We start from the raw sequence: 288,358 nt of genomic DNA, 5'->3' as shown, positions 1-288,358 counted from the left end.
CCCCACCCCAACTTTTACAGAATTCCTGGCCTCTGTGGAAGCAGAATCACCTTCATTTGCAGCAAAAGCCAGTTCCCCCATGTGCAGAAGTACAGAACAAGCCACTCAGGTGCATTGGCTCAACAAAGGAGCCTGCAGAGTGGGTGCTGCCCATTCAAGCCAAGATTTCTTATCCCACCCTTTGTGTCACTGTTTTTCCATGTATTGGCACAAGTGGCCACTTCTTGTAAAGTTATTATTCTGAGAAAAAAAAAAATTAACTTACTGAAGTTAATCATGAAGCTTAACTTTACTTGTACATAACTCAAGCTCCAGACTGACCTGAGTAACGAGAAGGATGCAGAGTCTTCCTTTTTCTCTTTTTAGGATGTTCATTCATTTTGAACAGTCTACATGAACTGTAAAGTAAAAGCATTAAAGAGTTAGACTTGTTTGTATCTAGTTTATCTTTCAGAACCTTATGGAAGAACACAAGCATTTTGAAAGCCTGTGTATCAAATATGAAAGTTTTTTCTTACTCCCCCTTGTCCCAAAGCCCATTTTGATACAGTTAAGAACCCACTAAATGCACACAGCTGCTGAAGTCCAGTTTCACATTCCTGCCCTGGAAGGAATGTGAAGACAAGTCAGAACTCCAGGTACTCCAGCAGGCAGGGTCATCTACAAGCCTTCTCTCCAGCACCCCTTTTGTCACAGACAGGACATTCTGAGGCAGAGCCCTTCAGAAACAAGTTTTAGAGTTTAAAATACTAACACAGTCATGCTCTCTTACCAAAAATCCTAGACTCTTCAGTATCAGGAAGCAGAGCAGCTAAGAAGCTGATGACTGTACAGCTTCCAAACGTAGCGAATGCATCAGCTCAAGATTTTCACCTTCGGAGTGACAGCATTTTAAACCACTTATAGCACAAAATAGAAAAAACACAGAATCAGATACAAGTGACACAAATACTACAAAGAATGAATCTATCTCTGAAGATAGAAATCATCATAAGAAGTTGATACTGATTTCGGTTTGGAGCATCACAATTAGTAAGGTGGATGCACTGGTGTATTTCTTTTTCTTTTGTCTCAGGCTAGTTGGCTTTTGCTGCACTTGGCAGCTCCTGAGAGCAGAAAAATATTTGGAAACGAAATACAAACATTTGACCTATATACGGGACAGTCTTGAAGAAGAAAAGGCTGCAAACAAGGAATGTGATGCGGGTTGCCATGACTGAAGTGCACTGGAGGCCCAGGCCCTTCTGTAGTCAGTGCCATGCGCCGGAGGTGAAAGGAGGGAAAAAAGGGCCCTCATGTTCTCCTGAGATTAAGTATTTTCTGAACTAAAATTTTATTTCAAGAGATGGAAAAATAATTGATTTTAACGTTATATCATGATCTAGACGTATCAGTACCCTCACCCGCGGGGTGATTTTCTATGATTGCAAGGGAAGAACCGACAGCGTACTGACACCGCAAGTCTCACCCCAGGTAACGCGCGTGAAAAGCTCAACCTTTTCTACACGGGTCGGACCGCGGGGCAGCAAGGAGGGTGGTTCTATTCCAGCGGCTTTCCTGGCCCTGAAAAGCAGGATCCAGGCCCCGAGCACCGGGATCCCGATCGGCCCCGGGGCGGCGCGGCCTGGCGCAGAGGCCGCACGAGGAATCCCTGGCGGGAGCGCGGCAAAGGCACCGCTCCGCCCCGGCGGCAGCCGCGGGCAGGGGCGAGACCGCGACCCCGCAGGGGCGGCGGGAGAGGGCCCGGCCCGGGGCCGCACCGGGAGAGCCGCGGGTCGGTCCGTGAGTCACCGCTCACCTCCCCGGCGGGGCCGGGGCACGGGCGGCTCCCCCCCCGCGGNNNCCGGCCCGGCCGCTCCGCGGGGAAGGGGCGGGAAAGGGGCGAGCGGCCGCCGCCCGCAGCGCCCCCTGCCGGCCACGGGCGCCCCCGCACCCGCCCGTCGCCATAGCGACGGCGAGGGGCCTAAATAAACCTTTAGTGGATATTTGTACCCACAGAGTCTGCAGGGCCGCGTTTCCATCCACAGGCCTCCGCCGGGGCTGGCACCCTGTAAGCCTGCTTCAGAACAGTGTCTGCACCCCGATTTTACACAAATGAGAGGGTGATGTCAAAGCCAGAGCCTCATAAAGCTCGGTTTTACTTTTTGTGTCAATGTAAAAGCTGTCCCTTAGAGCTACTGTATAGGAGAATCAATATAAAGTGTATCATAAATATATACAGTAGAAGAAAGAAATATATACGTACAAGAAAGACAGGGAGATATTGGAGAGGGTCCAGCGGAGGCACAAAGTGAGGAGGGGTCTGGAGCATCTCTGTGAGGAGAGACTCGGGAGCTGGGCCTGGTTAGTCTGAGAAGAGACCTGGCAGGAGATCTCATCAATGCACAGAAATATTTCAAAGGCAGGGGCCAGAAGATGGTGCCAGACTCTTTTTGGCGGTTCCAAGCAACAAGATGAGGAGCAATGGCCATAAACTGAAACACAAGGAGTTTGACCTCAACACGAGGCAAAACTTCTTCACACTGAGGATGGCAGAGCCCTGGAGCAGCTGCCCAGGGAGGTTGTGGAGTCTCCCTCTCTGGAGACATTCCAAACCCACCTGTCTGTGTTCCTGTGTTACCTGCTCCATGTGATCATGCCTTGGACTGGATGATCTCCAGAGGTGCCTTCAAAAACTAACAATTCCATGATTCTGTGAAATATGTATAAATAAGGGCTTGAAAATTAAAACAAGCAACTCTCCCTTTTCCAAATTTATAATCTTTTTCCTGATTTCTTCTTCATGCTACAGGAAAAAGCACCAAATTGTATGGTTCACAAAGCAGAGAACTTCAAACAGCATCTTACTGTTTTAAAAAATACCTCATTAATTTTGAAGACATCAGGGAGGCCACTACAGTCCCTTATTTCCACAACTTAAAATAACTTATGGAATTTTGCTAAGTGTTGCATTCATTGAATTGTTTTGGCTCTGGCTTAGCCTGAATTTACCTAATTCTACAAAAAAAGTTTTGAATTAGTAGACAATCCACAATAACCCTAATGGTGTTGCTCCACTGATTAGTAAAAAATGAAACTATACCCTGTTTCTGGCCTTAGTTTTATTCATTATCTGGCAGATGAAACTGGACTTACCCTGTCTATAAAATCCTACCTTTAGCCTTTGTCCTGAGGCTGCAAACATACCTTTAGGGTAATGTGACTTGCTTAGAGCCAAGTGGAAAGAGCTTCATGCTATGATCACACAGGAGTTTTGGGTGCGCAGCAAAACAGAACTAAAGGTTCTGCTGGCACACTGCCGAGCCCTCAGACACGAAATAAATACAATCTCCTGCACGAGTTACTATCAAACAAGATCCTGATCTCCTCGTTCAGTTTGTTCTCTGCCTTTTATTCCAGGTTGCTGAGGTTTCCCCAGGACAGCTGGTGTTACAGGTCTCACAGATCGGCTATAGCCACCCAAACGGGGGGATGCCCACACAGCTCTCCCTCTATTCACCAAAATGTTTTCCACAAAGCGCTTTCCCCAGTTCCCAGCGGAGGGCAGTGATGAGAACCGAAAATCCGCACGCAGCCAAGGGAGAGGGAAAAAAAAAAAGCCAAACCTAAACCCAAGCCTTTGCTTTGAATTCAGTCCTGCTTTGTGAGGCAAACGCAGGCGGACCAAAGCATCTTCTGTACCTTCTGAGTGATTTATTCTCCACCCAAAGCGGCACAGCCCAACACCACTTATGTCAGATAAAAAGACAAGGCTTTAAGTGAAAGAAGAACATCTGAGGAGGATCCCCTTTGAAGCTGCAGATCCAGTTCAAAGTCGCATGCATCAAACAGAGCTATCAATGCTTTAGACAGAAAAGCCTAAATGAGTCTTGTTTTTTAAACCACCACGTGCTTGGGATGTTGAGAGAGCTCTGGGTGAGGTTTTAATCAGTCAGAGCTGAAAATACAGAAAAGCCTGTGTGACACTGACATTCTTGTTTAAACAGGCAACATAGATGATGCTCATTTCAATTAGTGGGGATGTATCCTGACCAAAATAAGCATGGGGTAAGCCCTTTCTTCAATGAAAGCAGTTAGCATAGCTGATGAGGATAACCTTCACTGGAGGTAGGTTTGTCAGTGTTTAAAAGGACATGTAGGAGGTTACTTGAGGTATCTTGTCTTGCATCAGGTTCCTTGCTCTTTTGTTACATGGGTTCAGACTTTAGATTGAGTTTTTCCAAGGCAGGTTAGCAAACAGACTGATTTCTGAGCATAAAATCACGAGGGCTTACTGAGATTCCCACGCTAAAGCCAACTGCTCACACTGCAAATCTTTCTTGTTTCTCCAGCATTACTTTGCAAATTTTCTGTGATTTTTTTCATGTTTAGACGTCAATGCTTTAGACAGAAAAGCCTAAATGAGTCTTGTTTTTTAAACCACCACGTGCTTGGGATGTTGAGAGAGCTCTGGGTGAGGTTTTAATCAGTCAGAGCTGAAAATACAGAAAAGCCTGTGTGACACTGACATTCTTGTTTAAACAGGCAACATAGATGATGCTCATTTCAATTAGTGGGGATGTATCCTGACCAAAATAAGCATGGGGTAAGCCCTTTCTTCAATGAAAGCAGTTAGCATAGCTGATGAGGATAACCTTCACTGGAGGTAGGTTTGTCAGTGTTTAAAAGGACATGTAGGAGATTACTTGAGGTATCTTGTCTAGCATCATGTTCCTTGCTCTTTTGTTACATGGGTTCAGACTTTAGATTGAGTTTTTCCAAGGCAGGTTAGCAAACAGACTGATTTCTGAGCATAAAATCACGAGGGCTTACTGAGATTCCCACACTAAAGCAAACTGCTCACACTGCAAATCTTGTTTCTCCAGCATTATTTTGCAAATTTTCTGTGATTTTTTCATGTTTAGACTTAAAACTACCACAAAAATCACACCGTGGCACTAAATGGCAGTAAAGTCTAAAATTTGTATTTGAACAAGAGCTGCTGATCCTCTTATCCTGAACCATCCTGTGCAACTAACACACAGTTGTAGCCACTCACAACCATTTCATAGTTATTAGGCAATGGTAAAACTCACCTTATGTATAATAAACACAAGTTTAACCTGTTAGTTCAGGTTATTGAAGTAGCTAGTTCCAAAGCCCCAGCCATACTTTTCAGACCAGAGCTCTTCTGAAGCTTCAAAATAAATGTAAGGATGATGATGTCCATCTTTTATTACAGGGTTGGTCCAGCACAGACTGAGCACCTGCTGGAACACAGCCCTTCTCAAAGCTGGGCAGTGTGACCTGAAACAGAACTGACCAGTGTACAAAGTTTAAAGCTGATTGGGGACAAAAATGTTTTGAAGGGGCCTGATTAAAAACCCTGACATTTGCCTCATCCCTCCAAAAAAAGGTGAAATCCTCACAAGAGGACTCAAATCCTTCCCAGTTTGTTAGCAACTGGAGTCCAAAGTAGGCCAGCATGGCCAGAGAAGGAGTTCCTTTGCAGCCTCATGCTATTATACTGCCAGTGAGTAATTTCCCCAAATACGTTTGTCACTCTTTCAAAATTAGCATTGGATACAAAAATATAACCTTGTTTGTTTGTTTTTAAATTATAATTTTGGTAATGAAAGCATGAAGCATATTTTTCAAAACCAGATTGATTTAGCAGGGACTGTAAACCATCAAGCTGAAACACTTCAATAACATCATCTTTCTTGTCACAGCTTTTTACAGCCCACATATAAAACTAAAATAAAATTACTTATTTTGAGGATCAGCGTTTACAAGAACAAATGCCACACACATATTGGACTTTTCACCCCTAAATAATGCAAAATCTATTTCTGTTCCCCCCAAATTAACTGCGGTATGCAATTTCCATTTCCTTTCTTCTAGCCTTTTTCAAAGGCAGAGCTGCAACACCAAATCACACACCAAGACTGAATATTCCTTAAATTCTCGCTTCAGAATTCACAGGTGTACCAACCATATCATTTTAATTTAGTTGTTAGTATATACATTAACACTCAAAAGTGTGATAAAAACCAAACAAAAGTAGGGTTTTGTTTAATAAACAGCATGATACAGACCGCGGAGATAAATAAAAAGCAGACTTTTTACAGTTTCCCATGAACATGAACTACAATAAGTATCATAGGCCAAACTTTTGTTACTTGAGTAGCACAGCAGAAGGATTAAAAAAGGGGTTGTGTTTTTTTATTTAAAGTACTGCAAGACTATTCTCAGTATGACAACACATGCATCTTGCTGCATCTTAAATACTTTTTGGCCCATTATTACTAAAAATGTCTTGCTTTCTACCTACTTTACCACAGACCTTTATCACAGAATGACACACACATGGTAACATCCCCCCCTGCCCCAGTAGTGGTTATTTCAAAGGTAATTGTCTCATTTTTAAAAGATAATTGAAGCACTGGTGGGGGTTTTTACTTTCCCTTTGATGCAGACAGGTAGCTGCTCCCAGCTTCAATGAAGTCACACAGAAGCATGGAGAGCTGACACCCTCCTGGGCTCTGTTTTCACCCAAAATGCCGACAGGATCCTGGGCTGGCTCAGGGGGAGCAGGGCAAGGGAGGTGAGCCTTCCCCCTGCCCCTTGCTCAGCACTGGTGAGGCCACACCTGCAGCACTGGGGCTCCCAGTACAAACCTGACCTGGATGTGCTGCAATGGGTCCATGAAGGGCTGTAAAGGGGATGCACAGGAGAGGAGGCTGAGAGGGCTGGGATTGGTATCCTCAAGGAGAAAGCCATGGGGCAACTGGACAATGTGCATAAATACTTGATAGGGAGGAAGAAAGACAGGCAAGGCTTTTCTCCGTGCCCACTGAAAGGACAACAGGCAATGAAGTAGAAGATATTTCATATAAACATTATGAAAAAAAAATTGACTGTGGGTTCTTCTTTCTTAGACAGACTCTAAACCCAGCTAGGCAATCCTGTCCTGGGCATCCTGTTCTATTGCTGACCCTGCTTTGAACAGGGTGTCTGGGCTAAATGAACTCCAAAGGTCTTTGCCAACCTCACTGGTTCTGTGAAAATTCTGCAGTTGTGTTGCCATTTACAATGACAACAATACTTAAAAAAAATTCAAACCCAGGACTTCAGACTGCAGCCATATAATATTTAAAGCCCTTTTCTCCACCAGGGAAGTAGATTTTCATAGTGTAGTGGATATTCACAGTTAAAACTTGAAGAAGTGCAAGGGGGAAAAGAGAAAGGATGATACTCCCAGATAAAGAATTACACATTTACCTTTACAAGAGAAATGAAGAATTTGGATCACAGCTGCTATAAGACAAGAAGATTAATCTATTCCTTTTCTTTCTCAGCCCCAAATGAAACAGTAAGACAATTTTGGACAGCCTGGGGCACTCGATGATTCAGGATATTAAACATTATTAATAAAGCCTGAAAATAGATTAAAAATAGTTAAAGAAACAAGGCAGAATGAGATTCCAACTATGAATATCCATATTTTGGCTCACAACAATTAACTAAACTACAACAGACATAAAGATTCTTGAAAAAAACAGCTTCTGCCTGAATTAGGCTTTCAGTAACTTCAGCAATACAGTTAAGTCAGGTTTAGTTGTGATTGATTTTATGACTGGAACAGGAGCCTAACAAAATGAATGTAGTTACACTGAATTGAATGGCTCCTAAAGCAGTTCAGTAACTGCTGGGAATCAGGCACCAGAATTTCAAAAGGATCAAGACAGAATAGTGTATTTTTTGCCTTCCTTCTGCCGCAGGAATATTGCATCACATACAGAAGTGACAGTAAGGACACTTAAAACACACATACAAAACCAGTGGGGACACTAACTTCAAAGTACAGGCAGAACATTGCTTTAATTGATCTTCTCTTACAAATATTTTATGATGTTCTTATGCTCTGGGCATGTCCCAGAGGGGTGTTGGAGAGAGAAGAGACACAGGGATTCACCTCTGGCTTTGGGTCAGGAGCACTAACACAGCAAGACCTCGGACTTTGCAGAGTCTATCCCATAAAGCTCAGATGTCCAGAACACTGTATGGCAAATGAAGAACAGTGATTTTACCTGAGTGTGGGTTAAACAAGTCTGTATGCTACAAAAGAGCAGGAAGAGGAAACATTTACGCTATCAAGGAACAAAAATATTGAAGTGTCAAGAATGAAACAAACTGTAGACAGGATTACTGTACTTTTGGAGAGCTGAAAAGGCTACATTGTTAATAAATATTTCGAAGTAAAATTATTAAGTGTTTAACTGGGCTGCTACTAAACACTCCTTATGAGAACCTTTCATACTGAATCATAGGAATAAATAATCTGCAACTCTGATATACATACAGCCTAATTCTGATTTCATATGCTGTTGTGAATCTAGAGCGATTCTGATGAAGTGAGTGTTGTATCAGCATAAAGCGAAATCAGAATTTCTCAAAGAGAAGAGCACCTATGGGTTTGGTTAGTGTATGCAAATAGAGAACTTCTATAGCCAGTTTCCAGTTGGCTTCCCTTCATTAACACAGATGTGAAAAAAAGTAAAACTAAGCAATGAAGAACCCTGAACCAACACCAGCTGCAGGGGTGGTGAGCTACACATCATTTTGGACAGAGCCTTACCTAAACTGAGACAACTTCCAGCACAAAATAAAAAGATGCAAATTCATTATTTGTATGAAACATGTATTGCAAAATTAAATTGGGATTCAACAATCCGCAACAACATCCACAGCTATATAGTGTTTTTAAAAAACAAGTGTGGTTCTTCCATTCAAGTAAAACTAAAACAAGTGAAAGAAGTTAAAAAAAAATCCTAGAAGCAGCAAGTTACAATTCTTTCTGTAATACCACACATTTTCATTAACTTGAAGTATTTTCAAGATGTCAAAGACATCAACAAAAATAGTAATTTCAAGTGGCTTTTCTGATATTTGTTTTTTGAATGGGTCCAGCCCAGGTCTGCAACCTGTACAGACATGCAAAACAGGAGGAATTCATAATCACTATTAAGAACAGACATTTGAACATGCCAGTTATATAATGACAAAGCAAAGACAATACCTTCAAATTGTCAACAAACATGGGCTACTGACCACTAAAGGGCATTTAATACTTTACAGAAAAAGGAAAGTTGGCATAAAAACCCACAAACAACTTGCCAAACCACCAACAGCAGGGTCATCACATACAAAGTTCTTATAAACCTGGTAATTTCTGTATTGTCCTCAATATGCAGGCTCATATCTTTTCCACAAGATGCCAAATCATCTACAATTTTGGTTTTATTTAAAAGCCTTTTTAAAAAAAAATCAAATTATACTGGAAGTCTGTTTCAACTATGAAAAAACTACTAATGCACCCTTTCAGACAAAGAAGTATGCATATATAAAATCAGTACAGGTACTTCTGCTATGTTTAGGAAAGCAATTAATGTAATTCTAAGTAAAACTAATATGGAGCAGCCTGTTCTGTCACTACATCAAACACAGTTTCACAGCTGAAAAAGTGACTGGTTTTAAATTTTATTTCACTAAAACACCATTTCCTAATGCTTTGTGACAAAACACATGGCCCAGTCCTGGGCTCCTTGCTCTGGCAGTCTTACAAGGGAGTTCTGCAGGAGCAAGGTGCCCAGATTCACTTCAAGCCCAAAAGAAACTACTTTAGTATTTTGTACATCTGATTCCCAGAACACAGGGAGAATTTTCAAATCTCCATGAAGTGGGAATAATTAAAAATAAGCCAAATTCCAAGCTATTTCTGTAAAAATCTAGGACTCAGTTACAAGTGCTTTCATGGTCTGTAAGCAGATCTTCTTTCTGGTACTGGGAGCAGATGACATCCTCTCATTTCCACCAGGGAAAGCAAACAGTGCCTCCTCTATCCTCAGTGAAGCTACATCAGCACGGAACTGCTGTGGCAGGATACAGTAATTAGGGTTCAACACTTTGAAGCTGAGAAAAGGATTGTTGTTTTCTGTGAAACACTGGCAGAATGTTTTTCAAATGCCCATCCTGGTTATGCAAAGAACTGAGTGAAGCCCAGGAGCTTCTCCTACTTTTTAAAAAATTTGTTGAAAGGCTATAATTACCCCAAACTGTATTATGTCTGTGCCACTCTGAGGTTTCCTTTCTTTTACCATTTGATTCTCATAATAACTTCTACAGCTTATGCACTACATTTAATTGCAGTAACTTCTGGAAACAGAGCCTGACTCCTCATACGTCTGTCTGGGCAAAAAGGGTGCAGAATACTGAGCTTGAACTGAAAGACATTTACACTCATATTTACAGAAGGGCTAGGAAGAGGCAAAGTACAAACAAATTTGGCTTCATAACATCCAATAAATTTGAGTTGATCTTTTCACCCAGGCTGGAAAAGGCTGGCCTTTTCTTGCATAAACGAGGTAAAGCATTGTTTCAACACCAGATAAATACGGATAATATAGCACCTGATGTGATGTGATGTCTGTGCAACAGTTTTACTCAGTTAATAAGAATTATAGCCAACAGGGTTTCAGATTTTGTGAGTTAAACTTAAACTGAAACTAACCCATTTTAAGAGCTAAACCATTATTGTGTGTTGACTGCAAAGTAATCAATACAAGGGTAACTTTGCTCTAGAAAGTACAACCAAGCTTAGCAGGAGTTAAAATATTCATATGAACAAAAAGGAATATGTAACAGTCAATAAAAAGAGCAATGGGAAATCTATTGGACTAGTCCAAAATATTTTGTAGAACTAAGGAAATAAAACTTCACATTTCCCATACTATTCTGAGCTTCTGTAGTTTCCACAAAACCAGGTTTCCCCCCACAACATCAAGTATCCATGCATGCAGTGATCAGCTGCAGGATGCTGACTTTGAAAGTGTCTTGAAACACCAAAGCCTTGGCTTTACAATCCCCAAAGTCTTTCATAACGTAATTGATTGCACATTTTTAATATATTACAATTTGCTAAATGAAGCCAACCACTCATTACCTCATCAGTACAGCCTGCACAAAGTACAGTTTATTTATATGCTTATATTCTAGTCTAACACCAACTGTCAGCATATTTTATATTACACGTGGTATTGCACTTTCTGAGTGGCACCTCGGTGTGTGTTTGCAAGTGAACAAGCTGAACCCCCAAAAGCCCCAAACCTTTGGAATTCAAGTGCTGCCAATCAAGCAAGTTTAAAATGTTAGGGTGAACATCACCCACAGAACTATTATGGGCTTTGCTAACTTTAAAAAAAACCTGTTTAGGAATTAGAAAAACAGTCCTACCTGAAGTTGTGCATAAGGGCAATCTGAAATCCTCGATACTCTGAACAGTTTCAAAACATGGTGCCAATTTCATGGATTGCACACATTATAATTGTGTTAAAGGACAACAACTAGATTTACAAATATATATTACACACACGCACAAAACAGACAAAGCTATAAAATGTTTGGTAACTCCACATGCTTTGAGCTAGCCAACATATCTGTCTGCTGAACTGCTAATTATTGATCATATTGAAAATCTAAATTGCTATTTCTGATGTATCTTACTGGATTCAACAACCACTTCCAAAGGAGGAAGAAAGAGGAGAAATGGTAGACCCAAATTTAGAGGGTTTAAATGAGCGTTCTTGGAATAGCCAGCATATCACTTCAGTAATGTGAAGAGTGATTCCCAAAATATTTTTAGAGACTTAGGCCAAGTTCACCTTTGGCTTTAGTGGGTATATTCCCACTACTTCACTGGTACATGTGTCCTCTTTCACTAGGGCTGAATTTGGTCCTAGGAGTATGTCTGGTCACCTTCAGTGACGTTAATGAAAACGGGAGTCTTGGACAGATAGAACTGGGTTGCAAAATTAAGAGAGTTAATATTGGACAAATCATGTAAATAAAGAATATATATTAATAATAGTTCCTATTATATAAATAGCCTTTATAAAAAAATAATCTTTCAATAATTTTAATAACTCACCTTTCTTTAGGTTCTGGAAAACATGTATGAAAAAAATCTATTCAGTTCAAGTTAGATTAAAGCAAACCTAAGATGAACACTACAGCTCTCTGTTGCACTAAACCCAATTCTGACCATTCAATTTCCAGGTTAGTCAGTTTTTGGGGATGATAGGGAGTTTCTTTGTGAAAGTGTGAATTGCACCCCTAGAAATACTGAGCAGAAGAAACACCATACTGAGTGGGCCTATTTCCTACTGCTTTCAGAAACTGTGCAGATGACGGACCCAGAAATCAAAGGGCCACCCAAACCCCACAAATGTTAATGCCTCTGAGCACATTTAAAAGGCACTGTCCTCTCACTAATGTTTTTAGATCTTTGAGCTTCAAACTCCTTCCCTTTAAACTATGCTGCGTTTAAGTATTTGCTATCACTTGAATTCTCTTTCCATTCCTCACAATCCAGCAGAGTCTCCACCTGCTGTACCAGATCTAAGGTAAGATGTGATGGACTCATGTTCACACTAGCACTATTTTCTTTTTCCTTCTAATTTATCCTGTCAGATGAGAAAAGGAAACATTTTTCCAAGTTTACCTTTTTGAGCTTAAGGCATAACATGAATCATCGAATCATAGAATATGCTGAGTTGGAAGGGACCCACAAGGATCACAGAGTCCAACTCCTGGCCCTGCACAGACACCAGGAATCTCACCCTGGGCCTGAGAGGATTATCCAAACACTCCTTGAACTCTGTCAGGCTTGGGGCTGTGATCACTTCACTGGGCAGCCTGTTCAGTGGCCAACCACCCTGTGGGTGAAAAACCTTTTTGTGATATCCAACCTAAACCTTCCCTGACTCAACTCCATGCCATTTCCTCAAGGCCTGTCACTGGTCACCAGAGAGAAGAGATTGGTACCTGCCCCTCCACCTCCCCTCATGAGGAAAGTGCAGACCTTGATGAAGTCTGAGCTCAGTCTCCTCCTCTCCAGGCTGCACAGACCAAGTGACCTCAGCTGCTCCCCATACAGCTTCCCCTCCAGACCCCTCACCATCCTTGTGGCCTTCCTTTGGACACTCTCTAATAGCTTAATATTTTTTTAGACTGTGGCACCCAAAACTGCCCACAATATTCAATGTGAGGCCACTCCAGTGCAAAGCAGAGTAGGCCAATGCCCTCCCTTGCCCAGGTGGCCATGCTGTGCCTGATGGCACCAGGACACAGGTGGCCCTCCTGGCTGCAGGGCACTGCTGGCTCATGTTCAACTTGCCATCGACCAGGACCCCCAGGTCCCTTTCTGCAGCCTCTCATTCCCAGCCCATACACACAACCAGGACTGCCCCATTGCAGGTGCAGAATCTGGCACTTGCCCTTGTTAAACTTCACACACTTGGTGATTGCCCATCTCTCTCATTTGTCGAGGGCCCTGCACACATCGTACTAAAGCTTAATTTTTGAAGTTTATCATTTTAGTGCTATCTGAAACCCTGTTTTACATTATTTTCCAACAGTTGTCCGAACAATTCATCTCTTTTCTTGCCATAAATTCTAATGTTGTTCATGGTTTGTGCAATTCCTATGCAACCAGTCTTTGCTGCTAACGGGTATTAACAGTGCAGTACCCACAAAGCTGGGTATCAGTTCTTGTTTTCTTTGCTGTCAGTTCAGTTCAAAGCGTGTTGTTTTATTGTGTGGAAGATCCAGTCCATTTTTGTTGTCCAGCCACCATGGTGAGCATCATTCATTTGCTTCATGAAGTACTCAAGAGCCTCCTGCTCAGTTTTGTCCAATGCAAGGGTCTTTCTAATGTATGCAATATCATCAAAGGACTGCAGTTCTGGCATTCCTGAGCCAAGCATCATGGAGAAAAGATTGATGAAGAGATTGGCATGCTGCCGAATTGCTAGGTAAGCCTTATAACACATCTCCTGAAACCTGGAAGAGACCAGGGGAAAAAAGCTCAGTGCATTTCTCTACTCAATGCATATTAATGCTTCAGCTCCAAAACAGTTTTACAGGTAACCAGACACTAAAAAAGCAGTTTTAGTCTAGTAAGAACACCATAATGTAGCTGAGAAGATGCACTCATTCTCCTACTTAGTTTATTTGTGTAAGGATTAATAGTGGTCAAACTAACAACATCCAAAGACAGGCTTTGCAGTCTTAAACCCCATCTGCAATTCACACAACTGTTCAGCACGAATTTATGTGAGCTCACAGGGTCATTTTTGTCACTGCTATTGACATTTCAGATTTCAAAAGATGTTTCCTGATACACTGCTAAAATCAGCACTTTCCTGGCTTCAGAGTTGCATTTCCTCTGTAGTTTTACGAGGGCAGCAGCTGTAGCTCCTTACATACTCTGAAGAATGCACTGAAAATGGGCATTTACTATATCAGACTGGATAAGAAATACCTAGGTTAAGGGAAAAAATGCAAAAGAGCTTCACTGCAGTGTTCAGACAGACACTATAATTCAAAATTTGTCTTCCGTTGCCATCAACATAATGAAATTAAGATGAAAATTGAAACCTCTTAAAGACTGGATTGCTGGGAAGAGATATTAAGAATGACTACAGCAACAGATTTATTTCTTTACTGTTATTATTTTAAAGTTCTTGCTCAGCAGGTTCTGGCCACTGTCAAACTACAGAGGCCAGCTGAAGAGCTGATATCACAGCAGCTACAGGAGAGAGAAGTATGGCTGGATGATCAGCAAGGCTCTGATGCACACAACACCCAACATTTAAGAATTCTGAGTAGCTGTAGTTCTGCCATCTCAAGAGGATTTTAAGTGTAAAGTCAAAGAAATTTCAGGTGTTTGAGAAATTACCATCTTTATTCACTTGTATGCTGACCCTGCAAATCTCAAATGAGATTTCATGGACCAAAGGTCATGTAAGTGCTAAGACTAAGACGCTGACTTACAAATGGATGGCTGATCTTCAACTTAAGAACTAGAACATTCCCACTGCAAGCCAATTAAAATACTACTGTTCAGTTAAAATATCTAATTATTAAAGGCCACCAGTAGTAAAGTGCATTTTAGGTACAAAACACTCTGGAGGTTAAATGCATAAAAGAAAGCTCACCTTTCAAACTCCCTCGTTTTGGTACATTCTTGGGCTCCTTTACTAATCACTATTAAGAAGTCTTGTGTTAAGACAAATGGCACACGCTCTCTTTTGTAACCAAATTTTTTCTTCTTGTGATCGAGGAAGTGCCCAAAGTCAATGTGAAACAGCTTGGAAAGACAGAAAGGTATTTTAAGATTAATAATTCCTTGTTTAAATGAAGTCACAGTAAAATTGATCATTTACTTATAGTTCCAGTAGATTTTTTTTCTTTTTTTTCAAAAAAATTCATACCAAAGTGAGGATGACCTTAGGGTATGATTTTAGAAAACATCTCTTACTTGTCCATCATCTTTGACCATGATGTTACTGTTGTGGCGATCACCAATGCCCAGGATAAAGGTGGCAACACAGTAGCCAGCACAAGAACGTGTAAACAGGTCAATAGCTGCATCATACCTATTCCAACAAAAAAGGAGACACTTTCCTCAGATATTCCAGTAACACAGAAGTGCACATTTTTCATTTGCAAAAAAGCAAACAAGGACAGATAAAAAGAAAACAAAACCATAACCAGATGGACATAATTATGGACATAATCTCCCACTTGATGAACTTTAGTTATCTTGAAATTTCCATCAAAAAGAAGCATATGGCCAAGAAAAACAGGTGACAGGGAATCTCACATGTCTCCTTTGTTCTTGTCCTTGAGCCACTGGTGCAATGTATGGCTGTTGAACTGCAGTGCTCCTTTTAAGCCTCCTTTACACTGAATCTGCATGATGGTGTGAGAGCTCCTGACCACCTCGATGAGTCCCACACAGTCACCGATCGACAAACAACCATAGGGCAACATCCTGGAAGACAAAGGTTCATTGTTTTCTTGTTTGTTTTTTTTTTTTTTTCCTTCCTTTATAGAGAATGGTGGCAAGAAGTGGGAGAGGATGTATTTTTGCAGATTCCTCTATCTGGCTACTCTTTAAGACATGGGGAACTGTAACCATACTGCAAACCATTCTTGGACAAAGGCTTAATTCTGCCACTCGTTACAGCACTGGAGACAAAACTGTGACCCATGAGAGAAAACATAAACCAACAGGTCTTTTTGTCTAGATAAGGAAATGAAAACTGGGGGTTTCTACACAGTGCACAGGCAGCTCCTTTGTTCCCACCTAAAAACATACCACACAGCAAACACCAATTTGAAGGTGTAACCTGTCCAGGAACAGTTTTCCAGAAGCAGAAGAGTTTATCCTGCAGAAGCTGCTGCACCCACAGACTGTCTGGAGGTGGAGAAGCTCACACAGACTGGGCAATATCTACTGTGTGGACTGAAGATACCAGCTACAAAGAGTCATTGCTCAGCAGGGCTGAGGGTTTGGCACCTTGTTCAAAGCCAAACCTACAGACACAATCACTTGGCCACAGTGCGGCTGCTGCGTCTTGGCTCTTGTATCCATTCCTTGTACATAGCTCACTCAGACCCACCTGAATGAGAATTAAGTATTTTTCAAATATGATCTTATGTTTATAAAATCCAGTAGTTTAGTTAACCAAAAAAAATTAAATATTGCTCTAACGTGCACTAAAATGTCTATTTATAGCATTTCATTTATTACCCTTGGGAAAACAGAAGCAATCTCTGGGAACAAACCAATGCCAAAACCATTAAGATCAGCATTACTTGGGAATGACCTCTACTGCTTACCGAAGATCAAGACCCTGATTTTGCCAGATGTTTTCCATAATTCGAATTATCTGAAGTGTCAGCATGTCCTGACGCAAGTCTGAAATAGTCAAATACATTAAATTTGCAAATTTTGTAACACCAGAATCTTATTTTCCTTTTCCCCCCAAAACTATGCCTAAATGCATCTAAAGATAATAAAGCTTGCACAGTTTTGTGCAGATTTTGTTCCCTCAGTAGAGAAAAGCAGGTTTTAAATAGTAAAAAATGAATATAAACCTGTGGTGGTGATTTTAAAAACATACACTAAAACCAGGACAATGGAATCACAGTTTACACATCTGTAATATCTTGAAGACATTTACAATTAAAAAGAACAAATATTAAATAGTACTGTGTTCCACCTTGACAGACTGAGCATCTTAGAACATATAAAATTTGTACTTGACTGAGATAAATACTTATCTGTCTATGTTTAATTTTTCTGGAAAAGAAAATAGCTTTTCTCAGCTGATTTTTTTTTAATATATGTACTTTATAAGCTTATAAAAAACACTAAGTAAAAGGTTAGGAAAATAAACAGGTATGTAGCTTTTGAATTACACTTATCTTTCCTTACCATCTCCATTTTTAAATATTATCTCATTGTTCTGAAATAACAATTCAGACATAATATCTGGGTTTTCCCAGTTCAACCACAGCGGCCTTTTTGCAGATGACATTATCCTGCACTCCTCAAGCCTAAAAGAGATAAGATTTCTATGAAATAGGCATAATTTGATTCTTATACCATATTTCTCTAATACTGCTAAGTTCTCCCTGTTTTGGTCAAACTCTGAACCAGCACCAAATTAAAGATGCAAAGATAACTGACAATGCACCATTTTCATTTCAGACTCAAACTTAAATTAGTATGTGCTACATTAACCATTTGCTAAGACCAACAGAAGAGTTGTGTTGTAAGGGAATATTGTAAATATTCCTTTGGCAAGATGAGCTCCTGGAAAAAGGACTGAAGGACTGAAGGAAAAAGGATGACAACTGGAAAAAGGACTGAAGTTCCTGGCACCTTAAAGGTACAACTGAAGGTCGTGTTCCCTGGTTTGTTAAACCATTAGATTGAAATGACTCTACTCTTTATGGATTACTCTGCCACAAATTCTATTCAGTGCACTTTGAAAATACTGACATTTACTAAGTTAACAGTCAACCTCAACAGTGTTATTATTACCATAACTAAACATTTACTGAAGCATCTAAACAAACTTCAAAACTGATACAGTACCGAAGGTTTCCCAGTTGATGGGCAGGATTAAGAGGAGAGATAAAACCTTGCAAGGCATCCATGAAATCTGGCCGTCTCATTTGTTCAACAAGAAACTTCATCTGTACCTGATCAATAAGCACATTCAGGTCTTGAGAACAGTATTTACATGTAAATGAAGGTATCAGATTTTAGCTTTGGTTTTCAAGCATGGTTTTGCACAGTTCTAATGTAAGTACAGCTCAGCTACATATTACACAAAGTGAAACCTTTAACTTTAGTTCTGTTGCCTTGAGAGCTAGACAATGGCATTGCACAGAAAATACTGCAGCTCCCCAGGAAACATAGCATTACTGAAATTAGCATTAACACTTTCCCCGTTGATCAAATAGAACACTTCTAAGTAATTCCTGTGACAGCAGCAGTTTTGAGATAAGGACAGCTTTTGATACCTTCTGGGTCTCATCCTTTTTTTCCTGCTTGAGAATATCTGTGAGGTTAATCAACTTCTCCATGGCCTCCACCTGCCTGCTCAGGTGCTTCAGGTACATTCCACATGCTCGACAGTAGGACTCCAGAAGTAAACCAAACCTCTGACTGACAGTTTTGTTGTGCATTTCAGACCTACACAGGAAGGAAGAAGAGTTACAGCTTAGAGACAAGACCACTTAGAGGTGCCAAAAATGAAGCTGTACTTGTGACATCTTCATAGAGTCCTAAAATACATCCCCTCAAACAATCCCCTCCCCTATCCTTGATGACACCGAGGTAAGTAGAAAACTGAGAGTACAGCAAAGATGCCTTGCTTCTATTTCTGGTCTGATTACACCAGCTTAGAACAGAACTTTTAGGTGACCTCTAGCTACAACCCAATATGTTGCAGATTGAGCTATCAAGCTCTATCAGAAGCCTTTAATAAGGAAGTAAAAATAAAATTTTTACTAGTCTTTTTCAAAGCTTTACCTTATTGAATTGGGTGGCTTTCTTTAGGCCTCATATATTTGTAAAGTTTTCTGGAAAAATTGATGGGGCATCAGGCAGCTAACAGTATGGGAGGCTTTCAGCAGTCTCAGACTACCTTGTTTCCAGAATAAAATCATTAGATAAAAAGAAGTACAAATCCAAGTACTATTAAGTAGCTTTTGAAACTGCAAGGTATGATTTCTGTCACCAAACTACATATTTAAATGCTTAACCAATATAACCTAATCTTTATATAAAGTGGTAACATTTTTCTAAGAAAGGACATTTAGTATGTCAACGCTTCAGAACAACTAATTGTTTAGAGCTAATAGGAAACCCACCACCCCTTAACATGATAATAAGCTTACTTTAAATGCCAAAAGAAGAAGTGTCCTATCCTTTGATTGGTCAGTGCCTTCTTGAGTAAAAATCTCACAAGCTGATTATCTAAATACTGCTCATATTTCAGAACCTAGTTAAAAATAAAGAGAAAAATTTAAAAAATCAGATGCAGCTATTATTTCTATGAACAACATACAGATTAAAGGCAGTTAAATAAAAAGCCATATATGTTTCACTTTTTTTTTTTTCTGGAATGACTGATCTTGGTATTAATATTTGCATGTGTTAGGCTTTGAACAATATATGCCAACTGTTCACTGGCTGCCTCTATTTCAGGAACTTACCATCTGATGCTTGCTTTACTGTTACCAAATATTTTAGCCTCAACTTGCTCAAAATTTTGAGAAGATGCTTCTGCTTATCCTTTCCCATATGTCAGGACAGCTGAAATAGCTGCTTGTTCCAGTTGGTGGAACAGTTTTGCATCTCTGCAGAATGCTGGCATTTAGTACCAACAAGCAAAACCACAGCACTACAGAAAAATTAACATTTCCTCTCCTCCTAAATAATCTGCAAAGCAAACACGATGACCTCCTTTTCACAACAACTTAACTTTTGCTGTGTTTTAATGTGATCATTGGACATACACAAGACAACAAACATGCCAAAATATGCTCAGTACCTGTACCAGCTGGATTAGGTACTGAGACAGTTTGTCATCAGTCAGGGACTTCTCCAGACACCGAACTGCAAAGGCTCGCACCATGGGGTCTGGGTAATTGCAGTCCAGCAGCTCCATGGCCTGCTCTGGCTTGATTGAGGGCCAGTCCTTCACCAAGCAGTACATCTGTGGCAAGAAGAACAAGCACGTTACACCTCTGCACTGGTCAGGAAGAAGCTGTAACACACAGCCATTAGAAAGCATTGTCAGACAAACTGTATCAGTGTAGAAGCTGTTTAATTGCTGGTCCTCTCAATCAACAGTCTGGTATTAGTTGACTTGGTTTTTCTATCTACTCTAAAAAGAATTAAAACAAAACCTCACATTTAACTGTAATTGACAAGTTGGCAACATCAGAGGGATTTGAGTAATGACACCAAGAGGAAATCTTAAGACCAGACTGAGCTAAAGAACAAGAACTATGGACCAGAGACACCTGTCAATCATAGTGGCTACTCCAAGTATTCATTCAATATATCATGCACACATAACATGCTTTTAACTTCCATAAGTTTTCTTTGAAGTAGAATTTTAAAGCTTCTTCAAAATCTAACACTTCTTCAGTGCTTTATATTACCTGGGCCACTTCATCTCTAGAATTCCACTTGACAGACAAAAGTAATTTGGGTAGAATTTCTGGAGTATTCACACAATAGTGTCTGCAAAAGAGGAAAAAGAAAAGTTGCATGTACTAAACAACACTTTTGCTTTCACAACCATCGTGTCCCCATAGCCTTGCACCTTTTTCTTCCTTTTCCAGCAAGGTGCTCTCAGGACCCTTCCATGCAGGTAAAATTGCAGTAATAAGGAAAATGGGAACTCACTCAACAACTTACTTTTCTCCACGGGATTATAATCAAACCACACAATGCAGAACACTTCACAAGCCTTGTCTAAAACATCAACTCCTCAGCACAGAAGAAAAGGGAGCAAAACCCATGACAAATTTGGAATGAATGGGGTGAAGTTTGATTATGCCAAGAAGGATTTTTCTTTGGTTTGGTTTTTGCTTTGCAATACCTGTGTCTCCAGAGGAAGTCCTTCTCTTGCTCAGTGATTTCAGACAAAGGGTCTCGGGTACAAATGGCTCGCAGTTGCTCCTTGTCACTCTCTGTTAATTCACTATCCCGAGCTATTCTGTTACTCTGCAGAGACAGTGGCACTTTAGCCCTCCACACAACTCCTTCTGTTGCCAAACCACACACGTGAAATACAGTATTTGAACAGCACAGCAACCACTACAGCCTGTGTCATGCAATACTATCTTGCTGCATTCACTTGTTATAACAGAGCTTAAAATTTAGAAAGAAGATGAAAGACTAGGCCTTTGATCTCCACAACTGCTTTTAGTCACTGCTGGCACAAGAAGAGGTACATTTCAACTAAATCAGCTGTGTGGAGAAATAGCAGCAGTTGACATCTGATGAATGACACAAAGCAGCACAAAGTGAGACTGGTCATTTCTAACCCCAGCTTGAGATTGTTGAGGGTTGCTGAAAGGAGTGAAAAGGATTTGGAACTACAAAAGCAGAACATGGGGGATGAAAACAGGTAAATAAGGGGTAGAATGCTGTAGAAATTCCTGAGGAACAGGAAGATGGAAAATAGTAAATCACAATTAGTGTAAGACTTTCCCCAAAGAGCACAGAAAACAGAACTGCTACAAGCAGAAATTAACTATGTTGTCAGTGAAGTGAGTTTATCATCCTCACCCTTTTTTCTTTGTGTCAGATGGAACAAACAATGAGCTAGAGTACAGAAGCCCAGGTAAGAGGTTGAGGAGTGTTATTTACCATTGTTATTAAGAATGTTATTAAGAAGACAACTGTCCTCAAGCATTTATTAAGACCCTGCTCAGTCACAGCATAAACAGCAGAAATGCTGCTCAATGATGGACATCCTGCTGAGCATCAAGAGAAATCCAATGCCCACAGCTTGCTGTTCAGGATACAGGGACAGGACTGCTGCAAACAGCCCTGGAATTCCCACTCTGGAAGCTCCTGCCACCTCCGTGCTCTCTGGCACAGCCAAACTCCCACCACAGGGCTCTTCACACAGAGCACAGAGCTCCTTGGGCAAACCCAAGGCTTTGAACCAGCCTCCAGAAGAAAATGCAAAACACACCAACCAATTTCATAGGCTTGGCTTTACTGCTTTTCTGTTTTTACTTCTTTTCATCATCCAAAAAAGTGCTTTGAAGAAAGCTCCAAACCTCACCAAAAAGCCAATTTTTGTGCACAAGTTCTGTTTGTGGAAAAAGTGAGATAAAGGACTACACCCATGTGTATGTCCATCAATTCCCTTAAAATTCCCTTTTCTTGTGGTCATAACTACCCCATAAAACAGACAGAAAAGAGTTCTAAGCCCCTTTGGGTTACACAGGAAAGCCTAACTATAAACATGAAACTGCAACAAAGAAAAACAGTATCATTGAAGGAGAATTGCAACTTTTAAAAAGTTAAACTAAGTAGTTTAACACCCGAAATAGTGCACAAAAATGTCAAAACCACAGTAAAACAGTTTCTCTTTGGAGTGTTTTGGTTGGTCAGTGAAGCATTAGATCACTTTACTAGTAATATAAAGAAAGGAGAATATATTGCCCATTTCACCAACATACAGCAAAAATTTGATTTTTTGATTTTACAATAAATGAGGATGTAAAGAAAGATGTTTTGTCACTGATACACTGAGTAAAAGAAAGTAGTAAATAATCCTTTCATATTTGACTAGCTAATCCTGGAGGGGGAGTTTGCCTTACCTGCCCTGCATAGCTGTAGTTGAATCCCAGTTCCCGTGAAATTGTCCAGTTTGCATGTTCTTCAATCACTGTCATATCTGGAAACTTTACAGGGTTGCTAAACCAATCAAATTCCAGCTCTAAGCATGGAGTTTCCTAGGTCAAGGGAATTCAAATTACTTTTTCTGCTGAATGACAGCTACCAGAATAAAGCATATTTTGAAAATGCACTCTTAAGGGGGAAGCTGGCATGCAAATACCTTATTTGGATTTGATCCAGTAACACCAATAGGATTCAACAAATCCTCCAGCCCATGAGGTACTGCCCAAAGATTCAAAGCCATTTTCCCAGATACCAGAGTGTCTGTGTAATCGAACATGTTTATATTTCCCCAAGCCAATGGACAGTGCTCCTTAAAGAGATTAAAATATGATTTTTTTTCAGAGTCATCTATGAATTACTGCAGAGCGAGTCAGGAGAAACAACATTTTCACCCCAGATCAAGTTGTTACATTCCCAGATTAGCAGAAAGCAAGTTGTGGAAGCTTTACCATGTTTTTCTAGGAATGGCTGTCATAGCAGTCCTTTAAAAAACTGATACTAAAAGAATTGTAAACACATGCACATATCTTCCTCACACCAGACTAAGTCAGGATGATGAAAAAAGTTTTTCTGACAAGAGATTTTTTACCATGTCCTGTAGTGACAGAACAAGGGGCAGCAGTTTCAAACTTGAGGCCAATATTTTTAGATTGGACAAAAGAAATGTGGTTGTCTATGGCAAGAGTAGCCAGACACTGGCACAGGTTGCCCAGAGAAGCTGTGGCTTCCCCATTCCTGGAAGTGTTCAAGGCCAGGTTGGATGGAGCTTGGAGCACCCTGGGCTAGTGGAAAGGGGGTGGAACTGGATGATTTTTAAGGATCCCTTCTAACCCAAATTACTCTGTAAGGTTCACAGACCTATTCGGAGAAAAACACCCTCAAACCCACAATGTAATGATGCTGCTGGCTAAAAATGAAATGTTGCATGTAGATTCTTAAAAATTACTATATGAGGTCTTGCATTAAATGCTAAAGGAGTACAAAATTTCTTTATTTGAAAATTCAACTCTAAAGGTACAAATATTGTCCTTTAAAAATAAATAGGTTAGTAACATGGGTATTGAAAATTAGTTTTAAAAGCACTTCCACCTCAAAACACTAACACTGGTCTTCGTGTCTGGCAATGCAGTATAAGCACAACTTACAGTGCTGAACTGATAAGCTTTCTATTGTGTTGTTAAATTTCCAAATACACACAAAATAAAAGAAACACCCCTATTTTAATCGTATTGAAATCAAACATTGCACTAAGACTCACTGCCAGGAGAGCATTTACCAACTACCTTCCCAAACCTGACAGAAGCAGCTTTGGCTCCCCAGTGCCATAAACCTTGAGGTGTTTTACCTCCTTCGCACCCTTCCGGCCTTTAACGGAGCAGATGGAAAGGCAGAGCCGGGCAGCACGGGGGAGATCAGGAATGTACATGTCATACAACAGCCACTCATTCCACCTGCAGGATTCAAGAGGCACAATTAAACCAGGTCAAAGGAGGCATCATTCACTTCACCAAAAGGCCTTTGTTATATTCCTAAACTGTGTATTTGCGTACCGAGCACACTGTCTTACTGAAAAAGGGTCCCCACATATGCATTTGACCACATTCACTGCTTTTGGGAATGGAAGCTTCCCCAGCAGTCTTCTAGCCCCAACACTGTTTAAAAAGCCATGTTAGGTTCAATTGCTGCAACCAAAAGATAATGGATTTGCATATATGCTACACTGATGTAAGGTTTAGCTTGTGAAAGAGATTTCCCTTCAGGGGAAAAAGTGAACAGGGAAAAAGAGCTTTCAAAACCAAGCTAAACTTCAACTGTTGGAACATAAAAAGATATCTGCAAGATGGGGATAGAACATGGAAATCCAAAGCAATATTCCCAAGTCAAATATTTTTCTATTTACTATACTATAGTAATAATAGCACAGATTGGTTCTACAGGAACAGTTTGATTTTGTTTTCATGAACTTCTCTAAGCAGAATTTATCTCTCAGTTGGTAGAACTGTGCTTTTGAAGAGGAACTTCTGATCCAGTTTTTCCCCCTAAGCAGATTGTCATACAGAATTTTCTCAGTTGAAAGAGAAAGCAACTTCCAAGGACAGCATTAATTTTTCAATGTATCTGTAGCTACTGAAAGCAATTTTACAAAGAAATAACTGTGAAAGCCCTTCTCTAAGAATAAAGAAATTGGCAGATAAACTTTAATTCACTTTTCTTATGTGTTCATTTCATATAATACAGATCTGTGTGACCATATCCATGATTTTAATGCATAACCTTCACCACCTTTCCAAGATTTTATCTCTAAAATAGTTGAAATTACCAGCTCAAGTACAGCAGTATTTGGGACAACTCAGAAGGAGAGCCTATTTTTCACCAACTATGTATATTATTAGTCCTTTAATTATAAAACCTAATCATATTCATAGAAAATGTACAGATAAAAGTAAGAGTTTCAAAAATTATTATTAAAGACATGAAGTCAGAAAATGCAAGCAAAGAATTACTTCTGCACATATACTTTGCATCTAATCTTAGCAGGTGCTGAAATTTCACACCTCTTCATTAGTTACAGTTATGAGAACAGGTGGCTAAAAGATGTCCCTAATGTTTATATAAGCTCATATAAAACTTCTCTTTGCACTTTTAAGTCAGGTGATTAATTTTTTCCAGGTAATACTGATGGTTTGTCAAACATCCTGAAAATATATTCTCTAATATACTATTATGTGCAAGACAAAATGCTTGTGTTTGAATTAAATTAATGCTATTTATATATATATATATATATATAGGGTTATGTAATATATTTTTATAAAACTTCAGGTAAAGGATTCCCAGCAAAGAGCTCTACCAGAGTAATGCCTAAGTCAAGGCTTTACTCCTTCAGTGCTGTCATTTATGATGCCCTAAAAGTCAGGTTCTCTACAGTCACTCAGGTACTCATCTTACCTGGGATTAGAACAAGGTACCCTCTGAGTATTCACATTGTCACACAAAGGTTCCCCTCCATGGTAGATACCTGTCCTAACATAGATCTGAAAACAACACCCATATTAGTCTTTGAAATGTTACTGTAAACAAATGTTTTCATTGCAGTCAACACATACCATGATTACAACACACCATCCTTTCATTTTCAGTAACAAAACAAAAACAAAACCAAAACTAAAAACCAAACAGCTCCACCACTCCCCAAATTAATTCACGCTCTGTTGGGTGTACAGCACAGTTTATAAGCATATCCTTCTAGAAAAAGCGTTTTGGTCTTTCTCCTCACTCATTGCAAAACTAGTTCTTAAAAAATACAGTAACAAACTTGAAATGAACACTAAAAAAATCACCCCTGGAATCTACTCTCCATTCTTTTTGTGCCAAGGCGTTGTGAAAGGAATTCCAAGAAAAGAGAGCCAGGGTTGTAGATGTCTTCAGTGGAATTGAACACTACACCTGCTTTTTGCCCCCTACTACCCGACACCTCTATTTCCATAAACAAAGACAGCATGCCCTCATCAAAAGCACTCTGTTACTGTAATACGTTCTTAAACATAATTACTTAGAAGACAGATAACATTTCTTTTTCTACCCATTACAATCTCTGCTGAAGTGCTATGCAAACTGAGTCCTGCTCCTACCAGGCAGAATATTTAGCTAACTACCACAACTCACACCTTTTAAGCAGTATAGAAAAGTTTCCAGATGCTAAAACATGGGTGTGCTCTTTAGAATTAAATACTTCAATTTAAGTAAAAGAGTGGTATCATTTTCTAACGTGTTAAATAACAATTTTCCAATGCCAAAAGAAAACACTCAGGAGGGAAACCACGAGCTGCTGCAAAGCCACGAGCGATGCCATACCTTATCTATGTCTCTAATGTTCACATTTACATAGGTAGCACAGAGGATCCTTATTCTGAGAGCACTGTTGATAGTCCAGAGGGATTTGGTGGTGGCCTCTCCGTTCATGTAGGGCGTGGCGGTGGAGATGCGCCGGGAGTAGGATGGCATGGTGAAGGTGTCCAGGGGCAGCTGCGTGTACAGGCTCTCCTTGGCCATCAGCATCAGGTTGGGCATGCGCCCAAGCATGATGCAGCTCCGTATGTACTGCAAGGAAACAACCAAAGTGCTGTGTCTTTTCAAAGCCCACACTCTTGGTAATGGGAGCCTACAAAGATACTTGGGGAGACAGGAAAGTGGAAGAGCTTGTTGTGCTGCACAGTGATAGCAGGTACAGCATCCAGCAGTTGTTGGGTAGGGTCACACAGCCACACCTCATGGCTCTGAGATGTGAACATCTACAACAATGGAAGGCTGAACTGGAGAGAGAGATGGGAGCTGAAAAAAACACCAGCCAGGTTTCTTGTAGAGCTTCTCAGCTCCAGCACAGTGCAGCACAGAGCAGATGGATTTCAGCTGCTTCTGGAAGCAACTGAGCTGTTGTGGAGCAGCAGGGGCTGTACCAGCCTGCAGTGCAGCACAGGTGACTGCCAGTGCCAGTCCCAGGCAGGGAGCACAAGGGAAGCAGCAGACATGCTCATTTTTGGCTCAGGTGTGCTCATTACCTTATGCTCAGCACTGATCCTGACACACTTCACCTGTCCATTCAGGTCTGAGTGCTGAGAGCATTTAGTCTGGCAACACTACCACAAAACAGTGTGTTAGGACAGGTCCAGCCTGGAGTTAATGAGCAGGCTCTGCTGGGGCACAGCAAAGGCAGACCAGATGCTTCTGAAGAAACCACGCTAGATCAAATAGGTCTGGTGTTTGATCTTCAGATGACTCTGCAAAATTATTCATGTATGCCTGCACTTGTTCCCCAGCTCCCAGAGTACAGAGATGCTTTTCCCATTATTCAGGATACCCCACCCCTCCTTCTCTCCTCCACTGCTCTGAAGATCAGACTGTCAACCATTCTAGCCAAAGGAATGGGAGCAGTTTATTACAATACATTCCTCCAAGAGGAAGCAGCAGCAGCAGCCTGTCAGGAAATCTACAGGGTAATGTGTGCTCCAGAGAGAGCTGCTCAGATGTTCCTCTGTCCCATGTTCTTTCACACTCCCAGCACTAACAAACCCAGGCAGTGAAGGACAGACAGACAGACAGACAGACAGAAGGACGACTCAGCAATGATTTCTGCAGTGCTGAAAGTCTACATTTTTTATCTTATTAAAGTAATGAAAAAGCTGTAACAGAAAAACCGTTTTCTCTTTTACCATCCCTTTAGGACAGGATTTAAAGTAGTAACAGTTGTTTCATAATTTACAATCTGATCAAATTTCCTGTTTTATTACATCAGCACCATTCAAATATAGCTCATCTCTTGCCATTAAAAACCCAGGATATTTCTGAAAGTACCTACCTTTGATTTAGCACTAACATTAGAGGGAAACATTCAAAGAAGAAAAATTACATGAGTGATACAAATTCTAGTTCAAACTACCTTTTCTCCTCCTTCTCCCTTCTGAAGCACATGGATTAGCCAATTTGGGCACACACTGTCACTTCCTATGTTTTGGATTAATATAATGAAAAAGCCAGACCTAATACTGATCATTTTTCTCCCCACAAATCTGGATTATTTTGGTGTAGTTCAAAAGAAATCCTTTATGTTACTCACCTTATACTGGCTCAGTGGACATTTTTCTAGCAAGTATTCATCACAGCCACAGACTTTTAAAATGTATTTGCCCTGGTACTCCAAGACACAAAGTTTCAGTTGTTCAGATGACAGCAACATACTTCGAGTTTTCTTCCTAATTGCTTCAGCAATAACTTGCTCAGGCACACAGTCATGATTGATTTTTAAGGTGTATTTCTGCTTATCGTTGTTTGGTGAGACTATTACCCAAATCACCACTATAATTTGCCCTGCAATAAATGTAAAATAATGTCAGGCCTATAATTTTCAATGCAGTTTCCAAAGAAAAAGCACAAACCCTAAATAACCCCCAAACCAAACAACTCCCATGCTTCCCCAACACAAAGATTTGCTTTTAGTATTAAAGAAGATGTAAACAAGATTCATTGCCCAAACTGAGAGAGGGTTTATAATTTCTGCAGGGAACTAGATGTATTAAGTTTGTTTTTGACTCTAGTGGAAATTCAAACTTTTAGCCCTGAGGTTAAGAATATTTTTATTAACTGAAAACTACTGACTATTTGGCCTTCAAGAAAATAGCAGCACCTCTTTCATATTTGAGGACTGCAAAGTAACTCAGTGATTTAGCATCATTTATTTCAAGATATCTGAAAGCCACAGAAAACTGCAAAGAAAACAAGCTGTTCCCACACACCAAAAAAAGTCACCTCTATTTACTGAGTTATATTTCAAGATTCAGTTAGAATAGCACAATTTTAAATACCCTTTTGAATGTAGAGTCAGTCCATCAAGAAAATTATTATAAATAACTTAAGGTGTAAGGTATTGCTGAACATAAAACATATAAAACATAAAACAGTGATCTGCCTAAGTCAACAGCTATATTCTTTGATTCCAAACACTGAAAATATATTACGTTTCTGCTGTAAATATTGCCCTTACCTTTGTCTAGTTTGTTGTAGATGTGTTTGGGGAGTTCAGCTGAGGACTCCACATTTGGAGGATAGACATAGAGCGCTCTGCTGTGTGGGGCATTGGCATCTCGCAGATCCACGGCTTCTTTACACACGTTCAGAATGTTCCTTCTGAAGTCTTGTACTTCTGGATCCTTGACCATGTCGAACTCACAGACAGGCATGCCAATAGCAAAACCTACAGCACAGGAGCAGCATGAGGATATCATTGTAACTGACATGTACAGCTAAAAATTTCTTCAATCAGCCACAGAAAAAGCCACCATAAAGCAAAACACAGCCTAAAATATGTGTCAGCTTCTACATGCATACTGATTTATATAAATAAATTGTTTTATATCATTCAAGAACTACACAGTTCTAAAGTTAAGTGCACTCAGCAGACACAGAAAAGGTTAGAAAACAGGTGTACATTCCCTGAAGATCCTGGAAGCCTGAAATCACTGCTCTCACAGCCAACATTCCTTCTGGAGGAAAAGGACCAGGACTCAACTTCCTTTGAAGTCAGCACAGAGTTTCCTAAGCACCCCAGAGGAGCTGTGAAATTTGATTTTTTTCTCCAATCCTGGCAGGATTATTGGTACCTATTAGGACCATAATCAACTTTGCTTACAATGGAATGACAGCTATTAATTTTTTTTAATGACCTACACTATTCAAGAACTGCAATAAGCACTCCAAGAGACACTGAACTTAAACTCTTTGACACAGATCCATATAATAACAGTGCATTTCTTTTAGGTCCTTCAGATGTAATTCCATTTACTTTAATGGGATTACTTGGATAAATCATCATTTATGCATGAGTGTTCAAATGGAAACTTTCAATTGTTGTGTTGCATGGTTACCTAACCACTGCTCTCCCCAAGTCCTGAACATGTTGAGCTTTACAAAACAGAAGTAATTTACTTATTATGCATTCGTCACAATTAAATCATTTAACAATTAGCAGTACCTCAGAACAAGTATTTCCAGTTGACAAGTCTCTGCCACTGCAGTACACATTTGTTAGCAATGAAACAGGAGTGGGTATGTTTGTACTGCCTCAATTTAATTCTTAACCAAGACGTTGGAACAAATGCCAGATTCCCTGGGCTTCCACAATGGAGCATGGAAAATCATAAGCTACTCCAGAGATTCAAAACATCAGTCTGTCTTGCCTCCACATCTCCATTCTCAGGTGGTTTTTTTCCCTCCTCTCCCTATGCTCTTTTGTCAGAAGAGGGAAGAAGAAAGGTGAAAAACCCTAAGTTCTGAAATTCGACTTTCTAAGCAAGCTAGAGCAGAATTAAAATCTGTGTCCACAAATGTGGTTTAAGATTTGTAATTATATCTAGAATTTACAATTCTGTAAACTCCAAAATAAATTATAACTGACTTCCCAAATAACAGGACAGGCATTGCTCTGTAATAATATAAAATCCTGCTAAAAACTTATGAGCAAAAAGATACCCTCTAACCCACACGAAAATACAAATATGCTTTACAAAGCCAAGGTAAATGAAACAGATCAGAAAACAGAAGTTTAACTCATTGAATATAAATATTGGCTTTACCATCATCAACATCTTTGGACATCATGACAGATACAGGTGACAAACATGACCCATTTCAGTTTTTTATATTTTGAAGAGGATAATCAGTTGACCAATGTTTTAAAAAGAATATAATCTCACCTATTTCTCTATTAAGAATCTTTTCTTCTCTGTTACCTACTGGTTCAATAACTTTCAGGAAAGGCTGAAACAGTCGCAGGTCACAAAGTCTCCGCGTTTCGTCGAAAAACTCTTCTCTCTCTGCTTCTTGTGTAACACTTACAAAAATGTAAGAAGATTCATCTTGAAGGAGCTGATAGAGAGGGTACTTCCTTGCTTCTTTAAAGAGTTCATGTTTAATAGTCAGTAAGGTGGCCTCACGGAGGCATTCTAGAGTCACTATCATTCCATTTGGGAGGAGACACTCCACCAGGATCCTGGGGGGCATCAAGTGGATGCCCCATAGTTCACCAGATGATGGCCGTGGAGGCATTTTTAAGTCTTGGGGTAACTCTGTACTTCAAGCTCTTCAAGAAGTGATTAGTCCGTGTAAACCTGAGAGAAAATCAGAAATTTAAATGTCAAAATTTAAAATACAAACATGACTGAGAATTTCAGATAAAATGGTTCAAATGCCACTTATAATTGTAGATGAATAGTCAAGGCTCTATTTTACATTCACAAGAAAGACTTGCTAAAAACAAGCCTAAGAACTTTGTATTTGAATCTAAATATCTACTCAAACTAAACAGTTAATAGAATCATACTAGTTTGGAAAAATGCCAATATAGATATAGTCTTAAGAATAGAGGATTTTTAAAAATCTGAACTTTTAATTCATTAATAGAACATTTCAATAGCAGAGGGATGAAAATACCTAATACTCAAATTATTATAAAAATTTTTAACCAAATCTCAAGCCAAGTTCTCTACAGTTTTAATCTGGAAAGTGAAGCATTTATTATAATTTGGATGATACAAACCATCAGCTCTTTTAAGTTTAGCTAAACCAAGGCTTCCACATTTAAAAATGTTTTTTTCTCATCTCAAACCTCTAAATATTCAAAGAACACTTACATTATAGTTATAAATATTTACTAAAAGCTCTAAACTTGATTTTAAGAATCCATGTACACAGAAGACTTGGCCATAGCTGTTTCAGATCAGTATAAGCTACTTACACCAACAACAAACCCTTTTTTCCATTAATGAGACAGAAGAATTGAGCCCCACTAGCACTTTGTAGTTGGTCTTGTTTTATTTAGTGCCAATGCCCTGTTCCAGTTCCCTTTGGCAGCTGCATGAATGTCCCTGCCAGGCCAAAGGAAAGGAGGGGAACACGTGTGACTATCTGTGCTGCTCTGGCCATCTTAGAGCAGAGGAAATGAGTATGAGAAAGAGAGAAAATGAGAATGGGACACAGTATGAGAAAACCAGAGTCTGGACAGAGCGGAGATGTTTTATAGCCCAGTGGGTGAAGGGAGATGCCAAAAAGAGAGCAGAACAACCCAGGAGGCACACAGTGATACTTCACCAATAAACACTCCTAATCCCTACCTATTTTTAATTTCCTTAACCAGAGGCAATATTTGTGTATTTGCAAAAGAAATCCAGTTTGTTCAGAATGTTTTCACATACAAACTGTTGGCATCCTGTGACAAGACTGAACAACACTTCATGTTAAAAAATATTTGTTCTTCTTTATTGGAATCCTGATACTTTCACACAGTATTCTGGATTTTTCTGCAATGAAAGAAAGTTGCCTATCTGTGCATTTATTGCTCTTAATTTTGGAGAAATCCACCACAGAACCACAGAATGTTAAGGGTTGGAAGGGACCCTAAAGAGCATCTCATTCCAACTCCCCTGCCATGGGCAGGGACATTTCCACTGTCCCAGGCTGCCCCAAGCCCTGTCCAACCTGGCCTTGGACACTTCAGGGATGGGGCAGCCACAGCTGCTCTGGGCACCCTGTGCCAGGGCCTCACCTCCCTCACAGTCAAGACTAATACTTACCTAGCCTAAATTTACCCTCATTCAGTTTGTACCCACTACTCCTTCTCTTATCACTACAGTCACAAACCATCTCAGGACTGCCCCTATATCTCTGTTTTCTTCACAACAGAAAGGAAGGGAAACCCACAAGCCAACAGCTTCACATGTCTTCTGTTGGATCAGCTTCCTGAAAGCTCTCACTGTGGAAAAGCAATGGTTGCAATGATTGCCCTTTGCTCAGCAAATTTTAAAAATATGTATTTATACTAAAATATATGCCTGTATATATTAATTAAATTATGCACATATAAAAATAATGTGTGACATTTTATATATAAGAAAAAGTGATCCTCCCTGTTGCATTAGCATTTATTTTCTAAAAAGTTTTCTTCCCAGTACATACAGTACCTGCTCTTGCCATGCTTCAGGTTCTTACAAAGGAACATCAGAATGAAAATTATGTTTTCCCAAATCCACTGCTTCCTAAGGAACTCTGAGTAGCAATAGGGTTGTCTTTTTTAATCCCTCCTTTGTAGTTGCAGTTTGGGTTTTTAAAAATATCCACAAAAGTATTGAAGTGTCACTGCAGATTTAGAAAAATGCTTTTTCACTACCACCTCATGCATATTTAGAAACGCTTTGCAACTGACTTCTTTTTAAGAAAGTGCTTAAAGAAGCTGTTTTATTTCCCCCATCATTGTGATAGCCTCAGCCAGCGGATGCTGAAATGGAAAGCTCCCAGCACACACAGTGTATTTACAGAGACAAAATTGGGAAGCTTACCAATTACCAAACACTGCCAGTGAACCCAAATAACACCATTCAGAGTAACTCAGAGGGTTCCAAACCACTGATAACTATCCTCAGCTCACAGATAAAATGAAATACACAAGTCTAAATGGCATCTTTTTGATCAGGCAAAGCATGAACAAGGTTCCCTCTCCATATCACTGAATCACATGTCTATTTACATTTCTTAACTGCAAACACAGGCAGAAGCACATCACTGTTATGGCACAAAGCAGCACAAAGCCCTCAAACAAACAAGAATATGCAGTCACATGAGCTTCCCTGTCCACAGGAAAACACACACAATGATAGTACAGATGGACACAACCAAATTAAATATTCACAACACAGACTCGGCTTGTACCAGCAGCCTTTTAATTTCAGTTCCACCGTCCTGCTGAGGCTCTTCTGAACCATGAGAGCCCATTTTCACCCAGCCCAAGGCGTGTGTTCTCACTCCTCACCCTGCTGGCACTGGGGCTCCCTGAGCCGGCTGGTTACAGGTCAGATGGATGGCAGAGGACAGCTCACTTTCCCTTTCTTGTGCTGCCTTCTGTTGCTTTAGCTCCTTCTGAGATCCCCATGGAGTCAGCCTAATGCAGGTCTGCACTGGGGGCTGCCTGACTGCAGCAGGGCTGGGCAAGAACAGCTGCAAGGATGGTGCCACTGCAAGGTTTCCTCCCTCCCTACCAGCAACAAAGAAACAGAGGCAGGAATGGGAGACACACATACACCAAAAATGTAAATCCTTTTAGCCAAGCATCTCTTCAAAATAAACATCAGCCTTGGCTTCCTTAAAGAATTCAAGCCTTAAATGACAACTCAGTACCTTTTCTTTAAAAACTTGTTAATGGTGCAAATGTGACATCCCAAAATCTACAATTTTTAGAGCAACTGCACCAAGCCAGCAGCTTTTGTTTCAAGCTGGGATACAGACATGTGCTGGAATGGTGCATGCAGTCACTGTGTGCACATTCATTCCACTTGCACATGTAAGCACGCCTCCAGGGTTTGGATTTGGAAAGCAAGAATGTAAACAGAAACAGTTTTCAAGTATAGCTGGCAGCTTGTGTTTCTGTGTACACTTTAAAATCTGGAAGGCTGCCTGGAATAAATAGAATCAATTATGTTCTTCGACAGTAAAAGGACTGTAATTTTAAGGGGATTCTAGAGAGATGTTATTTAAATCAAACTTCAAATGAACACTTCATCACACCTGCAATCCCTGACCTTCCTAAAGCACCTTAAACATTTTTATCCTGCCAAAAGCTTTGGGACATCTGGACTAGCACAAAACAATCTCTAGTTCTGAGATTCCATTCAAAAAGAATAAACATACATGAGGGAAGACAGCAGGAAGATAAACATGCCTTCCATAATACTTGCTTTCAGATACACTTAGCATATGAATGCTAATTTATATAGCCTATTTTCTCACAGGTTATATAAATAATATAATCTGATATAGACGATATAGTTCCTTATTAAGAATATGATATTGCAAGTTTAGAAAATTTGGTTTCAGTAAACTATGACAGTTCTATTGCTTTACAGATGAAGACACACTCTGCATATCAGAGGGGCAATCTGGGGGAAAAATATTATTGTTTACTTTAGCAGAAATAGCCTGTCTGTCATCAGCATAAGTATCTACAGTTAGTTTTAAGGCTCTGCAAGAAGTTCTTCCCTCTCTAAAGTACCAACTAGCAAGAAATGTATCAAGCATACAAGGGAGCAAGAAGTGCACTGTGCAGTAATACTGCATTGAAGTATAAAGCATGGGATGCTCATGCAGAGAGGCACACACATCCCAGTGTCTGAGCACTGAACAATCTGCACTGCTCCACACATCAGCCAGTGTTTCAAAACCCATTCAAAAGCACAGACTGAACACTCGATACAATTTTATCAGCCCACGGTTGAAATTGAATGAGTCATTCAGCGAACTGTTACACTTTAATTGAAGTCCATTAGTTTCTCCAGTCACAAGACAAATCCCATTACGTTGTTTGTACACACAGGATGTAGTAATGCTTTATAATATTTTGTGGCATCTTTGGTATCATAGAGCTGCTCATTAGGATTTGTGTCTGGATTTGATTTCTTTTCCAGGCAGAATTTTCCTTTAGACTCCTAGCATTGCCTTCTATTCATTTAACAGTCCAACAATTTATGATCCTGATTTACTGTGCACTCATCTGTAGGTTAAATGATTTTCCTGATTCTCTATCACACTGACAGAAGTATCAATTCCAGGTATGACCCCAAATAAGCTTTTATAAAGTACGATGGAATCCTCAAAACAGAAGCTGTAAGTTTGTGCAAATAAAAGAGTTCCTGGAACAAGAACAACACTTTTCAGAATGCAAGGGACATTTCAACCCTTCTAAATGCCAAAATGTTTTATTCTCACCATCAGACAGATCAGGCACTCTAAAACATGAAGAGAACTGGACAGAGTTTTCCAATTTTGCTGCTGTCCAAACCTGCTCTGTGGTGACAGTAAGACTGCTCCAGATTCGGTATTTTCAGTACTGTCCTTTTGTTCTTCCTGTTTGCCAAGCTGGCACTCTTCCAGAATCCAGGAAGACTAGTACAAAGATGTCTGAAACTGTCCTCCATGAAAACATTATTATACACAGATTTAACTGGCAAAAATACTGCTTTGTTCAGAATAGAAACCAGCAGACTGTTGCACTGCAGGCGTGTCTAATTCATACGTATTGCCTTCATCCTTATTTCCCAGAAAACGAGCAGATACCCGGAACTCCTTATCTGATCACAAACAGCAGCCCAGGGGAAGCAAACAGGAGGATTTAACACTGTCAAAAACATCTCAGCATTTAGCTTCCTTCTGAAACAGACAAGTATTTCCAAAGACTATCAATTTTATTTGTAGTTACCTATTTCTTCCACCCTTCAAAACCAGTGCTGAGTACATTTGCCTTATTCTAGACGGAGCTGAAGACCCCTAAAATTATTGGCAACATCTGTAGAATAATAGTACTGCTGAAATATTGGATCTTTTTCTCCTGTGAATGCAAAAACTCACTAGAAATTAGTGAAAAGCAGTTTCTCATATGAGAATATGGGGTGGCTACATTTCAGAGCTGTTCTCTTTAAAGTTATCTTACATCCAGATTTTTTTTCAGAATACAATATTTTCTTAGTGACTCTCAGATACTATGAATAAAATAAATGGTGAGGTCATCCTGAAAAAAGAAGAACTCACTACAAAGTATTTCCCAAGAGGAACTATGTGTGCTATGTTGCTGCAGGATCAAACAGCTGAAACAAATCCAAGATGATCAGTTTAAAAAGATTTACTGTTGCTGGAGTATTTTTTTCCTCTCCAAGTGAACCAAAAGACCTTTGTGAATTCTGATTCTGCAATCCCCTTGCTCGCCCTCCCCCATCCATGCAGGCACAGTGTTTATAGCTTCCCTCACTGTCTGGGAGCCATGAAAACAGGATCACGAGAAAGAAGCATTTTGGAGCTGCTGGTGACCTCCAGAACTCCCACTAGGACTGTGCCTTCTCCCTAGGGATCCCATGACATACCAAAGGCAGAATATCTGTCCTAGAACATTTTCTTCCAGCTAAAGGCAGAACTTCTTCTCTTCATTAAACAAAGTAAAGCCTGGAATTAAATTTTCCTTTTTAGTCCAAAATCATTCAGCAATTCCATCCCTAGCTCCACCTCAAAGGACAGGATTTTGTTATTTATAGAGGACTAGTAGTCATAAAGCACAACAAAGAATTAGAAAAGCAACGTATCATCTATTTACACTTCACATATCTGCTTACTCATTATTTCAGCAATTGGTTTGGCTTGCTGTGTAGCAGGATGAGAATTACCTTTCCACCTGGCCCTGTGCTGCTCCTCCACATTAGGCTGTGAGCTCTGAAGGTCAGTGAGCAGCACTGAAATTCTTTCAAGCTGTTTAAATCAAAAGCTTTAAAGTTTGCCAACAAAATCAGAGCAACATGCCATTTTGCACCCATAGAAATAAGGTTTTCCTTTCATTACATATTTTTGTTTAATACTCCATTTCATATGGCTGAAGAACATTGTTTTATGTGAACATCAGGAAGAACACAAAGCCAAAGCACACCACAAAACCTTACTCTGCTCCTCGCTGCAAATATTAAAGGTTTCAATGTCAGCTTTCACATGCAGTTCTGCTTTTGGAAATTAGTGCCAGATGACGTAAACAAAAGCTTAATGAAACCAGGTTTGAAAAGTAACAAATGCTAGTTATATAACTTTAAAAAAAAAATATAAAATTCCACCTTAAATAATGATGTTTACTTTTCTTTCCATGTTTCTTCCCATCCTCCCACCTTCCTGGGATATTTGGAATGCAGACAGTAAACAGGATCTTTAAAAACAGGAAGTGCTGGCACAGAGACAAGGAAGCAGAGCAGAGTTAATCCAGGTGTTCTGCGCTCCAGCCTAGTCTGAACCCCCACCCAACATAAGCAGCTGTGCAGCAGACCTGTAACTCAGATCCAGGGCCTTTCCCAGTGTTGTTCTCCCCAGATTTGTCACCTTGGCTTTTAGAAGGAACTGCTGCAGCACGATGAACCTCCAGTCGCAGTGAGGAAGAGGAAAGATTTCCTCTCCCAACTGTCCCTACCCAGAAAGGCAGGGAAAGAGCTGCAATAAAACTCCGGAGGTACTGCAGACCTCACACAGTTACACTTACCTCTCTCACACAAGCAACAGCGTCAGGAGTGTTCAATTATAAATTTACATTCATCCTTACACAGAACAGTTGCCCTCTGAGCCCTTTCTTTACTAAGAAGCAGCTGAAAAAGACATCAGACTCAGACTGACTTACAGTATCTTGTTTACTTCCCATGTAACATTTCCTAGGATGCAGTCTGGCAGCAACTTTAAATTGAGATAAAGTGTTTCTGCTGTATTAAGTTACTCCAGACTCTGAAAGCAACCAACGTGCAAAACCAGAAAAGCTTTTGCACTGGCAGTGGATAGCACCATTCTTGCATCTTCACAGATTTTTCATAGTAAGCCTAGAACACTGAACTGGAAACAGAAGTTTCAGTTCTGTAATCCAAATATAAATTAGCTTTCCATTTATGCTATCTTTACAGACTTCTGCAACCAAATAGTACTTAACAGGAGCATGGGTTTAGTCTGCATGGACTTACTGAATTCAGTTAGCAGAAATCATTATCTTTTATTTACTGGCAAACAAGGATAGCATGCAACTTCATTTTTGTTAGAGGATTTGTAAGGAAGCACATGCCTCAGCAAAAGCCATGGAAGTAGGTTGTTTTATTTTTCTCTTTGTTTAAACTCCTCAACTGAAAAACTCAAACAATGCTTTCTCCACTGAGCTGCTCCTTAGCTCCCTTTTCAAAACCATTTGTTGAGCGAAGGAAGTTTGTAGCAGAGTTAACACAAAGGCACAGCCACTGTAATGAAAAAACTCAATTCTGCAGCTAAATACACTTGTCCTATAAACAGCTGAAACTCACACAGTTCTTGGCAGGTTATCCTGTAAAAGACACATGGAATAAGACAGCAGCAAACAAATCCAGTTGTGTGCAAACCCTGCCCTGTGGAAGCTGTTGTCTACTACCACCCAAGCTACAATCACAACAGGAAAATACCACAGCTTTGCAAGGGTCAGTCACAAACGAAGTCCCACTCCCTATCACTTGTTTGTGATACAGTCAACGGTGATTAACTAAATATTCATTTGGCAGTAGATGATAACCCTGCTGAGAGGTAAACAGCAACAGTTTTCCATAAAATATTTTCAACGGACCGAGATTGTCCTGCCTACCCCCCACACCAAGAGGGGATAATATTCATCTGCAAAGAATTTGGCAACACTAATTGCTCCCATCAGGCTTCATCTCCCTAAAGGTCACAGATCACGTAGGTGTATTACACCTAAGCACATAGGAAAACTGGGCCTTCTATGTGAAACAACACTGCAAGACTAAATTCCTGATTTTGTAAACCTACCTGACTGCTTCACGTAAGTTTCAAAGAAAAAGTTTCTCTGAAACTTCAAGGAGTGTTTATTCTCATTGTAGCTGTTGATCCTGGCTGAACAGCACTTTTCTCTGCACTTACAGGTTGGATACCACAATCATGATGCTCAAGACATCAAAACATTGCATTTTTGTTCAACAAGTGCAAACAAACATGATCCACTGTGACTGTGTGTCAGTAGGCACTGCATGCTCCAGCCTGAAGCACAAAACCCGCTCTGGTAAACTGGGACGTGGTTCTTCAGCATCCTTAACCAAATAGCTATCACTCCTGTACATCACTGTTAAAGCATCTGTTATGACTTGATGTTAAAGTTCCCTGCAAAAGTTAGGCTGCAAATGAGACCAAAACACCTGTTCAACGATATCAACATTATTCTGCCACATGAAGTGTATAAGGGAAAGAGAAGAGAGAGAGCAGGCAGGAGGGAGAGTCACCACCATGGATCCTGTGGTGTCCCCTTGGTCCTCAGTGCCCTGGGCTCTTCACAGTGGTGGCAGAATCCCACTGAGATGTTTGAGTGGTTTTTGGCACCTCATTAGCATGAGGGGTGAAAGTAGGCATAGTTTTCGGGATCCTCATTAGCATGAGGCAGAGTGGGAGTGGTTTTGGGTTCCTCCTTAGCATGAGAGCTGTAAGTGGGTTGTGGTCTCATCACTGCAGATGGTCAGGTCTTATTTTGGTGGCCATTTAAGGTCAGCTCTGTGGGTCAAACAAGGCACACAGCCCCCAAAACCAAGAGTCCTTTTTGTGACCCCACTCCTTGGCTTGTGCAGTTACACACTTGTTCTATAACACACGCCAGCGGAGCATTGCTTTGAAAAGCACTGCCCTTGGTCAGAACTGAAACTCTTTTTGTGGCTCATGCAGAGGCAGCTCTGCTGTTTCTGCAACAAGTTTCACTACTGAGCAAATGTTTAAGGCAGATGCTGGAAATGTTATTATCCCTTTCCTTACAGCATCTGCTTTGCAAACCATGTTGTGCAACACAAGCATAGTAAGCATGGGGCTACTGAGACATGAAGCTGCGTGCTGCGCATCCGTTTCTCCTCTACGTCAAGCTGTAACCCAAATTGTTTCTCTAACAAGGTCAGCGTACCAGCAATTTGTGGTTGATGCATCAGAAAGAAATGGCCAGTGTTTGTCTAAATAGATAATGTTTGTAGGGAACATGAACTTCCAAAGAAGTGACATAAGCTCATAGGTATTTAAGCAGCGACTATCAGCCACATCTCTGCAGTAGTTTAAGGATTTCCCAGCTTCCCAGTTTAGAAAGTCACTTTCATATCCAGATTATATGGCTTGAGACTAAGGCACATGCAGCCTACTACTACAATCAGAGCTCTGTAAGAAGGATATATTAAGTTGAAAGGACTTTATTTTAAAAAAGCCAAAAAGATACTGGTAGTAATCAGTCACTGCTCTTGAGAGAATTTTACACATTTACACACAGAAGGAAGTATTTTTTAAACACATGGATGATTCTTTGGAAACATTTCATTAGTATTTTCATATTCATAGAACATTTCATAGAATTTTCATATTCAAAAAGACTGAAATCAGTTTTCAGCCTGGTGAAGTTTAACCGTGGAATAGAACAGAAGACCACAAAAGCTCAAGTGTTTTGGATTTAATTTCCACCCATTAAAAAAACAGCAATTAGGGAAGCACATCTATCTTGCAAAGCATCTTTTTTGTTGTTTAAATAAATGCCTGCTCACATACCAGGACAACAAGAGACTGGAATATATAATCATGGTTACATATCACTCTGAAGCTGTTTGTGATACTGCACTATCTGCTGAGGTACAATGAAAAGCTTGGAAAAGAGGTGATGAAAGAAGACCTGAAGAGCTGGATTACAAAGCACTTTGACAACATATTTAAGAAGAGTTTCCATAGTCAGGAATAGGTTTTTCTACCCTTTCCTTCATGTATAAAATGCCATTTTATTGCCTGTTGGCTTCTGTTTTCATCTTTATCTCTTGGTGGCAGTTTTTGCCATCGCTCCTGAACTGTCAAAACATCCCAGGCTGGAGCTATCTGAGATCAAGGCAGTGCTGCCGAGCAGTGATAACAGCATCAGTACTTTATCCTCCATTTCAGAGCAAGCTGAAGAGGAAGACAAGTTATTAGAATTTTAGATGTTCAACCTTGGTTGAACACGAGCAAAAGAGTTAATCTCTACCTTCTCAAATAAAATGTTAAAATCAGTTTAAGCTCTTTCTTTTAACTAGCAATCTCTTATCCAAAACTTCTTGTAACTGTGTAAGTTTATCCTCTCCAATTACAGCATTACAATTTCATATATTACCATTTTACACTAAAATACAAAAGCAATTTACCACAAATCAATCTTTGTAAAAAACTTGCTAGACTGGCAGTGGAACTCACAGGCACATCCTCAATTATACATCACAATCGAGACCATTCCAGATGTCTGGTCATTGCTTAAAAATCAGCTCTTAAACACCAGAGGCTTTCCTGGGAGAAGTGCTCTTTTACAGTACTTAACACCTTAAAATTGAAGATTTCAGAGGTGACAGCATGAAACTGCATGAAGATAAAACACAATATATTTATCACTTCCCTCCCACCAGTGGAGACTGCCTTGATAAACTGGTAAGTAGAACTGGTTGTTCAACATCCACAAAGGCAAAGAGCAATTTTCAGTGTTATTAGTATCACTTCCACTTTTACTACTAGTCACAGCATTTCCTGATTATTCTGTAAAGAGCTGGGAATATAAATAAAAGAATGCAGACTAAGTGTTATGTTCTGGAGTCTAAGCAGTTTAATGACACCACAGGCATATTTTGGAGTATTTGAAATGCTAGTTTTGACTTTCCTTTTCCCAGAGGAAGTTAGCTCTATCTAGAAACTTCTTATGTTAGCACTATTAACTTCCATCTTTCAAACCCTGCCTGTAGTCAAGAGCCAAGTTAAGTGTTTTCCAGATTTAATGAAAAGTATCTTAATGGCACAAGCACTGAAGTTGGATCGTAACATTCCTCATCACAGAAAGCGTATTTATTGAGTTTTGTCAGAACTGAAATGGAATAGTTTGAGAAAGGAACAATTCCTCTCCACCCTGCCTGCCTGGTAAACAAGCCTTCACCTCTCTGCTCATTCTCCCTCGTTTGCACTTGCATTTTCAAGCATTCTGTATTTAGTTTGCCAATGTCTTTGAGGAGATCAATCTCCTCACTTTTCCAGGAAGTCAGATGTTAAAGTCCCAAGGTATTGGAAATTTTATTCTATTAGATTCAGATCGCAAAACAGGCATGTATTTCTACTTATGGCTGATTAGTCTCAGATGAAATGCTGAATCTTGAATATTTTCCTTTCAGTAACGTTCAAAGTTTCTTGCATTTTGAGGATGTTCAAGAATTTTTTTCTTTGTTGACTGGTGATAGCTAAGAGAAGGAACAAGGTTGCAACAACGAGTAATTTCTTTTGTCAGCAATTTACAAGGATCCACAGCTAAAGAGCTGACAGATAAGGACACTTTTCCAAGACAACAACTGTAATTTCACCAGAAAAGTCATGTTTTTGAAAGCAGCGGGACCTAATTTAACAGCAAGAGTTAAAAATCAGGAACAGTCTTGAAACATATTGGGCAAGAGTCATTCATCACCATTAACTGCTAGATTAACTATTGGCAAAAGACTGACTAACGAGTATGGAAAAAAGAAAAGCAGTGAAGTCTTAATGACAGATAAGTTTTTTGACATGTTGTACAATCTAGGAGGCAACCATCCAGCTTTCTCTCTTTTCTGTTGGAGAGAAAATAACCCAAGGGATGTTTCTCTACATTTTGTTCCCTTAGAAAAGGGTCAGAATGTACAGATTAATCACAATAAATGTGACTCAGCTGACTCAAAATTTCAGGGAATTTACAGTCAGTCTTAGTCAATTCAGTAGGTCTTCTGTGTTCAACAAATGTGCTTTGTGGTTCGCAATCCTCAAAAGCTACACTTGCACATGTTTCTTTAATCAGAAGGTGTAGGCAAAACTGCCAAGGTTTTCTGCATAAAAATCCATGAAGGTAAGTTAATTAACGCAAATGTGTTAACGAGTAGACAAAACCCCCAAAGAACAAACCCCAGTCTCTTTGGGATTTATCTAACCCTCCACTGGTGAAAAGCAACAGGACATGAAACCAGAGATCACTGCACCTAAAGCTGAATGTTTGACCCAGCTGTTTGTTCTTAAACTCGACTGAAGCAGCCACTTCCATTGCTGCAAAAGCTTCACCAGAGCTCCATCATTTTCCTGTTCAACTTGACAGAGGTAAGCTGCCCTCTAAGAATTTAGTTTTTACATTTCTGGAGCTCAGGTATGTGAGCACAGTTTTCCAAAGACAGACTATAACCATTCCCAGGGAGTTTCCTTAGCAGACATAATTGACCAAGTGCTTTTATCCCCTGCTTTGCTGGCTTTAAGAACACTGGAAATAGAGAACAGGTGATGATGTCTACTGTCCCTCACATTTCTTCTTTGAAATACACAGGCCTCTTAGACTGCCTTGCACAAAATCTGTGCCCATAATTAACTAGAAAAATACTTTTCTAGAACTCAAGTGTAGATACATGCCATATATAAATATATAATGTAAATTTAAATATATGTGCTGCAAAATCATTAAGTATTGCTTAGACTGACAAGTCAGATCCAGAATTACATAAACTGTACTCAGACTGCTGCATTTCTAGATGACTACAAGTTAATGTACAGGATTTATAAAAATGCCCCTTTTCCTTTTTCAAACCAGTTTAATTCCCCCTACCCCCTAGCTGGGCTTAGTTTTGTGCTGGATTTTTTGTTTGTTTGTTTGATTGATTGTGTGGGTTTGTTTGGATTTTGTTAAAGTTAATACTATACCACTGCTGCAAGAGCAAAAAAACAACCCAGCAGTTAATACTCAGAGTATTATTTCTGGTTCATTTAGCACTTCATTATCCATTCAAAAATAGATCTGTAGAACAAATTCAGTTGGGAGGAACCTCTGGAGGTTATCTTGACCAACTCTGTAATCAAAACAAATCACATACATTTGTTGTCCAATTAAATATAGAGAGAAACAAATCTATTCTCCCCACTGCTCCCATTTGGATTAGGATACTACAAAGAGACAATTGTAACAGAATTCTTTGCCATGACACATTTAACTTCAAAAGCAAGAGAAAATTCCCATCCAGTTTTAGCATAAATATTTTTGTGGCCCCTTCTAGTCATAGCTGCAGACAGGCATCATCCCCTTGGAGCAGCTGGATGTCTGGCTTTCTAAAAGGATGAGACAAAACTCCCACAAGCATGGAATGCAATGCATAAAAAGCTGCAAACCCCCCAAACCTTAGCTCACACTAGAAGCCACATCTGTTCTCCAGTTAGCCAATGTGCAAACTCTTATCCTTTCCCTCCAAGTGCTCCCCCTCCAACTCCATCACACACAAAAAAATGCAGATATTGCCCACTTTTTTCTCAGTGGGGAGGATTTACTAGATCTCACAAAATTTTCAGTAATTACAAACCAGTAAGTAGTAAGACAAAACTTAAGTTTTGTAATGGTATTTGAAGACTAAACTAGAAAGACAAGTTTTACAGGATTATTTTTGTCCAGTTATAAATAACAAAATCAGTTTGTGCATCCCTATTGAAGTAAAAACAAAGTATCTTAGCTTCCTCTTACCCAAACACAACACTCCTCAAATGTCCTATTAACTACAATCTTTGTTAATCTTCATTAATGTACTCAGCTAGGCAAAGCAAAGCTACATGACACCAGACCAGAGCTGCTATTACTTCTTCCCTCTTACCCAAACACAACACTCCTCAAATGTCCTATTAACTACAATCTTTGTTAATCTTCATTAATGTACTCAGCTAGGCAAAGCAAAGCTAATGATACCAGTCCAGAGCTGCTATTACTTCTTGTGTGATTTGGAACTAATGCATCATCATCCCAATTTCCTCTCCCCCTAACAGGCAGACAAAACCAATAGCAACAATCTTCCATTTGGAAATGAGTGATATTTGCAAGGTGTTCAGGGTATTCCTGACACCCAGAGAATCTGCACCAGAAATCTCAAAGGTTGCATAATGAGTGGATGTTTTAAGTACAAAACATAAGAAAGCAGTTTTTGCAGACTGCATGTCAGCCTTAGGCTTGTTGTCTAGTCATTTATAGATAATTTTAACTCAGAAAGAAATTAAAGTTATGGTGATCACCAAGGTTGTTCCAAGTTGTATCAAACATGAGCAAGCCAAGCACACCACACACACAAAAACCTGAAGATCTGTGGATCAGAAAGTCCATTCCTTATGCCACAACACCTTCTAAAGGTGTGCTTTTCTTCCAATAACTGGAAACCTCCTGTGAGGTTACTCAGTTTGTTTTGTGAGATAACATGAGGGTAAAGCATGAACTCCTTGCTGGTTGCAGAAATTAATCTTCTAAAGCTTTGAACAACTATTAAAAAAGAGTTATCCAGGAAAAAGTATCCCCCATTTGCTCACAGAAAGCAGGAATAGCCTGATTATCAGATAAACAATAAACTAAGTATTGAACCACTTTATGACTTCCAATAAAGCACAATTGCTTTGTAAACAAATCAGCTACACCCCCTTTTCCAAAGAATACTCTAGAAAGGAGAAGAAAAAAAAAAAGAAACAAACCCCAAAAAACTCTCTCAGAGCTATCACTCACGCAGTAAATGCAACCACAAACAGAATAAACTTGTCATTGATACAGAATGACAACTTGGAGCAGCCAGTTAAAACATTTTGGCATGGATTTGTAGGATGGGATTCTCCTGCCCTGAGAAAACAGTAAGCACTGTCTCCAGGTTGCTAAGAATGGCACCAAGTTAACACCTAGGAAATTCAGGGCATCTCACCAGTCAAATTCCAACTGCAGCTCTTGACCTGCTGCATTTATTGTCCCAATGAAGAAGTGGAATATTCCATGGATCCCATAGGAATTGTGTGGTTTCATAAATTCCTCTGTGAACATTGTGAGCTTAGTTGATGTGTGCTTTCTCTACATTGGCTAAAATACGCTTCTAAATAAGGAACAACTCTGAAAGTTTTCCAGCGCTATTCTTTGAGAATAAAGTTATTTATTGTGAAGCTTTAAGTTCATATGGCGATTTATTTTAGAAGAGCTTATCCAGTCAGTTCCTCATAGCAGACACATTATTAAATCCCATCACCCTGCACACTGGAATATTCCCTGGAACTAACAAAGTTTACACACAAGAAGTGGACTTTGATTATTACATTACATTATAGAATTGCAGCATGGAAGCAACAAGTATGAGTACACCTCTATAAATTAACTGTGAGATGGAAGAAACTAAAGAATGAGTCAGATCATGATGGGAAAGTTTCTAACTTTATCCAATATGATAAATTTGAACAGCTCAAAACAGGGATGTGAAGGTACAAAGAACTAACAAAACTATTAAGTTTCTATTAAGTTCTACAAAATCTAACTCAGAACCCAATTTTCCACTCCTTTATAAGTTTGCTGCAGAATTAAATCAAGAAAAGCATCATACTATCTACTGTCTATTTTTAAAATATATATACTCGCCTCTTGTTTGTTCTGAATAGGTACTGCTTATAAATTAACCTTAGTTCAATCAGGCCTTTAGTCAAAAAAGAAACGAAATATACAAAAGAAAATTAGAGACATAGCCATAACAGCTACAGAAGCAATTGACCTGATATCTCAATAACTTAAGGAGTACTGAAAACAGCCACAAAACCCCCAAAGAAAAACAAACGGGCAGTTTGTGTTAGTTTGGCCAAAGTTTTGCTAATATAGAGTCTACCAGAAAACACACAAATACCGACAAGAAACAGCAGTTTCATCTCTAACATGAGTACAGACTGATCTCTGGGCAGTATAAAATAAGAAAGAAGGTTTTACAAGTAGCAGGGACGAGGCACTGCTACTGTCAGCCGAGCGCATCTGGAAGCAGGAGCTGTGTGCCAGGATCCCCACACACCCATCGGGAGAGGCTCCGCTCCCAGCGGCATCACCCAGCCCCATCCCGGCACTGCCGGAGCACATTCACAGCACACAGCTCCACTCCAGGGGTGGAGACACCCACACTGGAAAACAACAAGCCGCTATTCTTCCTCTCCCGGGTCGCGTCCCTGCCAGCACCCCGAGCGCGGGATGCGGCGGGGGAGCTCTGCCGGCCGAGCGCAGCCCCCCGGCCCCTCAGCCCCGCGCTGCCGCCCGAGCCCCCTCAGCGAGCGGCGCTCCGGGAGCGGCCCCTCACGACCCCCGCCGCGCCCGCCTCCCTCACCCGCCCGGCCGCCCCGCTCGCCTCGGCCGGTGCCTGTGCCCCGGGCGCGGGCGGCAGCGGCGCCGGCAGCCGCTCCCCGACAGCCGCCGCCTCCCGCACGGGAATAACAGGAAGGGAGCGGGGCTGACCCCGGATGGGGAAGGCACCGCCCGCCGGAACGGGAACCGCGGAGGGGGGAGGCGGGCGTGGGGCCGGGGGAACGGGGTGTGCTGGGCAATCACGGGCTCGTCCTGCCCCGGTTGTTGCCCTGATGTCGCTGACACCCCCGCGCCCTGCACATCGCAGCTCGTCTGGCCCAGTCCTGACCCTTTTCCCCACTTGGACCTCCAGGTTTCTTTACAGTCAGCTGCCACTGGCATCAAGTTGCTGTACGTGAGTCCGGTGTTTTGTTGAAAGAGTGGCCCGCTAAGAGAATGCCCGTACAAATGAGAAGTCGAAGAGAAATAATATTGTAAATACGCACTCCCGAGTGGGTGTGGGTTTTCAGGGTGTGAAGTGAGAGCGCCGGGCTGGGGTACCTCAGTGAGAGTCAACAAGATGCAACAAGTGAGGGTGGCACTGAGGTGATGACAGGGAGGAGGGACACGGTTAACCTGGGTTATTAATTGTTAAGGCGTTTTGGCAAATCACTCTATTGTCAAGGGGTATTTATCCTTTCAACAACGGAGATGGCATAAGCAAGTTTTGGAGCCAGGTATGAACATGGTGAGGGCGTTGGTGAAGTCTCTTACTTGGAAGAGTTCTCCAAGCCCCAGGGTCTAGCATAGGGCCGCATTCACAGCCGTGGGCAGGCTGAGATGCTGCAGGCAGCACTGCTGTAGGTGGGAGCACCAGCCGTGCAGGGCATGGCAGAACACACCCAACAAACCCAGGGCAGAGCAGGCTCCGGGAGCATTCCTGCTGGCAAACTGCCCCTTTGCTGCTTCGGCTCCACATCACCACGGCTCCTGATTCCGACCTGCAGCATCCTTCCCAAAGGGAGCCTGCAAGAGAGCCAGAGAGGGAATTTTGACAAGGGCATGTAGTGATAAGACAAGGGGAGATGGCTTTAAACTGACAGAGGACAGATTTAGATCAGATATTAGGAAGGAATTCTTGACTGTGAGGGTGGTGAGGCCCTGGCACAGGCTGCCCAGAGAAGCTGTGGCTGCCCCGTCCCTGGAATTGTTCAAGGCCAGGTTGGACAGGGCTTGGAGCAACCCGGGCTAGTGGAAGGTGTCCCTGTCCATGGCAAGAGGGTTGGAATGAGGTGGTCTTTAAGGGCCTTCCAAGCCAAACTGTTCTATGATTCTGTGAACCTGACAAATAGATTTTTTAAAAAAAAATCTAACAAAAATTAGTAACAATCAGTGTGTCTAAGGATTGGATTGCCAAGTGGGTTGCTACTGTAAAATAGGGTGATGGTTTCAGCCTGTAGTGACTTCTCAGCGCTTTCCTATTCCAACAGAAGGGGAGAAAAATCAACAGAAACTCCATATGCTTTGAAACAGGGTGGCCCAACCACACGGGTGAGGCCTTGGTGGCTCGAGGGGAAATCATTACTCATTTTGGCTACGAGCAGCATGAATAAGAAGATGTTTATATATGCAAATCAAGTTCATTGTAACGTCTGCTGTGGGGAAAAAAAAAAAAAAGATAATTATTAAAAAAAGAGAAAAAATACTAAATGGCCTTGTGCAGAACCACGGGTCAGGCCTGAATACCATCTGAAGCAGCCCCTGGAGGGTGTTTCCCCGCGATGCCCGGAGCGCGGTGGCGCGGGGCTGTTCGCGGCGGCGGCCCCGCCTCAGCCCGGCCCGGCGGGCGCAGCCCCGTCCCGCCCCCGCCGCCGTCACTTCCCGCAGCTGAGTGCGAGCCCGAGCCGGGCCCGGCCCTGCGAGCCCCGGTCCGCGGTAGGTGCGGGGTGTGCGCGGGGGGCTGGCAGGGCTGGGGTCCGGGCGGTGCCGGGGGTGTCGCCCCGGTGGCGCTGCCGCCGCGTTCCGAGCCGCTCGGGGGATGCGGATGGCTGTCCCTGCCTCCCGGCTGTGCTCTGCGCCTTCCCGGAACGGTGCGGCGGTGCCGTGAGGTTGCGGTGGTTCCCAGGCAGTAAGGTAGCAGGGCTTGTGGTTTTTAATTGCTCTGCAGCCCCCCAGACTGCGAGGCAAGCAGCTTTGCAGGAATGCCTGCGAGGAGTCGTGATTTACACCCTGGTTTCTGATAGCCCCGTTGACGTAAGGGATGGTTCTGAGCTGCTAAATGTGTATCCCCATCAGCGGAGGGTCAGCACCCTAAGGGAGAGCTGTGCATGCTGTGTGTTGGTTTGGTGCTGCCTTCAGTCCCTGCAGCGTTATAAAACAACCTGCCTTTCAGGGGGAAAGGTGTAGGCCCAGTCCATGGCCAAAGGAAACTTTCTGGCACAATTACATTAAGAGATGTCCATGTATCGATAGATGAGTGAACTTGAGGGGAAATGCTTCCTGTCTTGAAGACAGAGCAGTGAAACTCGCAGCTTGTTCACCATTTCTACAGCTTTCATCTCTGTTCTTGGTTGCCTCAGCTGCATTTAAAAAACAGTTCTGGTGGGAACACATAGATTTCTCACTGTGGATTATTCTTTTCTCCAAGGAAAGTCACGCCGTGCCCTCCCCATCCTTAGATGTGAGGCCGGAGCAGCTCCTTTCCCGCTGTGTGCTGTTGTCAGCCGGGGAGGCTGCTCCCCTTTAGGTGGGCACTGCCAGGCTGTGGCACTCAGGGAGCCGGGTCTCCTCCTTCAGCGCTGCCCTTGGGATGCCCCAGTGAAAGGAGGGAGAAGGGCTTGGCACCTGTCCCTCTCTCATCCGCTCAAGGACAGCTGGCATGGGGTGGAAGTGGATCCTGAGCTCTGAGAGCTGCTGTCCTGAGGCAGAATGGCTCCTCAGCTCACCCTGGGGAGCTGCAGTCCTTACCCTGCCTTGGGCTGTGCTGGTTGGGCTCCCTGCTGATGGAGGTGCCTTGTTCCTTTGCTGTGTCCCAAGGTAAAGGTTTTACAGCTTCTCATGTGAAGGGAAACGAGGAGTTAAAAATGTTCTTTTTCCTTCTCCTGGGCAGGGTAGCTGTAACAACCAGCAGTGGAGGATTAAAGGAACCTGAAAAATAAGCTGATTTTTCTTTTCCTTATAAATAATACCAATAAGAGAGAAATGAACATAAATTGAGCAATTTTAATGATTAAAGATCACTGTCAGAGGAAAATCAGAATTACATACAATGCATAAGCCAAATCAAGAAGTCTTACTGTGGAAATTGCTCATGCAGTCTTAATTTTATCTTCAGACAACTGCTTACTTTAAGAAACAGTAAATGACCTCACAGTTAAAGATTTTCTAAGAATATTACATTGTACCTTTTCTCCTGTAGATATAGATCCTGTAAGCACTGTTTCCTCTTGTATATGACAAATCCCATTTGTGACAATTGCAAGAAAATGCAATGCAACAAATGCTCATGCAAAATTAAGCAGATGAATCTCAATTGCTATTCACTGTACATCTCTTTATGTTGCTCTATGAAGTATTTGGCTATAATTTACTCTCATTTTAAGGTAAGAGGCCCATTATACTCGTGTAATAAAACTCTGAAATTAGCTGGCATACTTACCTGCTTGCATAGTTGATTTAAACTGCCTTGGTAGGCCTGTGTTGTGATGTATTGAACCAACATGAATATGAACTTATTCCATCTGTAGTCCCACAGAAATTAATTAGACTGTCTACAGAGTACTAGTTGAGGAAAATAAAGATAAAAAAGTTGTCTTCTGTTCTGTTTAACCAGGGTCATGCGTGCTGAAAATAGGAAAGGGGTTAGGTAACACTACAGAATTTACACTGCTGATGGATGATTTGCAGCACCATTCCTGTGTGTCCTCTTCCTTCTTTGTGGTGGATTCCAGCTCTGAAATTTTGCAGAGCCTTGGTGATGGAGGAATAATATAAACATGAAGACTCATGGTGGCTCTGTTACTGCCTTGAAACATTGTCCCCAAGCCAGTCCATACTGCCTTTTTTATTTTAATAATTTTATTTTTTTTCCTTACCTTTAATATTAGTAATAGGTGAACTGCCTCCAGTCTTGTATTAGAGTAAGTTTGGGTTTGAGATAAACATTTCAGAAATTATTTTGTCACTTGAATGCTTTAGTCCCATTCATTCGTTTAAATTATGTTTTATTTTTCCTAACAGAACACAGATCTCTCTGGGAACAGAGATCCAAAGATAACACAGTACCTAAAATTGCAAGCTTCAACTGGGATTTTCCATAGCTTGAGTGTGGAAGGTATTTATCTTCAGCTAATTTTAGCAGATTGAAAATCCCGGAAGTTACCCCAGATAAATGCTATCTGCTTCTTCAGGTTCCTAAATGCCTTTGAAGTCCCTATTTTCAAAAGTGACTCAGGAACAAAATTCCTTGGTGGCATTTCATTTATTTTTCCCTAATTTTACACAAGTGTTGCTTTAAAATGCAGATGTGTCTCTTTATTTGCTTAAACAAATGAACAAAGCCCAGAGCATAAACATGGTTGGTGCCAATGCAGCCCTAGCTGGGAATGATCTGCAAAGGCCAAGATAATGCTTCTCTTGATCCCAGTGTGGCACTGAACAGGATTTGTTATGATAAGAAGCTAATAAGGCATGAACAAAAGTAGCTATGCCTTAATTCATAATGCCACTGCTCTGTATTATCCTAGGGATGTTCATCTGGGCTGTAGATGTGATTTATAAACTTTAATTAGATAAATCTCTCAGAACCTCTTGTTGGAAATGTGGAGCTAGTTCTAATAACTTGAATTAACTGAGAAATAATTGAATAAAGGTCAATATGTGATAAGTTCTCCATTTTGCAGAAGAAGATGTAGCTTTAAATGTTGCATTGCTTGTAGTTAGTAATGGAAATGTGAAAAATAGCTCAAGGTCGTTCAAGAAGACCATGGGAGAGAGCCCTTGGGAGCTGAGTGTACAACAAGGTGTGCTCCAGCTCATTCCCATTCTTTCTCTTTTGTTGTCTTACTGGAGAAAAGCTTTTCCTCAGGAAAGTCTTTGTGAGTATTTGAGGGATAGATGCATTTATGTATTTTGCATCTACCTATATACAATAAATCTACTTTGAAGTATTTGGTTTCTTTGTAAATGTTCATTGCAGTAGTCTGCTGTAATACTTGTTTAGGTCCTTGGGAGTGAGCTTGTCCTTGGGCTCCCAAAGGAGGATGTGGGTGGTGGTTGTATCCCCCCAGTGACACGGCTCTGTGTGCTGTGCATGGTGTATGTCCCCACTTCTCATGGCCATGGAGCAGTGGGGAGAGTGTGCTGTTGTCAGGTGCTGTGGGTGTCAGAAATCTTCACCTGCCAGGGGACCCACTTATATAAGTATCTTGTCATCTGGCCCTGGTTGTCTGGGATGCTGCTGTTCCCGTGGGCGGTAAAGTGTTGCAAACTGACTTTATCCTGCTTGGCATTTTGAAAAGGCATGAAGTAGAGGCTGTGGAGTTACAGGAATTGCCCCTGGATCCTTGATGTTCCTGTTCTTGTTGCTTATTTCAGCATTTATGTCTTTCTGGTCTAGGTCAGAAGAAGACTCCTCCTCCTTCAGCAGTAGCATGCCCATAGTCTTCCTGGCCAATGATTCTTCTACAGCAAGCAGGACTTCTTCCTCATCCTGAGAAGCCTTCATCCCTTCCTATGTCAGTGGCTACAAGGCCAAGAGCCAGCTCACCACTGTCCCCACCAAAGTCTCTCGGACTGGGGCCTTCCTTTCATCACACACAAGAAGAGGAACTTGCCAAGGTGGTGGAGCAGGACCCTATGCTGGAGGAACTATGTAAGCCCCTGTGCTGTAAGCTTTGCAATGTCACTCTGAATTCGGCCCAGCAAGCCCAGGCTCATTACCAGGTAAGGAGAGCAGCAGGAGGCTCAGCTTTTGGGGCTGCTGCATCTGCAGCTTGTGGAGACATTCCCGTGCCAGCACGAGCACTGCCAGCAGCGTTGCTGTGGTAGCACAGAGGGAAGTGTGGGCTAATGCAGGAGGACTAACTCAGCTTCTCGAGGGGGTTCTGAGTGCTGCACACGAACAGCAGCATTCAAGTTGCTCATCTGGAGCTTCCTCTGCACCACCTCATGGACTGAAACTGCTCTGTAGACATATCTTCACCCTGCTTGGGTTTGCTGGTTGTCCAGACATGCTGCAGTGCTTTCTTTTAAGGTGTTGTTACTGGAGCTTTTTGCAAAAACACTGTCCATGAGGACAGAGAAGTGGTGCCAAGATGGCATGGGTGAAAAAGCAGACACTTGTGATTTTTCCTTTGTTTTATGCAACCTGTATTTGACATCTACACTAGTTTAGTAAAATGGATTCCAGACATGATTTTGTGAGGCCTGGACAGGTGTTTTCTGCTGGATCTAGCCATTAGGAAAGAGGCTGCTGCCATGTGTTTATCAGGGTCTCCTTTCTGAGGCTATGCACAGCACTGATCTGGTGGGGCCTTTTAAGCAACCACTCTCATCAGCTGGGTTGGCTCAGATCAAATTTATTTTGTAAAGCTGATCTTGTTGACTTGTCTGAAATAGGATAAGGACTTTTTGCATATGCTTCTTGGTGAAAGATAGAACAGGTCAGCCTTGCATTATCCCATTTTCCTACACCCTCTCTGCCTAGTGCTCTGTTTGCATGAGTATTGGAGACAGTGACTTTCTCCACCAGTGAATGTAAAAGGGTGGTTGTCCATAAACTCAGGACACCAGACCCAGATTTCAGATTTGCTGTTGGCCCTGAAAAAGTGGTATTCTGCTAGTGAAGCGGTAGGTTGGATTGGTGTTACACTTTTAACATCTTATTTCTGCAGAATTTCTGCCTTGAGGGGACAGAAGTAAATTTTTACATAACTTGCATTTGACTTACTATGCATCCACAATATGCATATATACAGTCTCATGTTATTCTATCAGATTTTCAGAACACCAAAAACATCTATGGTATATGTTTTTCAAGAGAAAATATGAAGTGGTTTTTAAGTTCAATCTCATGTTTTAACTCAAGCTTGCAGTCTCATGAAATCTGTGTTGTGTGTTCAGGCTTTTTAAAAAACTGTGCAAAGCATTGATAGTCTTAAAACACAAAATACTGGGTTTAAGTGAATAGAAACAGACTGAAAAAGTAATTGTAAACTTATTGAGAAAATCAGCTGAAGATGAGGCCCAGTCATTCTCGGTGTTAAGCATTTTGGAGAAAGGGAGGAATGCCTGCATCTCTTAAATTCAGAGCTGGGTGACAGCTCCTTTACCTGAGCTGCCACCTTCATGGGCACTTTCTCATTTCAGTCTCTGGATCCTTTGTGTTTCAGAGTAAAATACTACTATTAGAACAGTGATTAATCTGGGTTGTCTTTGCAGGGTAAAAACCACAGTAAGAAACTCCGGAATTACTATGCTGCCAACAGCTGTCCGGCACCTGCCAGGATGAGTAATTCTGTTGAGCCTGCCCCACCTCAGGTTGTCTCCCTTCCAACTCAGGTAAGGCATGGCAACAGGACTGACATCATGCTTGCTTGTCACCTAACCTTCAGTAAGGATAACCAAATCTCAGGCTTTGAGGATTACCACAGGAGTTGGGAAAGAATTTTCCTTGTGGTGACACAGGATGGTGGAAATGGCCCGTTGTGAGCTGTTTGCTTTCCCTTGAAGATGCAGATATTGATCTGCCCTTGCAGCACAATGTTGGACTTCAAATGTTCTATTTCTGCCTGGCAAATACTTTGATTCCTAGGTACGTCTGATGTGCTGCTGATTATAGCTGTGTAAGGGCAGGTATAAAACAGCATTGCTGGAATTGGATTTGGATGTGAGGGTGTGGCATCTGCTCTGCACAATCATCCCGCAGTTGTGTGAGGGAAACCTACGTGGAAAAAGTGCTTTGGTGCTCCTACACCCATTGCCCAGGGCTGTTAGCTAATTCCTCTTTTGTTGCTCCTTTTGAAGTGCTCATTCCTGTGTGCGGAGTGAATGGATTGTTCCCTCAGTGATCCAGATTAATTCTGTTTTGGGCACATTAGAGGAAAAAAGAGATGGTTTTTGCTATCTCCTTCTAGAATTCATGCCTTGGGTTTATCATGAGATGTGACAGCTAGCCTGGCTTTTGCCTGTGCCTGTGCAGGGAAGCACAGCTGGGCCACGGGGATTGAAGCTGTGTCTGTCAGTCCCCACAACGTAAGCCTGTGTTGCCTGTAGGGAAGCAGAGAGCTTTTGCAGAGTGGCAGACTGTTCCTGGCCAGAGGGAAATCTGGCCCCGTGTAAACTGGCATTGCAGCTCATGGATGTGAACTGGGATGGGGTGGGGTCCTGCCCAGGGCGTGAGGATGTGGCTGCTGCACCTGCCAGGGTGTCTGGTGGTGTGGTTTTTAATGGAAATGGCCTGTGGCAATAAAAATACCTCTGGGGCCATGTGAGGGTTCACATTGTAAGCTAGAAATCAGAATTGTGTGTCTCTAAGTTTGAGCAGTATCAAAGGAGATGTGAAAGACTGTTGACTTGTCAAGTGCTGCAGTGACATGGCTGCATGAATCACTGCTGCTGCACTGTTTACAAAACACTTTTCCCTGGATGTTACGTGCTGAGGAGGCATGGTTCCTGCCTGGATCACTGTATGTGGTCTGACTCCAGACACATGAAGGTGTCCTTCACATAGCAGGAGCTACTCATGTGAGACTGGGTCCTTCCTTTGAAGTCTGGATCCAGGTGTCCTCCTGCCTGAAGGTTAAGGATCAGAGGTTTGGCAGCTTTGCTACTGTTTTTTTTTCCTCTTGCTGTGGTCAGGGAGCTGTGTAAAGACAGGGTGCTGTGGACAGATTAGTGGACTGTAAATAGGGGAGAGAAGCACCTGTACCTTTCAGTGGGTGTTCCTCAGAGTGAAAGTCACTGCTTATCAGCTCCCAGCAGTTAGGAGTTAAATCATTGCTGTGATGCAAACAAGCCTCTGTGGCTGTTGCAGAGCTATTTGTTCAGATTGCTTTTCTCTCCACCTCAGGCCAGGAATTTGCAGGCTCTCCTGGAGGCGAGGCAGGAACGATGAATTTCTTGTAAGAACACTTTGGGGACAACTTGAGAGTGTCCTAATCCATGGATTTTAATTCCAGCTTTCCTGCTGTCTGATGAGGACGGCAGAGATCTCAGTCCCTGTGACTGAAATATTTCAGCAATTTAACCTTCCTGTATTTCACATGCTGTCTCTCTCTTTGCTGCTAGATGGGATCCAGTAAACCAGGTGGCAGAGTGATCTTGGCTACAGAAAATGATTACTGCAAGCTTTGTGATGCCTCATTTAGTTCTCCGGCTGTGGCACAGGCTCACTACCAAGGGAAAAATCACGCCAAGCGGCTGCGTCTTGCAGAGGCACAGAATAACTCATTCTCGTAGGTATTGTTCAACCTCATCTCAGGCTGAAAGCGTGTGGCAGTGTCCCTGGCAGTCCTTTTGTCAGAAAACTCTGAATTGCAGCTGTTCACATTTGTTTAATCTGCAGGGATGCCTCAGAACTAGGCAAACGAAGGGCAAGGAAAGAAGGGAATGAATATAAGATGATGCAGAACAGAAGAAACATGTATGCGGTTCAGAACAACACAGGTAACTTGGAGATTGCATCTATTCTGTAGTTGGAATAGTAATTAATAATAAATAGGCTTGTTTATCTTCTGTTTCTGAGGTCTGTTTTAGCAGAGTGAGGTTGTAAAAGGAGCTGGTCCAAGCTCTGCTGATCCTTCATATCTGCATGGCTTTTTTTCCCCAGCTGCTAAAGTTGCTTTGTTTTGTCAGCCTGCTTGTTAGTTCTTTTTCTCAGTTTGTAACTTAATTTACCATCTGCCTGTCTCTAAGGCTGCTCTAAGTGGTGACAGTTTTCCTGCTTTATTTTCTTGGCAGGTGGCCAAGGTGCTTTGACTCCTACTGTGGCACATCAACCTGTACTTGCACTCCCATGACCAGAATGAGAGAGCATGTTAGCCTCCCTCTAAGACCATCTGTTCCTAGCATAGAGTCCTTCCTCAGGTGTTAGATACTAACTTTGCCTCTTTACTATGATTTAAAGAGTGTATTACAGCCTCCAGCCGGGCATCTATTTCTCTTTTTCATTTTAAGTTGTTTTACAAGCACACACTAGCTGAAACTCTGATTCCTGGTGAGGCTTGGTTTAATCATGTCATTCTAATCACTGTTATGTGGAAAAGATAAATCTTTTCAAGCTCTATTAAATACCATTTTGTGAGCTTTAAACTGAGGCAGCTTATTCTAATCAAAAGACTGTTCCAGTTCTGGAATTAGATGGTTAAGAAAAAAATAAAATTTATTAATTACTTGAATTATTAGATTCCTGTTTTCAATAAGACTGGGGCATTAAACCCACTCTACTACTTTATAAGTGCTGTGTTGTGTGCTGCACTTCTGTAAATCTGGAAATCAGCAGAGCAGTTGTGGGGAAAATAAAGCTTGACTCCAATCTGTTAAAGAAGCAAATCTCGGTCTGCTTTTCAGTCATTCATTGGACTTAGGCATTGTCACTGAGCTGCCTCAAGCTTTGATTTCTTACAGGTAACCCAGGCTTTTCTGTTGGCTCCCCAGGTCCCTACTTCAACCCCCGCTCGCGCCAGCGGATCCCCCGTGACCTGGCCATGTGCGTGACGCCCAGCGGCCAGTTCTACTGCTCCATGTGCAACGCGGGCGCCAGCGAGGAGCTGGAGTTCAGGCAGCACCTGGAGAGCAAACAGCACAAGAGCAAAGTGTCCGAGCAGCGCTACAGGAACGAGATGGAGAACCTGGGCTACGTCCAATGACGCGCCACCCTCGGTAGTAGTTTGCAACTAGAGCAGCTTGTCTCTCGCCTGCTGTTTGCCACATGCCCTGCTTTGTGCTCCATTGGGTAGGAGTATGCTCTCGAGCTGTACATGTAACACCTGCAAACTTACTGGTATGGTTAGGTTTTTTTTCTGTCATAGTCGGCAGGATGACGCTGTGCAGGACATGAAGTGTTTTTGGTGTTTGTTTGCTCATTATCTAAGGCTCTTCGTTGTGTTGAGTGGCGGGGAGGAACTGTGTCTTCTCCCCAGCCTTCTGCATGAATATGCAAAGCCCAAGAAGTGCTGGAAACTTCTATGGTCCTACCACATGGGTGGACCGTGTGCAAAGCCCACTCCCCTCTTGGCACACCACAGAGCAGTGCTCCAGAATGCTTCCCTACAGCAGACTGAATCTCTGGGCAGCTTGTAAAAGAGGGGAAGGAGTAGGGCCTGTGAATGTGTGAATTAGGTGGTGTACTTGTCCACACTTTGCTGCTTCTGGCCCCCATTACAGTCCAGAGTAGGTTCTTTCCACATCCTTGTAGAAAGGCTCTGCATACCTCTTCTCCTTGGAGGATCTTGCCTCTTACTGCTTCCTCTGCGATGCAGATTCCATTCTGAACGTCTGACATGGATTTCAGCTGATTAGCCCCATTCAGAAATACTCTTCTACTCTTGATATTGTTGCCTGAACACCTTAATATACCATGGGTGTAGCTCATCTCCCTGAAGAGAATCTCTGGGGATCTCAGTGGCTTAATGAAGTGAACTGGAAAGCAAACCTGCTCAGGTGAGATGTGCTGTGCTCTGATTCTGCCTTAGACTGAGTCAGGTTGAGAATAGATGGAAGGAGCCATCAGCTGTGATTTCTTTGCATGTTGATGTACAAGAGAGCAAGAGTTGGTCTCTGGCCTGCAGTCCTTGCTCTGGAAGAGGAGAGCTGCCTGGACTCTGGGTAGCAGATACTGGTGTGTCCCACTTCCATGCCATTCCCTGGGCAAAGCCTAATGGGTGTTTATGGAGCAAAGATGAAGCTTCTAGCTTTGAACTAGAACTACCAGTATTGGTTGGCTTCCCCCCCCTTCTTTCTTTTTCCATCTCAGGATGGGTTTTAATTCTATTCCTTGGTGTATACTTGACTGTTCTAGGGACCATCCAAAAATCCAAAGTTATGTAGGATTTAAATGTGAGGGTGATGATTGTTTGAGTAACAGCTTTGTGGCCTCATGGAAGTATTCAAGAAACTTGTTAAGCAACTTTTGAATTGTAGACAAACTCAGAAGGTGTGTGTGTTTGTTTTGATATTCCTTAGCAGAAGTAGGAAGGGGAAAAAGAGCAGAAGTAGGGCTGTCAATTATTCTTCTGCTTGTTTGGGTAGATATGAGGAGCTGTGATTGGAGTCCAGTTCACAGTGTCATTAAAACATGGTCTCCAGTGGCAAGGGCAGCGTGTAGGTGGCTTTTGTTGGACCTGATCCCCTACTGTGCTGCTGGAACTGTGCACTGGTGTAGCTTCACTGACTTCAGTGGCAGGTGCAGAGAGAGGGTCCAGGAAGCACCATGGCTCATCTCTCACCCCTCTTCAGGCAGCTGGAATTAGATGCAGCTCCTTTAGTTTCAGTAGGATTTTAGCAGGGATGAATTGTACCTAGTGCATAGTGTTGAAGGTAGTTCCCCCCCTCCTTTTATTGCCATTCTGATCCTGCCTCTTGCATTCCAGAAGGACTTTCTGCTTGCCTTAAAAAAATGAAGAATGAGTAACAAAAAAAAAAAAAATCCAGATAGTCTTTATTCATCTTCCTAGTCCACCTTCAAAAGGTCTGTTGCACTTGGCTGCTCCTCAGAAATTGACTTATTGTTTTCTTCAGCTCCCTGAGTGAACATCATACAACCTGAATGCAGCTTTCCTAAATCCAGGCAAGGTGAGTGCTTGCGAAGTAGTTGAAAACAACCCCCTAGATCATTCTATGCTGATCCTTGCCCTGCAGATAGAGGCAGAGGAATAGGTGTCCTCATGAACGGGATTCCTTCCCCTCCTTTGTGCAAAACTCAGTTAAATGGGGTTTGTGCCCTGGAGCAGGTGAGAAAGTAGAACAGGTGCCCAGGTTGTAGAGCACTCACTGAACAGTTAGGACAGCTTTGTAAGTCTGTTTCTCCTGTGCTTTCCTGCCTCTACCTCACCCTCTGTGTAGCCTTGGAGAACATTTGCCTTTCCAGAATCTTTCATCAGCCTTTCCCCCTCATCAGTTGTATTGACAGAAGGGCTCTGGTTTTCTCTTTGTGTCCTGTCCTTAGGTTAGCCAGTCTGACACCACTGTCCAGAGGGACAGAGGGGGTTAGATGAGCCTTACCACAATGTGCTTCAGCACAATGATCCCTGCATCGTGGTTAAACATCCCTCTGGCTGTAAATTAAAGCATGGCATTTCCTACAGGCTGCAATTAGTAGCAGAAAAACAACCCTTGGTGAAATATGAGCTGGAGGAGCTGTAGGTACTGCTGTGTCTGACTTATTGCTTGGGATGAGGAGGCATTTTTGCCTGCTTTCACATGCCCCAAAAATCAGCTGTTCTCCACTTATCTTTGGTTACTGCTCCTACTCCCAGCCCAGCCATCTGCTTCTCATTTGGCATTTCCAGTGACTGCTGGAGGTGTCAAAACCTGGTTTGCTCCAGCTGTGCAGATGTGCCACAGCTCAGCCATGTGCTGGTGCTTTTGTGAGGTTGTGTGAGGAATGTGCAGGGGGCTGTTCTTCCAGGCTCCTCTCTGCTTGGGGCTGAGTCTGGTTTGGAGTAGTGGCTTCGGTCTGCCCTGAGCAGAGAAGCCTGAATTTGCTTTGTTCTGTTCAGTGCAAGTAAATGTGATCATCCTGGTGATTTCAGAGTGGTGGCTTGTAGAGCAGGTGTACAGCAGGCAGTGGGACTCAAGTGACAAGGCAGGACAGATTTCCTCCACAGAAGGAAAGATGTCTTGCTGGGAGAAGCAGCTGAGACTCACTTTGCCCCAGTGCTCTGTTGTGGCTCTTCCTGCAAGCTACCAAAGCTTTCCTCTCCCTCTTCAGCATTGCATAATGGCTTGTGATCTTCCCTCTCCCCTTTCAGCATAGGAAGTTGCTGACTGCAAAGAGAAAACACCCAACCTCCCCATTATCCCTAGGGTTCAGGACAATCCAAACTCACACTTGTCAGCATTAGATACTGAGTAGATCCTGATTTTATTTCTTTTTGTGAAAGGTGTTCTCCAAACCACTGTTCAAAAAACACTGAAAACAAGTTCTGGGCAAACCCTTTTGATGTGGGTGGGCTGGGGAGAACACTGTACAGCTGAAGTGCCATTTTCCAGACCCAGTTAATCTTTTTCTCATGTTAAACCAAGTACCAAACCCAAGAAACAGGACTTCTGTGAAGCTGTCACATTGGCCAGTAGGTTAATGACCTTTGCTGCTAGAAACAAAATGTAAATCAATATGTTCATATTTATTTTACTGTGCTGACCACTAATTGATTTGTTAATATTTAAGGCATTATGCTGTAGGTTGTTTTTAAGTGGAAAAATGCTACATCGCACTTTGCTTTTGGATCAGAACAACTATTTATTGTATTTGTGAAAATGTTTTTCCTCCCACATAGCTATTGTTTTCTTTCCCTTGATGCAAAAAACCCAACAAAACCCAAACAGGAAAACCCACCCCAAATCCCCCCAACCAAATCTGACCCATGGATCTTTGTTTCGTCTCATGCTAAAATGGGGATTTCCTTGCAACTTTTTATTAAATGTCAATTTCCAATTCCTTTTTCCTCAAATGATTCCTTGCTAACTCGGGATGTTATTTTTAGAGACAAAAAGTTCATGCCTCATTTAAACATTCATTACTTTCAAGGCAGGGAAGTATAAACCATGTGGAATCCATGAAGTTGTGAGGAGTACGAAAGTCATACAATTTTGTTTGTATTAGGCATTAGCTTTTGTTTTGCATTCTGCACTAATAAGTAAATCTGTTATAATCTTGCCTAACCTTGGTCTGGTTTTGACTTTTTGCTTTCTTCATGCACATTGAAAGGAGCCCTGAAAACTTCTGTGGAGTTGCTTAGGATGGTCATCAGTGTAACAAAAAGCAGATTTTTTTCTGTAAAGCTGCTTATTTCCTTTCCTAGATGCCCATTATGGGGCATTAGAAGGGAAGCTATTGCCATAAGCATGGATTCATATTTTAGCTTACTAATGCTTGATGTCCCTTTGCTACATTACTTAAGTGATGCTCTCACTGTAACCAATGGGAATCTTGCCTGGGTCAGGAATAAATGAAATACCCAGGGCAAAGATATTATGTTGGCTGGGGCCAGGCAAGGTACATTGCTAAGTTTGTCATTTACTCCTCCATTTGGATTACAACACTCTTATGGTTTTGCTTTTTGAGGACCATTTATCTGGTCCTGTAAGGATTTGGTCTTGATCCAGCTAAAATAGTTTGAAGTACCTTGACTTCAGTTGAGTTAGGAGCAAGGCTTGAAAACCTTCAGGAATTTCTCACTGCTGATGTTTTATATGTGTTTTTTGTTTTGTGATTTTTTTTTTAATTTTACAACCACATATACAAGGATGCTCTGGATGAGATGGAGATCTGTTGCTGATTATGGAAAAACAAATGCCATGGTTGCCAAAGGATAACAGAAAATGGAGAAATATGGACCTGGTTTCTTTGAAGCTAGTGGCTAAGCTTCTTTTATTTTGGGTTGGGCTTACCACCTGCGTAAAGTTGGAAGGGAAAATACAATCCACTTTGAAATAAATGTGGTCAAACAGTAGTTCTGAGAATCTCTCCTTTAAAAAATGTATCACAGCTAAAATTGCATTGGCTTACCTGAAATATCTGCAGGTAAAGACAGAATTGAATTTTTAAAAATAAAATCAGTTTTTCAGTTTGTATTTTGCAGAGGAAAAATTACTTGATTTAATATCCTTCTGCATCTGTCCAGCAAGACTATTTGCAAGAGCTTTGAACTTATTTCATCTAGAGCCTTCTTGTCAGGTTGTTTTGTACATTTTTCCTTATTTCCTTTATATTGTACTGACCCCCGTGAGGGAATACTTGATGAGAATGATTTTTTTTTTCTTCATTATATAATAAACCATATTGCTCTTACCATTGCACAGCCCTGATGTTTGGTATTGCTACTGCTCATGGCTATACTGGGAATGACAGAGTTAGCCCAGCACTGAGTGCAACTACATGAACATGTTTTCACACACTGATAAAGAAGTATAATTTAAGGCAGAATTTGTTACTCTGGAGGAGGGTCAGTGTATTTCCAGCTTTTACTAAAAGCCACCTCAGAGCTGTCTTGGCTTTGGGAGGGTTTGGGAGTGCTCAGATCTGGCAGGATGGGAGCCAGGAGGGACACAAAAGGCTCTGTCTCTGTCTGTGCTTTCCCCTTGAGTGGACAAGCTCTGCAACAGCCCCAGGCTGGGCCACGGACTGGCTTTCAACTCTGGCTGTGAGGAGGTGGGAACAAGCTGAGCCTGATACTTACATTTGCACATTTTTTTTACCGGACTGCTGTTTCCCCCCTTCATTACTTGAGGGCTCCAGAAGAGCATATGCTTGTGCAGCATAAATGACTTCCCAAACCAAAAGGACATTGTGAGTGGAGCCTTGGAAGCACAGAAAATCTGGGTTTTTTGAGTTCAGCTGAGGTAAGAGCAAAGCTCAGCCCTTCTGTGGTGCTGTAGCTGTACTGTTGGTGCAGTGAGCTGGTGAGCTCAAGGGCAGGGCCCTGGGTGGGGGCACACCAAAGGCATTTGGGGTGTGACTGCTGTTGGGGCACGGATCTGGGTGTAAAAGCAGCTGTGAACCAGGGATGTGTCCCTCTTATTCCAGGCATTGGACCCTTACAGAGAACACTGACACTGGTGGAATTATCCTGATTTACCTTTTGGGATGAGAGCTACCTCTGTGCTTAGGTGACTTCTTCTGTGCTAATAGTGAAATGCTGGAGGCTTTATGTGTTCTCTCTTCCAGTAAATAGAGTCATAAAAACTTGTAAGTGCAGTATAATGTTAAATCTCACCCCAGCCCTTCACTGTTTATGTTTATCCAGGCTGTGTTTGGTCATCTTGGAAACCAAACCCCTACAAAGCAGCGCGTCCCCATGATCAGGTGTCTCTGGTAAAGCACTGCCTTTTTAATATTTACATGTGGTAATTGTATTTTATACCAATTCTGTAGCAATTTGGTACAGCCAAAAACCATAGTGATACCCGGGCAACCTAACTAAGAGTCACAGGCATTTGCTGAATTACTCATCATATAAAATACTATAAAAAAGATGAAAATCATAGGTTAAGTGTGTAATTTGAAAGCATAAATAGCCCTCCGTCAGCTTCTACAATTACCCTTGTGTCTAAGGGTTTCACATAGTTGTCCTGTAACATTTTACAATTGAGGAGGTAAAATTTGGGGGGAAAATGATTTGTCCACAGTCTTTGGGCTGTCCCGGACTGCTCTCCATCCAGCCTCCCTGCTCCCAGGACAATGAAAATGACTGGATTTTAAAACCAATTTGATTAATAATAGTTGGATTTTCATTGTTCATGTAGTGGCTTTAGAAAACACTAGGACTTTAGCATGTGGCTTAAAAATAATGAATCCTGACAGAGAGATCTTCCAATATTGCTTCTGCCATTAAACCTTAGTGGAGATGTGGAGAAACAGCAGCTTTTAGGAGGATTGTAAAGGATGCAGTTTTGCAGAGTGCAGGTTTGGAGGCTCTTCTATATTCATTTATGTCCCCTTCACATAAATTCTCTTTATTCCTATTTCTAGTTCTGCTAAAGCGTTTGGAGTGAAGGATGCTTCTCTCTTTTTGAATAGTAATAAGCTGCTGTAACAGACAATATCAAGGATTTATTGGCCTATCCTTCAGGGAATGATGTGCTCTCGACTGGCCTTATTCCATTGGGCTTCTGCACCTCTCCACCTGAGTGAAACAGGAGCAGAGCTGTGTAAAGTCACTGGAATTACATGAAGGTAAAGAGAGATAGGATGATTATCCACAGTGTATTATCTGAGACAGGGAATGTGGCACGTGTTTGCAGTACATATAAAGATGTTAAAAAAGTATTAATCTAAGGCTTGTTGCACAGTATCAAGGTACAAAGACACTGAGTGAAAGAACAAGGTGTAGGGCTCTAGAAAGAAATGAACACAGTTGCATGAGAAATAAAGTGGGCTGCATTTGATATGTTTATGGAATTTTGTGCAGGAATGGAGGCAGCTGTGGATAGTTCCAATCTGTCTTTTGCCAATCCCACAGTCCCAAGACACTCTGAGGGTTCAGCTGCCTTACTTGCAATTATACTCTTGCAATAAAATCTGATAAAATTTGAGCTGCACTGCTGACCATTTGCATTACCCTTTCCTTGAGGCTGATCTGCAGTTGCAGACAAGAGGCAGGATGCAGGAGGCATTGTTCTGCAGAGCCAAGCAGGCTGCTCCTTCCCCTGCACTCCCTTCCCACAAAGGCAGCAGGCTGGGTAAAGCCTGTGTCCTTGGGGTGGGCTGTTAGCACAGAAGGCATGACAACCATTATTAAAATGTAAGATTTGGCCACATACCTGGAGCTGTGGGTGAGCAGGACACAGAGAGAGGACCTGGAAGGTCAGGGTGGCTGCATGGAGCAGCACCTCCCCTCTTATCAGGGCTCTTGATGGGCAGTCACATCAGCCTGGACTCCTGGCAGGCATTGCCCAGTGTCTGGCACATGGGACAGATTTCTGCAGCCACCTTGTTCACATGGACTAGCACTGATCTTCACACAGCTCCTCACAGCTGCTGAGAAATGCAAAGGTGAGGCAAAGCACAGCTATAGGTATAGACATACCGGGATATATTAGGGCATAATAAGCTTTCAAGGCAGTTCTTAATTTGGGTACAGACTGTATATGCTAATTATATGGCAGCAGTCTTGGCAATTAGCATGCATGCTTTCAACTTGAATTTCTGATTGCTGTAACAAAGCCAGTGCTGCCTTCTCCACTCACTGACTTCAAAGCCTTTGTCTTGATTTAAGAAATGCTGTCTAAAGCTGTTAGGAGAAAATGAAGCTGTGGTACTGCCACTGTCAGGCTGCCCACTTAACAAACTGCATGGTAAATGGATGAGCAGCCAAGCTCCCTGCAATGGTTCACGAGAGCTTTGAAGCTGGAAAATGCCAGCCAGCATTTATTGTCATTGGCATACAACATAATATTCCCACAGTGAATACTGCACAGGTCTTCCAAATCAGAGCATGCATCCCTAAAATATGAGCACCCAAAGATGCACCTTGGGTCCAGATGACAGACTGTCATACTTTAAAGAGAATATTATGTACATATCCCAGAAGGGAAAGTAATAATCAGTGGAAGAAACAAGAATAGAAACAAAGAGAAATTTTAAGTTCCCTTGGATGATCCTGCCTGTCCTGGGACCCAAGACCAGCACAGGTAATGAGTAACATTTAAAAATGTTTGACACCTTAATCTGCTTGGGCATTTTCATCAACCCCAGCAGACATTTTAAATTGCTGTAGCATTTCTGTAAATCTGGTTGCAAGCTATCTTTGAAAACAAGGTTTAGACCCCCAAGCAAGTTAGTAGTTTACATAATTTAACCCTAGAAGAGTCATCAGCATGTGGTTGTGCAACTGCAGTGGGTGAAGTTTGAGCCTGGCTAGAACTCTCCAGGGCAATCCTTTGCAGAGAGCAGGAGTTGTCTGAACTGCCTACGCCAAAATTAAGGATTGCAGTCCCCTGTTGCTGCCAGGGTACATTTCTGGTTCAGTCTCAAGCTACATCTTCCTCTTCAAGCATCATCATCATGTGGAAGCTCATCTCAATACTGCAGTGCCACAGTCAAAGTGCTAATATTTGAGTGTCTTTCTAGAGACTGGTTGAGGTCACCCTGTGCTCAGCAGGTGCCACTGAAGTTGATCTGGATTTCCTCCAGAAGGAAGTGAAGCTGTGTCACATCATGCAGGAGCATCACTTAATGCTTGGAATTTGGAAAAAAACCCAATATTTCAAATTATAGCATCGAATGGCTGGTGGCAATTTTGCCAGACAAATATCACATGTCTTTCCCAGAAGGATTCAGTCTTTAATATCATTTCGGTGCTGGAGGCTTTTCCAATTTCTGTTTATTAGAAACTACTTATCTATGTTGGAGGTGCTGCCTTTAACCCAATAGAGCTGGATCCACCTACAGCACTGTGAAAAAATCCTGTCTGCAGCATTTTGCTTCCATAGACTTGCTGTATAACCAAAGCAAATTGTCTCCTTGCAGAAATTAGGCTTTTGAAGGGCTAAAAGAGTGTTAGCTCTTCATCTGCTTTGTGTGCTTTGAGGCTCTTTCCAAAGAGTTCAGCATTTACACCCTCAAAGCATGGAAATGTATTGCTGACAGGGAAATGTGGAAAGTGGTGTGGATGGAGAGCCCATGGAAGGAAGAGAAAAACAGGGGCTCTGAGATGCCAGGGATGCTGTGCCAGTCCAGAGCCAGGCTGAGGAGCAGTGCAGCCACCTGGCTTCTCTCCCCTTTTTTCTCTCTTTCTGTTACTACCTTTCTAAACCCCAATCACCAGCTGCAGTGGAGGTTCTTGCTGTGTAGCTGAACTGGTGCTGAAATGCAGCATTTTGGGGAGCAGTCTTGTTCATTTGGAGCACCAAAGTCCAGGCAGGCTCTATTACTTGGAAGATTTCCACTTGCACAAGAAAAGGCCAGTTTCAATCACCATCCTCATGCCCAGATTTCCTATAGAGCACAGAATAGGGAACAGCTGCTTGTTCCACCTTCACCTATTTGAGCCACTGTTTTGTTTGTTTGTTTGTTTGTTTTAATGGGATCTTAGTGAAACCATGATGTTTTTCTGTCTCAGTGAAATCTTTCCTGTCTCTCTGGGGAAAGAGCAAGTGTGGTATGACTGGATTCATTCCCATTTCAAGGAAAAAAATAGAATTCAAGGTGTAATACGTAAGTGGCAAATCTGACTGTCCTGAACATTCATGTAAATGCAGTTATATACTTGAACCTTCTTTACTAGGCAGTAAAAAGGCATTTTTATGATGCATTTTATGGGGCTGAGGAGATGAGTGAGCCATGGTCATGTGAGGGGACAAGTCACCCTCCTGAAATTCTCTAACAAGCATTTAATCTTTATTACCTGGAGGGATGCCTTTGGTAACTGGGAAAGTGAGAACAATAGAGAGCTGAGGTCAGTTTTGGTGGAAATGGGTCACAGTAATTCATACCTCAAAAATAACTCATATTAGTTGGTATCCACCTTCTCAGGCTCCAATTTTGCCATCTTCCTGCAGGTCCAGCAGCTTGGCTGTGGGCTGTGGTGTCCTCACCCACTGCAGATTCAGGCTGTGGTTTTCTAATTGGCTTCCAGAAAATTAAGAGAAAAAAATACCAAAGTCTTGTAGCCCCTTAGAAGACTGCATGTTTCCATGTGTTTGAGCCTCCTGGATGCAGAATTCCCATCGGTCCCCAGCGGGGTCGAGGCTCTGGAGTGCTGGCTGCAGCCAGAGAGGTGCAACAGAGGTGGCAACACCTTCTGGTCACTCTTACAGGTGCCTGGAGCTCTCAGGATGCTGCTATCCCTGGAAAAGGGCACGTGGGATCCCTCTCCCCACACCCATGCCCCATGTCCGTCTGTCCTGGTGGCTGTACTGCCTCACCCTGCCTGGCCTCAGCTCAGCCAGACCTTCTATGCTGTGATCACACCTCCTGATGGCACTGCAGACATACTTTTAGAAATCCCGAGCAGCTCCCTCCTTAGACCCATATTTCAAGCTCTTATTTAATGTTGCCCCATTTTCAGAGGTTTTAAGAAAGGTGGCAGCGCTTTATTGAGATTGGGTTGTTGTTTTGTGGCAAGCAGAGTGATGGCATTTTATTTTGATTTGAACAGCACACCCATTAGGATTTTGAAAGGTAGTAATATTCCCTGGAAACAGAAGAGGGCAGCTGTTTTTTGGGAAATGGAGAGTGCATTGACTGTTTTTGAGAATGAAGTAGCAGTCACTCAGATCTAGATGAGAGAGCCTTTTTTTTTTTTTTTTTCATGAATGAATAAAAATAGCACAGTATTTCAGGGCTGGTGCTGGTGTAATTAGTGTGTGAAATAGCTGGACCCCCACCACCTTCCACTGAGTCCCTGGGTTTTGTCTGGCAAAATTAGATTCCTTGCAATTTTATTGCAATGTAATTAAAAAGTAACCAGGGGAATACAGAACTCAGTCTTCAGTGATGTTCAGCTTCAGACAGAGTAAAAAGCATCTGCAGCTCACTGGATTGAGTCAGTTTCTTTATTTACTGCCCATGAAGAAAAAAAAATGCTGTCAATTGTCTGTAGTGTGCATGGAAAAATCAGGTTTCGTAAATGTTTTTCAACCCCTCCAAATACATGGGGATATTTTAATTGAAAAAGTTTGTATTAAAGAACAAATGCATAAATTCCAAACCAAAACATCCTCCTGGAGTAAAATCTTTGTTTGTAATTTCTCAAATCAGGCATCTTGATTTTTCAAACTTCCATTTCCAGTGTTAACAATTACACAAGTTTGACAGGAGATTGCAGTGAGCTTAAGTTGATCCAAATCTTTGTTTCCTGACAAATATTTGGCTGAAGACCATGTAGCTGCTCTAGTGTGCAGCCCTGAGCCCTGATTTCAGGCCCAGAGCAGCCCAGCTCTGGCACCAGCCCCAGCCTGCCTTGCCTTCAGCCTGTACACCTGTTTTTCAGTGCATGCAAACAGCACAGAGGCACTGCAGCCTTATAGCACAGGGTGGCCAGGTTTTCCATAAGAAATTTCCCATACCTGATTTTCCACATGATGCCTGTTCCCCATCCAAAACCCACAAGCCCCACTCCCAGGTCCCTGTGGCTGGGGCTGTGCTGGGGGGCATGGCTGGATCCAGAGTCAGGAAGTTGGGTCTGTTTTTAAAGCCAAAATAATTGCACTGAATCCCATGGAAACACGTGTTCTGGATGTGTTTTTGCCCCCAGTCTATTGTGTGTTTCCTGGATGCCACATCCTGGATGTGGCTCTTAATGAGAGGGGCAGTTAATCCCCATTCCTGTGGGACTTGTCCTTCCCAGTGCCTTTCTTGGTCCAGGCAGGTAATTTGGAAAACTCAAGAGTGACTTCTCCCAGGACCTTCCCAGTGCCACTGTGTCCTTCCAGCTCTGAAAATAAATGGGAATTTTTGTTTTTGGCTGCACCAAGAAGTATGTGAAAAACAAATTGTCTTTTTTTTTTTTAAATAGTTCTGGGGCAGAAATAATTAGAGACCCTCTGTAATGAAGCAGTACTGACTGAAAGGGTAGCCCAAAACTGCTCTTCTGATGCAGCAAATAATGAGGGCTGCCCTAAACTTTTAATCAGAGGCTCAAATTTTATTTGCAGCTCCTGACAAGGATAGCATCCCTTAATAATGCTCCTGACAGTTCCAAACTCCTGAAATTAATATGAGAGCAACGAGGATTTAATGGAAGCGCTAATTACAGATGCTGGAATTATTCTGCCGCAATTCAAAACCTCTGATGTGGAGAAACTCTTAGCATGGTTGGGCTGTCATCTAATTTCTATGAAGTTTTGCTGTGAAAGGTGACCCTGGCTTCACACACCTTCCTTCTGCAAGATGTGGGCATCCTTCCCTCACATTGACTTCCACAGCTTGCAGAGAACTGGGATGCAAGCAATTAATTCCTTCTGTTCTGGAGATGCTACTACTCATACCCCTTTTGAGTGCTCTTCCCTCTATTTCCCCTCTCATGATTAGTCATAATGTCCTCGTGGACTCACATCCAGGCTTTTTCCAAAAAAGCTGACTGGTTATGCAGGTGGATAAAACACAGATGGCTGTGGCAGTTTGTAGCTGGAGTGCCCCCTCTGCAGCAGGAACAGCTGAACCTCGTGTGGAGCAGCTTCTGCTTCTCTCTGCTCCATGGGCTCGTTTATTAGACCAACAAATTGGTGCTACTTCACATGGGTATTCAGGGATTGTGGGGCATGGGTGGAAGTGGAGGCCAGGCAGCCTCTAGGTGAGAGAGAACCATCCATGCACTCAGTCTCTAACGCTGAGTGCACCTCCCAAAAAGCACAGATCTTTGGAAACAATCTGACATTATCAGTAGACCTACTTATGCCTTGCTCCAAAGCCACTTTTTACCCCAGACATCCTCCAAATCTCCCAGAGGTGCATGGAGACCCTGCCAGGTCCCTGGGGCTGGTGGGCAGTGGGAGGTGGTCCCTGGCTAGTGAGTCCTTGGCAGGCTGGGCGGGTGGGCTCCACCCTTAGCAGCCACCGGGCTCTTTGGAGCTTTCATGGTGATGCCAGGAGATTGCTGCTGGCCTGACAAGCTGCTCTGGACACCCCGAAGGATCCTGTCACCATCCTCCTAAAGGTTTTGTTGGGGTTTTGGAGACTGGCTATATGGCAGCAAGCCCAAACTGCCCTCCTTGCATGTCTTGAAAATGCTCTCTCTGGATGTTTAGCATTCAGGAGAACGAGAATTAAATTGGAAGGCTTTAAAGTGAGAGCTTCAATTTCCAAGATCAGAGGAAGTCACAGGCTGAGGGACTGGAGAGGGACCTTCCCCAAAACGTGAACATCTTTTGATCTATGCAACTTTTTCTCGTCTCTCTTACAGGCAGCTGTGAAACCTGAATCTTTATATTAGTTCCAACTGTTGAATGACATTAGATGATTCATCTCTGCTATTAACACAAAAAAGTAATACCATTTTCTGCTTTGCACATAATGCCTTTTGAGAAATAGATGAAGACATAAGGGACACCGAAGAAATATTTAATCTAAGCTTTTTTCCTTCAGCCCTGTATTTTGTCACTCTATTGAATGATTACACTCCAGTTCCTGCCCTTCCCCAGTTACTCTGGAGACAGTGACAAAGGCAGGAGCCATCTCATCCTGCTTCAGTGCCCCTCTCCTAAGGGAGGGGTGTGCATCTTTTATCAAAAAGTAATAAATGTTCTTTGGTATAACTGAGTGAAAAGAAGAAGGGGAAAATCACCAAGCTGGTTTCAATGTGCTCTGTTAATAAGCCAGAGCCACTGTCATAAAAATGCCAGCACCAGCATTGAAAATCGAAATATAATCTCAAGGATTCAGCTGTGAAATCTAATTTGGCCAAAGAGGGGGCTTGGAGATTTTTCCACTCTCTCTGGTCAACATGTAGTCATGTGCATAAATACAAATATTCCTGGGAAGCTTTGCAATGAATCATATGCTCTGTGGCAATAAAGATGGAGAAGTTTTTATTGTTGTGGTAATTCTTGGCATGGGACATGGATTTTGTAGCTGAAAGACAATGGCCAATTTTATGGATTTTTGAGCTCTTATTTATTTGTGAGGACCTTGATAGAGTGCAGTTTGAACATGCCATTCCTCTCCCCCTCTGCTATTAAAAAAGGGAGCAATAAATCAAAGATGAATTGATAGAAGTAAAAATGACAGGAAAAATCTCTTGGTGTTGAATTTTGGGGAAGGACTTTTGTAAACCACATACTTCGTTCCAAATGTCACTGTAAAATAATGTTCTCTCTAAATTTCCCTGAAATCATGGACCATGTGCTGACCTCAGCTCACACTAAACCTGCTAAAAGTAAAGAATTTTTAAATCAAAATTTTGTACTAAAAATTGAGAATTTTGAATCGTCTGAGTGGAGACAGCATGACATTTTACACAAGCATCTTAAAAGCTCCAGTTGTCCATAACTTAGTAGTGGGTGGCTTCATAACATCCATATTTGTGTGTACTGGGGTTTGTAAGTGCTGTTATAACTATAGTAAAATATACAGAAAGAAATGAGTTGACTTCCCAGGGCTGGGAACAGAAATCCTCTCTTTTTTAGTGCCATTCTTGCTGCTGTTAAAGGTTTATCAAGAGGAAGCTGCATTTTTCTCAGCACATTATTATTGTGGTTGTTTCCCCAGCACTGACAGCAACCCCAGTACTTTCTCATTATGTGGTGGATGTGCAAGAGCCTGCTCTGTCTCCCATTAAAATCAATAACTATCTTCCTTAATTAGCATTCAAATTACAATCAGTCTTTTAACATTACTATCAATTAGGCACAGCACAGCCATGCCCTGTTGTTTGTCTGAATTCTGCCAAGTGAGCCAGGTTCACAGAGGCTGGGTGGGATGGTGGGCAGGAGCCAGAGCCAGGGATTTGGGTTGCATCCACCGATGGTCACAGGCTCTCTGAAATATTGCAGGAGGAGGAGGAGAATCTCCTGAAACAACAGACATGGCACAGCTGGGTTGATTGCCCTGTTCCAATCAAATGAATAACTTGGATGTGTCAGAAATGTGATTACATCCACAGAAAAGTGAGCCTTTCCTCCTTTTTTCCTCCGTTCTGGATGCTGAGGGCTGGAGCGACCTTGGCATGCAGTGAACTTTCCCCAGGAGCTGGGCTGGGGCCCAGAAATTAACACAAGGCAAATTACAGCCCATGGGAGCAAAGGATAAGTGGCTGTGAAGCTGCAGGTTGGAAAGCCGGGGCATAATAATGCTGGGTTTATTCTTCTCCAAGCTCTGTATATCAAGGAACTGAGGTAGATGTTGAGGAGGCACCACGGGAGCTGGAAATGATTGATGTGTCATCATGACTCCTCCAAAGCACCTCCCAAGGGGGACCTGGCACAGGGCTGGAGCTTGTGTTTGCTGTGCAAGATTGTTTCTTCAGATTGGCATCAGAGTATTATCAGAGTATTTGCAGTGCTTCAGTCAAAAAAAAAAAAAAAAAATTAGAAAGAATGAAAGTGTTTTGATGAAGTTAAAGCAAAGAACAAACCTGGTTCCCTGATGGCTCTATCAAGGTTTGCTGAAAATTAGCTGCTCAGCACATGGTAATATTTGCTGGCAAAACAGACCAAATTGTCTAAACCAAAGCACTTGGGGCTGTTATAAACCTCCTATGCCTTAGATCAGAAAATTGCTTAGCACTGGCAATTTAACATCCCTCCTCAATCTAATAGAGATTATCCTCTGGAAAGGTCTGTTTTCTACTCAGAAAACTCAGACTGCCACATATTTTCCTCTGTCCCCAAAGCTTATATTACATTTGCACTATTTAAACTGCTGACTGTTTTTTATATATTGTGTTTTACAACCACGTGGTACGTTTGAATTAATTCTGCACATGGGAAAGAGAGGCAGACAGTGCTTTGGAAGTGAGGAGTATTTCCCCTTGGAGCTCTGTACTTCACCTCCTCTCTCCATTTTCCTCATCTGAGCTGATAGAAGACCCTCTTGGCAAGGACAGCCGTTGTCCATGTGGAAAAGTGACCTTTTAATTTATATTTTTCGCTTTCTTGAATCCAGTGAGCATCTGGAAGAAGGAGTGCAGCCAGTGCTGCTCTGCCAGAGGGTTTTCAAGGGCTGCCAGCAGCTGGTCCACGTAGGTGAGGCAGGCTGCTCCAGACCAGAACTAACCTATTAGCATTAATTAAAAGACAGAAGTATCTAAGTGTGATGGAGCTTGCCTGTTGCTCCTGGGGAGGAATCTCAGCCTTATTTATTAACCTCTTTGCTGCACATTGAAGGACATGCTTCAGACATTCCAGCACGGTCTGGTGTGACCACATCAGTAAATATGGACAGAACCAGGGCTTTTCCTGCAGGATAGAGGATGTCAGCTGCCACGAAATACAAGCATGGCACCCCAGTGTTCAAGGCCAGGCTGAACAGGGCCCTGAAGAACCTGATTTAGGGGGTGCCATGGTTGAGGGATTGTCACTAAATAACCTTTAAGGTCCCTTCTAACCCACACCATTCTGTGACTCTTGTGGCCATTTAGCCTGGACTGCCTGTCAAAGCAGGAGATGGGGATTCAGGGGCAGGAAGGAGAGAAACAACTTCCCCCCTCCATCTCTGCTGTCTTCTTTATTCATTTACATCTCACTACCGGATTTAATTTATCTAGATGTGCCAGCTCAATGAAACTTCTGTTTCTTCTCTTAGCTGCTGTGATAATCTCACCTCTGCTGCCTTCTGAAAATAGAAAAGCCATGCAGATAAAATGGCCCATTTCGATGAGTATCCTTGAGATTTTTCAGCTTTCTTTTCTTCACAGAAAACTCCAAATTTCACCTCAGCACCTGAGGCTCTGATTTCAATTTACATTAATTTCAGACAGCACAAAGTGACTCCCTAATAGCTGAGACCATCGTTAATACCTCTCTTTCTTGAGGTAAAGAAAGAAGAAAATGGTCTAAAAGAAATTCATATATTGTTCATAATAACAGTTTGCAATGAAGCAAAACCCTTAATGTCCCTATGAAAGTCCTTACAATAAAATACATACAGTTCCCTGTTTGGCTCCTAATTCTTATCTCACACTTTATTTGCTGGGCTCCTTGATTTTCTGAGCAAGATAGGAAAAATGAACTCTTGGTGCTCAGTTCACAGGAGCCCTCTCATCAAAGAGAAGAGAGTTTCCTCCCTAACCCTGAGTAACTCACCTGCCTTCCACAGGTAAGGAGGAGATGAGGGGAAATCCACACTCTGTGTGGGGTTTTCCAGCTGCATCACAAGGTCTGATGGGGAGTATCCAGAGAAGAACTTCAAAGACTGGTCACTTAAAAACCCCAAATCGTGATACATATTCTGACAGAAAGGTCGTAGCTCTTTCTTTAGCTTGGGAAAGTGAAAAATGGCTTTATTTAACAGCAGAGCACTTATCCCCCTTGAAATGCGAATGAAGATTAATCCTTGGTCACGCTGGGAGAAAATTTACTTTGAAATGGCTGTTATAGTGATTTTAAATTAACATACACAGCGCACAGAGTGAATTCTTTTCCTCTGAGTGTGTCCACTCTGGGCACTTTTTACCACAATTTAATTGACTGCCAATTAATGTAAAGTAGTCAGACATTTTTAAGGCCAGGGTAGACATTTTCTCACATTAATCTGCAAGCTGGTTGATAATTAATCTGAGACATCTATGCTCCCCAACCCCAGAGATAGGTAAAACCATCAGATAGCAGACACTTGTTACTAAAAACCACAATTATATCTTCATTTATAACAGCAGAGGAACAATGTTTAATTAGTTACATGATATTATTTGTGGACAACTGACTTCCATATAGACAATGTGTAGAGCATCTCAAGTTTTATACTTGGGTTCGAAAATTATCTCAGGAAATCATTTGCTCCTTTGTGCTTCTCTTCTGACCTCCTATTTAACAACAGAAAAAGAGAATGAAAAGGGTTTTAGCAAAGGTAAGGTGTATTCTTTTCAATAATGAGTTTGTGGATTTCTTTCCAGTCAAGAAAATCTCATGAAATTGAGCAAAATATTTCTCTCCAAAAATTTATTCAGCCTGAAGTTATTTGTGACTCTCTTTGGGAAAAAAAGGAAGCATTTTCAGAAGAGACAGCTTCTACAAAGCATGTTGCATGTGTAGACACCTGCTTCATCTGCCATCCCTTGAATTTGGATGGGGTGAAGGTGCAGGTGCCTTTGCATTTGCCTGACATTTTCCATTCCCTCTGTACACAGACACAGGATAACTTCAGGCTCACTGCAAGCACAGGATCTGTTTGGTACTCTCACTCTTGGCTTCCCTTGTCTTGCAGAGACACCCCAGCACCCACAGACAGAGCATTACTCTCTGTACAAGGTCTTGCCCCTTCTCAGCCCAGCCCTTGTGAGGGGCTGTGCTGTGCCTGGGGGAAGGTACAGGGGAACGAGCAGCCCACAGAAACACAAACCCACTCATCCCGTGTCTCATCTCATTTCCCAGTGAGCACAATAACCTCCTTACAGCTGCCAGGTGATGAAAACCCTCCACTCTGCTAGCTAATGATGGTGTTTGAGCCAAGCTAGTCCTTGAGAGAGAGAAAAAGGAGCTGACAGAGCCTCCTGCTTTCTGCTGGTACCCACCTCCTCCCAAAGCGCCAGTGACTGACTCATGCTTAGATCTCCATCAGCAGACATGCTGCCCAGTGCTGTTGTGACAGGTGCTGCCAAAACCTTTGGGGCCTCTTTCCTTTGCCAAATCAAGGCAAAGCATTTAAGTGAGTGAGAGAAGTGGATTGTTCTGCTCCCAAGACCCTTGTTGAGCTCATTGCCTCAGGATTTGCACCAGTGCTTCAATGATGAGTTTTGCTGGGCCCTCAAAGCCCCTGAGCCCCAGACAATGTCTCAAAGTCAGGGTGCTGCAGGCAAGCTCAGAGGGATCTGGTGACCACAGGCTGGACTGGGCTGGTCCATCCTCCTCAGTCTGTCAAACCCAAGGTGTGCTGGCCATACTGGGGGCAGTGCAGCCTCTGGAGCTGGTGCTGCAATGCAGACAGCACTATGGACACCCCCAGCCCCAGTTAAGAACAATAAAACAACTGTCACCTTCACTTGCAGAGATGGGTTTCAGCTTTGTGATTTCTCCCCACACCCCATCAAAGCCTCTCCAATTCCGTAGACACCCCTGTGGCTTAAGGACTTGAAACTTCTTCCAGGGAGGTTGGAGGAAAGCCCCTACACAAACATTGAAAGGTTCTTAATCAAAGTCAGGAAGTGCCAGAGCAAAATGAATTGAACTTTGGGGTGAAAAATGGCTTTTCTTTTTAAGAAAGGTGGATACTTTCTATTGATTTTTTTCCTTTACTTAGGATTTTGCAGCAAATCCATAAAGAAACTTTCACTGCAATGTTCTTGGAAATAAATGGTCCACATATTATACACATTCATTTACACCCAGCAGATCTATCTAAAAAGAATAGGAACTGATTGAGTTAGCTTTCTGTAAATGAAAAGGGGCTTGGCTGTACCAGTCTTTTTGCAAAGTAATTTATCTGCTTGAAAGTTGGATCATCAGCTGTAGTTAAACCTCATTTTGCTTTCAAGATGCTTGTTTTGTGCTTCCAGTCTAGGCTTTTTCTAAACCATCACGAGCTCAGTTTTTAGCTTAAGTTTGCACAAACTTCAATGAATTAGGTCAGGACTAGGGATGAGCCTTGCTGCTAGCTCAGTCTAACCTCTGGCAGCAGATGGTGGGACAACCAAGGCAGCTCCTGGGTAAACAAGCCCTTGGTAAACAAACAACACCAACCTGGCTCATGAGCTGTGAGGAATTCTGCTTTTTTTAGTGGGGATGCTTATTAGATATTCAATCATGTTCTTGAAACAACAGCCTTCACATCCTGTTACCCTGTTGCCTTGTTTCCTGTCTGGACATCTCCACAAACTCTGCCAAGCAGAGTGGCTTTTGGGCTTTGAGAACTCTCTCCTTTCCCATTGTATTCTTTCTAGAGGAGCAGCAATCCCAAATCTTTCACTACCAGTAGTCATCTATGTCTTCTTGCTGAGTTTGTTCCTCCACCAGCACCACAGGTGTTGGATATTAGCTGTCCTACTGCCCACTAGCTTCACTCTGATATCAGAGGTTAATCCTGAGGAAAAGCCTCCCAAGGATCCTCTTTCCTTTCTGCCCACTCACATGGACCAGCGAGCTCATGAGCGGGGTGTGGGGGGAGCAGGTCAGGGCTCAGGGCACATCCCAGGCCCCTGGGTGGGGGAGCTGAGAGCTCAGCATTGCAGAGGTGCTTCAATGTCCAGAGAGCACCAGCTCTGCTTTCTCTGCCCTTAGCTGGGGCTGGCTCCCAGGTTTGTCCATCTCTGGCTTTAGGCAGGCCTGCCCCAGCTCCCAGGGATGTCCATCTCTGGCCTTAGGCAGGCCTGCCCCTGCTCCCAGGTTTGTCCATCTCTGGCTTTGGATGGATCTGCCCCTTGGTGAGGGCAAAGCCCAGCGAGGCCCCTGTGCTGTAACACCACAGGAAGATTGGGGCACCCCAAAGTTCCTCCAAGGCTGCAGCAGTTCACAGACACAGCTCAGGCCACAGTCACACCAGCAGACAGTGCTGGGGACACCAGTGTCACCCACCCCAGCACCTGAGGTGCTGCTGCTTAAGCTTTGAGGGCACACATATCATTTTGTGAGTGAGGAATCAGGAAAAAGCAGCTGAAAGAATGTGCTGAGCCCCAGCAGCTGACAGAAGTCCTTTGAGTGAAGTGGATCCAGTCCATGAGAGCCATGGGTCAGGATGAACAGAACCAAGCAAGCAGCTGCTTTGTCAATGTCCCCTTACCTGCAGAAAGGTCTGACAGCCTGGCTGGAAGGTTCAGGAGAGTTCCCAGCCCACATCAGCCATGCTGGGTCCAGGGGCTCTGCCCAGGGCTGGTGGGTTCTGGCTGAGGTCTGCAAGAGATGCTGACCACAGGCAGGGCTGTGCTGCCAGGCCCTGACAGTGTTTTACCTGATCTGCAGCCCTGGGGGAGGAAAAGCCTTCAGAAATCAATATTAGTGAATTTTAAATTAAGTGGTAAATTATCTCACCTTCAGTCACAGTGCATTTACTCCAGAATGGCTCCTACAAAAATTTACTGTTTTTCCTTGCAAAGAAATAAGTGTCAAGCACAGCACACAATGTATTCCCTCTGCTTTCCCCCAAAAGGAAACAGTAAAAATTCCTCCTTCCTCCCTAAATCTATGTAGAAACATCCAGATTTACCTCACAGCAAGTCACTGGTGAAAATATCATGATGGAAAATAATTTGGGGAATAAACCCCTCTTGCTGTTTGCATGAGGCACAGATACAACAATGATATCATACATAACTTTGGTGAGCTTATAAATATATGGATAGAAAATGACCTGCAAGTTGTTTTTCCCCTTGGCTGTGAGATCAGGTGCCAGTAGTTCTGATCAGTGTACACTTACACATTACTGCAGTGCAAGGGAATCTTTTTTTATGGTAGGAAACACCTGTGATGGAAAAACAGCAATATAAATACTTCATCATTTCAGCCACAGCTGCTCTGTGGCTCTTGTGCTGAATTCTAAGAGATAGCAAAACCCGTAATCATTTCCCTCTTCTGCAGTTTGTAGCCAAAACATCATTACAGTGAAACAGCAAGCTTTGCAAAATGCAAGAGGTGAAATCATGACCCTCACATTCAGATGTTTTCAGCCATGTGTGCCTTGTTTCCTGTTCCCAGGGGTGCTCCTCAGGTACCCATCACATTCCTGACTGTGGGAAGTGAGTTTGGAGTTCTGAGTGAGCTTCAGCTGGTGCTCTTTGTGGTGCTCTGCTGTGGCTGCTGGAGAGAGAGGGCTGCTGGAGGAAAAGGTCTTCTGACAACACATCAGGGCAGATGAATTCCTTAATAAAGTTTTGTAGCTCTAGGCTCTTGGTTTGAGTCCACCAGCACTGCTGAAGGCTCTAGGTAAGGATGTCCCAGCCAGCCTGGGGGATGCTCAGGCACTCCAGAGGTTCTTGTGATGCCAAATCTGCCTGTTAATTGGTGGGCCACAACCTGCCTGTAAATGCCCTTTTGTTTGGTGGTTTTGGCTGCATCCAGCTGCTGTGGGGAGGCTGTGGTCCTGGGGGAGCCGTGTGGCAGCTCTGGGAATAGGGAGGAGCCCTGCCCCTGTGTGACACCAAAGGTTTTTGTGAAGAATGGGGAGCTGCAGGTGCATGGAAGTGCTACTGGATTGTCCTAGAGAAAGTGTCTGTGACGCTGGGGTAGTGCCCCAATGCTGGCCTCATTCACCCCATCTGCACCTGGGTTAGGGTGGTGTGAACAGACTCATATTTTTCAATGGAGGAGAATTATAAACTCCTTCTGAATTCTACCTGAGAACTGTGCTCTCTGGTCAGTGCTGGGGGGCTCTGGCATCAGCAAATATGCTGTGGTGAATACTGGACACTGTGGGAACTCACTGGCCCCATCCCAGCTTGGGCTGGCTCAGATGCTCATCCCTTACACTTTCTTTTTTGCACTCTCTTTGCCTTTCATGTGGCAAATAGCTCCCACCAGTGAATGTCAGGATTTTTTTGCTCATGAGCAGTTACAGACATGTTAATTCTTCCTTAAAGAGACTTTAAAAGAGTCAAACTCCATACCCTGGTGCACACATTGTACGTAGTAATTAAAAGCTCTTATCACACCAAGTTTTGGTTTAAATATAGTTCATAATTCCCTCTGGACTACAGAGGGGAAAAGTGATTCTAAAGCAATGTATGATAGAGCAGCCTGTGAAATTCATATCCCTTGTGAAAGCTGGGTGCGGAGTCCTTTCCCAAGGAGAATTGGAAGGGGGAAAGTGGAGAGACAAAGAGAGAGAAAGGGAAGAGAACAAGAAAACTCAAAGCAATGAAATACTCACCCCTTTCTAAATAAATACCTAAACTCAACATCCCAGCTGGATGGGTGTGGAAAGATATCCTGAGGGAGAAGAAGTGTTTAAGGGCAAAATGAACAATGAAGCTCCACTCTGACTTGAACCAGCCCTCTGTGAATGGTGCAGAAGGGCTGGCAGTGCCACCAGGGTCTGACCCTCTGGGCTTTGTGGTGTTTCTGGAGCTCTTTGCTATAAGGGACCACTAACATCCCTGGCTCTTTAGCTCAAAAATAGAAAATTTGGTGTGCTGAATGTGAAAATAAGGATGTGTTTTACTGCTATAGAAACCTGTCTCCACAGCCCAGGGCATCCTCTGAGGATTCTCTGAGTGCTCTCTTGCCCAGTTACTGAAAAATATCAGCATTTTTTTGGGGTGTCCATAATGCTCTGTGGAGAAGCCCAATGCAAGAAGAAAATCAAGAAGGGAAATGGGTGTTTATTTCTTCACTTTTCTGTTCATTCAGCTTGACAGTGCACTAAGGGGAAGGTCACAGCCTGTGCTGGTGGTGTCAGGGGATGCATGGCTGGGGTGCACCACGGAGGAAGGAGCACAGGTCACGCAGCCCCCTCCTCCTGCTCGAGCCCGTGACAGGCTGCAGCATCCCCAAATTACACACACATCTGTTCCAGCACCAATTAGTCATGTGATGTTTGAAACACCAAATATTCTCTCCCTGCTTATCAACACTGCAATTATGGCCTGTCAGGGTTTTATGCTCTACTCAAAATAAACACCCAAATGTTCACGTTAACCCTTCAGCTCTCTGGGACTGTGGGGCTGCACAGCAGTTTGGGGGGTGAGCAGGGACCACAGGGCTCCTGCTGTGGGGTGAAATGGGGGAAGAGGGCAGTGACTTGTGCAGGGTGTGTGGTGCCAAGGCCAGGCTTAGAATTGAAGCTCTAGACTATTTGCTCAAAGGCATTCATAATATTTCACCTTTCTTGCCATGTGATGTTATGAATACACTGCAGCTGCCTTGGCTGTGGCAAAGTTTTAAAGCATCCTTGGAAGAATTGATGATAATTTTTTTAGAACCCCTTTTTCTCCTGAATCACAGGGTTGGTTTTTTTTCCAGTGTAACTGAAATTTTACAGGAAAGAAACATATTTTAAGGGAGTTTTAATTTTCTCCATTAAAGGATGGTTTGCTTTTGATCTGCCAACCAGAGATTTTCATGATTTTGTTTTACAATAGGGGAATGAGAATGAAAAGGTTGTAACTTTTTTTTTTTTTTTTTTTTTTTTTTTTTTTTTAAGAAAAAAACCCCATCTTTCTGCCTTTTTACTCAGGAAAACTGAAGTTTTCTTTTTCTCAGTTGCTTGAGCCGACGTTTATGCCAGTGTGGGACATGCTGCAAAATCTTTTGCCTGGACAGATGTTGCAGAGGCTTTCCTTGCTTCATTTTGGTGGCCAGACAGGGTTTGTGTGCTGGTTTTCACCACTCACAGCCTCTGTTGCCTGCTCAAGCCTCACCCAGCAGTGCTGTGAAGGCAAAGAGGGCTTGGGGCTTTTTGGGGTACAGGGAGGAGAGGTCAGGCTGTGCTGAAGTACCAGCTGTGAGTACATCCAGTATTTACCACTGCTGTACCTGATTCTTCTAGACACAACCTGAGTCATCTTTTCCAGGCCACTTCTGCTTGTTTTTGGGATGAACTTGGAAGCCAGCGCTCAAGAAAGACCCTTGGCTGTGTCAGTCAGGACGAAGGGGCAGTGGCAGAGCCAGCCTTGGGAAACCTGCCCTGCTCCTGCCTCTGGAAGTGCTGGGGTCTCTGCTCTTTGGGCTCTAAATTCACCCCAAAGCAAGCAAGTGAGCAGAGAGGCTGCAGGAGGGGTCACAGATGTGCTCTGGCTCTGAGGGACAGACCTGGCTCTGCTCTTCCCTTCTCCATGACCTTTCCCTCTCCACTTTTCACACCTCCCTTGACTTTGCTGTGCAGCTTTTTGTTTGGAAACTTGGAACTACACAGCACACAGCAGCTAAGTGTAATGATGTGCAAGCTTTTATTTTTTAATTTTACTCTCTATTGCTGCTTAATGACCTAAACTTCTTGAATGCTTTTGGTAAGTTGACTGAGGTGTATATATTAAATTCCTGGTGTTTCTGCTGTGAAGGGCTTCTAGCAATGAGCAATGTCAGAGCTAATCTGCAGCTCTCAGGGCCTGGGACACACTGCAGCAATGTCAGGATCCACAGCCCAGCTCATGTAGAAATCCTGCTTTATAGATGCTGCTCCACCACCTCCCCTGCAGAAAATGTCAATGTCAAACAGAGAAGAAAAGCAATGGGATTGACTTGGACTAAGAGAGGCTCAGCTGTGTCCCAGCCTGCTCTTTATCAGTGTCACATGGGACATTCATTATCCAATTTTATCTCTGCCTTGGGATTACTTATTTCTTTAAGGGAGAGCTTGCTGCTGATTTTCATCTTGAATGGCAGTACTGATCCAGAGTAACATTCCAGCTGCTTAGGTAAAGTTACCCAACTTCTACTTTTCCATCCATCTTTCAAAAAAAAAAAACCTCCCCCCCAAAAAAAAGAAGAAGTTATGGTTATAAAAATGTTATTTATAAGAATACTTTAAGAACAGATATTTCCAAACAGCCCTTTTCCTACTATTTATTATTTTGCCTTTGGAAGACAATGTTTGGAAACTTTTCTTTTCCTCCAGGAGCTGTGTTGGATGCTGCCTTGCCCTCGCTGCTGATGAGATCTGGAAGACGAGCTCTTGCACAGGTCTCTGCACTGTGCTAGGCAGGTGAGCTGAGTGGAAACCTCCTTCAGAGGTCCCTGGCAGCCTGGCTGCTTTGCTCAGTGGCTCTGTGGCAGATGGAAGCACAGCTGGAATGCAGAGGCTGGGGGGATGCTGCTAATGAGGGGTGTCAGCCTGACACAGCCCAGCCAGCTCGGCTGCTCAGCAAACAGGGCTGTGCTTTGGAAGGGCTCTCCAGCCTCAGTGGACAATGGCTTTAGTGCAGCCTATAAAAATGCTGCTGTGACATAGCCCTGCTCTTCTGGGCTCTTCAAAGTCTGGGTTTTGCACGCATCTGCTATTTCTAAGGCAATTCAGGGAGTCAGAGAACACCACAGATGTCCCATTGCCTGAGTCCACATCGCAGCATGAGCTGGGCAGGGCAACCAACCCATGTTTTGAAATACAGAAGGTTCATCTCCACACAGACACGGGCAAATTGTGACTCCAAGGGTGCAAGCTCAGCACCTGGTTTGATCCTGTACCTCTGTAAGATAAAGAGCAATATCCCATGCCTGAGGACAGCAAGCCTCAGTTTCCCCTCTCCCTCAGGCCAGCTCAGCTCCCTGGCAGGCTGGGATGTGCTGCTCTCCCATCACACCCTTACAGCACCCAGCTCTAGCACTGGCCTGCCCAAGGGACAATGAGGAAGCTGAAATAACCCAGTTCAGCTTCCAGGCCCAGTCCCTTACCCAGGGTCTGAGCCAGCTTTCCCTGCTGAGCTGTTACTGCTGCAGGTTCTGCTCCATACCAAAACCAACTGCCCTTGGCAAAGCCAAGTCCTTCAGGTCTCCAGGTCTCCCAGGCCAAATACAGCAGTCATTCCCCTGCTCTTTCTCTCTCTCTCCATGGTGCTTTTTCCACATAATTCCCACATTCCCAAAGGCTGCAACTTTACAAATTTTTCCCTTGTGCCCAGCAGCAGATTTGTGTGTTCTGGGGTGTTCAGAGCATGAAATACCTGCTCTGAGTGCTGAAGCTGGAGCCTGGAATGTGTTTCTCTACACCACGGTCTGCTTTGTGGTTTCTCTCAATGTGATGATTCAGTTTAGTGCCAATGCCACAGTTGGGTGATATCTGATTTCGATACCAAAATGACATTTGATTTGTTTACAATAGAGAGTAAATGGAAGTAAGAAATATGTTACTTTGAATTTCAAAGAGAAAATCCTCATCTGAAGAGATCAAATGCCTTCTTTGTATCTTTTAAGATAAAATGCTTTTGATACCATCACAATCCACCTTTGGAAATTCTGGGATAAGAAATATTATTACCCGATAGAAAAATATTTTGCTGAAAAATCGGTTGCTCCATTTCTGAGAGAAATATCTGACACCTGCAGAAAGATGTGCTACTGGAGAAGACTTTCAGTGGTTGTACATGAAGCCACAGCTGCTTCTGGCTTGCCTGAGTCAAATTCCCAGTCCAGCCTGGCAGGGCTGGAGCTTGCAGGTGCTGGTGTGTGCTCAGGCACCCAAGGACAGCCAGGATGCTGCTATCAGCTCCTGTGCCCTGCAAGGCACGGCTGCTGCTGGCAGGTACACAATTAACCTTGCTAATCAGCAGCTCTCTGAGGAAGGAAGTGTACTGCTCCTGCATGGAATTCATTTTTTGCTTTGAGTTGATTGATATTCATGTACTTCAATATTTCAGTGTTCCTCTGCTAAGAGTGTCAGGTCTGGCTGGAGCAGGAGGGATTTTTCCTCTGCTAGAGCAAGGCAGAATTACTCTGCAGGAGCTGGTGCTTCCCTGCAAATCTGATCTGGGCTGGGAGTTGCTGGAATGCTTAATAACACTTGAGGAAATACAGGGGAAGGAAGACAAGGGATCAAAATCTACAGGGGAAAACATTGAGTGAACTGAAGTACCAGAGGGAAAATAAGGATTTGAGGTGGGGTTTGGTGGATCCCAGGAGGCTGGCTGTGTTGTGACTGTGAGCCTGGGTCTAATGTGGGTCTTGCACTTGTGGTTATTTAAAACTCAGACTGAGCTGGAGAGTGTTGGTGTCTGTCCCAAGTGAATAGGGCAGGTTTGGCTGCCAGAACAGGCTGGAAAAGCCAGGATTTCAGCTATTCACTGCCAAAGATGGTGTCTGAGGGAATGGATAGTGCCTGTGAATCCCCTAGCAGGACCTGGCCCTGGGGTACATTCACTGGTAGTAGGCAGATGTTGTAGTAGGTTTTGAAAAGAAAATTTGTTCCAAACCATGATATTCTAAGCTTGGATTTGCTCATTACTAATTTTTCCAGGTAACACCCTGTGGAATGAGCCTTTATTAGTTGTAAACCCCTTCTGCAAGACAGACAAGCATTTTTCTACTTGAGTCATCTTCCAGCAATGAAAGTGAGTCCCCAAATCTGAGAAGAGATATTTCACCCACTAGCACAATCATATATATTTACAGGCTGTATTTATGCAAGGGAATGTACTAAAATTTTTAGTCTGTTCTTTTGCCAGGTCATCTTATAAAATCTGAATATGCAGATGTGGTGCTCCAGCTCTCTAGGGTGCTGATTCAAAGCATTGCTGGTGCCCCCATTACCTTTCCTCACCATCTTTAGCCATGCAGAAATGCAGCTGGAGAGGAGAGTGGTTCAGTGTCCCAGTATTTGCTCCTCTGGATTGGCTGTGGCCTCAGAGATGCTCATGATCTCTCTTTATTTAATAAAATCATCACTCCTTCTCAGATAGTTTTTCCCAGTTGAATTTATCGGTTTAAACAACTCAATTAAAAGGCCAGAAAAACGTCCTTCAGGGCATTGCCTTTCATCACTGGTGAGAGGATGAATGCTGTACAAAGAGATTGCAGAGATGTGACAAATAGCATTGCAAGTAAGCCCTGAAAATAAAAAGAAAAGGAAACAAAATTCCCAAGCAAATATCTACATCTTTTCTATGTGTTACCCCAAGCTGACCTGGCAAGACAACACAGCCCCTTGCACCTGGCTGTGCTCTTGGCTGAGGGGTTGAACTTTCTCCCTGGTGGCTTGTGGGTCATACAGGGGTGTTGTGGCTGTACCCTCTGCACTTCCCATCCAGCAGGGATTCAGTCCAGGGGAAAATTGTTCAGACACCCCACCAGTGTCATGCTGCAGGCTGCAGAGAGGCTTTTCTTAAGAAAATTATTGTTTTTATGGAAAATCAGCCATTAAGGTGGCACTGAGGCTGGTGCTTTCTTTGGTAACTAAGGCAGTTTCTGCTGTGTGTGTAGAGGCTCAGCTGTGCTCAGCTTTGTAAAACCAGAGCAGAAGATGTCTTTGTGTCCAAAGAGATCATGATCTATGATGGGACATCCCAGGTGGACACCACTGGGCATGGGGAGCAAGCAGCTGGTACTGGCTAGATGGGAGAGACATTTTGCTGTAGGACAGTTTTCTGTGTCCCTGTTCTATGAAAGCAGGGTCCTGGAATCCACAAAATTTTGCTGGATTTATTCTTTCTGGGCTTCTGCCTCTTTTTTTTTTTTTTTTTTTTTTTTTTTTTTACAGCAATGGTCTAAACCACAAAGCCAGCAACAGGACTTGTGTTTCTGGGACAGCCCAAGGCCAATGGAGTCAGGAATGGCAGGTGAGGCTCAGGCCCAGATTGAATCCCTCAGTCATGAAGAGACACAGGAAAGTCTTGAGCTGCTACATAGCCCGTATCTAGACTCTCTTATCCTCCACAGAACTGTGAATTATTGAGAAGGTAGATGTAATTAATTTTCTTTTTTTTCAGTTCAAATAGCTCAAGTATTTGCAACTTGCATACACTTATTTTTTTCCCAAGAAGCTGCAGATGCTACACAGTGCAAATGTGTTATGCATTGAGGTTGCATTAATTCTTTATATTTCCTGTGCTGGAGATATGCTGGAATCACTGAGCAGGAACTTTGGCAGATTCAAAACAAATGTTGAAGAAACCCAAACAAGAAGTCACAGAGAGCAAGAACCATTGAGAAAGTCTCTTCCACAGTGATGCTGTAGTCACCATGGCAAAAAAATTTTGAAACAACCCAGGTAAGGCAATTAGTTTTGCTTCATTTCTTCCTGATTGTTGCTTTGCCTTACTGTGTTTCTCCACATTTTCATAGAACATGGTGAAGCTTACCAGGGCTGCTGCTGGCTGGAAACTGATGGTAAATCCAGGTGGATCCTCATGGCTTATTGTGGGTATTGTTTGGGAAGAATCCATTGTGAGAGGAGCAGGATTTGGTCTATCGTGGGGCTGATGGCTGACTTTGTCCAGTTTCAACTTTATTGAGTGCACAGACATCCTGACCTTTGGCCTGGCATATGGGAGGCCAGCATGAACTAGAGGAATGTGGGTTTTGGTGGCTACAGTCTCTGTGTCAATAGATTTTCTGGAGTTTTGACACAAAGGAATTCAAAAACCAATAGCAAACTGACCCTGCTTCCCATGGGTCGAAAATGTCTGAAGAGGATCAGTTTGAAGCTGTCAAAATGTTTCCTTCAAGTTGTTTTCAGCAGGAAGATGATCTGGTGAACTGAGTCCTGCTCAGGGCAGAGCCCAGTGTTTGCTCTGCTCCACCAAATCTTGGCAGAGTTGAGCAGGAAAGAGATCCACAGTATTTTGGGGAAAAGAAGGCTCTCCATCAGCCTCCCTTAAGCTAATCCTGTCCAGCCTCACAGACATCTCAGCAGTGCTCTCCTCTGAAGGACATCAGGCATATCTCCCTGCTCCACTCTTGCTCTGCCTGTATGGTACCACGGCTGTGATCCTGCCTGAAGGTCATTCACCAGGGCAAGCTCAGGGGTCCTGTGGAAAATGGCACACCCCTGCAGAGTTAGAGCCTGTGCCATCATGCATATAGACAAGTGGTGCAGCATGGAAGCTGTTCAGGCAGCTCTATTTCTGGCGTTTTGTAACTTTGGAGTGCCTGCTTTTGCAACCTGAATAATGTTCTTTTAAGTATAGAGTTTGGGAGGGTTTTTTTTTTTTTTTTTTTTTTTTTTTTAGGATGTAATTATAATCTTGTTCTACATAATTTAACAGCATCAGGGCAGGAGATTTTTATCCAAGGCTGGAAGTAATTGTCAGGATAGTATTGAGCAGCCAAGCGGCTCCAGGGAAGGACAAAGCTGCTCATTTCCCAGTCACAAAGTGGAGAAGAGGACAAACCCACCCCTGGGTCTGCACACAGGGCCTCTGCAGTGGGCAGGATGCCTTGTGAACCTTGAAGGGGCACATTGAAGGGTAAAGATCATCACCAAAATATCTGCACCACAGATGTAAAAGAAATGAGTGGCATTTGGGACTTTGTTCCATGGGCATGGTGGCATGCCCAGAATTGACTGCCATCTCCTGTCCTGCTCTTGGTGTGAGGTGTGGAAGGTTTGAGGGTTATCTCAGGCATGGGGCAGCAGGGTTTGGGAGCTGGGGGTGTGGGTCAGCTCAGCACAAGTGTCATTGGCCAGCAACTGCATGAGAGGACCCTGGATGCTCCTTCCTCACTGTCCCCTTTGGGACCTTGAGTTCTTTGTGGTGATGGGTTTATAAAAAGCTGCTGGTGGTGGTGGCCAGCACCAAACTCAAAGGACTTCTGCCACCCGAGTCTCCTTGTCCAAGCATCTGAATATGGGTTAGTGCTGATCCAGTTTACATGGCTCTGATGATGGGAAGTAGATGGAATTTCATCTCTGTTTCTGCTTTCCATATGTGTTGATCTGCATGGCCAAGAATCTCACCTGGAGAGAGGCCAGGAGGGGTGGGAGAGGACTCTGAAAGGGTACAAGGGAACAGCCGATTTCCTAGATCATTAATTTACTATTTGTAGCCAGAGCGTTATTGGCTCAGGATGAAGGACTGCCAGGGACAGCAGTGGAAATGTCTGCATGATGCAGATGGTTTTCTCTTCTTAAGGTCACTGTTGAGTGGCACAGCACTGGAGAAACAGGAGCAGTGAGTGCCTCCCAAATTCCTGTGCTCCTGTCCTCAGACCCCTGGGTGCTGAGGACAAGGCAGGATGTGCTGGTGGGACAGGGACACTCGAAGCTGCCTGGTCTCCCCTGTGCCCTTCTCTGATTTGGGTTGCAGTCCCTCTCTCCTGTCTCAGGATTAACTTTCTGGTTGAAGTTATCAGGTAAAGCCTCCTGGTTTTGACAGCAGAGGGTCTGGATTCCCTCCAATGCCAGTTCTAATTGTGGTGCTCTTTGACAGGGGAAAGCCTCCTGGATAGCTCTGCCAGCTCTGCTTCTATGTCTTTCACTGGATGCTTCGAGTTAGAAGAGTGAAAAATGGAGTGTGATGGAGTATTAGCAGAAAATCAGGTTTTTAAATGAGGCTAACCAATTTCTCCACTCACAGCCAAGTCCATCACAGCTTCTGACTCGACTCCTGTTCCTGTGACAAGACCTGTACTTGGGGAACTTGCCTATCAGGTGCTGGGATGTCCAACCCCGTGCTGCAGCAGGCTCCCATACAGCACATCACTCAGGAATGTGTCCAGATGGCATTTGAATAATTCTGTTTTGGTACTGAATACTCAAAACTTTTAGCATCTGGTTCAGTGGGCCTAGGAAGCTGCTACTCCTTGGGAAGCAGAGATTTGTGAAGGGCCATGTGTTGTGCCCATAAAATGAAAACCTGGGTGTTATATCCAAACCTGATGTGTCTGCCAACAGAGAATGAGACCCCTGAACATCTCCTGCCCTGGGAAACCCCTGTGAGCAGATAATCCTCATTTCTCCCAAGCAAAGCAGAGCATCTCATTTACTCATGTTTGCTGTTTGTGTTTCCCTCTCCTTCCTGGTGGCTGTTTAACAGAAACCTTGGATTAGTGGCACTTCACTTGCTGTGGGAAAACCTGCTCTGGGACAGATTGCTTGGCCTCTGTTTTGCTCTCGGGTGGGAGATCTTGTCTCGTACTTGGAGGCTGAGAAAAAGCAACCCCTGTGTGGGGTTGGGAGCCAGCACGTGCTGGGGAGGAAAGGCAGCTGTCAGCCATGGCAAACGTGCTGCTGCTGGTACAAACTTGCCTTCCCACTGTCTTTGAGCACATGGGGAAGTGGTGCCAAGCAAGTGGCAAGAAATGACAGCCAGACTCCCTCTGTGCCGGGTTGTGCAGCCTCTGCAGTGTTTGCAGCCCCTCGCTGCATTGCTCAGCTGTCTTGCTGTACTAATGGCTTTGAACTCCTGCTTCTGAGGGGAGTGATTAAGGTGTTGCTGCTTAGTCATCAGCCTGTGCTTCCCATTTAATTTCTGATGAATACAACGGAGAGCTTAAGTGCCCCGTGATTGAAATCACAAGCGCCTTCCCCGTGGAAGGGTTTCAAGGTGCTCTTCCCTTCTGCCCCCTGGATTTTGGGGATTGATCTTCTCAGCAGCCCCAGCTCAGCAGAGCTTTTGCTTGTGATCAGGAGCTCACTGTGCAGGTGGCTGGCTGTTAAAAAGTGCTTGGTAACTGAGCACACAACAGCACCTGCAGTTACGCAAAAGAATTGCCAAGGTGGAGACTTTGGGAAGAGCAGATGAAACCCCCCACCTTCCTCACAGGCATTTTCACGTGGGGAAATCATAGAATAGTTTGGCTTGGAAGGGACCTTACAAATCATCTAATTCCACGCCCTGTCACAGGAAAGGACACCTTGCATATGATATATTGGAATACCTCTCCCAGGAGAGGTAGAGAATTTAGCCAGAGCTGAGTGGGAAGCACGTTTTCAATTCCACAACATTTTTTTGAGCTGTGGATGGGAAGAAAATATTAAAAATATTCTGCAGACTGAAAAACCTGAAAAAAAGTCAAGTTGGGTCAATACAAAGAGTTAGGTGAGACAGTGGTAGATCACTCCAGGCTCAAATTTTGCTTTTGCATTTTTTCCAAGTTTCAAAAAAAAAAAAAAACCCAAAACCAAAAAACAACCCCAAAACAAAAAAGGGCATTGTAGAAACTGTATCTTTATAGATGAAGCTAGTTTTTGTGTGCTCTGAATGTCACAGTGTTCCAGCAGTTTTCTAACATTTTTTCCTGAAATGTATTGAAAATTGAGCACACTCCTTGACAAAAAGGCTGGTTTTTTTTTGTTTTTTTTTTTTTTATTTTGCAATCTATAACAGTGTCTGATCCTTCTGTGCTATACTGAAAGGCATGAACACAAATTTATATGGTTCCCTAAATCTGACCTTCCTGACTGCCTCTGGAGATGCTCCTAACTCTCACCTGCTTTTCTTGAACTTTCAAATTAAACAAACCTTTTCTATGTGTTCAGTGAGCTGGTCCTCCATCTCTGTCCATGTTTGATGAGTCATTTGCTGAGCTTCTGCCTGGAAAAAGCCATGTTCCAATAGAGCTTGAAAAGCATTTTAGAATGAGCATCCCTATTACAATAAAATCACTAAGCAATGAAATACACTAAATTCTTACCTAAATAAATGTAGTTCTGTTAAAAATAAATACTCACCTACCAGCTCCTTCTATGAAAATTGAGAACAAGAAAAAAAAGACAGGCTGTATGGAAGGCTCTGCTAATATTAGCACTTTTTTTTCAGTGCTTGGAGAAATTTGATTTATTTAAAAAATCTTGGTGCAAATTCACCAGGCAGTATTGCTGAAGGGGTTTTTTTTTTTGGGGGGGGGGTTTGTTTGGTTTTTTTTTTGGATCATCAGATAGCCAAAGGCAGCATCAACCCCTCGTGTTTCACTGGGATTTAACTTTAAGCACAGACTATGTCCACACAAACATCTCCATTCAGTAGCTGTTACACTCTGAGGTAGGTGCTGTGCTTTGCTTTTCCATCCTGGTCATCCCTGAGATGATCACCACCCACACCAGCCTGGCTGGGGCTGCTCCTGCTGAATCCTTGTGATGGATCCTGAACTTCACTGCTGGGAGATAACAATGAAAGGACCTTGCTGGTCAACCTCACAAAAAAAACCCCCTCACCTCAAAATATTAAGTGAACAGATAAATTTTGGATTTTTTTTTCTCTTTCAGAGGAGCTTTTATGTTTCTAACTGTGATTTTTCAAGATTTCCTATATAAAAATTTTCCTTCATCCCTAGAGTTTAAAATCTTCAGTTCAAACTGAAAAATGGGAACATTTCATTTTCAAAACACTGAAACAATAATTGAAGTTTACTCCTGCTTTTCACTATATCCTGCAAACAAAAACAATTTGGCAAAGTTTGTATTCAGTTGGGAGATGTTTGGGAACTCCAAAAACTGTGTGTGGTTTTCCTCTGTAAAACAGTGCTGGGAAGTGACAAGTGCTCAGTGGGGCAGAAAAGTGAGGGATTTTCCCAAATCTTTGATGGATGATGAACAGTACACTGGCTAATGGAGAGAAGATGCTCAGAGCCTATGGAAAAATTGTGTTGCTGCAGAGATATTGGATAACACCCCTGAATGTCTGGAGCTAATTTAATAACAGCATTACTGCATGAGAAGGGAAATTGGCAGAAAAATGATAAAGGTGGTATTAAATGGACAACACCACTCATGACAGAGTTTGTACTGTTGTAAGGACAAAGTTTGACAGTCAAAGGAGAGCAGGAATCCTCCTGGAACAGATTAATACCAGCCAGTTCTTTCTCAGCGACTTCTTCCATTGAATTGACATTAACCCTAACCCAACCCCTAACCCTAACCCAAGTGCTCACCTTTACCCCAACCCTATTTTTCAAACAGAATTAAAAAATTAATTACACAAGTTCACTCATAGCCTCTGTACAAAAGTAAAAAAAAATGAAAGTCACAAGGTGGGACTTTATTCCCTATTTGTCCTTCAGGTGGGAAATCACTGCCTTTGTGTCTCCTTGAGATGTTTCTCCTTTTGTGTTTCCTGAACCCTCTCTCCTTGCTGCATTCACCCAAGCTCACCCTGGAGACAGGTATTCTTCCACTGGGTACATTCTGTGAAATAAATTGACATCTCCTCAATGAAGAAAACTAAATCAAAATAAACTCTCTGTTGTCCTAGCTGGTGACATTTATAAATCTGCTGCAAGGTGCCAAATTTCAAAGTATTACAGCAAGGATGTTCACACTTCAGCTTCAGATTTAGATCTTCCAGAATAGGAATAAGGCTTGACATATAAAATCTAATTAAGAAAATGACAACTACTAAAAGGCCATGGGAATTTGGTATCTGAAATACTGATGAATGTTTAAAATCACACAAGGTCACACAAGAGTGCTTGTCATAGGCTTCTGATGCCTGGAAATACTGCACAACATTTTCCATATTGCACCTCTCCCTTCCAGGGTTTTCCAGGATAGGTTTGTCCCTGCTGTCCCAAATGTCTAGCTGGGACATCAAGAGTGGAAATGTTTGTGCTGGGAAGAGTCAGAACCAGTCTTAGAAACAAGGGTTGGTTTGCCTGGCTGCTGAATTGCATGACATGTTCTTCTCATGCATTTGAGCTGCCTATAGGAGCATCAATGCCTTTTGCAGGGGAAAATATGATATTAAAATAGAGCAGAGAAAGAAATAGGACAGACTAACATCCCTGCTGAAACACCACCTCCCTTTGGGGCAGCAGGAGTCGTCAAAAATCCCATTTGCAGTGCTAACACTTCAGTAGGGGGTTAACAGTGCCAGGGATCAGATGGATAATTCCCTTCAAAATTATTGTTTTACCTCGCTCCATCCAATTACTCAAGTTGTTTTGCTCTCCCACAGATCTCTCCCTTAATGTCAACAAAATGATTATAGCCTACAACAGCAGCAAGATGTTTCACCCACAGGAGCTCTGGTGAAATGTTTTATGGCAGGATATGTTGAAAGCAGCGTTTGATGTGTAAATGTCAGGAGCAATCAGCTTCCCTGCCACCAAGGGAAAATACACAAACACAGGCACCAAAAATGTCACAGGGCACGTAAATCATTGTGCAAATGGCCAGCACGAGTGCTGCTGGTGGTGTGGAAAAGCTCAGTGCTGCCAGGGCCCTGCAGCATTCCTGCTCTGGGAATTGTGGTTGGCAGCACAGCCCAGCCCCACTCATGCTGAGGTTCCCAGATCTCCCAGGGCTGGCTCCTGCAATTCCAACATATTGATCAAAAAGGAGTTTTTGCAAATGAACATTTGTGAACTCCCTGGTGCACCAGCACTCCTCTTTTCTTGGTAATGGGAGCTACAGAAAGCAGTTTGATGAAACAAGCCAGATCTGAAGGCAGCAGATACTGAAATCTGGAAGATTTAATTGAATATTTTTATTACATATTTTTGGAACCTTCATTATCCCCCCACCCTCCAGGAATTTAATTACCTAAGGAAAATTATACTACTGATTACAAGATTGCAGGTTTATTTTCACTGCTGAGAACTTTTTTTTTTTTTACAGCTCACATTACACTTGCATGACTTGTTTTGTAACATCTTGAAATTTTTAATGCTATGATGAGGAAAGGTACTTACATATATATAGATGAACTAGGCAGAATACTTGATTTGCAGTCTTTTTGAAGGGAAAAATGTTATTTTCTTGGTTTGAGTAGGCCTGTATGGTTTCTTTGAGCTATTGGATAATAAGCTCACAGGATTGCTCCCAGGATGTGCCTTGTGTTTGTCCTTCAGTCTGGGTGCAACAAGAGAAACTGAGAGAGGTGTCTTTAAAACATAGGAAGGACTGTTTTCTATAGGGGAATATAAATAAATTATGCAGAAATTGTGACTACAGTGTGTGTGAAATTAAACTGGCAAGTATACTGTGGTAAATATCTGACAGATAGGACTACAGTTTAGCCAGATTCTCAGTTTTTCCAATAAATCATTGCTCCGGGTCTTGTAAATCATAATTCATGTCAGCCAGCACTGCATGGTGAGTTAAGGTCAGGAGAGATTTCCAAATGTGTTATGATGATTATCTAACAATTCAGTTAATAGAGCCATAGAATTGGATGAGATTTTTGTCATTTCCCATGTCACAGCAACAGAGACCTTTGACTGAAACAACATCATGAATATTGGATAAGATCCTGCAGTGCTGCTTCTCCGTGTTATGATATTATCCAAGGATGAAGGTTACAAATACATGAATTGTACTGTTCATTTTCCAGTGGGTAAAAATAAAGGAAACCCCCCCCCATAACAAGTTTCAATACACAACTAGATATAATATAGCTTTTCCTTTATATGTATATATATATATATATATATATATCTGTATATATATCAAGTAAAAAAATCTAAAATAGTTGGAAGTAAAAAATGAAAAAATAGCTGATAGTGTTATTTTTTTTCTTTACAGTGATATGGTAGCAAATACAAGACAAATGAATAATAAACCTTTACATAAGGAGTTCTGGTCCCACCTCCATCAATAGGGCTCAGACTAGAATACAAAATGGAACAAGGTGTTTTTTGCTTTTTGGCTACAGCTTCTGCAAGTGACAAAACTTATGTTGATAAGACAGAAGAAAATTATAGCACTACACAAAATAAAACTCCAAAGTGTTTTCCAAAAGACCTTACAAACACCAAGGGGTACAATTGACTTCTGAACTGAGGGAGCAAACACAAAGCATCACCAAGTCCTACTGAGGCTGAAAATACTGTATGTTTATCCCAACCTGACCTCAAAATACATCATTTTTGTGCCATCTTACCATTAAAAGAACCCCATATCAGTGATTTTTTCCCCTCTCCTCTGCAGCCAGTACCAGAAAAGCCAAAGCCACAAATCCATCCCATGGACTGAGCCAGGTGTGAGACCTCAATGATGCACAAGTGGTCGGCTGCCCTTTGTCCAGCAGTGAATTTCCCCAGAATCTTTTACACCGAAAACATCAATTGACTAAAGCTTGGCCAATGGTCACACTGAGCCCTATCTTGGCTGTAGAAAAGAAAGTACTAATCCCAGCATAAAACAAGATCATAGAGACGGTCAACACAAAACAGTAACTTTTTCAGTTGTCTGCATAATAATAACATCATGTTTGCATATAGAACAGCTTTTGCATTATTGCTCTACTTAGAAGAATATAGTAAGGAACTTATACCAGACTTGCACATTACAAACTTAAGGTTCTTTGGTGAAGAATGAGAAAAAACAGTATTTTCGCTGCAGTTAAATTTCGGAGGAGTCTCCTTTCCTATCTGCTGATCCTTTGGATTCTCTCGCAGAGCAGGGAAAGGTACTGAGTCAGCTTCACCATGGCGACGATGGCGACGCCGCCGATCATCATGCAGGTGGGCCAGAACAGGGAGTGGAACAGCACGTTGGAGCTGTACAGTTTGGTCAGGATCACGTTCTTCTGCACGCCCTCGGGGTCGTAGAAGCAGGAGAAGCGCTGGTACTTCCTGAAGTTTTCCATCACCACATTCACCAGCGACATGGATTCTTCGTAGTTCTTACCGCACTTGGGGATGTACGAACACTGGGGAGAAAACAGAGGGAGAAAAATGTCTCCAAACCTGTTACAGTGTCTGTTTGCAGGTGGCAAGTGGGGAAATCTCCAGATGATTATGCTTTTCACAACAAGAGTGGAATACTATTACGCTAATAATGAATTTATCACAGCAAAACTCAATATTTTGCACATCTACAGAATTTCCCATTGGAGCACCTCCAAGTGCTGTTCAAACATTAATGCTTTAATCTGCACAGTGCCTTGTGAGGTAGGTGAATATATTATTATTGCTAATTTACACATGCAAAAATAGAACTGATGAAGTACCTCTTCACCTTAAGTGGCACACACATGCTTGCAGTTAGATGGGTAATTGACTTTCTGTAAATACAAATCTGGTAGTTTAGCTCTCGCTTGGCTTGGATCAAAGTGATCACAGTGGGCACAGGAGTTCACTCAGAGTGGGGAGGGATGAAGAGAGACCTTTACACAAATATTCTCATGGGGGTAATGCCTCAGCTAGAGACAAATAAGTGGTCTAGGTTATCCTACTGACAGCCCGGAGGACTCTCATTCAGCCTCTAGTTGAAGATCAGCCTGGTTGCCAGGGTGGCTCTTAGTGAGGTTTTTGCTTTTGACCCCAGCATAAGTTCAACAGTTCCTCTCCACTGAAGCTGATCCTGGATTTTTGGTTTTAGTCCCAAAGGAAATAAGATTTGGGTGTGGCTCTATCTAGCACAGTTGCAACCTAGATTTCCAGAGAATACTAAAGGCAAGTTATTTTAAAAACTGTCTTATGGAGTCCATGCACTGAAGATATTCCATGGGAAAGGTAGGACAGTGGCCCTGGGCTCTGCTGACCACTCCCTGACAGAGCTGGTGTGGGCTGGTGAGGTGGTCGGCAGACACAGGACTGAGGCCACCTCAATTTTTGACTTAGAGCAGAAACCCCTCAACTTGCTGTTGCTCCTGCTGGTCTGGAAGATGATTGATGGGAGCAGTCCAGGGTCTCTCACTTCCTTCTCCCTTCTGTGCACTTACACCCCACCAAATCTGAAATTTTTCTACACCTGCACAGGATTGTGATTAACTGCTTCAGGAGGAGCGGAAATCTGCTGCTTGACTTCTTGTTGGACAAGCAGGGGGGACCCAGCAGGCTGCTTGTCCTAGTGAGAACCTAAAGTAGCCCCAGATAATTTAATGAAATGAAATTTAATGAAAGTGAGTTTTGCAAAGGAAAGAAGATGTTTTTGATTAAAATAATGTGACCCATGGGTTTTGATTATTTCTGTTTTAATGTACATACTTTCTAAACGTCCCTCCGTTCTTTTTTGTGATGTGCCGTGAATTCTCTTTTTTTAACATACTGCAACAAATCTCTAATCCTAATTATGATCAAAGGATTAACCTCATAATAAGATTCGATTGATTCATTGGCAAGTTATTAACACAGAATATGATTTGAAGCGTGGCAGAGAGATTGTCTGGCGTTAGCAGACTGGAGCATTAATGGTGGAGCGTGGCCACACTGCCATTACGAATATTTCATAGAGCTCTAGAAATTAGAGATGAAAAATATCAGAGCATTAAGATCTCATCCATCTTGCTGCTGGTGCGTGTCTGCTCCCTATAGGATATTCTCTTGTACTCTGACCAAATTTGTCTAAATGTCCAAAGTCATGAGCCCTCTTTCCAGTGCCCACGAGTCTTTAATAGATCATAATCTACTAAGTAGGGGAAATTTCTCAGTGAGGCATTCCTCATTTTCCCTTAGTAAATTATTACTGTCATAACAGCAATATTTCCAGTTCAAATGGGTTTGTGTTGTGGTTTTTTTGGGGGAATTTGGGTTTTTTTTTCTTGTTGTTTTTTTGCTATTCATTTCTGTTTCTGGAATTCCCATGAAGTATCCTGAATGAAGTGATTAAATGAGAACTTGGCTACTTTTGCAAAATACAACTTCCCATTGACAGAAAACAGAAGATATGTAGAAGCCAAAAGGATGAAAGATTCCTGGGCTCTAAGTTTACAGAAATATCCCAAGAGTGCAGTAAGTCCAAGTACTGTCCAAGTGTTCTCAGAGGGGACCTGAAGCAGAACTTGAGCTGTTCCCTGGACCTGCAGGCACAGAGCCCCAGCTGCGTTGGGCTGCCCATGATGGAGGGGCTGGGAGCATGAAACTGTGGAGTGCAAGGGAAGTTGAATTATTTTGCCTCTCATCCAGACTCCTTGTGCTGAAGCCGTGTCTCTCTCCAAGATTTGGTCTGCTAGATGCTCTCCAAGGTATGTGTGCCCTTTGTGTGCTGTCTGCCTCACTCTGGTTCTCCTGAGACCCTGGAAACATCTTGATCTTAGCTTTGGTGCTCAGCACAAGGACATTAAATTGTGGTCGTGGGGTGCTCCTGGCCTCCTTCAGCATCTCAGCTTTCCCAGTGAGATCCCAGAGCTGTGTTTCATAAGTGTTTGGCAAACAAGTAGGAAGACTAAATAATGGGATATGTTGATATTTCTTTTGTTTTCCACAGTTTAAATTTTCAATAGTTTTCTCCAATGCCTGGTAAGGAATTTTATACCCACAACTGTTATGCTGTACCTGTGAATGTAGACAATTATATCTCTGCTGGTTTTTGGCACATCTGCATTGTCAAACAGTTGGAAATCTGCAAGTAAACAATGTCTGGTGCTCTACCTCAGGCCAAGATTCTGTGATACAGCATGAGAAAGGTGATTCTTGTGTTCCTTGCAATCTGAGCACAAGAAGGATCTATCAGACAGTTACAAATAGAAGTTGTGATTAATGTTTTCATCTCTTATTTTCTAACATAAAGCATTGGGTAAGTATCCTGTCTGAACTACCTCTGGACACATCCAGTCCAGTGCCCTGCTCAGTGCAGAGTTGCTCAGGGACTTGTCCAGTCAGGTTATGAATGTCTCCTAGGATGGAGATCACACAATTTCTCCAGGTGAGTTGGAGGCAGTTTCCCTTAAATCAATGAAGATACACTAAAAAGGTCATTGCCAGAAAAGCCCCCAGTTCAGGCTGGGCAGTGAAATACACAACTCTCATCATATGTCTGTGGCTGGGATTGGTGTCCAAGCTGAGCCTGGAAACTTAGACAGGATGAGCTGTGGCAATCTTTGTGAGAAAGTGGTCAGGATGTCAATTTACACCTCTTTTGGGAAGTGCAACAGGTTTGGAGAAGGATTGAAGGAGGAATCCTGTGTCTGAATTGATTCCTCCAGATGAAAGTCTCCAGTTCCCTACTGGAATCCACAGCTGAACACCTCTGCTTCCCCTCCCTGCTCCAAGCAAACTCCTTCCTGGCTTATAAACACCTGAGTCTTCAGTGAGAAACCCTGAGAATCCACATCGTTTCTGAGTCCCAGGCAGTTACAGCTGATTTTGGTGATTAAATCCTTCTTGTTATTTCACTGATGGAGAACCGATACAAACCAGCAGTAGCTCCAATGACATGAAAAGAGTCAAAATTACACAATATAAGATCAAAACGGGGCCTCTTTAATTGCTTTAACTACCACAGCCCTTCCTCATGGTGACAGCCTGGCTCTGTGGCTGATTTATCTCTTGCACAGGCTGTTAGAGCCTTTGGCAGCTGAGGAAGGAAAGTGAAGCCATAGAAGCATTTAAACTGTTTTGCCTGTGGTATTGACAAGGGGCTGGGCTTGTCCTAAAGGCTGGAGATAAAGTAGGCACAGCAAGAGCAATGAAAAGCCAGAAAAAAAATCTCATGTGCTTTTCTTGGAAAGAGTCAAGCAGCTTGACAGATATTCACTGACTTCCCACTGATTCCCACCAGAGACTGGCAGCAGCATGCTGTAGATCTCAGTATGAATTGTACCTACTCCTTACTCCACCCTCTGAGCTGACAGCCAGGTTAGACAGCAATTCTTCTGGATAAACCATGATTTAAAATCAAAGTGGAGTTTGGCTGGTGGGGAGAAGAGAGAGGTAGGCTCCAGATGCTGCTCTGTCCCTGTGTGTGGTGCTCAGCAAAGCAGAGAGGTTGGTGGAGGGGTGTCAGCTTTTGAAAATGTCAGGACTGTGTTCTGTGTTGTCCCCCAGTAATATCAGAGCTCAGTGAGCCTGGCATGGGATTATTTTTTGTTTGTTTGGCAAAGGTGAAGACAGGGAACACAAATGTGAGTAAATGGATGGAGAGAGACAGCTTAGCACCCAGCTGGAGCATCACCACCCAGCACTGCTCAGGACTCCTTTCCTGCTGCATGGGGATGCTTTCTGGCCAGGGAAGAGGGAAATCACATCTGGAATGCTGAGATTGGTTGTGTTGATTTGAGCTTGGAAAACTCTGCTGATCTGAGCCACGAGCAAGAAGACAGGTATTTTATAGACATTGCAAACTTCCACTCAAAACTGCTTTTGTATTCAGGTCACATAGCCAGCAGCATGCCAGGAAAACCTAGGAATCCTCCTGAAAGCAGAGCTTAACCTGTAAAACAACCTTGGGCTGGAGAAGTATTAACTGTGCCTACACTAAATTAAGAGGAGGTGGCATTTGGGAGAATTTCAAAGTCCATTTCAGTAAGCAAAAATGATCAATAAAAGAATGTGGAGATTTATGTTGAATCTCTCTATTTGAGTCAGTGGAGCATAGAGATTTATCTGATCTCTTTTAATCAAATTGAGGCGTGAACATCATGGTTTTGCTTTTGCCTCAGCAGGAAGTGAGGTCTGTCCTGCCTCAGGCTTCATAGGCAGTGAGTGCCTCTTCCTGCACTGATGCCAGAGTGGAGGGGAAAAAGGGGGAACTCTTCTCTATTTCACTTCAGAGCCAGAGGACTCCATCTCCCAGCCATGAGAGTTAATTATCCAGCAGAATAAGCAGCCTAGTGCAACCATGCCATACTTTGACTAATTTTAATATCACTTCATCTTAATATGCAGGATTAATTTGTTCTACTGAACAGCTGCCATAAATAGAAACACAGTAGGTTACTTTGTCAGCAGCCTGATCCGGGGCTCTGCTGTTCCGGGTGTTCTTTGCCAAGTTTGGGGTTCAGTGACCTTGGATAACCAAGCAGTTAAAGGAAATCTGGCACCTGTAATCATTCCACTGCGTCCTAGCTCCCTCCAATTTGCACTCTCAGGGACACGGGAGTTGTTAATATGAAGAAAGGGAGGTGGGGAGAAGTGGGACATTTCCCATCTCTCCTTTCCCTGGGGAAGGCAGGGAGTGATGCACGGCCCATGGCAGGCTCACAGCTGCCCTGCTTCTGCCTTCTCTGCAATCTGCTGCCTCCCTTCAGCCTCCAGACAGGAGCTCTCTCCATCCCCCCTGCATGGGGCAATGCTGGAGCTTGTACCTGCAGAAGCAGGGACAGAAATTCTTCAGGCTTGCTCAAAATAATTCCATTAGTCCAACATCTGGAATCAGAGCAGCTGTGCTGTAAAGATGGGCCGGCTCCTTATTTATTCACACCCCAAAGCCAGGCCTTTTATGTTTATGCTGCTGCTTTTGCCTTGGCACCCCCCACTCAGCAAACTTTCGGGGTCTTTGCAGGGTGAGTGCAGTGGCTGAGCGCAGGGGAGCTGCTCAGGCTCAGAGTTTGTCACCAGAGGTGGAGATGGGCTCTCCTCTCTCCCCACCACCTGCAGAAATGGTGTCATTTCCATTCTCACTGCACATTTCTAGGGGTGTTCACTGTCATGGGGAGCCATTCCTGGGTGGGAAGTGACTTGTCCACAGCTCGATGAGAATATCAGTGTGACAAGTGCTCGATGATCCCCTGCTCCTGTAAAGCTCTTGAAAATGGTGAGGGAGGAGTGGGGCACAGCACCCCGTGTGGGATGGATGGAGGCAGAAAGTTGCCCCTCTCCAGACCTGTGAGCATTGATTTCTGCTTTCTCTGCTCTGTATTTATCCGTGAAGCAGGAGCTGGAAGCCTTATATTGCTCTCAAGTGAGGAATGGATGTAATGAGATGAGAAGCCCTCCAGAAACCCATTTAGGAACAAATTTTATTCTGTGCTCCTACCTCAGAATTAATTTTCATTGTTTCCTCGGTGTGGTAGAGTAGAAGCTTCTGGCCAGAAGAGGTGAGATTAACATACACCTGCAGGCAGGGGTACTGAGAGATTTTCCAGCACTCTGGCCCGCAGTTAAATGAGCAGTTAAAGGTTTCTGTGATGGATGCATTGAGAAGCGAGCACTGAGTCTCTTCTGTCCAGACACTAAGCAGGAAAAAAAGAGACATTAGAGCATGGCAAGACTAGGCAAATAAGCACTAAAGCCATCTCAGGATTCCCATCAGAGATGTACTGGGGGCATCTTGCAGGAGAGGCTACGTGTTGCAGCAAAGCCTGGGCTGCCTCAAGTCACACATCACAGACAGTTTCATTCTGTAGCACCCAAAGTTTAGCCTTTGGGCAGAAAATTACCCAAAATCAATTACAAAATTACTCTATTCACTTATGCCTGTGCGTAAATGGAAAGTGAACTGGAACTTTGGTGCTGGAGGAGGTGTATTTGAAAGGGTGCCAGCAGAGAGAGAAGGAAACTGAGCAGCCTGTGCTGGGGAGAGCACAACACGAAAGGCTCTCTGCATGACAAGACACCCGAGCTAAGACTTGAGGGTTAACTCAAAGTCCAGGTCAATTTAAAGTGGAGGCTGAGAGGACAATTTTGAATCAGCAGAGTATGGTTTCTCATATACATGAAGACATAGGAACTCTCTCCTGCATCTTTACCTATGGGAAAGATTTTCCTAGTGGCAGCTTGCTCGGTTTGCTCTGAGTTAAGTCAGTGGCTGTAACTTTTCTGGAGGATTTCCTCTCATCTCCAATCCACCAGAGGCTAAAACTGGAACCCTGGAGCCTGGCTGTGCACTAGCAATGTTCACTGGCACTTATTTAAAAATCTACAGCAGTGTTTCCCTTGGGGAAAGGGCACACTGAGGGCTCTGCAAAAGCCCTTTGTGGGCTGGGGGAAGGTTCCACCCAGGGCTCCCCTTTAATGGTGCTCAGCCCCTCAGCTCACCCCAAGGTGTCTGGCCCTGCCACAAAGGGGATGAGGGTGTGCTTGCCCCTCAAAAAACCTATGAGGGGCTTTGCACAGCAAAAAAAGATTTCTAACTGATTCCATTGCTGGTTTACTTAAGCAGTAATTCTGCTTGTATATTCAGTTTTACATTTATATTAAATTATGTGATGTTTTCTGGGGGGAAATTGAATGAAAAGATTTTTTTCACCCTCCAAGGCAGTATTTGTTGGAGGGGTATTGCTTTAAAGGAGAATAACCCCTGAGGAAATCTGTCTGTGTGGAAAAAAGGGACAGCAAAGGCTCCTGGGTTGTCTTCTCCTCACTTTCACTTTTCTGGCTGCTGTTTTCTTCATGCAGGGGGGTAATAAAGTAACACCTACCTACCACAGACTTGTGAAGTTGGAATAGTTGATACTCTGGAGGTGTTTTGATATCATCTGGTAATTTTTTTTCACATATCATATAATATAAATCAACTTTTTCCACGTGAGCAATTTTGACCTTAGCAGCCTCTGCAATTGACCCTGATATTGCTGAAAGATCTAGGAGAGCAATTTGGAATAGCAAATACTCTTGGATACTTAACAGGTCTTGATCTCAGTTTTCAAAATCAAAATTTTGCCTTGATTTAGAAAGGGACAAATAACTTTATCTCATAAATAAGATGCTTGCAAATGAGTACAGCTCATCCTCATCTGCATTCCTTATCACTGCAGGGTCAAGAGGGAATATTCTCATGCAGGTGCACCAGTATAACTGAGGATGCTCACACCAGTTAGCTGCAGGCACTTCTTGCATGTGCCTAAAGAAGAAGCCTCTGGTGTTTAACCCAAGATGTTCCAGGCATGTGCCCCTGCCTTAGTGTGGTTTGGGGCATAGCAGACGAATATTTTGATCCCCAGTTACACATTTTTCATTCTCTTAACTCCACCAATCAGGGCAGGAAAAACCCATCACTGACAGTCTAACTGCAGTCTGTGCTGGGTTTTAAATAGAGCTGATGCTTGAAAACTGATTACAAATGTTGTTAATGAATCACAGGCCAAGCTCTCTGCTCCATGGCAGAGACAGCCTCAGAAAAATTAAATGCAGTGCAGGAATGATGGAAGATGGTCTTTTGCTTTCAGCAAATTACTATCTTTCATAAGGATTTCACTTGTTAAAATGAAAGTAATAACAGACATGGAAAACTACGTGCTACAAAGAACTTGATTTCTTTCCCAAATTAATTTTCCATCTTTCATTTAGAAGTGGGCTGTTTCTCAAGGATGCAAAATTTTTTTTGGTCTTTTGTCCTGAGTCTGGGCTTTGCAGCAACAGCCCCTGAGAAGCTTATATGGTTCAGCAGACTGCAGGCCAGCTGATATGGATATTATGCTGGTGTTAAACTGTGCCAAGTCTAAAGCCTGTGGATCGAGATTTTGTCAAACAGTTCCAATTCTTCCCCCACTTTATGCCAGTATTACTCAAATTGCTTCCACTGTGGCTGTGCCTAATTTATACTGGGGCAAGGAAGCGCAGAGTTAGGTCTGTGCTGACCAAATGAACAATCATAAACCTTTAATGAAACAGCCAAAAGAATAAGCCACATGAAGTCAGCTGCAGCAGGGGATGTGAGACCAGGGCCAGCCATGAAGTTACCTTTGCATGTAGGAGCGCAGCAGCGTGATTCCCAGCAGGAAGTACATCATGATAGAGCACACCATCATGGCCAGCCCCAGCAGTATGGCCCGGTCCTCTCCAGCTTTCAGGGCTGTGACTGTTTTCCTTTTGTCCAGTAGGTCGTGATCCCTGATTTTTTGGTAAATATTTCTGAGGTTGAAAATAATACATTCTTATGTGAAGTTCATGTTTAATCATCAATGCAGCCTCTACAGGGTGGGCACTTCCACCTCCATACCCATCTCATGGGAGAGAAAGGCTTAAAGGTCCTCTGGTGTCCTTTTCCAACAGATTCACTCTGACCTGGTGGAAAGTTATTCATCTCCAAAACAAATTACAGCCATTTCTGAAAAGGTGAAAACCCCTTACAGCAAATACAAGTATTAGACACTTGTTCCAGCTCAGTAAACACTTCTTTGGTACAGCCTCTTTGGCTCAGTAGAATTATCCCAGAGGTGCATTTGACCTGCCAGTGCCATCTCAGGCCACCAGAAGATGTCCAGGTGTATGAGGTGTCTTTTCTCCATCTGAATTGGGTAACAAGTCTTGTTTTACCACATGTAGGCAATAGCCTGAAGAAAATCATCGTTAATATTATCTGAAAGGACCATGCTCTCTTTTGATTCACTACAGGCTATTGGTTTGGGCAATTTTCCGCCCTGAGTGTGACTCCAAGCTCATTGATTTCTGTGCGTTTTTTTGATTGGGAGCTTATATACTTTATTCATAAAACAGCTTTTTGGAAGCCCAGTTACTCATTACAGTGAAAGCCCTCACAGAGAATTATCCACCAGAGCTATTTGTTCTGGGATTAAAAAAAAAGAAAAGAAAATACAGAAAAAGAAGATACAACAAACCACTCCCCCTTCAGCAGAGAGTCCTTTGCATTTTCTAACCATAAGTCCTTCTTTCATCTCCGAGCCTTTGATGATTCAATGGGTCATGAGGACACAATGGTGGAGAAGGAAATATTTGAGTACATTTCAAACACACTCAAACTTTGTGGGTTTAAAATGTACTTACAGACCTGAGGCTGGTCAAAATCTCCTGTGCTTTCTGTTATGGTTCTTTAGAATCATCCAGGCAGCACCCGAAGCATGTGAACCGCACACCTCTGAGCCCTGGCACCACCATAACATGGACACAGTAGTACACGTGGGAGAAGTTCCTCTTCTACTGTCTGCAAAACGGCAGGTGAGCAACATCAACGTCACTTTGGCCTCTAGCAAACCCACCACTCGTTTCAGCTGAAGCCACCAAGTTTCACTCACCCGCGGGAGAAAAAAAAATAAAAATCACTGAGTCAGGTCAACCAGAGAACTTACGTTGGCTATTGAGGGTAAAGAAATAGAGATAAGACAGATGTGAAATCATACATAAACACAGTAGAAGCAACAGCAAAAAATATGTTTAATCATAGACTCTCTGAGACTGGAATTGAATTTCTGTTTAGGTGATGAGTCATAGCCAGGAAAAGCACATATGGAGTGGGGTTTTATAGCAAAAATCTTGCTTAGACAGTACTGCAGTCAATAGTCTCCTGTACCCAACAACCCTTGAGGTTTTTTTTATCCAGCTGTAGTTTACATCTTTAGGTGTCCATGGTTTCTCATCAAAACCATCCTTTAGAGCTTGACAGTATTTTCCTATTTAAAAATGAAAAGGTAATTCAGCCTGTCAAGGTTTCCTCTGCTGTTTGAAAAAAAAAAAAATTGTAAACTGGCAGATGCAATTGCATTCAAAGAAGTAATGTAGAGTAATAATCTAATGCTACTTTTCTATTATTATTTATCAAACTGTATTTAACTGCTGCCATTAGGATTTGCATGGCTCCCAGATGGAAGCAGGCAGGAAGGCAGAGATTGTCATGCAGTTCCAGCACATTAAACGATCACACAGCATAACTTATGTCAACGTGTAGGCATAAAACAGCCCCAGTGCAATCACTCACTGGTGTCACTGGACATAAAAGGGATACAAATGGACAATTTGAAAACAAATAACTAATTGAGATTGGTTACAAGCGCTTCCCATGGCTTTAGCCAAAGAACACACCATCAGAGGTAACAAAAAGGATGGACTGAAGGGTGTATAGTGAAAATGAGCTACCTGGCAAAGGTGACTGGTGACCACCTGCCAGGTTCATCCTCCAAGCTCACCTACTGTAGGAAATAAAACTAAAGAAAGCTCTGCCTCAGAGGTCAGGCTTGGAGCACGGCTTCCATTGCTCTTCTGTAAATATTTGCTATTCAAAGCCCCAAACAACATCAAAGTGATATCCTGGTGCATCTCACTGAGGGTTTTTTCCCCTGAATCCCTGCCAGGAGTCAGCCTGGTGACCCTGCTGGGGTGGGTGGCACATGCCAGCCCATGACAGCAGTCCAGGAGACAGCACTGAACAACCCTTCCTCCTCCTCCTCCTCACCCTTGTGCCTGCACTGGGGAGGTGCCAATTCTCTTTGTGTGACACTGGGAATGTCTGCTGCTACAAAACTTGACATTTTTGCCCTTGAGAGCCCTGGTTTGGGGAACACAATATGTTTTGGCCAGCATTTGGCCAGAAACAGAGCAGTCTCAGCACCTCCCTCGCCGGGGCAGCAGCAGTGCCCTGCCCATGAGTGTGCAGCTCTGGGGGGGTGGGTGGGTTCGTGTACCTGTGAACTTTTGGCACAGCTCAGGGGCCTCCCTCTGCTTGGTGAGCTGGAATGATGCCCTGCTTAGCTGGCTGATTTTGGATCCCAGAGCTGCACAGCCGCAGCCAGCTGCCTGCTGGGCTGTGTTTGAGTACAGGTCGCTGCATCCCAGGCACTGCTCACCAAGTGACTCCATCCAATCCTTGTGATTCCCTGGGATAACTCCCCATATGCCATCCGGGGGAGCTGTTGGTTTTTAAAGGGGCCACAGCTGTCAGAACACAGGGTCTCCCTGACCTCTGCAAAGGCATTTAATAGGAAGCAATCCCCCAAGGACATAAGGTCTTTGTTCCTTGATCATTTCCAGACTGAAGTTCTCCCCTGCTAAATTTCCCTGTCCTTTCTGCCAAGTTGCTCCGAGGACACAGACTGCCTGCTCTCCCCAGGCCCAGGTGCCAGAGGGGAGATGTCAGCTGTGACTGTGCCTGCTGGGGACAGGCAGAGATTTCCCTCTCCATGTCCCTGCACAGCAGCAGTGCAGGGATCCCTCTCAATGTGGTCAGCAGATCCTGCTGCACCTCCTGCTCCAGAATGAGAAGCACTAAGAGCTCTGTAAAGAGTGCCAAGTGTCCTCACGGGAAAGCTGGAATGACCAGGCACCTGCAATTACTTTATTTATTTCAAATAAACACAGATTACCTACCTGCGAAGCCCTCCCCTTGCAGAGGGACCATGGTGTGACACTGAGGGGGACATTGCCTCCTCTGGCACCACACAGTCAGACAGGGAAGCCTGCCTGAATAATTCAGAATGACTTTGAATTCACATTCCCTTCTCTGATATCACAGTTGTTATGCAGTTGTCACTCAAATTACCTCATGGTGAGCTGTTTACTATATCAGAAATCCTTGAATGCAATGGTCAGAAATTACTCCTCTGTCTTATCTGAAGAATTCCCTGTGTTCAGGGATTTTTCTGCTCAGAAGCCACCTTCTTTACATTTTTATTTACAGGTATGTTTGGCTGCACCAGTAGTAGACCTATGGCAACAGGAAATATCTCTGGAGCCCTCAGAACAGACTCAGTGATGATTGTAGGTGGATTCCTATAGATACTAACAGATTTGTTCACTCAGTTCCTTCATTCTTCCTCACCAGGCTGGACAAAACTGAACCAAACCAAACCAAACCAAACCAGTGCTTTGTTTTTCCAGTGGTTTCAATGTTGTGAAGAGCCTCTTTGACAGCTGAGAAAAAATGAGGGCTCAACTAGTTTTCCAAAGCATAAAATGTGACAGCTGAGGAATTGTCAATGGCTAAAACAGCAATGAAATACAGATATTGTGGTGCTGATCCTGCAAAAAGAGATGCCTCAAAGATGCCTGATTCCTTTAGGGCAAGTGGCTCATGGCAGCACAATTAATATTATGGTGCAACCCCTCAAAAGCCTGTGGCTGTAGGACCTGTTGGGTGGCAAACTTGCTGATCCATGTGACAGTCTTCCTGTCTGAAGTTTAAAGGACAAAATTCTTGGGGAAGGGTCATTTAAGGTGAGTAATTTCTCTGAAAGACACCACCTGTTTGATATAATGATGGCACTGGTGACCTTACATGTGTTAAAATCACTGCCAGACACTGGAGGATGAGTTTCTCCCACTAACAGCACTTGCTCTGTATTCACACCTCTCCTCTGCAGTCTTCAGGCTGCCATCAGCACTCTCTTATTTCCATCTTCTTTTCCTCCCTCTCCCGCCTGAATTTTATTAATCACTCACAAGGCACAAATAAGTCCTTCTGTACAGCTCTACAGAACCTCTTGGGAAATAAACCCACCCCAAGGCTTGTCAAGATATCTGAATTCACCACGGCTGGTGTGTAGGCACAGAGATCCTGCTCCCTATTCCCTGTCTCTGCAGGCAGGCAGGGATGAGCTCTGCCTGGATTTGTACTGACCAGCCTCTGGTGAGCCCTCAGCCCAAGTTAATAAGCCTAGCTTCAAGGCATGGTGAGAGTCAAAGGCTGTGCTAATCAGGAGCTTCCAGCCAGCCCAAAGTGTGGGCAGATATCTCCTTCAAGTGTCTAAGCCTGGACCATGACAGCGTTCTAATGCAGAAGGACATTAGCCTGGGGAAAATTCAATTAAAGAAGAGACTGGCAGAAGTACAGGAGGCATTTAGACAACCAGCTCCAATGAAAGTTCATGCTGCAAAGCTGGCCTTTTTGTCTTCAAACTATCTGTTTGGGATCAGATAATCCAAAGAGCTGAACACCTATGCAACCTTTGCAGAAATATTCAGAGAATCGGCCAATTCTCCAAAGAATCTCAGGGTCCTGAGGGCAGCTCTGCTGCTTGAATTCAGGAGTGCAGATTCCCAAGCAGATGCCAACAGTAACATCTCATTAGAATTACTGAAGAGTGTGTTTTGCTAATTGGCACTGTAGATACATTGATATCTGGCTTTGTTTCACTGGAGTGTGATTTTTTGTGATTACATTTAATAGTGACTGCAAGAGGAACTGAAGGAGAGGTGGAAAGGGGCAAAGGAAAGAAAAGAAAGGCAAATGTGTCCTTGTTGTGACAAGACAAGCTGTCCAGCAAATCTTACTACAAAGGAGAGGGATTTTGGAAGGATGAGTCTGAGCATTACTGACAATTATTATTTCATCATTGATATTTAACTTCTTTTGTTCCCAATTGAGCACTGCCTTTGTCTGTAGACTTCAAACCTCCCCTTCCTTTCCCTTCTCTTTGGCACATTTCCCTGCTCCCCTGGGAGATCCAGTAACTCATTTATTCCTCTGTCTCCTTGAGCCTGTTCCCTCCAGCAACACCACTCCAGTGGGCTGGTGAGCCACCAGCTCTCTTTCAAGCAGCTGAACAGCCCCCAGCTACTGTGCAATGTATTGCACACAGGCTCATCCCCACACCTGCACCTGTATAACCAGAAATCATCTCTGGCAGCTGGATGCATCATTCAGGTGTGCAGCTGTGGTCTTTGCTGGGGTCCCCAGGATGAGGGAAGAGATGAATCTGACTCCATGTTCTTAGAAGGCTAATTTATTATATTATGATATTACGTAATATTAAAAATACCAAAACTATACTAAAAGATAGAGAAAGGATACATCAGAAGGCTAGAAAGAATGAATAATAAAAACTCATGACTGACTCAGAGAGTCCTGACACAGCTGGACCGGGATTGGTCATTAAATTAAATAATTCACATGCTGGGAAGTTCCAAAACCACATCCTAAAGCAGCAAAACAGGGAGAAGCTGAAGCTTCTCAGCTTCCTAGGAGAAAATCCTGGGTGAAGGGATTTTTCAGAAAATATCATGGTGACATGCAACAGTTGTGTGGGGCAGTGATCTGCCTGGGGGACAGCGTGGCTGGTGGCTGGAGGCAGGACACCTGCAAAAAGCATGAAGGCTTCACAGGGACTGGGGCTGCACACCTGTGGCTGGGGGTTAGTGTGCTTTTAAACCTGAATCAGAGGTGGTCACGGTGTGCTGCTGGTGTCTGACAACAAGGAAGACTTTGGCCATGGCTCTGGCATTACCCCCTGGCTCTGCTTTGGCATGGCACAGTAACCCTGGCACCCCCTGGGTGTTCCTGTGCCTGGTGGAGCAGAGCTGTGGGCACAGGGAGAGCACCCTCTGCATCCCTCCTGCTCCTCCAGTGCCACCACTGGGGAGAAGCCACGGGCCACGCTCACAGATATGCAAACCCATAAGAGACAGTCAGCACAGGTGCCTTTACCTTTTCTCATCGTGTCTGTAAGATGTAGATCCCCGGCCACTGGTCCAAATAAACATTTTAGAGGGTTGCCCAGTGTTGGCTCTGCTCGCTGCAGTGGGACGATGGAAGGACCTGGGGGAAGAGGGATAATTTTTGTCACTGCCCACCCAACACGGCAGAGCACATAATATCCAATGTGCCAGATCTCCTGTGGCCATGCCCCCTGTGCTCTGAGGATGGACATTTGTTAACTTGAGGTAAGATGTAAAATAATGGGGATGACAGACCAGTGTGTTGGAATGGAAAACAAACCCCATTAGCCGCACTGGCAAAAGATGAGGCTGACTAATCAGGCTTAGCTCTGCTCCATGCTGCAAAGAGTTCATACCATGGGCAAGAAATCATCAGTAGTTCAAGAAAAGGTAATAGCTGTGTCCAGTATTCTTATGGCAGTATTTTTTGGGGACAAAATGGCTATTGTTTAAGCACATCCACACTCATTACAGGTTTTTGGTTGTTCTGCAGCTCTCAGCAAGGTGAGGCTCTCAGGGAAGGTGTCTGAATGGGGCAGAAGTATGAGATGAAAATGCAGCATTTTGTGGAAATGTAACTGATATGACAAAGATATCTTTTCTCATGGAGAAATTACTATCCTGAGGCCAGTTAGATCCTTGCTCAAGGACTTCCTTGTTTCACTGCAGGGCGTGAGATCTATTACCTTCTCTCAGGGTCTCAGGCCACATTGGACCTGCTAGTGGGGATATGGCTCCCCTCTAAGCCTCTCTTAATTTCTTCTGGTTTTAGTGAGGCTCAGTTAAAAATCCTGGATTCTGAGAATTGGGCCATTCCTATGAAAGCTGCACTTTGCATTCTTTCACAGCACAACATTTTGTGGTTTTAATGCATTCAGATACAAGCTTAAGGGAAAAAAAAAATCCAGAAACCAAATAGTTCATTGTGAAGTTTTCATACACTGGGGGCCATTCTTTAGCTCACTGAAAAATAAACCTGATGGCTGATGCTGTCAGCAGAGAAGGCACATGATCTGAGAAAGTCTCTAATGTCACTGTCTCCATAGTCATGCAAAGGGCTAATTTCAATATTTGCATAGTGGTGAACCAGGAGAATACTTAAATACTGTAGAGGTGGCTGCAGGGGAAGACTGACATGGGCAGGAGCCAAAATCCATCTCTGTGCAGACAGGCTGATGGTTGCTGAGGGGCTGGGCATTCCAGCTGGAGTCAGCTCAGAGCCCCCAGCACAGGGGCCATGACACAGCCCCAGGCCCAATTCTCACCCTGGTTGGGCAGCTGGCTGGGCAAACTGGTCAAACTGGTGTTCCTGTCACCTCCTCCCTGCTGGGATCCTGCTGCCCTGCCCAGACGCTCAGGGACTGGGACTTGCAGACAAGGACCTTGCTTAAAAGAAGAGGTGGCAATATTTGATGAAGCTTTTGGCTGTGCTGGTGAACAGCAAATTGGACAAGAAGGTGGTCCAGAAGAAGGGAGGAGGAAGGAGGGGAATCTCCCCCAGCCCTTTCCCTGATTCTGTGGTGATCAGTGCAGTCTGAATGCCAAGAACTATTCTGTTTTTCCATACAACCACTGTAGTTAAGTACTGGGGAATGAACAAGATGAGGCACTACCTCCCTGAAATAACTATAGTTCAGAAGGTGAAGTAGCATCTGCTGGGATCTAATTAATATAGCCAACAACTAAGTGTTTTGATAGTGATATTGGTCAGAAATTTCACTTGTAAGACCCTGAGCCAAATCCTCACACTGCTGGATGAGATTTTACCCACATTACCTCAGACAGCACCACAGTGACCCCCAGCTGGTGCTTCTGCTCCAAGCCATGCAGGAGGGGTCAGACCAACTACCCAGGGGCCACATTGCATGCTGGACTGAGCCTGCCCCATTTCCTTAATGATGGAAAATAAAATTATATTTTATTTAAATTATGCCATTGCGCTCTTTAGGATGTCATGCACTACAGGAGAGCCTGGCTGGTTGTGCTGCCACAGCCTGAGTGGTCCCAGAGTCATCAGGAGATGGTGGTGAATGCTATTAGAGAGCCTTTTCTTAATTAAGCAAAACTTGGGCACACATTAGAGGTCATCTGCAGCTTCTGCCACCTGTCCAAGCCTACAGGGACACCTGGGCAGGACTCCCTGGGCAGGGAGCCAGATTTATAAGCTCCAGAGCAAATTGCTGGGGTGGGAGCTGGGTGAGGGGGTGTGTCCCACTGAGGGGATGCCAGAGAAGGAAAAGGGATGCTTCTCTTCCCAGTGAAGTCGGAGTGATTTCAGGCTCCCTTGCAGAGCCAGTGCCCTGGAGCAGTCCATATGTGACAGCTTTAAAGCTGCCTGCTTCGTTAGTTGGGCAATCCAAGCTAACTACCACTATTTAACACACAATTGCACGCCTACTTTTGTGTAAAATTGTAACATTGATGACATCATAACATTACTCCAAAGGTCGAATAAGTGACTGAAGTCCATGGTTCCCTTAGGCAGGGGTTAGACATTAGGTAAAAACCTTTTGTGCACCAGGAACAACACAAACTCTCCAGGACCCTTCTTTGAAGGCCTCTGGAGGACTCATAACCTCAGAAGTTGCATGCTCTGCCCACCAGGTCAGTCAAACTTCCATGCCTTTCTCCCCTGCTGGGTAAGTCTCTGTGAACTATGTTCCTTCACTGCGCCCTCTCTCTTTTCTGGGAAAACAAATAACACTGCTTTTTCTTGGTTTTTATCCCCCGTGGCTTCTCAGAGTCAGCTGCTGGCAACTTATTTTTATCGTGCAACAAGTAATCAGCCTGTGCAGCTCATTACTGCAGGATGCCAGCCTTGCATGCAGAGTGGATTGTGTTATTGCCTGAACAGACAGAGCACCTAAAGTCAAGAAAACACCTTAAAAACAGTGGAGAAGAGATGCTTCAAGCTGATACTTAGTCTGCCAGGACTCTGTGGGGGATACACCTATGGGGCAGGTTATCCACAAACTGCTGTAGTTGAGGTGACTTTTGCCAGTCAGGATGCTGGGTGGGACTCTGGCCTTTCTGCCTGACCTTGCCTGGACACCTCTGTCTCCTTCACTATTTACACAATGTGGCATCAATGCAGCTGTCTCTTGACACGGTTTCCACAGTGACAGGCAAGGAGGCCAAGCTTTGCTTTTTACAAAACACACCTCATTTCTCATATCTGGGTCTATTCTGAGTAAATAGCTCAAGGCTAAGGGCAGAAATGCAGAGTAAAGAGTGCACAGTCTGGTACAAACACAGGAGTCTGTGATGCTGTCCCACTCCTCCCACTTTCTCTTGTTCTCATCCTCATCTTGAGCATTACCTGCTGGTGGATTTCATGGAACTCACTAGAAAACCTGACAAGACGTCCACTATTCTGCCCTGTCCTAAGGACTACATGCAACAACTTGATTGAGGATTTCAGTGTGAAGAAAACACAACAGGGAAGCATTTGCTTCAAATTTCTCCAAGAAAGGGTGTACTTCTGAGGGTAAATCACAAAATCCCTTAGCTGGTGCCTTGGGGACTGTATTACATACCCTGTGTTACTCTGTTGTCCTCACTTTCCCCCTGGGCTGGCTGCTCTCCTTCCTCTGCCTTCAGATTGTGTCATGATTGGTTTGAAAAGTCCCTTACCTCTAGGTCACCACAGCTGTGAACAGCCAAAGAGAGATGTTGCAGACCATGTTTTTAGATGGAAAGCTGGGTTTTATGTGTGTATTTGCTTGTAATTGCCTCTGCCTATGTTTATGTTAATCACAGAGTTTCTGAGACCTTGGAGAACCATTTACAGCACCAAACTAATGAGCTTTTTTCCCCTTATGACATTTCATTTCCTGACCACTGTAAAAAGATTAGCACTTGCATTAATTTTGCCTCATAAAAGACACCCTGATTCATCAAAAGGCAACAAAAGCTAAACATTCACCTAAAGATTCAATCACTGACCACCTCAGCTCTGTGAATACACCCACATCCCCCACTGTCCATGCTGACAACTGCTGGATGCTTTATCCCAGTATTTCCCAGCCAGAAGAATCATTCAAACCCCAAGGGAATTCTCTGGAAACCCCAAAGTTTTCCTGCTAGCCCACATGTTACCCTCTCCCCTTGCCACCCACAGCAGCCAGTTCTTGGACAGAAGGGTCAGTGGCTGTTGAGTGATGGGAAATATTTGGTCTCTCTCATGCCTGGATAAATCCTTTTTTTGAGTGGTCCCACCCACCATCACCCATGAGAAAAGGAAGAGGCTGAAGCCAGGCATCAAAGACAATCTGCAAGAAGACTGTTGTTCACTTTGAGGTGAATTTACTGAATATCAACAATTAGACTTTGTATCCAAATAGGTATAAGACTCATTTGGTATAAGACTGTGCTTCTCTCTGGTGATAGAACGTTCTCTTGTGGATTTGATGAGACAGAAAACAGGGAAAGTGGTGTGTGCTGAAGGATGGGAGAGTAAATAAAACAGCCTGTTGAATTTTTAATGTAAAGTGTATCCTGACTGGAGGGTAGTCTGGCTTTCAGATGCCTTAGAGTTTCCCAGGCAGAGTGGTGGAAGTAACTACTGTATTAAGATGCTCCTGTTTGATTCAGGAGATGATCCAGGGCAGGTTTCCAGTCCTGGTATTAAAATAATAAAAGAACTGGACTAAGGACCCTTGTTTGCATCCAAAACACAACAGAAAACACACACCAAGAACACAATTAAGCTAACTCACAAAAGAAATGCATCTGCATTAGCAGAAGACACTCACCACTTAGGGAACATTTAATGCTCTGGCAGCAGCCTCTCTGAATGGAGGAGCAGCAAAAGCAAACCAAAGGGTGAGTTTGTGCCTCTGTGAGGGAACTTTGCTGCTCCACAGCTGAGGGACAGGGGCAGGGCAGAGTGACACAAATTGCGGCTCTTGTTGCAGCCTCTCAGGAGCCCCAGCTGTTAGTCTGTACTACCAGACTAACCCAACCAGCAGTGACCTTCAGGCTGGGCAAAGGGAAAAGGGACAGTGGGCAGCTGGTGTTAATGTCCTGGCAAGAGTATGGGAAGGCTGATGGTTAATAATGCTTGATTAATGATTCACCTCTGTTTCTGACCCTGCTCCAAAACCTCCCCAGAGCTCAGAGCTCAGAGCTGAGCTCTCCATCTAGATTTTGAGTTGAATGAGGAAGACAACCTGGACAGAGAGTGCTCTTGCTGGATTTCCCAAGTCACAGGCATGTCTAGGACATTCCATGTCCAAAGGAGGAGAGTGGGGCTGCCAGGGAGAGCTGAAGCCATCACAGAGAGGTGCAGATTAGCTGTGTGTGGAACACAGTGACATTTGGGTATGTTTTCTAAGGCAGTATTTCTTTATACTTAAAGTCACCCATAACAATTGTTAATTTCCTCTTTCCAGTATATTCAGGAGAAAAAGAAGCCTTCAGAAAGGTTGAGGCATCTGTATCTCCCTGACACATAACAATATGTCTACACTTCAAAATTAAATATTCCAGTGTAACCTGTGAATCTTCCAGGTTTCCATCCCATGATGTTTTTCTCTCCAGTGCTGACTTTGCTTTGAAAAAGCTTTTAAGCCTTGCCATTTAACTATGTCCCTCATCCCTAGGCTCCCACTTTCCCAACAGCTACCTTCCTAGTCCACCCAGCATGTCTGTAGACTTTATAGCCTTTATTCTTCATGATCTTTTCACCTTTAACTTTACCAATTCTCTTTCCTTATTTGTTTTCCAAGTGCCTCTTCCTATACATTACTATCCCAGTGGCAACTTGTTTCACTCACTTTGGCCACACTGTGTTAGTCTCAATTATTCTGATTTAGCTGATTGAAGCAGCGAATTTGAAGAAATTCCTGTGCCCCAGGTCAGCTACAAAGGAGGGGGCTAGAGCAAGCAAGAGACTCACAACTTCTCTTCTTTGGTGACCTTTTGGTTGCCTTGGAGCAGTCTGGCATTATGGCCTCAGTTTCCTGGTCTGTACAGGAGAAGTGCTGGTGCCACCACTGTACCTGGCACCTTCACACCATGCCCAGGTGGCAGAGCATGAGGGGAAGAGCCAGCCCTTGTTACCACCCTCACGTTTTGGTGCTGGTGAGTTTGCAATCCAAGCACGAGGCAATGCCTCTCTTGGCACGTTGCAGTCGTGAGGATCAGCGTTTGTGAGGAACAGCTGAACATAATTGTCCACTTTGCCTGTCAGGATTCTGCAAACATTTTTAGCTTTCTGTGCTGAATTTGAATTTACGTAGCAAGTGACACATTGGACAAGCACTATATTCATCATCTCAGCTGCTCCCTGGTTTCAGAGAAGGGCACAATCTGCCTGTAAAACGGGGTTGGTTCTGTGAGGGGGTGTAGCAGTGGCAAGTGTGGGGTCACCTCCCTGCAATTTGCTTTTATCCAGCTGAGCCAAGAGAGTTTTATAGTGAGATCTGCTCTGCCAAAGACCAGGCAGTATTACACTGATGGAGAAGGGTCCTGGGGGTAAGGAGGAAAGCAGTGAAAGTGCTGCACTACCTCACTTGTTTCTCTCCTTTAAATCTTGACACAGTCCACTGCAGCTGCAGAGGGATAGATCACCTTGGGTGCTGCACTGCACCACAAGAGCTGGGCCAGGCTGGCTGGATAAGAGCATCTGGGTGGCAGTGAAGGGGCTCTGTGGCTCATGGCTATGCCCTGATAAACCCAGTGGGAAATGGAGATGGGTGAGAGAAAGGAGATGGAGTGGAGGCACACTGCTCCATGCTGAGGTCAGTCTCTTTGATGGTCATCAGATGGGAATGACCTTCTCCCTACAAAAAACTGAGTTTTTGGCACCTACTTCACCAGATCTTGAAGGATGCTGTTTTGGATACTAATAAATCTGTTTTTAAGAGTAATTTGTTGCACAGTGGGAGCTGAACACCTCTGACTATGCTGAAGTGATCTGGCTTCAGACTCCTATGTCCTTTCACCGCTGCCATTTGAGGGACCCGGGATTTACACCCCAAATTGTGAAACAACAGAGTACTGGCAGTGCTGTTTTAGAGGTGATGAACAGAGGCACAGAGTTGCTGAGACTTGGCCAAAGGCTCCCAGGAAATCTGTGGTGGTTGTAGTTGGAAAAACAGCCTAAAAATGGTGGACAACCACCTTCCACCCAGTGAGGAAGGAGGAGAGCCAAGACACGTAGAGATGCCTGTGCCAGAGAGCAAAGGCAGAGCCTTGCTTTGTGGTTGTGCCAAGTCCCATCCATGGGGACACCCCTTCCAGCTTTGTGCAACTGTGCCTCAGCTTTACACCCCTCCAGAGAAGCTGATCTGAGAAGGACATGGCTTTTAAATGTCCCTGAAGAGAGCTTCACTTCAGCACTAAAATACGGACGGTGTGTCTGAGGGTAGGAGCCCAGGGAGAGGAAGCGTGATGTGCTGCTGGGGACACAGAGGACACCAGCAGCTTTCAGGGAAACCACAGAGGAGAAGCTTATTGCATGAGTGATGTGGCTGGGGAGGGAGGTGAGGGCAGAGAAAGATAAACAGATGCAAAGCAGCACCCAGAGGAAGGGCACGAACAGACAGGGCAGATAGGGCAGGAGTGGCTTTTCTGTCACCTCATTCCTTGAGCAGGTCAATCATCCTTTATCTCCTTTGAGTCAGTCCCTGTGCCATGGAGAGCAGCAGCCAGAACAAAGCAAAGGCAGAGGAGAGCTCAAACTACTGCCCAGCGGGAAGTGAATACTCTGGCACTATTTATTTTTGAGTCTGCATTTGGATTAGCTGTAAAGAGCTATGTGGATAAGCAAGCAGGCAATTACAGCTGGGACGTGCTGCTCATGAATGGAAACAGCTCCAATCTGCTCAGGACATATTGAAATTCTAATTCAGTTAGATTCCTTTAGTTACAGCGCTCATCACAGACACTAAAAGAGATAGGATTAGAAAATAAATACAACTCTTCTGCTGCCTTTGGTCTGTCTTCTGTGCTCCCCTTTCCCTCCTTCCCTCCCCAGTTTTAGCTGTTGTTTGACTTTATTTTCTGTGGTAAAATGCAGCAGTCTGCTCTTAGTCTTCTTGTTAATTTTTATGAGCATCTAGCAGAGCACAGCTGGGCAGACCTGTGTGCTGCTGAGGGGTGGACAGTGAGCACCAGCACAAAGCCACTGCTGCAGCTTCTCCTGTCACATCTTACTAAAGACCACTGCCCAGGGACATCTGCAAAGGTACAGGGGTGACACAGAGACTCAGAGCAGAGCAAGGACATGATTTACCCAAGCTCTTCCCTGGCATCATCCCTGGTCCAGACAAGAGCTCCAGCCTGCACTGCTCACCCAGTAAACACACTGGCTCTCTGCTTTGGACTCTGGTGAGAAGATCCTTCACCCTTGCAGGCAACCACTTCTGCACTGTGTTTGTGCAGGCAAGTTCCTAAAAGATCTGATTCAAAAAAGTGACCAGGGAAGAGGACTGGGAGTGCTGGATCAGCCCCGCCAGTGTGACCTGGAAATTCAAGGAAGTTACTTAGCTGTGTGCTGCTGGTTTAATTTCTCTGTCTGTCAGTGAAAAATGTTGTATTAAATGTGCTGACATACGCAATAAACAGATAATTGAGCTCTAAAAGTCAGAGACTGCTGGATTGGAGGAACAGGAGGAGCTTGAGTGTGTAACTCCCTCTGACTGGCAGTTTTGTTCCATCACATGTGGTCCCTGGACCTGCTGGGGGATCTCTGAATGCAGGAGAATGTCCACAGGTAGGTTTCCTGACACATCAGCTTAGAAACCTGGTTGTGGCAGACCCTGGGTAGAAAGTTCTTGTCTCCCTTGAAACTAAGGAAAAGGCTTGATGGAAAAGGCAGTTGGAATATCCAATATGACTGATACTGAGTCATGGAGCTGTGAAATAAGCAACTTTGGTAAAAACAAATACCCAGCTTGGCTCTCATGAGCATCTTTCTTCTTTGTCTTATTACAAAAAGGGTAAAATTGACATCATAAGCACTCTGCAGTGGCTTGTCATCCTTTCAGAACACAAACTTCACCATCTGTAGCCCTCTTAGTTGAATATGATAAATTGCTCAGATTCACAAAACAAAATTTTGTGCCCAAGTGCTGTAGAAAAGCTCCAGACATATTTTTTTTCCTGCACACATTTCACATAGTGTTCACAGAATTGAAAATTTTTATGCCCTTATTTTTTAAAATGTAATTCTGTAGGTGCAGCTGCCTGTTGGCTCTTGAGTCTAAGTCATGTGCAACATGGCTACAACCCTGTGGACCTTTGAACTCACACCCGTGTCCTCTGGAGATCCCTGTTTGCTTTGCCTGATTGCTTTTTGCTGATTAGTGGGGAGGATATGTTGTTTTAACAATGAGCTCAATATTAAGATAGCAATTTAATGGAAGGGAGTTCTCTCCATTGAGCAGTCATAGCAAAATAGAACAGCTCTAGGGAATGTGGAAATCATATTTCTAATGACCTCTAAACACAGCTAATGCTTACCAGCTGGGGACCTCTGCTCATATATGACCAGATATCTTCTGTGATAGTCTGGGAAGTGATGGTAAGGATGTCCAAGCCACATATCAGGGACAGAAGCCAGCTGGCTGACTGGAAGAACAGTGCAAAACCCTGATTCCTCCTGGGCAGCTATGTGCCCCAAAGAACCATTTCCAGTGCAAAAGAAGGAAGCCTTTCTAGTGGAGACATTTGTGGTTAGGACACAGTCAAATCCAGCCTGATGAGCAAGACAAGGGAGAAAGTTAGAAACTAAGTGAAGGTAGAGTGTTAGAAAGACAGGGATCACAACCTCAAAGAGAGCAGTGATGCACAGGAGAGAGAAGGAGCAGCAGCACACTGCAGCAAGGCAGTAATGAAATGCACAGGGCAGCTGGGATGGGGTGGATGGGAAATCTGGTGAGGTGAGGAGTCGATTGACTGCTGAGATGAGGCTGATGACTGGGCTTAGCCCAGTGCTGCACCAGCCACGAGGTCAAAAATCAGAGTAAACTCTAAAGCACCTGCTCTGCAGATGAGTTCAGTGCCTGGGAGGCTGGATGATACAGATGCAGATTCAGCCTCTTTGGTAAACAATAGCTCAGGAGTTATGAATCTCTACAGATGTGTCCTTGTAGTATAATTTTTAGCATAAAACCAATTTTTCTTTAGAGTCAGGAAAAAAGATGGTGGGAAAGAAGAAAATCAAAGTCTCTCTAAGACAGAAGAGTGTGCATATGCCTTCAAAGTAGTTTTGAACCAAAAATGAGAACAAAATCTCTGCTGCTCTCTGAGGGCAGTGGAGCATGCTGAAGAGTGAAAGGGCCACGTCCATGAAACCAAAACCCCGTGTATTTTTGGTCTTATAATTGGAAATATTTCTGGAAATGAAAGCAATGGTAGGAGCAGTCACAGATGCTTCCATTCCTCACATGACAATAATCTATATTAATTACTGCAAGCATCCAGCTTCAAACAGTGTCACTGCAGTGCTATTACTGTTGAAAAGTATTGAGTTTCCAAGGAGGTGAATGTCTTTTTCTCTCCCTAATCATGATTGCTTGGCTTAGTACTTGGGCCAAGCTTCTATTTAACCAAGATAAATGGATATTTCCAAAACAAGCAAGTTAACACTATGCATCACATTATTACTCTCCTCACAGACTTCTTGCCTCGTGTGCTATTTTACTGAGGTGCTAAACACAAATAACAATAAGAACTATGCAGGATCCTATATGTATGAAAGATAAAATAATACATAAATCTGTTTTTGACCATTACTTTGTCCTATTCTGTGACAGCATTTTCCCTTGATCAGTGTAACAGAACAACAATATTTTGTCCTATAATTTCTCTTCTGTGAAACATGGGCATCCACATCACATTTTTGCAGATATCACCAGCCTATCTGACTAATATTTTGTCGCTTCCTGCTTGGAATCCTTATTTATCATTTAAGTTGATGTGCCAGCACTGTAGGTTAGCATTCAGAAGAGCAGATGGGGAATTAGAGACAAAACTTCTGTCAGTGATAACGGGACTTCCATGCTTCATTTCCCCCGGGGCACATGAGTGTTTTCCTTTTCAACAGTGCTGGGCAAAACTGCCTTAAGGAATTGGTGGCAGCAAAGCTGTGAGCTGGCAACACACTGAAACTGTCAGAATGCAGGGATAGATTTTGGGTTGCTGGGCTATTTGTGGGAAGTTATTTTGTAATAGCTCCTGGGAAGATATCCATCTCAGTTCTGGAGTTCCAGTGCAAGATACCCAGAGAGAATTGACTTTCTGGGAGAGTCAGTGAGAGGTCTGGCACTGAACAACTTCTCCTCCACAAGTGGGTTCACCTTACAACATTTCTGGCTGTGCTGACCAGGGCAGGCTGCAGATCCATGAAAGGTCCTAATTCAGGTCTCCAAACACTCAAAATCCCACTATTTCAGCATCACCCTGATGCTGGGCAGCACCTCAGGGCTCAAGGTTTCTTATACCCACCCCCTACAGCTTTACTCAGGGCAGTGTCCAGGACAGGCCACATGTCCTCGTGTGTGGATGTGTGAGGTCTACACTCGTTGTACCTTTCTTCAGGGAAAACTTCCCCCATTTCTCCAGCAGTTCTGTGCACCAGCCCCTTTCCCAGGCTCCAGGGAATCTCGTTTTCTCTTGGGTTCAGCACCCAGGGTCCAAAGGACCTCCCCAGCTGGGACGTGGTTCATGTGCTGCAGCCTCAACATTCCTCACCACTAGGGAGTCACAGCCAGAGGAACATCCCACCTCTGTCCTGGGGACACTGCCAGGCTGGAGAGTCCTGTGGCACCTCCCTGGGATCAGTGACCCCTCACCCTGCTGGCTCTGCCATGGGCTGTGCTGCTGATGCTGCCCAGCAGTCGCTGAATGAGAGGAACCATCAGCATCAAGGCAGAAATCACTGTCCTAACACACCAAATGTCACAGAGGAGATTAAAAACAGATTCTGCCTGCTGAAATATGCACTGAAGATGTATAGGAGACCTGCCCAGAGAGCAGGAGCATGCCCCTATCCTCCAGTGCCACACAGATGGGACTTGTTCAAATAATTGCCTGCACCATCTCACCTTCCCTGGTTTTTGTCTCTAAGGTGTCCATCATTTGGCCAGCCTCCACCCACCTTCTCCCAAACAGAAAAGAGGCTTTTACTAATCATTTGATACTGCCAGTAATGAAACAAAGAAATATATGCTGAAAATCAGAACACATGTGTTACGTCTGTATTCTCTGCTCTTTAGGAAAGTTTAACAATTGCATATTTATTTTTACCCAAATTGATGTTTCTATGGACGTTCTTCCTGCCTCCATCTCTTTTAAGAATCTCTGAGCCTCAGTAATCATGTGGATTACATTTGAATCAAAATGCAGAAAAGCTGTGTGGTCACGTTGACCTTGAAATCCTGAAGACCATTTCCATTATAAAGGTGCTTTACAGTAGAGCTTGTGACTGAGGAGGCTGCTAAGGGAAGTATAACCAAGAATGTTTTTCACATAGAGATATTCTCAGGGTACTACCTGCTCCTAAAAGATGCTAATTGAATTCTTCACATTGTTTGGATTATTTAAGCAGACATACCTGTAGGGTAACTTGTGAAGGTGTCAGCTAATGCCCTGCTCATGCCTTGAGCTGTTCCTGTTGTAAAGTGTGTGCCTTTCTCTCTAAAACAGTGCAGTAAGTAAATAAAAGCTGGTAGTCTTCCTCCAAATGTGTTTAGAGGGCTTTTATCCCTTATTGATTTCATGGTGGTAATTCAATAAGAGTAAATATTATCAGGAACTGCATTTTTATTGTATTTTACCTTTCACCCACACTTGCTGCTTCTCCTTACACTAGAGCTGCTTTTAAAAATTCTTCTTTTTAAGCTTCTCTACGAGCTTAATGAAGTCCATCATTTCAGTGCTCTTTGATATGTACTCAGAAGAGTCTGGGTACTTGATTCTCTTCTTATTTACACCTGTGAGGTCAGAAGCTGAATGCAGAAGCAAGCAAAGGGCCAGAGCAATGCCACAGAGCCTGTCAGCACCACAACAAAGGCTTTTCTTCAGTTTGCAGTGGCCCTTTGGGAAATCCTAACAGCTGCACTAATGTTGGATGTAATTGAAGAAATACACTCCTTAAACAGGCAGGCAGTTCAGTATTTAAACATAATGCCTGTTGAAGGAATGAGTGAAAGGTGATTTTTGACCTTCATGTGAGGCAAAAAAGAGATTTTATTCTTTTTCAGTATCTGTACAGATTTAAAAAAGTGATGTGGAACATTTTGTCCAATAGTAGCTTTTTTTTTTCATAGTGTTGGTATTTATTTTTACATTTTGCCACAATGGAAATTCAATCAAAGTCAAGGATTTTATCACCTTTCCACTCGACTGCCTGAGTCAGATGCTTAAAATGTAACACCAGCAGCCCTGCGAGTAGTCGATTAAAAAAAAAAATCAACCTTTTGCACTATAGCTCAGAGAAGTGCCTTTTTGGTTTTTTCTGTAGCCTGGTGGAGTCATTTGCTATCAAAACAAGTTTTCACCCAAAGTGGTCTGCTATTGGCACTTTAAAAGGGCTGGAAAATGTTGCTGCTGGAGTGTTTCAGCTGCCAGAGTGCTCCCCAGTCACACCAGTTTGCTGGTGCAAAGTTCTGGGCTTCCAGCAGGAGTTCTGCTGTCAAACACATTTGCTGACTGGGAAGCAGCAATTTGCTTCCTCTCACTCAGTGCAGAGAAAAAGGAAGTTTATTTAATCTGGAAAGTAGAAAGCAGGAGTGGAACAAAAATTACTATTCCTCTGCACCTTCCCAGCTTTCCTTTATGCCCCCAGGAACTTTGCTTTTTTTCCATCACCACTTCCAAAGCTCTCACTTCCAGCTCTCAGCGCAGCTGTAGCACCAGTGGTTTCAGCAGCCAGGTCCTCCTGAGGCTTTGCTGTCCCAGGTTTGGTGTGACAGAGGATGCTCCTTCAGCCCAGTCCCCCCAGAGCACCCCAGCACTGGCAGTGGGAGAGGAAGGGCTGCAGACAGCATGTCCAGTTCTGTTCTGCAGATTTGGACGCACAGAATAAATTCCTGTGGGGTATGGGTCACTGAGCAAAGATATCCATGTGTGGGTTCCTATTCCATGTGCCCTGCTGTAAATACAAACCAGCTGGCTGAGCTGGAAGGTCAGGCTGGCTCCAGCAGGGCCCTGACCCCCCTTTCTGCTCATCTTGGAAAGGGCATCCCCCAAGAGTTAGCTGGACTGCACTTGGAAGAGTATCAGCAGCTACAATAAGTGACTGATACTATTCCCCAAGTGTCTATATTTTCATTTCTATAGAAAACATTATGCTGATCTAGGAGCACTTAATTTGGGAGATGCAACTCAATCCCAGCAAAAAGCAGCACTTGGAAGACCACCCGTGGATTTCAGCAGATCAGATCCCCTGCAGTTAAACTAAATGTCATCACACTGTACACAGCTGCTGACTCCAGGTTTGCTAATTTGTAAAACAACGTGAAGAAGATGCTGCAGTTGTGAGCAGGGCAGCTGAATTATAGGTACTTAAGCAGCACTGTAGGGATATGAATTCTGTTTATTGCACAAACCTGCCTCTATAATTAATAGAAATTATACCATTCCCTTGCTCTGTTTTCATTAATTCAGACTGATAACTTCAGAAGACCAGAACAGATTAGGAAACACATTTTGGAAGAACAGGAGAGATCTAGAGGACTTTCTCAGCTTTTCAGCATCACTCCAGATCTCCTTCAATGTGTAAGGAGCAAAATTACTAGCAATGCTCTGGGTGTGACAAACCATCTGGCACCATAATTGTAACGTGTTTTACTTTTCCCTGCTCCTGGGACGAAAGATCCAAACTTCCCTGGCTACCTGTCTAAATTGAACATTATGAAATGTACTTTAAACCCTCAAGAAACAGCCCCACTCAATTCAAAACCTTCTTAAACCCCAACTGCTCTCTAAGACCAGCGCCAGCACACCCCAATGAAAACAGGCTGCAGGGTTTACCTATCAAGCTGCAAATGAACTGAACAGCCCTGGCTCCTTTAGAGGGAGTTTTATAGGCCTCTTTCCCCTCTCTTAGGAGGTGTAAACATATCAAAGTTTAACATTATGCTTTATTTATCTCAGTGGTGTAGTGTGATTGTTCCCACCGAAGCACTGGTGATTCTTTATCGCAGTAGAGAGGAGGGCACTGCACGAGCCAGAGCTGCTGCAGGAACTGGCTTAGCCATGGCCAGTGGAATCTGAAACAGGGCTGAGTTTGGCTGCTGTTCCATTATTTTGGATGCTTCTGGGGACTGCAAGCAAAGTGTGTCCAGAAATGAGCATGAAAATCAGACAGCTGCACAAGGGGCAGTGGCCTTCCCCTCACGTGGTGGAGAGCTGTGCCCCCAAAGAAAAGACACACAGGTAGGTGTTTTCCTCATGAGTCATTGAAAATAGAATTAATCTTAATAGCTTTCTAACATAAAGTACATAGTAACCACTGAACTGCTCTGTCTAAGGAGGGCCCTTTATTGATGTGACTCCATGGCCAAATGTAATGCAATTAAATGATTGGATTTGGTTACGTATATTGACATGGTGTCAGTGACAATTTCCATTCTCTCTATTATTTCTATAAATAAAGTCATCTGCCATAATTAGAAAATATGAATGTGCTAAGACCCTCCATTAATTCTTCTCCATATTAATCTAAGATCTGGGCAGATGTTTATTAATACCTTGTTTCACTGTGTTCATCAGCTGTTACCAAGAATAGAAAGATTGAGACCTGATCTCGTGCTGAAGGTTAAACAAGAGCAGATCTTTCCAAATCTTGGCTTCTGATTGATATTTTGACAATACTTTGTTTTTTATCAAAATGTTTTTTGAATTTTGACCCTCTCTCTGTCTTTCTTTCCCTAAGTGCCCTTTGACCCATGTATGAAACTCAGCGGTGTTTCCTGAGCTCTGGAACAGTCTGGTGTGATTTCAGTGGAGCTGAATTACAGCCTGTGGCCTGCCTTCTGCTTCTTCCACCTGGAGCTGGGTGAAAGCCCAGGTCCAGCACATTCAGTGCTGAGCACCTGCTCATGGGTCCTTGGGGATGGGTGTGAGGAGCAGCAAGTGTGGATGGACTACACCAAGCTGTGAGGAGAGCTGTGAGCAGCCTGTGGGACCTCTCAGATCCTCCTGGTATCCTGTGCTTGGCAGGTTTCAGAGCTGGTCTTTGTCCCAAGTCATCTCTCGTTGTTGCTTTCACTGGGTCTTCTGCCAAGAAGCTCCACAATTTAATTATGTTCTCTGTCAAAGGGAGTGTAATTTTCCCTGTTTCTTTTACATATTGTGCGTGGCAACCTGAGGTCACCCCTGATCTTCCTCTTCTTCCCCATGTGCCTGGTGTTTGCTGCCTCTCCCCACTCTGTCCTGTCTCACCATCACAGGGATCTGTTCTCCCGTTGCTGCCCGGGGTCAGTGTCCATCAGGGCACCTCTGCCAGCCTCACAGTTTGTACCAGCAGAGTGACTGCCCTGTCACCTCTGCAGAGGTGGCAGCTGCTTGGCTGTGCCTGTGTCCATGCGGCTGTACCAAGGGGCTCTGGAGTTCCAAACTCCTGCTTGCTGATGCTCCTGGAATGCTCAGGCTGCCTACAGGGAGAGCAGGCACCGGGTGGTTGGGGTGAGCCAGCCTGGGATGAGCCAGTGCTGGTTCCCACCTGGTGTTCTCAGCAGCAGTGCACAAGATGTGTCTGTTCTATGCACTGGGACAGCAGCGGAGCCTATTTCTTGATTTAAGGAATAGTTTAATTTCTTCTGGCAATACCTCATGAACTTCTCCTGAAGGACTCCGCTTTCCCAGCCTAAACTATTTTTTTATTAGCTGGTAATTATTGTAGATTTTGCAAACTCTTAACACTAAAGCAGATGAGATGAAAAGATAGGTGTTGTGACCTATCTGTTGTGACCACACTGCTGCCATTCCTCATTCAAAACCAAGCAAAGCAGGGCTGTTCACAGCTGGGGTTTACTTTGTAGGGTAAGATGTAATACCCTGAACTGGGTGAGGCAACACTTTGTATGAACCTGGCTGTATACTTTTGTTACATCTGATGTGAAGCTAGAGCATGTTGTGAGTTATTTAGGGCTGAGAATGGCCTTTCTTCGCTGCTGTACCCAGCCCAGTCCAGTTGGAGCTCCTGGAATTCATAAGGCCTTGAAGAATTTAAATAATTTCAAGATTTCAGGATAAGCATGACCCAAACCCTACCATACAGTCATCAACAGGAATCCTGAACTGATGAACTGGCTGATATGTACTTTAAAGATTGTATCCCATCCCATCCCATCCCATCCCATCCCATCCCATCCCATCCCATCCCATCCCTTGGCAGATTCAGAGACAACCAAAGCACATGAAAATGGCACAGCAAAACAGAAACAGGTTTCATATCAAAGCTTCTCTTTAACTCAAAAAAGGACATGGATACAAAATTAGACCTTGTTTTGTACAAAGTCACTTTAAGTTAATATATATTAAAAATAATTGAAAAAAAATTCCAGTGTTGCTTTCACCACTTCCTAGCCCTTGTCCATGTCCTTTGCTTTGGCTGCTGCTTATCTCCTCTCTTGGCTGCCACCTTGAAATTACCACTTTTTGCACTCTTTTTCCCTTTCTTGGAATTGTGTTTGAAGAAATGCACATAAAGAGCTATTCTTTAGGTCAGCATTTCAATTAGTTTTAAGTCTTACATTTCTATTTCCTAAGTGTGTACTTATTTATTATTTGCATTGAATCTTTGCCTGAGTGTGTGCATTCATTCTGATAACTCTGTGGGGTGCTTATCTGTACAAACAGATCAGTAGCTTTTGGGCTGCACTTTCTGAAGCAATAAACTGAGACTTGCTTTGAACTTGAAAGCTTCTGTGCTGCATTTACTAACACAGAAAACTATTACAGATGTATGATCCACAGAATTGCTTCAATCCCATGCTAAAGGAAGTAGATTTTCTACCTGTTCTTCCTGGTCATTTTTATTTAAACAATTGCCAATTTTACACCCCCTTTTTTCATTACAGTCAGATTGAGTTCCTCAGGGGAAAGAACACCACTGATGTCACGGTGAAATTCTTTCTAGAGCTGACAGGTTTGAGTTAATTGCTGGTCCCAGCAGGTCCAAGTGTGTGGATCACCCAAGGGACGAATCTATAGAGAGGATCTAACAGGAATCAATCTCCCTCCAAAGAGAAATGCTCTCTTCTCTTAAAATGCAGTAAAACAAATCCAGCTCTACTCTGATCTGAATTAAAACCAGATTTAAATCAGGAACAAACTAAGATTTTAATTTCTATTTCTAGTTTGTTCAAGTAACTCTTTGCACTGTCTCCCTCCAAGCCAATTTTGGGCCAAGTTGAAAAACACAGCTCCACAAAGTCTCTGTGGGAAGGCGCCAGGAATGCAGCAAGATAATAGTGCAGCAAGATAAGGGGGATTAAGATTACTTCTGGTCTTTTTTAAGACATAAGAGGTGAAAAAGTTAATGGAACACTCAACCAAGAGACATTGCTGAGAACTGCAAAAAGTGATAAACCAAGATAGCTGGGTGAAATATCAGTGAGTGGCTGGAGTTTTCCATGAACATTGCAGCCTGCTGAATTCCACATGGATTATGGCATGGAAAGATGCCTGGCAGGAAAGGACCTGGATATACAGGGGAACAGCTGGCCACACAGGAGTCAGAGGTGGCCAAGAAAGCCAATGGCATCTCACCTTGAGTAGTGTGGCCAGCAGGGCCAGGGCAGAGATTGTCCCCTGTTCTCAGCACTGGTGAGGCCACACGTCAAGAGCTGTGTCCAGTTTTGGGTCCTTCACTACAAGAAAAACCTTGAGGGGCTAGAGCATGCCCAGAGAAGGGCAAGAAAAGGATCTGGAGCATGAGTCCTGTGAGGAGCAGCTGAGGGAGCTGGGGGTGTTTAGCCAGAAGAAAAGGAGGTTGAAGGATGTCTGTGCAGGGGGGCATTTATTGCTTTTTATAATCCACTCAAAAGAAGTTTTAGCAAGGTGAGGGTTGGTCTCTTCTCCCAAGTAACAAGTGAGAAGACAAGAGGAAATGGCCACAAATTGTGCCGGGGAGGTTTAGAATGGCTATTGTTAAAAGTTCCTTCACCAAAAGGATGGTCAAGCCCTGGAACAAGCTGCCCATGGAAGTGGTTGAATAATCATCCTTGGAAGGGTTTCAAAGAGATGCAGAGGGGTCATGTAGGGACATGGTTTAGTGGTTGACTCAGCAGTGCTGGGTTAGTGGCTGGACTTGATGATTCTAAAGGTCTTTTCCAGTCTAAAGGATGTTATTATTCCGCACTGAGAATTTGCTTGTATTGTTGTGGAAATTAGATGTTACTTTAATCGCCATGGCGAGTTTGAGTGGATTACTCTGTGGAGACAATATCAGCCATTGACAATGCAAATCCAGTGGACACCTGATCCAGCTGGTGTTGAAGCTGATGAAATATTTCTTTTGTACTTACTGGGCATTGGCCTCAGCCTCAGAAGAGTGCACTTCAGCTTGAACTTCTCTGCCTTTGCAGCGATTTTATTAAATTTACAGACTTGGTATTAGATTTGCTCAGTGGTATGAGAACATTACTATTCTGTTAAATTACTTTTTCAGTTAATAATACATTCTTTTCTACAAAGATTTTACTTTCTTAAGTCCTTTTCCCCCTCTTTGCCTTCAGCTGGTTAAGGAATTCCTTCTCCCTTTCTGCCTTGAGCTACTACATGCTGTTTTCTGGCAGGGTTAAACAGCTCTTGCCCACTTCTCAAAGGAGTCAAAGGAGTGCTCTGTATGCTAAACTGTATTTTTGTTTCTTGGGCAGGCTGTACCTTTCTAGCTGGTGGAACCAAAGCAAGAAGGATCTCATGAACTATGAGGTAACCTAAATTAAAGCAGGCTCTTGACCCCAAGTTCCACCAGGTCAAGGCTCAGTACTAACTTTTGGGAAAGCCCTCCTCATTGCTGAGCTTTTTCTGTCCAACAAAGAGATATGCTTTGTGAGCCCATTGCTAATGAAACAGATCTCTGGGATCCAAACTGCATTACATTATTTGTAGTATTTACACCTGTAATACCAGCAGCATGCTAAGGGCTTTGAAGAGATCTCGGAAGACAAAGTCCCTGCCTAAAGAGCTTAATATTCATATTTTATTCACAATATAAAAATATACATACTCTGAGACTGTAAGATACCGGATTAAAAAGGCTTTCCTCCTTAAATTAGCTCACAGAAATCTAACCCCCTGAAGAGAGCGAATGAGGCAGCTGTGGAGGGAAGGGAGCCAGCACCACCGAGTACAAAGTGTCTCTCAGCTGCCTCATCTGGAGATGCACTTTCAGCCTCAGCTTGGGGTCCTTACAGGCACTTTTGATCCCTGTGAGCCCAGCTGGGATCAGAGGGCCAGGCTCACCATGGCCCCCAGCGTGCTGTGCTTTGCCAGAGGAGCATCCCAGCCCCACTCCACCTGGAGCGGGTGAGCCAGGGATGGGAGCCTTTGGATCTGCCTGTTCAAACCCAGCCCTCCTCACTGGAACAAAACCAGATCACTCATCCTTTTACTTGGGAGTCAGGGGTGTACATCACACAGCTTCTCAGTCCTGACTGCTGTGCACAAACCACACTATTCCAGTATTTTAACACAGTACAGCTATTTGCTATTTCTAAGCACGACACACCACACTGTCTACATTGAAATGTATTAAATTATTTAAACCCAAATAATAGCATATGAAGAAATCTTTTGGAAAAAGTTGTGTTCCTGCATTAGGTGTCCTTGAAGTTTGGTGGGACTTTTGCCATAATGGACAATAGTGCCAGAGAAGAGTGCAGAGTGCTCAGGAAGGGATTGGTGACTAAAATGTTTGTGAGGAGAGGGAGTCAGACCCACCATTACAGGCTGACAGTTGAGTAGCAAAGTGACAAGAGTTCAGAGGCTGTAAATTCCAGTCTGTGGCAGAAATTTAATGTGTTTCCACATGAATGATATTCAGTTAGATATTGTAAGCACAGTGCTGGAAAATTAGGATTAGCAAATGACTAAATTAAACTGAAAATTGGGTAAAGAGATGTGAAAGTAAATGTAAATGCTTTAGTCGTAATAGACTTTGCCCTCTATGGAATATTTTTTTTTAAATAGCCTGTTAATTCTTATTGGATTTAAATTTTTTCCCATTACAGACACTAGAGATTTTGCACAGAAATCTGAGGGGATTAAAGAAGAGCAGTAAAAGAACACCAACAGAAGAGATGTAGGTTGAAAGTGATGTAATGACCTCTCTTTTGTGAAATGCTTGTCACAGATTCCTGGGAAAATTTCAGGATTCCTTCCTGGCCACAACACAATGACAAAAATACTTAACACAAACCTCACCAGCTCACTCCTAGTTCTCAAAAAATATCTGTTACAAGGCCAAAATCCACATCAGTCTTTGCAGGACTATTATTTCTGAAACCCAAGTGAGACACAAAGGAAACTGCACACAGACACAGGAACTAGATAACTCTGGGCATTGTCTGTAAACAGGGAAAATCACCCAGAGGTGGCAGGCAAAGGAGATGGTCCATGCTGGACCCCAGGGTACACCAACATGCCTGAACAAATGCACAAAAATGGATCCACATCTGATCAATGGCACTTTGAACAGTACAGGAGTTGGGATGCTCCACAAACCAGCTTTGTGCTGACACCAAAACAAACCAGACAACTCAAATACCCAAAATGGGAAAAGCAAATAGTGTTAGTGAGAGAAAAGAGTGGGTGGTGCATAGCCCCAGTGTCGCAGTATATTGTTTTTCCCATGAGGTTCTGGAAGATCTGACACTTCTCTTACCAATTCCCAAGGAATATTGCAAGGGGATTATAGAGAGGGGGAGAGAGATGCAGAGCAGTCTGATAACTTACCATGATAATAGCTACCGAGTCAAAATTGCATCCAAGGTTTCCCTCTTCAATCTGTGAGGTTTGATGATGCTGATTTTATCAGCAAGGTCATTTTAGCACCCAAGCTTAATCCAGAATCTATTCTGATATTTGTTTAGGAGATTTGAGTAATCTCTTTAGGAGTATTAACAAGTGCTGAAGTCCTAAAGAGCAATCTCCTCTCAGCCCTTACTGGAACAGAAGGATTTGAGGTCAAAGTTAGGTAAAGGTTTTTTTAAGGCAATCTGGAAGCAAATGGAATTATCTTTAGAGCAAGTCACATATTGGAGAATAGAGGCATGAAGTTTGCAAAGGAGTTTAGGCTGGTTTTGGGTTCTGTTTTCTGGGTGCCCTGGATGCAACCCATGACCTGCTGTATGATTCAGGTGTTGGTAGGACGGCAGAGGAGCTTGCTCTAATGTTTCATCTCTGAGCCATGTACAACCGCAGTCAGTGGCCAAACAACATGTGAAAATTTACTGCCTTTTTCCAATGTCACCATATGCTGCCTGTTGGCTCTTCATGACACAGGGCTGGCCCTGGAGCTCTGTGTTGGGAGGTAACATCTAGTTGAGAGAATGGATGGGAAAATTCAGTGAAACAAAATCACTGATGCTCAAATGCCAAGCTGTTAAATCTTCAGAAACTCTTGGTTCAGAAATCAGACATTGTTCTTTATAAATAATTAGAAATACAATCAGTGGATAGGAAGCCAAATGTTCACTTGAGGGCTTTGGGTTACATTTTGGAAGGGCCTTTGAGGAATTGTCATTGAATCTTCACACCCAAAGTGTTCTGGTGGTTGAATGGGTGTAGCATAAACCATTTCCACATGGTCTCATCTGAGACTATGTGGCTGATATCACATAAGATTAGACCTTTTCTTGCAGATAGGCTGAAGAAAATAACAAAAATATCAAAATAACAAAAACAGAAGCAGTGCTCCCACAAGAGTCCCATCATGGCAGGCAGAACAGCTTGTGGCACTGCTGAGCTATTAACCCTCGCACCCTCTTCCTCCCCAGAAGGCTGATGGATTTTTATCTGGCTTCAGAAACAAAGAACAACACCCTGGCCTGTGGGGCTGAATGCTGTGGATACTCATCTCCATCTCCCTGCTGTTTCACAAGTGCCAGCAACAGATAAATTTATCATTTGTCCAAGCCAAGGTTCAACAGATGGAACCAGGCCTCACTTGGAGGTGCTGCCTTGAGAGTAGAGGTAGGTTTGAGTACTAACTCATCTCACCTTCCAAGCTTTGTAATGTCTGAAAATTTGGAATATAATTTGGAACCCTAAGCCAAACCCCCCAAGCTTAAGAGGGGTACTAGGCAAGGTTTACAGTGAGCTTTTCTATCCAAGCCATAACAATGCTATCTTTGTGGGGCTGATAAATTGCCTCAGCAATTCTTTTGCTGTAAAACCAAACAAACCTCCCATTAAACTAATGAGAAGCAGTATTAAAACTCATTCTTTTACTTCTGAGAGGCTTTTACATAGAGGTCTAGCAATGTTTAGATGTTTGGGGAAATGGCAGCCTATATGAGCAAATGGAGGCACCTAATATAGCACATAGGAAATGTCCCTGGCAAGGCCTCTAAAATCAAGGGTAAATGAAGTATGGTAGGTGTTTGCCAAGGTACATTTTCACAAAGACAGTAGGGAACGTGGTAAATATTTTAGGGACATTTAGAGGTGGACTTTGCAATACTGGATTTATGGTTGAACTTGATGATCTTAGAAATCTTTTTCAACCTAAATGATTCTGTGAAATATTAAAAGATTTTGTTAATAAATTCAACACACATCTGGCCGAGGGGATGTTGTAGGATTGTGATCTTGCCCTTAAGATCCAACACTGCATTTGTTGAGATCCTCAAGTCAATAACAATCCAGCATCCTCCCTGGTCTGGTGGCTGCTGTGAAGCAGAGCTAGGAGAGGAGCACTGCAAGACTGTCCAGCCTGGGGACTCAGAGGGTTCTAAAATCCCAAATGTAATGCAGGTCCTTACATGTCTCCTTTAAAATTAATGATGAGGACATGCTGCAAGGCAGCCTGCCTGGGGGAGGAAGTCAGATGTGTATCAAAGGGCCTCAGCAGGTCCCAAATCAGCCAAACGCTCACTTGAGCATCTTGAATTAAATTTTAGTCCCCAAACCTGCTGTCTGAAGTCACTCAAAGTGAGCTGTCCCAGCTGTCCTGCTGGGGTGGGTGCCCTGGCATGAGCAGCAGTGCTCCTGCAGATGTCTGACTATGCTGAACACAAGCCCTGCAGGATTAAATGCTTATCTTGGCCCCTGTAAACGTCTGTAAGAAGGCTTTAGGAGAAAGCAGCCATATGCCTGAGGAAAGGCATCAGCCTGCATTATTTACCAAAGCAGAGAGGCCAGGAGTCAAGCAGGACAGGACCAGGCACCTAAACCCTTAAACTCTGACTACCTTCAGGCTCCACAGCAGGAGCTCAGCACTCACCATTTTTTCCCAGTGATTTATATTCACAAAATAAACCTGCCTGGCTTCTTGTGAGGGTCCTCCAAACGCCCCAGCAAGATGAAATCTGCATTACCGGAAGGCACGTGTAGTTAAACAAGTCACTGAATGCTCATTTCTTCAGTTCAGTACAGCTTGATGAACTATTTGATTCATCAGAACATCTGCCAGGTCCTTGGGATTAATTCCTGATCTGTTCCACGGCAATACTGAACAGATATTGCCCAAACTAGGAGACCCATGAGGGTGCTGAAGAAAAACACTGAGATGAGAAATTCCAACTGCTGATGTCTGGCTCAAAGAACATAAAGAAGGAGCAGAGTAGGGCCTGATTCAAACTTCTGGTGAGCACATCAGAACAGCTTCAGGTCATGCTGAAGACCTATGAGGCTCTGAAAGCTCAACCAAGCATTTGGGTGATTATCCAGATGGAGCCTTAAGTACAAAGATACAATATCTTTTATCATTAACAAAAACCTTGTAATGGACCTCTGTAACATCCACAATTTATGATAGCCTAAAACCACCTGGTCCTATGTCAAACTCATCACCATTTGCAGAAACAGAATCAAGATGTGAAAAACCTGAAACAAACATACAAAACCAGGAGTTATTTCTTTGGTGGCTTTTCAGAGACAAGGTGCACAAGGGTGTAAAGGGACCACAAAATTTACAGGTGAGAGAGCATGAAATGCTCATGTGTGTGACGCGTTCTTTCACCAGCACCTTCCTGTATGTCAGCACACCCAGCTGGTTTGGCAAAGGTTAATAACCACTCCTTTCTTCTTTTGGAATCAATATGGCAGCAAATTGAAATCTAAGGCTGGCCACTAGTGCCTCACATGCAAAATCTATTGTAGTTTCAGAAATTTTGGTGTTGAGTAATTCAGATTTTGGCTGTATCATGAGAGGGGAACTAGAAAGCAGTGTTGTTCGAAGTGTTGTGACGTCAAGATATTTTTGGCATGATGTACCCTAATGCTGACAGGACCCGTAAAAGTGTGTGCAAAAAAAAAATATTATTTTTCCTGTGTGTTTGAAGGGTTAGATACAATTGGTAACGTAGAGCACGTGACTACTAATGAATGTATTCATATAGATTTGCTAGAGCTTTTTATTATGAACCATTGCTAATAATCTTTATTTTCACTTGTGAGTGGAAGCCCACGATAAAGGCATCCCTTAGGAAGTTTGTGCATTTACTCTCCAGCCATGACTCACCCCTTACTCAGAGAAGCAAAGCCCAAGTGACCCTGCTGGGGTGAGCACAGAGGAAGTTTCCTTAGCAACAGGAAAACATCCAAGACCTCTTCCACCTCCTGCTTGCTGTTCCTTGAAGTTGTTCTAAGTAAATGGATGCTAAACCTCATAGCTGAATTTCAGAGGTAGAATCAATGTGTCACAAAACAAATCCTTTCGCTTGCAAGAAAGTTAACTGTAGCTACCACCCTCTTGAATTCAGGTTTAATAAGAAAAATAACATTTTATTTTATCTGCTCTCTCCAAACACTGCCTGGGCTCATAAACAAACAGCAGAAACAGCTCCTGCATCCTCAGCTGACACTGATTATCATCAGGGATCTGTTGAAGTTAATGAAACCGTGGCAATTCAGAGCAATCAGCCCAGCAGGAGCTCGGTGCTTGTGGGTTCCAGGTGCCCATGATCAAGGCTGATGAAGAGCAGAGGAATAGTTCACCCAGGGGAGAGGGAGTCTTGGGGGTTTGTTCTGTGGTGTTCTTTTGTGAGATGTTTTGAAGAAATTTTGAGTTTTTTGGGGTTTTTTTAAGAGGTGTTGGACCAAAGAATGGGGAGCTGCAAGCAAATGGAAAATTGCTCTTTGTGTTCCAAGGTACTGTGTACAGTAGTCTGATGTATTTCCTATTTATATGCGTATAGTTTCTTAAAATATCTTTACTCCCTGTATTGCACACCTCTGGGGTGAAATGTGTATATTATATTGCAACAAGATGCCACTTTTTGTGTTTGCTGTAATCTATGTTAAAGTTCAATAAGGCTCAATGTTTGTGCTTCCCTCCCCGTTGTAGGCATGCAGTCATGGAAAAAGAGTGCAGAAATGAGTCTATTGATTTATGCCTATCGCTGTCTGACAGGAGCAGATGGGGGCCTGGGACTTTCAGTTTGGCTGATGGACTGTACTAAACCTGCCCTGCTTCTGGTGCTGTCACATGTGAGATATCTTTGATGCAGCTAAGTCACTTTTGAAGTATTGTAGAAGGTGAAGCGGAGCCAGCTTTGTAGGCAATAACAACAGAATGAGATTATTTAGGCTAAAATGAGTCAATATTTGGAAAATTCCACTGTTAATAATCAGACCTTGCCTGAGGGAAGCTGATTGATGCTGCCTGTACCAGATGGTTTGCAGCATGAGACTGAGCCTGAGTGCTCCTGTGGACGCTCCTGATGGGGAAGCAGCTTGGGGGAAAACATGAGGGTGCAGCCAGAGGATACACGTAGGCACCGAGTCACCCCACTGGGGACAGCACTGTCAGGGGTTTCATTAAAGGTGGAGGAAGAAAAAGCACTTTTGGGAAAGATATAAAATCCCACAGATCTGAGCTCTGGCAGGGCATTTGAGCTCTTGTCTGTGGTCACCCTCAGTGGTGGCCCTGTCCCCAGCTGGTGCCAAGCATGAGGGGGCCTGACCTGCTTTTCCAGGGCTGTGAGCTCCTGCTGGCATCAGAAACACGAGGCCTTGGCTGAGTTATGCTGACATCTGTCCTATAAAATTGGCAGCAGTAATGAATGATAGCCCATATTTCTGTAATATCTTCTTCCCCAGGACACCTAACAACATGCCATTGATAATGCTCTTTAAGGGCTGGATTTTGGCCAGGTCCTTGAAGAAGCAATAGCTTGGCCATGGTCCCACAAAAGGGAGCTCCAGTCTGTAATGCTTCTGATCAGGGACAAGGGACTGGCTTTCCCTTCTCCCAGCTGACTTCTTCCCCTGCACAAACAGCCTTTCCTCACAGCACAGGCCTGACTAGAGGGTATTTAATGGTTCTAATTGCCTGAGGTGAGTACCTGGTTGTTCTTGGCCTGGTGCTCTAGCTCTGAAGGCGCTGCCTGGAGCTGAACAAGTGCACGTGCTCTAGTGGGTGATTTCGGGTGGGAGCAGCTGTCTGTAGTGTCAGACAGCACATCTGATGGCATGCCACTGAGCTCTTCTGGGTTAGGCTACAGCAATAACTCATTAAGTATAATCAGAGGGAGCCAGTTGGAGTGATCACAAACAACTGAGGCATAAATGAGTCTTCCTATCCTTGGTCTGTAGCACAGCTCAAGAATTCTCTGGTAATTTGTGGACAGAGAGCCAGTTGGAGTGATCACAAACAACTGAGGCATAAATGAGTCTTCTTCCTATTCTTGGTCTGTAGCACAGCTCAAGACTTCTCTGGTAATTTGTGGACAGTATTTATTGATGATTATTGTATTCCTTGGCATGAACTGAAATTTCAGCCTCATGGCCATTAACCATGGTGAGAACAAGTGAACCATTTGTCTCACATGATGGGTTTGCCTGTGGAAGCTGCTGGTGCTTTGATTGACTTATGAGCATGGCTGTGTGCTTGTGTCAGGTGCAAACAGAAAAAAACCAAAAATGCCCAGTCTGGAATGGGTGTTAGTGTGTGTGACACAATGGTCCCTCCTGCAGATACTGGGCTGGCAGCAGTGCTGTGGCTTGCTGGTGCCCTGGTGAAATGTACTGCTTCTGCATTGAGCGTGGTTGTAAAGATAAAGAGGAGATGATTAAACTCATCCAATGCTTTACAGCGAATCCTGGTAGAGCCTTCCTGCTCCAACTCTTGCCTTGCTTTCCCTTACCACTCTGACACCAGCAATTTGCTGGTCTTTTTGAGTCACCAGCATAAAAGGAAACGCTGTGATTTGGCCCCAGGAGCAAGGATGGGAGCCTTCAAGCACCTCGTGTGCGTGCAAAGGAGATGGATGCATCCGGCGCTGTGACTGCTCTAAAGACCTCTCCAGATCCTCAAGTGTGAGCCTGAGTGGAGCTTGAACAAGCTGTGTGCTTATGCAATTAAAACCAAGCTGTGCTGCTTCTTGAGCACTCACAGCACTCCAGAGGGTACACAGAGCTCAGGCACTGCTGTGTGAGCACCTCTTTAAACCCCAAATGGAGGGAAATTGGCCCCTGTGCTGCAGGAAGGTGCCTGTGGGTTTCTGTCTCTGGCTGTGCAACCACAAGCTCAGATTCTGAGCAGTGACTGCACTTTCCAGCAGCACCTGTGCTTGTTTTGCTCATGGTGTTGCTTATTTTTATGGATCAGGAGTTTGCAATCGATTTCAAAAATACCAACAGTGCAGTCTGAGCCCATGAGATCAGGAGTGGATGTGTACTTTCAAGAAAGCACTGAAGAAAAAAACACTTTAAAAGCAATATTAATTCTATAATTGCTGTGGAGGATAGACACAGCAAGGCACTGTTTTTTCACTGAGTGAAACAGAATAATGAGTAATCAAAACTTATACATCCTCTTCCATATTTTTCACTATCTTCTATTTGGAGGCAAACAAGTGACTTCCTTCCCTTCTTCTGCCTTTTGTTGCAAAGCTGCAACTGGGAACAGAACTGGCTTGTGGCTTTAAGACCTTGTGAGAATGGAAATTCTTGATGAATGCTCCTATGGAGATGTAAAATGATTAATCTACAGGCATCTGAGAACACTTATGACTTAGCTTTTGGTCTTGTATCTGTTATTTCACTTATGGGGCTGTTAATAATCTCATAATGCACATCAGGCTGTATCTTAATGATTAAAAAATGATTAAAAAGGGTCTGTTTTATCTGTAACTGGTGAGAAACGCAATTATTTTAAGTAGTTCAATGCCTGTACCAGTCAGATGTGGTATTAAATGGTTTTAATAATGTGGCTGGAGGGATTCTTTGAGGTGCTGGAAGCACCCCATCAGAAGAACAGATAAGAATGTCATGGCAGCTCTGGAGCTGGTGTGGGGGCAATGCAGAGGGCAGGAGGGGTGGGAAGAGAGTGAGAATAAAGCAGTTTGTAGTGTCAGATGTAGTGCCTCAGCTTGAGGACAGCTGGGGAGGCAGAATAAGGCCTGGGTGGGAAATGTAATGAGGGTGGCAGAGCTGGGGGACACAGAAGGATGGGCATGTGCTGAGTGGGAAGTGCTAGGGCTGGAGATGAGGTGAGGGGGGAAAGCTCTTTTCCTTCCTCACCAAGACCTTGTGCTGACAGGAAATTCCAGGAGTGACCTTTGCCTCCTGAAGCTGACCTGCTAGTCCCTGGAGGGGAGGCTGCAGTGCTGAGACCCACCAGGTGATCTGGCAGTGCTGGAGTGCTTCCCAACAGGCTCCCCTGCCTCTGAAAAGTCCAGTGCTCCTCAAAACCTCACAGCTCCTTCACTCAGAGATAATTGTGTTGTTAGCAGAAATCAGACTTCAGTTTTAAGCAGAATAAACCAAACTGTAAGCATGTGGGTGGGACATGCATGGCCTTAAAGCATTTCTGAGGATTTTCACTTGTGCTTCCCTCATATGGGATGCGTTTTGTCCCCTCACTAGCCTTTGCCAATCAACAACAGAGTTAAGATTTAAAGCAGAATAAAAAATGGATAGATTTTCAGGTTTGTTGTATTTCTAGTGTGGAGGGCTGCTCTTCAGCTCAAGCCCAGTACAGAAGCTAATTGCTGAGAAACAGGGAAATTTTTGAAAGCTCCAATTAAAGACAATTTAAAATCTCCATTGATATTAGGAAAAAAATAACTGTTGCTGGACACATGCCAATTAGCAAGACCAGCTTACCAGCTGAGGGGTACAACTGAACTTTTTTAGAAATGGGCAAGGCTCTGCTGAGCAAGTTGTAATTAAACTGACAGGTATTACATAGAAATTTGGCCTCTTATCCCTCCTGCACACCCCGACAGTGCAGCTGGGAGCTGATGGTTGGGGAGTAAGGGTCAGGTATGTGCCTGTGCTGTGCTAAGTGAAGCCAACTTGATTTGGGTGGAGCCCAGCAAGGAATATCAGAGTGCCTGAAGCACAAGGGTTACCAGCATATGTGGGGCTGCCTCTGAAGTGCACATCTTCAGTTCTGCACTGGGCAAGCTTTACATAAACGGCATTTAAGTAATTTTCTGCCTAATTTCTGGAGAAACATTTAATGAAGCTATACTGCCTCATATTTTTTGTTAACAACCAAATATTCCACCTGACAGTGTTTGCCTGCACATACAGAAGTGAGTCCCTGGTCACACAGGAGCCAGAGGCAGCTTTGCCACTGAGTTCAACTGGCACTAAGGCTGGTCCTGTAAAAGTGCGTTTCTACAGCTGCACTGCAATACCTCTGCTCTAAACCTCCAGTTAAATGCATGTTAAAGTCCAGGATCAATCTGCCAGGCAGTAAGTTAATGGTCCATGGTGTAGCTACTGCTGTGATGCCTCTTTTCCATTAAGAGAGAGGCAGTGTTGCTCTAAGTGGCTCGTGTGTCCAGAATAATGGTGCTTGTGGCTTGCACCTGCGTGAGGAGGATGCTTGTTGCATTTAAACTAGATGGCATGAGCCAAAAGGATTGTTCAGCCCAAGAGGCACTGCAGAGCTGCAGTGCTCCAAAGGGACACTCTTATGGGAGTGGGAACTCCTGGCATGTCCCCCCAGGCATTATTTCAGGGAGCTCATGCAGACCCCTTGGACTGGGTTTTGCTGCCTCTGCCTGCTCTTCTCCTGCAGGGTGCTGCAAGCATCAGAACTTCTGTCTGCAGCCTCTGAACAAGCATGCAAGAAACCAGGAGACTTCTTTGCTATCCCTGCCCTCTGTTGGCACAACATCCTGCATCTGGCTCAGGGCACACTGACCTACCAAGTGATCCTGAAGTGTAAAGGGGAGAGATGTTGGTCCATTCTGGATACACGCAATGTTCCAGCCTGTTGGGTTGCCTCTGGCATTCTGGATAGTAGCCTGCAAGGCACTGGACCTGGAAGGTTCAGTGCTTGGTGTTGGGCTCTCCCAGCAGTCTGCACCTGGCATGCAAAGCTGCACAGAGAAGAGGTGACTTCTCCAGCTCCTTTAAATCAAGAGTAGAAAGGGAAATAAGAAACCATTACCAGCTTTGAAGGTGGGAAGGATGCCGAGCCTTTTGCTTTCCTTTGCCATGGCTGTGCTCCTTGTCTCTCTTGGGCCCCATGCTGTAAATCCCATGCTCCCATCTGAAGAGCACTGGCTGCAGACTCCCTCCAGAGCACGGTGATGCAATCTGGGTCATTCAGAGAAGGCTGTCAGGAATGATCCTGCACCTCCCTGCTGTGCCAGCATACAGCTTTACCTTCCAGGGCTTGGGAGGTGCTGGGCTGGTCCTGAGTCCTGCTCCTAGACCTGGCTGAGTCAACCCACTGCAGCCTTGGGGCTGAGGTCGGGCAATGCTGGGACACCATGCTGGGGACACAGGGAGAATACCTTGTGGCATCTATCTACCCACTTTTTTTTGGGTGCTGAGGACTCAGTGACTGAGGCTGGTGCAGGGCATCCCTGTGAGGGAAAACCCACCTGCCCTGCCAAGGGGCTGCCGGAGAATAAGAAGATTTCTACTGGGGCAATGAAGGCCTCCTAGGGAAAGACAGGATTTCCTCCAGTGGGACTGAGCAGATTATGGCAGAGAGCTAATCTGTGTGGCTGTTTCATAAGTTTCCCCAGTGCCTGAACTCTGTGCTCAGCAACAGACACTCTGTGTGCTGAGAATAACTGATTGCCCAGAAACACCACGTAAGAACGTGCGGAGGTCTGGAGCAAGCTCTGCCTCTCAGTCTCTTTGTATTTTAGTGTTATCTAACAAAATCTCTCTTCATTCCCACACCAGGTTAGTAGGAGGGACCAAATGTGCTGTCAAGCCCCAATGCTTGGTGGAAATCACCCTTCCCCTGGCAGTTTACATTCCTTATGAATCCTCACCTCTTTCCTTGACCTTATTCACACAAAACAGGCAAATGTTTGTGCTGACAAACCTAACTCCAAAGCCACTGTTCAGACCACTCAGACCAATCTCCTACTCATTTCCTGCAGTCAGAATTCACAAGCAAAAGCAGAATGCAGGTACTTCTCCAGCCCAGGGATCACACCACAAGTGGCTTTGCTGCTGCTGGTCCTTGTGCTCAGACCAAATGCACTGTGCAGCAAAAATCACGAGCAAGCAACATCCAAGGTTTTCCAGATTTTGTTATTACAAAGTGCAAGTGAAGATTTAAGTTCCCATCTCGACACTTGTTCTATCCAGCTTCAAGTTTTTATCCAAATTATTTAAATGCTCACTGCCTTAGTTTTTCTGTTTGTAAATCCCTGACCTGCCTGTTGGCTATTCTGGGATTAAAATCACCATGTATAATACAGTTCCTGTTCCAGCAGCTTCTGCTGCTTGTACACATTTGGACAAACAACCTGAATGCATTCTGAGGAATATGGATATTCTCAATCAGCCCAGGGCTGGAGTACTGGCACTGCTGTGATGTAGCTTGGAAGCTGGGGAGAGTGTGGAAGTTTGTGCTCTGTCAGTGGGAAGTTTATGTGCAGTTACAGCTTCCTCAGTATTTTTCTGTTTTAAATGCAAACGTATACATGACTTCAAATAAAGATGATAAATACGAAGTCAAATAAGACCCAAACTCCCAATAAGTGCTTTAAAGCTGGCAGTCTGTTTTAATTTGTTACTCCTGCACCTTTAGCTTGCCTGACACAGCGGGGGAGCGCTGCCAGTGAATGCTGTATGAACTCCTGTGTGTGAAGTTGGAGGGGAATGGACAGTGAGTTCCCCCCTGGCTGTGAGCCACAGCCTGGAATTTCCTGACAGTTCTTCTTTGTGGTTCTGAGTGCAGCTTGCTGTCAGGGAGTGTTTCTTGTGTCCCTTCCCTACCCCATATGCTGTTTTCAGTCTCTATTGCAGCATTCTGGAGCATTTTACTTTCCAAATGAGGTCCACAGGGTACACTAATAAGTTGAAACATCACAATATGCATCAGTTAGACATTACTGTAAGCCTCTAGCTCCAGCCCACAAATGCTACCAACAGCGAATTCATTCCTCAGATGAGCAAGTGTAATTTATAACTCAGAGCAGCACTTGAAACTGTTTGACTAATAAAATGCCCTTCACTCGACTCCTCGGTTAAAGCCTGGCTGGGGGCAGCCCCTTGTCAGATGCAATCACTCCAGGAAATCCTTTTCCCGTGTGCACCTGGCAGTCAAACCTGAACGTGCTTTGGTACATGCTTTACTCTCCACTCCCCAGCAGTGCCCTAAGTTCCTCCACTGACCCCATCCCAAATGCCTTGGCCCATCCAGCAGCTTCCCCCCGTAAGGATCAGGTTTACCTGAGCAGCAGTGGAGCAGCAGTGCCTAAAATGGAGATTTCAATGGGATGCGACAGGGAGATTTTCCCTCTCATCTACGAACTTCTGTAGCTGCCACCTTTGAGAAAACAGCCTATCTACCAGCAGAAGGCTTCCAAATATCTTGTCTCTCAATGTGTCCAAGTATTTCTTGCTGCTTTCACAGTTCCCAGGAAGTTTTAATTACTTTTGGTTTTTAAATAGAGGCAAAGCACCAGAATTCAGCAACTACACAGAAACAAGCTGTCAGAAGGAAGTGGGTGTGAAGACCCTCTGAATAAAGTCAACCCAAAAAAAGCTGAGCTTTCTCTCTCCAAACTTTATTTCACGAAGCTCCTTGTTCTCCCCACATTTATAAAAACTCTTCTTGAAATCCGCTCTGCCTGCGCATCCTTGGCTGCCGTGACTCCGCTGGGGCATGATGGCCATTTCCATGAGGGCAGGACGCTCCGGGTGGAGTCGGCGCCTTCTCTGTCATTTGGCAAAGCTCATCCCTCTCACCTGCTCCTTGGAAGAAAGCTGCAGGAGTCAGGCAGCAAAACGAGATCAGGGTTGGGGCAGTCCCAAACTGTGCTGAGCCCGTGGCCAGACAGAGCTTGCTGGCCGTGCACCCTCTGCTTCCCGAAGTGTCAGGGCTGTGCAGGAGCAGGCGTGCGGCTCCTTCTCCAGTGCTCGCTCATCCCTGCGTGCCCTTGCCCGTGCTGGTGTGAAATCAGGGGCTTCCCAGCCTTTCCCTCAGCCACCTCCATCGGACCACTTTGTCCTTGTGTGGTGTTTGCTTTTCTGAGTCAAGAGCGTGCTGGAGAGGCGCTCCCGCTCGTCTCCGGCTGCTCACTGATTTCCCATGCTGCGCTCCTGTTGTTTGCTTCTGTGGCAAAAAGAAAAGCAGCTTCTGCTGGTGAGGTCCACAGTTAGTTGTGAGAGGATCTTTTTTCCCCCTGTTTAAAATGTAAGGTCTCGCAAATTAAGAAGATACCGCCTGTCTAGGTCTTATACCAGTCAGTCTCTGATTCATCAGAGAATCTCCTTGGTAACTAGCAGTTCCTCTCTGATGATTTGCTACTAAAATGCTCTCCCAATTTAAAGATAAAACACAGTAAAAGCAGAAAGAGGAGCTACACTATATAGATACCTTATACAGAAACATATGCCTTGTGTGCACGCAGCTATACTGGATATTTTCTGATGTGTGTGGGAAGCAGCCTCTCTGTGAGACAGCATGGTATTACCCTACGGATGGCAAATGTGCCCCAATTGCCTCATCTCTGCTAGAAATCCTTTTTGCTGCTCCCGGGTCAGTAACCCCATCTGCAGGGTAAATAATCCCCCAGGAGAGGATGAGGTTGGCATTTAACGAGGGGCTCAGCAGTTCATGCTTTAATAAGCCAGATTTCTGCCTTGTGTGAGACTGATTGCCAAGTACAAAGATTCAGAGACGGGGTGACTTTCTGCAGGAGGTGTGCCTGGTGTCTTTGATGCTGCCTGGTTGCCCTCTGGCTCTGGTAACGAGCCCCTGCTGCCTGACCCCCTCCTCACACATAGCAAGTGCTGCCTGGGCTCTGGAGCTTGCTCAAGATGCAGGGAGGGTGCTTGCTGAAGATTTTTTTTTTTTTTCCCTGGTAATCAGTATTGCTGGAAAAGTCGGTCCAAGGCTAAGCAGGCTAAGAACACTCTGGGTTTTAAATAGTGAGTGAGTGTGCTCAGAAAGCCAGTGTAGGTGAAGGATGCCAGGAAGCTCTGTGGTGAGATTTGCCTGGGGTTCCTCAGGGATGAGGGAATGGTTTTGGACTGGAGGTCACTGTTTGTGTTGTGCATGTCTGGTGCACCTACAGGCAGAAAGCTCCAGCTCCCTGTGCATGCTGTGTGTGCCAGCAGGACTGTCCTGTGGTGGGAGGGCTTTCTGTGGCACTGAGCCCACCAGCATAGTGAAGGGGACACCAAATTCTAAATGAGTGGAACCAAGCTGCTTCCAGTCCTTTTTCCCAGATAGATCAGGAATTAATATCAGTCCTAGATTTCTCTAGCAATGTCCTCCCAGCAGCCCTTGGCAGAAGTGAGCAGAGGATGAAGGGCAAGGCAGGTTCACAAGGCAGACACGGGCAACCCACATCCCTGTCTGTATTTCCTCCCTTGCCTTATGTTCCATGGCACTAATTCCTCTGAATCATCACTACAAACAGCAACAAAGCACCAAATCTGAGATTGTTTTTCCATTCCTGCGAGAGGGTTTTGAGCTCATTGTGAAAGCTTGCCCAGCCCTGGGAAGCACCAGTAGCTGGAGTGTGGCTCTTCCCAGCAGCTCTGGCAGTAAGGAGACCATGCTCCATGGATGCCAGCAATTTGGGAGCAAATCTGTGTTCCCATTAGGTGGTGTGGCCCCTCTGATATCTGAGCAGGAGAGCTCCAGCAGCTGCAGTGCTCTGCTGGGGGGACCTGATCCAGCCCTGCCTGAGCAGATTCAGACCTGTGGTTTCAGGGTCTTTAATTTTAGCAGGAAAAATCTTGACTGTAAATGTGCTGCCCATACCAGTAAAACCAAAAGTGCTCAGACCTACACTTATTAAGGAATATGAGTGACAATAAACTGGTTCTAATAAATGAGGGCTGATATATTCAAGCTGATTTTTGATGCAATTGAACATGTCAGGAACACGACCTCATTCTGGTTAAGGGATGAGTTTTTAGATAATCAAAGTTCTGATAAGCAAGGCCTGACTTCCACATCATTCAGGAAGAAAAGGGGAGATTGATGCTCATCCTTCCCCTTCCTGCTCTCCTGCTGCCACTGTGGGTGCTGAGGCTTGGCATGGGCAGGTGGGACCTTGCTGTGTGGGGTCAGGTGCTGCTGTTTCAGGCTTGAAGGGAAATTACAAGGGGAAGCCTCTCCTCCAGCTCTCTTCTGCCTTTGAATTTCCTTCCTGAAGCTTGGAAGCCTTTGCTGCTAGCAGGTCTGTGAGCCTTTGCCTCTGGGTGGGAGGGAAGCAGATGGAGCCCCTGATGGGAGGGATGTCTGCAGGCATGTCCTGGCTGGCTTCATCTCCAGGATCCTCTCAAGGAGAGAAGGGTGGAGAGAGCTCAGGTCCAGCAGCACTGCCACTCAGTGCCCTTCTGTCCCCAGAAGCCACCAGACTGGGAGAAGCAGGATCACTTTTGTTTTACCCAGGGGTAGCAGGAGGTCATCTCCCCTGGGGGAGCCTCAGAGCAGAGCCTGGGTGCCATGCCCAGCCCTTCCCCAAACTCTTCTGGAGCAGGAGATGCTCCCTCAAAGCCTGTCCTGACCTATGGAGACAACAAGCAGACCTGAAGCAGATCTGACTGTTTACCTTTGCTGAACCTCTGGAGCGGCCAGATCTCAATTTTTATGTGGTGTGTTTTAATGGCAGTGTTGTGTCTTGGACCATGTCATGGGAGAAGTGGAAAAGCATCAAAACCTGCTTGTTCCTCACCCCCCACCTGGTGCCTGCATCCTTCCCTTGGCTTCCCTGCAGACAGCATCTCCCCAGCTGGGCTATTGCCCACCCTGCATGGGTTTGGTTACAAATTGACATTTATAGATATAAAAACACTTATGTACAGTGTTCTGCTCTTCCGATCTCCTCTACAATGTGTCTCTATTTTGGGAAGTGGAACAAAGGTGTCTGCAGCTATTTATAGCAGGGGAAGGTGCACAATGCCTTCAGCCTGGGTGGGCACTGACCCTGCCTGAGGGTGATGTGGGGTCCCTGCCATCAGAGGTGATGGTGTTTTTTTCTGCTTTTCTGTGTCTCTTCTCTTTTATTTCAGCTGTTGGTCTAATGCTGAATAAGATATGAACTTAAAGGACTGTTAATGGCAGTTTAAAAAAAAAGAAAACATGCAAAGCCTTGGCAAGTATTTTTTATGAATTGAATCTCTTGAGATGAAAGCTTCATTACTGTGAAACAATGAACCTGCTACACTTCTAGTAGTACAAATGGGTTTCATTTGTATTAGGAAGATACAAGCTTATTATTTTTAGTTTGTTCCTGTAGTACTAGGAATGTTTAATGTGATAATCAATGTAATTGAGGAACTGAAAGTACAGAAAATTGCAGCACTCTCAGAAGTGGTAACGACTGCAACTGCAGCATGGCCAAAAGGTCTGGGACACGGGGACAGGAGTGCTTAACACAGACTCCTGTCCCAAGGGTGGGTGATCCATGATCCCTGGCTGTGCTGGGATCTGTGGCAGGACAGTGCAGACATTGTAACCTCCCCAGTTCTGGTGGGATATTCCCAGCCCTGAGCACCCAGCAGGAAGCTCAGAGCGGTGGGATGCACTTGGGATGGCTCTTCTGGAAGGACAAAGGGAAAAGGAGTTTTTGCTTTTGCCCCCAAACCCGAGGACTTGGGAGAGGAATTTTACTTCTTGGGATCTGGTGGGTAAGGATATTTGGGAGCAAGCCTGACTGCAGAATTTGGCGCCTATGTTTGAGCAGGTCTTTACAAGTATTTGCAAAGCTGGATAAGTCACAATTTGGCCAGTTTGGCTTGTTTTTCTTTCTTTCTTTTTTTCTCCCCAAAAATAGCAAAAGGCACACATTTGACACCAAAAATTCACTGTCAAATTCCCTGCTCCTCTTCCTAAGTACAAGGTTGCTAAAGATTTTCAATTAAATGCTTCAGAGCCCTTAACACAGAAAAAACACAGCATTTCCTCTCCAGGCCACTGCTCACAAACCGTGATGCTATTTTGTGAAACTTTCACTCCAGAAACCCAGCAGCAGGCACCCAGCACGCAACTTCAGCCCAAATTCTATGAAAAGCATAAGCAGCAAACTCATGGGAGGACCCACCAGCAACAGGCTGGTCACCTATAGCCCAGACCATGGAGATCCTACTCCAGCTTTGGGGAGCTGCTGATTCCATGTACCACATCCAGCCTTTGCTGCACCTTCAGGCAATTTCTCTCCTAATTTCATTCCCTCTCTGATGCAGCTGGTGGTTTTTTGTGATTTACTGTGCATGCTAGTCCATAGAAGAGGTGGAGGGGAGGAAGGCAAATCCTTGTGTCTGCCCTGGCAGCTGCCCCTGGAGAAAGGAGGCTTTGTGGGGCAGCTGGACATCAGCCTGGGTGGTGATGGGTGAGGAGAAATGCATAGAACCCAGGGCTGACTAAATATATTTTAGATGCAGCTCGTGAAGCTGCTAAATTCAGAGCAAGTCTGAAAGAAACAACAGCTTGCAAAGGTGCAGCCAGGTTTGTTTTCAGCCTTCTTCGTTTTAATTTGTTTCACTTTGAGGAGGGACATTTTCTATGTTAGAACAGTTGCCTTGTTCCAGTGGTCTCTAATAAATCACAGTGTAGACACCTGAAAGTGTTTGGTGCCCTCTGGAAATGCTGCTGGAGCTCTTTTGCCATTCCAGGACAGGCTCCCAGCTGGCAGCATTGGAGCTGGTGCCCAGCCTTGCCCCACAGTGCAGGGCTTCCTCCCTCTGCCAGTCTTGAACAGATAACCAGAGAGAAATAAGGTTTGTCCACTGAATGAACTCACTTTAATGCTTACATGAGTTAAATTTAAGCCTATTGCAATCAGAGTGTATTTTGAGGGAAATGACGGAAGGCAGAGCTGAAAGTGGTGATGCATGGGCTGTGGTGTTCATGCTCATAATGCAATTGCTTACATTACAAAGCAATTATCAGAGTTTTAAATTCCAATAGCATTTAGAAAGGCATATATGCTCGGGGGTTTTCCATTTGCAGAGATGTTTCTTTTATTGTACCTACTTGCCTAATAACTTCACCCTTTTAAACACATCAAAGTGTTTTAGAAATCTATTTGTGATCTTTGTTGAAAAACAAAGGCAATCCTGCCAGGTCCACACAGAATACTTGCTCCATCACAAGGGGCTCTTAAAGCCCAGTTTAGGTTTTGTGAGGTTTAATGAGGTAAAACCCCCTGTACAGTGTTTCCTTCTCCCTTTGGCAAATTTTGGCAGCACATCCTTCAGCTGGGGCAGCATGCCTCAGTGCTCTCTCTATCACTGCAGTGCCATCAGCTTTTCCCTATCTGTCCAGCTCCTCCAGGAGCAGCAGTCACTCTTGCAGTAAATTTTCACCTGGAATAGCACATTATTCTTGTGGCCTGGTCCTGGTGCTCTGCAGACAGGCTGAGGGGGTGGGAAGGGCAAACCTTCTCCAGCAGCTGCTGAAGATGGAGTTTCTGGCTGATAATTTGGGGTGGTGCCATGTTGGCCAGCAGGGCTCTGGACAGTGACAGTCCAGCCCAGGAGGGCCAGAACTGAACTGGGACCTACTGGAGGAGGCAGTTCAGACAATCCTTATCACTTAGCAAGGGACTCTCTGCAGGGAGGAGGATGTTTCAACCTGACAGTTCTACACCTCCCAGAAGTGCTGCAGTTCCCTCAAACAGCATCAACAGACTAATTGTTTATCACCATTTATCAGGTGCAAAATGCATGTGAAATTGTAATTTCCATAGTAACCACAAACATCACCTTCCCATGCAGGGATTGGAATGTCAGGGTACTTGAGAGTACCACATGTACCTGTGTCCTTGTGTAAAGCACATCCTCTTCTGGCAGCCAGCCTTTTGTTTTTGGGCTTCCACTGCTTGGCATATAAGTCTTTGTAAAGCCTTGATTACTCATCAGTACCCCTGCACTAGACACATGCTTCTGTAATGTCTTTAAGGCTATGTGGAATTCTATTTGCAATCCCTTTCATAAAAAAATAAAAATTACACAAACCACTTGCTGCTAAATCTGGCTGTCAGCAAGCAAATGCCAGAAACCAAAATGACTATTATTATTACTGCTATTTGCACCATTCCAAAATCCATTAATTTGCTTGTTGCAGTGTTAGGTAATGAACACTTCTGCAGCAAGGTCACACCTCCATTTTACATCAAATAACTATCTTTACTCATGTTTGATATATGAAGCCTATTTCTTGCTTAGGGCATAATGTTTTATTAACATTATTTTCCTTTGTTCTTTCTTACAGATTGTCTATTATGACTCTAAATATTGCCTGCATGACATCTCTTTTTAAATTCAATGCATAATTACATAAAACAGAAATTCATTTGATGCTACATTAATAAATCTCTCATAATTTTCTTTGAACAGGGGGACATGCTGCTATTATTTATCAGAAAACATGGATTTAGTTAAGCTTCATGGAATTTTGCTGTCACTGACACACGTATTGGATATGAGCAGAGCAATGATGGAAATAATGTGAAGGCAAACTGTCCATTTCAAGCCAAAAAGACTGATGGAAATAGTAAAAATAGTAGAGATATGAAAGCAAGACGTACTGAAATAAGTGTCTGGCATGGGAACTTGCAGGGAAGGTTTGCTGCAGCTGCAGCTGTGCCTGGCTGAATGTCAGCCTGGGTTAATGTGCAAGGTGACAGATGTCTTGGGAACGGGCAAAGGCTGAGGAGCAGAGCTGGTGTCCCTGGGCAGGGCTGCTGTGGAGCTGGGCTGCTCCCGGGTGTCCTTGGAGCACCAGTGACTTTCTGCAGCTGTGGCTTTGGTGCTCCTCTCTAGGGATGATGTGCAATCCTACACCTTCACAAGAAAAGTGTCACCTCTCCTCCTGGCAGCAGAGTTTTGATCTCCTGACCCTATCCTGCTGGATCTGCTTCACCCACTTCAGCTGGTTTTGGCTCACCTCTGACTCTTGGAGCCCAATTTTTCCCTGATTGACTGTAACCACCCATTGCTGGGCTTCTCAGTGCTGCCAGCCACCCTGTCCAGGTATTTCTGGTTACCCCAGGTCCTCTTCCAGCAGGGCTGCTCCTAAATACCTCCCAGGTGACCTTGAGCTGTAATTTCACTGTCCCCTTGCTGTGGCTGAAGGAGTCTTAAGGGTCTTCACAACTGTTATAGAATCCATTGTGCAAGGACAGAGAAGAAAAGAGGACCTCGCACCCTAAACTTTGAATTTGCAGGAGGTAAGAACTGCTGTTACTGTTTTGTAGATAGAAAACCTGCTGGTTGGCAGATATAAAGTGTTTGGCTCAAGGTCACAGTGAGTATCTTTGGAGTCACTTGATAAACACTTTGCTCTCAGCAAAGGATGTGCCTTGGGCTGTGATCTTATCCTGTAACAAACACTGAGATACGTTCCTCCTCGTTTATTCTAGTCTGGTGGTATAAGTTGCTCACAGTTAATAATAAGGGGAAGACTGTTAATTGTGCCTTCTGATATATGTTTTTAATTTCTTTATTCATAATGAGTTCATTGCTGCAGCAGCAGGAGTGAAATATGTGATACTACTGGAATTTCTTTGCAATTCAGCATTAATTAATGTCCACTTCTCTCACAATGTTAATAATAACATGCCTAATGTCTCAGAGGCTGCTGTGGAAAATTCTTCTCTAGCTGGCAAGAGCTGAGATTTGCATTGTAGCCTTTTGTTTAAAAATGCCTCTGAAGGACTTTGAAGTGTTAGAGTGAAGTTGGATGTAGCACCCCTGTCCAGCCCAGAACCGTGTAATCAGAATTCTGCTCTGCCTGCTCCCCTTGTCTCTTCACATTTGCCAGCTGCTGCAGGGAAGGGCACCTCATTTCCACAGAGCCCATGGTGAACTTTTTGTTAGGAGAGCATGTCTGTCAGCCCTTATTCCTGCTGTTCCAGCAGAGTTTTGGTTAAATGCACTGTGGCACTTGCTACCTCTGACATCATTTGTGTCCCCTTGCATGGGATGGGCTCTTGGGTCTGTGTGGTGATTTTCCTCTGTCTGTTGCAATAACAACATATTGCAGGTTTTGCTGGTCTTTGTCCCTCTGGAGGATAAGACATATCACTTAGCAAGACTGGCCATCTAGGGATAAAAATATTTCACTAAAATTAAGTTGCTGTTTGCCTATACTGTGAGATTTGTGTTAATACCATCACAAGGTTAAACCCATTTCTTCACAGGTTAAAGAGGATGGATTTACTGGCCTGAAATGTTGATTTTTCCAGCATACCTTGCTGTTGTTTCATTCATGTTCATCTCCTCAGCCCTGTCCAGGAAAAAGGAGGGGTTGGGTGTCAACCTGTGGCTTTTGATAGAGACTGGGGAACGGTCAGACTGATGGCTCATGGCTTGCAAACATAGTGTATGCCTCTACATTTAATGATATCCCTGTTCAGCAGCAGGACTAGGTAGATTTTAGGCCCTCACCACCACAGTGAATGTCTCTGCTGTGAGGATGAAAAGAAGCCAAAGGCTGTTGCATTTCCTATTCCTGACCCTTTAAAGTATGATGTGATCTTCTGTGTATACAGAGAGCTGAGAAATTCATAAACACACAGAGACTTAAACAAGAGATGCTGCTTCATTTCCTGAGAGCCCTGTCAGGCTGTTGTGGGAGTGGGATGAGGTTTCATGGCAAACTTGGGAGTTTGTGTGACCTTGCTGCTAAAAGCTTCATCTTGTGGCACAAGGGGATAACACTGAAACTGTGCATGGACTCTAAATTTTTGCTGGGTTTAGGCTGCTGAATGAGCAGATATGGAAACTTCTGCTTCACTCTGCATGCTTGGAATGGCATTCCCAAAATCTCCCAAAAGACCCTTGTCTAAGGGCAGCCTGGGCATGGAGCAGCCTGTGGTGTGGAGGGGTGCATTAGAGGTGTTCGCCTTGTCCCCGTGGTCATCTCTGCCACCTTGCTTTGTGCACCATGCATGTCTGAGCTGGAGAAGCAGCTTTGCTGACTGGGACAGATGCAGCTGGGAAGTCCTGCACCCCAGCAAGAGTCACTTCTTTGCTGCTTCTTTTCCAGCCCTGCTTTGCTGCAGGCTGGAGCTCACCCAGTGCTTGTGCAAAGCAGGAATCACAAAGCCAGGTCCTAGACAGGCTGTGGAATGGGAATGGGGAGGCATTCTGAGGTGTCTATGCACAGGGGATGTACCAGGGACTGTGTTTGGCTGCTTTGCCCCACTAGGACAGCTGGGGAAAACTGCTCCTTTTGTGCCTCTGCACTGTCACATTGGAAAGAAAATGGGAGGTGACAATTATTGCAGCTCCCCACCCTTGCTCACCAAGTCTTGGCAGGGAAATGGCACTCATTGTCACAGCCAGGCCTGCCATCTCCTGACCCTTCAGCTTTGGTGGGAAAGCTCAGCGGGAGGGATGTTGGATCCTGCTCCATCCTACTTCACTGAGTTGCCATCAGGAAAGTTCCTTGCTTTTGGTTTTGTGTCTAATTTGGAATATCTGCAGATCTTGGTCAAGAAAAATGAAAAGTGAAGAATACTAATTACTGCACCCTGAGGTGACACCCTCAGTGTCCCCATGTTGCATCTGACTTTAGGATTAAGTGGGAGGCTAAATACAAATTCAGGTGGTAGCCCAGGCTTTTCAGTAATTTACCATTTCACTCACAAATGTGTTTTGCAGAAAAATAACTACTTTAAACCTTTCTCTTTGCTACTCCCACTGACAAATATAGCTCTGAATCAGTATAATGCTGTCTTTCCAAAGCTCCCATTCACATCTGTCTGTGCTGAATTCATACACAGAAGTTTTCACAAAGAAATGAATTGCTAAAATTCCTAATGAATGTGGTTATCAGAGAGGCTGTTCTAATAAAAATAATATACATCAGCAGAGCTGGCAGGTTTTTATTGGGGCAGTTCTTCATTGAGTCCAGAGTAGATGCTGTGTGATGAATCTTGTTAGTGCTGTCACTCTTGGTCCTGATGGTGTGAATAGCCATTTAGCTCACAAAACAGCAGAGCCATTCAGTGGCTGGTGGATTTTTGGCATCATGCTCAAGTGTTCTCCAGCCTTTCCGGTCTTTTGCCAGTCTCTGACTAATTCACCAACTCTTTTATAATGCATGTGTTCCTCCTGCAATGCATCTTTTAACCTTGGATGTTCAGTCTTTCATGATGTGTGCTGCCTGCTCTCAGTGCAGGGCGTGAGCCCCACTGCAGACACCTGGCTCCATCACCAGAGATCCAGGTAACACTTGGTTCTCATAGCACCTGTGTGGTTTGTTTTACAGCTTTCCCTTTCAAAACTTTTGGAGCTGGATTCCTCCCTGGCTTTCACAGACAGTTATAGCTCTAGGCTGAACTGGAGACCAGGAGATAAACCAAATTCTGTGGGGCTTTTGTGCAGAGTACAACTGGCTCATTCATTATAGAGGATGCTGCTGCTTGTGGAGCCGCCCCCAACCAGTTGGGCATTTCTTGAGCATCACTGTTTGTCTCATGGAGACACCCACAGCCTGAGGCTGTGAGTCCACAGCTTCAATGTTTGCTCACTATCATGATGACAATGACCTTGTTTCCCTGGCTGGGTTGAAGCTGTGGCTGTGGGAACAAGCAGGAATTTGGAAACAGCCTGTACCTGGGGCCAGTGCTTGTGCTCCTCCCTTGCCACGTGCTGTGCAGGACCACTGGATCTTAGTCCCACCGTGCCAGCTTCACTCTGGAAATGGTGGAAGGGTTTTTTATATTTCTTCTTTTAAAGTATCTATTGCTGATCTTACGTGTCAACAAGCTCAAGTGTTTGCAGCAAAGACAATATCTTACTGAATTGTTTTGCATCAGTGGAGATCTCAACAAAAACAACAACAACAACAAAAAAGATAAATGCTAGAGAATTTAGTGAGGCCTGCACCAGCTTTGTCTAATACTAACCTTGCAAGAAGTCCTTGGATGATAGGAACTGGCTGTTACTGCTAGCAGAGAAAATAAAGTTGCAGCAGTTTATACCAGCTGAGTACCTGGTCATTACATCTCACGTTGTAAAAACCACGGTGGAAGCACAGGTTAAAATGGCCATTCATCTTTGATCCTCAGCAGTGTGAGAGTCTGCAGCAATCTCTAAGATTAGGGTAATAGAGAGCTCAAATTTTATATACAGCCTGCTAAACTGTTCACAAAATGCTTCAGTTCAAAGAGGGAAGTGCTGCACGTGCAGTGTGGAGTGGATCTCCCCCTCCCTGCCTCTGCTGGGTGTTTACACCTCTGTGTGTGTGTGGTGCCCTGGAAGTCTGACGTGGCAGTGCTGTGGGTGCCCTGAGCTGGAGGCTGGCACTGCTGGCCCCAGCTCCCGGTATTTCCAGACAAAAAGGGTAGCTGAGGAGGGGGTACCACATATTGATGGAATTCTTTGGGAACAGACATGGAGCCAGGCTGCATTTGAGAGACGGTGTAAAACCAAGTTAGAGGAATATACTGCCATGCAGGACTGGAGCCAATGGCTTTGCTGCTGCTCGTGTTTCCAGGTGACTTTAATTACACTCCTATGCAGGGGAGGGTGTAAAACACGATGGCACAAATAAACAAAACCATCCAGCTAACAGGAGGCAGAGCTGCAGTTCTTAGTTTCTAATCCAACATGCTCCAGCCCATGTTTCTAGTTCCCTGTGTATTAATACAAGTCTTTAAAAAAGCAGGTAGTGAGAAGAATTTCAAATGCCAAAGCAGACAGTTACTAAGACCAGGAGCCAGCTAAATTTTGGCTGTCTTGGGCCAAGCCTGGGATTGCTTACCCAGGCTTCAGTGGAGTGATAATGGGTTTGCCCTGGGAGAAAAACAGTTTTTCTGACCATCAAGAGAAAACATAATTCAGACTGCAAAGCAGAACAGAGTGAATTTTTGTAGCTTACTTGCTGAAATCTTCTTCTTTGAAAGTCTGCTCTGGTGTTGTGAAGGAGATAGCAAAAGAATGGATTTGGTAAAGGTTGGGGTGCCTCAGTGATGAATGGAAAATTTCCTTCCCTCTCAGCTTGCAATAGTAATTCTACGTATCTGTTCATAGGTTTCTCAGAAAACTCTTTTCATCCTTCCAGCACTATTTGATGCCCTGTGTATCCTGCAGATTGCAGAAAATGTTTACTCTGTCTTGTTTGTCCTTCTCCCAGCAATGCACACACACAAAGGACAATTTTGAAGTGTTTGTGCCTTTTGATTGACAATAAAAATCTTTTGCTATGAGTTCTGGCAAAAAGTTCATGGTCCTCAGAATGCTTTACAGTTAATTCTCATTTCATTTGCATGACTAAACAGTGGTTCTGCATCACTTCATTACAAAAAATTTGCAGAGCTTCATTGTTGGAGAAAAATCCAGCAGTAAATCCTGGTTCCATGTATGGTTAAATTGCTTTAAGCTAAAAACCACAATAGAAACAATTATTTTTCATAGAATCATAGAATATTTTGGGTTGGTAGGAACCTTAAAGATCCAACCCCTGCCATGGGTAGGGACACCTCCCACTAGCCCAGGTTGCTCAGAGTTACATCCAGCCTGGCCTTGTACACTTCCAGGGATGAGGGATCCAGAGCTTCTCTGGGCAACCTGTGCCAGGGCCTCACCTCCCTCAGGGTCAAGAATTTCTTCCCAATATCCATTCTAAATCTGTTCTCTTTCATTTTAACACCATCCCTCCCTGTTCCATGTCTCCATTCCCTTGCCAGAAGTCCTCGTGCTCCCTTGTAGTCCCCCTTTAGGCACTGGAAGGAGCTCTGAGGTGTCCCCAGAGCCTTCTCTTCTCCAGGATGAACAACCCCAACTCTCTCAGCTGTCTCCACAGCAGAGGTGCTCCAGCCTCTGAGCATCTCCCTGGGCTCACTCCAGCAGGTCCTTGTCATGTTGAGGACCCCAGGGCTGGGTGCAGCACTGCAGGTGGGGTCTCAGGGGAGCAGAATAGAGGGGGAGAATCATTGCCAGGTCCTGTGGAACTCCTTGTCAAGCAACACTCCCAAGCCCTTCTCCTCAGGGCTGCAGATGCCTTTTATCCCTTCAAACCCCGCCCTAGGTGTGAGGAGACAGTGAGGCTTCCATCCCCAAAGAACCTGGGTGTGGATGGTGGAAACAATGAAAGAAACAATGAAAGAAACAATGAAAGATGCCTCTGTGTAAGAAACAGCCCAAGTTACTGTCAGCACAGTGATGTGAAACACTGGTGATTCACTGCTGGAACTTCCTGCCACATCAAATGCATTGCCATGAATTATTTAGCAAGCCTAATTGAATGTAATTTTGCTGTTGGAGATAAGTAGCCACTAAGATTAAAAATCAATTTGCGTATGTCACAGAACTGGTATCCCTTAGAACTGGCTTGGTGCCAGTGCTGCCTGCTTCATGTTGCAGTTTTGGGCTCTTCTTTGGGTGTTGGTTTGGCCTGGGATGTCCAGCAGCCCACAGCTCTCTGGGGTTTTGCATGCAGCAGGATGTAAATCTCCCTGAATTTTCAGAGTGACACACACCTCAGACATTTCCTTCCCCTTTCTGGGGGATTTATAACACCTTGGGGCAGGGTGGCACACAGACACAGTTCACTGAGGGGTGCAGAAGGGCTGGGGTTTGCCCAGAGCAGCTGGCAGGACTCACAGTGGATGTGTGTGCCATGGAACTTGTGAGCAAGAGAAAGCAAGGCAGGAGGTAGCACAGCTGGAAATTATCTCTGCAATGGGAGCTAGGAAGCACTGCAAAGGGGTTGTGTAGGCCAAGAAACCTAGATTTGGTCTATTGAGGTCAACATCATCTACTGGGGATTAGGTAGGATCAAGTAATTAATGAAAGGGATAATTCATACCAGTTTTCTAATCCCTGCAGATAGTGTAGATGACACACTTCTGCTCCTGACCCTTCTAGATGTGTTTTCATTGTAAAGACGTGCAGAGAGGGAAAGAATGGGCAACAGGCTGCAGAAGCTGTCACTAACTCTCTCCAAGTGGAATTTTTTCAGTGGAATTTTTCAGTGTTGCTCGGACTTTTCACAACAATGTCCTAAGTCAGAGTGATGTTCTCAGTTGCAGAATTTTTTGGTTCAGAACTTCCAAAATTGTTTCTTTCTCTGATTTAAAGCTCACAAGATACTGTTTCAATAATTTCAATTAAACTCTTGGACTCTGTTTTGAAATAGCTTTCTAGCTTTAAAATGTCCCTTAGTTAAAAAAAAACAAACAAACAAACAAAAAAAAAAAAAAACACAACAAAAAAACCCCACCCTGTATTTTAAAATATTTAAAGCAGACTTGAAATGAAATGTGGATTTTATTAATTACATGGAAAACATCCTTTTTGGATCTACTGCAACTGAATTTTTCCTCTCTGACCTATGTTGTTCATCAGACTGGAAATTCCATTATCTGTCCATTTCCACAAGGGATATTGGATGCTCAGCCAGTGGAAATGCTGATCTCCAGAAATGGGTGCTGCTTCTGCCAGTGCCCACCCTGGACCCAGAGCTGGCAGAGAGCCCAGCTGGGCCGCCCACAGGAGGGGTTTGCCCTGGGGAATCCCTGCTGGGAGCTGCAGCAGGGGTGGGATGTTCCAGGGCACAGCAGCACGGCCCTTCCTGCCAAAGCAGCTCTGCTGCCAAGGAAGCAGAGCCCCGGTGCTCTGGTGCTTGCAGTCTCACCATGGCTGCCTGAGGTTGTGTCCCACCTTGTTCTCAATTTTACTGCTGAAATATGATCCTTCAAAGGACTCCGCTGAAGGGTCTGGAGCCGTTTAGCTGTGTGGGAGAGATTTTTGGGTGCACATTGCAGGACTGGTCCCTGCCACTGTCCTGGTGGAGGACAGGATGAGAGGGAGCAGGGAGGGCTGCTCTGGCTTCTTCTGGAGCTGGTGCCCAAGCAGCCAGAGTCTGGCAGAAAGAAAAAAGAAGAATTGGAGAAGGTGGGAGAGGAAACTGTAATAGCCTCAATCCTGTTTTCATAGATCCATCCCTGATTAGGATTGTCCTGAAGAGCTAATGTGGGGTTGAGGCTCCAGGAAATCAATCCACAGGTATTTGTGCATTGATCTGTTTGGAAACATTAACCTGAGGAATTTCTCCATTTACACTTGTTTTTGTTTGGGTGCATGTTCACAGGGATTGATTTTCTTAAGATCTGAGCATTGAATCAGATGTTTTTCTGGATGCCCTGCTTCAACCTCAGCTTTTGTAAGGAGGCAACAACTGGGATTTCACTTTATTTGGCTTTGTTTTTGAGATTCACCATCAATGAGCAGTGGGTTTGTGACTGCATTTTCCACAGCAGCCCTTGAAAGGACAGAGGGCTGTTTTATCTGTAAGGCTGAACTGTGCTTTTACTCAAGTGCTGTGGGAAGTAGGGGTCAAATCCAGCTGTGATACAGGGTCGTGCAGCATGACATAAGGTGGGTCCCTACCCCAACAAAACACAGTGACCTCTGGACAGGTAAAGGAGAGTGAAGTGTCATCTTTTCTTAGGAAAAGTGGTGTGTCTAGGTACATAAGTTGTGCATGTAAAGGTATATGTGTGTTCATGTACTTTCTTATCAAAGTGCTTTGTTGTCCTCTGGCCGTAGAGGAATGAAAGTGAAGCCTTAGGTAAGGTGAAAGCCAGGTGTCCCAGTGCTCTGCAGTTCTGGTGAAAACATTTTCAGGGTGAGAAGGAGGTCCCAAAGTGCACACAGGACTCCAGCAGAGGCTCCCCATTACATCTGCAGGGTGGAGGTGCTGCCTGTCTTCAGCTCATCTCACAAGGGTGCAGGCACACCTGCCCTTGCTGTGACTGTCTGCCAGTGCCAACCCCTTTAATGAAAACAGTGGATATTGTACCCAAATTGCTAAAACAGGCAATGCTATGGGTTTGTTTCCTCTGTCTTCACCCTCTTCACAGCATCTGTGCACTGTTTGACACTTAGCCCAGCATGGGCTGCCCTGAATCACAGGGACACTGCTCCAAAGCCAGCTGTAAGTGGAGCCACTGCAAAATCACAGAAATAAAAGTGGCTTTGTCCCCTGCAGGCTTGGAACCTCTTTACCTTGAACCTGTACAGAACTTGACTTGCAGGGGTCAAGTCAGAGGGAGATAAAGTACAATTCATTGCAGTGTTATTTTATATGCAGGGACTGAGCTCAGGCCCTCTGTGTTGCCAAAAGCAGATAACAAATAGATATGCAACACCTTTGAAATGTTAACTTCTCCTAAAAAGCCTATTTCTGCAACACTTCTAAGAAGCATAAAGCTTCATCCTAGACAATCTGCTCCCTTCTCTCTATTTTAATAAGCAAGAAGCATAGCATCTGTCTGGAAAGAATGCAACAAATACTTTTACATTCACACAGCTCAGGAAAGAAGAGATGTGGCAAAACTTGAAGAAATCCCAGTTTCAATGTACAGAGATGAACGACAGAAGAAAAAGCTGAGGACAGAGGAGTTCCAAGCAGTTTTGTGCTTCCTCCCAGCTGTATTGTCCCATCTTTTCCCTATGGGCTGGAAGGGGCTGCTTAGGCTGTGTCCTTCCAGGGGCTGTTTTACTTTTGACCTGCATGCAGAAGCAGCCAGAAGCTCAGGTTTCTGCCACAGCAGGCTCTGTTTAGCACAATATGCACTTTCTCTCCCCAGCTGCATTTTCCCTGGGCTCCCTCTGAAGTCAGGTTTGCTGCTGAACTCCTTGTGTGGGTACACTGTGACCCATTTCAGTTCAAATGAACTAGGTTAGCTAAAGCAGTGGAAAATGTAGGTTTTTGCTATTTTGCCTCGCTTTGAGCGAGATCCATTGGCTGTGGAAGAGCAGTCCCTTGGCTGATGTAAGTCAATGCACCTCCTTTGACTTTGTTGGAACCTCATCTCTTTGTTCCAGCTGCTGATCTCCCCTGGCATCTGGTACAATCTATCCTGTGTGGTGTTTATTTTAATAGCCTGATAAAACTATTATTCTCAAGGGGAGCTAGAGGCTGCTGGCTGTGTTTAGACAAATCTGCACCCATGCAGATTCCATAAGTGTTTGCTTCAAAGATGTAAACACCACGTTACCCAATTAAAGGAGTGTCCTTAATAATTTATCAGGCAATTAAAACGTTCATTGCCCTTTATCCCAGAGTGCTCCACCAGTGATATATAATCTAAATCTAAGTTAAAATGCCATAGTAAATGAACAGTGATGCAATGTATCAAACATAATGGGAACATTAAGGCAATGGAGGGTGGTTTGTCAAGAGTGGAAGGTATAATGCAGTTAGTGGAGCTAACTTAATTTCTGGAAATACCACTGCTCCTGAGGAGCGGGGCATGGCAGGGGGATGTCTGGAAAAAAAAATTTTCAGTAATATGTGCCAGGGAAAACTTACATTACAAAGTTAGAGACAGAAAAGATCTCTGTCCCCAGTTATTATTAATAATCCTCTTGAGAATGTCATGAGAAAAGGAAATGAACAACTGAAAGAGGGATTATAGCAGGAGAGGTGTTTCAGCTTAGCTCTGGCTGCTTGTTATAGTACAGTATTGCTTCCTACTTGTGTAATGGAAAATGCAAAAGTAAAGGGGGGATAAAAGGCAAATGCTTTTGTTGCTAATTCTGATCTGGATGTTTTAAAAAAAGTGACCCAGAGGTTGGGAGTCCAGTTCACACTGAGCTAGAATCAGATTTGGACAGTTCGTTTCCCCTTTGAAAATCTCAGTCATTATTGTACAAATGTCAGAGCCTTGGTGGTGCCCAATCCCCTGCCTGTGCTGTTCCCTCTGCTCCTGGCAGTGTTTGTGGTCTGAAGGTGAACCCAAATTGTGTGGGTCATGCAGGCATACAGCTGGTACGTGTTGCCCTGGGGATGAAGGAAGCATGATAGTTTCATCTTTCCTGTTTTTAATAGTATCTTAAGGTGGGAGGATGGCCATTAAGGGCCACTATTACTGTTTTTGAAGAACTCCTCTTGAGCCCTTAAATTGTGGATATGAAAAAGGATGGGATGGAAGTGAATGGCAACATAAAAACTATGATCCTGCATTCACCTTTCCATGCTCTTAGGCTCAAACATGTCAAGTGATTTTCTTCAATGGAGAAAACCCAAATGTGACTTATTCTGTGGGCAGAGTGTTGAGGTTCCACAAATACCCACAGCTGCTTTGAGTGTGGCTGTGAAAGTGGCACCCTTTGGAAACAGGCCCCCATGACAGGGCTGCCTCTCTGGTCTTTCCTTGGGCACACACATCCTCTGCCATCTCAGGGAAAATGTGTCCTGTTAAAAACCCTATTCCATGTTTGCTGGTTTATTTCCCAGCCTGTACAGCCCTGCATGATGCCTGTGGAAACTGCTGGAGTCCTAACACAGCATCTTGCATCAAGTGGAATCATGCAACCACAGGGCAGGTGTGGAGCCCACTGCACACAGCAAGGGCAACAAGGACCTCGGATGGGCTTTATTCCTGCTTCAGTTACTGACTTGCTGCCTAATCCTGAACACTTTGTGCTGTTATTATTTCCCTTTGCCTGTTTGGTCCCTTATGGATGCTTTGGAGAGGGAGCAGCTGCTTGCTGCAACTGAGGGTGCTTGGTGCTGTCACTCTACAGCAACTCATAACAATAGCAGGGAGGGCTGTTGGATACTGAGCTTTATATTGAGTCATTTGGAGTGGATTATATGGACTAGAACAGTGTAATGGAATGCAGGGCTCATCCTTTCCCCATCACTTGCAGCATGCATTGAATTAATTTATTTATACTGCCATTCTTTCTCCTTCATGTCAGCATCTTGCATCAAGTGGAATCATGCAACCACAGGGCAGGTGTGGAGCCCACTGCACACAGCAAGGGCAACAAGGACCTCGGATGGGCTTTATTCCTGCTTCAGTTACTGACTTGCTGCCTAATCCTGAACACTTTGTGCTGTTATTATTTCCCTTTGCCTGTTTGGTCCCTTATGGATGCTTTGGAGAGGGAGCAGCTGCTTGCTGCAACTGAGGGTGCTTGGTGCTGTCACTCTACAGCAACTCATAACAATAGCAGGGAGGGCTGTTGGATACTGAGCTTTATATTGAGTCATTTGGAGTGGATTATATGGACTAGAACAGTGTAATGGAATGCAGGGCTCATCCTTTCCCCATCACTTGCAGCATGCATTGAATTCATTTATTTATACTGCCACTCTTTCTCCTTCATGTGATGCAGAGGAGAGGCAGCCCCCTGTTACAAACCCCCCAAAGATTTCTGGGGCGAGGATCTGCTCTTTACTATGCTAGGATGCTTTTACACAGTTTTGGAAAGCACTGCTTCCAGCAGCACGTGCAGCTCTGCCATCCTAGCCTGCACAGCAGCATCCCTGCTGGTGCACTGCACTGCCTGCCTCCCTGGAGTAACAGCCTGGGGAGCTGGACACTTCTTGGCAATCCCCTGTCCTAGTTTAAAGAACAACCACATCTGTCAGGATAAAATATTTTGCTTTGTCACATCTCTTCAGACTAATTTTTTCCGCTGAATAAATCTTAAGGGCAAAAGATTACAATTAAACAGAAAAACAAGCCACAATAAAAACAACAGCAAAATGAGCTTTTATAGTTGATACTTTACTCAAATAGCTTTTTATTAGTTTGACTCTGCCAACTTTTAGTTCTTTGTGGTAAGTTAAAGCAGGCCTCTCCCTCTCTTAGCCCCAGAAAGGCACACAGAAAAATTGATATCCCCATTTCTGTCATCAGGAGCCCGCATGTCCTTGTATTTTCACTCTTGCCTTTGTGCTTGGTTCCCTTCTTTTTGCAAATGAGCATTTGGATGCTGTTCAGCCCAATGGGGCACTACAGCTGTTCTTTCTCTCCTCTTCATTCTGGTCACTTGGCTGACACTTCCAGCACCTGAACTTTCCCATTCCTGGGTTCGCTGTGCTTTTCCTTGCACGCTTCTGAAGGCAGAACAGCAACACCTTCATATTGTTATGAGAGTTTAAAAGCCAACCCAGTCTTTTTAGGACACTCATAACTATTTTCTCTTGACTTTAGGTGCTTAAATGAAAAGTGGCTTGTGTGGTTTACTGATGCTGCACCTCACTGTAGAGTTATAGGGACTGCTGAAGGTCCCTCTGCAGTTGGATGCTGCCAATGCTTCCTTTGTACAAGTGCTAGTCCTTGGCATAAAACTTAGAACACCTGAAACAAAGCCAGAGATCTAATATCCCATCCTCAGAAAATCAGGAAAATGTCAGCTCTAAATTTGCTGTGAAAACATTTGATTCGTGATGAATTTCTAGAGGAAAATAAAAATAAAAACTGCTGCCTTGCAGAAACCACAAGAATTTCAGTAGCTTACAAGAGAACTGTTCTTTTTGATGACTGCCTGAATCCTCCTAATGTCATATAATTTATGTTAATTAAATGCTGATGGAATCTGAATAAGCATATTGATGGAAGATGTATTTGAGATACTGTTATTAATTCATCATTCAGTAGCTAGTGTGTGAAATAATGCATTCCTAGGCTCTGATTTAGGACATTTCATTTTCAGTATTACCAAGATGTCTGCTTCCAACAGAAATAACCCTTTAATCTACTGAAAACACCCAACCAAAGCACAACACAACAACAATTAAACGACAACAAAAACTCACCAAAAACCCTATTGGAGGCAGCTGGATTAAACAACTCTAAGCAGTAATTATTTGTGCTTTTCAGAGCTATAGCATGTACTGACCCCAATTCTCCAGGCCATGGACATGAAACAGTTATTTTAAAATAGTTATAACATTCAAATATGAACAAGGGGCACCTCTAAACCCAACAGCATGTGCTTTATTGCAACCCAAGCTTATGTTCTGGCAAGTGTAAGGACATGCAGCCTTTCTGGAACTGTGCTTTGCACCTAGATCCTCACTTTGGTGGCAGTGAGGTGTGGCTGGGACTCAACGTCCTCCATCCAGGTGGGTGAGCTGAGGCTGGCTGGAAACTCCACCTGATGGCAAAGTGTTCCCCACCATGCCACGACTTTACTGGTGCTGGAGATGGTTTCATAGATCATCTCTAAACGTTCAGTAAGTCTCTTATAAATTAATTTTGGGAGTTAGCAGTGCCTAGGGACATAACTGCCCCCGTTACTCTGAGCTTTAGTGGAGGAAGGGAGGCAGTGTCACCTCCAGCAGTTGCTTTCCTTTGCTGGAGGGTGGGTCTGTAACCTGTCCCACCAGCTGTGCCTGGTGACCCTGGGAGGAAGAGGTGACACAGGCACACTGAGCTTCCTTCAGCTCAGGGACAGGGGAGCTCTAACCCCAAACCCAGGCAGAGGCTGGGACATACAATTCCCACCAACCCTCTGTCTCTGAGTGAACATGGCAGGTTTGTGGGATCGGGTGGAATCTGGGTTCTGGTTTTCTGCAGAGGTTTTTGGGTGTTCACCCACGGCTTACAGCTCTGTCCCCTCTATAAAAGTCATTGCCTCGGGAGGTGGGGGAGCACTGGTGCTGGCAGGAGCTGTGTTAATTCGTGAGGCTGTTCACACTTTCCCCATCGCTGCTGCATTGAGCCCTGGGGAGGAGTTCAGAAACAATGGAGAAACGTAATGATGAGCTTCACTGAGAGAATTACAAATGTAATAGGGAATGGAATGAGGTAAACAATGAAAACCAAGGTGAAATTTCCCGACTAACTGAAGCTGAACTAACTGTGGGCACTGCTGAAGGAAGCTGTCTCATCTCCTAGCTCTGCAGGCTTTGCCACCTTCTTCACCCATCCCATCACACAGGGCAGGCTGAGCTCTCTTTAGACCTGTGGGGCTGTTTTTCAGGTGGATCACTGAGTGTAAGTCAGTGGGGGATTTCTGATCACACCTAAGATGAAGTGCAGTGGCAGCATTGCCAAGCTGCTGTACAGTTGGGAGTGTAATGTGCAAAGGGGTAATGCTGCAGGTTGGATATATGGGCACAAGTGACAAATATGCTCTTTCTCTGCAGTGGGGAAATACTGGTTTCACAATGCTCACAAATAACTGAAAGTATATAATATCAGGTTTTAGATTCCAGTGACCTTTCTACTGCACCATCAAGAGAAAAATAAAAATCTGGGGAGAGATTTCTTTGAGCATCTGCACAGACAGGACAGAGGTGTTCCAGATTGCAAAGAGCCACTTTCTGCTTTCTGCTCCTCAAGACTTAGCAATGCCAGGCTCATTCCACATTTTCCTCACAACCATTCAGATCAGTGAATTATTTAAATATTATGCCTGTGGCTCCTCAAATGGTAGCTGCAAACCTTTCTTTGGGTCGTTTGGAAAAAGGTGCTTTTAGACTGCTGTGTTTTCTAAGGAGATCCTGCTGTTCAAGTGGGGGTGAAGTGGGTTTGAAAAGCAGCCTGTGTGTTTGTGTACAGCAGGGAGCAGTGGCTGCTCACTTGAATTCCCAATACAGGTTGTGTTTGGGGTGGCTCTGACTACCCCAAAGACCAGAGGTGCCTGTGTGTATGACCTGCTGCTGGGCTGCTCTCTGCTGGTGATGGTGTCTGGCCCAGCTGTCAGCAGTTATAATTCATGCACTGGTCTATGCAGGAGGCACAAAGCTGGAAATACTCAGGAATTGCTCTTTGCCCCCACCAAACCATTTGAATTCCTGTAGGATTGGCTGGAAAAGGTCCTTACAGGAGACATGGCCAGGAGCTACCTGCATCTCACACTGATTGTACTCAAGGATTCAGGACCCTCTGAAACCTGCAAACCTGTGCTTTCCTTCCTGGCCATCATTCTTTAATGTTTAGATGAGTTTGGCAGTAAGGCTTGTGAATATTTCTTGCTAGGGCTGGTATTTTTGGTTTCTCCTCATGCCAGGGCAGGGCACAGTGCACCATGAGGAGCTGTGAGCTCTGTAGAGCAAAGCACAAGAACTTGCAAGCTCCTGCCTTCACATCCTCTCTGTTTTTCCATTACTCTGGGTTTATGTACATCCACTTGCCTGGGGACTTGTCATCTTATTTGTAATCTATTGTTTTAATTATTTTCTGTGAAGGTGCCCAAAGACCTTGGGGTATTGAGACACAAATACATTATTTATTCATTAATTATTCATTACTGCTAACTACTCCCTACAATGGAGCTGTCTGCAGTAACAGCCTGGGTGAACCCTCTCCCCTGGATAAGAGGGTTTATAGCTGCTTTATTTGCCTTGGTCAAGAGTAACATTGTTAAAAAATTGGAGGAAGAAATATTTACACTTGGCCAATAAAACAGTTCCTTATATCAATCTCTAAGAGTTGACCTGAAAATCATCAGATACAATCTAGGCTTCTTAATACACTTCTGGGGTTTATAACCTATTGCTAATTTGTCCCAGAGCTGCCTGGAGGGGGATTTACCAGGTGGGTAAAAGTGATTTGATTTCCTTGGTTATCACTGGTTTTTCCCACTTAAGAAAAGTCTCCTTCTGCAGCTTCACCTGCATCTGAAACCACCCCAGTTACCTCTGCAATTCAGTGCACAGGTAGCTGTCTGCAGTGCATTTTGTTTGAAAGGCAGAAATAAGCACAGAAATGTTAAAAATAGAAATAACCCTGAGCTGAAACGATTTCCCCTTGCTGGCTGGCTGCCTCGCACGCCAGGCTTCAGTCATAGATCATCTGAGATTGCTGAGGCTGGGGCTGCCCAGCGCTGATCTCTGCGCTGGTTCTCTCAGAGACATACCTGGTCCCAGTTTTTCACGGGCTCCACTCATTCCTTGTCCCCCAGTGATCTGTTTTCCATGACTTCCCTGCACTGATTGCAGCCCAAGAGGGGACTGCAGCAGACCTGCAGGTGCAGGAGGTGTTCTTGGACAGAAGTCGGTGGCTCCAGCCTGCCTTCCTCCCTTCAGTGCCGCAGTTCATCGCAGCCCCTGGCACCACGGGGTGCCTGTGTGGTTTGAGCTCAGATCTTGGTGTGAGATCTGTCCCTGCTGGGGGCTGGGATCCTCTCCCAGCCCAAGCACTGCCCATGTGTCTGTGGGTCAGCTGGGGAGACACCTGGACATGCTGCTTTGGAGATGCCTAAATGAACTCTGATGAGTGACAGCTTTAAAGAAGGTCCTTTGCAACCCCAAGAAAACTTCAACAGGATTTTGGTGCTTTGTTTAAAACAACCAATAGTTGATGAACTTTTGATTTTTAGCTTGAGGGGAAGCCAGTCATCTAAGAGCTGGGTGATCCTTGGGGGTCCCTTCCAACTCAGGATACTCTTTTGATTTTGTGAACTGTAAACCTCTTGATGAGTGAATTGACTGGTATCGGGTCAGAGAAGTAGAAATACCTCAGATAGATTCATAAGACCAGACTTTCTGGGGATGGGAATGCAGCCTGGAGAGGTCTGAGGTGGAGGAGAGCTGTGTGTAGTCTACAGTGACAGTGTTTGCCCTCCTGAGAGACCATCTCCTCAGGGACTATTGCAGCAACTTTACTTTGTGTGAGCACTTCTGGAAATAAAGTTCACCCACTCAGGAAAATCAATGCAGGCTGCCAGGCACTGCTGTGACTAGCAACTCTGTAAAATTTTTTTAATATCTTAAGTTCATTCCTGGGAGCTCTAAAATTGTGTAAAAAACCTCTTTGGCTTATCAGAAATCCCCCTGGGACACTGTGGTCACTGTGACTGTCTGCTCAAGAAAATTTTGCTTCTGCTTGATTAGTGCGTTACTACACACTAATGTTGTTGTGGATTTCTACAGTAATCAGGGGGAAAAAAAGTGGTATGGAAAGATAATCTAACATGCCTGGAGAGAACAGAGCAGAGGTTTGGGTAAAAAATCCTGATATTGGAAGGGTAAATCAAACACCCAGCATTGCTGTCAGCCTTTTAATGGAAAGCAGCTCAATCACAGGCGGGATCAATCCCTATAGACTGAGCCCATGGCTATTATCAACTTTTCCTATGTCCTTGCTGCTTGTAAATTTAACTCCACCTCTCAAAAACTTTAAATGACAGGCACAGCAGCACTGCAGAGAAAGGAAACAAAATGCTTCCCTAACACATTGCTCTGAATACACCTCTTCTCTGTATGAAACTTAGTTTTTTGCCTGCTGCTTATACTTGAATTTGTACCCCTCTTAGCTCTCTGCTGTGGTTGAGAGCAGTCCCAGTGTGATACACAGGGAGTACCTGTCTGCTCTCCCATAGTCACAAAATCCATTTTAAAGAAAGTGTTCTTGGGAGAGCAAAGCCCATTGCACACAGTTCTGAGTGTCTCTAGCAGAATAGCATCTATTAAATGGTAATTATCTTAGATGTGTAGCAGGGTAATTCTCCCTCTGCTGCTCTCTCCAGTGCTCCCACCCTCTTGGAGTTGTGTGGAAGTGGGATTTAAGTGCTTCCAGTCTGCTGCTGATCTACCTGGAGAGATCTGGAAAGCAAGGTGGAAAATCAGCCCTCTTGTTTGCACTTCCCAAGAGGATTGGAGCTGTGCTGCTCGTGTGCCAGCTCCCTCTGAGAACCACAAAAAGGAGCATCAGTGACCATTCCAAAGCTGGCAGGGCAGTGGCTGAGCGTGGCTGGCTCGGATGCTGGGAGGAGATAGCCTGGAGCTGGGATAAGAAATGACACCAAATCTGCCTAATGCAAGCTCCAAACTTGGCAGTATTTTTAGCTCTCACGCTCTCCCCACCACTCAGGTGTTAATTTTACAGCCCTGCAGTGTTTGCCTACAGCTGCCTGCCTCACAGAGCCCCTCTAAGCACAGGCACCACGCCAGTGACTACAGCCACTGGACACAGCAGCAACAGGGGCATCCTATGCCAAAGCCACCTCCTAGGCCTGGCTTAATGGAATACTGATCAAATGCTTGCTCAGTTTAACCAAAAAAAAAAAAAAAAAAAAAAAAAAAACCAAAAAACCACAACAGAAATGTCAACATGTGCTGGCAGCTGAAAGCTGTGCAGAAAGTGACAAACTCTGAGGGTGTCTCAGCATTTATGGGAACAGATGAACACACATTATTTCTGGACATTACATTATAAATTATCACCTTCTCTATACTCCCCAGTTGTGCTATAATCTTTCATAGTGCTGCTCCTTTCTGTGCAAGGAGCAACAGGGGAGCTGGTGCCTCACACTGCTGTGCACAGAATAAAAGTGCAGTGTTGTTGTGACAGCATTTGCTGAGTGCCCCTGTGCCTGGAGCACATCCAGAGCCATCCACCCCACACCTGGAAGATGAGCAGAGCTGATCTGACTCTGCATCTGCCTCCTCTGTCCAGTGCTGCCCATAAAACACAGAAACAATTCACACCAACATCTGTGGGAACTGGATCTTACAAGCCTTGCTGCCACATGTATGTCAATTTTTGCTTAAAGGATAGAGAAGCAGAAGTTTGGAGACTTCTCTCTCTAGAAATGGAGAAAAGACCCTACCTTTGAAGAACAGTTGCCACAGTAAAACCAAACTTGTTTTGTGCAAAGGGTGTGGAAAGGTAAAAGTTTAAACTTAGACCAAGTAGGTTCATTACAGGAAAGAAAATAATAGAGGTAAGAGCTGCAGGGAAGGAAAATAATCCTTCAGATAGTCTCACTTGATCCGTGATGAAATAAGGAGCCATTGAAGAAGGTTTTAATGTGTTTCAATTATCTTTCAGCAGAACTTGCTAAAGTCTGAAACCACAAGGTTTCAGCAGGAATGTGATAATGATGGAGATGGGGCTCAAAAACATAAACAAGGGAAACTGAATCCAATATGGGCAGTTTGCTTGAGGTTGTTTTTAAAAAGCAGAATTTCTCTCCAAATCCTGCCTGTCTTAGTCTGTCAAGAAGATCTATCTGTGTGTACAGGATGTGCTCAACAGCAGCATGATATATGACTGATGAATAAAGGACTTTGTAGATGGATACCTGCAGATTTAACACATAAACAAACACTCTTCCCATAGTCCCCTGCGACCTGTTGCAACCTAATGAGCAGAAATATGTCAGGGAATGCCAACAGCTTTTTTCCAGTGGGTTGTCTTCAAATGCATAATTGGTACCAAGTTGTGACACTACAGAAGCTTGAAAAAATTGTAAGTGGTGATCAGAAAGCAGTGTTTGCCAAGCAGAAAGAGACTTCTCCCTGGCTTTGTGGCCCCTGTTAATTTAGCTGACCATGTCGGGTCAGCTGCAGCACCCCATGGCTCCCCAAGTGCCTACAGAAGCTCTCTGTGTTACTCTCTTGACCATGTCTCACGGCTAGCTTGATCCCAGCAATATTTTCAAAGCCCTTGAGGAAGTCTGCAAAGTGACATTGCCCCATACCCAGGCAGGAGAGATGCTTGCCATGGGAGCACAGGGTGCAGGAATGGAGCTGTGAGGAAGCTCCATGGAGGTCTGAGGAGCTTTCCATTAAAAAAGCAAAATAGGACCCATCCTCCAGTCTTTTTCCTGTATGAAGGCGATTTTTTATCCAGTTATTCTATTTGTCACAATATAAAAATGAACCCATCCTCCCTTGGTACCACCTGTGCCAACCAGTCTCTGAAGGTCCTGTGCCACTCATCGAGGTTACAAGGCCACTTCATCCAGCATGGGGCAGATCCTGGGGCATTTACTCAGATTTTTCTCTTTTTATTTCATGGCCTTAGACAAGCCATCTGTAACTATATCTGAGCTAGTGTTTACACCATTCCCCCAGGAACTCTCTTGTTTCCACAGCCCCTGGTTTTGCCTTGCAGTGTTCCTGGCTCAAAACCTCATTTTGCCTTGGAGGAGCTCAAAGGAGGCCAAGGTGAGATGCTGTGATTTGACCTGGCTCTAGCTGAAGTCAATGCAACTTTTCTTCCTATCATCCTGTTCCTTTAACATGCATCAGGATAGGGTTTTCCATGTGGGGATGATGCTTGCAACAGTGCTGTTGTGTGGTGAATAAACCTAAGCCCACCAGGACTATGGAAAATGAATTTATCACAGTGAACTCGCTATGCAAGGCTGAGGTAGCTGTGTTGTAAAAAGGCACCAAATACAAGGAGCTGGAGATAAGAATAATAACCAAGAAAGTCTGTTCTGCATGTACATTGGAGGTTTCTGATCAAAAGCAACACATATTCTAGATTATGGAAATTATTTATGAACAGTATCTGGGGAATTCTAACTGGTACAAATGAAAAGAGCTTGTCTTCCTCTCCCTGCAATTTGTCAGTCTCCAACTTCTCACCTCCTGGCTGCACAACTGAGAACTGGGCTTTTATCTGAGGAAATGAATTTAGTAAAAAATATTTTTTTAAGAAGTGATCTGCTCCCTGAGATTGGGGAAAAAACATTACAGCTGCAGTATTTAATATAATTTAAAAGCTGATTACTATGCATGTGGAATCAGTACTTTTCATAAGGCCTTCTACTACATCTGGTATGCACCCTAATTTGTATTAATGGCTCCTAAGGAGCCATCATAGTTTATCAAGAAAGTAATATGCATTTTAAAAGCATTCAAATAAAGATTTACATGATAAACCTTAATAACTCTGGAATGCATTATTAGCTAACATATACTCCCAGAAGCAGTCACTCACTTCAGGCAAATTAGATAATTCAAGAAGCCGTGAAAACCTTCAGGTCAGAACAAAGCTGTTCCTTGGTCACCCTCTAGGATTTATTCAATGCATTAAGGAGCACTTTCCATCTCAGCCTTTGTATGGTAAGTGGCTATTTTGTGCCTAGGAGAACTGCTGTGATTTCTTCTGAAGAAAACAACCTGTTAAGCTTTAAAGCTCATTATTTATCACAAAATGGCCTTATATCACTGGCAATATTTCCCTGCAATTGTCCTGTCAGCCAGATGCTAAGTAAGATATCAGTATCAACCACTTTCCCAATATCTGTGAAATATGGCTGGTAGATAACAATGTTACTGAGATGATGCTTTTAAATCATGAGAAAAGCCAGGCAGTAAATTGATGGCTTCCATAAAGCCAATGGAAAAATTAATGCTGTGGGGGAGAGGGGCTGAAAATTGCATTTACTCCAGCAAGATGAGAACAAAGCAGCAGTGCAAATGAAAATTCAATAACTTTTAATTGTGTTGAAGACTGGGACCCCTCTGTTGCAAAAACTTGCATGGAACAAGAAAAAAATACATCCTAGGGAATAGCTATGTGCTCCAAGTAAAAGGATTAACTGACCTTTCTCTGCTGTAGTTGAGATAATTTAACTTTAAATGTACTTCTTAGTGAGACTAGTCATGTCCTTAAAAATGAGCGATTTACACTTTTCTTTTTCCCCACTGAGTTCTGAACTGACATTTTCATGCTGCCAACTCCATTTTCTGACTGTTCTGTATTTGCAATTATTCCTGTATGGACAGCCTCAGCACTAGGGACTTGCTTTGTGCTCCTTGCTGGTCGGCTTCATGGTGCTGGCTGAGCACGAAAGGCTGCCCAAAAAAGAGGAAATATTTAACTGCCCAGACCCACCCTCTGCATCTCTGTTCTCTGTATTGACACTGCCTAAAAGTGGGGTTTGGGTTTTTTGGTCCTTAGACTTTCTTGCCCTGTGTGCTCTGTGCTTTATCGCCTTCTCTGAAACTTTGGAGGGACTGGAAATATTTGTGTATTCCACTGCTAGCTGGGATTGACAAGAGCAAAAAACCAGGTCTTAAGTGCACTGCATTTTTTAGACATTTAGATGCTGGAGAATCTTAGCTGGAGCAAACTCTGGTAGTGAACAGCTGGTGAGGCAAATTGTTCTGAAAGATGAAAGGCCTTGACTTACCTTGAGTGGCACTATAAATGTCCAGCACCTTCCTGGGGCACGTGCTGCTAAAGGTCACTCACTGTGGTAAGGGGAAGGACACAACGAGGGAAAAGGGGATGGAAGGAGAGAGGGGTAATCCTACCCAAGGGATCTGCTTTTACCCTTGTCTGTGAAAGTGTGTGCCAGGGACAGTGACAGCTGAGCAGGAGCTGGCAGTGAGGCAGGGAGCAGGGCTGGCCTGGCAGGAGGGGCATGGACTGCGCTACCCAAAGTCACTGCCTGCTGCAGTGCAGAGCAATTGCTGTGGCAAAACCACAGGGAGCTGGGATGTGACACGTGGCCAGCACAGGGCACCCCTGGCTCCCCAGCTGGGCTCCATCCCAGCCAGTGTGGCAAATCCACAGGGAGCTGGGTTGTGACATGTGGCCAACACAGGGCACCCCTGGCTCCCCAAGCTGGGCTCCATCCCAGCCAGTGTGACAAATCCACAGGGAGCTGGGTTGTGACATGTGGCCAACACAGGGCACCCCTGGCTCCCCAGCTGGGCTCCATCCCAGCCAGAGTGGCAAAACCACAGGGAGCTGGGATGTGACACGTGGCCAGCACAGGGCACCCCTGGCTCCCCAGCTGGGCTCCATCCCAGCCAGACTCAGAGCAGTGCTGGAGCAAGGCAGAGCTCAGCCAGCCCATGGCACCAGAGTCGTGCTGCTCACACGTCTAACACTGAAGGAGAAGCTGAAAAAGGCTTTTCTGTGGATTTGCTTGGATGGTTTGTCGTTTTTAAAAGGCTGTATAGCAGGGTCAAATTACTGCCTGGGAGGGAGGGAGTTGTGCCATCTTTGTTCTCTTGAACAAAAAAGCACAACTTTTGGGGAGTCCTGTGTGTCTTGTAAGGCAGAGATAACTGAGTTATCTGGAGCCCCTCTGCCAAGGCTGCTTTCAGGCCAAGAGTGAGTTCACTGCAAAGGGAGTTGAACTGAGGGAAGGAAGATTCCCTGGCCTGACCTGAACTTGTTACCTGTTTACAGGTAAATGTCCATGAGTGAAACTGCAAACCTGAAAAACTGAGCTGTCCCCAAATAAGCTGCAGCTGCCATTGGGGTAAATGACACACAGCTTTGTCTCAGGCTGGGAAGTGAAAGGGAAATGGTTTAGGAAGTGCTGCACTCTCTGAGATCTGTGGAACATGGCTGGGAGCTGTCCCTGCCTCCCCTTGGACAGGGTGTCCCCGAACCACCACAGTTCTGCCTCAATCCTTGCCTCATTTTTACTTTCATTTTACATCTCTGTCTCTAGTGAGGCACCTAAGAGAAAGGGTATGGCCAAGGCCATGAAAGTGCTTTTCCTTGTCCAGTGAATGCCCCTCACAGCCCGGGCTTGGGGGGCAGGAATCCTCCTGGTGACACCGTGGGAGGCAGCAGGGGGGGCAAAGGATCACCTGGGGTATTTGGAGGTAGCTGCAGAGGGAGTGGCAATGACAGGTGAGGGCAATAGGGTGGGTGACTCCCATCCTGGGGTTTTTCCTTAGCACAGGAAAGGGAAATGGTGCTCCCACTGATATTTCTGTCAAGTAAGTCACTCAAGACAGGGAAACAGAGTCCGGACTCATGGTCCCCTTCCTTCCCCTTCCTGTCTCACTAATAGCAGCCTAGGATGGACTTCCAGCAGGGTTAATTACCTCTAATTGCCTGCAGCTTTCTGGCCAGCCTGGCCTCTCCCCAGGAGGGGATGGCCCTGGTGGGAGCAGCTGTGGTGTGATGCCCAGGAACTGCTGCCTGTGGCCACCTGCACACCTCTTCTCCCCTGCTCAGCACTGAAATGCCTTGGGCATCCTTGTAAATTTAGTTACTTGGGGGAAAACAAGTGTTTTGGTTCCCACCAGTTTGATAAAACCTTTATAAATGTGCATATAAAAATAGCGAGTTTTCCACATGGGTTTGTGGTCAGATCTCCTTCAGCTGCCTGATGCAGTTCATCTCCACTGCAGCATTATGCATTTTCTGGGAGCTGTAATGGGGAGAAGTGACCCTTGAAAAGAGTTCAAATATTCCTATAAGGACCCAATGAAGTTTCCCTTTTCTTCCTACCCCAAAGGTAGGCTTTGTTTTGTGTGCTTGAAAAAAAACCAGCAAGCTGATTAAGAGGTTTAGGTGCATTTGGTATCTGTTTACGCAAAATCCAGGGCTTAGTTGTGATGAGATAAAAGCAAATCTGGCTTTATTGTTTCTCATCCACATTTAAGTGATCACAGGAAGAGCAGCCATAGCCCAACTGCTCAAACACAATATTTTCATGTTTGGTTGTTGCTCGTATTAGTGTTAAGTCAGACTTTGAAAGGAATTTTCTGCAAATTTGTTTGTATGAAGTTGGGCACAAAGCAATTCAAAGCTTGGCATGGAAACAGCAAAGGGGAAGCAATTCAGAAAGCCAGGGAAATGAGGCTGGCAGCATTTCAGTGTTATTTACCTTCCTCTATAATCTCACTTGTGAATACTGGGACCGGCCAAAAATCTGTGTGCTCCTCTCCATTCTCCTCCTTCATTAACCTGTGGTACTAATTAACCAACAAACCTCTGGGTTTCACGTGATCCTCTAATGTCCATCACAGGTAATTGTGCTAATTAAATAGGTGACAGAATGGTTCAGCGTGGGAGTGCAGTTCCTGAGATGGAATGGACTCATCTGCGAGCTGTGAGAGCGCTTTGGGTAATAATATTTAACACTAACAAATTAAATTTTGGAACTCCACAAAAATTCATGCTTCAAGGCTTAAAATTAATCTCTGTCGGGGTAAGACCACTGTTGGCATAGATTATCCTGTGTTTACCAATTAAGGAATTTCTTGTAGCTTCCTCAGAAGGCTGTTGCTGGCTGGCTTTGGAGGCAGGATTGCGTCCAGCAGAGCATTTGTTTTACTTGGGTGGCAGCTCTTACACCAGGTGCAATGACCCAGGAGAATAAAGCAAAAATGGACACGATTCCATGAATATAAGAGACATCAGCTGGGGTTTAGTCATTGTGCTGGGGTTTGGGAGACTGCTAACTTTGTTTAGGCTTCCTATATGTTTTGGTACAATACCGGCAAATTTTCTGTGTCTTTGTTAATCTGCTTTCAAATAAGAAAACACAATCCCTCTTCTGACACCTTTTCAGCTGAAACACACACCCTTCACTGAGGAGGGGTCAGTTCTTCCTGTGGGCTGGTACAGTCAGCACCTGGCATTGTGGAACATTGAATTTGAAGATTTTCATTTTTAGCTGTGATGCTGCTGCCATTCTTGATGATAAGGATGACAGCTGTAGCTTTGCTTTTTCTGAAGTTTATTGGTTTCAGCATTCATTTTTATGTCTCATTTTCTTACAGTAAAAACTACTTCTCACATATAACAGCCTGTTAGTTTGATTTTTCAGTTGTGAGGATAGATAGCAAAGACAACTAGGAGTTAGCAGAAGGTGAAGTAATTTAACAATATCTCTAGAATCTGAATGAAGAAATGAGGGCTAATTTATGATAAAACACTTCTTTTACAGCACATATTCTGTCTTATTCACACAGATTTAGTGAAAGAGATACCACAGCACAAAACACATCTGAAATCTCAGGAGCTGGGGAGATGCTGTCATATAACTTGTAGCTGTGTTTTCATGTCTGGCAATAAAATAACTTATCGATTTAAAAGATGAGTTAGAGAGGAAAAGGAACTCCATTTGGATAATAAACATTTCCTCATCATGTGCACATGAAAGCCAGAAATATAACATATGAAGAAAACACAGAAATAGGGAAAAAGTGCTATCCTGGGAAATGAGAGCTTGAGAATCTGACAGGCAGTCACTGCTTCAGAGAAGGAAGGTTTGTTTCTGCAGTTACTATGAAATCTCATGAATGAAAATGTCATTCTGCTGCATTTGTGCTATTATACAGTGCAATTTACTGGCAGGTAACCACCACTTTGAAAGAAAAGCTGATGGTCCTGTTACTGTGATGCTGTAAACACACAACCCAGAAAAAAATTGCCAGACAGAAAGAGCTAGAAAATGGTGTAGTCTCTAATTAATTTTCCCCCTGCCTTTCACTTTCCCAGCCCACTTTGCTCTCCCTCTCTCCACCCCAGGGCATTACTTATCACCCATCCAGCCTCTGAGAGCTGCAAAATCATCCTTCAGTACCTGTGATACAGCAATTCATTGGCACTGCTCCTGTCCCCATCTTTCATTCCTCTCTGCTGCTCCCACCCAAGAGTTCAGCAATCTTTCTCCAGGAGGCAGGGGCAGGCAGAGAGGATGTGTGTGTGTGATGTTGAGGTGCTGGGGTCTGTGCAGCCCCCCCTGTCCACACTCCACACTGGCTCATGGCCCAGCACCTTCTTGGGCTGCATGTTGCACTCATGTGCAACCTTCTAAATGCATTTAATTGGTCTTTATGGCTCCATGTTTGTCTTCCACCTGGCTCAACATGAGGGTTTAATTGGCTGCCGTGTCACACACATTAATAATAAATATGGCAATTAGCTAAAATTGTACTTGCTATTTGGGGAACTCCTCTGTGTTATGTATCATGCATGAAGGCATGCCAGGGCTGCTGCACAGCCTCAGAGCTCAGCACAGTCAGGCTGGGGATGGGCTCCTGTGCCTGCAGCAGCTCATGATGCCAGGGCTTCATCCCCAAAATCAGGGACTTTGGATATTAGGTGACACCTACAGAACAGGTTTGTGTGACACCATTTGCAACTGTGAAATCCCTTAACATAAAATCCCACATCTCAGCCTGCAGGCAAGGTGTGAAGGCTGTTAGTTGCTTGGTAGGCTGGGAATGAAAGACCAGTGCCCCTGCTCTCAGTTGCTTCCCAGGGAGGTCTGAAGACACTCTTGATGGTGAGCTGCTTTGAAAAATGTGGTCCTTAATGTTGGCAACTCTTTGAAGATAAAATATTTTTATTGTTGGTGTTTCCAGCTTCCAACAGATACCAAATTTGTGATATTGTATTTCTGCCTCCCACCAGTCAGAATAAGGCAGGGCCACAACCACCTTGTAATAAATAGAAGAAAGGCAAGTGGCTTTGTCAGGCCTCTGATGAAATACTTGTGTTGGCTTTTGTATCAACTTTGAGGTGGGAATTGGGCTGGTTTTTGTTCATCTTTAGCTGACAAACAAGATTAAAATCCTATTTGTGCTCAGTCTCTGGCTATTGTTGACACTGTCCTGTGTAATCCCTTCTGCTGGGTTATCAAACTCCATCACAAAAATAGTCAGGGTTTATTCCCCCATCACTGAGAGGTGCTTTTCATATTCTAATCCTTTTAGGGTAAGGTGATTTGACACCTAATATTTCAAGACAGAATCTATTATGAAAGCAAAATTAAGCAACAACATTTATTCTCTGATTCCCTTTATAAACTCCAACATATCTTGGCACACTTCTCTTTTGTATTTCTGACTTATGCGTAAGAGATGAAATTTATCGCTGTAAAAAATGTTAAAATCATTAAAGATGCTGTCACAGGTGACTATGATATTTATTCATGCTCATCTGGGGGACTTCTAAGGCTGATGATGTGGTTCAATAGAAATTACAGAGTGGGAGTTTTTTTTAGCATTAACAGTTGTTAAGTGTGTCAAAGCTGGTGAAGTCAGAGGAGCTTTACAAAGACAAATGCACCAGAAGCCTGACAGCTGGTGAAATTCATTGATGAATTCTAGTAAGATTGATTGGAGAGAATCACCTCAACTTCTTATGTGTTGGCAGATTTTAAATTAATTATATTTTAACTGCTTTGGAAACAGACCTGAGAACAAATTTGTGGAGCCCAACGTAAGTGGTGGTTCAATAAATGAAAGATGTATAGAAAAGTAATCATCATTTTAGCTGTGTACGGAATGAAAAAGAAATCAAACAATGAAAATATTATTACAGTGCCATTAACATAACTCAATTGCATGCTCTATCCTCAGAATCTTTTTTCATTTCTGGTCATCCTATCTCATAAAGTCTTAAATGGTTATAAAAAGAGTACAGAGATTGACAGTAAAAATGATTAGAGACGTGTAAAGATTTTTGTAAGAGGGGAGGCAGCAGCCTGGAACTTCTTAGAAAAAAGCTTTAGCTACACTGAGATTTGAGCAGCTCAGCAGGACCAAGGCAGGTTGTAGGTGCTGAACGTGGTTCCCCTGTCCCCTTGATCACCTCCACCCCTACCCTCTGTAAACCACGGGGATTTTAATTCAGGCCCCAGAGCTCAGGGTTGTGGAGCTGAGTGGCAGCTCCTGCCCCAGCTGTGGGTCACACTCTACACTGGGGACAGACCAAAAACTACAGCCCAGCCTGGGCTCCTCCTGAGAACTGGGGTATGGAAACAGCCAAAATGTCCCTTTTAAAAGGCACAGTTCTCTAAAACACAGACTGAAGATCTCACCCTCAAAATCTGGTTCCATCCCACGTACCTCTTGCTGGAAATGGGATTTTAAGCCTTTCCAGTCAGGTCCTCTCTCATTTCCCTTGGTTTGGGAATGTCCAGCACAGTGTACCAGCTGGCTCTGGGGATTTTCACTCCCTGTCCCCTCCAGCACAAACTACTAAAATGAATCTGCTAGAACTTCTGTATTATGCTAAAATATTTGCCACAGGATGCACACCAATTGCTTAATAGGATTTTAGACAACCCCTAGAAATTTCTGCAGGTAAAGAGAGCATCTATCCATTTTATTGGGCAAGCTAAATATTTTCAAGGATATGCTACCTCGTGCTTTAAGCTGTAAGTCAAACGTGCAGCTACCGCAGATTCAGGCAATGGTTCCCTTCTTGGCAGGTTTCTCTGCAGTTTTGTGCCATTCCTGGGAGGAATGTTGGGATTCCCAGACCCGATGCAATTGGGAGCTCCCCAGGGCACACTTCTCATAGCATTTCAGCAAAGGGGAAGGAGACCTGTCTCCCCTGTCACTGCTTTTGGGGTGGGCTCAGCCCCCCACTCCCACAGGTGCTTCTGGCACATTTCTACCTTTCTCCTGATAAGATGGAAGAGAGAAACAGTGTTTTTGAGGTGTAAATAACGTTTAACAACTGGGCCTTGGAGTTGTAAAGGAACTCCTGCACTTATGCTATAATCATTTTGGTGGTTGATTTAGAGCCAAGTCCTGCTGGCCTGACTGAAGCAATTAGCCTGATTACTGCCAGAGGGATGCTCATGCAATTAAGGTGAGCAGTGTTTGCTCTTATTCTGGAAAGCAGTTGTCTGTATAGAAGTAGTTGACACAGTGCAGCGGTGCTGAGGCAGGAGGGTGATGGGCTCTGAGACAAACCTTCGAGCCCTGACAGAACCTGGCGTCTCTCACAGAAGAAGGATGGACAGATGGACATTGTCTGACACTGCTCTGAGGGGAAAGCTGAAACCTGACAGTGAGAGACGTGTCCTGGTGTGTTTGCTCTGTGGGGCTGCAACTGTTCTTGCTTCCCCAGCTTCTCAAAAGGATGGAACTGGCTAATTAGATCTACAATTGCCATTTATCAAAAAGAGCATCTGAAGTCTTCAGTGATATTTTCCTCCCCCCCTTTCCCTGCTATTTCTAAGGCACCTATCCATGTGGTGCAGAAATACCATCTGGATACCTGGCTAGTGACCAGCAGGCTGTGGTATGTGAGGGTTTTAAATAGAGGCAAGAGAATGGAGAGTGGAAAGCGTAGACAAACAGCATGTTTTAATGGAGGCTGAAAAGGGTATAAATGAAGAGAAAAGCAAAGAAGGGCAGAAAAATGCATTTTCTTCAAATTTTCACAAAGAAAGAAGCAGGGTATGTTAAATCTTCCAGGAACCTCCCTAGGAATATTTAAACTGCTTGGGAAGAGCTCCTGCAGATGAGCAGGGCTGCAGCATTGGCTCTGTGGATGAACACTCCCCAGAGAGCAGGAGCACCTCTGCAGAGGAAACTTCTTCCTGCCCTGCCAGGAGAGCTCTGCACCTGGCTCTGGGTGCCAGCACTCCTCTGCATTCACAGCTCAGATGTTTCACTAAGGGCAGGCACAGATTTGGGGTCAAGAGCTCTGACTTATCCCTCCCCCTGAATTCAAGGAAATTTAGAGGTTTTGTTTGATTCCACAGAAATCAAACACGCTTTGCAATGTGGGATTTTGCCATTTTGATGGCTCTGAGGGGTTTGTGAATAGCCTAGTCCAAGGTTTTAGTGTGAAGCCACTTGTGCCACCTTAGTGATGATGAATTCACTCATGTCAGTGGAGTTTACTCTTTGTGTTAGCACTGTGCCCCAGGTGGGTGCCTGTGTGTGCACAAAATAATGGCTCAGTCTGGCAGAATATGTTTGCTGAGAAAACCTCACTTGTCAATTACTGGGGATTTTCCCTGAACTCTAATGGTTCTGGAACAGAGTTTGGGCTTCTGGTGTTATGACAGAATTTTGCAGGTTCAGTGATGACTTTTGACAGCTCAGGTCCCAGCAGGGAAAGACTCCTCACTTGAAATCAATCAACTTTATCACGCAGGAAAAAAGAAAATTAAAACCCACCTGAAACTCAAACCTGCTTTAATAGGGTCTCTTCTCTGACTGGGCTGTTACTGCACATATCTCTACACAAAGAGCATATTTATGTGGGGAAATATCAAAAGGTAGTTGCACCTAACAAAGAGATCCTGATCATTCTTAATGCACCAGTTAAATTGTTTTAAAATGCAGAGGGTTTTTTTTTTGGTTTTTTTTTTTTTAGTTTTTAGTGAAAAAGCACATCCACATATGCATCTCTGAAGAGTTTTTTAATTAATTGCTTTCAGTCATTTCCTTTCATAATATTAGAACAATGATGGAATAGACTGGCTGTGGAGTTTGGCCGAGGAAAGATTATACTAATCCACTTGAAATATGACTAAAACAGAAAGCAAGGAGAGATAAAAGCAATTTTTTTCCCAAAGCTTGTTTACCTGTGACAAAATCCTTCCAAATCAGCTGCACACAAAAGACTGGATCATCTTAACCAAAAGAGATCTTGCTTTGGACTTCTTGGGATATTTCATATCCAGAGTTTATCCCGTGGTGCTTTTAGCAAGATGGGGGAATATGTGTTTCATGAAATTAATAATTAGGAGAGCAGCAAAGCTTTTAAAGAGCAGAGTGTCACCCAGATCAACTTGCTATATGGAAGCAAACAAAAAGGGGGAATTTATCTGAAATTTTTAATATACCCTGAGGCATCACTGAGAGTGGTTTTCAAGAGTCAGGGAACCTTTCATTTGCATATTCTCCAGTTAATAAAGGGCTATGGTTACAAATGAACTTCCTTTTTTCCTTCCATGGGTTATTGCTCCTTAAGCCTTGAACTATATATTCTTTGTTGAAGGAATAAAAAGATGTCCTAGTAAATGTGATGCTTTCCACTCAGACTTTCCTTACAAAACTCTAATTTTCCAGACCAGTAAACTTTGCCAAACCACAAGAGCCCTCCAAACACCATCTCCACAGACTGGTTTTCACAGCTGAATCAATTCTTTCCCTATCACCACAACAGCAGCTCTGGATTTCCATGTATAATCTTTAAAAATGGCTCATCAATAACCAGATGGGCCCTGAGGATCAAAGAGCAGTGAGTGCAGACACACTGCTGTCCTTCTTTGCCCTTCAGCCAGCCAGTCCTGGGCTCTGTGGCACATTGCTGTGGTCAGCCTGTGGCTGTCTGAAGGCTGTTTCTGCAGCTCATTGAGGCAGAGCAGTTTAGGGGTGCTCAGCTGTGCCAGGACTGTGGCTGCTCCTTGCTCCCTGTGCCTGCACCCGGCTCTGCTCTTCTCCTGCTTTTCCTGCACCAGCTCTGGAGTTTGTTGGCTCTCAAGTGGACTTCCTCACGAGTCAAGACCAAAGCACATTTTTCAGGAGGTTCCATGAGCTTGGAGGGCCAGGAGAGGATGGAAGGTGCAGGAGTGGGTGGTTGGATGGGAATGGGAAGGCAACAAGAGAACAAGGGGCAATGCCAGTCCTGGGCTGATGGGTGCCCTGAGCTGTCCCCCCAAAAAAGCCAATACACTCCTGACTGAGGTCAGGGAGTCAGTGTATGGCAGCTGCACTGAGGAGCAGCTGGACACGGGTCTCCAGGAGGATTTAATATTCCTTTATTCCCTCTGACTTTGATTTAACCATGGGCTGTGATGCTTTAAGTACCAGATATTAATTAGAAGTGCTAGTAGGTCCCAAAGGGACCATACTCCAGATCTTCTCACCCTTCCTAGTTTGACTTATTTCAGGTTACTACTCTGAAACATTATTTATGCACCCAGGAGCCTGACATTTATAATGCCTAACTAAATTTGCAAATAACTAATGGCTGTCAGTGAGGAGTACCACTCTGCTGAGGTGGAAAATAGCTTGCCCACTAATAAAACCTAGCCAAGTATATGGGCTGTTTTCTGCAGAACTGCTTTAAGGCAGGCAATTATCTTGTCCCTCCTTTGGTATCACACCTAAACAGGCACAAAGGGACAATGCCAGATGGAGGGGTCCCACCAGCATGGCAGCCTTGGAGACATGAATCACTTTGGGCTGAAGCAGAAACTTCACTCTGAGCCTCTGGAAGGGAAGTGGGGCAGAGGACAAATGTTCTCCAAAACCCTTCTGGCAGTGGTTGATTCAGGACAATGCAATGGCTCAGACTGGGAAGAACACTGAATTCAGGCAAAAGAACCTGTGAATGGCTGGGGCATCCCATTTGGCACAAGCAGAGATGAAAATTATTTATGGGTAGCAGGATTGCTTAGTATTAAGATACAAAAAGTATCTGAAGATGTAATAGGAGTTTTAACAGAATCTAGCGGGAATTTCAAGTTGGGATTTAATTCCAGACTACATTGAGTCAGTTTTTGTCCTAGCAAAGGTTCTCTGTATTTGCTCAGATTTTAGTTCCTCTAATTCTTCTCATTCCCTTACTCTCCCTAGGCAGTATCAGTCTGGTGTTATGTGTGCCCTGACAGAATATGAATACACATGTGTTGCCTGTAGTGACTCTACTGTGTGACTCACAGCACTTGCAATTTAGGCCCACTTCTATTTTTAGAATAAAAAAGGATATCTAGGATCATTGGACTTTAAAATCATTGAAAAGATAAAAAGGGGCCATCTGATGGGGGTGTAACTGCTGGTTGCCTCTATGAAGTCTTAGCAACCCTGTTGATTTAGCTTACACCAGACTTTCTATATAAAGTACATGGACAATAGAGCTCACTCAGTGGGAGACATGAGGTTTCCTCCTATATGACATAAGTACAGTGCAAAAATATCCCAAAAGGCAAATATATTCATGTTTTATAACCTTCTCCCCTTGATTTGTTTCTGAGTAAAAGAGCTTGGTGTTTTGACAGCTGAAATTTTTTTTGTGTCTGTGAGGAAATATGTTTGACAGAAATTCTTCACCCAACAGGTTTTGACTGTTTTTAAACCATATATCAGGTGTTAGTTTTCTTCTCATCTGCCATTTTCACAACTCTTCCATATCTCCATGGCATGTTAACAGTCCCCTACATGACAAAAAGTAAACTCTGTCACCCCCTTGCTTGGCAGCAATTTTGGTGAGCACAGGGAAGGATTGGGAGCAACATCTCCAGGGCTTGCCATGGGCTGAGTCTGGTAAGACCATAGACCTTGAGGTTAATGACCCAAATTCACTAGATTCACTGTTAAAAATTGTACTTGTAGATTAGGTGTTCCTGCTGTTCCCATTCCTACCTCCTCTGTACCTGCTCCATGTGCCACCACGGATCCCTCCTTCTGCCAGTCTCCCTTATTTTCCCCTCTTTCAGTGTTTTCTCCTGCACTCACTGCCTCACTGTTGATGCTCTCTTGCTGTCCTCCCTGTTGGCTGCCTTCGTGTCACAGAATGTGCAAGACAGGCACAACAGGAGAGGTTATAATGTGGAAAATTTAGAAATTTCCATGACGGTGTTTTTTCCTTCTAAATTGGCTGCACATTTTCCACTGGCACTGTGGCCTTGCTCTGGAGAGTTGGGGAGACCATGGGGACATGGCGAGTGCTGTGAGAGAATGGCCCTGTAGTGCACGATGGATGATGCCAACTATTCATTTTAACAGAACTGCAGGAATCCAAACACTTTTCATGAATATTCATATGAAATTGAAAGCTGTTTAACCTGGCTCTCACATCTGTCTGGTGGGAGCACTTCAGTGCTTATGTGTTGCTGGTATGAATACTTGCAAGACATGAATTTTAAACCTGACTGAGTGTGATGGAAATCCAGTATGAAACAGAACACTTGGTTGTGAAATTTGCAATTCGTTTTCTGCCAGTTAGCTGCACAAGTCAGCTAATCAAGGAACACCACAGGACTGAACCAAGCAACACAGTATGAATTTGCAAACATTTGCCATTCCCAAAAGATCTGTAAGCCAAGAAGTTATTTGCTGAAGAAAGCCCTAAACAGTATCAAATAAATAAATTATAAAATTGCACCTCCACAGGCAATTTGTAACAGAAAGGGCAAGTGAGATTCATGGCAAAAAGTACCCATTGAGCTTCTGAAGAAAGCAGGGAAATCCTTCCTCAGCACGGTGAATCAATCTGATGTGGTTTGCTTCACTATCTGCTGCCCACCGATGGAATGATGGCAGACTTGGAGTCACTTCTGGCAGGCTCTCAGATGAATGGCTATTTGGTCCTGGCAGAAGTTTTTCTAAGGAGCCAGTTGGTCTGGGCTAGTTTTGAGAGCAGATTTAGTTTTGGATCACGGGATTTGCCTTGTGTCATATTTTACAGTTGAAAATGCCTGAAACATTGACCTCCTTCTGCTACACAAGGGGGCTTTGCATTTTGCCCTGTCTGGAGCCCTGTGTTCAGCCTCATTCCCTGAGCACCACTGTCTGTATTTCCACTACATCACTACCACCTTAGCCTTGTTGCACTTCTTTTCCCAGAGATGCTGAGGGATTTGCCCAAGTCTCCCAGAGAATTCTGGGCACAGGTTGAACACAGTCTCCCACCACCTCATGGATTTACCCCTTCTGACCCTTCTCTCAGAGAGGCACTGCAGTAAAAAACAAAGTAAAATTGTCTAAGCTTCTGAACAAAAGTGAGATGGAGAGGAAAAAACATATACTTGATTTCCACACTCATTGCTCATTTCTGGCACAGATTTCATATCTCTGGGTAATAACTCTTTGATCCATACTGCAAACTGCTACAAAAATTTCTTTGGAAGAAAGTTTTCACTGTTATCTTTATGTACTCAGTAGAGTACATAACATGGGTTGAAATTATTTCCCCCCAAATTTGCAATGCAAAGTAATGCAGTTAACTGAAAAGTTCTTGCTTGGATCAAATGGGGAATATTTATGTTTCTTAAAAGGAATTCTTACCAATTTCTGATCCAGTATTGCTTCTTTTTGGCACAATCAGTATTCACTTAGACTGAAAGCACTTTTGTTGTTAAATTGTCATTGGTTTTGTTTTAAAAAGAATTATATCCCGACCTATTTACAATGTAATATAACACACTGATCTTCTCCTTAAAGAGAACATTAGTTAGGATGAGTAAATTCAAATTACTTGGTAAGTCCCTGCTATATCGGAATTCTTTTTCTGATGAAGATTTAATGAAAACAATCAGTCTAACAGAATTCTTGAAGCTGTGAGTTTTTGGCAACAGTATTGTAAAGTATCCTGAGTGACATCCACATTAAAGTAGATTTAAAATGGTATCATAACCTTAATTTGAAAATTTAGCACAGCAAGTGACTCCATACCTCTTGCTGCAAGATATGACTCTCAGCTTCTTTACGTGCATTTTTAATGGGTCCTGTGAGAAGCATTTCCAGAAGCAGAACATTTTATTGTTACTAAATACCACTCACTCTGAAGTCCCTCTGTTGTTTGGAAATGAAACTTTAATGAACAAGTTGAAACAATTCATCAACCCAGGGAACATCACACTCAGATCAAACACACCGAATGATAAGGGCTCTGCATATGCATGGAAAAATGATTTTCATTCATTATGTCCCTGCTGTTCACCCTGGTGAGGGTCACACACACAAAACCACGAACTCACAGCCAGCCCTGCCCAGGACCCCGTGCAGACCCCACTGCCCTGTCTGACCACACAGACCCGACTCTGATGTTTGGACATTTCCTTGCCTAGTGATGACAAACTGGCACATGATAAAAAAAGTACATGAAGCTTTTAACTTTGTCTATCACCTCTTGGACTTCTGGCTGGGAAGAAACAAGCTTTTTTCCAGGAGAAGCTTTCCTGTTATCCTACTGAGTGTTCATTCTCCCCCTCAGCCCTCGCTCTCAGCCCTTTCAGCATCCAGCTAAACGCTGTGTACATCCTTCCCCACTGGTTTCTCAGGGGGAGGAGGGTGTCAGGGGGCTGGCAGTGTCACGGGAGGAAATCGTGCCTTTTTCTCTCTGAAACTACATTTCTCGTCCAGCAAAACAATGCCAACAGTGCAGAGAAAGCTTTGATTATGCAAAATGGATGGACACATCACGCCTTCTTTTGCAATAGGTTATAACCTAAGGAGTCCCTCACCCGGAAAATTCCTCCCACCACCTTCCCCCGCGAATGTTTTCCCCCTTTCAAATGACATCGGTGGCACTCCACACACATTTTACACATTAATAGCGTGTTTCTCTCATCTTACAGGCTCCATAGCTTTCCTCTTCCCCTTTCGTTTTAGGGCAGCTTCCCCCTCTCCCTTCTCCCACCTCAGAAACAGCCGAGCTGGCTGGGTAGAAAAGGAATAAAGTGTTTTCTTGCATGACCTCTGTGTATTTTACTCCGCGGGAAGAACAACGTGGAACGCACACTCAGCAGGCAGCGAGGCTTGAGCCACTTTGTCCTGGAGGCATTTCGGCCATAAAACACAGGACTATCCACGGCATTTCCACGCCCGGCTCTCCCCCCACGGCGGCGACCCCTCCCCAGCGCTGCCGCCGCACCTGGCCGAGCCGGGCACCGAGCAGCAGCAGCTCCCTTTGTCTGCCACGCAAATCCTACCTCCGAGAGCTGTCACATCTTCCTCCGAGGCGAAGCCTAATTATTGACAGACAGAGATCCAGCGGAATCCTCCGAACTGCCACCGGTTGTGAAGCGCTGTCATCGTTCCCTCCCGGTGCCGAAACCTTTTTGGACCATTAATGTCACAACCCCTGCTAACTCATCGCTTAGCACTCGCTGCTCAAAATGTCTGAGATAGTTTGGAAGGATAATAGGAATGACAGGCACACTAGACAGCCATGCTTGAAATTAGTTTTCTCCAGCTGACTTAAGGCTGTTTCGTAGTGCTTTTAGGCATGCACTCCGTAGGGTTTATTAACCTAGGCTAGACATGCCATTCCTGCCTTTATTCAGGGCTGTAATAGGATGGCTGCTAGGAACGCAGCGATAGGTCTAACTCCATTCATCCCTCCGTAGTTCTGAAACCTCCCTGGGAGAGGAAACAGCTTCAGTCATCCTTAAACTTACTGAGGCTACTGTTTCTTCAGAGCAGGCTTTCACACATTGTTTTGAAAGTAAAGAGAAAATCCCTCCCGGGAATGGAAGGTGCCGTGGCTCTCCCGGCTGATGCGAGCAGCGAGCGGAGCCGGCAGCATCCGCCCCCGCCGCAAGCTGAGGCTGGCGCAGGACTTAGTGGAAGTAGTGATTGGAAGCTGAAAGTTCTTAAAACTCTGCGAGGCAGCTGTGGCATTAAGAGAAAGAGGGGGATGAAGGGACCGTGCTGTGCTTTGTGCGCACAGAGACACAGATGTAAACTGCGCTTCTCAAATGGCAAAATACTGTTTGTAGATGGCGGGGACTCACAATCTGAACCTCTAAGTAAGCAGCACCTGGGATGATGGTGGGCAGAACAAATGAGACCAAAACACAGCATTTGAAGAGAGCTGGTGAGAGATGCTACAGGACACTGCTGTTTTCAGTAAAGCTGTGCTAATCACCAAACCACAGCTCAGAGATATTTGTGCCCTGAGGAGATCTTGAAACCTCTTTCTTTTTGGTGGTCAGTTAATGACCAGCCCAGGTCAAGATGCAGAAAGGCTTGTTAACATCTGCTGCCACAGGTGTTGCTGATCCCCAGTGGACAAAATAAGAGCCACCAGCACAGAGGTGTCTCTGCCAGCAGCAATGGCACACATGGACTTGGCTGGAGAGGCACCCTGGAGCCAAGGCAGGCTGGGGCTGAGCAAGTGAGGAGTTGGTTCTTTTGCTGCTTGTTCCACTCCTGCCTGGTTTTTTAATATCACTGGTTCACAGCCCTTTGCTCTAAATGAAAAATGGGAATGAGCTATCTCAGAAATGAATGGTGTTGGAAGAGATTAAGGAGGAAAGCAGATCACAGTGAAACCCCAGCTATGGCTGCCTCAGACCCTGGGAAGAAAAGGGTTAGGATAGCACTAATGGAAGATTTGCTTTACCAAACAGCAAATCAGTGTTTGTGCATAGCATGGGCCACGGGTCTCTCCTCCTCCTGCACTGGCCTTCACTGAAATAATGAGTGACAGCAAGCTTGCTGCTGGAGCAAGCCAGCCATAGGTGGGTACATCTGGAGGGACCACAAGCATGATGTTTGCTTCTGAATCAGTGCTGCTCCCACCAAAGCTGCCTTTGCTCTCTGTGCTTCCCCATGCCTGCACTTGCTGCTGCTCTTGGACATCCTCCCTTTCCCTCTTTACCCACTGCTTCTTACACAGTCAGTGGGTTGGAGGGGAGTGCTCCAGCTTTGAATTTTGTAGGCAGGAATCTCAAGGAGGGCAACTACATGCTGATGGATAGCAGGGCTGACTGAATAATACTTGCTTTCTGAATAATTTAAAGAATTTTTTTTTTGTGTCACCTATCTTGCATCTTTCATGTGCCCTTCATTCACCTTAAGGCAGAAAAAGAAATGAAAAGTTCTCATTGTTGCAAGAATATTTCTGTTTCAGTAAGGGTCTCACTGTGCTTTGATTTATAAGTGGGATGACACAGCAGTTCAAGAGACATAAGATTCTGGTTGGACATACCCAGGTCTAGGAGTCCTGATTTTGCTGATGATCTTGTGAAGGATTTCAGTGCTGAACTGGACACAAGAATGTTCAGTGCCAGGTTAAAGCAGGTGGTGGTTGCCACCCATGTTCACAGTTCCCCAGCTGTGTATGCTGAGTATGAGAAGATTCATAAAAAGCTCTTCCAGTTCCCCCTCCTTCATGGACCTCTCTGCCAGGGTAATCCCAGAGGCCTCAGTCCTTCCCACTAAGTTAAAGTCACTCAGACTTGGGGGTCATGGGGTGACAGCTGCCTGTGAGAGTTGTGTGACTGGATGGAGAGGAGAGGTTCTTACCTTGGGTGGTAATTGAAGGGGAGAATAAACTGTTCAAGATGTGCAGCATAGGCAGGGAATGACCAGAAAGATCTTCTGGGGCTGATCTGTTAACATGGACAGTCTTAGGGAGAGATTCCATGATGCTCCCCCTTTCCTCAGGCTTTTTCTAATCACTGAGCAGCAACAGCAGCTGCCACCAGTGATGGGACTGCTGTACTCCCTATCCTTACCATGGCTCTTCTGCTGTTGTGTTTTTCTGGCACTCCAATCTGCTCCTTGCTGGAGAGAAGATACAGGGAGCAGTGGAGTGGGGATCTGATCAGGCATGCCAGTTCCCTGTCTTCCTGCCCTGTATGAATGTTGTAAAGTGGGACTGTCCAGGGAAGCAGAGGGCCCACATGTGCTTTCAATCTGCCTTCCATCAGGAAAATCCTATTCTGTAGGAGAGGAAATTGCTGCTCAGCTGTACAGCAGTGCAAAAGAGTGCAAGAGTTTAGAATGCCTTTGTCAGTTTCTGACCAGTACTTAGGAAATGGCCAAGGAGGATGAAGGACAGGAGGAATTTAGGAAGTTTGCAGTTTGCATGCTGAAATTATGCAAATATTATAATGAACAGAGCAACTAATGCATCATTTCATTATGAGTCACCCTCATTATAACAGGAATTTTATAGATATGTAACTAGAAAGTGTAACTATCAGTTACAAATACACATTTCTACTTGCAAAAGAATGGACGTGATACCATTAAAGCTTCAGGTTGCACAAACAACAACCTTTTCTCCTCCTGTGGTCACAAATTCTCTAGGAACAGTATGAGTATATTTTGAAGTTGCATACCTATCAGACAGCATTCCTTCTACCCACTTGCTGAGTCTTTTTGAAACAGCAGCAGGCAGCCTCACTAATCCATAGATACTTGGTGTGAGTTGTGTATTAAAGGAATTGCAGGAATGATCTGCTGATGGCTCTTCCACGCTGGGTGCCTCTGCAGAGTGTCAGTGTTCAGTGCAGCATTAGCCTGGCAGGGGTGCAGGTGTGGTGTGCACGACAGGTAACAGGCTGTGTTCAGGATGTGTAATCACAGTGTCACTGAAATTAGTCTAGCAGGAAAAAGGATCCTCCAGAAAGGGCTGAATTCTGTCATGCACATCTAGATACTCTTGGGTGTTGTGAGCCTGAACTCAGACCTGAGTTTTTTGCAGAGGGCAGCTATTCCCAAAAAAGGATGAGTCCAGTGTGGAGGAAGATAAATTCCTAACAATTATCTTGGGAACAATCATTAATCTCACCTCCATCATTTAAATGAAAAAAATATCAAGAAACCTTGTTGATGTCACTCCCCAGATTTACAGCTCTACCTGTCTTCCCTTCTTTTCCCTGTGGCAGAACAGGCAGCACCTGTGTGAATGCAGCCCCGTGTTTGACCAGAGTCTTGCAGTCTCATGCTGAGAACCACAGGACACCCAAGTGTTCATTTAACTGAGTTACATCACAGTCACTGGCTAATCACTTCCACATGCTGCTTGATTGTCCCCCTTTATATCCAGCTCTGCCTTTTTCTTGCACAGCTCTTTTTGAACCACTTGCCTAAGAGAAAATAACTACATCTGGAGTGTGGTTAAATGACCCAGAAGCTGCTGTTTTGCAGACTGACAGTGTTTGATGCAAATAGATGGCTTCTTGCTGTGAAAATCTCCTTGGCTGACAATCCATCGGGTACTTTCAACGATAGTTGTCTGAATTAAAACACAGGCTCCTCTTTGTATATTCACACTATCATTCTTACAGAACTGCTGGTATTAAATTCTTCCTGTGCAGTTTCAGTGCAGGCCTCTCTGCTCCCCATTTGTGCACCAGCTGCTGGTGCACATCTCTCCCTCTCTTTGCCTTCAGCTTTTGCCATCTGCCACCATTAAGTTGCCCAGGTGTCAGAAATTTTGCTCTTCTCTGGCAAACATTACTCTGCCTCCTTCTTCACTAATTCAACCGTCATTTGTATGGAGGCTGATAGATCAGGATCAAACATCTGCTGCATTTCAAACTTCACAGGGGCACATGGGGAGCAGAGCACGTATAGTTGCTGGCAAGAATAAAGGCTGGTTAACCCTTCCTGCCCTAACTTTCCACTCCACTTTGAGAGCTTACAGTTTTCCTGTACTTCTAGATGTGCCAATTATTTAATACTTGCCAGTTGGGATGTTACCTAGAGCAAATATGTCCTAAAGCAGAGCTAATTTTCAGAAACATCAAAGCTTTCACATGCTGCAATAGCATCTAGTCATGAAGTATTGAGGAGCAGCAGAGTTGGAACATGTCTGAGAGAGTTATCAGCAAAGACACCAGAATAAACCTTTTTTCCTCTTTAGACTGCTTCTGCTGGTACAAACAGGGGCCACACCACTGACTTTGTCATGCTTTCCACAGAGGTACAGGTCAGGCATCCTTTGTGATTGCCTGCAGGGGAAATCCAGGCTCACTGATCATCTTTCACAACAATGGGTGGTGTAACCTATCGAATTCTTTTGGTAGAGATGATGCAATTAAATGATTTCTAGTGTGCCCAATCCTCTTCAGCAAATCACTGAGGATTGACTGTAACAGCAACAACCCAGAATCCAACAAAACAGGCTGCTTACACAATGCTGCTTGCTGGGCCCAGGGAATGTTTCCTGCTTAAAGGCTGGTAAAATATGTATCTGAGGATGCACACCCAGCTGCTGGGGCCAGTCTCCAGAGTGATTGTTGAGTAATTCCAACAGGATTTCACACTTCAGCAATTTTACTCTGCTCAGCCTGGTTCTCAGTAGCAGTGCTTTCTCAGCCCGATATTGTGTGAGACTCTTGGGCAGGGATGGTTCCTGCTCTGAGCAGTTCTGCTGAGCAGCAATTGCTGCCTGCTGCTTTCCCATTTGTTAAGCAATGGATTAGTTCTCAGACATTTGCAGGCCACGTTGGCCTAAGCCCTGTGTGCAATTCTGGGGATTTACTCCTCTCCTGGAATGCCATGATCAGAGCTTGTTTCTCTCTTGTTCAATAATTTCCTGAAGCACTGCTCCAATCGACATTGCTGTGATTTCCCTGCTTTGTGGCAGATAAAGTATTGTTCCATTCACCTTTCACAGAAACACCAAATTGGCCACTTAGATGCTCTCTGATTTAACACACAGTGCCTGGCTGTTTCTCCAACTCTTGATTGCTTTTTCTGTCCACACTTTCCTATTCCTGTGTTAATATTACTTCTCCAGCAATTTTAGCAAAATATTGCTAGATAATTCCTTTGCCTTTCTTGCCACCCCCTGCAAATCATCTGCTATGCAGAACTCTCCTTTCTTCAGGATTCAAGTTTCTCCTTTAATCTGTTCTTCCTTTTATTCTTCACTCAGCTGCCTCTGCCTTGCTTTGGTGGAATAGTCACTTGTCTGATGAAGATCATGCTTCTATTTCTGTGCTCTACCTTTCGAAAGGTCCTTTGCATCAGTGAGATGCCTCTTTGGGTTTCTTTGATGATTTGGTGCTGTATAGTGAGTTCTGCACTCCAGGAGTGGAAGATCAAGTGGGAAAGATCCAGTAGTGGAGGGAGTGTGCAGAGGGGGAGGGAAGGGGGTTTTGCCATGCCCCAGTGAGGGAGTTTTCAGTGAAGCAATAACAGAAGCAGACAGGTAAAAGACCAGGCCAGGAGCAGGACTGTGGAGAGGCTGTTTTGTAACACTGTGCCTCAGTTTACCCACCTGTAAACTAAGAATAATCCTCTGCCTTTATAAATTCCTTTGTGAGCCTGTGAACTGGGACAGGATGACTGAACTTCAGTGTTGCTCAGTTTATATTGTGGCTGTCTTGCTGATGAACTTTAAATTCAGAAGAGAAAGGGCCTAAAACTGCCCGAGAAGCCTCCACGTTGTACAGGATGTTTGGTGCTGTGATCACACACAGCCCTCATGAAGGCACAATGCCTGATGCCCTCTGGCTCCTCTGTCTGACAACACCACAGACTCTCTTGGGAGATGCTTGTTTGTAGGGTGAAGGAGGGGTTTGGTGGCAGCTTCACAGCAGCCAGGGGGCAGGAGGGACATTGCCTGGGCTGGATTCAAAGCCCAGCCTGTTTGGAGAAAATGCCTGCTGGTAGGGACAGCAGAAACCTCCCACAAGATGCCACTTTTTAATTTTCCTGATCTATATTCTGCAGCAGGTGCTTAGAGTGGCACATAAATCCACCAGCACAGGATTTATGGTCGTGAACACCAAATATTCACCAAAGCTTAAAATCTCTTCTCATTTTTCCTGCAGAGTGACCAGAGGGGTTTGATTATACTTACTGAAGCAGAGTTGTTTGGGATTTATACCTCTGAGGACAACATTTGGTCCTAAACATACGTCTCCACATACATATAGGTTTTGTACAAAGTTATTTCTTCCCCATAAAGAAAATCTTATGGTGCCTGCATAAAGGTGCCACCTCTTCCCCATCACCACAGCAGCTGAGGACACAGGATGTGCTTATGAATAAATTAGTTGGGGAAAAATGATATTTGGAAACGAAGCAGAGGCTTTCCAAGAGGAAATAGGCAAAATGATAAATCTTTGCTTTCAAAACAAGCTACAGGGATACTCCTCTGGCATAAACACACATTTTTTCATTGATAAAACTAATTTCTTTTTTCCATCCTCTCTAATGAATTTTTCAGTTCTGCATATGCAAAAATATCAATGCATCATCAAAAGCTGAAGTGGACTCCAGAGGAATTTAGCCAGTCAGTTATCTCTGGTTTTAATTACCTAATGGTATTTGTTTACATCTGCTTGAAATGATTTTTTACTCATTATGGATATTGAACTAATCTTTCATTATTTCTCAACTTCTGTGAGTTTTTAAAACAACAACAACAAAAAAAGGAACAAATTGTCCACAGATACACCTGTAATCTTTTCTCTCCTCTGAGAAGTTTTAAGAAGATTATTTAAGTTTTTGTGTCTGTACTTGCTCTATTTTCAGAGTCTTAGAAGTAACCTTGACTCGAAATTTGGCCTCTGAGAGAGGCACAGAAGATGCATTGCAAGATGTGGAGTTCATCCCTACTGGGATGAGGAGCCGTATCCTCACTGCATGAGAATTTCTTCAACAATACCCAAACCCCTCTTGCAGCAGCTCCCAGCTGGAGCCTCACGCCTCAGAAACCAGTGATGTTTTAATGGTGGGAACAGAAGAGACCTGAAAAAGCAGTCCCAGGAAGCCTGCACTTCTAATTAATGTCCCAGCTGCACTGTGACCAGGACGTTGCAGGATCAGGCTCTGGGATGCATTTGCTGCATCCCAGAGGATAAAGGCACTCTGATGTGCCTCACACACACACAGGCACACCCAGCATCTCTAACCCTTGGCTCACTCCTCTAATCCCCTCTCCTCCCACCCACAACCACTGCAGGAAGGATGCTTTTCTTCACTTGATTTCCCTGCCCAGATTTCAAATGCCTCTTGGTGCAGTAAAGGAGTAAAAAACCCTAGTCCCTGGAAAAGCAATATCCTTTGGGGGAGGCATGATGGATCTGGTCGTGCAGGAACAAACATCCCCAGGGTCTCGTTTATCTCACACACCATGTCTATTTACCTGGATTTTTTCCCCTCAGAGTTGCTATTATTTTTGCACAGATGACTAAAACAGCTCCCCCCCCCATCTTGCCTCGATGCTCACTGGCTCTTGCTTGCTCTTCTGGTAGTCCCAGCTGGATCTTTAACCCCTGCCAGGCTGGTGGGCTTGAGCAGGGCTCACCCCCAGCAGCCAGCTCCAGTGTAATCCCTCAGGAAAGCCAAGGCCACTCCTTGGAGAGCCTGCCTGGCTCTCCAGACAGACTGTGCTATTTGCAGAGTAGAAGTGAATAACAGATCCTCAGATGTCTCCCCAAATCTGACTTGGGTGAGCCCCCCAAACCAGCAAAGAACCTCTGTCCTGCCTGGTCTGAGATAGAACCTCTGCTCTGATCAGGTTTAGTGGGATGTGAAGGGTTGGGAAGCCCATGTGAGCAGAGGTCTCTGGAGCTGTGGAGACTGTGGCAGGCTCCTGTCAATTGTGAAAGATGCTCCCTGGTCTGGAGGCCTGGCTCCCTCTGTCCTTGCAGGCAGGGAAGGCCCTGGAGTGTGGAGCACCCTGTGATGGGGATTTGTTTTCCCAGGCTTCCCTCCTGAGCCTGGCACAGCCTTTCCCAGCAAAGATAGCACTGGAACTTCCCCAGACTGTGGGGTATGAGAGGCTCAGTGCCCTACACCAGTGACAGGCTCCTGCCTTCACAGAGCCTGCAGGATTTGAAATATCTGTGTGAGACTGTTCCAAACAGGAGCCACTGGCCTGGCCGAGCAGGATCCTTGCGGGCAGTAGTGTGGGTGTGTGGACAACATTTGTGCCACATTTGTGCTATCATCACTGCTGCCCTCTTTTCTCTGTTAGAAAACTCAGGGCAGAACCAAAACAGGGGCTGCCTTCATATTTGAGGTCAGAGACACTTCAGTGTTTGTCAAGACAGGATTTCAAGAGAGAAGGAATCCAAATTACACCTATCAAAGGGGTAAAGTGGTGACATGATTAATCTCTCAGCTCCACCTGTGTAAACACAGAGCAGCTCCAGGGCACTGGAGGGAGAGGCTCCCACCCGTGCCAGTGTCAGGCAGAATTTGGCACAGCTGAATGCAGGATAGCATGAAGGAGCATTGACGTGGAGCCAAGCAGGAGCCCAGTGGTACTGGATTGATTGCAAGTGATGTCTGTCCCACACACCCCAGTGAGGAATACACGTCTGGGTGCAAAAGCAGATGTGCTTTTTCTGTCCTCTCTTGCAGGGAAAACAACTGTGTGTGTTAATTGCTTTGGCCAGCTCAGTCATTTCAGGGTTCTTTTCCAGGGACTGCTCTATTGTGTCAAGAGCAGTGCAGCCACTGAACAAAAAGACATTGTGTGCCTGATGTTATTTATGTGCTTCATTTCAGTAACTCTCAATACTTTAGTTATTAGAATATTCCTTGGAAGATCTGACATGAAAAAATTGCCTGCCATTAATTTTTAGTATAGCTATTTCTAATGACATAGAGGATCAAGATTCTACGTTAATGTACTTGGTATGATACATATGTTATATTCTCTACTGTATAAGTAGTACTGTCTGTTCTAACTCCTATTTCCAGATATACAAATGCATTTTGTTTTGAAAAACTTCAATCCTGATATTGGATTTTTCCCCAGAGATCTTTTATCCATTAAATAATAACAGTCAATAATATTTGAGTATGATGGGAAAACCATCTAAATGTATGAGCCCTGTTACTGTCAAGCAATATATCTTTACAAAGGAAGTCTTAAATTTACCTGAAACTCTTCTGATTTCAGTGCTTTGACAAGAATATAAATGAGAAGGAAATTTCCTCCTTTGCTGGCATCCAATTTCTGAGTTTGATTATTTACAACAAAAGTTTTTCCTTGCACAATCAGATTTGCTAAAATTTCCTTATTAGGTTAATAAAACTGTTTTGTGAAACAGAAAATTAAATGGGGGATTTTTTTTCCACTAAGTTCAAATTTGTCTGAACTTTCAACTGGGCTCTGATATCCTATTAGAGCCTGTCTTTGATAATAATCACGTTTGAATTTCATTACTTTCCTTTCTAATTTCAGTCAGTGGCCATTTTACTTTTTTCTAATGGCAGTACGAGGTAAATTACCCATGCAAGGCTGTTTAAGACGGTCCTAGAACAGCTCAAGTGAAATGTCCTCATTCTTCTTAATTTTCATTAACTCGCCATCTTTATTGTGTGTGTGTTGTCCAAACAGTTAGCCAAAATACCTCACTGCAGACCTGCACAGTCTGGCTTGGAGAGCTCTCAGCAGCTGCTGGAGCAGTCCCAGTGGATACTGAAACTGAGGAGGAGGGAATGCAGAGCCCTGGCCCAGGGCTGTGCTGAGGAAAGGAGCAGTAGAGGAGCAAGCAAAGAATGATAGACTCTTTCTCAGACACGAGGACATGAAAAAGGATCATAAAGATGTAATATGACCTGCAAAACTCATGGCATTTCTGGCTCTGAAACCCCTCCAGCTCATTGCCTTTGACCCTCCTCTGCCTCTCTTCACATAAACTGCAGGTCTGTGGTGTGGGTTGGTGATCTCTTTAGGGCTTCCTCACAGAGCAGAGCTACGAAGAGCTGGCACTGCAATGACATCTGATCATCCTGAGGGGGGGGACATCATGAAAATCAGCTTTCAGGGAGAAAAATAAAAAAGCTGCCCTGGCTGAGGCAAGAACACGGAGGTCCTCTGCGGGTAAGATGAAGAGAGGAGGGGAAACAGGGAGACAAAATATGTTAATGTGTTAAAATTTTGTTAATATAAGTTGGTAATATAAATTTACACATAGGAGCCCACCAGGTCCCCAAACCCAGGTCCTTTTTCATGGGTGATCAAAGGATATAGAAAAGCTTAAAAATTAGATCTCCGGGCAGGAGGCTGTGAACATCTAATAGCCCATTATCTGCACCATCCAGAAGCCTTTGGATCAAACCCAAACAAAACACATGTAATAGTCACAATTTTATTTTCATTTTTAATCACCAGCTTCTGTGCACTTTCAAATTCTCTGGCCTCTTTTAAAGAAGAGATTTTTCTCACTGCCATAGGAAAAGATTCAGCATTTTGTTTCTTGTGAAAATCCAGGTCTTACGTTATTTTTCTGGTGCTCGGTCTGCTTGACTTCTAAACTCATGAGTCTGTACTTTGACACTGTAAAAGCATGATTTCTAACCTCTTTTGAATTAAATAATGTAAAAAATCCCAAACATTTTTAGAAAGAAGGTAGAAAGGCCAGTAATAGGGGTTAGGTGCTGTTCTGCTGTGGCTTTGCTAGAGCCAATTTGTATGGAATCTGGCTCCAGATGGGGCACTGTTCCTGTCACCCTTTTGTCACCCCTTTGTGTAGTCCTCACTTAGTATATTTTTTAAAGGAAAAATATGATCTCTGTGACTAAAGGCTGGTTTGTCTGACCTCAAAGTTATACAAAGCTTCAGGAGTTAAAAGGACTTATTTTTGAAGGAAAGAATGGAGCAAAGCTTTACCAAAGCAATGTTGTGTCAGATGCATTTGATGATTTTATTTGATAGGATAATTGATTTTCCTAACAAAGCAGTGCAGTAGATCTAATCTCTCTGGACTTCTACAGTTTATTTGACATGGTGACAAGATTAGTCAAACTGCAGAAAACAGAGATTAGTGGAATTGTGCAGGAAATGTTTGGACAACTACAGAGTATATTTTGGCAAAGTTTGGGGTGTAGTGGTGAACCTGGTGTCCTTTTAGGGTTGGTGGGGGAGATTGGTTGCATTTATAATTCTAATTTTCCTGGCACAAAAGGAGATGCTTCAAAATTTTTGGCTGAGGTGAAATTCGGGTGGATAAGCACAATAGGGGAAGTTCAGAAAACTATTCCAAAAAAGGGATAGACTTAAAGGCTGCAGCAGGAGAGATGGAAGAGTGAAGAAGGATGTGATCATGTGAAGGGCAAGGCTGGGCACTGAGAGAATCCTGACAAGCACTATTCCTGTGAAATGGGGCTTATCCTTTCAAAATGATAAAGAAAAAAGCGAAGTCAGATGTTCTGGCATGCCCCAAGAGACTTTGTGAGTCTATGATGATGCATCAGACATCCAGTGTGAACACCCCTGCTCCAGGGCTTGATGAGACCTTACCTGGAGCACCAGGCAGTCAGTCCTGGCAAGGAAACTCAGAAAAGGTCTATTAAAACAAGAAACAGCTGCAGAGAAGTGCAGCAAATGCAGCCTTTCCTTTCTATGGCTTTGAGAGATTTCTGCTGTCTACAAATGCAGCTGGGAGGAGTGCTAACACTGGAGGGTGGGAAGAGCTATTTCTACTCAAGAACAGCACTGACACAAGAACAAATAGGTCGAAGGCTGGAAATTTTGGGAAGATCAGAAGAATGAGGCATTAAATTAGTCCTCTTGACAAAGAGGTGTAGGTAAATAAAGTAAACTGTAAACCAGGCAAAACCAGTTTTATGATAACAGCTTCACTGCTGGATGAAGGGGATCTTATGGAATGATGGCCTGTGACTGCAGGCAATTGGGCTCAGTGATGCAGAACCTTCTCCCAGCCCTCTGTTTTTCTGCTCCTGTCAGGAGATCTCTGGTTTTGCAGTGATTCCATGAAATCCTGTGCCTTGCAAGGCAGTGTCTGAGGAGGGCACAGGGAAGAGACTTTGCACCAGCAGGAGCACAGACAGTATGTACTGAAGGCCAGCTCTGGGAGACCATGCATGAATTTCCCTGGTGTGCACGTTTGTGGGTGTCAGCATCTTTATGGCCTCTGGATGAAGGAAGCAGCTTTCCCTGAGCTCGGCACTCCAGCCAGGCAGGACAGAGCTTGGCAGGCACAGCAGAGCAGCTGCTCTCTTGTTCCCACCCCGCAGGAAAAATGGTCAGAATCCCTTGTAACTGGGGGAGTCATGACCTGTGACTGAAACTTTTATCTAAATCCTGAAAATAGAACTGGTCTGATCCTCAGCTCCCAGGAAACAGCAGCAGCAGGAGGAGGAGCAGGCAGACATCAGCTCAGCTTGGGCAGTCCTTCTCCCTGTTCCCTGCTCAGCCCCTCAGCAGGTGACCCCAGCTCTTGCTGCTTTGCTCAGGAGCAGCACTGAACCCAGCCACGTCCCAGGCAGGGCTGTGGCATCCCCAGGTGCAGGGAGGATTGCTGCAGGCAGGGCTGCTGCTCTGCTGCAGTGCTGCTCACAGCCAGTGCTCGCAGGACTCAGGCACAGGCTCCTGCAGAGCCAGCAGCTCCTTTTACCCCAGCCCTGCAGGGTTGTGCTAGCCCGGGTCTGGCCTCCTCTGATCACACCCAGGCACAGGGAGGGATGTGAGGGCCAGGTCAGGGCTGTGCTGGTGCATCACAGGTCATGAGGCTGCCCTGCTATTTTAGCTAGGCTTGCTCATTTCTGTTGGAAAATGCCATAGCTCCGTGCCATGGTGATGTTTGTGAGCAGAATGACACCATTCTCATGGGGAAATATTTTCCTTCTACTGGCACAAGGTAGATGTCTCTTTAGCTCATGTAAAGCATGGCTAAGATGTCATGTTGCCCATGAAAATACCTCTTGGCACATTTTCAGAGGAGTGATGGAAGCAGCAACGTTGCCAGTCAAGGAATTGTTCTTGTCTGAGCAAACATTTCCTCAGTTTCCCCTTTCTGAGGGAAGAGGAGGGGCAGGCACTGATCCCTTCTCTGTGCTGAGCAGCAGTAGGGCCCAAGGGAATGGCTGGAGCTGTGTCAGGGGGGGTTCAGGTTGAGCATGAGGAAAACATTTTTCACCCAGAGCGTAGTCAGGCACTGAACAGACTCCCAAGCAAAGTGCTCACAGCCCCAAGGCTTCCAGACCTCCAAGAGCCTTTGGACAAGGCTCTCAGGCACAGGGTGTGGTTCTTGGGGGGTCCTGTGCAGAGCCAGGAGTTGGACTTAATGATCCTTGTGGGTCCCCTCCAACTTAAGACATTCTGTGATTTGGTTTTAAAACTCTTCCTGCAAGAGACCCTGCTTTCTGAGCATGAAGGTACTTGCAAAGCCCATAAATTTACTATGATATTCAAGTCAGGAAGCAAAAGGGACTCTGTTCCTGCAAATATTTTTTTTCATAAAAGCCATAAAGAGCAAGTGCACTGTGACCAGGTAGTATTGTCTGAAATGGAAACAAGTGTTAGTGTCCAGATCCTATATGAATTTGAGAAGTCCTGGCTCTTCAGGAGAGAAGAGTAAACATTTTCTTCTGGGATGGTTCTTAATGTCACAGCGTTAAAAATGCTGCCCAAAGGTAAAGAGTTTGGACCACACCTCCCTTCCTCTGGTGCTATGTGACACATAACAGAGTTTCTCCAGCAGAGAAATCTTCCCTGTAGTACTTTGTAGCTGGCACTGATATATCCACAGCTTCTACTTTTTAAATTTTTTTTTCCCAGAGGAACTGAAAAGACTGTGTCAAATAAAAAGCACAAATCTTGTCTTTGACAAAAATAGCAGAGAGAAGAATTAAAAAGACCCAGAGGACAGAAAATTAGTGTTTAAAAGAAGGAAAAAAAATAGATACAGGCCCATTTTTCAGCTTGACTGAGTTGGGTTTTGGCTCCCATCTTCACGTATTCACTGTATGAAAGGCAGCATTTCTTAGAGTCAGAGGTTCACTGCTGAGTCTGCTACCACCATAAAGGATGCAGACACTTTGGGGCAGCCCCTCACCCCCAGGAAGGAAGGAAGGTTGGTTATGGAAGGAAGTGACTTGCCCTCCCGAAACTACCTGAGATTTTCTTCCAATGAGAAAGTTCTCTAGAGAAACACTCTTCAGAAAGTGCCCATTAAAGAAATTGCTGTAAGGCTTGTGAATACCATTTGGAGTTACTCTGATGAAGGATTCATTGCCTTCTTTTTTCAGTGACATTCTGGTACATTCCCCCAGCTTTTCTCCCAAGGAGAATGCAGCTGCAGAGACAGACTGGCAGCCAACCATGGTCTGTTACTGCTGGACGTGCTGTTGGATTCTTGGGCATTTCCTTGTGTTTGAGTTTGCTTCTTTGTAAAGGAAGTATTTTTCCTGATTGTGAAGATTTGTGAAACCTGATGGTGTCCGTGGAATGCTCTGCATTCCCTGACTCCACTGGAGAGGATGGAGTGCTGCTACTCAAACCCAAGGTCATGCTGACCTTGATTGCTGCACATGACTAAGCCACCAAGCCACCCTTTTTTTTCCCTTACTGCTAAAATAAATGCACTGAGAACAGTTCACTCACTCCTGCCATTTCTGCAGATCCCCTTTTACTTTCTTCAAGTCAAATGGTCAAACTGTAAAAGGTTTCTGTGCATCCAGTGGGTGCCTCAGAGTGAGAGGACACCAGCAAAAGTATCACCACAGCAGACAGAACTGCCTGAACTCAGCTGTTACAGAAGACTTTTCCCCATCACCTCATCTGAGCACTAAACAGCTGAGAAGTAATTATGCCTAATGTTCCCTGATCTCTTCCCTCTCTGCACATGGCAGGATATTCTGTTTCTGAAACACTTGCCTCATGTCCACGGCATTTGGCCTGTGGCAGGGAGGTTGAGTCCAGCCCCAGAATGTCTAAAACATTTTCTTCTAATAGACGGCTCACCGTAAGCTGGAAATGCGTCACACACCAGCCAGTTATTTCCACATCATAAACTCCTAATGCTTCTTTAGACTGATGGGCTTTTGTATTTGCTAAGACCTGGAAATGTGCCAAATATTCCTCCATGCGTGACGCTTCTTTTATTTCAGTCACTGCTGAGTTAATCGTTGGGTATTTCTGGTGCTTGAAAGCCCCTCCATTTGCTCCTGGCTATAGCTTAAAGCTGCTCCACAGCTCACAGCACTCTGCCCAGCAGGGACAGAAAACATTTGTGCTGAGATGTGACCTCCCACCTGGCCGTGGGGTTTGCATTGCAGGCATTCCCAAGGACTTCAGGGAATTCTTGAAGGGGCTGGGACCTGAGCTGTCCTCACATCCAGGTTTCTGCTCAAGGAACTCCTTAGATATTTTCTTCAAGCTCTGCATGCCACCAATCATATTCCCCCACTTCTCAGCTTTTTTTCCTCTTCCAAGAACCTTGCCCACTAAAATCCCAGTAGATCTGGAAGTTCAGCTTATCAGTGTTTGCTGGAAGGAGAGCTATTTGGGAGGGCAGTGAGAATAAATGCAGATTTTCAGTGATGGCTTGACTTCTGTGCTCAGATCTCTGGTGATCCCGTTGGGATGCAATTGTCTACTCATCCCAAGAAAGAAAAGGCAATTCTGTTCCATTAATCACTCTGCTAGCTGGCTTTTAATGGTCTTATCAACACGCTTTCTTGTCTGCAGGCTTCCCATCTTTGAAGTGCTCTGCCTGCTCACCTCTCCCTTTAATTTGTTCCTTTTATGGAAAGACTCTGGTAACTGCAGAATTTCCTCTTTTCCCCACAGACTCCAAGTCTGATGTGCTTTCCAGATTCTTCAGCTGCTCAACACTAGTTAAGACTGTGCCAACTCGTCAGATAACTTGTTTATTTCCACCCCCCACCCCCAGAGGTGATGTTTGTAAAAAGCTTCAGGCATAAAAATTGCATCGGTCCTGAAGCTTGGCAGACACACCTCAGGACAGCAGCAAATACCTTTGCCAGGTTAAAAACAGTGATAATACTGCTGACATTTTTTTCAGTACTGAGAGTGAAAAACTAATAGTTTGTATGATGGAGGAGTGGATGAGCTCATTTAACTGAAGCAGGTTTGATTTAGCACGAGGATTTTGCAAAGGATGCAGCCTCAATACAGCCTTTTGCAGTGCTTTAAATCCCTCCTCGTTCTTCTTTTGAGGTTGATGTAGTTATGCTTACACAAGGAGGACAGTGTATTCTGCAACTTGCAGAATGCACCCAGGAACCAGGAGTTAATTACACCCACGGACCTAATTGTATATGCACATGCATGCAAATGCACACAGGCGGTGCATGCATGGCTTGTTTTCTCTTTGTCCTTACCAAAGGCTCTGACCTTGTACCAGCTCTTCTCCTGCAGCTACAGAGCTGCTCCTTCCAGAGCTCTGCTCCCCACTAACAAAAGCTTTAGCTCCTCACCAAGCACCTGTGAGCCAGCTCAGGGATCCTGGCTTCCCTGGCTGACAGCAGATCTCACCACATGCAGGGAATCCCTCAAATGTCAGCTCCCACAGGGGCTCCTTTGAAAGGACTGCAGAAATAGTGATGCTTTTCACCTCTGCCACACTTCTCATCACAGGGGAGCAAAGCATTTCCTCAGCACTGGGGCCTGACTACAGAGGGGCATGCTGGCATACTCTACCCTAAAAGCACAAAAAAATTCTTGGCTTGAGTGCAAACCTCAACACAAATGCCCACTATGTTTGTGGCCACTTAGCACTGAGAGTAGAGATCTGGAGGCAGCAGGATGTCATCCATGTAGGGGAGGAAGGAAGAAAGGGCAAGGCAGTCAGAGCATTGAAATCCTGCCTTTACTGCATGCAGGCTACGTGAATTAACCATATTCAGCCCAAAGTATTTTCAAATCACTGCAAACTGCCATAAATAATAGTAAACATAAACGTCTACAAGATCACCTCTGCATTACCAGCATACCCCCCTGATCTAGAATCTTACACAGAGGTGGACAGAATCTCACACTTCAACACAGATAAAATGTCTAAACATTTTGTGATGCCTAGAAAATAGTTTAAACAATGCAGTAAGTTTGTTCTGAGTCATAATGGACAACAATTAATGACAAGGTCATGGTTCCTGCCCAAATCCATAAAAGCACAAAACAAAAGCCTTCCTGGTATAAACACAGAATCATACCATATTTCTTAATTCCACCCCAAAACCCTTCAAATCCCCAGTCCCACTGGAGAGCTTTATATTTATCAAAAATCCAATAGATGAAACAATAAGGCATGGCAGAACCCAGCCTGTCCAAATTAAAGCCTCTGAGAGTCTCTGTAAATCCATCACAGAGCATAAAAACCATTAATTTCACATGGTTTCACATCCTCCTGACAACTTAGTATCCAAATGCATTATTAGTGGCCATTTCTTTGCAGTTGGTAGCTAAAAGGGAATTGGGAGGGAAAGGGCTTGTGCTTCCTAGCACAGACCAGGGCATCCCCAGGAGCTGGATGTGGCCACAGGTTGCTGTTTCCTCTTGGTCAAGTTCCTTAACCTTTTTATGCCCCATCTCCCTCTCTGTCCTGGATAACAGCTGCTGATTTACTTCGCAAGACTTTTGTGAAGCTCCATTTTTCAGTGCCTGTGATGTATTATTTATTGTCAAAGACATAAACAATCACATCCTGAGGTTGCTGAGCATATCACCTGCATTTTGATTTCTGCCAAACCTGTCTTCCACTCAGACAAACCCTTTCTCCTACACTAGCACAGCAGTATTTTGTTACATTTTAATGTAATTTAAACAAGTCAATATGCATGTTTGGGGCCATGAAGTCAGTTCTCAATTACTGGCTTTCTGGATCAGGGGATGCTCAAGGGAAAGCCACTGGACTTGTGATGCACTGGTGACAAAAATTTACTGTTTGTTTTGAGGACTCTTTGCAAGATGTTTAAAATTGGTGGTCCTGTCAGCATCTTCAGCAAGGTGTTACTCTTGTCTGAAGGACAGATTTTAGGGTGAGGAAATGCCCTGCACAGAGGCTGAAAGAGCAGCAGAATGAACATATGTGGGTAAAAGCTGAACAGAACCCAGATAAAGCACTCCTATCTCTGTTAAAGTTACATGGGGTAAATGTATTTGAGAAAAGGCACATAAAAATAAGTTCATTTTCTATAAATCTTGGTGGAAATATTGACTTGGTTTTCATATTTTTTCTTCTGGGGATTCTGGTCTATCAGGCTTCCTTGTTCCTGTAACAAAATGTGATGACAAACTAGGCAGTGGCTAGATTTAACATCCTGACTGACCTTATCTAACTGACCTTGCACCAAAACAGCACAGTGTGCTGCCAAATTTTCCAATTCTCTTCAGTATCTGAAGTCTCAGGAGGTCCATTTCCTTAATAATTCTGCATCTGCTGACCTTATCTCACTGCCCAAAAGCAAAAGTCCCAGTCAGGCAGTGGGGGCCTGCTCAGGAATTTCAGCCTGCTCAGAAATGGGTGAGCTCTGGGTGCAAAGCTTCTGTATTTCTCTGGAAATACAGAAGAACTCAGCTTGTGGGTGGTGGGGCTGTTGTAAATCATAGCAAACAACAAAGTCTGTGTCACTAAAGTACCTTTAGCTTCCAAATGCAACCAAGAGCAAGTGTTCAACTAAAATCCTGCCAAACTCTGGAAGACTGAACATCGTTTGGGTGATACAAAGTGTTGCAATTTTAAAGATGCATGGCTTCAGTTTGGGGAGAACTCTTCTCAACACTTAAAAATAAAACAGAGAAAGTTAGAAACGTATCTTGTGACTCCCCAGAACTTTTATATTGTTTCACTAGTTATGCAAGCCAAAAATGGGTTTAACACAAAATAGCATTGACTTTTCAATCATTAATGGCACAATCAACTAAAATACATAATCTGTTGCAGTGTTTGTAAACACGTGCAATTAAAGTGGAATAAGATTCAATTATAATGGATTATGTGTGCATAATAATGCAGATCATGCAATTCTTATTAGTTGGGCTGTACCCTGAGCTCGGTTCAGGAGGAAATTATATTGAAATGCTCTCTAATGAAGAGGAAATTTTAATGGGAAGACAAGGTTGAAAAAATATTACTCAAAGCAAGAGGAATGAAAGCATCCGGAGGCAGAATACAAATGACAGTAATACAAAGTCATTTGACTCCATCTCCGGCTTTATGTGAAGATTAGGAATTCACACTTGACAGCTGCTGGGAACCAGGCAGGCACAGTTCACCCCACTGGTTCCCACTGTTCCCAGAGCAGGTCTGTGCTCCCTCTCCAGATAAGCTCCCTACAAGCTTTGCTCATTTTAGAAGTTTCACCTGGTGCAAGAGACAGAAGAATTCAGCTCTGTGTTTTAAAAGAGTGTCTCCTTTTAGGCTGCTACTTTTTGGTGGGGGCAAACAATCCTCCCAAAGATGGCTTCATTTAATTAATTTCCACTTTTTTCCTCTGATCTATCAGCTTCTATCCAAGGTTGATATGCAGCCATCCAACCTTTCTCTTTGCTCAACCATTCATGGAAGGTGGCTTACTTCACGAGTTGGTTTAATTAACTATCATTAGGAGTGGGGGAGGGCCAAACTACACTTTCTAATGTGCATAAAATTACTCCTGAAGAGAGTGTAGGTGATACAGAGCACATAAGAGCTGATCTCAGCTAAAACACGCAGCCCTTGTCTCACTCTGGAAACAGATAGCTCACGTGCCGCTTTACAAAGCCAGTTACAGAGGGCTCACGTGTATAACAATGCAAACTGTGCTGCACTGATTAGTACAAGGCTTTGGCTTGACTTAATCAATATTTGAGAGGTGAAAGCAGTACCACGTATGTAGGAAAAGAAAACAGATGAGAAAGCCAAGCTGCTGTGCTGCATCAGCCACTCAGTCCTGGGGAGGCTGAAATCCTGCAGAAGGCTCTGTGTTGGCATGGACAAGGCACAAAGGATATCTGCTGCTGGCACAGAGCATAAAGGTGCACTGCTGTAGGGTGATGACAAGTGGCTGTAAGTGTGGGAGATTAAACTGGAAATTTTACACAGAGAAGAAAACCTCTAGGTGTGTCTGGTCCCATGGTACCACCAAGCATTAAATCTCTCAGATAATCAAGGGGAAAATTACCCAGAGACCAGAATCCAAATTCTCCATCCTGAACAAATGCTCACTGGAGGAAGTTTGAAATACATGAAAGAAATGATACTGTCACCTCAGCTCACAGTGCACAGTGGTTTCATACATATTCATACATTCATTGCTCACCCCCAGAGGGGGATTTGTGCCCATCCCAGGGAGAGCAGGGGGCAGCACACTGATCTCCTCGCTCTCTGGGGGACAGGGTGATCACCCTGCACTGCACATCTTCATCTTCTGGCTTTTTCTTCACTTTAACTTCTAGTGCTGCAGCACATGAGAGTTTCCTTGTCAGGAATTCTTTCTGGATTTTTAATCTGTTTCCCTTTCTCATTTCTAATTATCATACTTCCTTTTACCCCCCACCACTTAATTTTCCCTGTCTTTGGCATTTGTACCTTTCAGCACTGGATTGTAACATCTCTCTGTAGCCATTTTTCTCTGAGTGTATTACAGATTCAGTTCTTCCAGTACTGATTTAGTTCCTTTAATCTTCCTTTATAAATGAATCTCTCTATCCCCTTGATAATTTTTGTTACTCTTCTCTGAACTTACCACAATTTTTCAATATCTCCTTGCTAATGAGCTTCCCAGAACTGAACAGAATGTTCCAGGTGTGGAAAGAGCAGAAGAGCACAAAGGTGATCTGAACCTGTCCTGCCCCAAACTGCACTGCCCTTTTGCTGCCATAGCTCATTTCTAGCTTGGTTCTAACTTGTGTCCACAAGTTTGAAGAGAGTAGATGGAATTCACCTACTGCTCTGTTTCAGATGTGTAGCAGGCAAATTCCTGTCCTGTTCCTGTCCTGTCCCTGTCCTGCTCCCTGTCCTGTTCTCTGTCCTGTTCCTGTCCTGCTCCCTGTCCTGTTCCTGTCCTGTTCCTGCCCCAGGGAGAGCTGTGTGCTGGCATTTCTGCCTCAGCACCACCTGCAGAGCATCCTGCTCCCTGTCCTGTTCCCTGTCCTTCTCCCCGACCTTTTCCCTATCCTCCTCCCTGTCCTGCTCTCTGTCCTGCTCCCTGTCCTGTTCCTTATCCTGCTCCCTGTCTTTTCCCTATCCTGTTCCCTGTCCCACTCCTTATCCTGTTCCCTATCCTGTTCCCTGTCCTTTTCCCTGTCCTGTTCCCTGTCCTGCTCCCTATCCTGTTCCTGTCCTGTTCCTGTCCTTTTCCCTGTCCTGTTCCCTGTCCTGCTCCCTGTCCTTTTCCCTGTCCTGTTCCTGCCCTGTTCCCTCTCCTGTCCCTGTCCTATTCCTGTCCTGCTCCCTGTCCTGTTCCTGCCCTGTTCCTGTCCTGTTCCCTGTCCTTTTCCCTGTCCTGTTCCCTGTCCTGCTGAGCTGCTGGCAGCAGTGGCCATTGCCACGAGGGACTGCAGCTACTCAGGGGCCCCTGAAAGGAACATTTGATGGCCCTAATTGTGCCACCTGCCTTTGTATTCCTCACCCTCACCACCTTCCAGAGCAATGATGATGGATTTAGAAAGGGTATTAGGTAGATATTCATAAAATAGTGTTTGGGATAATTTATTTCTCATTTTAAGTGTCTATATAGCCTTTCCTTTAGTCTAATTCTTAGTCTTCTGGTGGCTAATTAGGAGGAATAATCACATGCAGCATGGCATTTTCACCACTTCCCCCAATATCATAGGCTGATCTGTTTCAGCTGATTTAGGTACCAGCTCATTTTCCTTGAAGTATTTTCTCATCTGCTACTAAGAAAAGGTGTTTTATTGGCTTTTTCTCATTTCTGAATTGTCCACATTTCTTTTATCTGTCTCATTAAAGATAGGTTTCAGTCATCATTATTTTCAGTTTACTAATTAATGGACATATCATCTGTCTAGGATTTGTGCTTCTCTTCCCCCAATACTCATATAATAAGAATGTTTCATATTCCCTTTAAACCCTTTGACAGCATTAATTCACTCTGATTTTTTTTTCCTATCCTTATCATTCCCTGATGAGCTTTAAATGAATCTGTATTCTTGTTTGATTCCCCTCCCACCATTTTCTATTCCAGCGCAGGGTTTTAACCTCACATCTTTGAGCAGTCCCTCGTGAAGTGACTGTAACTGTGGCAGATAAAAAACTTTTCCTGCACAATTATTAATCATGCAGATTGTGCATCCTGGCTGCCAGAGACATTGGAGGGGTCATTTCTGGAAATGGTCCCTGGTGAATTATGGGTGCAGGGCCTGGGTCAGGACAGGGACCACTGCCACTGGGTGCTCCTAAGCTGAGCATCCTCCCATGGGCCAAACAAGATAAAGTTGGGCTCCTTCCCCAAAACATCAGCCATTAACCCCCCGAGAGCAAGCTGCAGCCCCAGCAAATTCATCAGGGTCCTTCAAAGGATCCCTGGAGTACACCTGATGCTCAGAAAAAGCAGTGAACCTCTTGCTGTCAGTAATTAGTTCCTTAAATAATTATTTCCTTAAATAATTAGTTAACATTTGTATAGTATTTTGAAGGTGTTAAGTGCTCTATAAGTGCACACATTATTTTTGGCATTTAAGGGCCCTTTCAGGGTCTGCTGGCAGTGCCTGGCTCTCAGCATTAATAAATTATGTGACACTGCTTAGGGGTAGATGTGTTCAACAGAAAGGATTCGTTGCTATCTCTCCCCACACTATGAAAATAAAAGAAAACAAAAAACCCCCAAACCCAAACAAACTTGCTGTTTGCCAGGAAAGGGAATATTCACCTTTACCACTCCTTTAGGGCAGCAGAGAGCCTCATCCTGGGCCCCTGGTCCAAACTGGTCATTGCTGTCCTGAGGGTGGGAGCAGAGCTAAGAGTGTGCCCCATTCTGTGTTCCAGCTGCAAACCCTTCCCTCCCTCCATCATGGCTTGTGGGGTAAGGGAAAAGGCAAATTCTCTTCTTCAGGCCATGTAAGTAATTACATTTTTTACTGTCACCTCTAGAGTGGGAATTCTGAATATGAATGATTTTGTTTTTTAAGAGTCACTACATTTCCAGCAGGGACACTGGTGAAGTTATTCTCAAAGTCAGGCTATCAACATATTAAGCAGCCTCTTGATGTGATCTATCTAAATCAAGTGGAAGTGGTGTTTGTGTTGGTTCTGTTTATGTTGTTCCTACAAACTTACTTAAAGTTCCTGGCTAATTCATTATTCTGGGAGCTTCATGCAAGGCAGCAGGTACTACAGTTCCCCTGCAGAGCTTATTTTCAATATTAATTATCTGCTGTGCGTTAAGTAGTTTTTGTTTTTGCGTTAAAAGGTTTATGAAAATTAGATTATTAAAATGATAAAAACTAATTTTCTCAAGTGTAGCCACTCTGCAGCAGTCAACTAAAAAGAGAAAAATATGTGCACTTAGTTGTCTTGGAAAAATGGCACCATGACTAAATTATCATATGTGGAGGAAGGGAACAGTGGGAAAGGCTGCTTAATCACAAATGTTGTTGCTGGCCTGCTGGCCACACACTTGTGCTTGTGTTGACGGGTCTGCTGCTCATTTTCATTCCCAATAAAGCAGATTTTTGTCTGAGAAATTAATTTCAGGATATGACAGGAATGGCTATCACTTGCAAAGGCAGCACATCTGCTGCGAAGCTGAGCCCAACGTGGCAGCAGGGCGAGCTCTGACTGCTCCTGCAGGAGGAGAGGGCTGATGAGACCTGCCTGGGGCTGGGGCTGCTTTCAGGGCACCAAGCTGCTCCTGGGGCATGATCTTACAGAGGAATCTCTCCTACCAACACTACTGCTGTGCCTCAGGGCTGGGGCTGCTTTCAGGGCACCAAGCTGCTCCTGGGGCATGATCTTACAGTCAGAGGAATCTCTCCTACCAACACCACTGCTGTGCCTCGGTTCCCTTGCTGCAAAATGAGGAGGAAGCTCTGAAGGAGAGGGATAAGCCCCAGCCCTGCCTGCTGTGAGACATTGTTATTAGTCTGCTAATGCTGACTGATGTCTGGCCTCACTCCTTCGCTCTCCATCCCCGGTGACATCCAGAGGGACTCTGCAGAGCTGGTACAGCTTATTACAATATATTGCTAAATCTGGGGCTGTTGGACCTCAGCAGATTTGTTGGTTTAATTTTGGCCAAAAAGCAAACTCTGAGGTGAGGATGGTTAAGAAAGATATTCCCATCCCCTTGCTCTCTGTGCCAGTGGGCTGGAAGTGTGATCCAAGGTGGCTGCAGCTCCCAGAGCCCTGCAAGGCTGCCAGCCCAGGGCACCCATGCCACAGTTTGCTGTCCTCTCTGTCACCTCTGCTGCTTCCATCACGTGTGGGGTGAGACAGGACCAAGTGGGCAAAGCAGCAGCAATGCCATCCCCATTCCCTGTGCTCCACATCCTCCCCTGTGATGCTCCCACAGAAGATCCTTTCCTTTCCCCCCATCATTATAAGCACAGACCTTTAAGTGGCATAACACCTTTTGTTATAACAAAGTTTCCTGCCTGTCAGGCAGAGGGATCTGCAGAGAGTTTGCTAATGCCAAAGCCATGGGAATTAATGTCACTCTTATCTTTAGCAGTTGTCACCCCCATTGCACGCATGAGGATAAAACCAAAAGAGCAAAAGGTGCTTTGTGAGATACCAGAGTAAGCCAAGAAGCTGAGGAATAGCAAGAGAATTGCTCTGATTATTTTTCATCATGCAAATATCCATTTTATGTGGTCCTGTAGTGGTTTCTGCATTTTGGAACATTTTCCTTCAATGACTACCATTCTAAATATCATTTTTTCTATGAGGTTGTTATTGTTAGTGTTATGAAGTGTTTATTTGTTGATATCGTGCAGTTTTCCAATGTCCTAGAATTTATTATGGGTATTAGAGGTGCCAATGTTTATCCATTTTACACCTTCATTATCTGATCTAGCCCCATCATTACTCCAGATACATACAATGGCATTATCATTGTTGTCTTGTTTCATTATAATTCCCCTTTGTTTAGTGCTTTATTTCTAAGAAATAATTTGTTAGAAAACATGCTGAAGCATAACCAGACCCCATATTACATATGTTTGGATCTCAGGCATTTGACAGAAAATGTCTGTGACTGAGAAGTGGCACAGCATCTGTTTTATATCAGTGCTCACAGACTGGGCCAACAAGCACAGTTAATGCCAGACCCAATTTCAGCCTCTGAGAGCCTGAAATATCTGTGGTGGATACCCCAGCCTCTGACATGTCCACTGGGAAGGTTCCCCCCATGTTGAGTGCAGTCTCTGTTCTCAGAGAATGAGTGATTTGTCATATGAATATATTCCTCACCTACAGTAAAAATGACTGATGTGTGTTTGATCTTTTTCCCTTAGCTCTTCTGAACTGAACCTCTGTGCTGTGTGAGCCTACACTCAGTGGCAGAGAGGGGAAAAGAGGAGAGAGGGGGGTAGGAAGAAATTAAAGCAGGGTTCAGCTGCCTCTGCCTGAGATGGACACAGATGTCACCCAGTCATGGTGGCAACTGTTAGATTTTTATGCTGAGAGGGATTTTAAGGATCAACTCAGTAAAAGGTAAAGCTGATACAAGAATGCAGAACACAGAGGGGCCAGAAAGACAGCTGTGACATGTGTGACATGAGGGGACTCCTGATAAAGGAAACTGCCTGTCCACCCTGGGCAGAGAAAGTGTGCTCTCATCCTAAGACAAATCACTGAATGTCCTGCCTGAGAGAAAGCAGCAAAAAAGCTGACCTGAATCCATTTTTAGCAGTGATTGTTCTTCTGACTGAAAACGTTTTCCAGCTACAGGGAAGCTGCACTCAGCTCTGGGCAGGTTCTGCCTTGCTGGATTGCCACCAGGTCATCAGTGTGAGGTGGTGGGATGCCACCAGCTCTCGAGGGGGACAGCCTGGCTTTGCTCAACAGCCTGGGCTTGTTCAACAGCCCTTCCTCTGATTGCACTGTGTAGCTCATGGCAATCATTGGCCACAAGTAACACAGAGTCACAGGAGGTCTTGTAAGAGCATCTGCTGCAATAAAAGCAGATAATTGTATCTGTATTTTAGGGAAGCTTGCAGCGAGTCTCTGTTAGTAACCCCAAACACAGCCCTTCATTCCTGTTCAAGGCTGGAAGGGAAAAGTCCCAGTTTCTCAGCTTGTGAGGTGTCACTAATAAGCAACCCTTGGAGAAAATACCAGAAACAGTGTTTTGGAACAAATGACATGATTAAAAAAGTATATTTCATCCAGCAAGTAATTATCACACCCGCTGACATTTGCTAAGATATAATTCAGTGAAAAATAGAACCTGTGTTTCTGCTATAAATTCTGGCTCAATTCCCACAGATACCAATTCTCAATCTTTAGCCAAAATTTGCTGAGGCATTGTCTGACACAGAAAATGGACTCTGAGTTCTAATGTAAAAGCTAATTACAGGAGGTAATGCAAGACAGGGCAAGAGATGATGCCTGTAGTGTGTTTAAGAAGACAGGGTTTGGTACCCATTCTTTTCCAGAAAAAGATCTCCCAGATACCAGGAACACTGCCTTAGATGCAGAACATGCCCACAGACACATCCTACTCCAGTATTGAAAAGCATAAAATGCCTTCTCTCCTCTTCACTCAACCCCCAAACACCTGCAGCAGTACCAACAAATACCATAAAAATTAGAAATAACACTCCAGTTCCAAATGCAAAGAAGCTGGGGTATGTCTGTTCACACAGGGGGAGGTGTGAGGATTTGGCTGATAGGTGAGAAGTCAAGATTGATTCTATACAACATAATATTTGGAAAGCCTGTCTATCTGTTCATCAGGAGTGGCTTCATGCCTGGGCAGAGATGGCAGCTGGGTCAGCCAGGGCCCATCTTGGGACAGCAGAATATCGTGGGGAACATTAATGTCTCTGCAGGCATTGAGATCTTTGGCATCAGGTCAGGATTCCCCAGGTGCCTTTTCCCTGCTCAGCACCAGGAAGCTGCACTTTGCTTTGACAGTTTTGCCTGCAGGCTGTGTGACACTGCACAGGAACGGGGGGGCTGGCAAAGGCAGGGCAACAGCATGGCTCTGGACTGGGCTGCAGGAAACTGCTGCAAAATGCACTTTTGTGGGGGAGCTGATCTGCACTGGAGGCTCAGTTGGCCGTGGCCGTCGTGGGAGCCAGCAGTGGCTGGGAGCAGCAGTGCCAGCTCCCAAACATCAAGAGAGGCACCAAGAGAGAGCTCAGGGACCTCCACCCAGTGCTCAGCTTCCATCAGAACCCCACGAGTCACTCGGAGCAAACGTTATCATTCCTTACAGGGAAAGGAGAAATGGAGACCTCGGCTCTCCAGCAGGTGCAGGGAAGCTCTCCAGAGCTTTGTCAGGGAGCTGCACAGCCTGTGGTGTAGGGGGCTGTAAGGTGCCTCTTGCTCCCTGCTGTTTCTCAAGCACCATTTCTCATTTAGGGCATGGTTTGACATGGCAGAGCTGTGGGTGGGGGCCGTTCTTTTGTAGGTTCATCTCCATGCAGGGCTGTTGTATCTGGCCAGAACCTCTTACCCACAGTTTGATATTCCTGCTGGATTGCCTGGACATTGCTGCAGCTGGATCTGTAATTCCTGCCAGGCACTATTTTCCATATGCTGAAGTGCCAAGAGCTAAACATCCCAGGTTAACAAGGCTTTTCCTCCCCTGAGGTTTTGCCTGCTGTGTCTCGGGATCACCTGTGTTGGATTATGCTCCAGAAGAGCACCTTCTGCTTGCTCCCATCACTGCACCCTAGCACAGCTCTCTGCCACCCAGCTAATTCTCATGGCATGCCTGAGGCATTCCCATCCTATGAGCAGCATCACACAGCTCTCACATTTCAGCATGCAAAGACCACCAGAGTTCACACATAGGCATTAAAAGCACTTGTTGAAAGGAGAGTTCCCAGATGGAAAAATTAAAGAGCTGTTCTCCAAGGTTTATGCCGGATCACACACCATCCCTGCCCTAAACTGAGATTAATGTTTCAAAGGAAATACAGTGTCCTGTGGGCACTTTCAGAAAGGTCCTGCAGACCACCTGAACCAGGGTAAACTTATTAGAGGCACAGCCTTCTTGCTTCTTTGTCTGCAGTACATACAGGAATAAATCACTTATGTAAGTCTACATGTGCTACCAGGGATGCAACAAGAACTTTGATAGTTCTCATTACCCAGGGACAGGGAGGTCTGTTACCCACTGTTGCCATGCTGACACCATATTTGTGTGATGGTGTTGAGGGTTCACCTGGCCACAAAGAACTCATGCCAAGCCCTGCACAGCATGGGACTCACACAGGAAAACAGTTAATACAGAATATATGGAAATACAGAATTTATGGATGGTGGAGAGACAAAATCCTCCTTGACTGGCACAGCTGGCATGGGATCAGCTGGGTATGGAACACATTAAATGTGCATCCCTTGGGGCATCAGGAAAGGAGGAGCAACACCTTACCTTAATGCAAGGTGAAAATCATTGTATGGCAGTAAAGAGAAAAACTGAGGCTGCCCTTGGAAAACAAGGGAATATTTGTCACTCATTTGGGAAACAGCAGGGTAAGGCTTGCAGGTTGGCTAAATGTCTGAGTAAAGTTCCTGGAGGAGAAGGGATTAATGTGTTTTCTGGTACATGTTCTAATTTTCCTTCACACTGTGGTAAGCTTACAGTGGTCATGACATGCTTTGTGATAGTGATCAATATCTAATTAGGCAAAATGCTAATTTGCTAATGCCTGAAGCCTTAAACCTCACTCTCCAGAGTCAGCCCCAGGTGCATCACTGCTGTCTGTGACAAATCACTTGTGTCCTTGCCCTTGGTTAACTTGGTTAACCCTCTGTCCTGACAATGCCACTAGTTCAGTTTAACCTCTTTTTCTTTTGTGTGAAAAGCTAAACTACAGCTGTCCCTCAGTCAAAACACAAAGCAGAACGTGATGCTCAGGCTTGTCCCTGCAGGAGATGTGGAGGGATAGCTGTGCCCGGTGTGCTGGTTTATGCAAGAATTAACACCACGCTTTAAAAAAAAGCACATTTTGGTGATCCAGAACTGCTGCAGTTTCCTCCTGCATCATGAAGAAGTTGCTGCCATCCCTTTCCCGTTTTTCCTGCCGGGAAATCCATAGCTGGTAGTATAGCAGCACCTAGAGGTGGATTCCAGGGACAGCCCTGCCCAGGGGGGTCTGCACGGAGGGGCACAGGGGCTGAAGAGAGGGGCTGCCGACTCCCAGGGAGCACCCACAAAACTGCAGCGCCGTGCCAAAGAGTGTCCCAGAGCTTTCCCAGTGTCCCAGAGGTTTTGGGGTCAAAGCAGAACGGACCCAACCTTGCTGGATCTCAGGACCATTCCTACCTTCTACATCAGACCTGCCAGATCTGTGAGAGAAAAGAGACCACCAGAAATTATTTCTGGAGGATCCTTCTGATCACTCGCCTTCCCAGCAGGAAGGGAAGGGGAAAGGGCAAATTTTTACTCAGTGATTCCTCCTTCTCTCCTTGAACCAGAGGCTCCCTGCTGGCAATCCTGCACCCCTGGCCTGTCTGTACCCCTTTCTCTGCTCATCTCCCCCAGAGCCTTTGCTACAGCCCCAGCTCCTCTGCCTGCTCTGTTCTCTCACACACTGCCACTGCTCCAAGGCAGCTCTGGGATCTTCAGGGGCAAATTATCCTGGAAAAGTCCTGTGAACAGCTCTGCCCCATGGAAGGCACATCTGCATGGAACCAGTCACACCTTGTCACTGAATAATCCTATCCACTGTAAAGGAGGGCTCTTTTCAAGTCACATTTTGTGTGTGTGTGTGACTAAGGATCTTGATATAAAACAGTTAAAACTTCTCTGAATGTCAGGCATGTCATCTGATCAGACCTGGGCAAAGAAGGGAGAACCTTTCCATCCATGCTGACATGGTTAGTCATTGGAAGTTCCCCTTGCTGCTCACTAGGATACAGCTGGCTTCTAGATGGCTGTTTCTTCCAGATTTTTCTGAAAGATTTAACAGTTCTTTATACCTGATATTTTCTTCTTTTCCTCACAAAACTAGTTTTGTATTCAAATTAAGTCACTTCTCTGACATTAGCTGTTCTATAAGCCAAAAAACCAACTCATCCTTTTCAGCCTTTTGCCAATGCCATGGATCTGCACTTGCTTTGGTATTTAAGCATTCTGGAGAAAATAGGGATGCTAGAAATAGTGCACAGAGAAAATGAACAAAAGCTGCCCTTCCTACATATGCCAGCATAACTCTGTAAGTGTCACTGGCCACCAGCAGACAAGGAAAGCCAGTAGGATGTGACATAGGATGAGGCCCTGCCTCAAGGGATATTCCTGACTTTAGTGCTGTTCTGTCTGTGCCACGACTATATCTTAGTTTAAATAAGATCAATAGTAGGGCTGCGAAAGCACACATAAAGCTGGTCTGCTCTGGGAGGAGACTGCAACATTAAATCTCCCAGAACCCTCACAGCAAACTGGGAGGCAGAGCCTTTATGTGTCAGTGATTGTAATGGTCATTGTATTTCACTTGCTGGTTCCTGATGTGCTGGTCACCAGCCTGAAATAAGATGGGGCTCTTTCTCACTCCTGCAGCCACTGCTGAGTCACTAACCAGCATTCCTGGCTGCTCTAGGCTATGGAGAGCCCTAGGACAGAGTGAAGGTGGTTCTGTGGTTACTGAAGGGGAAGGTGGAATGCACCTCACTCTCATGTGATGAGCAGCAACATCGTGCAGCTCTGCAAATTCCTCATTTCTTAATCAAAACCACATATTCCAGCAAGAAATGGTTGTATAGAGCCCTGCAGGGCTAGCACAGTCAATAAAGCATGCCAGCAAATTCGTTTTTAATACTCATGAACAAGACTCTGTGCAGGTGGAATGCTTTGCAAAGACCAGGACTGTGCAGGTGTACCTGAGGCTCTTGCTTTCTCTCCTACTTGACCAGCACCATTGAGAGGCCTCTTTCTTGCTTTTGAGAGCAGCATACTGCAGGGAAGGATTTATCTCTGTTTCTGACTTTCAAAGGGATAAAACCAGTAGAAATTTGATTCTCACTCCCTCATTAGCTTTTAAGAGTTCTGAGTTCTGTGACTTGGTTTTGCTTTCTAGAAGAAGAAGAAAGATGGCTCAATCCCACCTCCTTGTCCAACAAGGTTACCAAGGCACATTTTGTGCTATCCAAAGTTTTCCTGTCCAACATCTAGCTGTTATCCTCAAATGATCATCTTTGCTTTTGCAGCTTTTCGTAATCTTTTGGGAAAAAAGAAAAAGCTTTCTGTAATCTACCTCTAAAATATTTGTCTAGAGGGAAGATGAAAAGGGCTAAAGGAAGATATACTCAACAGAAGAAGTTGCATAATTACAAACAAAGCATATCCTGTGCAGGCCCAGACACTGCTCTGCAGAGAGGCCAGCTCTGGCAGTAACTTCACAGATGCTAATGAATTAATGTGTATATTTTATCAAACCCATGAAAATTGATAAGGGCAAGCAGCCAGCTGGGGTTGTCAGTGCAGCTCCACAGCATTGGGCTTGCACCCCTTGGTCAGGCACACAGTGCCACAGGGGCTGAGCTGCTGCAAATTAGGGGCCCTGCAGAGCCCCTGCTCACCACATGCTTCATGGAGTCTATTCATTGCTTAAAGAGCAGTAGATGAACTGAGGGTTTCCTCAGGAATCATGGAAAGAAGGGGAGTAAGAGCATTTGCAGTGCAGTTTCACTGGCAGCTGGGGCAGCTGGTGGGCAGCAGGCAGGCTGGGCAGTGGTAGCAGGATGGGCTCTGTCTGCTCACACCTCGTGGCATGAATCAAATCTGCTGGGCTTCTCCTGCAAAACTTCCATGGGAGATCAGTGTGGCATGTCTTTAAGTCTTTGAAGGTGGCAGAGAGGCTTGTCTGGAAACCACATTAAAAGGGAAACCCTCAAAGGCTGTGCCTTGGTTTTGCAGACTGTAAGCAACCTTGTCTGGTTTTTCAGTAGGTAGTGGGTCTGATGGTGTGCTCCTTCTTTTCAGTGAAAGGGACACAAGTAATAGCTGTCTTGTTCAATGTCATGAATGACTACTGAAGTCAGCATTGGCTCTGAGAGACATTTCCCTCATTGAATTAATTCTGGTGTGCAGGGTTTCATTAAATACATGGAACAGATATTGACCAAGCGCTGCACATCCTCTCCTAACTGCAGTTATTCCTTGTCCTTTACTTATAAACTGAATCCATACTGCAGCTGTACAAGTGACAATTCACTTAAAAACTGACAGCAACTGCTCTGGTTGCAAACTCACAAATAGGAATTACTTAGCTTCCATAGAGGAAAAGGTTGTATTTTCCATCCTAAAGGTTTAAGCCCAAATTTTGCCTCGGGTCTCTCCTGTTTCCTAAGAGCCAGGAGACAGCTCTCCTGTACTCCAGCCCAGATCTGTAACTACAGGGCTATTCTCTAATCTCTTATTCCTGAAAGCCATTACTCTATAAACATGATAAATAGACTAGAAGTGTTTAGCATTGAATATTCCTGAAGCATAATTATTCCAGCCTCCCTTGGCAGCAGAAACATTACTCTTATGTCAAAGATGAGGAAACAGGGGCACAGTGCTTTGTCCAAGCTTGTAGGACTGTTCAGCCCTGGGCTGTGGCTCCAGGTCAACCCTGTGAACTGTGTTCCAGTCAGTGCCAGCTACTGCCAGTGAATTAAATAATAGCTCAGTGGAAGTGGAAAATGAGGCAGTACTGCTGAGGAAGACAAGGTATGGTTTTCAATGAGATTTGAAAATTGAGACAGGAGCTGATTAGGTAGATTTCACTGCGCAATCTAGAGATGTTAAACAACCAGCTCTCCACAGCTGGGCTGGTGGGAATATCGACCAGGTGGAATTACTCCTCCTGAAATGCAGTTACCTGCTAGCACTGCAGTGCTGCCTGGAGTGGGTTATTCTGTCATGGAAGGGAAGAAATTAACCTTTCTTTCTCTGACCCCAAAATCTTGGGGAAACCTGGTGCAGTAACACAGTACTTAATTTTTACTTGACTGCTTCTCAAAGAAGATAATGCCAGAGGAGCAATGGAGACACAGTGGAGGAGAGAAAGTTTATACAGAATAACTATTAAAAGTATAAGGAACACATCTATAGTGTCAGGCCACATCTACTCTATGATGGGAGAAATTGCAGAAAAGACAATATTTGAGTTTGGTGAGCCCCTGAGTGTGATCCCTCCTGCCCCTGGCAGAAGCTGTGCCTTGGCTGTGGTTCAGATGGGCTGCATGGAGGAGAGACCAGGGGGCAAAACCCCTGGCCTGTGCTTGCTCTGCAGACCCTGTGGCTGAATACAATGGGGCAGATCACTGAACTCCCTTTCCAGACTGTAGGGAATGTCAGGTGACAACAGGGCAGAGTGACACTGACTGGCTGAGAACTGCAACGAGCTGACAGGAGGTAGGGAGTGACAAGGGTGTGCAAACACCACACCCTAAATGTGCAAGACATAAGGCAGAGAGGGAGGATTACGGATGCTGAAACTTTTGAAATGCTAGCTGTCCAAGAATGTCTGTCTTTGCTCTGATGCTCCCTCTCCAAGCACATTAGTAGTGTTTGTTACATGAACTCCAGTTCCAGCTCACTGACACCTATCAAACAAGTCACACCATGAAGTGTGTATCAGCCTGGTGAGCTGAGGAGGAAAAAAATAAATCTCAGTTTCTGAAAACTGTCTTTAAAAAAAATTAAACCCTACACAAACAAAAATACCAAACAAGCTGCCTGTGCATCTCATGCTTTACAACTGTGTGACCAAATACAGCTGCTCTCTGCTCACACATGTCTGCTGGTTCTGCCTGAGTTAATGGGGTACCTGGAGCTCAGGAGGGTCCCCTCATGGTCAGTCCTCTGCAGTTCACATATGAAGTATTGTCCGCAGCAATACTTTATATTTTTATAATACAAAAATTACACACTCTTTACACACCGCACTGTTCTCCATAATGGCCCAGTGGGATGAGTGAGCTGAATAGGGTTGCACCACTAGTGGAGGTTTACCTGCTCCTTTCCAAAGTGGAAAACCACATTTTGTTTGAATTGAATTGCTTAGGGACTATTTATAAACATTCAAGCTCCTAAGGGTTTGGAAAACTTTGCTACAGTTTTTTTTGGTTGCGGTATGGTCTCTGTCAAAGCACCCAGCCTCTCTTGTGTCCTGCTCTGGCTTCAGTGCTGCTGGAATCCTGTTTCCTCTGTGATGAGGAACCTGCAGAGAGCAGATGGGTTCCTTGCTCTGGCTGCTCCCAGGGATGCTCCTGCTGTCCAGGAGAAGCCTGGCCCCTGGGAGCCCTGGCAATGGCTGTGCCTGGGGGGCCTGGTGGCCGAGGGGGACATGGCATGTGGACTTGGAGACAGACAGGTACCAAAGGCTTCGTGGAACACCAGCAGGATTCCTGGATGGCTGTGCACTATGGTGAATTTACACAGATTTACTGCTGCCTCAAAAAGGAGAACAGGCAGAGAAGCAGGGATGAGGGGGAAAGGATCAGCATTGATTAAGTTGACAGTTCTACTAATGTCACTGTGGACACAGCCACTTTCCTTTCCTTTGCCAGCAGCAACTTCAATAATAAGATGCAGAGGGAGAAGGAGGGAATGTTGCTGCTCACAGTGCTGCTGGCAGTATTTATATGAGAATCTGGTGCTGTGATGGATGGCCACGATGTAAAGATACATAGTGATCAGTGCTCTGGAAATGCAGGCAGATTAAGTAGGACTGTGCCTGGCTGGTCTGAAGGTGACTCTGCTGAGAGCCACTGGTTAGATGTTAATCTCTTTTTGCTCCTCACAAATAATATTTATGTAGAGCTCACAACAGTCCTTGCAAATGTGTTGGCAGGTGCTGCTGTCTCACTTTGGCCTGGATCTGCTTGCTGGGCTCTGGGTTTCACAGGCAGAGGAGAACTTGTTTTGTCCTGACAAGCCAAGGTGCACAGCAAAGCTGGGCAGAGCAGAGTGATGGAGTTGTCCTGTCTCCTGCCCCTGCTCCTGCACCCAGTGTCCCCACTGAGCAGGCTGGCTGAGTGGCACTCTTGTCTCACCATGGTCTGCAGACTAACTCAATTCTTGAGCTCTGTGCTGTTCTATAAGAGCCTTTTTCCTCATTTTACCATGGTCTGCAGACTAACTCAATTCTTGAGCTCTGTGCTGTTCTGAGCCTTTTTCCTTATTTCACCTTCCTTCTGGCAGCTAAGAAGGGTTGATGCAGCTCTGCCCAAGCACCTCTAGCTTCAGGGTAGGGCAGTGTGTTCCTGGTGGGTCTGGAATGTGCTTGCAGCTGTGTGAGATGGGACAGTCTTTATCAGATTCACAGACACCAGCTGGGGCTGGATTGAACAGGAATAAACCACAAGTGAGGAGTGTGAATCATGGTGACTGTGCCCTGAACTTGTATCAAGCCTGAGGAATGAAATGAAATCTTTTTACACCCACAGTTTTAGCCCTAAACCACTGCTTTAGAAAAGGAGGAGGGTGATGTAGAAATACTGTCCAGACTGGTTGGTGTTATCATTATTATCAGTACATGGGTTTGCACACTAGTTTAATTGTAGTTACTAACAGTGTCCACCAAATCTTGTACCTCACACGGTGGCTCTTAAGTCTTACATTAGTCTGCTGGACTGGGATTTAGGGCTCATTCCATACACTTTCAAGGATAGATTCAGATTAAGTAGGAGATGTTTCTGGTTTTATAAACTTCATGTGTATTTGGCAAAATTAGCTGTGATGGGCAGCTTTGAGAAGAACCATTTGTATAAATACCCAGATATCATTATTTGGATCCACGTCTCCAAGGTCAATATGAAGAGTAATCTTTTCCATCTTTCAAAACACAAAGTCAGGCAATTTCCAAGCAGGTTTCTTCTTAGAAATGAGTACAAAGATTTAGTTTTAATTCTGTAGGAGTTAAACTGAAAATTATTAACATCTCCAACACTAGACTTCATATACAGAGCACTGTGTATATCTATCTCATGTCTCCACTTAGCCAGGGGCACTGTCTTTGCTGTCTCTTTTATCCAAGGACAAAAGGAATTTGTTAGGATGGCAAATGTTCTCCCATTCTTGCAAATTAGCATTAGAGCATCACTATAGAAATATTCCATGCTATCTGGATTATGGCAATTAAATTTCTATCAATGAAAGCTGGTTTCTAAACTAATATTTAAAGAAGATGAGAGAGAGATGTCTACATGAGGGGCATTGCTAAACAGATTTCAGTATTTATTTTTCTGACAGAGATTCTGTTTCTCCTGAAAGGGTAATGTACATCTATCTTGCAAGGAGTTTCCTTAGAGGGTTTAAATGAAGAGTGAAGCTTTGAGAACAAAGTGAAAATGGAAGAAATATGCTGCCACAGGAAGATCAAAAATGAGGCACTTGGGGCTTCAGAGAGTTATCATTAATCCCCTCCTGCCCAGAGGGCATTCCTGTGTGACCATCAAAGTGACACACATGCAGCAGTCTGGCAGAGTGCCACATCTCTGGGTTTGATGGACTTTGCTCTGGGGATGGCTAAACCTCCAGCTGCTCAGAATGGCAGCTTGTTTTCCTCAACAAATTCACTCCCATGTTTATCTGCCCGATCTGGAGCCACAAAAGTTGATTATAAATCATTTCAAGTGTGTTCTCAACACCTTTTCCTTACCAAAACCTGGAAACACAAGCAGCCATCAGAACCTGAAAGCTTGTCCTGCCTGAGCACAGCTTTGCCTTTAGATTAGGATCAATGTCAAGCCTGGGTTGTACTGCCTAAGGTTGCTGTTGTACTTATGGCTTAACAAAATGTGTAATAATGTTCACCTTATTAATATGGAGGGGAAATGCAGGTGTGTGTCTGTCTGGTGTGCTGATAAGGCTGTGAGGGTGACATTTACCCCCAGGACAGCAAAAAGAAGTCCCTGGCTGGCTCCGTAAGGCAGTACTGCCCGAGCAGTTGCATGGCAAGAACATTTCAAATAGGTAAAAGGAGGCAAAGGTCAGAAATATACCCCAAGAGGCAAAGAGAGCTCTTCTTCAGAGTGAGGAGGAGCCCAGGGATAGAGCTGAGGGTCTCACTGAACCAGCAGTGCCTGAAATGGTTTTGTTCTGTTCACCTCATTAGCTCGGGCATTCTCCAAATCAAGGGATTTAGAGCACTGAAAAACTGTTTAATAGTAACTGACAAAATGTAAGCACTGATTTTGAAAATGCTGCACAGGTATGATGAAAGAGTAGCTACATGATGGATGACAGAGGTGTGGGAATCTCTTGTTTGGCTTTGTTTGGGTTGAGTAAAAGATGAGAGAGAGGGAAAGAAAAGGATCTCCTAACAGTAGCATGAATATGAACAGTGTGAGACACACTCAGACCACATAACAAATTCAGAGCCTCCTTCCCCACCCTGTGCAGCTGCACACAGATATAGGGATGGTTGCTAAGACAATATCTGATGCCTGCAGATAAAATGTTTATTTGCTTTTATATAAAAAGCGAGCTGGAAGTACAGCTCATGATTGCAAACTGGGAAAGAGGACAGATCTTTCCAAAGCTACTGCCAATCCCCTTACAAGGACAAGATTTGACTCCTGCACGTTCTGAAGAGGAACCCATGACTCAACACGTGGATCTGGACTGAATTGCATTCACAGGTTTTTATTCATTATGACTACTAAGCTGCAAAAATAAGAAAGGATCTCCTAACAGTAGCATGAATATGAACAGTGTGAGACACACTCAGACCACATAACAAATTCAGAGCCTCCTTCCCCACCCTGTGCAGCTGCACACAGATATAGGGATGGTTGCTAAGACAATATCTGATGCCTGCAGATAAAATGTTTATTTGCTTTTATATAAAAAGCGAGCTGGAAGTACAGCTCATGATTGCAAACTGGGAAAGAGGACAGATCTTTCCAAAGCTACTGCCAATCCCCTTACAAGGACAAGATTTGACTCCTGCACGTTCTGAAGAGGAACCCATGACTCAACACGTGGATCTGGACTGAATTGCATTCACAGGTTTTTATTCATTATGACTCCTAAGCTGCAAAAATAAGAGCCTTTAAAAAAAAAAATTTTTTCAAAAAAAAAAAAAAAATTTAAAAAGACACCAGAGTGTGATGTTAAAAAACTACCAAGAAACCAACCCTTCTGAAATAATGGGAACAACTGTACATATTTCTCAGCAGTGAAAGAACTAAAACTCAGGTGTATTCTGACTCACATAAATCTTAAGTTTCCCCTGAGTACAATCGAGACTGAAAATTGGAGAAGGGCTGATGTGAGGAGATCAAAGTTTCCTCTCCAGATGAGGATTTGGCTCTTCTTGCTCAAATACACTTATTTTCAAGACTATTTGCTTTGTGATAGCTCTAAATCCAGGGCTTTCAATCTCTTAACAAAACCCCTGAGCACAGTAAATGCATTGAAATAGGATTCAGGGGAAATATCACTGGAGACAGCAGGAGCTGCTGCAGCAAGGGATTCCACCCAGTGTGGGTGACAGTGGAATGAGTGATGTTTCCTCTCCCTTTGCTCCTTTTCCCAGTGCTACCAGTAACACACAGACCAGTGCTACATCATTTCCAAGCAGCCTCAACACCACAAACTGGTGAGCTCATTACCCTGCAGGCAGGCAAGGCCAGGACACCACCAGGAATTCAAGGTTAACTGCATTAACCTGGCTCATGTTTGAGCAGCCTCTCAAAAGAGGCCAAAGTTCTCAGGGCTCAGCTGGAGGATAAGGTCAGGAATTGACATTTTTTATAGTAGTTTTTAGACCGTCTGCCTCCAAACATATAGATGAAGTCCACTCCCTCATTTAGAAGTCAATTTTATAACAGGAATTCTAATGCAATGAGGAATATGTGCCACAAAAGCAGTATCACAGACTAGGGTAGGCAACTGGGTATTTTCTACAGAAGCTGTGAAATGGACAGTGTTGGCATGCACAACCTTTCTTCTGTGGGGAGAGATTTCAGCTCTTCAGTCGTCTGCAAACACAGACAACAACTGGCCATGCATGTAGCCTGTTAGCTCTCCTCCAGCGCTCGTGGCTGCTCATGAGTGCAAACAAAACAGTCCAAACTGGCCTCATCTAAGCCAGCCTCCATCATTTGTCTTGCTTGTTGACTGACACAGGGCCAGCTGTCTAGTTAGTGAGGCAGAAGCATTAAGGTAGAGAAATCATAGAAAAGAAAGACTGGGAGGCCCCTCAGGGGTCGCTTGGTCCATCTACTGCCCCATGGCAGGTTCAGCTTTACCTGCACCACTTCTCTCTGTTTTTCTTAACCCGTTTTTCAAAGTAATTTCCAGAATTCCTGAATCACACATCACTCCACTAGGCATAAAGTGAAAGGTGTGCTTCATGAAAAATAGAGCTGTTCAGCCAGCAGCTCCTCTCTAGGGTGTCAATCTGATGTACAACACCCACTGCGTGGTTTCCTAATGTTACCAGGAATCACACTGATCCTTTGGGGACATGCAGATATCAGGATTGGGAAATGGAACATACAGGCTAACATTTGCCTGTGAGATTGTTATTGGTAATGTGCATAGGTGAATTTTGGCTGGGTGGGGTTTTTGGTATGAAGTACTTTTGAAGTTGCCTTTAAGGCACAACTGAACAAAAGGGATTAGGCACATACTGAGCAGCTCTCAGGTAATGCTCATCAGTGATCTCATTGAGGTTACACTCCTCTCTCTTTGCCTTCCCAGGGCATAAGGTGAAATTGGAATAACTCTCTGTTTGGTTCATCCTCTTCTTTTCCTTTTGCTTTTCATCCTTGAGCACACTTTTATGGGTTCCTTTTGTGGGGCCATGTTTATGCACACAAGAGCAACACACGTTTTTGTGTGCATAAACACGGCCCCACAAAAGGAACTCCCCAGGCTCAGCGCCACAGTCACTGGGAGAGGGTTGCTGCATGTTCCATGGGGAGCCTCTTCCACACTTCAAATCCAGGGACTTCTCCCCAGGACCTACTGGGAATGGCACCAAACCTGCTTCCTGCAACCCAGCATCCCACCAGGGCTGTCAACCTGGCATAATCACAGAGCTCATACCAGTCAGTGCCAGGGCAAGAGAAGCATTTAAGGATACCACCAGCACATTATGGATTTTTAAAATTGCTTTTTATATCTAATGTCCACATCTTAATCCCAGCTGAGCTCCTAAACACTCTTGTAGGGACTGTGAGTGGGTGGAAAGGAAGAATGTTTGTGAATGGATGTGAGGAAACAGCAGGGAGATTTCACAGAAGAGGCAATTGAGAGCTAATCCCAGGCTCTGCTGCGTGACTGTGCCTCTGAATGCTCTTATTTACTGATGAACAGCAATTGACTGAACTGTACTATTTATATGTTTTAAGCATTTTTCCAAAACTGTATACCTCAGAGGAGTGTGTGGGACAAACTGGCAATGGAAAGGAGCAGTTCTAAAGTAGTTAACAGACCTGACTGTCATTTTTGTTCTGCCTGTATATGTAAAGCTTTTTAAAAGTAGTTTTAAGGAAAATGAGAATCAACACTCTTGAGCTTACATTGTCTCTTACAATTTGAGGAGCCAGCACGAATCTTGCCTTCCCTTCTTCACTTCAAGAAATATAAATCAGAGAATATTCTACTTTTTAAAAAAATAATTCTGGTCTGGCTAACAGCAGGAAAATCCATTATTCCAGTGATGGAGAGTAACAGTACAAAACTTACTGATTCATATTAGGTACTGCAGGTTTTACCATCAATTCCTGACTTGCCAGCAGCTCTTTACATTACTGGAACTTTCTTCACAGCCTCATATTCCAGTATTTTCCTAGACAGAAGATTCCTAATTTGAAAGACATGGCTTGATGTTGACCAGAAAAACAATCTCTCCTCTGGCAGATCAAAGCAGAGCAGACACACACCACTTGCTTCCTAGCCCAGGACTTGTAGAGTTTCACTTTTTGGCATCACTTCAGAAGCTTTAAGATTAGAGGAGATGTAAGTCAAGAGATTTGAGGCTCTGGGGAATTACACTGCAATCTGGGTGTTTGTTTGGGTTTTGCTGATTTTTTGTTGTTGTTGTTGTTTATATGTTTGTTTTTCTTTTTTTGAACCTTATGCAAAGTACTTAAATGAGGTGGAATTAGAGACAATGCCAAATTGCTGGCCCAACACTTGTTGTCTTTTTCTCCCTACAAATTATCCTCCTGTTTGGTAACTGCTCTTGTTTGAGAAGATTTATCTGTGTGTAGCTTTTTTTGGGTATTTTACACTGATTTGAGAATAAGGCCCCAAAGAGAAAGCTGAGGAAGAAGAAATGTCTGGGAGTAGAGGAATTGAGCTAAGATACTATTTTCACATTCAGAACATTCACAGATGCCTTTAATACCATATATCCAAAAGAGAAGCATATCTACCAGGGGGTTACCTTTGCCACTATTTCTCAACAAATATCCAAAAGCTTTTGGTTATGCAAGAAGCACAGAATATTTCCCCCACTTTTTTAAACATCCCAGTATAATCAGAAATAAATAGATTACAGATAGTTTCAACATAATTTCATGCTGTCCAGAAATAAGATGGGAAAAAAACCTTTTAGGTAAAAGCAGAAATTTCATTAAGAAGCAACATGTGAAACACTTTCTTTGTTAAGCATAATTAGCAGTTCAAAGACACTTGCCTTTCAAAGTGTCTGCTTTGATTCCTGTCAGATGCAGAGGCAGTGATATATGACATGACATTCAACTAACTCTCAACATAAAATGATGTGATGATTTTTCTCTAATTGAGGGGATGGCAAAGCAAGTTTTTTTTTTTGGGTTTTTTTTTTTTTTTAAATGAGTTTGAGAAATAATTTAAATGGCTGTCAGATCTCCAGCAGCAGGTAGTAAAACACTGGATAGAAGATTTTCAAATTCAGTTTTTGCCCATTCCCAGTGTTTCTCTTTTAGAAGTATTTTACTTCCTGACATGTCAAGTATTACTTATAGGAATAGTTTTTTTCCTGTTTTTAAGACATCTCCTGTTCAAATTTGCCTGCTGACTTCAATTTGCCATTCTGACAGCTTTCTTTGAGACTAGGTGGCTCTTCTGAAATGTATTCCAGCTGAGAGGTTTCAAAGTAGTTTCATTTTATTTTTGATCTTCCTGTGACTATCAAGGCTTATGCTGGCCTTTTTTTTTTTCTAGTTGGCTGCTCTGGTGTTTCTTTCTCTTCACTCTCCACTGACTCCCCAGCACATTTTTATTTCACAGGTGGATATTTTGTGTACTCTTCCTCTATGCTATTTTTCTTAGCCTCTGGATTCTGCAATTCACATGATTCTGCCTTTTTTTTTTTCTTTTTCAGACTAGAATAATTATTAAAATAGTTGAAAATAACTAATATAATAGCCAGCTAGAATAACTCAGTAGCAGAAGGACTTGTGAGCATGAACTGCTCACAGCAGAAATCCAAGGTCTGTGCTCCAGCTGAGAGCCCAGGAGAGAAGGGATGACTGGTCCTACATCACCTTGATGTGGCTTTGATGGCTGCAACAGGTTATTTCCATGTGCCCAAAACCTGCCCCTTCAGATTTTACACAGGCTGTGGGCAGCATTTCAAGCTGTCCAAAAAGAGAAACTGAAAAGCCAGTAGAAATTCTCCCTTACATAAAATCAGGTTGTGAAAATAACTATTCAGGTTATTTTAAATTCTTTTCTCTCTGTCTGTGGTTCAAGGTTTTAGACACAACCCAGGCCTCCCTTCTGGGTTTCTTCCTCACACAGGATTTTCTTTCTCTTCCCTTATTACCAAGTGTGGGGCTGCCTGTGTTTTTGTCTCAGTGTAGCAAATGAAAAGCAAAGTTCTGCAGCAAGAAGTGTCCTGGAAGCCTTGGTGAAAGCAAATTTTGGAAAAGCACATGTTCAAAGCTGCCTCTTTGTGTGGAGTGACTCAGCTGTCTGGGCCTGGGTTTGCCAAAAAAAAGGCAGCTAAACTCAGAGTTTCCATGAAACCAGTGAACAGTCCCACTGTCATCTCTGGAACAGACATGTGAACTCTTCCTTCAGCTGCAGGGAGCCCTTTGCTGTGGAAAGGGATGAAGAAAGCCAGAGCACTGCACGAACACCCAGTCAGGGTGAAGGAACCTTGGGTCTACATGGGACAGGAGGGAGAAGCCAGAGGCAAGCACCAAGAAAAAGACAGTTTTTATATCCCCAGTTGAAGGTTGTCCCTCTCTAACACCCTTGCTGAGTTTGTGTCTCCCCAGAAGTTACATTTTCTTCATGCGCCAATACACAACTCTGCTTTCTGGTACTTTACAACCTGAGGGAGAAGTGTCTGCTCTCTGTGAACTGGAGAGGAAACTAATCTAAAAATTCGTTGATTCTGCATTATTAGAATTGTCTGTTGATTCTGCACTACATCAAATATTTTAGGAATATGTTCATTCTGTTTCATGTATGAACTAGCCCTGTGGTCTCTGACCTACAGTTGTTTGCTAACCCAATACACAACTCTGCTTTCTGGTACTTTACAACCTGAGGGAGAAGTGTCTGCTCTCTGTGAACTGGAGAGGAAACTAATCTAAAAATTCGTTGATTCTGCATTATTAGAATTATCTGTTGATTCTGCATTACATCAAATAGGAATATGTTCATTCTGTTTCATGTATGAACTAGCCCTGTGGTCTCTGACCTACAGTTGTTTGCTAACAGTATTTTCTTAGAAAACTTTTAAATAGACATAAGATTGAATTATCAGTAAACAGGAAATAACAAAGTTTTCTTTCTTGGAAGCAGAGTTGGGAAACCTGGCTCCAAACCCCATGAAAAACAGCAGGAGACCAACATACCATAGGTGTGCAGGCAAAACTAATGTAACCTAAAATAATAGACATAAGATTGAATTATCAGTAAACAGGAAATAACAAAGTTTTCTTTCTTGGAAGCAGAGTTGGGAAACCTGGCTCCAAACCCCATGAAAAAACAGCAGGAGACCAACATGCCATAGGTGTGCAGGCAAAACTGATGTAACCTAAAAGTTTGATATTAGAAATACTCATTGAACAGCACAGAAAAAAACCCCTCCATCTCAGTAAATTTCAAAATTCTTAAAAGATAACTTAGAAAACAGAAAGAAGGTGTGTCAAGAATATTAAGTCTTTAATTGCTCTTTTTGACTCATGTGGAGTCTTGTTTGATTCTTAAAAGATAACTTAGAAAACAGAAAGAAGGTGTGTCAAGAATACAAAGTCTTTAATTGCCTATTTTTGACTCATGTGGAGTCTTGTTTATACAACACAGAATCATTTTCATGCACCCAACTGCCAGGTATGACACCCTGTGAGTAAAAGATCTGCGTGTCATCAAATCCCATCCAGAGTAATTTTCCTTTAAAGACACTATTTTAATTTATCTCAAAGCCCAGCTTAGCTCTCAGTACCACATTTATGCCAGTACCACCAAACTGTACCAGCATCATAGGATTATGAACTGGGATCACTTACCCTGTCAAGTCTGGTTTCACACTGACACTTCCAGCAGGGCAGGTGCTATATTTTATTAGTTACAGAGATTCACTGTGCATCCAGAAGCTGCCCTCTGCACCCTGCTTTTATAGCAGGATTTAATACAGCTGAGCAAATACAACCTCTGCATTATATATGAGGTATAGGGAGGTGATGGGAGCAGGGTAAATGCTCTCATCAGGTGTAGAGTGCACAGGGAGCCAGAAACACAGACACACTGCAGGACCAGGGAAAAGGAGGAGGGAAAATGTGTTTGGGTCTGCCAGGAAAGCCCAGGAATCCTTGCTCAAAGGACTTCTGTCCCAACCAACTCTGTAATCCCTACCCAAGGCCTGGATGCAATTACAGCTCCGCTGCATTGCCATGCCTGACTTTGGTTAAATTCTCAACCCCGCAGCCAAACAGGGGGAAAACCCCCAAACAAATCCAAAGTACTAGTCGCTAACAACTTCTGAACAGCAAACCAAGAGCAATTCCCCAGCCCGGGGTGGTTTCTACTCACCTCCATTTGTCTCGGGGATATTTAAGGCAAAGGCTCATTTTTGTCCTGCAGACTCCGTGCTGCTGCTCAGGGTTATTTTGCCAGGTCGTAAAAAGGCTCCTGAGCAAAAGGAAGAGGAAAGCAACACGTAAAGCAAACACAGAAGCCCAAGAGGAAAGCTACACCCTACAGAGCAGCACTAATAGCAACGGGAGACTCGGAAGGAGAGAACACTCCCAGTTAGTAACTTTTTCCATCGATACATCTGTTACAAAACAATTTAGCTGCGAACTTCTCTTCCTTCTCACAAGCAAGGCTTTGCTAGAGAGGAGACCTCAGATAAACGAAGTGATGAATGTGGGGCTTGTCAGGCTTTTTTTTGGGTTTTAGTTTCTTTTACCAAGTAAGTAAATTATTGAAATATAAACTAGAAGCTCAGCTGACTGATTTAAAAATACACTGCTAGGCAGCAATCATGGCAAGGTGCATTTGTCCATGCTTCAGGGTTTTTTTAAATTCAAAAATCTTCTACAGAAACACAGTCATATTTGAAATAACCACCTATGGGATTTTCTGGCCAGCAAGTGCAGCAGAGGTGAATGTTCAGATGATTAATAACTTAATTTTTTAAGAGCTTGATGGGCAGACGATGAAAATATGCCAAACTGTCCTTGCCTCGAGAAGGATTTTAGTGCCAAAACAGAACTGCAGTGAGAAGGAAAACTCACGATTTCACCCCTAAAGACTTTCAGGGTAGGGAGATGTGTGGAGGGGCAGAGGGATTTACTGCAGCAGCAGAAGCTGCTGGGCCCAGCTGTGTTTTCACATTCTTGCCTCAGTGGATTTGAGCTTCTCCAAGAGCCAGGGCTGTTCCTCGGTGTGGGTCACAGGGCAGCCACGTGTGTGAGCCCACAGAGGCAACGTGGAAACTTTTGTGCTGACAGTCAATGTGTGGTTTGGAAGAAATAACAAACAATTTGGTTTGAATTAAAAAAAAATAAAAAATTTGACAGGTACATGTTGCCAAATGTTAGTCAGAAAGGAAAACTGATGGATGTGTCGTGTATGAAAATTCCCAGGGTGCAGCAAATTCATTTGTTTTCCAAAAACCAGTATCAGGTTCTTCCCTTGTCTCAGAATAAACCTGGAACTACTTCAGGGAGGTTGAGAGAAATTAAGATTCCACTCACCAGGGTAAATGAAGTCTGCCTTGAGCACAGAGCCAGAAAATGCTGTATGCAGTAGCAGAGGTGTGAAAGAACTGCTGCAGGAGCTGTGCTATGAAATGTAATATTGAGCCCCACCCCTGTGCCCCTGTAACCCTGTGATATCTTGCTTTGCTGTTTTCCATCTCCAAGGGCTGGTGGACTTTTAAAAAGCTGTGAGTTACATGAGGAGACACACAGCTCATGTAATGAGGTGGAAAGGCAGATAATGGGAGAAAGGAGTCATCTGCTTCCCATCTGCAATATTAAAAGAGACCTGAATCGACTTGGTTCCCAAATCTCCTCAGACCCAAAGGAGCAGGTTTGCCTGTGCCTTTCCTTGGTGCTCCCTGAAAACTGCAGTCAGCATCTCCTCCAAGGAGATGAAGGAGTTTTCCTGTATCAGGTCCTCTCAGCCATGAGCAAACCTGAAAGCCTTTAAATCCACACTGCCAAGCTAAAGGATGGCCCTGGACCCAGGAGGGACAGAAGTGTCCCCAGCCCTGGACACAGGCTCAGGAGAGACAGAAGTGTCCCCAGCCCTGGGACACAGGCTCGGGAGGGACAGAAGTGTCCCCAGCCCTGGACACAGGCTCAGGAGGGACAGAAGTGTCCCCAGTCCTGGGACACAGACTCAGGAAGGACAGAAGTGTCCCCAGCCCTGGGACACAGGCTCAGGAGGGACAGAAGTGTCCCCAGCCCTGGGACACAGGCTCAGGAGGGACAGAAGTGTCCCCAGCCCTGGACACAGGCTCAGGAGGGACAGAAGTGTCCCCAGCCCTGGGACACAGGCTCAGGAGGGACAGAAGTGTCCCCAGTCCTGGGACACAGACTCAGGAAGGACAGAAGTGTCCCCAGCCCTGGGACACAGGCTCAGGAGGGACAGAAGTGTCCCCAGCCCTGGGACACAGGCTCGGGAGGGACAGAAGTGTCCCCAGCCCTGGCTTGCTTGTCTTCAAGCTGAGAGCTGCTCCCTGGGCAGGAGTACCCTGCATCTGCCCCTCCAATGAGTGGTTGTGCAAACTCCAGAGCAGCATCTGGCCAAGGGTTGAAGACTGAGGACTAAAAACACTGTACAAGAGGGGGAACTGATTTTGGAGGGACAGGACAATTGACTAACACCACTAAAGCCCCTGTGTACAAATCCAGACCTCTAGAAGAACATAGAAATCTGGTTTTTTAGTCTTTTTGGATTATTCCTTTAAGAATGTTGCTTTTGGTCTGGCACAACATGGAGTGACATGACAGCACACTTTCCCCTCCTTTATAATTTTCTCCCAGAAAGAGCATCTGGCCTTGCTGCCTTTGTAGCTGGTTAAAAGCTTGACATGTCAACTCTGAATAATTGAGCCAGGTTAATGGTAGAACATAATTTACAAACCTCCCAGCATATAAATTTGTTGGTACAGCTGTTTGGAGTAATTGCCAGCAATGGATTTTTGCTTTCTCACTATTCACAGAGCTGGTCACCTTAAGAAGGAAAATCAGGGGAGTACTTCCAGCACAATTATATTTAAGCTACTGGCTTTCAAAGGGCCTTTGGAGCAAAATATTTTCTTCCTCATTATCAAAGCAGCACTGGCAGAAGCATGGTTAAATTCTTAGGTACCAAACCTGGCTCTGTGTACAATAAGGAAAGGTTTACAGTCAATCCAGGGGTTGGTTACTACCCAAAATACTGAAATTGCCCTGCTGTCCCCTCTCTGTATAATTCTGTATATTAATTTTATTCATATTTGAACAGGACATATATTTAGCTTTTCTAATTAATTAAAATTAATTGTATCATTACATCTCAGTAATGTGTGTACACCCCTCTTGCATCACTGTATTGCCTCTGGGGATTGCCTTTGACTTTTGATGTTTTGAGTATGTCCATTTGCCTTTCTTCCCCTATCTGTTCTCAGGATATTTTATTCCTTATTTAAAAGACAGACCCAGAACACCCTCTACTTCACTTTTTCTTCAAGAAAATCCCCTTCACATGATAGTTTTGTGGTGCTTGACTATCTGAGAAGCATAGAAGTTGTGTTTCAGCACTTAGAGAAATTCCCTCTTACATTTTATTCATGGTTTAAAGTATCTCGATGTTCTTATTGATAGAAACAGCTGAATGGTTTTGAGTCCTGTTAATTTGACCTCGTAGTAATTAATAACAGATGCATCACAAATTAATTAGATGTTCTGGGAAAAAAGATTCCCTATCATCCCTTCCTCTGGTTGCTGCCATTTAATTTCACTGGTGCATCTCTTGTTGATATTGTGTGAGACACAATAAATCTTTACAGTCTCTTTTCTGTCCATTGTTCATAAACATCTGTTGGTGTCAGTTTTAATTTACTTTCCCCTTCCACTAAATTTTATTTGATCTGTATCCTCACTAATGACTTCTGCATGTTAATAAGTGATCTTGCTCTTCTTCTCCATTCCTGTTTTATAGTTTCTCAACAGGGGATTCTAGCAGAGACAGCAGTATTAAAAACATGAGTGTGAGAAGTGGAAAGGGCTGAGGTAATGCCCTAATTCCAGGTGGGGATGCTGTGCAGGACAGGGGTGTATCCCCCTGCAAACCCCACCTCAATGCCTTTGGTACCAAATCCTCCAGGCAGCAGATCCAAATGCATGCTGAAAATGTGGAAGAGCCATGAAAACTCTGAACACCTTGGAAGGCCTTACCTGCAGGGATGACTTCCAGGGCAGCCCCATCTGCTCAGTTCTAAGAATTTAAGGGATGTTTGATTAGTCTTAAGCACCCTTACAGAAAAAATACAAATATAATAATAAGGAAATCTTCAGTTGGCTAAAATGAATGTAAATAGATAGTGAGGATAGTCAAATGCAGATTTGCAAGAGAGAACCTGCAAAATCCAAACAGAGAATTTGCTGTCAGAACAATTCTCTGGAGGCTTTTGGGGCCATCCACCCTTGGGAGTTTAAATGGGACCTACCTAAAAATCCTGTAATGAAGTGGGCTTGAAGACATGACGTGTTATCAAAACCACCAATTAAAACAAAAATCACAGTCTGGACTCTAGTGGATAGGCCACATTTGCGTAACCTGGAAAGAGACCATAAATAAATATACAAATGACATATAAACATGACATATAGAAATTATATTTGACAAATAACATGTTTCTGCTACATTTCCTGAGCATTTCTGATAAAAAACAGGACCCAGAACCAGAACTTTAAAAATGCAGTTTGTTTCATGTAAGAGCAGCAAAAGCAGCCAAGCAAACATTTCCAGGGATTAGGTGCATAAAAGGAATGATGTGTTTCATGGAAATAATATTTAGAACAGCTGAGATTAAAGAAGTGACCCTGGCCCAGAGGCTATTCTAAGATATTGGATGATTCCTCATGAAGCCAAATTTCCTGGGAGGTTGTGAACAATGTTTAGTGGGCATAAGATGTAGTCTCACCTCCTCTGGATAAAAAACACTCTTAAACACTGTTGGGTTACATTGGGAAGGGGAAGGCATATTTCCAAACCCAGTCAGTACTTCACTAAAATTCTCTTTGGTGATGCAAATTCACTCTGGGATTTTGTAGCCAAAAAGCAGATAACTGGGATCCTTGCTGAGTCACTCCCAGCTCTGTCTGTCTATCTGTCTATCTAGTCTGTCTGTCTATCTAGTCTGTCTGTCTATCTAGTCTGTCTATCTATCTATCTATCTATCTATCTATCTATCTATCTATCATCTTTCTACCCATCGTATCTATCTATCCATCATATCCAGCTCAGCCTGAGGCAAAATCTGTCAGCTTTTCCCATGGGCAATAGCTGGGATGCACAGCTTCTCAGCACAGCCTGCCCAGGACTGCTCTCTCCTTGGGCAGTCCCAGGAATATCTGCTGTGCTTTTGGCTGTTTGTGGCATTTTGATTTTATTTGGTGACAGGGGAAGGAAACACTGGCAGTGTAGGAGTGGGAGGGAAGCAGTACTGGGTAGTGTCTGTTATCCCAAATTTCAGCAATGCCAGCCCTAAATGTGAGTTGGTGTGTGCTGCTCAGGTGAAAACCAAACCCAGTACCCTGATGGCTTGGACTCACCTCTTTCATGCAACCACCTTGCAGGAGGCCTACCCAGGTAAATTTTGCACCTTGTTTTGCAAACTTTTTTGTCAGCATTGCTGTGCAAGGTCTCTCCTTGCAATTTCCACCCTACAAGGGCTGCATTTTAGTAGGGAGGAAACTGAATCCTGTAACTCAAGCTGTCCGTGATGTGAATGAGTAAACCATGGGAAAACATGAGAGGAAACATCAGCTACAATATGAGAACAAACAAACAAACTTGATATTTACCTTCCCAGAGAAACAGGACAGAATTTAAGATTGCTATTTTCTTGCTATTAGCATGGAAAAACCTGAGCAGACCTAACCAAATCCCTTTGAGATTACTGGGTGTTATTGCCCAGTTCCTTTAGGTTTTTAGCATAGATGCAACTGGGTTATGTGATTGCTGCCAGTGTAAGAGTTTGGAAAGGAAACAAATGACCTATTAATGCCTTGGAAAATCCATGTGTTTTCCTCCCTGTGCCTCTATGCTGAGCGTGACCTCCGTGGCTGTCCTTTATTCACACGGAAATGTTCTTGTCCTTAGCCCTGTTGCCAGGAGTTAATTTCTCTGCTGGGCTCTGCTGTCAGCCTCCTGGCATTCCTTCCCAAGGCACTTCCATTGCATGTGCCTTCTCTTGGCTCCTTGTCTTGGGAACTGAGGTCTGCAGCACACCAAGGGCTAGTCAGATCTTCTGCAGTGGATTTTCCTTTGTAGTCTCTTCCTGTTTTGTTTTGGTTTTTTTCCCCTGTGCTGTCTCCTATCTTCTTATTATCCTAAAGCTGATTTTTTCTGACCTCATCTTGAATCTGACACTGCGTTTGTGCTTTTCTCCTTTGCAATATTGCTGTTCTAAATGTTTAAAGCTTTGTGGTTATGCTTTCAACTTCACTTTGCTGTCCCAGTGCGTCTTCCATCTCTGGCATTTAGTTTTTGGGTATGATTTCTTGTGAACCTGCTGCCTCTAAGCCTTGTTCCACTGTTTTTTCCTGTTTGTTCCAAGGAGGTGTGTTTCCATCTGTGGACTGAAACACCTGTGCAGTGCACATGTGAGAGGTGGGCAGGGAGGGCAGCCCCAGGGTAGTGGGGGTGGGACAGGTTAATACAGTTCTGCCCCAAGTTTCTGCAGCCTTGGCCACTGGGGAATGGCAGCCCCAAACTGCCATCATGGTTTATGCTGGATAACTTCCAAACTGTCCTTTTGTGGGGCTGAAAATGGCACTGAGATGTTCCATGTGGCTCATGCAAATACCACAAACATTTTAATACAACCAAAGCATCAAGAAGACGTGGCTACCATATGGTATGTCCAAGACATGGGCACTTTTCCAAATATTCATTCTCTCACTGCGCTTTTTTCTTTGGGGTGACATTGATGAGGGATTTCCTTTAACATCAATAGAGGGCACCTGGGCCTGCAATGTTCTTTTTACAAAGGTTGTTTCAGCAACAGATATTTTCTAATTATTATACACAATAAAATATCTGCTTCCAGAGTAATTGCTTTAGTAGACAGCCATTTCATAGAAGTATTATGCATTGATAATGGTCATATTTTTGCCATTTATTGCCAAATAAATATAACAATAAATGAGCAAATATTGGCTCAAATGTGCCTGTCTGAGCACCTAGAGTCACTGAAGGTTATCAGTGCAGACAGAGGTTGAAACAACCAGGCATCTGCAGCCTCCTCTGTGCCTTTCTCCTTTTTCAGGGGTGTGTATGACCCATTCCTGTAGGACCTTGGGGCTCTCTTATACTGATGTCACTTTGTTAATATTTTCATGGGAAATGCCCCAGGAAAAAACTTGGCTCACCCACTTTTTTATATGTATTTATCTGTAATGTGTAGGTCTGAGGATTTTGTTCTGGATAAAATCACATAAACCACTACTCAGGCTGGGGATCCTCCAAAGAGGTAGTTTCATGTTGTGGTCAGTGGAGGCCAGGCTCAGCTGCTTGCTGCTGCTTGCCAGGTATCCAAACCCTTGGGATCTCTGGCTGGGTCTGCTGGATGTGTCTCACACCTTTGCTGCATTGTGAACTCCATAACACAGGCTCCATGCCACTGGGCCTTTCCCTCTCCCTTAGGTGCTGTAAATAGATTTTCTTGAAGTCACAGTGCTGTCTGCAGGAGCTGCAGGAACGTTCTGTAAATTGCTGTCTGTAAATTGCTGTCCTGGCACTTAGGAGATGTATGAAATACAACATTTTTTTGTGTGTCAGAGCAGCCTTGAACATGGTTATAGGCTGTTATAATTTCCAATCTGCTGAACTCACATTGTACTGTACCTTGCCAGAAAGGAAGCAGTTCCTGGGTTTGTCTACTTTGAGCAGACCATTTAGGATGAAATGCTGCATAAACCCTTGTGAAGTGATGCATAAATTGCAAACCAAGAGTATTCCCCCAAAACCCAATGATACCTCAGCCAGATGCACACCTCAGGAGATTGGTGTGATCTTTCTGTTCTTATTGGCACAGGAAGAGCTGTTACTGCCAGGCAAGTGAGGTTCCAGGACACGGAGATGAAGCCTGGGAGAATTTAAATTTTTTTAAAATGTCTTTGGTCAGTAGTCAGATGAGCAAACTTTATATCTGCAAAGCATTGCTCCTAACCTCAGAGCATTCCTGACATTTTTCTATCTCTCATCTTCTCCTCTAGAAGCAGGAGGAGTTTGTGTATTAATCATCAGCAGGAAAAGGATGCACACCCCACTCAGATGCCCCAGCCTGGAATGAGGAATCAGAGAACCACACTGACTTGAGCTCTTCTTCCTTGCCCAGCTTTCTGCAGAAGGAAGAGAAGGAAGGAAAAGGAAAACTGCTCCCTCTCAGTGCTGTGCAATCCTGATTCAAGCCCCTGGTGGCTCTAGGGAAGTGTTGGGAGCTCTGCTTGGCACCATTAACCTTGACTGTCAGGTGAGCCTGAGGGGAAAAGAGGCTCTCTGACTTATTGCTTTGACCCCCTAACATGCCAGCCTAGTTCTAGTTTAATTCCAGTAAATCCAATACAGTTACACCAGAGATCAATTTGTTCTGAAGTATTTTTGGTGTGTTCATACATAGAAGTGTCAGATATTATTAGCAACAGAAGTTTATCTTGTGAGATAGTATCAAGGACCTGATAGAAGTGTGATTTTGTTTCGTACTGGCAGCAGAGTAGGAAATGCTGTTTGACTCTCTTCACAGCAGGGATTAGCAAAATTAGACTTGTCTCCTTTGCACTAACAAGCTCCAGAACAGAATGTGAGCCCTTAAAAGAAGGAAACCCCTTTCAGACACACACACAAAATGCTGTGGGAAGAAAATCATCAAGGCTTCCAGGAGGAGAAATTATTACAGAGTTCTATCTGTAGGGCATCCACTCTGCAGGGTTTTTGTGCACAGTGACATGACTTTACGTTTTTATTTACATTTTCTGAAGAGTTCACAGGATGTTGCCATAGGGAATGCTACAGTTGTCTGGGATACCCTTTTATATTTACACCACAAACAATTCTGCCTGTATACTGACTTGATGCTGTTTGACAATCAGTAAATATGGTGGGGCTGTTAACAGTTTGAGTCAGGTTTTAATACAGATGGGGTAATGTTGTGTCTTCATTTTATTTTACCTTCTGTTTATTTTTCATTTCTTTGAATTTTGCATGAGTAATGCCTTTGGAACCCAGACAAATCTGGAAGCTGGCAAATCCTGTTCTCTGAGGCTGTACAGAGCACTGCTTGCTCTAGGCAAGGTTTGCAGAGAAGATCATTTCCATATAAGCACCCAAGTAAGTGGCCAAATTCTAACTCAGCCTTCAGGGTCAGTCTGAGCCTGGGTTCCAGGTGTCCCCTAGTCAGGTGTTGAGCATTTCGGTAACACCCAGGGATAGTGAACACTTGAAATTTTCCCTGGAACCTTTTGAAAATCTGCCCTCAAGGCTGAGCCCTGAGCTGATGAAGTGAGTGACTTCATTAATTTTCATCTGGTGGGCTTTGAAGCTGGCCCAAACTAGTTTCTCTTACAAATAAATTTCGGCTTCTAGTAGGAGTTAGGTGAGGACAAAAAGCACGAGATTCAATCTGTTTCAAAGCATGTCTCTGTGGAACTTTAGTTCACAGGCTCTGTTCACACAGTGAGCAGTAAACAGTAATATTTCAAAGTATTCCTGGAAATTTCTTCCCATGGCTGTCACTATAAGCACTCACTATCTTCTGTGTAGTTTTAAAGAGGATTACTCTTGGATTCAGAGCTCACACCTCTGGCAGCCAGGCCTCAGGGTACAATGAGAAAATTGCCATTTTTAACCCAACAGGTTCTTTTGAGCTGAAAAGAAGTGGACCTTCCATGATGTTTTATGTTTTCCCCTCTTCACTGCTTCCTTTCTTTGCCTCTCCCTACTCCCTCTGAACTTTTCAAGATACTTGGCTTCCAAAAGTTGGAAAGGAGCCTGACACTACAAAGCTTTGGAACTCCATAAAACCTTCAGAGAACTGTTTGAATGCCACAAAAGCATTGCTTATGCCCAAATGACATTAGTTCAGTCCTCAATGACTGTACATCTTGACCACATTCATGATCATCAATTGATTCATCTCAGAGGTTCACACCAGGCTTCTCTTGCTCACATACATGTTTAACAAATTTCTGTCTTTCAGTGGAATTGAATTATTTGACGTTTGTTCCCAGAAAAGGTTTTAACTGCCTGTCATGTATTATCTGTTATTTCATTAATTATTTATCACTTGTAATCCTTATTTAGGAAGTTCTAGCTATTAATCCAAGAATGGTATCATGCAACTTGTGCCATAACTGTGCAATCATACAAAGTAATGAAAAGCTGTTTTTCTCTGGAAAACTGGTGATGCTGCCTGCCCATTCTTGTCCCTCATCCTGCACAGTCCCTTCTTGCTTTTCCAGAGAAGAAGGCCAAGAAAGTGATCTAGGTTAAAGCTGACACTACAAAGGGAAATCTTGGCCAGACAGATGCTTGTTTTGGTACAGAAAGGAGCTGGCAGCACGGGGAGTTTTTGGAAGAGAATTTGACTTTTTCTTCTGGCAGCCTGTGCAAACTGATTGAGAAATGACATTGTAAAATGGCTGTTACCCATTCCTGAAAAGGAACTGCTGTGTAGCCAAAACAACAAGTTTGTGACTGCCCTGGATGTCAAACATGTTTTAACTTCTCTGAGATGTGGGTGCTTTCCCCTGCAGAGCCAAAGGGATCTCCTGAGTTCCCTTGGCAGGTCTGTGGCACCAGCAGTCCCCAACATAACATCATATTCTGTATATATTCAGGGGGAATGGAGAGTGTGGTATCATATAAATACACTGGCCAGTGGTTCTCTGTCCCCAGTAGAAATGTTGGCCTAATTTTATCAACAGGGAAAAAAAATAAATCAGTCAAATAGTGCCCTTGTCCAGTACGAGTTGGGATATTTCTGTTCAAAAAATGGCTTTGTCCTGCCCCACTCCTATGTCCCCCAGCCCTATGTCCTGCCCCATTCCTATGTCCCCAGGGCTGTCACTGAATGCATTTTCTTGTACATTCACAACCTGTTCTAATCACACAGGTTGGCAGCCAAGTGTATGCCACTGCAGAGAGAGGAACACCACTGCTTTTTGACATGCAAGTTATTCAATAAGGAGCAGCACAGCAGAGCACAGATACAAACCCAGCACATTCTGAGGGTCTTACATACAAATATAAAACACAGCATCCAATGCATCATCATCTATATTTGTATTTTCTACCTATATTTATAAAAACTTTCTGGCAGTTTCCCCCAGCTTGGCCCACAGGAGTTCAGCCACTGCCCTCTGCTCCCCACTCAAGAGCCAACCACTTACAAAACGAGAGAGTCAACAATGAATAACAGCAACAGGGTTAGTTCTTCTCATTTCTGGGTCAGCAGTAGACTGAAACACATTTAGAGATGTAAAATAAAAAAGATAGAAGCAGCAGAGTGGTTAGAAGAAAACCCAAGAAAGCCCAGCATAGTGCCAATTACTAAACAGCCTTTAGGCTTCCTCTTGGCTGCTGATCAGCCAAGGTGCTCTTGAAACTGAGAACTGTATCTCACACGACAGCAGGAATGAAGATTCACCCTTGGCCTGTGTATTTGCCCCATGCAGAGTGTTTCCTCCAGCTCCTGATGAAACTGCCTGAAGATCTGGACTCCCCTCTTGGCATGCCTTGTCCTCTCACTCTCCCTTTTGCTTTTCTCATTGTCTTCTGGATTGTTGACTTTTTGTTACTTATCTACTTGTCTCCCTCCAGTGCTGCCCTGGAGGATGCACACAATGGGTGGGATCTTCTATTTCTCTTAACTCTGGGATTAAAAAACAAAGCAACACATCTTGACATGCACATTGATTTTTGACCTTGAGCAGTTTGCCAGTGACTGTAACCAGTCTGCCTTCTGTAACCTCAAGCCTCTTGAGCACCTCTCATCTTCTCTCCAAGGTCTTTTCTTGTTTTGTGTTCCCAGAACTGTTTATCATGCAGGCAAAAGGAAGCATCAGTTCACTAGAAAGGGAATTATCCATTTAAACATCACTAGTCTGACACATATTGATTTTTATTTTAGGAGGTAGCATGTAAAACATAAACAAAATGCAGGCTTTGGTGGCTTCCTCCTAGGTGAGGTTGCAGCTGCTCCATCACTGATACCTCATCTCAGGAATGTTCAGCAGCCTGTGCAAGCCAGGTCCCCACACTGACCCTGCTGTGAGCTTTCTCTGAAGGTGCATTTTGCATCACACCCTTGTGTGTGTAACTCCAACGTGGTGCAGGGACACACCTCCAGCCCTCAAAGCTGCTTGTCTTGGAACCCAGGTGCTGAGGGTGACTGCTGCTCCCCACCCGCCCTAATCAGCCAATTGTCCATGGTCTCCACAGCCTGAAAGTGTGCCAAGGCTTGGGAGATGTCAGCACCGAGTACAGAGACACCCTGGGACTGCTGGAGGCTCACACAGCGCTGGGAGCTAGACCAAAAATGGGCTCAGAGAAGGACTCTGTGTGTTGCTTCAGATTTGGGTCCCCTTAATAAAACAAAATGCAGTTTGACATCCATCAGCTGATATTGACTCCTCTGCCAGTCTTTAAGATTAACCCAAAGAACCTGCAGCCCCATTGCAGGGGGTGAGAGAGTTTTTTGCATTGTCTCTCCTCAGTTCCTCCCTGCAGCACAAGGACAGGGTCATCTTTAGCTGCCCAATGAGATTTTCAAGGGGATGTTTTACAGCTCTGAAAGGGTCTTCAGAGGCATTTGGTGGGTGCAAATGATGTGTTAGCCAGGGGGATTGTCCCTGAGGGATCTGACTCTCCTTGTTGCCTTCCTCTTCTGCCCCTGGGGACAGCTGAGGTGCCAGCTGTGCTGCAGAGGGGCGAGTAGCTGTGTTTGACTTTGCTGTGAGTGACTGCAGCCTGTGCTCTGGGGGTGCTGTGCTTGATTGTTCCCACAGAGCAGAATGGTCCAATGGTCCCAGCATGAGCTGCTGAGCCCCTTCTGCTGGAGGCTGTCAGCTGCTTCCATCCAGCTGTCTGGAAAAAAAAGCCAAAACACAGAGACCCATTTCACCCTTTATTGCCTAGCTCTGCTCCCTGTGCTTTAACACCAAGCTGGTTGTGGCCCTGCCATTCCACCTGCTGCTCCTGCTTAGCTCCTGGCTGCTTGAAATACTTTAATGCTGACCTGTATTTACTGACAATTGAGCTTTTCATGGTTTTGTGGGAAAGTGCACACTGCTTTTGATCCTGAAGGGAATTAATGCAGAAAATCAGCACAAGTTGTGTACCTTTTGAAATTTTAAGCACAAGGTTTTCCTTTCATTTAATGTCTCATTGGAAGTTGCTATTTTTAAAAATCATAGAAAAGTTTTTTGTAGTGCCACATATGGCTTGGGAGGGTTTTTTAAGTATCAATGTAATTCTTAGAGAATCTTTTTTTAATAGAAAAACTTTTACTAGTGCTGTTTTTAAATTTACTCTGAGCTTTGCTGCAGTAATGCAGAAGATCAAAGGAAGTGGCTTTCTGCCTTCCAGTCAGCAGAAGTTCAGAGGTCTTGCCTGTGACTATACCTGTTTATAACAGATTGGTCTGACATCACCTGAGGGAGCAAGAGAGCAGAAATAACTGACTTAAACTGGAAAAATAAAAAAAAAAAGAGAGAAAAAATATTGTTGCTGGATATGATAAACTGCTGTAAATTGCTGAAGGTGATCACTGTGCAAATCCATCTCACCCAAATATCTCTAACTGATTGCGAGACAGCTTTAAAAGTCCAGAGAACTTTGTACTCAGGATGTAAAATGAAATTTTTAGGCATTTGGCTGACAGTGTAACTCAGCCAGCAAATTCTGTGGGCAGCTCTTGAAACTGGCAGGGTTGTCCATATTGCTCTTGTGGGCTGTCCAGAGCCTGAATGGGAGCCATATGTCTCTTAACAGATTCTCTTAACCTCAGTAATGCGCTCTTAGGCATTTCTATTTCTTGACTATACCTAAGAGACAGTCCAGTCAATATGGTGTAAACCAGCTGTTTTCTGCTCACATTTCAATACTTTACCAGTTAGAGTCCATAAAGGTTTCCTGGAGAAATCCAGGTGAAGAAAAGTGAAGCCTACTTTCAAGCTGAGTCTGGTTGGAATATGCTTTTGAAGCTTTGAAAAGTTTTCCTGAAGAGAGTTCACTCATACTTGAAAAATATTGTTAACAATATTTCAGTTGAGTGCTTAGAAAAAGGAAAAGAGAAGGCAAAGAAAATTGATATCATTAGAGAAAAGTGTGAACATATTTTTTTACTGCTTTCCCTGGAGGAGATATAGCTCAGAACATGTTCAGATCTTAAAATACCATTGTTTGAAAAGTGAAAATGAGAGTAAAGAGCTGAAGCTGTGTGAACCATTGCCAGTCTATATGAGCCTGAAGTTTTCTAATCCTCAGGATGTGAATCAAAGTGTAAAATGCTGCATGGGGGGGTGTGATATTCCTGGTCCTGCTCATGAAGGATGAGGCACAGCCAGACCCTTAATCCATTTTGCCAACTGAACCGGATCTGCTTCACCCCGAGGGCTCTGTGCTGTCCCAGTGCCTGGCTCCTGCCACCTGTACTGGGGGCAGGCAGCTTCTGAAAGACCTCATCTTGCTTTCTTCTTCTCTCCTTCTCCCCAGCCGATTTGTCAGGTGTGCAGCACTTCTTACTCTAGAGGTCAGTATAGTGTTAGGAATGGAAATGATGCATAGCCAATCCCTTCTCCCTGATGAGATGTTCCGGGCTGAACTCTGAATCATTCTCCTTCCCAAACAAGATGGGAGAGAGATTTCATACTGGGGAAATGTCTTTGTAAAAGCACAAGAGGCAATATGGGAAGCTCAGAGGGCGTTTAAGAAAACAATCATTGAGGCTCTTTGTTGAATGGAAGTTATGCATGCACTAGTAGCAATTTTCTGAAGCCATAGACAATAACATAATGTGAGTGGGTGATGGCAGAAATTACATAGGGTGGAATTTAGGGAGCTGACAGCTATGCATCACTTAAGGCCTATTTCTGAGGGCTTAATTGTGGCTTAAATAGCCTTGTGCTCATGTTCTTTAGAGAAACAAATTGTGTCTAGAATGAGAACCACGAACACAGAAAGTGGAATCGGATCATCTGTAAAACTCCTGTGCCAGGGAAGGGGGTCTGGGCTGAGGACAGATGTGGGCAATGCAGATTTATGTTGTATCTTGCACACTATCAAGGTCTAACGCTGTGTTTTGCCATGGGATGTGCTGATGTGAGTCCAAAGAGAAGCCATGCTAATATCAATCCTTAAATAAAGAGGAAAACTGAGCAATGAGCAGAGCCCAGGCATTGTGGTGGTTTGCTCCATTTGTGTAGGAGCTGTGTAGCTGATAACCCCAAAAGCAATCCCACTTACCAGTGCTTCACAGGCATTTACTGTACTCTTGGGTGGGCTTTCTGCAAATAGTCACACTTGGTGTTAGGAATGCTTGCAAAAATAGCTCTTTTTAGCTCTGTTGTGTGACTTCAGGAGAAATCAGAACTGGACTGTCACATCTGCCTTTGGTACAAAATGGTTGCATGCTGGTTCAGTAAGAGAAGAGGCTCTGAGAGAGATCAAGCTTCCAAGCCACTCTGCATAGCGAATATTGAACAGTGAGTTTTGCAGTCAGTTCTCAGGATGTGCTTTAAAAATTCTGATGGGCAGAATTAAAGCTGATCCCGTAAAATTTTTCATTATCTTTACATACTTGTATTGCTTGCAATATTTAACTTTTTTTCTTTGCATTTGCTGGATATAGAGTTCTTAGTTCTGAGAAAGTCAGTATTCCCCTGTAATATATTTTGTCATATGTTCTCAATGAGCATTTTCAACTTGAAGTCCTAATAAATGTTATTTTTGTCGAAACAGAAAAGGTAAATTGGAGTAGTCTCCTGAAAGCCACTTTGAAAGCAGAAATATAGATTAAATATTAGGATTATAATAATAGCACTTTTCAAAACACAAAGCTTGATGGATTTAACATTTCCCTTTTTAATTAAGAAGAAACCTGCAAATCACTGCTGTTGTCTGGAAAGAGATCTGTTTTTTCAGATGTCTGCTAAATTGTTTTCATGAATTCTATTCTGATTCTGGGTTTGTTCACAAATTGTCTACTCTTATTATTCACAACGTGTGATTGGGCATGTGGTATATTTTCTGCTCTCTGGTTTAATGACTGAAACATTTTGACAGGGAGTAGCAAATGGTGAATGACAACTAGAGAGCAACATGCAACTTGGGGCATTTGCAAACATTTTCGAGACTATTAACAGTCAGAAGAACACTGAAGCCTGGGTAGTCTGACCTCCATGAATGATAATGATTCACATCTCAGCCATTTAGTTACAGATGTATTTCAGTCAGTTTGTCATTTGTCCAGATCCATTAGGTCTGCTCGCAAAATCATTGTCTATGAATGATGTGTCTTTCAGTCCATCTGAGCTTTGATTTACTTGTAAATAAAGCCTAATTCTGAAAGTCGGCCACAGGGGAGTAAGTTTTCTGATTTCCATATCAGGGAAGTGAACTAAAATTATGTATTTTTGTCCTCTAGGACTGACACAGAGGCGGGTACTGTATTCTTGTTCAAAGAGTTATAAATGTGGTGCTAAAGTCAGTGTGCCTGCACATTAGCATTAGAAACCCTGCATTTCTGAGGTATAGAACTAAGCTAAGGTCATTTAAAAATATCCTGACACTTTTATTCACGAATAAGGAATTGCTTATTTTATTTGATAAACCTCATTCTCCCTCACTGTGCAAAACCATCAAGTTTCTTCACTTCTTCAGCTTGGCAATTGAAAAACAGCCCTATTCCAGTTCAGAAGGTTTAGAGATGGTGGATGTGTGATTCTCACACAGAATATGTGCAACATTTTTTTGCTGCAGCCTGGGGTTCTCGAGCTGGATGAATGATTAAGATTTCGTAACACTGCAGGCAAAATTCCTTCCCTTGATCCACGCTGTAGATTTCGTTTGCATTGTCTGCACACATGGTACTTTCATTTACATCAATGGGAATTCCACATGCTGAATAAGGAAGAAATATTTGCATTCTGGATAAGTGCCTTATTTGGGCACTTACTAACACTTAACTCACTCGGGCAGAGCTCCCACTGACTTTGATCTTGTTGGCCAGCTGCCCACTGGGTTTGACGCCCTGGTTTGAAGAGTTGCTAAATGGCATTTTAATGGCAGGGGTCAGCAGCGATTGCCATACAGTTTTTCTTGCTTTCCCCATCACAAAGTTATCATCCGGAGTAAGTCATTGCAGTTCTTTTTGGAAGATTAATAGCTCTCCACTGGTAACAGAAAGCAGTACACCCACTGATGAGTTTATCATTTGAACTTTGAATCCAGTCAGGAAGTGGAGACGTAAGCTCTTCCATGGTGGTGATTTGTGGTATATTTCCAGTTTTCAGGGTCAGGTTATTAACCAGAGTAACGGTGATATAAGCACATGTCGCAGAGAACATGAATCAGAGAAGAGTCTGACAAAGACTTCACTGTGCTTTCCGGGGACGCTGTGAAAGTCTGACGTGTGTCATGGAGCTCCAGGTGTCAGGCTTGAAAACACCACAAGTATTAACAATCTGCATGTGAGGATATAAAACTTTCATTGGCAGTGTTCTTGGTGCTCAAAAGACTTTATGCTGTGGCCTGTCTGTGGAAGAATTTAATTTTCCTCTAGGATACACAGTTCCCAGAGGTTTTCTTTGCTTTTCCTTATCACTCAAAGGGAGAAGAATAGTGACAAGAAACCAAGCCAACAACCTGTATTGGGTAACTTGTAACTTTTTACATGGGTAGAGTGTTCCTCACTTTGTATTTGGTAACAATGCTTTGGGTTGCTATCAAAATTAAGATATCAAAATTGTCTGTAAATTTCTAATGCTTGTCCTGTCCTTCTGAGAGTACTGAAACATAAAATATTCTGGGAGAAAACCTGTGCTGTAAAATATAAATATTATTTGAGCTATGCCAACACTGGAAATCATTACCCATAGCAAATTCTGATGTTCTGCCATGTTTCTGTCTTGAACTGAAATAACTACTGAAAAAATTTATGAACAGGGAGTTCTGAAGAGCCCTGTAGTATAGAAATACTCAACCTTTTGTTTAGATCCACTGCAATGTTATGAGAAAATGTTATGGAAAACGTAGTTCAGGTGTCTCTTGCCTCCATCCAAGTGCAGGATTAGATGGTTTTTCAGTGTGATCTAATGCATGCTCCACTCCCTTTAACAGCTTCCACAAAGTACTAAACAGGGAGAAGAGACCAGCAAGTACTTCCCAAGGCAAATTCCAGTCTGGGAAATTCTGATTTTGTTGGGGTTTTTTTTGGTTTGCTTAATTGACTTTTCTTTCTCTTTGCATATCACTTTGAGGAAGAAAATATATTATTAGATATGCCTCTCAGTCAGATATAATAATAATAATAATAATAATAATATTTAATTCAGCTTCTCTAGCAACAATAATATGGAATTCAGCTTCTTTTTTAATAGTTGCACTCAGAGTTATGGTATGGCAAGTACTTCTTCTACCTGTGTTGTAACAATCTGTTCAAATCCACTGTGACAGTGGAAAATGTCTGTCCTTCAGCTGCATTCAAAATAACGCTGAACACCCTTTCTGTAGAGCCTCTTTTTCAGAGACTGAGATTTATTTGAGGGAAATTCATGTGCAGCAAATCATCCCAGTTTTGTGGACTAGGTGAATAGCCTGTGAGACACAAGTAGCCCTTGTGTTGGGCTTGAGAGGAGAAACATTCTTCTGCTCTGGGGGCTTAAGCCATGCCTGGGGTCAGGACGTGAAGCCTTTAACAGGGAAGGACCTTCCTGACTCCTCTTCTGTGGGGCAACTTCTGCTTTCTACCTTGTAACAGAATGTAGTTCCCACTGAGGAGCTATTTTCAAATATTTAGGTATTCATTAATATTAGTACTCTAAATAAAAAATGCACCCCCTCCCCCCCGGGGAGAAAAAAAAAACAAAACAAACACCCAACAAAAAAATTTAAAAAAAATTAAAAAAACAAAACAAAACAAAAAAAAAAAAAAAAACCACAAAAAAAAAAAAAAAAACCAAACCAAAAAAAAAAAAAAACCCAACAAAAAAAAAAAAAAAACAAAAAACAAAAAAAAACAACAAAAACCAACCAAACAAACAAAAAAAACCCCCCACCACCAAAACTCAATTCTGTGTATTATAAAAGTGAGTGAGAGAGAGAGACAGAAGCACTGGGGGAAGAAGCCCTTTCTCAGGGGTGTCCTTGCTCCTCTGAAGGCTTTGCTTTAGCCACTAGGTGATGCAGCAGCTTCTCTTTGTGTCCTGGGAAGTCGTGGAGGGAGAAGCTTGGAGAGTCTGGCATATGAATTAGGAATGAGTAATTGGAGAAGATCTCCACTCCTCTAGAAGCGATACAGACTAGATAATAGCCCTTGGAAAACTAACGAGATGATAGGATTTCCAACTTTACATTTTCTAATTGCTTTAAATGAAACCCCATTAAAAACAGCTGGTCTGATTCTCAACTGATATAAATTGTCATATATTTTTAGATTTAAATAGCACTCGGCTGGTCTACCCCAGATGTAAACTCTGGCCTAGATTGTGTGATTGCTATCAGCTTGGAATGGAAACTTCAGCACTGCTTTTACAGGCAAATTTATTTTAATGTATTATCAGGAAAACCCAGCATATTTCCAGGTATTGTGTATCTGAAAAAATAATCACCAAGATGACTAAGAAGACAGTTAAAGTAATGCACGTATCCACATCATCACTGCTCAGGCAGAGAGATGAAACTTGAGCCCCAGCCACATGCTGGTAACAGGTAATCTGGGGCTGGGTGCTCTGAGCCAAGGACATCTTCAGCTTCTTGAGTCCAAGGAAAGAAATAGGCATTTTTATTTTTCATTATCTGCTGAGACCCACACAGAACTGGAAATACATGGAGTAAGATGATGGAAAATAGCTTTTTAGCAAAAGCAGAATGAATCATATCTAAACAGATTTAACCTGTGAGATGCTGCAATTCTTATTTGAAATGGAATTAACAAATGATTTGTTGTTCATTCTGGGCCAGATTTTCGTCTGCCTTAAATTTGGAAAAACTCCTAAATTTGGCTCTTAATGTTTCCTTTTCATTGGAGCTTGGGTGACTTTGAACAGTCCATTGCTATAGCCCCTTCCAGCAACATTGTTGTTATAGATCTTCGACCTGCGTTGAAAGAATTGTCTTACTCCTGGATCTAAGGCCTGAGAGAATTGAGCCACAGTATCTGAAATCTGCAAATCTGCATTATGCAGAATTATAGGGGTGGGGAAGCTTAATTGTTTCTTGTTTTTACTTTTCTGTGTTGTGTTTGTTTTCTAAAGAAGGAGTAAGAAAACCAATTAGAGCAGGATTAAAGAGGGAGGGAGAAATATTTTCCAGTAACCATGAGCTAACCACTGATCTATAGCAGATAAGACTTTTATAGGCAATAGGTCTATTTCTGATCTAACTTAAACTAATTTCAGAGCAGTCAATGCCAATATACATTGCTTTAAAAGAAAGACTTCAAATGAACTCACTCCTGGAATGAAATAGCACTGAAGTTCTTAAATATTTGAAAGTGTGGGAGTTATTTTGGGGAATAAATTGTCTGAAAGAATTGGATTCCAGATTACTTTCCAAATTAATGACAACTTTCCTTCATGTTTGTTGTTTTACAGAATTAAACAATTAAGCAATACAGATATATAAAAGGGCTAGAAACTCAAATTCCTGTACTATAGATATCAATATAAATGTATTTAGCAATAAAGGATTGTCGTGTTAATCAATATATTGATCAGCTAAAATTATTAAAAAGTCATATTCAAAAACACAGTTTATAATGGGATATTAGTTGATTAAAATTCTCACATCACAGATGGTAAATATTCTTTGATAGTAAAACATTAAGTTGAAACTTGGAAAATTCCAAAAATACAATGGACTGGTTGCTTACATTTCTCTCAACACAGACAGCATAAACCACTGTTCACATTATTGTTATTTACATATCACTATTTCCTGTCATCTGTTTTGAGTTAGGCTTGCCCCAGTTCATGTTTGGATCACAGCTGTGGCTGGAGAATGTTTTGCCACAGTTGTTTCCACTGCACTTAAAACATGTGAGGTATGATTTTTGACATTGACCTTGGATTTTTTAGATGAGTTGTTCTATCAAAACTGAAGTCTGTGGATGCATTTTATTTTCCTTGATGGAAAACAGGAAGGCAGTGCACAGGAAATCAAGACTGGGAGAAAAATACAAAACAAAGAGTTGGCTTTGTGGGTTTTGTAAATTGAAAGCCTCAGTGAAGTTGGACTCAGTTGGTTTCAGTACCTTAGAGGTCTCATGCTTTTGTGTCCCACCTTATGACTAAAATTTACTTTCTGAAAATATGGAGGCCAAGGTTTTCACAGAGTAATATGCTTCCAAGAGAATTTTCAGTCATTATTCTTGTAAAACCTGTTGTAAAGTGAGGAGGGTGGCCAAGTGGAGGGAAAACACACTTGCATACATAGATAAGATTATATTTCAGGAAATAAAGTAATCCAAAATTGACATCACTTGGCCATCTGTCCCAGCAAGAATTGTATTACATTCCAGGTTAAGTGAATCTAGAGGCACTATACCTTTTTCTGGATGTATCTAACGAGATTTTTTCACTTGGAACTTTTGTTGGTCTATTGATAACCATGTTTCTGAAACCAACTGAATTGAATATGGATACACTTAAAATTGATAAATATTTGGTCTCATTTTCTTCTCTTCTTCCTTTTAAAAATGTATTTTACACTGATGAATGCTGATGCTTTTAGTGACATTTCATCAGACAGTTGCTGGTATTGCTAAGATGTTTCTTCACGTGCTATAAAAGATTGTATTTATGTTCAGACACTTCAGCTAACTCTCTCTGTGTGAAGACAAAGGAGTTCTTCTGATGCCAGGGTTTGTGGGTCTGGAGAGTTTTGGTCTTCTCTGGGTGCATGTCCTCCTGGAGGAGAGGAAGGAAAAAGGAAAAGAAAAGCAAACATGTTACAAAGCATCCTTCCCTACTTCAGATCTGTGCTTCCTTCTACCATTCTCAGATTATCCGCTCTGTCGTGGGCAAAAATGACAAGTCCAGTTCAAGTCAAAATCTGGTAATAAATCTTCATGCTTATATTGCTGCTTCTGGCTCTTTTCTGGATGCATTTTCAGAGGAGCTGACAGTGCCTTATCAGAGCTTATCAGTGAGTAGGGCTGAGGATTGAGAATTTGAAAAAGATGCCTGCTTAGAGGCAAATATAGACCCTTTTAAATCACAAACCTTGTGTTGTTCTTTGTTTTAGGACCCAAACTGGAACACGCATCTTTCAATATTTACTGGCTTTCCATCATGGGAGAGGCTGACTGTAGCTGCTTATGGCTTTTATTCTTTTTAATCACACCAGGATTTAATCATTTGGGCTGAAAGTAGAAGTTACACTCAAGATTTCAAACAGCAGAGATTTAGGAGCCATTCACTCCAACGCCATCACCTGTAAGGGAGGGACTGGGTTTGCTGCCTTGGTAGCTGATAACATCTCCTGATAGTAATAAAGTGACAGAATGCTAAGACACCACAGCCTGACCTGTCTTCCCCATGGGAGGAGGGGCTGCCTGCTTTGGGAACACCAAACCCCTCACTCACACTCACCCTTCATGCTGAGTGTAGGCCATGGGGAACCTTCTGGAGCTGCTTTCCCAGTGTCCAAACAAAGTGCCAGAGACTGTGCTCTGTGTGCACCCAAGCCCCATGGAGGTTGGTCCCTCATGACTCTGGTGTCGAGCCTGCCCTCCCTGCTGCAGGGACAGCCCAATGATGTATGGGACCCCATCCAGCTGAGCCTTCTGCCACCAGGCACCAAAAGTCTGTTTCTAAGGCCCTGTCATAATTTCATGTGTGTGGAAAGTAATTATCCTAAAAATGCAAGCAACAAAGGGAAATTTTTTTCCCTTTTAATCCCCTTGTATCTCAGTTTTGCCTCTGTAAAATGACAACAATATACTGCTGCTCATAAAAGTGAAGATGTGTGTTGTGTTCCTCATGAATCATGCAAGTGCTGTGTGATGTCCCATATTCTAGTTAAGAGTACAAGGAAACAAGCAGTGCTATTGTCAAAGCTCAGCCTCGAGAGAGGTGGGAGGGAAAAGGCTGAGAGGTTTTTCCAAGTGAGGATATCTAAGGAAAGCACTGACTAATTGCTCTTCCTGCAAATGATTTCCCCCCTTTTCATTTAATGAGTGGGGGTTCTTGAGGAATGGTGACGTATCAGAGAAGGACAAAATTTATGTTCCCATGAATAGCAGGATGGAATGAAAATAGTGTATCTTTGTACCTTTGGTGTTTCTGAGCATGAATGAAAATGGGACCTGCAGGTACCTTTCCTGCTGACTTCAAGCTCCAGGGCTGACATGGAAGAAGTGGTGTGGTAAAATAGGTGTTAGTGAGTTTTGGGGATCTGCTTGATAAAGGAGGTGACTATCATAAATTCTGCTTTTGCTGCAGATTCTCCTTTGTCTCCTGCTCGTGGCTGCATCCCCACTCATGTCCAAGCCTGCATTTCCAGGCTGTATCTCCAGCCAGGGCCCCAGTCCTGGGTGTGAGTGGGTTTGTAAAGTGGGGAGGGCTCCTTTCCTTTGTCAGCTTTGGTCCTGTGCTCTCCAGGCCCCCACCTCACACAATCTTTTCCAGAAGTGCAGACACCCTGCCTGTCTGATGCAGGAATATCTGATTTCCCTCCCGAGTGTTCTGCTCCCACAGTGGAAAGTTGTGGCAGCGTAGGTATCCTTGAGGTGAGGACATTGCCATTGTGCTGATCTGAAGGCCACAGATGAGAGGAGGTGGTATGACTCAATCTCATTAGAAGGTATTAAACCACTTCATCTTTTATCCCTACAAGCACAACCCGGGGACAGCTGTGGGTGGCTGTAACCTCTCTGTCTCATTTTTCTTTGTATTTCTGTTGCTCAATAAACATTAACACGCTGTAGGAGAGTTAGAGATTTTATTTAGCTGGAGCAGTAAAAATGCTTCTTCCCCTCAAATTTCATCTCCTTTTTTTTCCTTTGTTCCACTGATGACTGGCATCATCTGTTCATCTCCTGGAGGGTTTTGAACTCTGTTATTATGATTGTCTCTTGCTGCCCTTGTTTTCTATGCACAGTTTCTGTATTCCCATTGTCTTAGATTAAATTAGCACAAATCCCATCCCTAGCCTTAGCAAATTTAAGCCTCAATATGGATAAGAACATTCCTAATTTTTAAGATGGGAATTGTCTTGCTGGCTTGGGAAATTTTGAAGCTTTTTGCAAAGCAGTGATATTGTTTCTTGCAGGATCTCAGTGGATGTTCTTTCATTTTCTGCTTCTCTCCTCATGTTCTCCTCTGCCCAAGACACACAGCTCATGTTTTAGCACCTTGGTTTCACAGTTCGTAAAAACTGGCCTTGCCTTGCAGTTTTCACTTGAACAAATATTTTTTTACACTTACCTAAATTACGATCAGGTCCCAAAACATTGGGGTATTCTAACTATAACAGCAACTGCCTTTTCCAATAAAGATGACTTCTTTACCCACAAACCTCGGAAAATAATTTTGTGTGAAATTAAGCTCTGACCCAAAATGTAGGGAGGGAAGGCTTGTGCTTACAGAGATCTTGGAATATCTTATGCAAAAGAAATAATGCTGGTACAAAACAGAAAGATGAGACTTGTTGTTTCAAACTCCCCAACTAAAATATGCTCTTTTTTTTTTTTTTTTTTTTAGAAACTTGTTTTCCCTTCTCTTACTAAACCACTGAGGCAATTCAGTGAATTTGATCTGCATTTGCAAATCACTTCAGTTGAGAAATAAGCCCTTTTTTGTGAATAAAATATTTGCCTGAAAAATATTTGCTTGGCTCTGGCAACGTGGCATATGGGGCTGTGTAATTCCTCTCCGTGGGATGCGTTTAACCCTGGGTGACAAGCATACTGTCAGTGCTTAATAATCCTCACTGGAGATTGCAGTGGGAATAACGTGGTTCTCGGGATCCCAGTTTAGTTTATCCTCACCTCCAGCCAAGGAAGATGGATTGCCTCAGGGACTCGTTCCCAGGTGCAAATATCTCTTGTAGCTGAAAGTTTCTTTTCACACTCTCCAACTGCCAGCCCAAGAAACACACCCACAGGGAGTCCTGTACAGCAGAAATGTTGCTGAACCAGGCTTCTTTTAAAATTCCTTACTGCCTCCTCTTTGCTGATTAGCCTCCCATGGAGAGGGGGGAATGGTGTAACACTTGGTAGTACATTGGAGAAATGATGACCACAGGGCTCTGTGTCCCTTCAGAACATTTCTGCTGTGCAATGCTGGAAGCTGTTTTAACTCTAGGTCCAGCCCTACTTCAGACTATGGCAATATATTAATTTTAATGACTGAAGAAATGAAGGGTACTTGGTTAGCTGAAGTTCTAATACAATATGTAAGACAGAATGAAAAATAAATTAATTTTAAATGGTTTGCAGACGTACAAAAGGTTCATTCTCTGCATATAACATGCTCAGTAAAATAATATCCTTTAATGTGCTGAACTCTTCATGCTTTTCATGAAGCTGCATCTAATTGTACTATTCTGAGTTGACTTATTCTGCCACTGCCTTCCTTTGAGAAAAATAGCATTTTAAGACCTGACTAGCACTCTAAGTAGTCATTAATTCTTAATTAATTCAGAATGAAAATTAAAATTCTGCACTGTATACATCAACCTGAATACCATACACAACACAAACATTCAGAAGAATTACTCTGGAGAGCATAAATTCAAGGTGATCACAAGTGTGTGATATCTATATATATGCACACACCTGGATCTGAATACTCAGATATACCTGCATGTCTGTGCCGAACCAATGGTGGGACATTTTGATGTTTATTTCTGAGGAAAATTCAGCTTTATCAGTCCTGTATGCCTTTGATTTTCCCATCAGAAGTGATTAAATAATGAAATCTGGAAGAGGCTCTTTGGGCATCCGACATACAGCAAGATATGAAAAGGAAAATTGTCTTTGAAGGAAGCCCTGACTTCACTAAAAATTGTTTGTTAACAAAAGAAGGAGGTACATTAGTTTAATCCATTTGCAGAGCAATACAGTGAGAAATTGCATGAAAACCAAATGAAAATGGCTGTGACAAACTGTCCAGATGGTGGGGACAGCTCCAGAAGAGAGGATGTTCAGCAAGGGACAAGCCTCTCTAGAAGGTGAGAATAGAAAGATCATTTTGGGAGTAGGCTAATGGGAAGTCTCAAACCCCTGTGAAGACATGATTGAAAATATTCCTTTTGAAGATCTGGAACTGAACCCAAAGCCTATTTAGACATTTTAGCACATGGCAGGTTATACATTAATTTTAAAATCCATCCCCTTGCAGCCTCTGAGCATCAGACTGAGCAGCTGCTTCTCTCTTTTCGTCCTTTCTCTTTTTGCCAGGACCTGCCATTATTTATCCCATGGGCAGCAGTCACTGAAAATAGGTTTCCTGACCCCTTGGAAACTAGAGGAGAATGGTGTCCTGAAATTTAAAGCTTTTAATGAAGAGCTTAGGAGAGACATCCAGCCTGTTCAAAGGCCTTTCCACCTATTTATTAGACACAGAACTACAAGAAATCTGTGGCTGTCAGGCTGCCAGCCAGAAGACAATACTATTCTTTCTGAGCCCCTGACCAATTTTTGTTCCGTTCCATCTCTGGAATTGGTTGTTCCTGCCTCTTACATTCAGTCTCTTAGGAAAAAAAAAATAAAAAGAAGAAGAAAAAAAAAAGACAGCTGAATTTAAAACCATAATGTCAGTGCAGCTCTAGCTTCTGTGCTGGTAATCAGGACACAATGTACTGCTGAGGATGCACACTGTATTATGCAACTCATTCAGCCTGTAATTATTCCTGATTCCCCTCCTGTTGTAGCAGAACAGCTCCAGACTCTTCCATCACAGTTCCAGGCAGTGCAGCTCCTGCTGTTTGTTAACTCTCAGATAACAAACTGTACTGGGGGTGCTGAGCTGGCCTTCAGGGGCAGCTCAAAGGCCTTTAAAATTCAAGTTAATTTATTTTTAGGGTTCTCATTAACACGTCATATAGGAGGAGAATTTCTACAGTAGGGATCTTTTTAATATTCCCAGGTGTTGAGTGCTGGAATGTTTTAAACCTTTCCACTTGGTTCTTCAGTAGAAGTTGGTCTGGGCAGTTGTGCTGCTTGCAATGTTAAATGGTTCCAATACCTTTCCAGTCTGGGGTCACTCAGAGGTCAACAGAGAGATGGATTAAACAGGGAAAAATGTTTTATATTGACTGAAACTATCTACAAACAGCAGGGAAAAGCAAGGGCAGCAGTAGGCATGACCAGAACTACTGGCATTTGTTTGACTGGCATCACAACAAACTGGAAGAGGTGTAGTTCTCTTTTTCAGAAGCATCCAAGTGCTGGGATCAGGCTTTGGGCAGAATTGCTGGTCATGGAAGATGAGGAGAAATTATTTACCTGCTTTCGTGTCTTGGACACAACCTGTGCCCTTGGTAGCATTGGGCTGAACTCTGCACAAATGCAACCTTATCCAAAATTTGAGGAATTCATTGAAACAAAGTTTCATTGATTTCCCACAGCTTCCTGACCTGAATTTCATTCAAATAGAGCCACTGAATTGCAACAAGTGATACTTGATTATTAGTAGGAAAAGTGAGTTTCTCCCTTCACCACTCAGACCCTGAATGTCAGTAAGATCACTATCAAATGTAGCCTTGTTAGGATTTCTAAAATAAATGAAATGGGATAAAACCACCTATACTTAATGTATTGGTTTGCATATTTACAAGAAGGAAGTGGTACTGGAAGTTTGAATGCCTGAATTATTGCTGCACTTTCTTTAAAAAAACCATTTCATATAGAAACCAGACCTGCCAAGAATGCCTACTTATGAACCCAGCAAGGACACCCCTACACATGCTTCTCCTGTGGGTATAATTATGGTATTTGCCTTTTAAATCTCTACATGTTCTAGCACGATGATGACTGGAATAATAATAATTGAAAAATCTCATGTTACCTAGCAATGATGCAGTTTATGCCTTACCAGTGTGTTCTTCGGTTATGCCTAATAAAAGATGACAAGACTTGCTTAAAGTCTTAATCCTGCAGCAACACTATAATCTGCTCAGGTGAGCTGTATTTTCCTTCTTGCACAGATAAATAGCAGAAAAATTGGATCATTTGGAGAAACTTTGAAGAAATGCTGTGAAACAGGTACTGTGTACACTGATTTTCTTTTGTCCTTCATGCCTGGCCCAGCTTCAGAAAGCTCCTCTTCACTGAGGAATTTTGAATTATTGTAATTGGGGCTGATTTCTCTTTGAAGAGAGAGCTCATCTTTTTCTTCTCTGTGATGAGAGGGAGGTGCACATCTGAGACCAGAAGACCTGGTGTGGCTTCCATGGGTATGTTTGACCAAGGCCAAGGAGGAGAGGCAAGATATTTTTGCATTTTCATCCCCATTCCTTGTTATTTATGTGGCCAGCCCTTGTGGGCAAGGACTGCCTCTGTCATATGCATGTCCCAATGCCAAATGAAAATGCAGCAGCAGTCAGAGCTTTGCCAATGACAGTCACTTATTTAGTTATTTGTCCAACACAGGACATGGCACCTGCCTCTCTCTCCTCCAAAAGCCATTGGACTGGCTGGAAAACATGAATGACTGCAGGGAAACCACAGAGCCTGTTTATGTCTGTGCTCAGTCCTTGATGGCATCATTCTTTAAATTAAAGCTATGGGCAATAAGTTCATGTGCCAGCAACATGATTTAGTCACTGTGGAGCACCAGCTCCCCTTATTTGTTCCCAGAACTAAATTTTAGAGAAGAGTATGAAAGGTCAATTAATTTTCCCCAACCTTAATCTTGAAATATCTGTGTTTATTTGACCTTCCAGTTCAGTCACAATTGGCGTGGATTCAACCTCCAGCTAAATGAATGCTGCCTATTGATTTCACACAGACTAACACCAGTTCAGGGATATTCAAAAGGCATTCCTTCAGCTTTCTGAGCCTTATAAATTGAAGTATTGTAAGGCTGCCAGAAGTGGGTTACCTGGACAAGATATTGCAAGTGAAAGTCCTTTGTGTGGATGTTTCTTAACAAATAATATTATTTGTGTGCTGAAGTGCAGATCCCAGGTTAGGGGGTCTGCTTACTGGACAGTCAGGGCCATCAGGTAATATCTTTGTCTCAATTTTCATTTCTGTGTCTGTTAGAGCAAAACAGGTTAAAAGATTTTGGATAATGCCTAAATGTTGAAAAGATTCAAAACAGCTTCAGTCTCCTGGTGGGGAAAAAAAAAAAAAGAATCAGCTTTTCCCATTTAAAAAATATAAATGAGACTTTTATCCTTCAGTTTTCCTTATGGAAAATATGTCCATTTCCTGGCATGCTCCTCCATACTGACTTTTATCCTTCAGTTTTCCTTATGGAAAATATGTCCATTTTCTGGCATGCTCCTCCATACGAGCATGGAGGATCCTTGCATTGCATCATCATAATTTCTGGGAAGGGGCTGTACTTCAGTGGCAAAGAGATGGACAAAGCATTTAGGATGCTCTGAGCTGTCCGTGTCCTTGTGTTTGGTGAGAGGAGATGGCTCATCAGAGATTAATGAGTGGTGTTAGGGCCAGGGGAAGCAACTGAGAATGTGATACAACACACCTGCAACATGGGATCTCTCTTTTATTGTAGCTATTTAATTCACTGGGGTTTCTGAATGTGATGCTACAGCAGCAGTTACATACTTGGCCTATTTAATCTTGTATTTTTAGTTTGACTCTCCCTTCTTGAACAAAACTATAAAAATCTACTAATTCTTTCTCTCAGTTTCAATACTTAGCTTTAAGTTTTAATCTGTTCTCCAATGACTTGCTTGTGAATTGGAAGGACATGTTATTCTGTGCCTTTATTTCATCCCTTTGGTGAATTTTGAAACTTTATAGGAATTACATTTTGTGCTTCTGATAATTACAGGTTAGTTTCCTTTTGTTTTTGACCTACCATGCTACGACTTGGTCAGCCATTCTTTACATCTATTTCTGCATCTATTTTTCATCAATTTGTCCTGAATACAAGAGGCTTTACTTAATTATCCTTCTTCCAGTTCAGGTTTTCTCATCTACATAATGAAAACAAGCTGACCATCTAATGGGAGATAGTTCCCTTCACAACTTCAGCAAAGTTTTTTATTATTGTCCTTTCAGTACCTGTAAGACTATTTCTAGGAGTGTGAAGTCCTTCAAAAATTGCCCTATATCTTATTGATTGTATTGTATTGATATTGATGCATCTCATGTATGTGTGGCATAACAACACAGACATACTGACCATTAATTACCTGTAGATAACATCCTGACAGTGTCTAGCCCACAAAATGGCTGAAAATTCCATATCCAGTCAAATTTCAGCACCATTTTCCAGCGTGTTCAGTAGTTCTGCTTGACTTTTTTATTTTTTTCCCTCCTTTTTATTTAAAGCTTCTGAGGTCTTTTAATCACTCACTCCATTTGATTGGGGTTTTTTCATATCTTATAATAAAACACGCGCTCACCCTTAGAACTGCATATCTCAAAGGAAGGCTTAAAATTAAATTATTAAATTTATAAGGCACTCACTGAACAGTATATTTGCCAAATGCTACAAGATTATTAATCAAAGCTTAATGATGTTTGTTGGCCAAGTTTGTATGCTGTGCTGTAGGAGCTCAGTAAATGTTCATCAATGTTATTTAATATATGGTAACCAGCCACTATTTTGGTTGCTGTGTTTCCTGCAGCTCAGAGGCCAGGGAGGGCTGTGAGTCTGGGAGCAGTTTAGTGCTTTAGAGAAGCTGTTCAGAGATGTCACTGAACTCCTCTCTGTGATGTAGGGGCAGGCTGGTCAGCTTGGAGAGGGGTGGGTCAGCTCCAGAGGACGATTTCACAGAGCAGAAGACCCTGTGAAAATTCCACCTTTTAACTTTTGTGGAGTAGCTCCACTGTGGAGACACTCTGGTCTTTATGTTTTTGGAAAAGCCACATAAGAGCCAGGATCTTCTGGGAGCTATACATCAGCTGTCTCATTTGGGAAGAAACATGATTTTAGGAAAAAAGAAAAACATTAGAACACCTAATTAAACACCTGGCAAGCAATGGTAGATCTGCTTGTTTCTGTTATGAGCAATAGGATCTTGTACACTTTGAAAGATACTCTCTGAACATTCACATGGAGTGTGTTTAAATTTGAAATGTATTCTGGCAGAATGAACTGGAGGGTGTGATTTTTATGGACTGGGTTTGAGGCACAAAGTGGTGTTTTCCAAACACTAAAGCAACTCAGAAGCCTTAGTCTCACTGTAGAGGATGATTTAAGCAAATGAACTCCTTAGTACATTGACTTCTATATGAAATGTGACTTCTAATTGCCTGAAGGCCATATCTGCAAAGGAATTCAGATGGTTATTACAATTTTAGAGAATACATAACTAACCAGGATGCCTACTTCTGGTGATTTCAAGTAATTTTGTTCTCAATTATTCTTGCTGTTCTCCTTAGGCTTTATGCTACCTACTAAACAATTTAACTGTTTTGGCTAAACTTCTCCCCAGTGTAAGGACACTTACTTAACTTACTTGTTCCCAAGAAACACTTGCATTTTGTTCTTCATTTCCAGAACAGAAAAAAACCCAAAACAACCCTTAGATTGTCTCTTTGGAGCTGCCTACCTTTTTAATCTGTGCATTTTAAGATTCACAGAGAGTATTAGATATTTAAAAGTCCTCATTATTCTGTGTTTGTCAGCTTTGAACTGTCTTTGCTATTAGCTTCTAAATGATCTAAGTCTTTCTATAACTGACTGGAGTGTTCCTCATTTACTGTTCCCCAGACTTTAACACTATCAATTTATAAGCACTTAATTTGCTTCTAGTTACAATGCTTTTTGTATTCTGGGCCAGCTTTCTCCATCTCTTCTGCCACTTGTGGTATTGCAGGTATTTACTATTGAACTTGAATCAGTGTTTTATTTAAAAGAACAAACAATCCTAATTTTTTGATTAAAAGAACCTGTGCATTCATCATTATATCACAGTACCATGACTGTTCCAGACATGAATCTTTCTGCCACCCTCTGCTTCCAAACTCCTCCAGGTTCCTGGGGGCATCTGCTTGTCAGCAATGCAACTGTGAGCGCAGGAGTGCTGTTGAGGATCACTTGTTTACCAAAACTTACCCTAAAATCCCTTTCACCAAGCTGCCAAGCCCTGCCATCACTTGGCTCATCTCCCTTTGTCAATGGTGCTGCTGTCAGGGCAGTGTGGGCAGGGAGAAAGCAAAGGTGTGCAGGAAGAACTGGCTGGCTTTGTGTTACCTCTCTCTGACGTCCTGCACCTCTTCCCATGCCTTCACAAGAGTTAATTTGGGGAGGAAAACTCTCTTTAGGTTGACAAATTTGCACTGCACCAAGACGAACAATTTTTTTTTTTTTTTGGTTCATCTCTGGCTGGATCTTCTTGATGAAAGATAAGATTTTGGATAAAGAAGTCAAAAGGCAAACCTGACAGCTCTTCAACTGCTTAATTGAGAGGTGATTGTGTCTATTTTATCAGCGATTGTATCTATTACAGCAGAAAGTGTTTCCATGGTTTTCCTTCTTTTGGCTAGCACAACTTTTCTAACATTTTTCTAATAAACTCCCAACAATGAGGAAAATTGTGTGATAATTAGTTGTAAATGCTACATTGGATCCTGCTTTGTACCAGTTTAAGGTTTTTACATCAGCAAAGAAAAAATTCTTAGCAACTTCTTTTTTTTTTTTTTCAAAACAAAGTAAAAAAATTTTAATATTGTACCTGTTAGTGGTCTTTTTTTATTCTCCCTTCCCCCTTCTTCAGATAGCCCTGGCACAATTTATCTGTAGGAAAGACACATACTGTATGAAACTGTGAGTAGTGATGCTGCCCGCCACTCTTTGAGTAATTTGTTGACAATCCTCTGATTAACCTTTCTTCCTTCCTCCCTTTCAGCTCAATTTAAATCAAAATACCTGTGGAAACAATTTCAGTGAGAAAAAAAGGAAAAGTTCCTAGGGTAGCTGAAGTCCCACAGCCTTCTCCATTAATGTTCCTGGTTGTTTGTTCCATTTATGTTTTATTTATCATGCTTATGAATAGCATTTGTAAGGCATTCCTACTAGATAATGTGAGTATTGTGAAGAAGTAATATCCCATATAAGACCAAGAAATTTGCCATGACAAGTTCACCATTACAGTTGTACACAATATAAATACTGTCAAATTAGGCATTTCTTTCACTTATGGCAAAGATGCTCGGGGCATCAGCAGAGCTCCACGGGTGGACTCAGCAGAGCTGTGCTTCCAGCTCTGGCAAACAGCTTTGCTTTGACCTTGGGTCAATCACTTCACCTCTCTGTGCCTTCATTTTCACTCCCATCTCTGTCTGCTTTGATATTTGCTGAAGGCATTGGTGCTGGGACTATCTGCCTGTTCCTCCAGCCTGGTGTGATCCTGCTCCCTCCAGCCTCTGCAGTGACCTCTGGCACAGCCCCAATGGAAGCAGTGCAAAGTCTCACCCTCCCTTTCCTGGGACCGCAGGAGTGTTAATGAGCTGCATTCATCAATGTGCCAGCATCCTTAGGTGCAAAGTGCAGCGCTCTCACCACTCTGATCACCCCCAGGCCAGGGTGCCCAAAGCAGAAATGCAGTGGCTCTCTGGAAAGCAAACCTCATGCCTTTCGAAGAGCAGTCCATCCTGCCTGGGAGCTTAGATTTATCTCCTTGAAAGCATCACACTCGTTCTTAAATGTAAGAAATAATAATGCAAAACTTTAAAGGGGCAGTAGAAGAGGTGTGGGTGTAAGTGGTGAAAGCAAACCCGCTGGTAGCTCAGTGTTTGCTGGCTGGAGATGTTTGTCCAGCCTGTAGCTGCCCTGAGGCCAGAGCTGCAGAAGTGCAAGCCAATGACAGGAGCAAGAGAAATAAGGATTCCTGCTGATTTTGGCGGTCTAGCTTCCCTCTGTCTGACCAGTGAGCCACGAAGGAGCAGGTTCCCCTTTGCTGGCTCCTTTCTCATCCTCTGGGAGAGCAGAAAATGCTCCTTGAGAGGCAGTGCCAGAAGAAGGCACTACACAACACTTCCCATGGAGAAGGGAAAATACTTGTTTTGGCAAGTAAGCCAAGGATTTCAAAGAGGAAAAGTGCAAACACATGCAATAAGCTAAGCAGCTATATTTCTTCTTACTGGTAAGTGCAGGTATGACACAATCCCCAGGCTGAATAACACTCTCAGTAATGCACAGGTAGCTCCATCAGAAGCAACAAAGTTACTCCAGATTTATGTCAGTGTTCCCAGGAGTTTGCTGTGTTTTTCAGTCATCTTTAAGAACAATCACTGCAATCTCACTGAGCTCATAAAAAGAGTACAAAATATTTTTGAAGCCTAACACAGCACAGACATCAGTGTGATATTAAATGAGGTTTTTCAGTAGCCTCTCCAAAGATTTATATCTATTTATCAATGCCTTTTCTGAATTACATACATAAAATCTTTACATGCAGCATAACAAAAAGTCATGAAGAGTATCAGTATTCAGATGGTATTAGTGGCATTCAGCATGACAAACTGTGTAGGAAGGTGGTTGTCAAAGCCCTGCGATAGTGAAAATGGCTCTGCTCACAGCACCAAGATATTACTGCTCTCTCTTAAAGTCTGAAAGGTTGCTAAAAAAACTCTGATGTATTTTGTAATTATGTTAGAGGCATCAACATACCATTAAAGTGTTCAGTGTTTGGTATCCATTGCTCCACTGAGGATATGTGGGAGCAGTCCAGCATTTCTACATCATCCTGCTTCCCCAAGAAACAAAACCACCTAAACTTGAGCAACTAAAACTGTCTGTTGTTTTATTTGTTTGGGTTTTTTAACACAGTGCTAAACACAAAGTGATGTTCAGCATCTTCTAAGAGAAATCTGAAGGCACTGACAATAAATTACTGAGAATTACTATAAATTATTTCCACACCTGGAAGCACACTCTGTCCAGGAGTTCAAACCTGAATCTCTACAACTTCTGTCCTGAATTAGCTGTAAAAAGGGAAATCCTGAACATTTCAGGATGATGTATAATAGAAGCAACAAACCCATAAAGATCTATCTTTTTATTTACTCTAGTATGCTTGGAGATTAGAAAGCTCCCAGAAGCACAGGAACCAATAGAATAGGCTAGGGAAGGGCTTGAGATGTTTGAGTTCTCTTGGTTTTGATGGGAGATTGGTACCTCAGCATCTTTGTACATTAGGTCTAAGGTACTACAAGATGTGCAGCTTGTCAAACAAATGCAGCAGATGCCCAGGATGGGCATGCCCCTGGGCAGAGCTGGCCTCATGGTGCCTGGAGCAGTGAGGGATGTAGCCAGCAGTGCTCAGCACATCTGTGTAGGATCTGCACTGGGTGTGGGCCTCACAAATGATACCTGAGGTGAGTTACAGTTAAGCCTGAGCATAGTGTGCTGAGGGGCCTGGTTTCCATCTGAACCTGAAGGCTCTCTCTATGCCAGGGTTAGTGCAGGAAAAACTGCAGTAGCAAAGGTTACGGGATTCAGGAGTGTTACCCAAAGTCACAGTGTGAAAGATGCTTCTCCTGAGTCACTCTGGGTTGTAAGCAGCACCATGGCCATTTTTTCATATTTATTGTTGAGTAATGTTGTTGCTCAAGGTCTGTGGAACATGCCCATTGAATCAGAGAGGCAGAGGAGAACAGGGGGAACAGCACTCTGTGCTCTGCAACCAGCAGCTGTGACCTTCCTGTTTACTACATGTAGATTTTTTTAAATTTTTTTTTTCATTTGTTAAAGGAATGAGGCAGCAAATCACCAACAATAACAGAAAAATCAATACCCGCCTCTGCTTCTTTTGTGAGATTTGGAACATGGCCTCAATCTGTCAGACTGAATTACAGAGAGTGTGGGTGTCAGCAAGGGCTCAAACAAATAGACCTGCCACACTGCTCATTGATAAAAGGCTTAGGTCTGTACCAGTGTCACCACTGCTGCTGCCTCCAAAAGGCACGGGGAGAACAGGAACTTTTCAGGCCAGAGTTACAGAGCCATGGATGTGTTCACTTGCACTTTGCATGTAAGATTGCACTAATCTCCGGAATAAAAAGGGTAAACAAACAATTTGACAAATACAAGGCTCTGGGGCATTACCTTGCTAATGGATGTTAAATCAAATGGATGAATTTGAATGGAAGGTGATATATCAACACAGGAATGTCATCCCAAAATAGGCCATTGATCCACTAGCCGAGAATCCAGTCTTTGACAAAGGTCAGTGCATCGGAGAGAGGAACAACCTCTTCCAAACTCATCATTTTCCCAGGCAACAGTAAAAGGCTGTATCAGTATATAGAGGAAAGCTTCCTCCTGTGACTCCAGATGGTAATTAGTTTATACCCTGGAGCATGAAGATTAACATCCCTTATCACTTTTAATTTTGCCAGTGGATATTAAGCCACTGCAATGAGCTTTTGAATCTCTGCATAATACACCATGAGATTTCCATCTTACAAAAAGGAGCTGGTGGTGAAGTCCAGCCCAGTGTTTGCATTGTCCCACTGCCCAAAGAGACCAGCCAGGACAGCTGCTTGTGCCATGGTGGAAGAAGGTGCTGTCAGGAGCCACCTGAGGTACATCAAAAGTTAGCCCAGGGGTTTTATAGCACAGAAACAAGCTTACAAGTGGAGCTGAGAGTAAATTTCACTGATACATTTGCTGAGAGAAAGGCAACCTTTAATTTTCTTAATTAGAGGTGCTGGGCTCCGTGTAGCACAGTGCAGATTCCCGAGAGATAAAAGTGGCACTGGTGGGTCTGTCTGGCAAACTGCAGCACACAGAGCAGGGCAGGGCTTGGGCTGCTTCTGGCCAGGGCTGCCTGGCTAATGGACGACAGAGGCTCAGCACTCTGCCTTCTCTGCCCCTCTTGGCCAGGCAGTGCCAGCTCAGTGTCCCTGTGCCTGTTCCTGATCCTCACCCCGTGCCTCAGCTCCTCAAGGCAATTCTGCCTTGCCCCAGCCACCCTTCCCACTGTGGGACAGACAGAGCTGCCCCTCCTGCTCCAGAGCCTACCCGGACATCTGAAGGGCTTTGGCTTGTTGGATCTGCATCTCACCCTTCCCTCCAGGGGAATGTCTTTCAAGCATCTTATTCTAAGCCTCCTCCACTTAAACCCATTGTTAATCCAGCCAGAAAACTGAAAGTTCCCACAACGGCCTTATGCAGACCAATTCCTCCTGTTTCATATTTTCTTTTAACTAAAATATTTCCTTGCTGCTTTATTTCAAAACGAGCTTTGATGACATGAATGTCACTAGATTCCACATTAAAAAAAAAGGACATGGAAAATATGATCTTGTTCTTCCCCTGCTCTGAGTAGGCTGCAGTTAATTTCACAGACTGGTTATAAACCATGTTTAAAGAGGAAAAGTCTTCCCTTTAATCTGTATCAGCCTTTGCAGCTTTCTAATTTCACGAAATGTCTCCTCATTCTTGTCCTGTACTGTGGACAGAATAGGAAAATCCAAGGGGCTTTCATTGAATTGTTCATTATTTCATATGCCTTTGTCATTCTGTATCTATCTATGCAGTGATGAAATATTGTTAATAGGGGAGCAGAAGCCTTTTGTTGAGGACAGGAGCTGATTGCCATGGACATGTAACTAATAATACATGTGGGTAAGACTGTGATTTGGAGCAAGGCTAGCACAGGAGAAAGCAGAGAGGAGCATACTGTTTCTCCTGATGAAAAGAGTCAATGCAGAAAGGAAGCAAAATAAAGATGAGCATCCAGGAAGGGGGGGATAAAAAAAATTCCTCTTTTTGAGACTGTGTTCACCTCTATACCAAATGCTTCCTTTTTTGCCTTTCTTGTTTCAATTCTCAGTGTAGCAGCAGTGCTGTGAGAAGGGTTAGTCTTGCAGTATCCTCATTTTCAAGACTTATGGTAGCGTTTGCTCTTGCAAAGTGCAAAAGTCTTGGTGATTTCATTTATTCAACAGATCTAGACAAGCCTTTGAACTTCTGTGTGCCTGAACCAAATCTGAATTCACAGCCTTCATTACTGACCTGGTTCAGCTTGCCATGAAGTCAGCTGGAGTCTTTGCATTTAAGGCAGTGTGGCCACTTAGAAGCTAACAGACTTGCACAGGTTTGTACTAACTTGATTTTGGGGAGTTTCTTTAGAATTGTTTCTGCACAAATCCAAAAGAGAAAATGACAAGTAATAGAGATTTAAAATAATATGTGATTAAAGATCATGCAGTCTAAGAGTGCTTGGATTTTCACAGGAATCTATGGTTAAAAGTCAAGCACCACACTGACAGAAATTTGAATGCATAATTTCTACCCCAAGATCTCCAAATCCTGGCATAACTAGATCTGAGTTGGTCGTCAGATCATACTGCTCCCTGAAACACAGCCTTCAATCAGGTGTTACCCTTATTTTCTGTGGAGATTATCATCTACAGCAAACAAGGATCTGGCTATTATTGTTAGAAATAAACCTGGCTAGAAGCTGAAACTCCTGTTTGAAACCAGGATGTAGGAAAAAAAAAAAATCAAAAACCTGTCTGCTGTAAAGTGCTGAGGAAGGTCCTCTGCATAACCAGAGGCCAGGCAGTGTCCAGTACCTGGGAGCCACAGCCTAATCTGCAAAGAGATGAAAGAAAGTGGGATTTCAGGAGGTGGGACTCCCAGCCTGGTGGGCAGTCAGCCTGGCAGGGGGGTTGTGGGCACTCAGCAGACAAGGTGCTCACTGTGTTTCTGCTGTACCCTTTCCTGATTTGCCTTGTTGACATAATCAGCACATTTCTGCAGTGTTTTTGTTCCCACGACCCAAAGTTCTCCCCTGGTAGAGCAGAGCAGTTTCTGAGGGTGCTGTAGTGCTTCTTTCAGGCAGTGAAGTTTCCTGCTGGGGTTATGTGAGATGCAGCTGGAGATGTCTTGCAGGCACAGCTAATTCCTGCTGCTGGTGTGCCAAAGTCTTATCAGCCATTAGAATGTCAGCAGAAAGCCAAGCCAGTGCTCAGCCTGGCATCCCCAAGATTCATGAAGGATCGGCTTTGGAAAAGGATTATGCTGAATTTTCTTTTCATCTGCATTTATGAGGTTTTTTTTTTTTGGCTTGGCTTTGCACTGTGCCAATCTTGTGCTTGCCCCAGGGGGGCTGTGAGCTGCAGCAGGGCTCTTGCCAGCTATTTCCTGAATACCTCTGGTAAATGTTTCCAAGGGGCTGTGCCACTTATTTGCTCCTCCAAATGGAAGCATATTGCAGCAGCAGTGCTCAAACTGGAGGGACTTGAAGGACAGTGAAATTGCTACAAATTGAAGAGTTGGGAAAATATGACTTAGCCTTGAATGGAAAATAAGCCTCAGCATATAGCAGACCCTTTTAAATGAAGCATACAAATATGCAAATGCCAGTGTGGCTGCATGTCTTATGGAATTGTTTTTAAGCATATTTCTCCTTGAGAAAAGCATTACATGGGCCACTCTCAGTCAGTTTTAGGAGAGTACACAGCTCTGCAGTGATGGCAAGGCACAGCTATCCATATGTGCCCACAGCTGATTCCTACACCACATTGATGTGGGATCTCAGCAGCTCAAGAATGGCAAACAAAATTTGTATTCACTGTGCACTGCACTCTGAATAATTCACAACCCAAACTATCTGTCCTGAGCACCAGGAAAAGTGGTAAACAGATAAGCAGAAGTATCCCATACGGGAAAGCCAGCCAAATGACAGGAAGCTTCAAGGATGTGTGAGATATACCAGGATTATCTTACATGGCAAAAGGGAACTAGAAAGAGTTGCTGTTCTTATTCACCCACACAGGCTTTTGAAGTCAAGCAATTTAATGCTGTGGTCTGTGGCTCCAGGAATAAATCTGTGGCACAGAGCTAGGGAGAACTGTGGTTTTATCCGTGGTTCTACTTGATTTTAAAGAGGTCACTTCATCAGTTTCCTTCTCTACCTTCTGTAGTTTGAGCAGGAAACCTCCACAGACAGGACATTGTGCTGCTGCTCATGGTGCCATTAAGTGACTCCTCAGGGGATGGGTATGGCACTGTTAAGGGAAATCCCTCCATCTCAGGCTGCACTGACAGGCAAACCTGGACCACTGGGTGCTGGGCCTGGCTGCTCATATCCAGGGGAGGTGACAAGTGGCCTGTGGAGAAGCCACGTGCTGTCCTCTCTGTGGCTGTTTGCTGTGCAGAGCTGTAAAAGAGTGGGAGGTTCTCGTATTGGCCAAGTTTAGGACAGCAGTGTATTTTAATTAACAGTGGGGAGTTACCTGCACTGTCAACCTGGTGTGAAAATTTGTAGTTCATGGAGTTATAGAGCCTTATGTCCCCTTTGGTCCCCAGAAAAATAAAACCAGGAGTCCACAAGTAATGACTTTTGTCTGGCAATTGATTGGTGTCTGGCTTTTCATGTGGTTCTGCCCTTCAGCTGCCGTGTCTTCGGTGGCACCAGGCCAGCACTTACGTTACTGCAGAATAATCACATGCAGCAGTGTGTTTCTTTTGTTTTGTTTGGTTCTTTTTATTGGTTGGAGGTTTTGGTTTTTTGTTGGTCTTTTTTTTTTTTTTTTTGTGATTTTTTTTGTTGGTTTGTTGGTTTTCTTGAAAAAACAACTCTTCTAGATGTTATTTCAAAAGCAACAAATGGATTTGCTCTGGGAACAGCTTAAAATCCCAGCACCCAGCAACACACCATTTGGCAGGTGAAGCCCTGGCCACAGCATAAGTGTAGGGAGAAATCCTCCAAGAAATGACAGATGTTTTGTTCTTCTCAGGGTCAGCAGAGCTGGAGAGAGCTGTAACTGAGGGGTTCTGCTGCCCAGCACTCAGGGACAGGGTCCAGGCAATGCCCTCCAGCACCGGTAGTGCTCTGCCTCTTGCTGTGAGGTCTTTCTGATAGCAGAAAACTGGGGGGAATGTAATCCAAACAGGGAGAAAATGCATGCACCAAAACCCAAGGAATGTATTCCAGCATTAGTTTGTTCTCTCTGAGAGAAGACTCGCTCAGAGGCTGAGTGGTTTGAGGTGGTGTAGAGACAACCACTTCCTCAAGCTGACTCAGGCCTCCCCACCCAGCATGTGAAAACCATGTTAGCTCTCCTTTAATAGTTTTTGGAAAAGGCTTCTATTCATGTTGGTGGCAGTTTCTGTCGGGTTTTTTTTTTCCTTTTTTCCTGAGGCTCTGCAGGCACAAGCGTGTTTCACAGCTGGTTTAGCAAGGATGCATGTAATTTAGAGGACACTGAGGGTTCCCACAAGCTGTAGTGACACTGATCACATGGGCAAGAGCAAAGCACTGTGGAGGGTCTCTCCTGAAATATCTGCCCAGCACACTGATGCTGAAAGAGGGATGTAAAACACTCAGAGCAGCTCTGAGTGACAGCTCAGACCTGGGTCATGCCACTTCCCTTGAATACGCTTTCTTCTGCCTCTGGTACCAAGCTTTCCACCTTGAGTTTTTCTTCAAAGCCTTTCCACAAGCTTATCACTTGAACACTGGCTATTCACTTCCTCAGTTCCCACTCTCCCTGGTGCCCAGGACACGTTGCTGTGTAGCAGCTGGTGCCAGCACACCAGCCTGCTGGGTTGGTTCTTCACACAATCCTGTGAGTTAACTGCAGCCTGCATCGGCCAGGCTGGCTTGCTGTGCAGGGAAGGGACATGTGAAACTCCCCTTGGGATGTGCAGCTCATGGTGCACCCAGCAAAATGAGTATCCAATGTGCCATCAGAGCCCGGCAGAACTGGCCTTAGCTGTGAGGCTGTGAAATGTGAATGGTGAAAAGATCACTGATGCATGTGATCAGCAAATACAAACAAAACACCAAGTGCAGAAGTGGCTTTGAGAGGAGGCAGTGGCAGGGCTGCGTAATGGCTCTGGGCACAGGCCTGGCTTGAGCAGGCCTTGCCCCTGGTTTGGTAAATTCCCAAATCCTCCAAATAAAAACAGCCCTTGGACAAGGACAAGACGCACACTGTACTGTAGTTTAAATTTTATTTTGCTGCTTTGCAAGAAGGATGTGGTTTCTTGTGCCAGTTCTGGTAGTGCTCAGTTAAGCCTTGGGGAGATCAGGAGGAGCTGAGGACTTCCCACTCGGTTAATCTCTCAATTGTGGTGCTTAGTGCTTTTTTGTCTGTAGAGAATTGAAGTGTGGGTCACATGTGGTTTTCATGTTGAACCAAAACTTCCACATGGTTCTATTTTTAATCCTGAGCAATGATATCCCAGCACTGACAGCAGGACAGCCCCACAGGTCTTCCCATCATCACGTGGGAGGACGTGTGGTGCTTCAAAGAAGATGAGGAACATGTGATATGAAAGGGCCTTTGTAGCCCAGAGTCACACTACAATAACTCTGTGCTCAACAACAGGTTGTGGTTTGAAGAAATATTGCTTCTGTCAGCCTTGCATAATGGAAACAGTAATCAGCCTCCATTAGGTCAGAATGCATTGTCAATCCACAGTGAAGCAGAAAGGACTACATCTCGGAAAACCTTTTCATTAAGCAAAGAAAATTGATACCAGTGCTTGGCTCAGCCTAGCACTTTGTTCGTGAGGCCAAGTGTGGATAATGGCTGGGTTTGTTTTCCTTTCATTCGTTTCTCTATGCACAGTTATTTTGATTAGGAAACATCCACCTTTCATTCTAGATGAACAATTCTAAAAACTTTCTCCCAACATTTATTATCTTGTATACACAATCAATGTTTGTGTAAAGAACAGCATTAGAACATAGTTCAGGAAAAAATATTTTGGCTTGTAGCTGAAGGCAAGTCTCATTCTAGTTGAAAAACATTTTTTTTTTCTGTGGGATAACTATGATATCTTTTTTTTTCTTTGTGGATTTTGTCAAAATAGCTAAGGGCCATGTTCATGGGGAATATTATGCCTTTCAGTAGCTCACAACTACATGTGTGCATTAATGATGTAGTACTGGCTACACAGGGGCCTGCATGGTTAACTGTGCAGCCAGTGTGTGGAAGGACTAAGGTTTAAAGGGTAGATACAAGATGTACACAAAATAATACAGGATGGTAAAATATCTTTGTAGAGGCATTCTGTGAGAGTAGCAATGCAAATGATGCTAAGCCTGATTGGTTAACCAGAAATCATTGCTGTGTATCAGCCTTGCAAATACCACTATCCCCTTACCAGGATGAGCTGATGATGATAATGAAAAATAGTAAATGGATGGGTGGGCTTTTGCATAACACTGACAGATCTAATTCTAGAAGTGGTGAATCACTGCTACTCCTATTGCTACAGGATTTTCTCTCTCAATTTTTTTCCTTAATGTTGCCCTTAAGCTTCTCTTTGTAGAAAGGAGGACCCTTTCAAGCCTTCTTTCTAGCTCTTCTAATTCCATGTGTTTTTCCTGCTTTCCCCAAACTCCCTTTGTTTATGAGAACGTAATTAGGAGCAGCACTTTCCCTCACATTTATGCCATCAATAAACCCTCTTGGTTTAAAAAACCCAAACAAACAAACAAACTCATTTCAGGAGACAGAGAAAGCACTTTACTCTTGCTCTGTTGCAGGTGGCTTTGGGAAGCCTTGCTATTGTGGGTAATGAAACATAAAACAAGAGGTCGAGGGCTGGGAATTTCAACGCTCTGTGCTATTTGCAGTATCACTTCTTCCTCTTCTGTATAACTCATGAGGGATTGTGGAGAAGGGAGTTTGTTGTGGGGTCTGTGCACCTTTCTCCCAGGTGTGCTGCTGAGGGTTTCAGGTAGGGGGTGGCAGGCAGGAGGCAGAGCTGGCTGTGCCTTGGGGCTGCCTCCTTCGCTGTGGTCATCACTCCTTGATGGCACTTAGCTGCAGTGTGGGCCACACAACTCCATCTGTTTTCCCACAGCTGCAGGACTGCCTTGTTTGCCAGAGCTGGGCAGGGGATGGAGTGTCCTGCAGTGCTTTGTTGTGGGTATCCTTTGATACTGAGCCTATGGATAACCACAGCCCCACACTGAGGGGAAAGCTGGGTCAGGCTGAATCCAGTGTTTATGAATATGAGCAATGAATGTGAACATAGGGAACAGGCACAGGAAGGATTTGTACTGATATAAAGTATAACATGATAAACCACCACCCTGAAGTAAATGTTTGTAGCTAGAGAAAGTCATCCCAAACTTCTCAGTACATAAAACCTCTGGGATCCTGATTTTTTTTTTTTTTGCTTTTTTCTTGCATTGCCGCCCCCATTGTTTGCTACTCTTACTGCCTGCCTGTCTCTAGATATAAATGGCTCTTTTCACTGAAGTAACAGAATGTCATGAATAAAATGAGACTGTAAATTCCTGTAGGGGACATCTAGCCCACAGCCAAGTGTACATAAATAATGATCCATCTAGAAAGGAGGGGCTAGAGAAACATGAAGTTATGGTGGTTGATTCTGTAGTATGTACACCTGATACTGGGACAGCTGGCAAAAAACTGATTAACAAGTCCCTGACCAGAGAGCTCTAGAACAATTCCTCCCCAGACTAGAGTTTCTTCTCTCCCTGTGCATTTATCTCTTAGCATTTTGGACCACAGTCATGCATTAGGCTGATAGCTTTATGTTTCCTTTCTGCTATCACTCATAAATTGTGCTTAGTCATAAAATTGCAGCTAAGGAAAAAATGAGTGCATCTGCTCTTGTTAGGAAGCCTTCATGTCATCATCTATGCTCAGTGTTTCTTTGATTCCTCATTTGTGACCTATCACAAATGTGAGCAAAGATTTTTCTGGCAGAGAAGATTTTCATCCTTATGTGATGTATTAATTTAAAGGAAGAAGCCTATTCTCCATGTTATTCCCTTCTTTGCCTGTTTACAGCATGAATCTGTCAGGCATGAAGCAGTTTTGGGTAGGGGGCTTTTCAGTGGGTTTGACTCCGGGTTGAGATGTGGGAAATGAAGTAATGACAAGAATTCTTGTGTAGGTGAGAACCGCAGTAACCTGAAAGTCAGCACAGCCATGGAAGTGTGCAGCAGAGCTGTGGTAAGGGATGTGTCTTTGAGGCTGAGAATGTCATCAGAAAGGGATATGAAATATAATACTCTTGTCCCAAAAGATGTAATCCAAAATAAGTACTGTGGGGGTTACTCTGGCTTTAATTTCATTTTGGGACTTTCTTTGAAACTTGCATCTTTTAATGGCATTGAGTTCCTACTCAGGTTTCCAGAAAAATTTCTGCATTAATTTTCTAAACTTTCTCTACTTAAATTATTTTTTTGCTAGATCAGGATGCCTTTGGTTTAATTTTGATTAAAAAGATGGATAGAATAAAAATGTCAAAAAGCCCCTCAATAAAGTCATTAGTCTGTTTCAATATTTTATTAATGAGTTTTCTCATCTGAAAACATTTGTCTCAAAAGCTTATTTCAACTGTTATTTAAGCAAAACCTAATGTAGAAAGGTTAAAAATATTGAAGCTTCATTCCTCTGCTGATTGAAGTTTTGCTTTCTATTTTGGAATTAAAACCAACTCCCAAGTTTATGAAGTTTTCAGGAAATTATGGAGTTCTACCACCTTTTCAGAGATTCTCCCATAGGAAATGTACTATTAGACTGGACAACCTTGCTGATGAAGCTGGTATAAAAAGTGTGCCTAATTATGGTTGAAGACTGGTAAGGCCTGAAGGAGTCTGCACTGCACCACCTACACTGTGTGCCAACAAAAATAATTGCTGCTCTGACGGGGAGTCCAGATCTCCTCAGTTAGGTCTGGCCTAAAACAGGAGGCCTTGCTTTGCTTCCCTGGGCTTTTCCCATTGCCAGGGTCTTTCACCTCACCTTGCTGCTGTCTCTGCTGAAGGAGGTGATACAGTCTGTCCTCACTCAGGAGAGTGTTCTGGGGTGAAAATTTAATTTTTCTTCTTAGATCCAGGAAAAGCAACTTTCATGGCTGATGCACCAGCTTCAAAATTGTGCTGGAGACAAAGCAGGTTTTCTACGACTGACTCAAAAAAAAAAAAAAAAAAAAAAAAAGATATGGATGTAAAAATGTGGAAAATGTGGTATTTGCTGACTACCTCCTGCCTTTCTTTTGTACTTTGGCCATTATATCATCAAAACCTGGCACTTTTTCCTCTGCCTGCAGGGACTGCCAGTACAGCAAGTCTGCACCTGGAGGCCTGAACCTTGCCTTAACTATTTAATGTTGTGCAATGATTAGGCCATGTCTCCAGGCCCATTTACTCCATCAGATTAACACATCGGGCAAGAGCACATACTTAGAGAGAAGTATATCCTGACAGATATAATCAAACACCATTTAAATCAAGGGAGACGATGGTGACATTAATCTGCCCTGCTATAACAGCCCATTTAAATGAGTAGGAGGAGGGAGGTGGTACAAGTGAGGATAGATGGTGTGTTTAAGTAGAGAAATGAAATCTCTAGAATGACTTCAGTGGAGATAGTTTTGATTGAAGTCAAGTAGTAAAATGAGCAAGTGAGAGAGATAAATTCCTTTAAGCTGGAGACACTTCAGGTTAACAAAGGTGTGTGAGTACCAGGGATGTGTAACCTGCTCAGACCCACAGAGATCTGTGCTCCTGATGCAGACAAATTAACAAACTAGAACAAAATGGCTCAGGTTCCTTGTAGGAGCCTAAAAATTGCTTTGTACATTTTACAAATAATTCAGCATGAGCTTGAGTTAGTAGATTAAGGCCAACCAGATTATAAATAAGAGGATTTTTAGGACTAGAGGCCAGTTTAAATTGCCAGCTGTGAAGGAAGGGAAAAAGGATAAAGCAGGTTCATAGAGAGTTATGACAAACAATGCCGCCGATGTTCCTGAAATTATGCCATTTTTTGTCTTTTTCTCCCATATCTGACATAGAGTGTGAGTCAATAACTGTTCTTTCTCAAGAAGCTTGGGGTGGGGTGTGCCCTCCTGCCAGGGCTCTGCAGATCAGAGCCCAGGTAAACCAGGCTGTTAAGGGACAAAAACTGCGTGAAGCATGAGTAGCTCTTCAGAGTAGCATAGGAAGGAATTCATGCTCTGCTCTAACTAAATGCCACTATAAATTGCACAAAAAGAGATTAGGATTGAAAGGTACTTGCTGTGCTGCTCTGGAATGACTAATTAACTGATGCAAATCCAGTCCAAAGTGCTGCTAAGGAAATCAGACCTAGGAGGTAGGTATGAGTATTGTGTAACACTCACCAGGAAGAGCACTAAGACTAGACTGAGCTTGCTACATACAAATACTAAATTTTTTAATCATAGCGAGACATAAATAATCCTGAGATTACAACCTTTCTATTAAAATCTTACCTTTTGAAACTCAATCAAAAATGTATCCTGAAGATAAAACTACAAATCACTATTATGCCTCAAAATAATTAGTTGGATGAGCAGGAATCAGCCAAAGAAAAGCATTTTTAATAAAGCACCTTACAAATACAGAATTTTTTGTCCAAAACATTTTTTTCTTTAAAGATTATTTTATCTGCTGTCTTTCTTTGACCCCAATAAAGTTGGTACATGAGGTTTATAGAGCTGAGGGTAGAGGATTCATGAGAAGCAGATGAGGCACATGTCCTGTCACATACCTCCAACCCTGTTCAACAGGATTCCTTAAAGCTGGACTTGCATGGGCCTTTTCCTTTCTACCTGTCTCTTCTGTTTCTCTTTTCTCTGTTTTAGGGCAGGGGCACTGTTAGAAGAAAAGCATATCTCAGTAGGTTTTCTCTCTGTTAGGAGTTTTTCTCTCTAACATTTTCACTTATATAGACACTACACTTTTTTATAACACAATGGCTGTTTTGTCATGCTGAATAAGTTTTCCTACTCTTCATCTTCCATTTGGGAATATGGGCTAAACCTTACAACAAAGGACATGATAAAAGACAGGCATAGCACTTTTATTAGGAGGACAGGGAGCTTTTGAAGTACAGTCCTGAAGTCAGCAAACAAAAACTAAGCAGTAAAGTGTGCTGCCTGTTACAATGTGCTTCAGAGATGAGACTAAACCCTAGTGAAATATTATGCTTTTTAGTCATAGGTCCTGCTCCCAAGTGATGAAAGGGATCTCATGACTTTCTCCTGAGTCAGAGCTTTCATTGCCCCTGAGAAAGGGATGCACTGGTTATATAAATGACAATTAATTGAAGTACCCCAGAGCCTGGGAAACTCCAGAGCAGAGACACACAAGCCTTTGTAGGTGGCACATTGAAGTTATCAATCAGAGAAGCTGTAACTTCTTTTTTTTTTTTTTTTTCTTTTTTTTCTTTCCTGAGATGCAATTGTTCCTGCTAATATATTTATTTCTGAAATCCTACATCCAGCCCCCGGAGGCTCAAAGATGATGTGAAATATCATTACAAAACCAAACTCTCACATTTGAAATGCACTGAATATAATGAGGAAACCCTCATCAAACTAGAGCAGCCACTCCTGCTATTTTGCCTGAAACTGTCTCTGTATCCCAGATGAGAGCTCTTCCCCACGCTCATCTTCTAAAGATGTAAGACCTACTTTAGAGAATGACATTTCTGAGTAAGGAGGGCAGAGCTATGAAAAGCCCTTGGGATATTGGAGTGGCTTCAGATCCCTCTCTGCCGAGTTTGTTCAACTGTGCTCTATCTACAGTCTGTACCATTAATTAATGTCTGATAGATTAGGAACTCCCAAATAGGAAATCATGTTTTTGCCACAGGCTGCAGCAGAAGTGCACAGGGTCTTATTCTGACATTGCTTTTGCTGATAAATCCTGGGAGGAACTCTGCTGAGTCTATCAGGCAAAGTCATCACAAGGAAGATCTGATAGGGCACAGCGGGCGAGCAAAGCCACCCATCATCCTCGGATCTGAGTCAGCCACTGCCAGGAACAGGCACACAAAGGATCCACCTGGTCTCCTTTTGTTTAATGGGATGAAAAATCATAAGCATTCAGGGAGTAGCACAGCTAAAAAAGGCTCCGGAGGAGATGTTCCAGCAGCCTTCCAGCACCTGAAGGGGCCTGCAAGGACACTGGAAAGGGGGTTTTCTTAAGGGCATGAAGTGATAGGACATGGGGGAACAGCTTTAGCTTGAAGGATGGTAGAATTAGATTAGATATGAGAAGAAATTCTTTACTCTAAGGGTGGTGAGGCACTGGACCCATTTGCTGTGATGGTCGTGTCATTGGAATTGTTCAAGGCCAGGTTGGATGGGGCTCTGAGCAACCTGGTCTAGTGGAAGGTGTCACTGCCCACAGCAGAGGAGTTGGAACTGGCTGATCTTTAAGGTCCCTTCCAACCCAAACCATTCTGATTTTAAACATCAGTGAAGCAGTTGCACATAAATATTAGTATTTTATTTAAAATCTTAGGAAAATGCAACCCTAATTGCAAATCCACCTACTATTATTATCCTATAAACAGAAAAGAACTGTGAGTAGGCAATACTTCAAGACATAGCTTTAAGTGCTATACTTAACACAATTGTTCCTAATAAAATATCTTTATTTGTTCCAAATCTGGACATTGGAATCAAGCACAGTGTGGTTTTTCTGGAGAGGGTTTCAATAAAAGGTCAAACTACATCACTATTGTGGCTGTGGTCTGCAGCACAATCATTCTGTAATTTTGTCTCCCTCAGTGAAATCCCAATGCATTTGAATTTAATCACACCCAATCTTCAAATTTTATCTCTACCAGAGGGTGGAAATCCATTTATTTCAGTGGGGTACCAACAATGCATGTGTGGCTTTGTTATATTTGTCTTCTATCAGCTTATGACACTCAGAATTTATAGGATTTCTTTCTCAGCAAAACCCCCCTGCCCTCGTATGTCATTTTTTCCCCCTTCTATCTAGATCTCACCTTGTTAATCAGTGTATTACAATGCTTTTAGCTCGCTGCAGTAACATTGCTGAGTTCAGTGACTTGAGTTGATATTTTGCCCAGAGACCACCCAGCTGTGTTTGGGTATCACCTTCCACACAGGCACAGCAGTTTGGCCTTATGTGATCTGACACAACTGTGTTTCACTTCGCTTGGATCATGCATTCACTTCCATTTTCTTTTGTCAGTATTTATCATTTTCTGAAATCAGCTGCACAGAATCTCTCTCTCCATCCGCTGCCTTAACACGAAAGGGCTCTTTGCTGAATACATATATTTAAAGCTTGCTTTCCATAAATGTTTCTCAGAATTTGGCAACATGTGCAGACGAAAAACAATTATGCCAACAAACCTGTTTTGAGAATAGCTGTAGAAATTTGCATTCTGTCCCAGTTTCTGACACAGACTTCCCTTCTAAGGATGGAAAATTGCTCAGTTCTTATCTGTCTCAATTCTCCAGCTCTAAGGTGGGAATAACAACATTTCCTTTCCCCAGTGCTTTCTCTGTATATTTAGATTAGAAGCACAAAAGGGACAACGGCTCCTTGATTATTT

The 288,358-nt window shown here is 43.6% G+C and overlaps 4 protein-coding genes across 23 annotated transcripts in view; 1 reads left to right on the top strand and 3 right to left on the bottom strand.

Moving 5' to 3' along the window:
* Positions 1–1,834, bottom strand: part of ZNF639 (zinc finger protein 639) — a 6,590-nt gene extending 4,756 nt beyond the window's left edge. Inside the window, exons 1-3 of one of the 4 annotated variants that reach the window (XM_041405698.1) lie at positions 1,469–1,834; positions 773–899; positions 322–398 (exon numbers count right to left, since the gene is read on the bottom strand). In XM_041405698.1, the coding sequence (XP_041261632.1) occupies positions 322–379 (58 nt within the window). In that variant the 5' untranslated portion in view covers positions 380–398; positions 773–899; positions 1,469–1,834. Of the gene's footprint in view, positions 1–321; positions 416–772; positions 902–1,468 lie in introns of those variants that run through there. The other 3 variants (XM_041405699.1, XM_041405700.1, XM_041405697.1) reach the window with 3 other exon arrangements.
* A 4,133-nt stretch (positions 1,835–5,967) lies between these two features.
* On the bottom strand, positions 5,968–40,219 carry PIK3CA (phosphatidylinositol-4,5-bisphosphate 3-kinase catalytic subunit alpha). 7 transcript variants are annotated; one of them, XM_041405787.1, is made up of 21 exons: positions 40,198–40,219; positions 31,084–31,497; positions 29,376–29,585; positions 28,452–28,702; positions 26,693–26,938; positions 25,787–25,872; positions 24,183–24,288; positions 22,995–23,147; positions 22,756–22,890; positions 21,018–21,142; positions 20,575–20,656; positions 19,959–20,123; positions 19,303–19,406; positions 18,424–18,595; positions 17,993–18,099; positions 17,327–17,448; positions 16,729–16,807; positions 15,707–15,877; positions 15,362–15,479; positions 15,039–15,190; positions 5,968–13,881 (listed from the first exon to the last, which is right to left on the bottom strand). In XM_041405787.1, the coding sequence occupies exons 2-21, from the start codon at positions 31,433–31,435 to the stop codon at positions 13,611–13,613; spliced, it is 3,207 nt and encodes a 1,068-aa protein (XP_041261721.1). In that variant the 5' UTR covers positions 31,436–31,497; positions 40,198–40,219; the 3' UTR covers positions 5,968–13,610. The 7 variants fall into 7 exon arrangements, with proteins under 7 accessions (XP_041261721.1, XP_041261718.1, XP_041261716.1 ...); XM_041405784.1 differs by lacking the exon at positions 40,198–40,219 and adding an exon at positions 38,436–38,567; XM_041405782.1 differs by lacking the exon at positions 40,198–40,219 and adding an exon at positions 38,020–38,413.
* Positions 40,220–48,182: 7,963 nt separating this feature from the next.
* On the top strand, positions 48,183–72,962 carry ZMAT3 (zinc finger matrin-type 3). Of its 9 annotated transcripts, none has more exons than XM_041405797.1 (7): positions 48,183–48,446; positions 53,653–53,978; positions 55,476–55,595; positions 57,324–57,490; positions 57,601–57,701; positions 58,662–58,916; positions 72,602–72,962. In XM_041405797.1, the coding sequence occupies exons 2-6, from the start codon at positions 53,709–53,711 to the stop codon at positions 58,901–58,903; spliced, it is 900 nt and encodes a 299-aa protein (XP_041261731.1). In that variant the 5' UTR covers positions 48,183–48,446; positions 53,653–53,708; the 3' UTR covers positions 58,904–58,916; positions 72,602–72,962. The 9 variants fall into 9 exon arrangements, with proteins under 9 accessions (XP_041261731.1, XP_041261732.1, XP_041261733.1 ...); XM_041405798.1 differs by lacking the exon at positions 72,602–72,962 and adding an exon at positions 64,487–65,085; XM_041405796.1 differs by lacking the exons at positions 48,183–48,446; positions 72,602–72,962 and adding exons at positions 49,948–49,970; positions 52,275–52,368 and having other exon boundaries at positions 58,662–64,041.
* Positions 72,963–96,055: 23,093 nt separating this feature from the next.
* On the bottom strand, positions 96,056–238,097 carry LOC121336541 (calcium-activated potassium channel subunit beta-2). 3 transcript variants are annotated; one of them, XM_041405828.1, is made up of 5 exons: positions 238,006–238,097; positions 113,281–113,391; positions 106,869–107,039; positions 104,224–104,419; positions 96,056–98,236 (listed from the first exon to the last, which is right to left on the bottom strand). In XM_041405828.1, the coding sequence occupies exons 1-5, from the start codon at positions 238,041–238,043 to the stop codon at positions 97,952–97,954; spliced, it is 801 nt and encodes a 266-aa protein (XP_041261762.1). In that variant the 5' UTR covers positions 238,044–238,097; the 3' UTR covers positions 96,056–97,951. The 3 variants fall into 3 exon arrangements, with proteins under 3 accessions (XP_041261762.1, XP_041261763.1, XP_041261764.1); XM_041405829.1 differs by lacking the exon at positions 238,006–238,097 and adding an exon at positions 192,429–192,554; XM_041405830.1 differs by lacking the exon at positions 113,281–113,391 and having other exon boundaries at positions 106,869–107,018.
* Positions 238,098–288,358: the final 50,261 nt, after the last annotated feature.

The sequence above is a fragment of the Onychostruthus taczanowskii genome, unplaced genomic scaffold (genome assembly GCF_017590055.1).
Source record: "Onychostruthus taczanowskii isolate IOZ18803 unplaced genomic scaffold, ASM1759005v1 scaffold24, whole genome shotgun sequence".
Taxonomy (NCBI): domain Eukaryota; kingdom Metazoa; phylum Chordata; class Aves; order Passeriformes; family Passeridae; genus Onychostruthus; species Onychostruthus taczanowskii.
This window is presented reverse-complemented; position numbering and strand designations above follow the sequence as displayed.

Coding starts and splice junctions, on each gene's coding strand:
- PIK3CA (XM_041405787.1), bottom strand. CDS start 31,435: ATGCCTCCACGGCCATCATCTGGTGAACTATGGGGCATCCACTTGATG. Junction 25,873..26,692: donor ACATTAGAGACATAGATAAG/GTATGGCATCGC, acceptor TGTTGTTTTCAG/ATCTATGTTAGGACAGGTAT. Junction 23,148..24,182: donor GCCGGAAGGGTGCGAAGGAG/GTAAAACACCTC, acceptor AATCTCTTTAAG/GAGCACTGTCCATTGGCTTG.
- LOC121336541 (XM_041405828.1), bottom strand. CDS start 238,043: ATGAGCCTTTGCCTTAAATATCCCCGAGACAAATGGAG. Junction 107,040..113,280: donor TACAGACACGATGAGAAAAG/GTAAAGGCACCT, acceptor TTTCAACCTCAG/AAATATTTACCAAAAAATCA. Junction 98,237..104,223: donor CAATGAAAATTAATTCTGAG/GTAGGAGCACAG, acceptor TTTTCTCCCCAG/TGTTCGTACATCCCCAAGTG.
- ZMAT3 (XM_041405797.1), top strand. CDS start 53,709: ATGATTCTTCTACAGCAAGCAGGACTTCTTCCTCATCCTGAGAAGCCT. Junction 53,979..55,475: donor AAGCCCAGGCTCATTACCAG/GTAAGGAGAGCA, acceptor TTGTCTTTGCAG/GGTAAAAACCACAGTAAGAA. Junction 55,596..57,323: donor TTGTCTCCCTTCCAACTCAG/GTAAGGCATGGC, acceptor CTTTGCTGCTAG/ATGGGATCCAGTAAACCAGG.